Below are 288,358 nucleotides of genomic sequence, written 5' to 3' on the forward strand. Positions count from 1 at the left end.
GGTTTGGGTTCTCCAGGTTTGGCTAAACCCACACCTGAAGGTTCAGTTTGGGTTCAGGTACCCAACCGAGCACTCACTACACTGGTAACAATCATGATTGGTGCTGACAGATGCACATATGGCATTTTCCCAAGGATCATTGCTGGCAACTTTACAGATTTACGGGTATTCCCGGGAAAATGGTGGTGTGCATTCGGTGAGCCAAACACCAAATCTGAACTTCTTAGCAAAGTCTGGGTTCAGGGACCTAAACCCATAATATTCGGCATGGACACGAACACTAGTGAGGAACTGCTAATAAATCTTATGTTACTCTTTTCGGAGAATTTTATTGCTAAGCTCTCGTACTTTGCAAGAGACAACTCATGGGTCACGATCCCATGACACATAGAGATGGATCTACTCATCCACTGAGACCAATGGATAAAGGACCATAAACCAAGGACACGCCCACATTTATCAAAACTAGTGCAGTCTGTATTATGTGCAGTTGCCTGTGGATTGAGCACAATGTGGATTAATCAAAACTGGTGCACAGTCTTCATTAATCTGGTGCCCCCTGCACTGCTGGGCCCAGACAGAATTGTGGCACATGTTAGTAAAAAGCGTGGCTCAAACTCTGACTAAGCACCAATACCCCTTTTTTTTTTTCTGTCATGCCGGACACAGTGCAGCCACCACATAAATATACGGGCAAGCAGTTTGCACTTTCTTTTCAGTTCAAAGTCAGGCAGAAAACTGGTGCAAATACTCTAATAAACGTGGGCCATAGTATACAGTGGCAGAGGACATCAGGTATTCATTGGGGTAATTGAGTCAAGAGAACAGTCCCAAGGACACCACAAAACTATAGCTGGAAGTTTTATAGCCACCTCACAGCAGCCATAATCACATTGCCCCTTAGCTCTATGAAGGGGTCTCAAACTCTCTGCATAATAAAATGTTTTGTAAGGCATCAGCCTGTGAAGAGTGATACCTTGGTGAACCACCAGTGGTATGTGTGGCCCAGGGAGCAGATCGATCCCATCCTTGTGGCAAATTTTGACATAATTGTTGCCAGCATGGACATGAAACCAACCCAACCAAGCCTTATAAAACCCTGGTTGCTCCTTTTTTATTTCAAACCTGTCCTCTCAGATAGTTAAGGACTATGATCTTCAGCCACCACCCTTCCCAAGCAATCACTTCTGTTTGTCAATACCCAATAAACTCATTGTATGCCTGAAAACTGGCAAACAAGGCCTGAAATAGGTGCAATTCTGTCACGGGTGCTCCTTCGACCCATGTCTCAGATCGGAGGTGCACCCCTGCCCCTCTCCACGCTACCCGCTCTCCTAGGTTCACTTCAACCTGCTTTTGGGCTCTGGTGAAAACCGTGTGCCACTTATACTCCGGTACCAGGTGTCGGCTTATGTCATCGTCCGCTGTGGTACAGAGGATCCACTACCACTGATCCTGACACCGCCAGGATTGCGCCTATTCCCACCCACCAGTGGCATTGCCCCACCATGTAGGCAAGAAGGTACAAGAAGGGGACATCTCCGTTGGCAAAGTGGATCGGCACGAGATGTACCGGCCCTTGCCCAAAAGCTATAACCTGCCACCATTCTGATGTACCCATTCTGACCTGGCGTAGAACTGCCCCATTAGCACAGTGCTGCTGCCAGAGCCTCCTGCTAAATCTGGAGCGGGCCAGGGATCATCATACTCTGGTCCATTTAGCTAATGTAAACATGATAAATGTACCCTACTAGTTCTCTACTAACAGGAGCATTCTTGGGGTGTCTGATTTGGCCAGGGTCTGCCAGCAGATAGTCTCAAGTAGAAATACTGGGGATCGAAATGAATGGCTCGGATTAGTCACAAAAACTGGGCAAGAAAAGAGATTCAAGCTGCGCCGGAGTTATGAAAATGGCACCTATTAATGAATAGGTAGTTGCGCTTTAAGAAACATAAGACTCTAAATATTCCTCCAAAATTCAAATGCAACAATATAATATTTATTCTTACAAATATAACAAAATATAACATCCAGTATACTCCAGTACATGTCGATGCCCTTGGTGTATCAATAGTGTAATCATACTGGGCTCCCATAACATTTCTATGCCCTCACCTCTTTTCATGGCACTAAAAATTACAATTGAAAAACTACTTGATGCAAAAAAGTAAAAAGATCTTCATTGTATTTTTCTTTTCTGCTCTGTGGATTTGACTTCCCACAACTTCTATTTATTTAGGCTGCTGCCCAAAGTTTGGCTTCTAGAAAACATGTCAGCTGTCAAGTAATTATTTTGATGTCTCGGTCTGCGCAAAACAAGGTCCTTTTATGTGATCAAATTCAACAATGAATCATGTTGCAAACATTTTGTTAAGAAGAGGAGGCAGGCAACCCGAGCCCTGCTTACCTTGCTCTGCCTTAAATATCTGTAAATCAAGTTTGATATCGGTGATTATAGTAGAATGTGCATTTATTCAGCATCTCGTCCAACTGTGGTGACATCATTTCAAGGGTTATTTTCTCATAACTTCTCAGTTATTGTCTTCTAAGTTTCCAACATTCTGGCGTCTATCATCCCCCCAATACCCTTCTCAGTATACAAACTTTCATATCACTAAGTTTGAGTGAGTTTATAGCCATGTGCCCACCCTCCCCGATCAGACAAAGCCTTGGTTATTCACTTGTTTTTCAACAATGAGTATCACGTTCATATCATAATAACATAAACCCTTAATTTACACAAGAATTGGTCACTTTACATACAGCTTCAGTTAAAGGTGTCCATACACTGTTATAGATGTTGGCCAAGCCAGATCTCTTCCCAAAATCCTTGTATGCTTGGCTTTGCAGAGCATGTATATATGATCAGATTTTAAGGGATTATGTGTCTGTCCATAAGCTCTAGAAAGTCCATAGAAAGTCCCTCTTTGGTACATAATTTTATTATTATTTGTTGGCATATCTCCTGGGTCAACTGTTACAAGTTGTAGAAAACTTTAAATGGAACCTGTCATCTCTTGCTCACACATAAACTAAACATCAAATTGTAGGTAAAGTGTGCTGCATCACAAATATTCCTTCTTTAAGAATATCTGTGACCTGAATATAGAAAAATCTTTGTATTTATTTATATGCAAATGAGCTCTTTGGTGCATTATGTGTGTGTCAAGGGTGGTCCCACGACCCATATCGTGGGTTGCGGGCTCACCCGTGTCCCAATCTCCCCAACAACGATTGGCATGCGCAACTAACAGATCCCGGCTCCTGCTCCGTCCTTTTTGGCCAAGCTCATGCGTTCCCGACTCCTAGGGCGTGCGCACGCCAGCTTCAGGAAATTTAAAGGGCCAGCGTGCCACTAATTGGCGCTGGCCATTTTTAGTTAATCTATTTAACCCTGCCTCTTCCTGCAAACCCTGCCTGATCATTGTGCCTGTGCCTTAGAGAAAGCTCCTCAGCGATATTCCTGCGTTCCTGTGCCTTCTGTGTCTCCTGTGCTTCTGTGAGTTCCCGTGTCCTGCGTTGCTGTGTTCCTGAGTTCCATGTGCCTGTGTTCCCGTTACCATCTGTGTGCACCTCCTGTTGCTGACTCCGGATTGGACTTGACATTGCATCTCTGCCGCCTGCCCTGACCCTGTGCCTGGACCTGACCACGAGACTGTCCTTCGCTAAGGTACCTCGACCTCGGCTGCCATCGCGGGCTAGTCGCACCTGTGGAAAGACCTGGTGGTACCCTGCCGCAGAAAGTCCATCCCGCTTTGCGGCGGGCTCTGGTGCAGACCACTTAGGTGCCCCTTAGACTCCGGTCCGAGGTGTCGGCTAGTACCATCTCCCGCGGTGGTCCAGAGGATCCACTGATCCTGACAGTGTGTAACTTTGTAGTTTAATGAACCCTCTCTTTCCTAACTTCACTGTCCAGGGCCTCCAGCACTGGCTTGATTGACAGCACCCCACTGCCCCCTTTTAAAAGGCCATATGTATGATTTAGATGTGATCAGGGAATATTACACAAATTTTACAACTTCTGCAGTATATTGTAATAATTACAGCTTTCTTTTAGAAGTTTCTTGATAGAAAAGAAGATTTAGCAGAGCAACCAAAATTAAAATTGTATAAGACGGGCTGCATTACAAAAATCCTGTATAAGAGCAATGACACTATGGGAACTGTCTGCCATGTTATAAATTACTTCAAGTTTCAAAGAGGCCCGGATGCCTTATTTGACAGTGATAATATGAGACGCTCTGTGTACTGGATCACTGGAGATGGGTCAATGATCAAAGGATTTATAATGATTGCCATATTAGAAATTTGGCAACTACCTCATAGGGGTTATTTTGCCTTTGTGAAGGTCAAAATTTCAGTACAACAGGTTCTGCTGGATAGACCGCCCAGGATCACACTACATTTTTGCTTTCCAGTGAAGATTTCCTTTCAGGATATGTTCATCCTATTGTATGCAGTTACAATCAACAATTGTAAAAATAAACATGATCTATCTGGATTTTATTTTTCAACAGATAAAATAAGCAGCTTCCAGAATGCAGAATGAACCGGTCATAGTGAACATGATCTGCAGAGATCATGGAATTGAGATAAATAGGGCCAAGCACATGAATAAATTATACAAGATTTGTATTTTATTGATTTAAATCTTGGTGCATTATGGACCCAGGAGTCCAGTCATTGGTCTGGATTGACAACTGGCTTGACAACTGTTTCTGTATCCTGCATATAAGTCAGGCTCATGCTTCTATCATTATAAAGGCTGCCCACACACCATAGAATAAAATTGTATGCACAATTCTCTCCAAATTGATGCCACTTCCAATATCTGCTCACAAGTTTCTCTCACACTACTTTCTACTTATCCATCTTCTAAGGACTTCATTTTCTGTTATCTGTAACTCACAATGTCATATACAAGATGATTCATGAGCTGATGTGTAGTGCTCTCCCCTAGACAAAGGGTGCTACAAAGCCAGGAAAAGTGTCATCATGGTGGCCTTCGGAAGCTCCACAACCCCTTGGGACCTACAGTTGCCAGAGGCGACAGTGGACAATATTGCTTCGAGGATTTCTCCTGCAGTGTTCCCTTCCTGGTATTACAGGGACATGGGGGTTGCTATTAGAAACCGGGAACTAGGCACATTTTCTAGGAAGCAGATGGCAGAGGGATTGGAGCTGGTATGAGTATTCCCCCCAATGTGGTGGTTGGGGCACATTGACAGTAGACTCTTAATCTTCCTTCAAACCACAATGATTGGTCTGAGGCCAACAAAGGCTGCAGAAAGGTTTCTGAGGACTATGCCCAGTGTGGCTTCTGAACAGGTACAGTGCAATTTACCAAAACTGACAACTAGGCAAACAAGGGTTATATAACTAATGTTCCTCCCTTTTTCTAAATAGTTTTAAGAATGGAACTGATAATATTCCTACCTCTAGACACCATTGTCATAGGAACAATACACTGCTATTCTAAAGCATTGGAGTGTTTATAAGCGATCAATTAATTGCAAATTTAGAGTTCACAAAATCAAAGTAAAAAAACATACATATAAAAATGTAAACACTTCATAATGTCCTTTGTTTTCAATCTTTTTTCCAAAAAGATTAAAATAAAAAATAAAAACAGTTTTTCCACAAGCTTGTGTTACTCAGCTTCCAAATACATTGGGGGAGAAAACTGGCATAGATACAGGAAAATAATTCCAAATTCTTTATCAGTGCAAGGATTTGTGATTAAAATTGTGAATACGCCATGTGGCCATTTAGGAGGCTTAGAGGGTCAGTGGAGGGGGCCACCACAGCGTTCCCTTCCTGTGACTGCACTCTTTTCAAGAAAACGTACTCCAGGTCAGACTGATGGGCCTAAACCTCTTGATGTATCTGGCTGGACACGGGGAGCCATGGCTGCTATCATACGCCAGCAAGATTGCCGGCAAATGAAGCATCTCCACCATTACGGTATGTTTAACATTAAATCGTGACAAATGGCTCTTTAAATACATAAGGATAAAAATTGGTTATACCATTGGCCTGTCCTCATCCTGATGTACTCCTTCTTACATTGAGGATTTATCAAAGTGTATTTATTTCTGGACAATCTTTTGGATGCTGATTAGCATAGATCGGTACAGGTTCATTGTTTTAAGATGTGTATGTGGCAAAGTCATAAAGGTTCTCAAACCGTAATTGTAATAAAGAATATTTGCTTTGAATTACACTAGATAATTACAATGGTAAAGAATGTGAGCACAGATTACCAACATCATAAAACTGTAATTTTGTTCAGGATTATAAAGATTTCTCCATCTGACTATAGGTCTCTCTCAATTTCTGATGATACAGTTGTAAGAATGGTACCACACAGGGGAGCACAGACTCCTATCATAGCTAATGATGATCACACTGTCCCCCCAGCAGGTAGAGATGGTATATTCTTTACCTGCCGATATTCTCCTAATACATCATAGGTCAGTGCCTCCCTGTGTAGAGGATATCAATGGTAAATAAGTGACACACAATAAAATTGGAATCTTATAAAATATGACTGTACATCTTTATTCAATCAACCAAAATTGCCATTTCGAACAAAGTAACAAAAATTACATCTTGTATTAAAAGATACACAAAATAATTCTAACAGCATTTACAGGTAACCAAAACTATTGGACATATGTATTTGTATAGTGTAAATGTTCCACAACTTTTTAAATATGCAAAGTGATCACAAGATTTTGTTGCAGAATTGTATTATATGTGATCACTAACAAAACTATAAAAGAATAGTAACACGCCCATCCAATAAGTGTCATTTAAAAAAACTTATGCAGTATACATGCACAGTAATGTAATATAAAGTTTCAGATGGGCCTACTGCTAATGAAACATTACAGACTGGATTGATTCACATCTTTTACTAACCTTATTTACTACAATGCTATGGGTTAAGTGTGAAAAAAATCGGATTTATTTGTTATGCAGTAAGACAGTAATGATTTTAACCATAGTGTAATACCTATTCTAACCTGCACATGTCAGTGTGTAGAAAGTGAGTTACTGAGCACAATAATTATTATTTGCATACAAAAATAACAGAACATGAGGTTATACTAAATGTGTCACTGAAAGTTTACAAAAAGTTGGCACACGCTAAAGTCCTCTAATAAATTATTTTAATAAAGGTTTGCATACAAAAACTACAAAGGTTTAGCAAGTAACATAGTAGGAAAAAGTGCAAAATACTAAGTGCAAAGTGTGTGTTCACTTTTCTAAAGATCCAGAAAGTGCAAGACACTAAAAAGAAATAAACTACAGAGATCAGATGAACTTATAGGGGTATTACCATGAAGACAAGGTTCTTAAATGTACTCAGGATAAAAACACATTCTCTAATTCAATGTTTTTAACAAAGATACAACATTTCACAGATATAATTCCAACCTGTCTCTATCAGTCCCGCTGTGCACAATTTTGGTTGCCTAGACCAGACCCTGGATCTTATGATTATGGGGTCATGTTTTTCTGTCTGACGCTGAGATGAACTTTCCTCTCCCTATAGCCCTTGTGTTCCAGGACGAGCTCACACACACACACATAGAGACCCCTCCTGTCCGCACTTAAGGAGAGTAAAGCTGCAGACACATAAGAGCTTTATCCAGGGGAGAGGGAAAGCACAGCAGTTCTGACAGTATGTGTTATAGGTGAGATATAGCAGAGCCGTGTATGTTATTATCCCTATGATAGTAAAGAAATATGTAATATGCATCTCATGGATCTCATAATTTCTTATCTCTGATCAGTCTCATTTCTCTGTTTATGTGTCAGATACTAGTGAATGTTCAGAAGCAAAATGAAAGTGTATATAAACCTGTACCCTTATAATCTAAGCACATTGTCAGCACTGGATGGATCATAATGTGTCTGCTTAGAGAGTAAAGTAAGGGGTTAAAAATGATATTTATTGTATAAACATCACTAGGGTATTACATTTTAAGAATTTTCTTTCTTAACCCCTTTGATGGACAGACATGGGAGGAATAATATGTAGTTATCAGAGTGATGGAAAATGAAGGGAAAGCAAGAGTTTTTCTTCAATTCCTGAACCCTCATATCACCCAATAAAATATTACCAAAACAAGGAGAAAATTCTAATAAAGTATATATTAACTAATTATTCTTAGTACAATAGGAAAGACACGATGTGGGGAATTCGTTAAGACTGGCGTTTAAAAATTTCCTCCAACAGTGCTCCGGTGCTTGTATCCGACCTCCGACCTCTTAGTAGTTTCAGGCTAGTTGCCATAGACCTTACCAGTTTTACTATGGCAACTATAATAAATGTGGCGGCACAGGACATAGAAAGTAAAAAACTGGCAGAGAAGGTATAATCAATCTCAACCAATAGGTTTCTACCTAGTATGTTATTACTTTATATCAAGTATCCTTTGAGTCCTGGATAATTACAATAAAGGGGGTGTACACATTCAACTCCCAAATACACATTAACACTTGTCTTGCATACAATCCCTGTGTCCTGTATAGGATACATTTCTGCCCTACACATAGGATTAGACTTTTCAATTTCAGAGTACTGAATCTTTGTTTTTCTGATATCATCTGTTGAGGGAAAGAGGAGTCACCCAGTTGAAATTAGTTAAAAGTAAGCCCAGACTTTACTAGTCATTTACACTGCAGGCATACACTTTAATGGGCATAGAGTAGATGATAAAGAAAACTAAACACTCCATAAATTCAAAAATAAAAAAGGTTTTGATTTACCAGACCTAACAATATTTCAGCCCTATTGATTTTTATCAACCTTGAGAAGGTCACTCCCTTGGATTTATGGGGTGCTGTGACCTTTTTCTATTTGGTGTTACATTGTGAACCTCTTACATGAGGTTTAAAAGCTAAATGTTCCATTCCTTTATAGAAATTCTATGACTGTATTGTTGTTTCTGAATTTTTTATTCTCTATAGCAGTGATGGCAAACTGTTGGAGACAGAGTTCCCAAGCTACAACCAAAACCCACTTGTAAGTTGCAAAGTGCCAACATGACAATTTAAGCAGTAACTTATTGATCCCTACTGTATCACTGGTTGTAATCGTATTGGCCACCTGAATTCACCAATACAATAGAAAGATGATGGAAAATTTGGATTCTAGCTTCCCTCCAGGGTCCCTGAAGAGTGAGAATCAGAGGAGCAGGAACTCCAATGACAATCCATCTCTATCCGCACCTTTTCGCTCCTCCTGTAGTCCTGGCAGCCAAGAATGTCGCTTTAAAATAGCGCTGAGCATGGTACATCCTGGACTGTATTGGATCACAGGAAAAAGCCTTGAGTTTGATCTGGCAAACTCTGTGTTGGGGTGAAGGCCTGGGTGTCTAAAGAAAGGGCTCTGTGTGCCACCTCTGGCACCCGTGCCATAGGTTCGCCACCACTGGTCTATAGGGTCAACTTAAGACGAATGGGCATAGTAATGGAGAAATTGACAAGCATGCTAATGAATATTCAGGGGTAAAATTATTATATATATGGTCAATTTATAGAGTGTTATATAGCTTTTCCTTTTAAGGTGTGGGCTGACTATTTGAAGAATTAGAAGTGTTTAAGTATCCCAATATTATGTAGGGGAACAGCGGAGCTACAGTAAGATTATACATCACTTCTAAAAAGTAACCTGCTTGAGATGCCCAGTCTGGGCATATTTATTCAGCTCCCATTCAGTTCTATAGGAGTTGTATACAGCATATACACTAATCTGTAAACTTTTCTGAAGGCTAGGACAATAAAGCAATTACCAAGTGTGTTATTAAGGTTGGCATATAAAGGTTTTTCTTCATTGTAAATGCAATTCAGATTAGAATCTCTTAAACAATAAAAAATGCAGGTTGCTTAATCTTTAGTTCCTAACATAATGGCTACGTGCACATTTTTGGACGTGTTCTATGCGTTATTTGAATGGCTAGCACGCGCCCATATCTATTTCTATGGGTTCATACACACAGCTGTGCTTTCCATGGCCCTCTGTAGGAGCTCACTGCCCAAGATGCACATTTTGGAGCAGGTCCTATTTTTGGCAGTCTCTTCTACTGTCATCAGTGCGTTAGCCGATCTCATATGAAGATGACACATAGACCACAGGAAGCCTAAGTAAGTAAATACTGGCCTTGCTGCAGCACGTAGACAGCATTAAGTACTGTGAAATATGAATTCACATCACTGCTCTTTATGGGTGATCCAGCTAAACTGAGGCAGGGAACGTCAGGGAAGTGGCAGATTGAGCGTCCAAGAGTAGTATCTGGAAGAGTCAGTCTTGATCAATTGATCTATAACCCAGAATTACCAAGGAATTAATTTACATGTTATACTAAATGATTTCCCAACAACATCAATCACCTTTTCTGCTCTAAACCATGATGTCTGCACAAAGGACATAATTTCCAATGTGACAATACAAACTATATATTAACTGTAATGTAATAATCATTTGAAGGACCTGGGACCATAACTGTTGCTTCAAAGCATCCGGATGGACGTAAGAACCTAAGATTATATTAATAAGACAGTGGACAATTATAAAGCCGATATACACAAATGAAAGCTTCTACCAAGATTGTGTAGTTTTGCTATAGTACAAAGCAACAATGAAATACACACCTCTTAGTAACAATGTCTATAAAAGTTTCCTTGGGTGGTCTCATGACTGAGAATTTATAGCCCACGTTTCCATTCATTCCATTATCAGACTTAAAAGCCAGAGATCTGCTAGTGATAACCATTCAAAGTAAAGTTCAGATGATCAACATGTGTAGGTGAAGTAATGCAGTCGCTGTAGATGTGACTCAGAGCTAAGCTCAAGATTTCCTTCTTCTCTTTGTAGAACCGTAGTTCTCTCCCGGCTTTTCTGGACTCCTCCAGTTCCCGGAGAGCAAGCTGAAGCTCCTGAGATATGATTCCAGGAGACTCTTCCTCCTTCATTATCCAGTCTAAGGCCATGTGGCTCCTCATTCGCTCATCTAAGGAGTACTGGGAGTAGTAAGCAATAACCTCCTGTGAAGTAAAAATAAAACTATATTAAATAATCTAATAAACTATATAATTTGATATTGATGTCAATTTGGATCTTTTTAGTGCAAATGCCAAATGATAAATAAAACTGCCAGAATGTAAAAAGTTGTATGTCACAAACTTTTGTTTGGTAGGTCTCAATGAACCACTCTGAAAGTCATAGAGAGAAATAGCTTTTTAAATATTCTATAGACAAGCTCAAAAAGTTACACGAAATTACAATAGGTTCTAGTGTGGTCCATAAGTTAGGACCTCATTGGCAGCATCTGTATGGAACGACAGCTTCACATTTAAGATTATACAGCACTGTGGATTAAAGTGGAAAATCATTATGTTGAATACTAGGTGTAGCACAAAACGGTTACCAGATCTACCTTTGGGATGAATAGGGGATATTTTTTTTTTTTAATTTTCTCCTGAAGATATACAAGGCGAAATTTAACACTGCAAAATATTTTACTTTTGCCAACCTACTGCACTTTTCATTTTCGCCTACCAATGCTAGATTATTCAAGTCAATCTAGATTTGGTAGACAGATTGATGAAGTAAAATATTTCCAAAAGTCAGATATTTAGGCAAAATTTTACTTACGCCTATCTGGAATCAGTAGAACAGAAACACTTTTTTTGTGACTTTTCACTAAAGACTTTTCACAACACCTCTAGTTGACTTTTCACAGGATGTGGATATCTATGTAAGCCACTTCAGTGCTGGTTGTCTCAAGCTTGAAGGGCTGGTTCAATTGTTGAATTGATCTGACATGGTGAGATCTTTTGTACGTTGGGGCCTGTAAATCCCGCACACATGGGAGCAGGCCTGAGACAAGGTATTTTGACACCCTAGGCAGGTAAAAGGGGTATTCCCACGAAGACAAGATTCTTAAATATACTCAGGATAACAACATAACAACATCTACTTTACTGTTATTAACAAAAATACAGCATTTCACAGATATAAGTCCAACCTGTCTCTATCAGTCCTGGTGTTTACAATTTTGGCTGTCCTTGTAATATGACTGTAAATCTTCTGTCTTGTAAATCTTCTGACTTTGATCAGATTTTTCTCATGAATAGCTTCTCTTGTCTGCACATTGTAGCACTCTCTGCATCCTGCCCCCCCCCCCATGCATTACAAGACCAGCTCAGACACAGGCACTTCCTACCAGCAAGAAGCATCGTGCAGAGACTTACTCTACAAGCTATAGGCAATTAAGGTCTTTATATGCATTTTATTTATTAGGTGAGGGAGCACTAAGCTCAATGCATCAGTTTTCTGTCAGACTTTGTATGTTATTTCTAGTGCACAATGCTTGCACCGGTATTTAAGAAGAATCTGCGTCACATATGTGTCGCACGTGACCCTTTTGTGTCGTGACTGCACTATTCGTCATGCAACACAAATTTCTGCACTGAAGGGAGGCGTTCCAGTGCTCCCTTGGATCGTGCACCAGATTTAACATGCAAAAGTCTCATAGAAACTCTGTCGGAGCAGTGCAAAGGGCACCAGATTCATGAAGAACGGGCTCAAAAAATCCTGAATCTGGCACTTTCTGCACTACACCCAGATTCTGCACATAGTACTGTACATAGTACACAATGCACTGTTCCTAGTAAATGTGCCCCATTGTGTTTTATATCCATCTCTTGGATCCATTCATCTCTCATCTCTCTTTTACTGTGTCAGATACTAGTACAATCTTCAGAAGCTAAATAAAAGTGTAGATAAACTGAACCCTGATAATCTTAGCACATTGTCAGTACACAGCTGCTCATAGAAGAGGGCTCTTGAAGTGTCTGGTTAGAGAGTCCCACACTCTGGAATCTTACACTGACCATCCCTGAGTGATAGAAGCTAAAACAGCAATACAACTGAGTAAAATTATAAAGTAATGGGTTGAAAATGATCTTTATTGTGTAAACATCACTAGGAGATAAAAATTTGAAATCTATTATGGACAAACCCTTTTATTTTACACAACACATATATGTATAATACAGGCATACACATACATATGTATGTATAGTACATACATATGAATAGAACATACTGTATATGTATACGCACACACACACATATATATATCCTTACTTAATGTACTTCTAATGGGTAGGGCACAAATCAGCTCTGGCCTTATCTCTTACCACTCATTGCACAGCCCTCCCACTCTCTACCTGTCCGGCTTCAGGAGGAGATGAACTCACAGAGCATGGAGCAAGCACAGCAAACTACAGCTTTGTATGGCACTGTTGCTCTGTTATAGACTCTCATGGCAGGCTGAGTTCACCCCTCTACTCCTATACACTGCACTGCTGCTGCATCTTCGTCGGTGGGCACTGGTATGATTCAAAACAGTGTCTGTAAACATTTTTCTCCCACTTTCTCACTACTTTATTTGGGCTCCCCCCCCCCCTTTATGACTAGTGCCAAGTTGGCGCCCTTGGCTGGAGGAAGTTTATCATATGCAGCTCTACTCCAATAACCTGCACCTGCCCACTCCACCACTCGCCAGTGCCCCCTTCATGCACCTTTACACCCAACTGACACAGAGACAGCGTTAAGGGGGAAATAATCACAAGGAATGGAGTAAAATTGGCTTTATACTAAATAATTGCATGAGAAATGACTGGTTGGCTCAGGCTTATTCCAGCAAGTGTTTTTTCAAAGGTCTCAGGTTTGGGCCCAAGATTACCAAAGCAGCTGGATCTGAAAGGGGTTGGCTCTGATAAAACAATCCCTTTAACATACATTTTATGGATGCAATCCTCTTAGTTATAAAATGACTTCTGTAACATCTGATTTCATCATTCAGCCTCTCATGTCTGAATAATAAACAGCGTGAAGAGTGAATATATTTTTAGTTACAGATCTAACGAAAAAGAAAAATGAGCCGGACCTTCCCCGACACATGGTTTGTGTACGGCATTCTTCCACATAACACATGGCATTTATTTCACATTTTCAAACTGATTCCGAACAATTCTGATCCGGCGGCTGAAACACAGGATATTCTGCAAAGGGTTTACATTATAAATCCCGGGTAAGAGTGAAATGGCAAGCCGAGCATTTGTTAATTAATGAAAAATGTATGTCTGGCTACTTCACGCTCTGAAATTGGTTGCAAAGTTATGGAGCCAACACATATAAAACATGGTATTAATACTGTGACACTGAGAGCAGATGTCAAAACAATAGTCCAGCGCTAATAAGACAATGCAGTCCATTCAGGCCGCTCCATTGTGACTCAGGATAGTGAAATGCGATATTCACGTTATATGATGGAAATAGCAGATAAATGAATAGTCTGCATTAAGCGTAATTAACAAATACACAAATTGGCTCAGGAGAACATAATAATATACAAAAATATAGAAGGAATAATTGGAGTCTGTTAGAGAAGCTGTCAGTTACCTCATAGGTCTTATGAAGCTTTCCATCCAAACAAATAGATTTATTTCATCCATTGGATCATTTAATGAATAGAACGTCAAGATACTTGACAGAATTAATAATGAGAGACTGAAAATTATTATAACGGGAAGTGGAAATATAAATAATGAGGATAATACACATAGACATAGGCTTAGGTTTACGTTTAGGAATATTATAGACTTTTATCCATTTATTTAAATACATTTTCCAGCTAAATGATGGAAATGTTTAGTACAGCACACATGGCAGGATCGCCCCGTGTACAGCAGCCACGAAACAGAACCGGAGCGCTACGTGTAATGACAGTACAGTGGAACCCTGGATTACAAGTACGGTAACTCGGTCTGCAAGTGTTTTTCCAGACAAACTTGCATTTTACAAAAAGTGTAACTTGATTTACAAGCAAAATTTCATAATTGGAGCATTATGTCAGCCCTCCCCATCATCTACTGTGACTAAATATTTTTGGGGTGTGTCTGACAGCCCTGGAACATGTTTGGGAAAACCAAAGAATTTAGGGACCTGCTAGATTCTGGTTGAAACCCTGGAGTGAGAGGAGCTGTACTTAATGCTCCTATAATCCCCATGCTCGTAGATATGTTTCCACTTCCCACCCTCCCGCTATATTGCGTCTTATAATTCCCCTTCCTGTCTTTCCTCTTCTTGCCCCACCACCCCCTCTTTGCTTTCTTTATTATTTTTCCCATTTGTGTATAGTGTTAATATTTAGTGTGATTGTTGGATGTTTGTTTGGATGTTTCCCACCTCGCAATCATAGATTCACTTACTAGGCAGGCCGATTTCTCCCTTTCTTTGAGGTATTAATGATAAAGTTATGATATACTTGTGGAGTATTTTTTTACATTCTTTACTTTAAAAGTTGTACTTCCTCCTCCGAAAGGATCTCAGGACGTTACATAGTTTCATGTCTACTATGATGTACTCATCTCCCTATGGTCCTGCGAGACTCTATTCGGTCTTTTGTTGCCTTCTTCTAACTAATTGGCAATATTTTTTGTGTTATTTTGATAATGTGTGTTAAAAGTTTACAATACTTTAATAAAATGAGTGAACATAAACATTTTTGGGGTGCAGAATGAATCATCTGCCTTGCAATGATTTCCTATGGCTTGACTTGCTTTGACATACAAGCGATTTGAATTACAAGAAAACATTCAGCTTGTAAAGCTATTTGGTCATCATAGAACCATTTGTCTTTGATTGATTTACAAGTGATTTGGATTACATGTTCCCGCAGTTAATTATGCTTGTAATCCAAGTTTCCACTGTGGTGGTTTTATTGAGGTGGGGGTGCTTTTTAAGTAGTGCCTGTTTATATGAATGTGTGGTGGTAGAGGGTTAGGGCCAGAGGGGTGAAACAATGGGTCGAAAGTCAGATTTGTCTGTTCGGAGACATTGCTAATTAAGGCCGCCTTGCAGTAGTGTGAAGACTTCCATCCACTCAACGCTCCACTGAGGGATTCTGGAAAATATGCTTTCAAAGATGGGAAAAGGTTTTTCTTAAAAACCCAAGAGTGGTGGAGGGCCAACGATTGCTATACAACTTAGGGCCCATGGTAGCTTTAATTCACCACTACATTTAGTAGTGGTTTTATATGGTATAGAAGATTATTCCTATTAACCTAAATGTTCTTATATACAGTACTTTAGTAATAAGTGAAGTGGATGCAATGCTAGATCCTAAACTGTTCTAGAAAACCGGCCTATAAAGAGGGCTTAGTGCGTCAGATCAGAGATAGTCCTGTATCAGACACCCCTTCCTTTTCCTAGAAAACCAAAAGATATAGTTTAATTTGCTATATGTAATTGCCAGTATATCATTTCCGATTTCTAAGAATTATAATCCCTAAATCATGTCATTATGTTCTAGGAAAATTGTAACTTTAATATAGCAGCTTAAGTAATTGTTAAGAGAAGGATCAGTTTTTGTCATTCTACTGTCTCAATAACTTCCATGTAAAAACTAATTCAATTCATTATATTCAAACTACAAAGCAGATCCCTTACAAATATAATCATTGCCATGTGTTGTTTAATCACTTTCCAATTTTCCCTCGCTTTCTTCTCGGGCCCAAATAAATCCAATTAAATATGAACATAATCCTTAGCTGATAATCTAATCATTCTACGTATGCATCAAACCAGCTTTGGTTACAGCACTAAGCCTATTATTATCGCCTCAAATCTGCTTTCACCCACATTGTTCCCATCAAACAGATGATAACAAGGTAAACACAGTTGGAAATGATGAGAAATCTCTGCTGACTCAACTTTAAAGGGGTTGGCCAGAAACTATCTTGATGTTGGGTGAGTGACGTCTTCCAGCTCCATGCTCTGTGCTCATGACACAGTTATCAGGCTCGAAAGGAAAAGTTGTGAGGAGTATATAGAAAATATAAGGAACACTGAGTGGTCTGTTGTGGTATAAAGGTTATATATGATACATATGGGGGCACATTGTGGTCAGTTGGCCCATTGTTATTAAATGGCAGACACATTTAATAACTGTTATAGCTGTGTATTGTAGTCTAAGGCTAAGTATAGTAAATTACCAACATCCAGAAGTTCGTTTGTAACTAGGCATTGTCTGTAAGTCGGGTGTTCTTAAGTAGGGGACCACCTGTATAGGGAATGGTGTAATCAGTTTTGGTGTATGCGGGATATATAAGATAAATGCTGGGGGCACAGTGTGGGCAGTTGTGATGTGAGGGACATATATAGTACACACATATATTATATATATATATATATATATATATATATATATATATATATATATATATATACGGGTGTGTGGGCCCAGTGGGCCACATGTATCATAAGTCTGGCTTTTTTCTTATTGATACAGTTTTTTCTTATTGATACATACGGCGTTTGGTCTATAGTGAAAAAGTCGCAATCAGTAAGCTTATTTGAATGCCTGGTCAGGAGCAGCCTTAGGTTTGCGCCAAAATTTCCAACTTTTTGGCGACTTTTAAAAAATTACATAACTGGATTCAGGTGATAATTCAGGGAACACTGCAAAAAACTAGACAATGTCGTACTATGAAGGTAGACTGTCTTAGGCGCAAAAAATGCTGCGAATGAGCACATGCACCATGAAGAGTCTCAAAAGCTAAAAGAAAAGCCAAGCCAAAAGTTTGATACATGTGCTTCAGTGTGGTCAGTTGTAGGGTGAGTTGTATAAATGATAAATTTGGGAGCACAGTGTGATCAGTTCTGGTGTGAAGGGTAGATATGACAAAAGCTGGGGAGGGGGCACAGTGTGGTGAAATGTGTTGTGAGCGGTATATATAATATATAGGGGGCAGAGCAATGTCATTGTAGTATGAGGGATACATATCATATACACAGGGACATATATAAAATAAATTGGGATACAGTCAATCACAACAGGTAGAACCAGGTATATACATTAGCTTGGCATTTTTACTTTACATTGGAGGGTCACTTTAAGTGTTTAAACGCTCATCTTCCCGTCCCTAAGGAGGAATATGAGACACAATGATGTGCTGTACGCTGCTGACACATCTTGCTGTTTTGACATTTTCACAGGATGCATTAAATATATTTTGTTGCCATAAAGGGTCCTAAGGTGCAGACTCCGTGTGATGCGGTGGTGAATACTTTTTTCCATTATCTGCATCAGTAAAAACTGGGCCAAATGTTTAGGTTTATTTACAGCGAGTGCCAGCAACTATTTCTTCACTATGATTTGTGTTCCTAACTTTACCATCTGCTTTGAGAACTGACTTCCTATACTGTTCCCATAAGACTTTTATTTTTCTGTATAAAAATAAAGCAACAACAGAAAATATAAAAGTCGACCAAGTCATGGACAACTGGAAATATCAACGTAACTCTACAAGAATCACACAGTGTGCGTTAATACAGGTTTCTGTACAACAAAAATTTCTCTCTGTTCTCTGCAGCTGGCACCATAGCTGGTTCCACTCTTCCTCTTTCCAGATAAAGCTTTTGGGGGAACCTGTCATCAGGTTTTCACCATTAAACCTGTGTGCCCACAGAAGTTGTTTCACTGTTTCCATAGCTTATATCTTTATTAAATCTATTTTTTTTAAAAAAAAAAGTAGCTGGTGCCAGCCCAGGAGGCTCACCAAGTCATTTGTGGTGTTTTTTCTCTTCTCCAATGTCTCCCTCGGCTCCTTCATTCCCCCCTCCCTCAGGAATGAGGGAGGGGAAATGGGGGAGTTGAGGGAGACGTTGGCAAAAGAGAAATTCCTGCAATGTGAAGGTGATCAGGTTGGGGGGTAAAAAGGGAGGATGAGTGGAAGGGGCATTATACAGGGTAGATGCATTTTAAAGTGCAGGAGAAAAGCAGAAAAGAAAGGGTCCACAATGAGAGGGGGTGCAGAAAGGGAGCACAATGAAAGGGGGTGCACACAATAAGAGAGGAGTGGCACAATGAGGGGGAGCATTGTAGGGGCCATTACACTGGGTGTTACACTGTGTGGGAGTACTAGGGGATGGGATAGGGGACGTTTCATGCTTTTTGTCCCTCTTTCTCCAATGCAAAAGTTGGGAAGCATTAGTATTCAGTCAGCATTTCAGCTGTATATGCTTCAGTATTTTTGTTCCTACTTGTGCCATTTGTAAATCTGTTTTTAAGAAATGTGTTTTCGGAAAGTCCTAGTTTTATCACATTTCTGGGTTCTGTCAAATTTCCTTGGTTTAAAACAAGCCTTAATGTAGACCTAGAAACTGTAATCTGGTTCTGGATATATAATAATCAATTATTGTAGGTCTGACATTCTGTTCATAAACCTGAGTAATCAGATGGGCATGTTCCTTGTGGTTCTCTTTAGTCCATCTCAGTAGTTATGTCCTTGATAGATGACATAATGGAGCATAAATATCAGGTCTAATTATTTTGTCTAATTTTGCTAATAATTTTGGCAAATATGATGGTCACATTTGCAAAATGATTAATCCATTAGTCAAAGCAAAGAAAGGAATTCATCAACAATAAGGCTTTTTGTAGTATAATAGCAAGAATCTTTAGTATCAAGGACCAATCATCAATTCTGTTGCCGACAGACTCTTTGTATTTATTACTTGGTGCCACTCCATTGCAGTTGGAATTTTAGCTCTATCCATCACCATCCACTCTTGAGTATTGAGTGGCTAACTTTTGATATATGCCAATTACGCTCTACTGTATGTCAGGTAAGCAGTCCTGGACTGGAGAAGATAGACTAGCACCACCCGCTTGACAATAATGAAACTAATTCATATACTGTGTGTAGAATCAAATGCCAAAGATTAACCATAAACAATGGGGGAGAGAGAAACCATTTGAACTGCTCCAAAATCAGTGAACTGACACAGATTAAGGCCGCTTCTACACTTCCGAGTGTGATGGGATGAACTTGCATCACACTCCCAATGTGAGCTGCTTGGATCGCACGGCCCAAACGCTGCAAATCGGAACTGGGGATGCAAAGGGAGTCAAAGTTGGGGTAGTTGGTTTTGACACTCAGAAAGACCTTTTTTTTTTACTTATACAAGATAATTTTTTAGCATATTGGAAATCCCATTGGCTTCAAACATGGGAAGATATCTCCTTGCATGTCAGTGCCAATACGGCATCTGCTTGGTTACAGCCAGTGCTTCTCATTTAGTGCGATATGACTCATATCATTTATTAACATATACAAGTGGTTATAATCCCCACATCATACTTACTTTAGTTTCCCAAGATCTGTATTTAATCACTCGTTCTCCAGTTTACTTGCTATTGGCAGCATCATTTAGAGCAAGAATTGGCATCAGATATGACTGAATTCAAAATTCACAGCTGTTTCTTAGTAAAGCTGTGGGATTCCAGAATAAAATGCAAATGCATGCTGGGTAGGTGTTTATGGGTTAAACGCATGGACTGGGTAATGTGTTAGATATTGCTTACCTGACGGGAGCACTTTGTGTCTCGCAAGGCTTTAAGACTTCCGTTCCAGTGCAGGAGCTGAAAGACTATCATGAGTTCCTGTAATACGGAGAGAAATACCAGAAATTTAGTCAGGTCCGCTATACTACATGACTACACGACATGCATATTATTCATTTAACATATTCAACAACATTATTCCTACACTTTATAACCCATAAAGTATCTATTTAAAGGAAATCTAATATCAGATTACCTGATAGTAGATTCTTACTACTCACCGCTCTGTCTCATCCCCATCTGCTGTAATCCTCTTTTAGTAAGTTTTAAAATGCCCACATTTAGTAGAAAAAAGTTTTCTAAAACATGCAAATGAGTCTGAGCACCTCTCGGCTCCACCCCCTGGCCCGACTGGTACGCCTACACAGTGTTCAGAGAGCTTGTGACGTCCCTGGCTCTCCTTCTGCAATTCCCGTGCTACGCAAGATCACAGCGTTCCCTCTCACGGACCCCAACGGCCAGTGCAGGGAATGCTACGATCACGCATAGTGCGAGGGGGAGCCGGTGACGTCACCCGATCTCTAAACACTGTGTAGGCAGGGATAGTCAGGCCAGGGAGCATTATTAGATTACTTAGCGGCGGAGCCAGGAGGTGCTCTGAAGAGCACCTCAGACTCATTTGCATATTTTAAAAAGCAATTTTTCTAATAAATGTGACCCATCTAAAACATACTAAAAGCATATTACAGCAGATGGGGATTGGACAGGGAGGTGAGTAGTAAGAATCTACCATCAGGTAATCGGGCAGTAGATGTCCTTTAATGGGATACATTGCAAATGAAGTATTATTAACTGCAATAAAAGTTACATCAAATATTGATTCAAGGAAACCTTTCTCTTGTAGTAACAAGGTGATCTTCAGGCAGCATGTTACATGCAGTCAAAAAGCTAAAACTGACCAAAAATGTTTTCCACACTCTGATAAGATCTGCAACGCAAGTGTGAAAAAACAGCCCTGGAAGCCTCCCATTGTTTGTGCTGTTAGAAGTAGCAGGGCTGTGAAATCTTTTAATCCAGATCTGCTACTCTTGCAAGGACCCTGGGCGGTCTTTTGTTACTCATTGCACTTTCCTGCTCAATTGCCAATGAAATGGTACCTTCAATGGGGAAACTGTGATGAAGTGCTAGCCACCCTCCTCTTCTACCTGTTACAGGTCATCTAGTCTGATCCTTGGTGTTTACCTTTCAACATCAATTGCATGAGAATGTGCAAGATCCCCCAGTGGGGCCTAGCCTTTTCTTGGGGCCTTGAGGAAGCCGGGGTCAGAACACCAGAGTTGCTGGCAATTGTGGCCTAGGGCGCGCTGATGTCACGGTGCTTGGTTTGGGGACCGGAGGGCTGTCCTACAGCCTGACAGGTCTCCAGCAGGTGGTGTGTGCAAGAAATATGGAGGGAGAAACTGGTGTACTGGTTCTTCCTGGGGCAACCCCTCTGTGTCTATAATATATGTTCCTGGGTGATGGATGGGGAAGCCCGTGGTGGTAAAAGCCGTACCCAGGGATCAGACAGAGGCAACGTTGTGCAAAATAACTCATGGTTCATTACTGAACAACAGCAGGCAACAGGCCTAAACGGTCTCACAGCAGATTCTGGTACTGGAGTGGTCTTGGAGAGGCTCCTCAGGAATAGTGCACCAGCCTGGTAGTAGATGCAGGCTGGGATGATTTGGATGGAGCTGTTTCCAAACTGTGGAAGCTGCAGCTCTGAGTCTCCTGACTCTGGTCCTGGGATTAGGTTGTCAGCACTGAGGGTGTACTGAACACTGTCTCTCTCTTCACTCAGTTCATGTGCTGAGAGCATGTGATAAGGCCTTGTACTCTTCAAGAGAGCTGGTGGTAAAGAGGCCGTTCCCCCCTTGTGTTCCTGGTCAAGTGGTAGCACCTCTCCAATCACACTCTAGTTTACAATGCATGCAACATCATTGGTCAATAACTTACACCCACTTAACTATTGCCTGTTCAGGCAAGATCTACAGCTGCTATTACCTGAGCTCTCCCTGCATTATCCCTTGGGTGAGTTGGGCAGGCTCACCAGATGGATCTTGACAGGTAGAGGGCCCTATTTGCAACTACTTCCTTGCCTACACTTTGGCAGCGGTGTTGAAAATGTGTCAGTGATGCTGTGCAATACATACAGCCATTTACATGAGCACCATCCTGCCAAGGTTACATCTACCTACCCATCAGTGCACCATGTAGAAATCTCAGAATGCATATGATCCATCATTGGGAATCGAAACAGTTTCTAATAAGTGGGACTGGGGATGCTGTAATGCTGTAATAAGCTTGTAGCGATAAACAGGGTAATATGTATACAATGTTTAGGTGGGAGATGCTAAAAGGGGTTTTCCCATGAAACAAGTTAGACCCTTTCCTTCCACGACAGGCTGCTCGGCTCACCTCAAGGAGTGACAAGGGGTCTGACAGGGGTACACTGGACCCCAATGGACCTCCCCATTCTCGTGATCTGTGGGGGAGACGCCCACCAATCAGCAAGTTAGTTTCATGGGAAAACTCCTTTAAGGGAGGTATTCTGGCTGTTGAGTCACCAATGCAACTGGGCACTAAACTGATAAGGTTTTTTGGAGGCTTTCATTATTCTGGCAGCTTTGTGACTGACCTTAGTATAGTGTAGATTACAACTGCCATAACCCCTGGGCTGTATGAATATTATAGCCCCTATGAGTCTGGAATCACTTCCTACATATAGTACAAGAATCAAGCTACTTAGGGAATGGAGGATGCGTCCCATCTTCCTGCTTTCCATCTGCGGTTTCAGAATCTTTGGAGGACCTCCAAAGGTCCTGAAATGGCTCTTGTGTACATGTGTACTGAGAGCAGGAACAAATGTACAAGGATTTTATGGTGGATGGTCCCGAGTATAACATTTTTTGGGAGGTTCAGGTGGCCATGGGCCCCATGCTACTGCCAAAATTGCCCATATTATAATCCACTACTGGTTACATCAAGAGTGACATCAATGTGCCCATGAATGTGGAAACTGTGGCACATAAACAAATCCCTACTTGGCATATAATACCTGCATGACTACCCAGCCAATGATAAAACAATTGATCCTTAAGAAGTTAAGCAACAAACTCAAAATTGCTCCATCTGCATTATATACAAAGATTTTTTTTATTTTCCATTATTTCTCTAACATTATTATCAAAAAATGCTTTTATACTCGATAACTTTACGTCTTTATAGATGGCAAAAAGAGGTAGATGAAACCTCCCAAAGTGGATAATATAATAAAAGTAATAAGGAATGCCAGCGCATTTCAGTGCATCTGGTCTTCAAAGAAATGTTGTTTCTTTATTTTATTATAAACTCACTTTGGCCGCAAAACTCCGGCTCTGAAACGTACCACAGCCTTTCCTGAAAACAATACTCTTCCTTGGCCCGGATGGTGAATTTCTGTGTGATGAGATGGTGCTCTGTTATTCTTTCTATTGTAATTGTGTTTTCTTTTAGATTGTCAGCACCAGTGCCAGTGAGGGGGATTATGACTATTACATTGGGGGGGCTGCGGCACTTAGTGTCTATAGGTAGCATTGGGTCCACGAGTCACTGCCATTAAAGAACACACAGTACAGATCGGGCTAGTTATATAACACCATCTTGCCACCAGTAAACAACATGTTACACATGCTAAATACTGGAATGCCGAGCAGATCATAAACTCTGCCCATGGCAGATGTGCTCCCTATCCAAGCTTCACTTGTGGTTTCTAAGAACATAAAATGCATTATTAGAATCGTGGGTGGCCTGGAAATGGGGAAGGAAGTGACACATTTATAGCTGAGAGCACAAACACATTACAAAATGATTTTTTTATGACCAGCACTAAAACGGTGAGGTCTTATCTGCTGTCCGTGTAATGCACTGCACGCAGATTACAGGTTTAGCTCATACTGAATTGTGGACATACATGGGTGGGAATACCTCCAACAATGGGCTCAACCGGGCTTATAGATGGTTTGGTCATAAAATGAAAGTTCTGGGACACTTTAAGTTTTTGATGCTGTATCTAAAAACTACATGTACATTTGTACATGGTCTTTCAGTGAACCTTCTTGTGGTTTCTCAACATTTACATTTATTTAATTTTTCAATTCTCCCTCCAGTTAAAGATTCAATTGCGAAAATGTATTAAAGCACTTGCAGATTTGTGCCATATCTGTCTAAAATGTATTGCACCACCAGTTGGTTTAGACCAACTAAAAAGAGGTCTAAAGAACGAACCGACAGTCTTATACTGCACCAGATTTATTATCACAGCAAAACACTAGTATTTTTTTAGCTCTAGATGTTTTTAAATTCCCTCCAATGTATCACATGGGTTAAAGGAGTATGTCCCCTAAAAGGGGTTGTACAGTGCAAATGCCAACCTGCTTTACCTGCCCCTCTGGTCCAGTCTTGTCCTGACAGTCTTATAGTTCTCATTTTGCTGTTGACAGGTGACATGGTATTCGGAACAGGCTATTACTATTGCTATTAGTCACATCAGTGACTGCTACGCAAACAGCACATCAATGCTAAAGTCAGTCAGTTAGTGTAATATTATTTATTAGAGAGCAAAAAATATAATGTAATTAATTAGGAAGAATTTGTATATATTAACTGTTCAGGGGCCATAGTGTTTCTTATACAAAGGGGGTATTCTAAGGATTATAATGTATTGAGGGATCACAGTGTAAATTTGATAAGCAGGGACACAGCATGGTCAGGGTTATATTTTATTAGGGACATAGTTTTCATCATAATTGTGAGTAACTGTGGCATTTTTAGGTGCACAGTGTGGAGATGTGTGGTAAGCAGCTAGAGACATCATGTTGACAAATTCTGCTGTGAGAAGTCATGGCTAGGAGAAGTTGTCATGTAGCTCTGGACCTGATGGAGCAGGTCGTCATCTGTGAGCTTTTAGATGGCACTTCTACATGTGTGTGATCAGTACTTGAATCTAACCGTCCAGTGTCTATAACTCTTCTACCATGTCTTATGCCATTCCCAGTGCACAAGTGAGCCAAGGCTTCTGAATGTGGTGCAGTACTCACAAGGTGGGGGAAGTTGTAAATTTCATAGGTAATTTTCATTATTTCAGGTGCTTTTTAAGGATTTGCATCAAAGTTTAGTGGCTATGAAAACCCCAAGAATTTCTATTTTTTATCCCCCCATGCCATCCTTATGCCAAGTGGCTATAGTAGGTCTGTGGAGAAGTGGGTAGTGGTCAGAGTTGAAAACTATAGAATTCTACACCATGCAGTAACTGGCCTAGAATTCACCAGGGCACATCTTAATACATTGCCTGCCGGCAGGGAGAGTGTGCATTAGGTGCCCATTTGTTATAAATTCCACCGATTTGTTTTAGTTGGTGCACTACCAATCACAATCCATGTACATATGTGGTGCCGTTTCGATTACAGAACATTTATATATTTCTAATGAAGTACAACTATAGGCATCTCGTCCAGAAGTTCTTCAGTAATGAATGCTTCAAAACTCAAATCTTTTTTAAATGTAATCCTTTTTTTAATACAACTTTTGCAGCCAATTCTTTTTGTGGTATTTGCCATTAATGTGGTCTTCTAAAACAAATATTCTGTAAATCCACTTTCAATGTAGTAGAAAAATATAATTCCATGGGGTAATGATTGGACAAAATCAGAATTAATTAACATTTTTGATTGACACAAGCCTGGTACGGCAAATCCATCTATTTTCACAGATATACTGTAGATGTGGGCAAATACTGTAACCGTACCCCCTGCTGGGTTTCATTTCAGCCTTCCCCAAAGGGCTGTTTTCAGAGTCTACTTTTTGGCCACTCACTGTTCTCACCTATTAATGTTTGGAGGTGAGGAAAGAACTAATTTCCTGTTGGAAAATATATGGTAGGTTCATTTACCTTAGAGGACATTTTTATATTTCTTTGTAGTGTAGTATGTTTTATTCATGGGTATGTGATATCCCAGCATAAATTTACTTGCATTAACAAGCTCTATGGGGACACACTCAACACACCCCAAATAATCAGCCTCTTAGCATTGGAAATGTTTCTTTAATCCACTCTGATAATTGGCCAGTGTATGTTTGGATTCCACTTTCCTCTCCTTTACAATCATCTGGTGCCTTTGCTGTTCGCTGGCACCATCTACTTCTCTTTTATGTGGTGTATGGGGAAATGTTTAGTATTGGGACAGAGAGCACAGCAAAATGCTTGCATTGAATTACATTTGTTATACTAACTGCGCAGCTATTCTTGTGCCTTCTTATATTTCCCAAATGTACGGCAAATTTTAGACATAGTTGGCAGCTCCTTAGTTGATGTCTTGAGTTTCATGAATGCATTATAACACTTTTGTTGACGAGAAAAAGATTAGCAGGCGCTGCTTCTACTGCATTGTTGGGAGTTATATTTTCCATACAATGGAAAAGTATACTTTAAATATTTCCAAGGAAGATTACAAATTCCTCTTTACATAAGCCTCATTCATTTGGGCAGATTTTTACCTATCATGATGTTACAACCTTTTTCTCTTTGTTAGGGGGTTAGTTTTTGTGTCCCTTGACTTTACTGGAATGGTGATGTGGCGATGTAAATGGGCAGATACAAATTACTCTTGTAACTTACTTTTTTTTTTTAAATTTACTACAATATAAGGTGAAAGGTGAATATAAGGTGAAAGAGGTTCTGAGCACTATTTTCTCCAATGATTGGTGGTTACTGGTTACAAAGCATTTTAGGGGAAAATGATTGATTCTTAATACAGAACAGTCACTTGCCTTGATGTTCCCACTGTGTATTGGACCGCCGGACAGTTACGTTATGTAACTTTGTGTGCCCTTAATGCCCTCCACACATAGGTGAAGTCGTAAGGCCAGCTAATCCAGCAATCTGTGAAGTTCCATAGGAAGTTGCATTTAAAGGGGTTTTCCCACAAAGCAAAGTTAGGCCCTATCCCATGGATAGGGCCTAACTTGTTGATAAGTGGGGGGTCTCAGTGCTGAGACCCCCGCAGACCAATCCTCAGACTAATGGAGCAGAAGGCCACGCATGACTCCATAAATCTCTATGGAGCTGACAGAGATTTCACGTAGGAGAGGTAGGAGAGACTCACGTAGATACGATCCCTGGGGCAGAGACGCTACCTCACTTGCACGCCGGACAGCGGTCAGGTACGCTCCAACATGGAGCGGTCAGGTACGCTCCAACATGGAGCGTACCTGACCACTGTCCGGCGTGCAAGTGAGGTAGCGTCTCTGCCCCAGGGATCGTATCTACGTGAGTCTCTCCTACCATACTATATTATATGTACCGTACTACCGGACTTTATGAATAGTACACAATTGTATCGGTAATTGACTCACCCGACCCTGAGGTAATTTCACCTTATGCAAGCAAACGTCTAAAGAAATGTGCAATGTATATATTTATGGAACAAAATGAAAGTTCTTAAGAATGATGTATGAGCAAGAAGTTACAAAGTAAAAGTAATACTTATTTACTAAACGGTTTAATGTGGTCAATCATTGGACACTGTTCATAGAATGCGATTTTAAGGGAGAGCCGGAGAATCTCCCGTCCTAGACCACTCCTTTTGATTAACTCCACACACTGTGCCTTTTTTGTTTTATAAAGTAGGCAAAATTCAGTACAGACAGTCCCCGGGTAACATACACATATTTTTTAATCCCTGTGACAATAGGATTTTCAAAATTTTGGATTGCCATGGGAACATGGATTGACAATAAAGCTTTATTGCAGACATTTTGATGACTCTTATGTTGACCACTGCAGCCTGATGCTAAAGTTCAGTAAATTACTAGCTTCCCTAGAGGGCACCGTGGGCAGAGGTTTGTTTTTAACTAGGAGTTGTCTGTAAGTTGGGGGTTCATAAATTGGGGACTGCCTATATTTATATACCGTAAGCTCTTGCTGAGGTTCTTCTATCTGCACAAATTAAGTTCCAAAAAACAAAATGTAATAAAAATTCTGTCCATTTAATTTTTATTTGTATATCAGTGCGGAATTCATCGCTATATAGGGATCTGTTGGCAACAATATTAGAAGATTATGTTTTATGGGCATCATTATTCAGTGCCAAATTACGCCCTTCTTCCAGTTTTTGATGTCCCCCCTAAAAGCGATTCACACTACACAGATAGATTTTCATATCCTTGTACATATTTTAACAATGATGTAATGAACATCCGATGCAACACAGCCAGAATCACACATCTGAGGTATGTTCAGTATCTTGAAACCATTTAGTGTTTTATAGGTTCCTGAAACATTCATATAACTTTTATATCTCTAGAAGACAGCAGCATTTCTGATGTTATAGCTGGTCCTTAAAAATCAGTGATAACTTTTATGAAAATCACAGAAATACACAAATGGTATCACTTCACTGACCTGAAATTCCAGCATCGTTTTGCCAATGTTAGCCTCCAACATATAATGATAGGCACCAATGCTTGTACTTGGGTCATCGGCATCATCTACATTACCCTGTAAAATAGAAACAACAGGAAGACTATAAAAGGTATACAAAAAGTTGTGAGCTCAGCAGGGAAAATCTTATGGAGAGTTGGAGAACCGCCAATTTTTCACTTCAATGACACCAGATAATATAATCTAATCACAGTGCCATGTCCATGGCATCCAGGCTAATGGATTTAGATTGCAACATGCCTGAAGGCCCACTATTTTGTCTGTGATAAAATAAAAGGTTGCCAATGCTTCACTTATGCCTTGTTAGTAAAGAGCAAATGTTTGTGGTGCTTGAGTAAAATATACTAAAGGCTGAGTAGAGACAAGAGCAGTACCAACTAGTATATCTCATGTGAAAGGGTATTTTAAATTTAGGGACATTGTCATGCCTTGATCACATAGGGGGAATCAAGATCTGACGCATTCTCCCTCCCGCTTGTTTTATTGGATATACTACGAGGCTCCAGATTAATAATATTCCAAGCGATACCAGGTGTAGAAATGTGCTATAACCTGCGGCATAGACTGGACTGTACCACTCGCCCCACTTTGCAGAATGGCCCAGTCCACGACCCTCCTCGCCCCCTTGGCAATGATGCGCCGTAAGCGGGAAAAAGTTTCAATTCTTGGGCATGAGAAATCCTCCCAATAATTTTTTGGTCTCGAGGAAAACTATGCTTCATGCTTTCTACAAGTTTGTAGAACCACAAGATGGCACCCATGGAAGTTTATTAGCCCTTACTGTATTATGGTGTATCTCAAAAATTATACTATTTTTTTTTTCATATTCCTGAAACATTATTTTTAGAGACTCCTTAGGGTGGCACATGGTGAATTTGTGGCACCATAGTATGGAAGTGTTGAGACTCTGTATGGATGCCTCAATACTGGCAAATATGTTGGGGATGGGGGCTGGGGAGGGGTCAACCTAGTAACATAAAAAGAAAGCACAGCTCGGATCAATGTGTTGGGTCTAACAGCTGTGGGAATAGCTGTAGCTGAAATCTCAACAAAGATTTGTGTGGATTTTTAAGCCAAGTTTTTGTATCACTCCCAATCACCTCTTACATAGGTCTTTAATTTCTATAACATAAGTTTTATTACTGAGATACAAGTGTCTATTCATTCTAACCCTATCACATATTGTGGTGCATGAGGCCTTATTTTCTCTGTAGAATACAGTAGCCTGCAACCTCCAGGAATGCTATGTAGCAATTTATGCCGTTCTCTAATATTTTCCTTAAGATTGCTCCAAAATCAAATCTTTCCTTTAAATCTTTACAAATTCAGTTCTCTCTTTGGAAATATTATTTCTTCCAGTTTACACAAATCTGAGCCAAATTAGCAACTCGCCAGCATCAGGAAGGAAGAAACCCCCCCCCCCCCCCCCATTCTGGAACAACAAATATTTCAGCCATATAAAGCTTAGTGAAAGGTGCTGCATGTACAATTTATTTCTGTTCTAGTATGATTATACTATTCTGCCATTAAAATGCATATACAGGCAGTCCCCGGGTTACGTACAAGATAGGGACTGGAGGTTTGTTCTTAAGTTGAATTTGTATGTAAGTCGAAACTGTATATTTTATAATTGTAGATCCAGACAAAAAAAAATTTGGCCCAAGGGACAATTGGATTTTAAACATTTTTTGCTGTAATGGGACCAAGGATTATCAATAAAGCTTCATTACAGACACCTTACAGCTGATTATTGCAGTCTGGGACTATAGTAAAGCATTCAGAGACTTCACCAGAGGTCAGAGGGGTCTGTCTGTAACTATGGGTTGTCTGTAAGTCGGGTGTCCTTAAGTAGGGGACCGCCTGTAGTATTCTCTACAGCTGTCAGTAAGTATGTCAATGTCTAAAACATCAAATGGCATTTCACAAGAGTGAATTGGGACATGTAATATGGAAAATAACAGCCGTAATAAATGTTATTTGTCGAGGAAAAGTCAATAAAATACAAACTGGCATAGCACTTTTTTTATACACAAACACCCTTTTTTGGTGCATAGCTGTACTGAAATATATTAGGTGGAAAAAAACTGAAAAAATCCAGCTCACCTCTTTTCACTTTATAAATGACGCTGATATGTGCAGCTGATGCACGGACGTGCTATGCGGGGACCAGAGAGTAAATTCTCTCTCAAACTGATTTGAGTTGGAGTCCAGCATCCAGGCAAAAAATAATTTCTTTGTACAAATAAAATTCACGATAGTCAAAATAAGTTAAAAAATCATATAGAGATGTACTATAACATTGTTCTGACGCCTTTCAACCGTTCAAGGTCCTTTTAGACGTAAAAATAAATTCTTTTCTGCCTGGATGCTGGAATCCAACTCAAATCGATACTGATAATATGTTGACTCCTGTAGTGCTCGGAGGGCAGCATGCAATGACACTTGTCTCTATTTGTTCTACTGTGGATGATGAACTGAAATAAATGGGAAGTGAAGAGTCCGTTTTATTTATGGATAATTATTTTTTCTATGGCTGCAAAGCAATAACAATAATCTTTATTTATATATCAAAATCCATAGTGCTTTACAAAACTACGGGTTTCTTGGCTGTTTTAGAGGGCCTTGTGGCATTTCTATTTTACAAAAATGGACCAGAAGTCACACAGATCCGCATAAAAAAGGAGAAGGCAAATTAAGTCACTAGTTTGTTCCAACCCCTTGGAGTGTCATGATTGTTTTACTAAGCAACTGGTCTGCCAGCATACTATGTATATAATGGCACACATCCTCCATTCTTTAGTGTGTCAGGTTATATGATGGGGCCCCCTGACACTGTTATGGCTGCTACCACTGTAGTTTCACCCCTGTGGTTTGTAATAACAGGCCACAAGTGTATTACAACTGTGTGGTGCCCTTCGACTTGTATGGGACTGGCCAAGCCAAATTTTTCCTCTGAGAAACTTTGGTCAGGCACGGGGCTGAGCAATCAACAGCTATGAGTGATTATGACTCAAGATTATGATTTTCTTTATAAATACAAACTGTAATAAATGTTTTTCTCTTAGAAATAAGTGGGATGTGCTGACATGTTTCATTTAGCTAAAAAGAGCTATTCAAAAAACAAGAGAAGAAATAATTTTTTCTTCCTTATATTTTCTATATTATTTTCGCCTTTCTGCCACCTCTATGCCAGATGGTCGTGGAGAGACGTGAAGGCGGAAATGTCCATAGTGGTAATAGGTGCGGCCGTAGGGGAAGTGGGCCTGTGTGGAGTGTTCTCGTCTCCGCACTGGGGGGCACTTACTGTAGCCAGCAACTTCTCAAATGCGAGAAGTTGCTGGAGGTGCTTCTTTCTTTTTTTTTTTTTTAACTGTATTTATTGAGGAATTTTCTATTTTATGAGAGAACAAGACCCTAACATCAATACAAACATTGGGTCTGGGACCCATAGGAGAGAGGGGCAGGAAAAAGAAGGGGCATGGAAGAAAAAGGAAGGGAGAGGTCCTATCAGGTCACTGGATAGGCTTATTTCTACGCATCACGATGCTAAAGCGTTGTATACACCGTGTACATCAAGAGGCTGAAGCTCCTTGATGTATCTGACTGCACTGGTAGGCTATGGTACACCAAACACGGGATGGTAAAGACTAGCTGCCTGTCACCTCAGAGAATTTATTAGGACTGGCATTTTGAAAACAACCCCCCTTGGCAGTGCACTGCAGATATTTTAAGTGGCTCTTGCCTTTTAGAACATCCGAAAATGTACTCTGTGACTTTCCACCAGGTTAACGAGGTCAGAACTGTCGGACTCTCCACTCTCCATCAGGTTAAACCTGTCGAATTAGATTTCTGCTACAGAATAGATATATATCAAAAACAGCAGGTCAGATGGCCCCCACGGCCTTAGGACCACACTGCAACCCGATGCATCATGCCCAGTTTTCTCGACAGAAAACCAGCAAAGCTGGTATAAGATGTCTTTTATACATGCCTTGTCTGTAAGAAAACTGGTGACATGGTAGGTTTAATTTCCCGTTACAAATAGTGTTCACTGGTCAGGCTTCTTGATTGTACATAAATGACAACCATTTAATATTACTCCAATGTCGTATCATGCTTTATTTTAGTAAATATTACTTGCAACCATTTAGAGACGATTTAGTGTTGTTTGCAGCACTTACATACTTCCAAATCATCACGTTACCTATTAAATCACATCCATAAACCACACTCGAGAATCATATGAATTAAATAAGCTAAAACACTAACGTCATGGCTCCTTTTTAACGGCTGATTTATTCTCGCTTGATATTGGATGGCGATTTTTGTAATTAATCATTTTTATGAAGATATTTATGCTTTAAAGGAATACCCTTTGTAGACTTCTGGGCGCGACTTTCCTCTGGGATAGCTAAAAGCCAGCATAAATATTTCAACGGCACTGCGTTAATGTTGCTGGATTCAGATGCTATAAATTTTCCAATGCATTTAACGTTAAAAAAAATACTGGCAAAAGCGTGTATGACCTTACCATATTTGTAAGCGCTGGGAGTCTATTCCATGGCCATAATTGTTAGTAAGAAAGCTTTTCACCAAGGCACTTGTGTCAGGGGCTGCCCTGTCACTGGCCAGTGTAACCACCAGCTTAATTGTATGGTTGTGTATAAATCACATCATTATATGTAACACAGTAGAATATATTGCATGTGGTCTATTGCTTATATAAAATAAACAAGATCCATAAAGAAAAAGGTATTATACTCTTTGTATAGGCGACCATAAACCAAGTACAAAATGCCAAATCAGACACATATGACTGCAGCTATACTGTTTATCAATTTAGTATCATTTAGAATAGTTTAAGATATTTTAGCTTAATTTAGATTTTTTTTAAATAAAGTTGGGAATCCCTAAAGGGGTTGTCCACTTTCAGCAAATAATTGATATGGTTTGTGTATACAATTTTCCAAAATACTTTCTGTATCAATTCCTTACAGTTTTCTAGATCTCTGCTTGCTGTCAATCTACTGAAAGCTTCTATGATTTCTTTCAGTGGATAGAAATCTGTCCATGGTCACACAGGTGCATGGCTCGTTTATTCTCTATGATACTAATGAGTCGTGCACCTGTGTGACCATGGACAGATTTCTATCCACTGGAGGTAAACATAGACGCTTTCCATAGAAGGAAAGCAAGCAGAGATCTAGAAAATGGCGAGGAATTGATACAGAAAGTATATTGGAAAATGTATGAACTTTTACTTACAGAAACCATATCAATTATTTGCTCAAAGTGGACAACCCCTTTAAGGAGACCCAACTTTATTGCTAAGCCTTATTGATAATCCTTGGTTCATAGAAATTGGAGGGATGAAGCGGCACTGTGAATACAGATTCTATCCGAGGGTAGGTGCAGGCTTGTAGAGGTCCGACTCAAGGATCCCAAACATCCAGTAAGCAAAGAATAGGAAAGCAGCACTCCGTGACAATCAGGTGTTTATTTCACCAGTGGAGAATTACAACGTTTCAGCTATCTCAATGGCTACATTCTTTGCTTACTGGATAATCCTTGGTTCAATTACAGCAAAAAAATGTTGAAACTCCAATTGTCACTGGGGCAAATATAAATTATACAGTTTCGACTTACATACCAATTCAACTTTAAATACAACCAAACCTATGGAACCTATCTTGTATGTAACCCGGGGACTGGCTGTATGTCCAACTGTTCAAAAGACACGGCCACTGAAATTTTTATTTGTGTGGTTTGCATGCTTATACTCGCTAACGGGGTAGTATATAGTAGCCATGGGGTGGTACACTTTTATTTTTATAGCGGAAACAGACACTTCCAGAAAAGATAAAAGGTCACCAATTGCCTTCACTTTTATGAGCTCATTTACGATATTATGTAAATTTCTGTGGGACATATATTTAAAACAGGTATCTTTTAAACCCAAAACACCAAAGAGATTAGTACTGAAGAAGCAGCAACAATATGGGGTATGTACACCAAAGGGAAGTAAGTGTCAATGGGATGAAAATTACCACAGTTGAAACTCCATAAAATTGCAGGGCTAGGACATTTTTTGGTCTTGATCCAAACAAATATACAGGTAGTTCACTATTTAAAGACACTCAACTTACAGACGGACTTCATTGCCCAGGCTACAAAGGTGTAATGAAGCTTTATTGATAATCCTTGGTCTCGCAGCACAAAATTTCGAAAATCCAATTGTCACTGGGGCAAAAAAATTTTTGCCTGGAGTTACAATGATAAAATATAGCAGTTCCAACTTACATACAAATTCAACTTAAGTACACACCTAAAGAACCCATCTTGTACGTTACACGAGGACTCCCTGTAGGATGTAGTCATATGTTTTTTAACCAAGTTTTCACATTTTCTTTATTGTTTGTATTGCAAAATTTCAGTAAACTTAAAAAAAAATCTCTACCAGGTTTATCTGCTGAAATCAGCTACTGTGATAAATCTGGCGCATTTGATAGGATTAGTAGATCTTTCCCCTTATGCCTTTTATCTGAATATGGTAGCTAATCTAAAAAGCCAGGAAATCATTAAATATCTAAGGTAAACGATCTATCTCTTGCCTTTTATTAAGCCTCCAAGTTATAAGTCAGTTTTGTGGTCGAATTTCATGAATTTTGTTTACCTGCCACCCAGAAGTTAAATGCAATTCTCCAAATTGTTCACTATCCAAAAGTTATTACCGCAAGGTCATATTACTTATATGTGGGAGAAACTAAAAGTACTGCCAATTCTTTCAATGAGCTGCAAACCTCACAGGAACCCGCCTAACAAGGGAAGGATCACAATGGCTCCTTCATATGTATTGATGATTATGGCCCAGTGATACAGAGAATGTAAATGTAATAAGGCAGGGCTCCTACAGAAGATTTTTATTGTAATTGTTAGCCTAATAAAAACATGGCTACAAGGTAGGAGTTATTTTCTTTACAACCACAAGACTTGTTAATCAAAAATGTTATTACGGCTAAGCTTAGACTTCATGGAGAGCTCCAGAGGGAAGAATCCCAGTAGAGAAGAAAGGTCCTCCTAGTACGGCTGTGGACGTGTATGGTGGACTTGTGTTTGGGTGCTAGCAAATTACAACATACTGAAGTCAAAATATAGCTGAAATGTTTAATCAGACTTTACTACTATGTCATACTGGCTTTAGGTGTGTAGATATAGTAAGTGGAAAGGTAGCAATCACACTTGAACCCTGATGTTTCAGAGGGACCCTTGATCTTTTTTGGCATCCACGTATTACAAATAGTACAAGTTCGGTAGGTTGGGGACCTGTAATAGATTTTCATTAATTGTCTGGGTAAAATCCTGTGTAATATAGCATGTTACCAGCCTTTGGGGCCAACAATCCAACCTAATATTTCCTGTTAGCAGAAAGCAAATTTTCAAATGAACTCAGATGACCATTACGCAGTTAGGGCTGTGCTGTCGGGTCACATGTCTGACAACAGAATGAGATAAACTGAAGTCTGTTTCTGTGGGCAACACAGAATTTGTACAGTATGTGAATGAGGATTTTTTTAACATTAAAATACACAAACTATAATAGATTTTAAAGCCAGAGAACAATCCTGGCTCACACAACTTAATCTGGTTTTTAATGAGGCCGCATCAGGTGGGGATGCAAGCGGTCAGGTCGGTGTAAGTGTGGCACAGAGCAGATTGAAGAATTTGCTACACAAACGCATGAAAGTTTGGTGGAACAAAGCTTTTTTGGAAAAATATATTGAACGCGGGTTGATACCTAGAGGGCTACGCATACAAGTATTCCCGTCTTTTGCCATTGATGATGAATCTTTCATCACAGGCTGGGAAGATATCTGCACAAACGGCTCAGTTAAATTTATGGAGATGCTCATTAAACTTAACAAAAAAATGCTTGAGCAGATAGAGCTGGAAATTGAAACTATACGGAATTCCTTGACATCTTTGACTTCGCCTGAGAGTCTAAAAACCTTTGAAAAAACATTAGACACGGACTTCACCAAATGGGAAAAAGAGATATGTGACTTCAAGTCAAAAAAGTTCCAAAGAGACCTAAATGATTTAACACAAAAAAATATGTATAGATGGAGACGCTCTCCCAGTAATATGGGGAGAAGACGTACGATGAGTCAGGCGTCATCTGTATCCTCTCTAGCTTCCCAGAGCGATCGAGATGACAACTCTCGAATGGATCTAAGACCACAAGGGACAAAGAGGAAATACTATCCCCCCCAATCTGCCAACAAACGACGCCTAGAGACACGCAGCAAAAAAACGGACAACTCACTAAAGGTAATAAATCTGTCTGAACGTGTACTAACACAGAATGAAATTAGTGTTTTAGAAAGAGGTTTATCTTTTTCTCCTTGCGCTAACTTTGACACTTTTTCAGCCATAAAAGACCTTCACATTTTCGGAAGAACTTTACTGTTTAAGAAATGGTTCCACACCATCGACGCAAGCGAAATATTTGATACTCCGGAGGAAATTGAAGCAGTAAGGATTCTTGAAGAACTACATAACGAGAACATCCCACAGAATGACATTCCACAATGCATTAGGAGAAGATCCCAACGATTTCCTCCACTCAATTCGTGCCCAGCTGTTGATTTATTCGTCAAGGTTGTCTCCAATGAATTTTCACAAATTCAACATAAGGTTAGTCGCGACAATCTCTCAAATCAAGAGAGACATTGCATTAACAATCTCAAACGCGATAAATCTATTGTGATTAAACAGGCAGATAAGGGGGGGAATTTGGTTATCTGGCCACATACAATGTATGAAAAGGAAGCGTATCGCCAGCTTAATGACACGCAATGTTACAAGCGTTTGACCTACAATCCAACCATCAAATTTACAAATGAATTGAATAAGATACTGGCACAAGCAGTGCACAGTAAAACCATCAGTAAAGAACTGTCTGTTTGTCTCCAGGTCTCTGATCCCGTAACTCCCACACTGTATCTTCTACCGAAGATTCATAAACATGCCACACTACCTCCGGGAAGACCAATAATCTCTGGACGAGGGTCTTTGACAGAGAATGTAAGTAAATTTATCGATCACCATCTGAAAAAAATCGTGGAATGTTTGCCTTCGTATACCAAAGATACCACTGATCTACTGTGCAAAATCGATGGATTGCACATTGATGACAATATGTATCTAGTGACTTGTGATGTAGAATCACTATATACATGCATTAGACATGCTGATGGCATACGGGCAGCACGCTACTTCCTCTCCATGGAAAATCTGCCTCTTGATCTTACTGATTTCCTAATACAACTTTTGGAATTTATCCTTTACCATAACTTCTTCACGTTCGGCGGGTCCTTTTTCCTACAGCTCCAGGGGACAGCTATGGGGGCAGCATGCGCTCCCTCATATGCAAATTTGTTCCTGGGGCTGTGGGAGAGGGACCTTCTCGCGGGCGATCATCTGTCGTTAATGGACCGGGTCACGTTTTGGGCCCGGTACATTGACGACATTTTGATCGTCTGGAGAGGCAATCTGGAGGAACTGAAAAACTTCTTCTGTCAATTAAATCAGAACCCATACAACATCAAACTAACCTATGAAGTTCATAGGACCACTGTGACGTTTTTAGATGTGAAGTTAACAAAAGACAGTAATGGTTTCTTACAAACCAATGTATTTAGAAAGGAGACAGCGGTTAATGCATTATTACACGCTTCCTCCTCTCATCCTCCCCAGACAATCCGCGCGATCCCTACTGGACAGTTCCTTAGGGTACGCAGAATCTGTTCCACGGATGAGGAGTTTGAGACGCAAGCAAAGGAATTAAAAATACGATTTCAACAGCGTGGGTATAGTAATCGATCAATAAAACAAGCATATTCAAGAGCGAAATCTACAACACGCCAAACTCTGCTACACCCGTTGCCTAAGACGTCCAATTCAGCTAAGGTAAGATTCATCACCGATTACCATTCACAATGGCAATATATGAGGGATGTTTTGCGAAAACATTGGCCGATTTTACAAACTGATCACACAATATCTCAATACATCAATGTCCAACCCAGCATTACGGCACGTCGCTCGAAAAACCTACGAGACCTACTGGTCCACAGCCATTACGAGGCAGCCAAACCCAAAACCATTTTCAACTCTAGACCACCAGCATGGGGTTGCAGACCATGTGGCAGGTGCATTGCCTGTCCCAATATAGTATGTGCCACAACATTTCATGATTCTACAGGTACAAAAGAGTTCAAAATCACTCAAACAATCACCTGTAACACAAGGGCAGTCATATACTATGCCACCTGCCCATGTGGCATGATCTACGTAGGCCTCACTACACGCGAGTTAAAAATTCGCGTACGGGAACACATAAGAGACATCATTTCGGCGAAAAAAGATGATTATAACACTGAAGGCAGACCAATAGCCCAACATTTCAAAATCCATCACAATGCTGACCCTCGTGGCTTCTCTGTGCGGGGCATAGATAGAATTACGACCAATATTCGAGGAGGCCCTATACAAAAACGACTTGCGCAACAAGAAGCACGATGGATTTGGACATTGAACACACTTCAACCCAAAGGATTAAATGAAACATTAAGCTTTGTTCCTTTCTTATAGAATCTCATCTGCTTCTGCTCTGTGCACCACACTCCACCGATCCTGACCTGAGTTATCCCTCAGGGTAATAGTGAGGTAACCGCGTCCACGGCTTCCCCTCACTTTTTTATGTGTTGTTGTATTTCTATGTTTTTAACTCATTTTCCAATTTGTCTTGCCACAGTTTCTCTCCGAGCCCTTTGAGTTTCCGTGTATGGGCGCTGTAAGAATTCTCCACCTCAGTGTTCTACTCATTCGCCATATATTCCTTTATGAACAACCATTTCCTATGAATCTCGAGTGGATAATCTGCTCTTTAAGCACGTGTTTCAACAATTAGAAAAATCTATCATTTGTACAGCTGGGTCTTCTTCATTATAAATTTATTATAAATTTTCGTTTTGATGAACAAATGCACTAACTCTTTTGTATTATCATTATATGTTTGTGTATGTAGCACACCTCCCTTGACACTCACCTCACTCCCTTCACTATCACGTCCATCACTCCTTCACCTTCCCTCCCCAATTCACATCACAATATTTTCTTTTGTTTTTCCAAACAATTTGCATAATATGTAATGCATCAATCCACTTCATTGTTTGCATTTTTTGCATTTTAATAGTAATTAGCACTTATATACAGATATTTCTAGCGTGAATTGACCACTATATGTTAGGTTTAGAATACTGATTCTTAATAATGTAAAAGGATAGATTTTATTCTATGCTGATCCCTATTCATCTTCATTATTTATGGTATCATTGTTATTTTTAATTTTTATTTCTTGTACTGTCATAAACAATTCTTTTATATCTGTTTTAAACTGCACTATAATGCCAACCATAATATCACCACATGTTTTACACTATTTATCGTGTATATTTTTTGCTGTTTAGACAGCCTTTAGTTGCACATATGTATTTCTCTTATACAGTGGCTTGATGATGCCTCTCCCCCTGTGTATATATTCAATAAGCACATTTGTAGGTTCTTTCGAGAATCTCTTTTTTACTCTAGGTACTTTAATATGAAATGTCTTTCAATGAACATGTACAATTGTCCACTTTTAATGCGTTTCTACGATAAAACTTACCCTTATCCATTTTCCAGCTGTCCTCTCGTGATGCGCATGCGCGGTACGTTAAGTCTCACGATACCCGTACATCACAGCGCACCTAACATTGCGTCATCCACCAGGCGAAGCAAGCACTATGCGCACGCGCGGCATGCCCCACATCACGCGATATTCTGGTGTCACTGTGTGATCAACTATGTGGTCACGTGACAACTCATCCAGCACGCTCATTGGCTCTTAAAAGGTTTTTAATGTGGCTCGCTGCCCTGAAGACTCTACCCCCAGACGAAGGCTGTGCAGCAGCCGAAACGCGCGTCGGGGCGTTTGACTTCCAGGCAGCGATCAGGTTCAATATGGGTAAGCTGCTCTCATACTACTGACAATTACACTTGTAATTCTTTGTCCATATGCTATCTTCTTGTGCTTCCCATTCCGCACTATGTATGTATCTCTATGGCTATTACAGCAACATCACTAACTTACATTGTCTAAATTACCTGATCTGTTTGCCTGGTTTTCAAACTGTTTTTGCCTTGTGTTCCCCCTGTTGTGGGGCCAAGTTTTTTAACCAGTAAATTGTCTTATTTAATAAACTTTATTGAATACACATTCATTTTTGTATTATTTCATGCTTTCGTTTGGATTACACTCTTCCTAGATGTTAGGAGGTACAATAGGCTGCTACTATGTCATACTGGCTTTAGGTGTGTAGATATAGTAAGTGGAAAGGTAGCAATCACACTTGAACCCTGATGTTTCAGAGGGACCCTTGATCTTTTTTGGCATCCACGTATTACAAATAGTACAAGTTCGGTAGGTTGGGGACCTGTAATAGATTTTCATTAATTGTCTGGGTAAAATCCTGTGTAATATAGCATGTTACCAGCCTTTGGGGCCAACAATCCAACCTAATATTTCCTGTTAGCAGAAAGCAAATTTTCAAATGAACTCAGATGACCATTACGCAGTTAGGGCTGTGCTGTCGGGTCACATGTCTGACAACAGAATGAGATAAACTGAAGTCTGTTTCTGTGGGCAACACAGAATTTGTACAGTATGTGAATGAGGATTTTTTTAACATTAAAATACACAAACTATAATAGATAAAAATACAAAGCACCACTGTTATATACTAGGACTATCATAATTAAAGCCTAATAAAATTAAAGAGAATTTATTACATACGATTAGTTACAATGCAAAAGTTCTTTCTCTAGCTTCAGAATCAGGCAAAGCAGTAAATAAATGGATTTGTACATTTCAAGTAGATTGCCAGAAGTGAAATGACACTTTTAATTCTAAATACATTCACGGTGATAGCTGCAGGCTCAACTTACTTACAGGGCAGTAGGCAGATGGCTTGAGAGCTACTCAGCTAGAGTGGATCCATAGACCCTGCATTGTAGGTGCACAAATCAATATACTTACTGCACTACACACAGATACACAGCGTACAGTATCTTAGCCAGCCAGGGAAACCGTATAACAAACTGGGTCATTTATACTTTTATACAAGTAGTTCTAGTTCCAAAGAGACCTCTCTGTCCGCTGTGACATCTGGTGAAGCTCTCTGGATGCTGGTAATTTACTGAACATTAGTCCTATGCTGCAATAATCAATGGTAAGAGTTCTCAAAAGTGGTCGGCAATGAAGCTTATTGTTAAACCTTGTTCCCTTGACAACCCAAAATGTCCATGGTCACAGGGACCAAAAAATAATTTGTCTTGAGTTAAACTTAATACCTTAAAAACAAAATATACCTGTTGCGCTTTTCGTACAAATTAAACTTAAGAACAATCCTACCTTATATATAAACCGGGGACTGCCTGTACACACATTGGGATACTGAGATGACATCAGGGTGCAGAGTCAACCAACTTCTTCTCATATGAGGCCACACCATTGGTTAGTATTATGCATCTGCCTCATATATATATATATATACACACACACATATAAATGTGTGCATATTCCATACTAAGCGCCAGTCAGAAACAGTCTACAAGGACACCTAGACAAAAAATCTTGGCCTCGCAGTCTCAGATATTCATGCATCATGGCCTGCATATAGGGCTCCCGTTATGAATTTTACTGGTGGGTTCTGGGCATCCCAGATGGATTTTGACATTGTTGTCATACCTTTTCTTCCTTTAGGGTGAGATCACAACTCTGTGACAAGGCAACTTGGATTTTGGTATTCAGAATGTTACTATTTGACTAGAATTCACCAGTAATAGATCTGAGTCAAGGTGCATTTCCTTGGGTGCCCTGTTATAGCTCCAAACAATACCAATCCATAAATGCAGCATTAAGCTACATGGAAGTGAAGATTGCCCTGAAGAATAAGTGCATTTGAGGCTATGTTATAAAAACAGCTTGGCACATCCACAGCATCTGAAGCTCCAGGAGATCTTCTTGTTATGAATTACTTTGAGGTGAAGTAAGTCTGTCCTTAAGAGGTCTCCAATTTCCCACAAATGTAAATTCATAGGGACATTAAAATACCCACCTATTACATTTTTGCTTGCTTTTATATTTCCCATCTTAGTAGTGGAAACTTGCCTTTTTATTTTACATGCCATCTTTCCTCAGCTAGTAAATATTTTATTTGACAAAATTATTCATAAAGTAAATATCTTCTTGGGACATTTTGTCAAAACCTGAGATACAGTTGCACTCAGTGAACTATTTTGGGTCCGATACAAAATGGAAACGAGGCTGATAATTGTATCTACAAGAGGCAGAAAGTTTTGCTCTAGCAGGTCTGTCAATATACATTTCCTGTGCCAGGAAACAGATTATTCCTCTGGTTTAGTAAATGTTTCTGTAATATCTACACAATTAGAAAAACTTGAGTTCTCACACTAAACTTTTTACTCGGTTGGCCCAGGCTGACATAGATTGAAAATAGTTGCCAAAATGTGCAAGCAACTTTAAACAAAGTGGAATATTTGTTTTGGAGAATGGGCCTGTGGGCTTTTCTAAAATCTCAAAAATTGTTATTCATAGGAAAATGAGTCCGATCATTGTAGACTCCCAAGAGCTGAGATGGCATTGCAATAGGCTTAGGAAAAATGGTTTGCCAGAAAGGGGTTGGGCAGAGATGCCTATAAATCACCAAATGTTACAACGTGAAGGACATGAAGTCCAAGTTCTCTCAGGCTAACTGAGGTGACATCTAGGACTGTAGATCTCAATGTCAATAGTGTTTGATAATATTATACTGTAGTTATTGGTGTGTCCATACACATTAGATATACATCAATGAAACTATGAATGCCCTACTCTAAGGATGTCTTAACGTACTTCAGCTGGCAGATGTTGCCATAAAATAGATTATGAAACATGACATCAGTGTCAGAGGTTCCATTATGAGCCTCTGTTGTAAATCATGACAAAAATCATGGAAATGGATAACCCCTCCCCGATGCACGACTGGCAGACGTAGTCTCTAACCACTCATTTGCACGTAGTAAAAAGTATGGTCGGTACTCACTGTAATCTGATAAAATTGAGGTTTTACTTTGTTCTCACTGTCGGAGGGATGAACAATACACAATAGATACAGGGATCTCATCTGACGCGTTTTAGAGCTATGATTAAAGAGCAGTAAGTTCTGAAATGTGTTAGATGATATCCCTATATCTACTGTATATTGTGCATCTTTTGAATGGTGTATGCAAAATGTGTACACTACAACAAAAGCCCAATTTTAGTCAGTAATTGTAGTCCAGATCCATTTGTATCCAAAATATAAGGTTTTCGTCCCAATCTGGATTTAATTATGAACAATGGAAAATAGATGTAGTAGTAAGAAAGCCACTTCATTACATATTTTATGAATTATCTTTATACTATCTATATGTATACATGTTTCTTCTCTTGAAATATATTTGTGCTAGTTCAACAAACTAATGCATTTTGTTTTTACTTTTTGCTGCTCACATGAAATTATTCTTCAGTTTTTGGCAGAACTCGACATGAGGATGTTTGGCTAAGAATACTATGTTACTTTGATCAAACTGGAGAATAATCTATGATGCCAGCAGTGTACAATACACTAAATGGTGTAGTAAAAATAACTGCTCAGCAAAAGGCCAGTAAATAATAACAAACGGAAAAACTATAAAATAGATTTCAAAAGAAAATCGTTTTCCAAAATCAACTATTAACACTAAATAAGCAAAGCTGTCCCAGTAAACAGAAAAGCATGCTCCGGTCTGAGACTGCCAGGAGAACAAACATTGGAAAAGACAACCTCAATAACTTTCTCCTAAAAGTTTAGAAAACACCCCTCACAATCAGTCCACTCAACCTACCATATCATGGGAGCCTCAGATATAGTCATGCCCTCAAATCTAAATAATATTAACATATAATAAATTAATGCTCCTAAGTCAAGTGTTTTCTATGCAAATTTATCCTGATGTCACGATGATCCAGGACCCGTCTAACATGGACTGAAAATGTCACCTAAAAAAAATCTTCACAGAATTCTGGTTAAAAACTACCCTCCATACATGTAAATACAGTTGTATGTGTAATATGTGCAATAAGAATAATAATATAAGTAGTTGGTGGCCAAGATGGACCCCGCTTTCCATCTTTGGCAGCGTCTTTGGTATATGTATTAAGCTTAGTTTTGCTATATTATCTATGTAGTTCTCTTGGTTCTCTTATTGTCTATGAAGTAACTTTAGAATTAGTGCTGCTTTTATGTAGTATATATCTGTAAAGTTTGGTTCTGTTATTGTACCTTTGTAGTAATCCCCAGACAAAGGCTAGTGCCGAAACGTGCATCTTGTCACCATGGTGAGACACTGTACCACATGGGTAAGAAATGTACAGGCGGTCCCCTACTTAAGAACACTTGACTTACATACGACCCCTAGTTACAAACAGACCTCTGGATATTGGTAATTTATTGTGCTTTAGTCCTAGGCTATAATGATCAGCTGTAACAGTTATCACAGGTGTCTGTAGTGAAGCTTTATTGTTAATGCTGGTTCTTATGACAACCCAACAATTTTAAAATCCAATTGTCACAGAGACCAAAAATGTTCTGGCTGGGATTACAATGATAAAATATACAGTTCCGACTTACATACAAATTCAACTTAAGAACAAACCTACAGACCCTATCTTGTATGTAACCGGGGGACTGCCTGTATTTGAATTATTTAACAACAATATTCTAGGCAAACTTACTTCTATTTTTTCACAGATTGAGTTCTGAATTGGCTTGTTTCAAGTGTAGGTGTTAGTCTATTGTACCTTTGTAATAAGTTTGGTTCTGGTACTGTACCTACGCAGCAACTCTGTTTCTGTTATAGCTTCTATGTAGTAAGCTTGTTTCTCACGGCACAGCTTTGCTGTAAGCTTGAATAGGTATTCCCATCTCAGAAATTCACAGCTGAAATGATAGTAACCCTGTCTCTGCCGCATTGAAATGGTCAGAGTTATGGAGAAAGCAGAATCCAATTTGACACTTTTTCCATAACTCCCATAGAGGAAAACTGGAATTATAGAAATAGTGCAGCAGAGAGAGCTAAAATATTTTCTGAAACTCTGGCCACATGAGTGTGTTCTAGATATACGGATTATCTCAGCAGCCGATGGATGAGATGAGTGTACCACTTTAATTCTGGCGTTTCATGAATGTGGAAAATTTAAAAAGGTTACTGTATATATGTAGCATCTGTAGTTCTGATACCATATCTATTAGGGAAGATTGGTTCTGGTATTGTATATGTAGAATAAGTGATTCTGGTACTATGCATTCAGTAAACTTGCTTCTAGTACTGTATATACAGTAGGTTATTAGTTTGTTTCTGGTATTGTATATATGTAGTACATTTTGTTTCTGGTAACATATCTTTATATTAATATTAGCTGTTACTGAATGTATATTGTAGGCTCAGTTCTTTTACTATATCTGTATATTAAGCTTCTTTCTGACCTTAAAGGAAACCTACCACCACGGATCTACCTATTAATGTAGATCCGGTGGTAGGTACATCTGATGTATGTAAGGAAATCACTTTTTGGGGCTAATCCTTTACTCAACTATGTCTTTAATTATCTTTAATCGGGGAATATGCAAATTTTCTAAAGAGGCTACAGGGAGTGGAGTAGACGGAGGTGAGGGTACACGTCGCGGCTACTCCATGCCCCAGTAGCCTCTTTGATCCTCCTACCAGATAGCTTCAGTGCAAAGCTACGAGGAGTTGCGCGCACTCGTCTGCGAAACCGGAGTTCTGCACAGGTGCAGTAGCTCAAGCTTCAGAGCCAAGATTGTGCAGCCGCTGGCAGAACTCCGCATGCACAGAACTCCGGTTTCATGGATGAGTGCGTTCAGCTCCTCGCTCCTAGCTTAGCACTGAAGCTATCTGGTATGAGGATCAAAGAGGCTACTGGAGCGGGGAGTAGCCGCGCTGTGTAGCCTCAGCTCCGGCTACTCCACACCCCAGTAGCCTCTTTAGAAAATTTGCATATTCCCCGATTAAAGATAATAAAAGATATAGTGGAGTAAAGGATTAGCCCTGAAAAGGGCTATCATTACATACATTACATGCACTTAGGTTTCCTTTAATAGGATCCTCCCTCAGTAAACTTTCTCCATAGTTTGCAGGAGCCATTGGTTACATTATTCATCAGCAACAGGACTCTTTACTTCCTGTACATTGGAGGTAATAGGAAGACTGGCGAGCCACGTGACCTGTGGCTTCGAGGTATGATCTGATGATGTTTTTTTATTAGTGGCCAATCTTTCATGCATAGTCATGATACAGTTCTATGCATGAGATTTGACTCCTGAATATGGTTTATGAATTTAATCCTGAAATGAATGGTTCTGAAAGTTTCTATTAACCATAAAGCAATCATAAATTTATGGTTTATGGTTTATTGCTGAATCCATCTGTTCCATTTTGTATAATAACAAAGATACCCAGTTCTGAATAAAACCTGTGTTTTGTTAAGCTAATGCTAACCTCCCTTCCTAAAGAACAAAGCTGCCTTTTAATACCCAAATTCAACTAAACCAACATAAACTAAGCTCAACAAAAATTATCATCCTGTCCATCACGATGCCAGAATTAGATTTTAAGCCATAGTATTCCATGGACTGTTTTAAATTGTATGGTTGTCTTAGAAATGTTAAGTATCAGGAAAATCTCTCTTTATGGCCAAGTGCCACCACCATACACAATACAAAGCAAGTCTTGTAATGTCGTGCCATTCAAAATAATGTCAGGGGTCAGGGACAGCCTGTTAGGAGAAATCTTACCTGAAATGTAAGCAAGAATTCAGGGAGGAACTACTGATTCCTATCTTATGTCAATGTATGCATGATTTGCATTTAACTCTTGTGGTCTCCATCATTCATGAAAACATTCGATATCTGACCTGAACCCATTCCAACTCTATCAACCGTCTAAAGATATATTACATATTTCCTATTAAATTAAAAGTGCCAAACAAACATGAAAATCCATTCATTTTTGTAATATACTTTATTTTTTATTCTATGTTGCACAAAGACGACCATTCAAATTACATGGTACAACATGGTTCATTGGGGACGCCTGTGGGCTGTATTCTACATCACAGCAAACCTCCCTCCAAACAAGTGCCATAAGGAACATGATTTTTCAGTTTACCCATACACTTTGCATGCCATACAGTATTTGTTCGATAGGATCATACCCTAAGGCCCCATGCACATGACCGCATGGGGAGGTGATGCAGCCCAACAGTTTGCAAAGTGACCAAGTCCCTTGGCTTTCAATTGAGAGGGGAGCCCTCACCCTCCTCTTTCCTGAACCCACCTGGACATACATTAGTGTGCATGAGGCCTTCGAAGACTAATTTTCAATGCAATTCAAGGTGGCCATCTTAGAGACATTTTTAATGTTTATGCCAAATCTACAGTAACCAAATAAAATAAAACAGAGGCATCTGAAGCAAATTTTCCTGGAGCAAGTAAAGTGCAGTACAGACAATGTATAATTTCCTGCAGTCTGCACTTAGTTTGGTAAAGTTGAGAAAACAATGGGACAGGGGCGTAACTACAGTGGTAGCAGCCATAGCAGCCACTATGGGACTACTAAAGAATGGAGGATGTGCACCATTATATACATTATGCTGCACATTGTACAAACTGTGATGTATATATGCTGTATCTGTGAAGTGTAGTTTATGGTGTCTGGTGTATATAATGTTTGTTTATGGCACTCTATGTGTATATATGTTCTATATGTGTGCGCATGAGTGTATAAATGTGTGATTGTAACTTGTATGTGTGAGTATACAAATATGTATATATGCTATGAGGCCCTGCCTCTCCTAGTTATGTCACTGCAGTGGGGTAAGTAATATGTACTAAAATGGTTGTCTTATAATAACTTATTGAATAGCTTCGGGTCTCCCCCTAAAGGCCCTAAATAGTCATGAAAAAAGAGCCTCTATTCATTTAAAAGGATATAGTCAATAGATGCGCTTGGCCATCTCTCAGTTACATAAAGATGCACCTGAACAACATTGTACATGTTGCCCCACTCATGACATGATCACAGGGGTCCATGTTGTAGGATCCACAACAATTAGAACATATCCTGTTAGGCAACCACAGTCATTGAAAACAGTATGCAGTGAGCTCCTCAGCTCCCCCTAGAGGCAGTTGCAGTCTAAACACTATGGGCAGATTTACCTACCCGGTCCATTCGCAATCCAGCAGCGCATACTTTGCGGTGGATTCGGGTCCAGCCGGGATTCACTAAGGCAGTTCCTCCGACATCCACCAGGTGTCGCTGCTGCGCTGAAGAACGCACTGGAGTTCACCGAGCCATCGTGGGTGAAGGTAAGTGCGAGTCCAGCGACACTTTTTTTTTAAATGCGGGGGTTTTTCCGAATCCGTCGGGTTTTCGTTTTGGCTACGACCCCCGGAAATATTCGGGCAACACGTCGGGAAATCGCGAATCGGGCCCTTAGTAAATGACCCCCTATTTGTTTATATGGAGCATTGTATTTTAAAAAATCATACCACCAACAACTATAACGAAAGATTAGGCAGTGAAAAAACATGTGATGACATAAAAATGACATTAAGGTGGACACTCTTCATTTTTTTATCAGATATTGATGATAATAATGTATAAACATTTTATTATTAATGAATGAAATACACAAATGGACAACAATATTCCCTTGTTTCATATTCCTATTGATGATTGCAAAGGTTTGTGATCTATCTCTTTATTCATATGCAATGTAAAAAGAGATCTGTGCTATTTCCTGCACCTGCATTGTGAGTGACATCTTACATCATTATCTAGATGTAGTTATGGAGAAAAAAACATAAATTGAAGGCTAGAGGTCACCAAACATATTAAGTGAGGTCCTCAGAGAGAAGACTGGGAAGATTTACAAGAAGGAGAATACTTTAGTGGCATGGTTCTGTCTTCAGTTTGTAGAAGTTCATCAGTGTTTATGAGACATTGAGTACTATTGCCTTATGATGATTAACATCTGAGAGAAAGCGAAGTCTGGACGACCTGTTCTAAGGATTAAAGCAAAAATGTCTCCACTTCTAGAAATGTTCTATAACTAAGAGCAGCAGCTTGTGCTGGTTACAGGAGGCGAGTGGAAGACTTGGAAAGAGATTTTCACAGCTCTCTGATGACCAAATTAGAAGTTTTTAGAAACCACAAACTTGCAGATGTGGTGTTTGTTTCTCATATGGGACATAATTCACTCACTATACACAAAAGCCCATCACCGGATAGAAAATACTTAGCGACATCCCTCATTTGCCTGCCACTGTGCTAATGAGCAATTTAGTGGTTTTTTTAGAAGTTGAATATCCGTACAAAAGATATGGCCCAAAGGGGTTTATATGTGAATTATCTTACAATAGCCAAGGGGGAGGTAACCTTTTCTATTTTATATCGCGCTCTTGGCTATTATGAGCTTATTATATTCTTCTTTGTATTATTATTGAAAACTTCTGGGCCATATTCATCACCGGCATATTGCCACTCTAAAGTGGTATGACAGAAGACAAATGGAGAAATGGCTCAGTATTTTTGCTTTCGTTGGGTTGTTATAGTTGTGATCTACACATACATAAGCTTTTCATCAATGTACAGGTATGGAATTGGCTTTAGACTTACACTTGTGGAGGCCACAGCTTCTTGGACACTTTTCATGATGAACTCTTGAGTGATTCTCCGGTTGGGTAATTCATTGTAAAGAGAGTTGATTAAAGCGACTTTGGCGGCATCTCGTCTTGCTTCTGCTCTACTCGTGCAACACTGAGGAAACAATGCAGACATATGATTGATGCAGGATTTGACTCTAGTGTATCTATAGGAAACCTATAGTATAGATCAGTGATGGCGAACCTTTTAGAGGCCGAGTGCCCAAACTACAACCCAAAACCCTGCTTATTTATCGCGTGGTGCCAACCAAAAATTAAAGCAGTAACTTATTGCTCCCTGTTCAACAACTTTCAATCATATTGGCCTCCTGAGGACAGCAACACAGTAGAAAGATGGAAAATTTTCATCATTTTAGCTTCTTTCCAGTTTTATTCCGTACACAGGGAATCTTGGGTCAGCAGGAGGTCCTTCAAAAATAATTTGATACCGTCTAATTCCCTCTCTTCCTACAGTCCCAAGTAGCAAAGAAAGTATCAAAATATGACTGAAAGCAGCATCTTTTAAGTTGCTTGGAACTGCAGCAAGATTCTTTGATTCTTGTCTGGTGTGCTGTGGTGATGGCCCAGGTGCCCACAAAAAGGTCTTTGAGTGCCGCCTTTGGCACCCGTGTCATAGGTTCACCAGCACTGGTATAGATGTTTGTATTACTGTTATGTATAGCATTAAACTGAACAGGACATTTGGGAGGAGCCTTATGAAATGAGTCCTGTCCTTGGTACATTAATCACTTGAAGCTAAACCACAAAAAAGAATTTCTGGAAGCTGTATAGTAGAGCTCTAACCACAGACTAATATAAAAATCAAAGTTTACAAATATTTTTGAATAAAGGGGTCCACCATTCGCGACGGTCTATATAAAAATGCTGTTAACATTTCATTTGATTTCTTCATGAAGCTTTTGAAGCCAGAAATCAGGTCTGTATGGTTGAGAAAGAACTAAAAAGAAAAAAGGACAAATGGTACTGCTTCATTTTATTTTTAATCCTCTCATGGACAATTTCATCCCATACACCGTGGAGGAGTACATTAGCACCGTTGTAGGTTTTAGCACAATTGTACATCAGCCTCTTGGTATCCATCGTGGTGGGAGGCCATGGGGAACATCATGATGGACATGATGCACCAGCTCTTACCAAATCCTCAGTTCAGCAATGACACGTTCCCAAAACCAAGTCCACATGCAGTTCCCAATGGACAAGTTGTTTTGCAATTGAGAATGACTTACACCATGTTACGATACTATATTAAGAGTTATATCATTAGTTATATTACCAAATTATGTGGTTTTATGGTCACTTGAGGGCGCAGCACTGCCTGGCTGTTACCTTAGAAGTGACGGCAGTATTGGTTTAAAATATGTCCTTTTCAGCTGTCACCTTGGGCAAACGGATAGTTGGGTCTATGGCCACCAAAATGTCAATGTTATTGTATATACAAAAGATATCATGTATGCTGTATAACTGGTTATGACTGTCTGATATGACTCTAACATTGATAATAATATTAACACACTTTATTTATATAGCGCCATCATATCCCGTAGCACTTTACAAAGGGGACATATACAAATATAATTATACATTACAGAGTACAAACAGTCATATGGAATAATATAAGGGGCTCTATAGAACCATAATATCCGATTAAAACTAAGAAAGCTGCAGGTAAAGATTCAATTCCTGCTTATGTCTAAGATAGGGGCAGATGAGATTTGACATAGAAATGGAACAATATTTAATACTTTACCAGGGGGTTGTGTTGATTTATTGATTTAAAGCTAGAAAACTAATCCTTAAAGGGGTATTCCGGGAATATGAACGTCTGACACAAAAACCCATGATGATATAAATAAATGAGTACAACAATACTCAATGTCATTTAGTCACAAAACGGAGCTTAAATAGTTTGATTTTATGATTTACAAAATTTATGGCCTCTCTAAAGTAGGTGGAGTTATCACTAAGATGGCCGCCACTGGAAACCACAAGACCCAAGATCCTTTAGTTCTCAGTAACTCCTCCTCCCTCTTATGCTCTGCTCCCAGTGATGATATAACAGACTTTCCTGCTCTGTTACCATATTAATGATGTGTAGCTACCATCACCACAACACTGGTCATACTGGATGCACTGCAACCAACCGACTACAGCCAAACTTAGTGGTGATCACATGACCTGCCCAGGCAGGTGCAGGACATGTAATGTGGACATGTGACCAGCGGCCATCTTCTGTTCTGCGACGGACCGCGCGGAGGAAATTAACGGACTGATTAAAGGGCCAGTAGCATTTTAATTCTTCATTACAGTCTATGTCATCAGCATTTTCTGCTAAGGGGAGCAAAATTTTAACTAACAGCCAATTACACATTAGCTTATATTTTGAGTGCCCACTTGTATATGAATTATGCTGATTCCTGGAATACCCCTTTAATAATCTCAGGCCAAAAATATCTATAGGCTCTTGTGAGATATCTGCCCTTCAGCGTCATACAGTCAGACTAGTTGATTTAGGACACATCTGAAGGGTGTGCTGGGCTAGTATGAATTGGCTTGCATGCAGAACATGTGGGCCTCATATATTACAATAGTAAACCCGTCCTATTTCCACCTTGGCTTCCTTTTTACTTGCTTTGAATTTAACACGTTCATCCCATTCCCTCCCCTCCTGCGCTACCTTTATACTGCAGATCTGTTTCCCTGTCGTCTCTCCATATCTGCATATAAGACACTTTCCAGATACTCTCAGGCTATTCCTTTCAGATCTGCAGTTTCTCCATCTGTTGACACATGATACTAATCACCATATACAATAACCTGACCCAAGACCTGCGCTCAGCATGTAGAGCTTATAAACCCAGCTCAACTTTTTTTTTCTTATCTCTTGTCCTTTGATCTGGAGGTAAACTCTGCAGGACATGTGTCATGTTGATGGATTTATTTGATACATATTGATCCGGTTTAGGATGTTGGACATATCACTATGTATCAACATATCAATAAAAACCGTTCTTGATGTTTTTTTTCCCCATATCTTTATAGTCAATGGGGAAAAAAACAAATGTGTCTGGACATATACATGACCGGAACGTCAATGTTTGGTCACATATTAATAATCTAATTGGATAGGACAGAGACAAATAATTATACATTAGTTAGTTGTTCAGCATTAGAAAAACATGGCATTTTTTATCTGAAAACTTTGATACACCGGCCTATGGTAATGCAAACCTCCAATGAGATCCGGAGAGAGCTGTTTAGAGGTTCTTGCCCCTCATCAGTACCCAACATTGTGATTGCTGCCTAAACAATTTCCAGTGACTAGATCAGTGCAAACAGTGACCACTCGTTTCAATAAGATAAGTAAACCTTGAAGAGTAAAGATTGTAATCTAGTGACTATCAGGTTTGAGCCTGTTTATTGGTTAGACACAATATTCTGTGCATTGAGGTCCTGCAGAATGGTGGTAGTGTTCTTTCCATATACAGTATACATGCGTATGAACCCACTGATGCAACAAGTAAGCACAAGGCTCAATGGAAAACTTGGAATGAAACCCCTTTCCAATAGACATGGGTGCACCATGCAAGAGGTGAGTTGAGCCTCTTGCCTCAGGCAGCATCACCTGCAGCTAGATGTAGGCAGGTACAATCATACACTATAAAGCAGGGCCTGGCACCTAAAATAGTGTTTCTTGGCCCCCAATGCCAACACGTGTGTCCCACTGCATGGAGAAACTGCAAAAAAATATATAACCTGATATATTAATTCTGGATGGGGCAGAGAGGGTGCCATTCTATGACAGTTTAGATTCATCCCTGCCAGTAGGACAACCATTAGCAACAAGATCAGAACACATAAATATGATTTGATTACCGTATATACCCGTGTATAAGCAGAGATTTTCAGCACAAAAAATGTGCTGAAAAACCTCAACTTGGCTTATTCACGAGTCAATTAAAACAAAAAAATGTAATACTCACCCTCTGGTGCCCGGATCCCTGTTGGCGGCTCCCGATCCCCGTCGGCGGCTCCCGTCGGCTTCTGTCGGTGTCCATGCGATCTCCCCGCGTCGCACACTATGATGCAGTGGTGTTGCTGGCTGGCTGTATACTACAGGGGGCTGGCTGGCTGCATACTACAGGGGGCTGGCTGGCTGCATACTACAGGGGGCTGGCTGGCTGTTTACTACAGGGGGCTGGCTGTATACTACAGGGGGCTGGCTGGCTGTATACTACAGGGGGCAGGTTGGATGTATACTACAGGGGGCAGGTTGGCTGTATACTACAGGGGGCAGGTTGGCTGTATACTACAGGGGGCAGGTTGGCTGCATACTACAGGGGGCAGGCTGGCTGTATAGTACAGGGGGCTGGCTGGCTGTATAGTAAGGGGGCAGGCTGGCTGTATAGTAAGGGGGCAGGCTTGCTGTATACTACAGGGGGAAGGCTGGCTGTATACTACAGGGGGCAGGCTGGCTGTATACTAAAGGGGGCAGGCTGGCTGTGTACTAAAGGGGGCAGGCTGGCTGTATACTATGTGGGCAGGCTGGCTGTATGCTATGGGGGCTGGCTGGCTGTATACTACATGGGGGCTGGCTGGCTGTATACTACATGGGGGCTGGCTGGCTGTATACTACATGAAGCTGGCTGGCTGTATACTACATGGGGCTGGCTGTATACTACATGAGGCTGGCTTGCTGTATACTACATGGGGCTGGCTGGCTGGCTGTATACTACATGGGGCAGGCTGGCTGTATACTACACCCTTGGCTTATACTTGAGACAATAGGTTTTTCCAGTTTTTGGTGGTAAAATTAGGGGTCTCGGCTTTTACCCTGGTCGGCTTATACTCGAATATAAACGGTACTTTCAATTATATAATATTATAAGTATTATGTACCTACCTTACAATACGGCATACCTGTACAATGACATCACCGATTTCACACTTCAGTAAAATTTACACATAGTGATGTCAAAGTATAGGGATCATGCCTACAGTGATGTCATAATACAGTGAATCACGGCAGACCCGAATCCTCATCGGACAACGCACCGCAGGATCGTGACAGGACCGGGTAAGCAAGTCTGCCCGAGTGATGTCATAGTATAAGGATAATACACCTGATGATGTCATATTACAGGAACACTAGATCACTATGTCACAGTCAAAACACGCAAAAAGGTCACAATGAAAACTGTGACATCACAGTCACCATGCAGACACAAAAATATGAATTGACTGCACAAGGATTAAATGAAAAGTTAATTTTTTCCATTCGATCACCCACGGCCATTACTAAGACTAAGCTCTCCTTAGAAGAGGAATGACACCCCATTGCAGTTTCCATGCCTGCTACCCCGATTACCCTGGATCTAGCAGACATGGACTACTTCTTCATGACTATTCAATGAACTTGTCGGCTAAAAGAGACAAAAGAATCTTGTTTTTAACATAAGCCACCTGCTCTTTTTGTCAGTGTGAAATATTGTACGATTTGATAGAGCAATTTTGGCAAAATCCACAATGTTTCGCAACGTGTGCTGTGTGCGGAGTCGTTTTATATACTCATTTGTTATCATTTCGCCTACGGTGCAGTTTAAAACCACAAATGTATTGTGAAGGCCTCTGCTGTAAAGAAGCGCCGCACACAGTAGCTGTAGGAGACGCTTGTTTTGCTTCGCAGCCGTTTGTCAGAAGGTCCTGGGATTTCAGCTGTATGGAGTGTTTGCTTTAAATCATCACAAGAATCCTTCTCCATGATAGTCCTGCTGCGCCGGATTGTGAAATACTGTCACCGTTCACGATAAAACAAGAAGGCAACAGCAATACTATCATGTGGGGAATTGTGTAATGACTTACAGCCAGACTTTATTACTACAAACAGCAACATTATGTTCAAATCATTCAGTCATAAGCGTAAAAACAGAAAGATCATCTGGTTAATGTTACTGAAATGTATACCCAGTACAAAAAAACATCTCTGCTAATTTTATTAATATTATTATTTAATAATAATTTACGGGGGGGGGGGTCAAAAAAGAGGTTTTGTTTAAAGGAAATCTACCATCAAAATCAATAATGATAAACCAGGGACACTTACTCATAGATCCAGGCACTGTGACTGTGGTAATCATCTTATATTTGTTACCCATGGTCTCCTCCCTTCTAAAACCAGCTTTTACAAACGAGCCTGAAGGGCACAGAACAGGATCAGAGTCGAGGACGTAGTGGTAGGTCAGGACAGGCAGCACAGGATCTAAGTCCATAACAGAACCAGGGTCACAACAGTAAATCGCAGAATAAACTCAGGGCATAGATGACAAGCTTTCTCAATGGCTATGAGGCACAAAGATCCGGCGGGGTGTGCAGGCTGGCTTATAAGGAATTCAATGGTGTGCTAGCCCTTTAAATCTTCAGGATTCGGCGGGCACATGCCCAGGTGACAGGTGAATCGGACCGATCAGAGCACGGAGATGGGCACAGGTGAGCCCACGACCCGAGACGTGGGTTGCGGGAGCACCTGTGGTCAATTTAGGTTCATGATACATTACCAATGATCTGTAATGATATAAAGTTTACACAAAATGCTTAGAATATATAAGAATTTAGAAAAAAATCAAGGCAATTGTTGAAAATTGTATTAAGATAACAGGCAATATTGAGTCAAAACATACTAGATACTATAGGAGAAGACATATAAGCCGTGTTCCCACAGTGCCTTTTACTTAATGTTCCTGCTAATACAATCAGAAAGATTTATTGGTCAGGACTCAGGAAACATGTAGTACAATATCTTCGGATCTCAGTCAGAGAAAGTGAGAGAGCAGCCAATACATAACGTCTCCCTAGGTGAGCAAGTTCTACATAAAATACAATACGCTACATTGACAAATCCTTCCAGCAGGTACAGCCGGTATAATTCAGCAGTGGAAATGTCACAATGAAATATAAGAAGAAGAAGAAGAACTGTACCAGTAGATCATATACAAAATGTAATCATAATGGAAATCAAAAATCCAGAAAAATGGAAAACAGATTAAATTCAGGTCCAAATTTTATAATTTGGCTGTGGATGTAGGAAGTCACGTACCCTTGGTACCTTCAATCATTAGTCAAAAATTGTCCATTTTAAAAGGGACCTGTCAAACTGAACATGAAATATTATCTATGATCAGCATGCTATAGAACAGGAAGAACTGAGCAGACTGTAGGTAATTTTATGTCTTCAGTCAGCATGTTATAGAACAGGAGAAGCTGAGCAGATTGTACATACTGTCCTATATGCAGGCGGAATGTTATATAGAAGGAGGAGCTGAGCAGATTGAATATAGTGTCCTCTCTGCAGTCTGCATGATATAGAGAAAGAGTAGAGGAGCAGGTTAAGTTTTGGAGAAAAATAATCTACTGGCTCTACTCATAACTAGCTCACCATAACTAAGACTGGCCATTGGACCACAGTTATTTTTGTCTACAAAAACCATATTTTTCTTACATACATCTTATTTTCTCTTCATGATCTACACTCACCAGCCACTTTATTAGGTACACCATGCTAGTAACGGGTTGGACCCCCTTTTGCCTTCAGAACTGCCTCAATTCTTCGTGGCATAGATTCAACAAGATGCTGGAAGCATTCCTCAGAGATTTTGGTCCATATTGACATGATGGCATCACACAGTTGCCGCAGATTTGTCGGCTGCACATCCATGATGCGAATCTCCCGTTCCACCACATCCCAAAGATGCTCTATTGGATTGAGATCTGGTGACTGTGGAGGCCATTTGAGTACAGTGAACTCATTGTCATGTTCAAGAAACCAGTCTGAGATGATTCCAGCTTTATGACATGGCGCATTATCCTGCTGAAAGTAGCCATCAGATGTTGGGTACATTGTGGTCATAAAGGGATGGACATGGTCAGCAACAATACTCTGGTGGGCTGTGGCATTGCAACGACGCTCAATTGGTACCAAGGGGCCCAAAGAGTGCCAAGAAGATATTCCCCACACCATGACACCACCACCACCAGCCTGAATCCATGCTTTCATGTTGTTGACGCCAAATTCTGACCCTACCATCCGAATGTCGCAGCAGAAATCGAGACTCATCAGACCAGGCAACGTTTTTCCAATCTTCTACTGTCCAATTTTGATGAGCTTGTGCAAATTGTAGCCTCAGTTTCCTGTTCTTAACTGAAAGGAGTGGCACCCCGTGTGGTCTTCTGCTGTTGTAGCCCATCTGCCTCAAAGTTCAATATACTGTGCGTTCAGAGATGCTCTTCTGCCTACCTTGGTTGTAACGGGTGGTGATTTGAGTCACTGTTGCCTTTCTATCAGCTCGAACCAGTCTGCCCATTCTCCTCTGACCTCTGGCATCAACAAGGCATTTCCGCCCACAGAACTGCCGCTCACTGGATGTTTTTTCTTTTTCGGACCATTCTCTGTAAACCCTAGAGATGGTTGTGCGTGAAAATCCCAGTAGATCAGCAGTTTCTGAAATACACAGACCAGCCCTTCTGGCACCAACAACCATGCCACGTTCAAATCACCTTTCTTCCCCATACTGATGCTCAGTTTGAACTGCAGGAGATTGTCTTGACCATGTCTACATGCCTAAATGCACTGAGTTGCCACCATGTAATTGGCTTATTAGAAATTAAGTGTTAACGAGCAGTTGGACAGGTGTACCTAATAAAGTGGCCGGTGAGTGTATATACATAATATTGTTTAATGAGAGACAGTAAAAGAACTGTACAGTTAAAATATCCATGTACTGTGTTAAATTACATTCACATCTAGTTTTTTCACCTTCCCGACAAATACTTAGAATAGAGGGCTGCAGAGTATCCCGCTCCACATGCACACAGTGAGATATGTCCGCCAGTTCAGCTCTTCCCCAGTCATTTGCTACGGTCAATGTTCAAAGTATCTCCATATATGGACAAGTACGTAAGTATGGGAACACCCATAGTATACGTTTAGTGGAGGCGAGGAATGGATGCCATAGAAAAGCATCTATCTCCTGCAGGCTATTATGGCCTCCATTAAACAGATACTTTTTTCTTAAACCAGCATAATAAAGCTTACTGCGCCAATTCATCTTTTGTTTTTGCTGTTGTATGCCAACATATACGGATCACAAGGAGGCCGAAGGGATGCAGTTTAGGTCTATGGATCAGTAAAAAGCATAAAATGTGAACATAGGTTTACAGTGCTAATCTTGAAAATCATCATGCAGCGATTAATGTTCTTAAGGGCTCATTCACATGGCCGTTCATGGGGACCTCCACATAGACGGCAATGGCGGCCCGGCGGGGGTCCTCGCCGCACAATGGAAAAAGATAGAGCATGCTCTATCTTTCTGCGTGTGTGCAGCTGTGCACCTCCTCCTCACCTCCAGCACAGGGCGGTATGCCCGCGTGTGAATGAACCCTCAGACCTCATTCACACAACCATCTGGGGGGACATATACGCGGTAGCAAATTTGAGGCTGCATATATGTCCCCATTGACGGAAATGTTGGCGTACACGGGGAATGCTCTATCTTTCTGCAAGTGTACGGCCGTGCGCCGCTGTTTTCTATGGAGGGAGGAGGGGTCACCTCCTCCTCACCTCCAGCACAGGGAGGTATGCCGCGTGTGAATGAACCCTTAGACCTCATTCACACAACTGTCTGGGGGGACATATATGCGTTCGCAAATTTGAGGCTGCATGTACATCCCCATTGACGGAAATGTTAGCGTACACAGGGAATCTTTCCCAGTGTGTGCGCCAATGTTTTATAAGGAGAGGGGGGGGGGTGTCACTACCTCTCTAGTGCACCACCATATGCCTGCCCCCATATGTGTGTGTGAATGTACCCCAAATATAGCTCCACACACCGAGACACAGCATTCTGCATTACTACAACCAACAGGATACTCATGGCATTCATTGTAGCACTTTATATATAATTATTGTATCTATAATAGAATCATACTACTAGAACTACTACTACTGCTAGTAAAATTCTCCATGTAATAATACTAGGGTATATGCAGGAGTGCCCATCACAGTGCACAGTAGTTGTGGTAGTGTTCTGTAATAGTGCCAAAGTGATCAAAGGTCCCCACAGGACCTACAATACTACAAGCCACAATTACAATTACATACAGTATGTATAATATATATGTATTAAAAGGGTACATACAGGCGGTCCCCTACTTAAGGACACCCGACTTACAGACAACCCATAGTTACAGACAGACCCTTCTGGATGCTCTGGATGGTTTACTATAGTCCCAGATTGCAATAATCAGCTGTAAAGTGTCTGTAATGAAGCTTCATTGATAACCATTGGTCCCATTACAGCAAAAATTGTTTAAACTCCAATTGTCACTGGGCCCAAAATTTGTTTTGTCTGGATCTACAATTATAAAATATACAGTTTCGACTTACATACAAATTCAACTTAAGAACAAACCTCCAGACCCTATCTTGTATGTAACCCGGGGACTGCCTGTATATACATCCAGCTAAACATGTGAGAAGTAGAATTTCATTGTTGTCTCTTTTGGTCTACTGTTGTAGAGCAACTTGAAGCTTTAGGACCCATATACAGCCAGAACCTTCTGTACTATCTGCAATATGGACATCATTATTGTAACAAGTTATTACACATTAACATTATAAGGCGTCAGTAGAGCATCTGATACACATCATCTTATTGGTAACATTTGTTTGCTGGTTTAACTTATAAAGCAAGTGGAACAAAGTGACATCAACATCTCTTACACCCCTGCACATGTACTAAATATCTGTTCTCCTAGATTATACAATGACGACTTACTATTGGCTGCTTCGTAGAGTCCTGTCTTTATTTGTTATTATCTGATTTTCTTAGTTATTCCAAAACAGAGGTAGACATCTTCTCATTACTCACAAAACTCCCAGTGCCATTTTATTATGTTTAGCTTTCACAATTTATGCTACTCATTAGTTGTTGTCATTTACTTAATAGAACATAAAATATATAACATTAAACTACGTCAACTAGTTCCATACATTCAAGGAAGCAAAAGCGGGAGATTTATGAGTGAAGAAGTACAAAACTGATAATATACATATATAGGACAAGAGATCATCCTAAATAAAAGAAAATAAAATAGAAAAGAACATATACAGATATATAAAAAAAAGTCCCCAGTGTTATTAAAAGTAAAAACATCTGTTGGAACCATAAAGCATTGAGTGGCTGAGTTCAGGAAGAGGGGAGCCAAATGTCAGATCAGTTGGGGCTAACATAGGTCTTACTGTGGGAAATGGAAATTGTTGTACAGTTTCATGACCATACCATGTGGTTTTGAGGATTTACTAGACCGCCAAAAATGGCACGGAACTATTTTTAAAAGCATAGACATATAATATATATTGTCAGTAGAAGATGGAAGGATTATAGGATAAGTCACCCACCCAACACAATGTAACCACAAATAAAGTATTTGATATTCATGAAACATCAAGCTACACTCTCGAAAAAATGAAGGCGAATGCTAGAAAAAGCGGAGTTTTCATCAGGAACATAAAAGCACATGGACCATTATAAACATCCAATACCATAATATTGGCATTGAGCAGGATCCATATTTCAGTAATTATCTCAAATCTCCAACACAAAGAAATCAGTTGTTTCTATACACACCCAATGGCGGGACTTCCAAAATCAACCATATCGGTGAACATCACCAGCCATGATGTCACAACGGCATGTTAATAGTTTAGAGGTCTGTAAATGTATATAGATTTCAACCTAATCATATAAACCATCACATACAACATTAGAGTGATCTACTTTTTTCTTGTACAAACACTTTTTTGCCCTTGTTGTTTCTATCTTTATAGAAACCTTTCCCTCTTGACATGCCTTCTATACTTGTAGGAAATCTACCATCAAAAATCAAGAACGATAAACCAGGAACACTTACTCATAGATCCAAGGACTGTGACTGTTATCCAGGGACACCCTCCTTCTAAAATTAGCTTTCAAAATTATGCTAATGAGCTAACAGGGCTCTGGGGAGTGTTACCAGGGTCCCTCTGTGCTGTAACATCACAGGCTTTACTGTGCAGGCGCACATTTCACCCTCAGCACTTTCCCCAATCTCTGCTGACATCACAGAAGGCAGGGGGAGAGGGGAGATGCTAAGGGAGCAGGGGATGGGCATAGTTTAACTGCCCGTGAAGCTAGCCTGTCAGTCTGCGAAGCTAGTATAGGTAAAGCTATGTATAATAGTATTATAGTAGGCAAGGTTTATAATAGAAGTCATCAGAATACTTCCCAAAAATCATTAGCAGTTACTGTTTTTTAAAAAAAATTGCAAAGAGTGTTCTATATAGATTAAAAAACTTCTATCACAGTTAATTATATTAGACAGGTCTGAATAAGACGTTCACAGCTCACCCTCCCTGACTGTATACTTATGGTATGGAAAGTATAGATAAATAGGATAATCACAGGGCCCTCTCAGCTAGTAGAAATTCACATATTCGTATGTCTTTGGACAGTCATGTTATGTTCAACTGATGCCTCATAACATAGCAAAGCAGAGTAGAAGAAAACAAGGAAAATGCTAAAGATTGAGTCTTTTGTAGCAGGGCAGTGCCTGCATTTAGAGGGAAAAAAACAGTATGTATTAAAGATATGCAGAGTGTGACGTACATGTGGGATGGTTACATTAATGGAAAGTTGTGTTTTCAAGTGGATTTTTTTCTCTAAAGCGTACAAAACTGAGCTACAAAAGTGGGCAAGCGTGCTGACCCCTTTTCAGTAATCTTGGACGACCCTCTGATTTTAAATGTTTCCATATAAGAATCCAGTGAGCAGGGGTTGGGATAGCTTGTATTCATGTAATATCTTGATGCTGGACTAGTATGTCAATAACTCCAGTGAGGATGTTATTTTTTTTTTTTCATACATCCGAAAAGTTACATCTATCCTGGAGGGAAAATGACTCCTGGGAATTCCATAAATATAATATACTGCAGGCTTATCATGTTTATCTGAAATGCAACACAGCACTTCCACGGCTTTCCCAGGATCCAAGACAGTGCAGAGTTATAGGAGACAGCATACAAGAAATGCTCTAAGCATGATTAAGGGGAATCCAACTTTAATAAGCACACCATAAAATATATGGTTTACAGGATCACGGAAAATAGAAATTTTAATGAGAAATATATTTTTATGGACATACAATTATATTGCATTGTATGAGCTATATAACAGGCGCAGAACTCTACATCTTCAGGATTTTAGATTGGGATTAATGAGAACTGTAAAAAAAATAGTTGCTGTGATTTATTTTAGGTAATAAAAGGTCTAAACCTAAAAGATAGAAAAGGCAAGACGTACTCAAGTACATTCCTGTAGTCAGCAATATGGATCCCAGTGTAGAGAATGTCCATTCATGGATAACTTGGATAGCTATGTTAAAAATTTAAGGTTTCTAATTTTGAAAGTGTAATTTTTGGTGGAGCCGATTCCCCAATTTACAAAAAGCCAAAAAACCTGACCATTCTTTCACCTCATGCTTAGAAAAGCCTATGAGAGTAGCATATCAGGCCCCATGCACACGAACACCGCACTGTGACTGAGCCGTGAGTGAGCCGTTCAATGGAGAGGGGAGGGGTGAGTGCTCACTCTCCTCCCTCCGGCACACGCTTGTATGCCCGCCTGGGCTATGTCCGTGTGAATGACCTCAATTTATCAGATGCACAACGGCTACAAACTTTATACTAATTCTTTAATCCATTCCCCAATGTATCAAAGAGATCTGTGCTTTGATTGTTAACATCAATAGGTAAATGTTTCTTATGAGATATTCGGAATAGCTGGACAAGGTCACGTCCCCTTTATGCTTATACAGAAAAGTCAACTTTAAACTTAATTTAAAAAAGAAGTCATAACTTTTGTTTCTATCGAAGCCTTCTGGTTCTTTATCTACTAAGATTAAATGTCTGTAAACAGTCTGAAGATCTGTCCTTAGTGGAGATAAAACCAGACATGTCACATGGTGATTGCTCCTTTTTACTTATTTTGGAATTAGATTTTGATGCGGCTACATTTTAAGGCTTTATCAGCTCCTGATACAGTCTGTCATAGGTTATTAGGATGGTGGTCGTTGAAAACGTCCATAGTGTTGTGTTTTAAGAGATCAACTTGATAGTTGTCTGGCACTAACTATGATATTAACCTGTTTTAAGCAAAACTTTATTTAATTTTTTTCATTTCAAGCATTTTGTATTAGAGAATATTTGGTAGGATTCTTTTAAAATAAAATAGATAAGTCACAAGTGCACAAATATACATAGTAACAAGGTATGGTTGCAAAAAGACAATGAAGTCAGTGGACTTCAAACCTGTGATTAAAAAAAGCAGGGAACAGGGCTGAGGGGGACAGCATTTTATACAGATCCTAAAACTAATGTTATCTTTCTGTAAATGATCCAGCAGTGAGAAGCCCCTGAGGCAGATTATTTCATAGATTTACATTTCTTATGGTAAAGAAGGCACAGGATAGGGGATAACCAAATAAATCGGTGGGGATCAAACTCTAGGTCCCGTTTTCACTAAGCAACCCCAAATCCAGAAGCGCTTGAGAGTTTAAAAGAGAGGTTCAAATGAACAGGGATGTGACATAACGTGAAATAGAGGTAAGCCATTAAGAGAAGCAGGAGAGTCACAGAGTAGGAACATGAGGAGAGAGATTAAATTGAACAGAGGAGAGACATACAGAAGAGTGGAAGAGAGCTAATACAGAGACATAAAGAGGAGTGGAGGAGAGATAATAAGGAGGGGCAGAGGAGAGACACACAGAAGAGAGGAAGAGAGCCAATATAGAGGCATACACAGGAGTAGAAAAGAGCCAATACAGAGGCATACAGAGGAGTGGAGGAGAGCTAATATAGAGACATACAGAGGAGTGGAGGAGAGATAATAAGGAGGGGCAGAGGAGATACATACAGAAGAGTGGAAGAGAGCCAATACAGAAACATACAGTGGAGAGAAATACAGAGCAGACACATATACACAGACACATACATATGAGTTAAGGATAGCCAATAAAGAGAGGCAGAGGAGCGACACACAGAGTAGTGGAAGAGAGCCAATAAAGAGGAGCAGAGGAGAGAAACAAAGAGGCGTGGAAGAGAGCCAATAAAGAGCATCAGAAGAGGGACATACAGAGAAGTACAGGAGAGCCAATACAAAGACATACAGAGGAGTAGAGGAGAGCCAATACAGAAACATACATAGAAGGGGAAGAGAGCTAATAAGGAGGGGCAGAGAAGAGACATACAGAGGAGTGGAGGAGAGCCAATACAGAGGAGTGGAGGAGAGCCAATACAGAAATATACGGAGGAGTAGAGGAGTGGCAATACAGAAACATACATAGGAGGGGAGGAGAGCTAATAAGGAGGGGCAGAGTAGAGACATACAGAGGAGTGGAGGAGAGCCAATACAGAGGAGTAGAGGAGTGGCAATACAGAAACATACATAGAAGGGGAAGAGAGCTAATAAGGAGGGGCAGAGAAGAGACATACAGAGGAGTGGAGGAGAGCCAATACAGAGACATCCAGTGGAGTGACATACAGAGCAGACACACACACAGAGGAGTAAAGGATAGCCAATAAAGAGAAGCAGAGGAGAGACATACAGAGGAGTGGAAGAGAGCCAATAAAGAGGAGCAGAGGAGAGGCACAGTATAGGAGCAGAGAAGAGTAAGAATATGTGAACATAGGATAAGCAGAATACAGGAGCTGAGGGGAAAATACTGGTGCAAAGTAGAGGCAGAATACCCCTTCTCATGGCTTGAAAAACCCCTTTAAATGATAAAATTATTTCTGTGTACAGCCACCACTAAATGACACTTATCAACCAAGTGAAAAGGGAGGCCAAATACAGTTAAAAAGCTAAATCAGAGGCAGGAAAGAGAGCTAGAATGGTTAAAACAAAATTGGCAAAACATGGCTACACTTTGGGAAGCACTGCACATAAGAGATACATGTAATGGGTACAAAGAAAATCATTGTAAAAATATGGCTATAACATATGGGTTACTTATCTCTAATTGTGAGGTCTTACTCAAATGCAAAGCTATAAAAGCATCTCTGCAAGCATTGTATATTATGTAACATTACAACACAAGCGAAAGTCAGGCAATGGTTTACACTGCATTACACAGTATTATCCCCTGGATACATAGAACCAATATTTACATTTTTATCCAAACAATTTCATGGCCAAAAATCAAAATAATATGGGAAAATCTTGAGAAATGTGGGAAACAAAAAACACTGATGTATAGAATAGAGCAGATGTGTAATGCAAACACAAATATTTAGCTTAGTGACTTTTTTAACTGCATATTTCTGCAGAGAGATCACATTATTATGCAGGGAAATCTATCTAAAAATATTTACATACTGTGTTGCATATTTGACATATTTTCACACACTGATAATAAACTGAGTGAAGAATTTTATAGCTGTTCTGTATTATGAAAGAAGATAATGTCTAGTTATAAAACAAGGAATAATCTTCTGTATCAGAATTGCCATTTCCGACATCATTCATGCCCACCAGGGCACTGCAGGTCCCCCATGAACTCCTAAGGAAGCCTTTGTGTATGGCATTAGTACAGGTGGTCCCCTACTTAAGAACACGCGACCTACAGACAACACCTAGTTACATTCGGACTTCTGGATGTTGGTAATTTACTGTACTTTAGCCTTAGGCTACAATAAACAGCTATAACAGTTATCAGGTGTCTGCAATAAAGCTTTATTGTTAATCCTGATTCTTATGACAATCCAACATTTTTAAAATCCAATTGTCACAGAGACCAAAAAATGTTTTGACTGGGGTTACAATTATGAAGTATACAGTTCTGACTTACATACAAACTCAACTTAAGTACAAACCTAAAGAACCTATCTTGTACGTAACCTGGAGACTGCCTCTAATGGGTCTCACCTAAAAATATTATTTTGTTGATAAATACATCTGGACTGAATAGGTCTGTTTTTTCTTGACCCGTCTCATACTTTATTGCCCCTTCAACCTCCATAGACTTTGAATGTAGGACAGAATGGGATTCTCTTATTTATTGTCACTTCACCGAATGGAAAACATGAACCTGAAATATTATAGGTAAACAGGAAACTCTTTTTACCTGAAAATTCCCAAAACAGCTTCCTCCAGGTAACGTGACATAGCAGACGAAGGGAGGATCTGGAGACGGGACTGACTCATAGGCCACCAAGCTCTCGCTGGGGAAGATTGCCTTCCTCTTCTCTTTTTTCTCCCAAAATTCTTGAAGCAAAGCAACAACATTTACTGCAATGAATAAAAGGAATAAAATCAGCATTAAGACAGCTACTAGGTTAGGACATTGAATTATAAACTGAAAATACTGAATATTAATGAAACGGTTCCATGTTAAAAGTAGTAAAAAGCTGGGGAAACAGTCATGTCAAAATTCTCTATTTTTCTTAAACTAAATGAACCTGTAGTAAAAGGAACCGCATCAACAGTTTTGGAGGCCTCATGCTCTTGTAACTAGCAAATTCAGTTCCCCCCATCCCTCAGTTTCAGACTTTGAGAATTGTTGACTAGAGTTAAATCTTGTACTCCTAGTATATGAAGTGCACCCATACAATATACATGTGCCTGGAGTTAGCACATATAAGTCTCAGGCTAATTCCCAGTAAGTCTGCAAGTTTGTAGTTAGCGCAGTTAGAAATGGAGAGGATACAGAGATTTCCAGGTTGGGGGTTCTATACCATTGATTAATAAGAACACCATATAATAAAAAAATGGTTATTTCATAGAAGTAATAATTATAATAATTCTTTATTTCTATAGCGCACACAGATTACGAAGCGCTGTACAGAGATTGTCAAATCAGTCTCTGTCCCCAATGGGGGTCACAATCTAATCAACCTACCAGTATGTTTTGGGATATGAGAGGAAACTGGAGGACCCGGAGGAAACCCATACAAACACAGACTTAGGGGCTCAACACTTGAAATTCCTTGGGTCTATAAACACAAATCCAAAATAAAGAGATGGCAGCATCCACTTCAGTATAAAATCCAAGTTATTCCTTAATTGGGTTCCTTCAAGACCAAACATGATGTTTTTTCTCTAGGAGCCTTTGTATATGAAAACATTTTCTGAAGTTATTTCAGAAACAAAATAGAAAATTACATATCTGATACCCCACCAAGTAATGGGTCAGGAAGATCAACTTTTAGGCTACTTCTGGAACATGGCTTCCATCTTGAATGCCACCATATTGGTTCAAGGGCAAGGAAAGGTGGTTATACAGCATATCAAAGAAAATCAGAATTGTCAGAGAAATGTATTGTTGCAATCAGTTTTCCAAGAACTCTCAAAAGAATAATCTATACAGAAAACTGCAACATCAACCGTAAATGTCCAATTGAAGTGTTTTCCATGGGGTTGATAACAGAGCTGGAGGTACTGAAGGCAATCATTATGAACCCACATAAGAATCTATGAGGAGTTTCTGTGTTGAAAACTTTTGAGAGATATTGAAACTCTGATTGCTTCATTGACATTCTACATGACCCCCTTCCCATTGGAAAAATGAATCACTGCCTGCTTGATGACCTCTGTAAGAGGGTCATAAGCATGTACAACACAGCCCTATGGACAGGGTCTTGGGTATCTCACTAGGAGATTGGAATAGTGGGATTATGGAGGTGAAGTCTATTAATATAAATCATATAAAAAGTACATTCTGAATCTCAGAAGAAAAAACTCAACTGCATTTATAACTTTGCTACATCTTGGCTCTACTAAGCAAGTTACATTTCTACAGGAGAGGTGACTGACAGTGTAATATGGAAACAGCAAGCTAATATTTCATTCTGATGATATCAAATAAACACGATTACATTTTTGGTTTGGATATGAGAAAATAATGAATGACCAAAATTGCAGAAATTCACCGAGTCTTAGAGAATCCCTGTTGGAATCATCTTGGTTTGGCTGATCTGCAGTCTGTGGAATACAATATCGCACTCAATCTACACAATACATAAGCTTGAGGTTTTTTTTAAACCCTTGCATTCACCTGTAAGATCAAAGGATGTTCTATAAAAATATCAAATAAACTCTGGCCAGAGACTGCTGAGCAGATTCCATGTAAATCAGTATCAGCTGTCCGGTTTTCAGTGCTCACTGAACATTATATCCATATCCTAAGGTGAGCTGTATTCCTAGGAGCACGGATATTTTTAATGTGTATATAAAATAAAAACTATGGCAGTAGAAATAAATATAGATAAAATATAAACACTAAGGCCGGATTCACATCTCCTTCTTCTCTCTCTTGTAAGAATATGTCAGGAGGTTTGCCGGTGTAAACATACAATGGAGCCAGTGCTTGCTACAATTGTCCAATTATTGTAAATGTTTACATAGATAAATGTGAAAAAAGTTATTTTATACCACTTCTAGCATGATTGGAGTAGTGTATATTTATACTTCTACATCACTAATTGCAAAGGACAGTGACATAAAATACAATGGAAGTTACTGATAGACCTTCTGTGTTTACAACTTGCTCCAATGTGCCAACCCATCCTGTCCTAACATATTAGAGTATGTTATAAGCAGGAATTGTTATTATGAAACTACAAAACTATATGCATGCTAGTTGGTCTTCCCATTAACATCCCTTTTGCTGTGCTAAAGGCTACATGCACAAGGCTGTGGTGCTCTCTCAGGCCACAAGCAACATCGGCCCACGCGTCAATGGCAGTAGGAAATACAGCCTGCAGTGCAAACAAGGGCTGGAATAGGTTTTGCATTGAGTTTTGCAGCTAGGAAAATACAGCAGTGTGCATAAGACCACAAAAATACATATGACCATGTGCTAGCCAGTGTTTCAAAAACGATGGTTGTGTGCACAGAGCCTAAGACCTATTTGTGGCATGTAAGAGTCTGTTAAAACCTTCCTATGTCTTTCCTAGCAGCATACAGAATGTTTGGGCCATATGTATGACATATAAAAGAATGTTCACACATTGGGGCACATTTACTTACCCGTCCGGAGTAGTTCACCTAAAGTGCATTGTCTGACGAGAATGCGCTGTGCCGCGATTCACTAAGATTGTGCGCCGATATTCTGCATGTGTCGCTTCCCCGCTCAGGTCTGGCTGAGTTCACCTTCTTCTCCATGGTACATGTAAGTGCTTGATCTTGCGACACAATTTGAATGTTAAATCCCACACTCAGTCCGATTCAGTTGGATCGTCTGACGGCCCAAAGCCCCACCCTCCCATATCTGTCGCATGAAAGTTGGCGCAGCGGTGACACAATCCGATCGCTTACGACACAATCCAGTTAAATACCTGTCACAGCCGTGCAATCCCCATTGTAACAATAAGCCCCTTTATGGCTATACATTGTCCATTAAGCATCGAACCGTCCCTGTGAATAATGCACCTCTTGTTGCGTTTTTTGAACGTGTGAATGGAGCCTTAGAACTTGCTGTGGAAAACCTGCAATACAAAGATTTATACTGTTTAAACACTGTAGAATTCCCTGTGTCCAAAAGAATTGAAGCCCTCAAGTCACCTGAAGTAGTTGAAAAGGGAATGAGGCTCTGGCATTCATGCTTGGCATACATTTACTTGGATGGGGCAAAGGGATATAGATTTCCTTGATGTTACATACATGAGGGGTTATTTATTATACGCCTGTGCTCGATAACCCTCCAGCATCCAACGCAAGCTGTATACATCAAAATTCTCCGGCCTACCTGCATTGCATTGCAAAACCTTAGTACGGCCATAAGTCAATAATGCAACAAGTATTTCACACCTGGATTCGGGGCTCCTCTGCCTCTTTCTTGCAGATCCTCACCTGTTCCCTCAGGTTGGATGGTGAACGTTGGTGGAAGCCATTTACAAGTCTCTCCAGAAATCCACAATTGGATTTAGGTCAGGGCTCTAGCTGGGCCAGTCAGGAATGGTCACAGAGTTGTTCTGAAGCCAATGCTTTGTTATTTTAGCTGTGTGCTTGGGGTCATTGTCTTGTTGGAAGGTGAACCTCCGGCCCAGTCTGAGGTAAAGAGCATTCTGGAAGAGGTTTTCATTCAGGTTCTCTCTGCACTTTCTCCACATTCATCTTTCCTTTAATTGCAACCAATTGTCTTGTCCCTGCAGTTGAAAAGCTTTCATATGTCTTGCACTGAGGAGAGTCTTCCGTCGGCACACTCTACCATAACGCCCTGACTGGTGGAGGATGCAGTGATAGGTGACTTTGTGGAACTTTCTCCCATCACCATACTACATCTCTGGAGTTCAGACATTGTGATCTTTGGTTTCTTCTTTACCTCTCTCACCAAGGCTCTTCTCCAACAAGTGCTTAGTTTGGCTTGACAGTCAGGTCGTGGAAGAGTTGTGCTCGTATGAAACTTCTTCCATTTAAGAATTATGGAGGGCACTGTGCTCTTAGATACCTTGAGTGCTGAAGAAATTCTTTGTAATCTGTGCTCTCTCTGAGCTCCTTGGGTAGTTCCTTAGACCTCATTATTCTCATATGCTGTGTCATACACTGAGGTCATATTCACAGGTGTGGGTATTTCCTAATCAAGTCCATTCATTTTTATTAAACACAGCAGGACTCCAATGAAGAAGTAAAACCATCGCAAGGAGGATCAAGAGCAAATGGACCGCATGTGAGTTAAATATGACTGTCACTGCAAAGGGGCTGAATACTTTTGACCATGTGATATTTCAGTTTTTCTTGGTTAATAAATAACAAAAATATGTACATTTCAGTTATTTTCTTGTCAAGATGGGGGCAGAGTATATAATAATGAGCAAAAAAACTTTTTTGATCTTACCAATTGGCTGAAATGAAAAAGTGAAAAATGTAAAGGGGTCTGAATACTTTCCGTACCCACAGTATATTGAAAAAAATCAATGATATGGACTTTTCTGATGCCACTACCCATTCATATATTTATATGTAATATTAGTCCTTATTTCTGTACTATATTCTGTTCTTTATTATACATCTGTGCTTAAAAGAAAGTTTCACCATCATCATGGCTGATTTTTTTTCACTGTACGAGCAGCAAGACTATGGAATTCATTACCACAGTATGCAGTGATGATTGAGACCCTTTAAAAGAAGGGCCGAGTATCTCGGTATATTAGATACTCCGGATGGGTTTCTTATCTTATAGGAAAATCTTCCTTAATTTAATTTTTTTGCTTTTTTCCGGATTAACACTGTAGGATGGATAGGTTAGTCTTGATGTATCTGTGTCTTTATTTCCCCAAATTTACTATAATACCATGACGCATAGGTCATCAATATTGCTAAGCCTATAAACTGGTTTATTAGGGAAAATAAAATTGTATCCACACAAGTTCTGAGGACTCTTTCATCATTAGTTATCTCCTGTAGTTTCTCCTGTGGAAACATTTTATAAATATTCCCTACGGGGTCTATGATTTAGGTCACGTCTCATTCCCGGTTATCTCCAACTGTCATAACAATTTACATACCTAACCTTACAGCATAGTGAAGGATGAGGACCAAGGAACACATGGACATATTTATTAAGGCCAAATAGGGTCACAACAAGAGATCCAGATTTTTCATAAAATGCTAAGACAGTTCCAATGATAAAAGTGTTCTTACACTTTGTCCCTGAGATGATGCAGACTTTTATTTTGGCTTTTTACCACGAGAACTACTTAGGTGTGCGATACTGTTATGGTGGGACAAAACTGTCTGGGGGTTGTATATATTTGTAGACATAGGGTGAATTCTCTCACAGTAGATTTGTGTGCCGATTGCCAAAACAACCGCCTAAAGATCAATGGAACTGGTTTTCAGAGACAGAAATTTCTGCAACAATGTGTGGGAACAAACATATATAGGAGTGTCATTAGATGAGATACAGACGCAAAGATAACCCTACTCTTGTGTCATGTTGATCAGAAAATACTTACAGATGTGCCCTTCCCCATCTTTCCTCGAGCCTTGTGATATCCTTATACTATTGGCGCTTTAGCCACCCTGTCAAGTATTGGGAAGGAGTTTATTTTAACAGTGTCCCTCATTTCATACCAAGAAATTGCACTGTATATTTCCAGTGAAAAACTCCCTGAAGTTCATGCACTTGGCTTTCTGTTCCGTCTTTTCATTCAAATATATTTTTATTTTAAGTTTTTTGCAAAAAATACAAAACGGAATACTACAAAACATTCCCATCCCTCCCCCCATAAATCTCTAGTACAGTATACATCTCTAACCCATCCCCTTGAAGTTATATGTGAGACATATCAGACAAATATAAGGTGGGGTTGGAGACAGCAATGCTAAGAGACTCACTTTAACAGTGTCAGTGTGGACCAGGACAAATCTTGAAGGAAATCTATTATCAAAATCAATCATGATAAGCAAGGAAAACTTACTCATAGATCCAGGCACAGTGACCATGGTAATCTTCTTATATTTGTTATAGATACAGGCCTCCTTGCTTCTAAAATCAACTTTTAAAATTATGCTAATGAGCCTGACGGGTTCTCTCCATACTGTAGCTTCATAGGCAGTTACACTCTGCCCTCCTCCTGCTCCCTCGGCACTTCACCCCTCCCTCTGCCTGATGTAAGAGTTGTAAATGTTGATTTTAGAAGGAAGGAGGCCATGGATACCTAATATAAGAAGATCATCACAGTCACGGTGCCTGGATCTATGGAGTAAGTGTCCCTGGTTTATCATGATGGATTTTGAAGGTGCTCTACCAGCTTTTCAGTTTTCTCAGTAATGTGTCATTTTATAGAAATTGTTATAATTATGCTAATGAGCCAGAAGGGCTCTACCAGAATCCCTCTGTGCTTTAGCTTTACAGGCTGTTACTCTGTCTCAACCTCCCCTGCTCCCCAAGGACAGTGTAACAGCCTGGGAAGACAGAGTACAGAGAGCCTTAGATAGAGCCCTTCAGGTTTAATGTCATAATTTTAAAAGTTGATTTTAGTAGGAAGGAGGCCATGGATAACAAATATAAGAAGATTACCACAGTCATAGTACCTGGATCAATGAGTAATTGTCCATAGTTTATTATGATCGATTCTGATGGAATTTCCTTTAATGACCTAGGCAATGCTAACACCTATTTGTAATGTTAGTTATTGTTGTTAATCATTCAAGAAATCTATTTTCTAAAAAAAAATAAAAAAAATAAGTACAGAATTATTATTTTATGGAGATTTCATGATTTGAGGACACACCATTAATATTTTGGTCAGAACCCATAAAGAAGAAGGGGCACATCTCATGTATCATGCTCAGTAGCTATAATATAATGTGGGCCCAGGGGCCCTAGGGTTGTGTCCATCACAGACTTATCGATGACCTAGGTCACCAATTTTAGACACTCTCTTTGTTGAGAAATCATGTCACATTTCAGGTATGCTATTGTTAGATTTCAACTAAATGATTATATAAGAGTAAGCGGCACCAAATATAATTATACGTACCTGATGTTATATACATTGAATCTAAACTTTTACTGAGTTAGTTCCAGCTTATGTTTGATCTTGTATACATCAGAGGGTGTGTTTTGTCTCCATAAAATAATAAGATCTGAATACAGAAGATAAGATCTTTAGTAACTCTATTCAGAAAATCTTGGCTCTGGCTTTCTAACGTTATTCACGAAATTCATTCAATGTATAGATCCCATGCCATAAAAAAAGCGGTGTGTGGAGATCTTTGTTATGAATGCAAGGCTTTGATGTGTTAGCCAAAAAGACTTTTGGTTCTCCATTGTGAAATATCTTTATGCATTATTTATACGCTGTTACATTTCTTGCCCCCGTTTATACACAAGTAAGGAAATACGAACCATGTAGAATCAGGAATGTTATGTAGATAGTCTACAATGAAATTTTTACAATTTCAAAATTAAAATTAAATACAGGCAGTCCCCTACTTAAGGACACCCGACTTACAGACGACCCATAGTTACAGACGGACCCCTCTGCCCACTGTGACCTTTGGTGAAGCTCTCTGGAGGCTTTACTATAGTTCCAGATTGCTATAAACAGCTTAAAATTGTCTGTAATGAAGCTTTATTGATAATCCTTGGTCCCATTACAGCAAAAAATTTTGAAACTCCAATTGTCACTGGGGCAAAAAAAAAAAAATTGTCTGGATCTACAATGATAAAATATACAGTTTCGACTTACATACAAATTCAACTTAAGAACAAACCTTCAGACCCTATCTTGTACGTAACCCGGGGACTGACTGTACAAGTCTTACAAGAAACCTACCATTAGACCTCTAGCTATTAAGGTAGGTCTGATGGTAGGATACCAGTGACCTTCTAAACCCTAATCTATCTTTAGCTAATCCTAGAATACTTTCTATGCTAAACTATAGTTTATGTAACAAATATGCTAATTTTTGGCAAAGGGTACAGAGGTGTGTATTAGCTTCTCCGGGCAGTGGGAGCCAAGGCTACTGCACGCCGTTACCTCTGCGATCCCTCTCACCTGTTCGTCGGCAAAATGGTACCCTGCTTCTGCTTCCTCATCTCCTTTTGGCGCATGACATTATAAAACCCATCGTATGTATGTAGAGCTCACACCCACAGCGGTGGATCGTCGACGCCAGAGCTACTGTGCATCTGCAGAGCTCCTAAGGAGCCAAGGACACTGAAGCATACCATGGATGAGCAGGTGGGAGGGTTTGAAAGGGCTATTGGGGCACAGAGTATCCTTTGCTCCCTGGAGAGGCAACTCCACGGCCGAGTAGCCACAAATTAAAATATGAGTTAGCTAATACTAGAATACTTTCTACACTAAACTACAGTTTATCTAAAGTTTTCTGATGTTAGGTTCCCTTTAATATACTCCATGGGGCATATCTATCAATGCTTCTGCGCCACATCAGTCAGCCGGCCGAGCCAAGGGCAGGTGGCCTGGCGCGGCGAAAGTAACGGCACACTCGCTGCTGGTGGGGTCTTTTCACTTGTGATAAGTCACCGGCCGTGTTTATTTCTACGCCAAGCAGGATAAACACTGCGCAGCACCCTGCCCGATACATCAACAGGCTGAAGCTTCTTGATATATCGCGCTATGAAAATGCGAAACTTGGCCAGGGTTCAGTGTATGAATCCAGGCAGAGATCAATAAATGAGAAAACTTCACTTCCACTTTTGCTGTTATTCTAATTAAATGGGATTTATCCATTGACTTGTATGAAGAACCATATGATATGACTGCCAAGAATTTCCTGGTCAGACCTGATAGAGGATGGACAATGGCGCACATAGGCAGCGGCCAACTGTCTGCAAAGTATTATTCTATAGTACGCCAGTTGTGCCTCCCTCTCGGCAGCTGGAAAATAGACACCCATTTTGGACCAGTAGTGAGGGTCCAAGAGGGTGGAGAGGCAAAAGTCCTCCCTATGCCGGATGTTGACTATTCGGCTGTCACTAGTTAGGCAAAGCAGCATGCTGCGGGCCATCTGTGCAAGTGACTCTGAGGGACTCTCGGCCTCCATCTCCACTGTATACTGCCACGGTGCTTCTGGGTCATCTGCCTCGTCTTCTACCTCCTCCGGATGCTCCTCTAGTGGTAGAAAAACCACTAATTTCAACAGACTCTGCTTGTGCTCCAATGTCCTCTTCCTCCTCCAGTTCAGCCCCCACCCGACTCATGTGGCCATGACAGTAGTCTCCAATTCTCCAGTGCCCTGACCAGACAGATTTTGCAGCATCTGTTCCAGGACATGAAGCAGTGGAATGACGTTATTCATCCCGTAGTCCTGGCGACTAACAAATAATGTGGCCTCTTAAAAGGGCCTGAGCAAATGGCAGGTCTCACGCATAAGGTGCCAGTGGCTGACATCAAAGTTACACAGGGAGGAAATCCTGTCCGCTTGCATCATCAAAAAATCATTAATGGCTTTTTTCTGTTCATACAGGGGGTCTAACATATGTAGGCTGGAATTCCAACAGGTGGAAACATCGCATATCAGCCTGTGTTGGGGGAGGCTGTTCTGCCACTGCAACTCGAGGAGGGTGTGCTTGGCTTTGTAAGAATGGCTGAAGTTCATGCACAGTGTTCTGGCCATTTTTAGAATGTCTTGCAGATGGGTGGAAGACTTCAGGAACCCTTTGACAAACAGGGCAGGGCGCATGGACCATCCCTCCTTGGTGCAGCATGGACACCATGTTCCTCCCATTGTCTGTCACCATGGTTCCAATTTGCAATTGTTGCGGAGAAAGCCACACATTGATTTCTTCTTACATGACTTTGTTCGCCTAGGCAAACCAAGTGTAGAACTGCATGACACCGCTGTGGAAAGGGAGGGACTGCAGTACCAACAACTTGGACAGGAGCACGGTTAGCTTCTGAACCTTAGAATGGCTGGATGCATACAGTTGTCTCTTTGTAATTGCTTCGTTCAACAACTGCTGGAGCCATGCATAGCGAGGAGCAGGAGAATCTGGACCGGGAGATGATGTCAAAGACAAACAGATCGGCAAAGGTGCTGGAGCCTTGACTGGCTGAAATGGCATATGTGCCACTGGGTGCTGCTGCTGCTGTTGCTGCGTCGGCAGGATGGACCACCACATCTGAGACACGTTTAACCTGGGCCATTAGATGCTGACACTGCATGTGTTGACGCAGGATCGTGGTGCCAACGTTAGGCCACGCTTCACTTTCTGCCTGCGGATTCTACCGAGTTGGTGATTTTACAGCCAACACTCTGCACTGAGTGACTACTAACGCCGCTGCCTCACTGAGCACCTGTGACATTGCCTACTTGGACCTGCGAAGCAGGTTTTGTACCCCAAGGCCATTTGGCTCCCATCCTCGCACGGCTGCCACCCTGCTGACTCACAGCCACAGTAGCGACTTGCTGCCTGCTACCCTGCCATCCTCTTCTCCCGACAATGATAAAGAAGCCCTTGCTTCACCCGGCTCCCAAGTGCAATCGGCTACATCATCATCGATTTGTGTTTCCCTGTATGCACAGCCTGACTACTTGCTAGTGCAACATAACCTCCCGTGCCACTCTCCACATCTCTACTTTCTGGCCTACTGCACGAAGCAGCAGATGTCTGCCCCACCTCTTCACTGCCAAGCAGCTGCTGACTGTCCTCAAAAAGTTCGCCCTCACTGTATAGTGGCGCTAAGCCCAGACCACCTAGTAGATCTCTGGCTGAGGGAAATGAACAGGACCAAGGCTGGTTGAGGACATGTGAGAGCCGCTGACCTGCTCCTGGGCCTTGCCAACTAAGGATTGTATCTGACAAACCCACGAACACTTGGCTGAGGCTGTCAGATGTCATTTGGGAGGAAGTGGATGACCTAGTCAACCAATTGAGAACCTTTGGGTTGTTGATCAACACACTGCCACTAGATGACACCGGCAGTTCTAGCCTCACAGAGTCACCCCTGCTGCGACGTCCCCTTACTGTTCTGCGACCTGTGCCTGCTCCACTTGCCACCTCTCTGTCTGATATATTGGTTAATCAACTATGTTGATTTGACACAGATTTCTTTATATAAACTTTAGAAACAAAAAAGAATAGAAATTTGGGATATACAGAATCCCAAAAACTGACACCCTGGACTTTGAGAAATAAAAATCACTCCATCAGCTACTGAGTACAAGCAGCTAGACGCTAGAGACAGCACATGCAGTGTGAAATGACGGGATTGCAAATGGCCGTCTGTTTTTATAGGGCTGTGACATCACATAAGCCTGCAGGTCGCTGATTGGCTTACAGGTCTGCACATGTGATCGAGGGTGTTCCTTTCTCCTTCCCAGAGTTCTTTGCCCCATGTAACACGTTGTGCTCACGCCCACTTTTTAAGGGGAAAAAAAAATTATTTCCCACAAATCACCGTAAATTTCGGATTTGTGCCGACTGGAAGTTTTCCTGAAATTCTAAATGTATTCCACTTCGTTAGAATCGATTCGCCCATCTGTAATTATATGTCATAAATGAAAAATAGAGTGACATATGTGCAGGATGCATAAAAGAGACAGTATTTGATGACATGTTGAAATAAGTATCTATAGTGTATGGGATATGTACATGAACTCCAGAAGTTGCTGAGCTGGCCTTTGACATTCATTATCCCCTAGTGCCGGAGATGTACTAGAGAACTCTTATCAGTGACACAAATGATTTATATAAAAGAGGCGCTAGCATAATAAAACACCTCGCTCATACTATCCTTCATATAAAGCAGACATGCCAAACAGGATTATTTATATATCCCCCAAAGAAGCCACAACCCAAAAATTTACAATGGAAACCAGAGTGATAAAGGAGAGACCACAAGTGATGTATTTGAGGCTAAAAATCCAATATGAAATCTATTACATAAAGAAATTCCATTGTGAAAGGGCTCCTAAGGCTAGATTACATTTCTTAAATCAATCAATGGCACATAATCACTAAAACCATATCATTTAAACATAAAAATCATAAGTGCACCCTGCTGCAGCTGGCTCCCATTACCAGCTGTAACTTAAAGCAAGATTCTGTAAAGTTGTTAAAAACTGACTTCAGAATCTAGAACATATTGCAAGGGTCCGTGTTCTAACAGTACAATGTGGTAGCCACAACCTACAGCTAGACATTTCCAAAATTATTCTTCTATTCCAAACAACGGGGTGACGGGTGGTTTTTAGTGCAAGGGGAAACTACGAGTGACTGTAAAATATTGCACTATGGAGCATATTTAGTTGACCCTAAGATTTAGAAAGTTTTGCCAAAAAGTTACAGTCAAAGTGTATGAAAAACCCAATTTCAAATACCTTAATAGAGCATTCTGAGAGAAATTACAAAAAAATAATAGTGCTTTTATGCCAGAAAGTCCAAAAGCATCTGATTTTAATTGTTTCCATGGTGGCAGACGAAATAACGGAATTCTTGCAGTGAGGTCCTCTAACAAATAAAAGGGAATTTCTGGGGTCCCTATGAATGACACATCCAATTTAGTTTTTTTTAGGAAACTATTTAAAAAAAAGAAAAAAAAAAAAAGAATTGGCAGCTGTATTCCAACTATTAAAAAAGTACCCTATATACTCGAGTATAAGCCTAGTTTTTCAGCACAAAATTTGTGCTCAAAAACCCTAACTCGGCTTATACTCGAGTCAACTAAAAACATAAAGACAAAACTCACCTTTCTGACGTCACCCATAGGTCCTCTTCTGTCTGAGACAGTCTGAGAAAGAAGAGGACCTATGGGGGACGTCGGAAAGATGAGTACAGTGTTATTTTTTTTCCTACTACAGGGGCTGGGCAGGCTGTATGCTACAGGGGTTGGGCAGGCTGTATGCTACAGGGGCTGGCAGACTATATACTGGGAGGCTGTAACCAATGCATTTCCCACCCTCGGCTTATACTCGAATCAATAGGTTTTCCCAGTTTTTTGCGTTGAAATTAGGGGTCTCGGCTTATACTCGGGTCGGCTTATACTCGAGTATATACGGTATACTTAAGATCTGCTAGATTTGTTTCCATGTTTTAGGACCGCTCCCATAATCATAGTTCCATATGGACTGGTAATTCACAGTCCAAAACTGCCCTACATCATTTTGGTCAAGATCCACAATACCATAGTCAGAAGATTTGCGGTCTTATCCTGGCGCAACCAAAATTGTGCACACCAGGACTGATAGAGACAGGTTGGACTTATATCTGTGTAATGCTGTAAACCTAATCCAATATACTCCCCAATGTTTGTCTATGGAGGAAGCATTTATTATGTTTGTCACACAATTTTTTCTCCTTGCCCAAAAATTAGGCACAATTTATCCACAAAGGGCATAACTTTCTGAAAAATGGTTTGGCTTAGGATGAGAAAAGACTTGCTTACTACCGAAACCATGATTGCAATAAAGCCAACTAATAGGTAGTATAAACTTACCATAAGCTGCCTAAAAATACACCAATTATATCATGCAACTTTAGCCTTTGTGATTAAAATAAAGTCCATGGCAAAACGGAGATATGGGGCATTTCCATTTACGTGGAAATGTTTTTCAAGGAATTCCCTTTGTTAAAGGAGTATTCCGGGAATATGAAAGTCTGATACAAAAACCCATGATAAATAAATGTCATTATACACCAAATGGAGCTTAAAGGTGTTTTTCCCAGGAAAAAAAATTCTCACAGCTCAATCTCCTAGTGATGTTAACACAAAAAAAACATTTTAATCCCTTACTTTACAATTTTACTACAGTTGTATTGCTGTTTTAGCTCCTATCCCCCCCTAGGCTGGTAAGTGTAAGATTCCAGAGTGTGGGCGGGGCCTCTAATTCTGTGGGGTGACAATGTGGTTAGATTATCAGGGTACAGGTGTATGTACACTTTCATCTGGCTTCTGAGATTGTACCAGTATCTGACACATAGAAAGAGATTAGACAGATCAGAGATGATGAGATTACACAGAGGCTGACAGACTTCTACACTGTTACAATGTGAGCTCTACTACATCTCACAGATAAGTGATCCAGGGAAGGGGGAGGCAGGCACATATCTCCTTGTTTTTTGTAGCCTCTCTCTCTCTGCTCACGATGTGCTGGCAGGAAGTGATCAGAGTGAGCTGTGTGCGGGGTTACAGACACACAGCACAGGGAGACAGAAATTTCAGCTCCAAGATCTCACACAGAAATCCAAGATGGCTGCCCGACCCCAAGTCAGAAGTTACAGGGTCGTTTCTAGGGCAAACTAAATTGAGTACACCAGGACTGATAGAGACAGGTTGGACCTATATCTGTGAAATGCTGCATTTTTGTTAATAACAGTGAATTAGAGAATGTGTTATTTTGTCATCCTGAGTACATATAAGAAACTTGTCTTCTTGGGAATGCCCCTTTAAATGGTTTGATTTTATGATTTACGGTACAAAATTTATGGCCTCTCTAAAGTGTACAAAGTTATCGCCAAGATGTCCACCACTGGAAACTACAAGTTCCATGATCCTTTAGTTCTCAGTAACTCCTCCTCCCTCTTATACTCTGCTCCCAGTGATGATGTAACAGTCCTGCTCTGTTACCATAGTAATGTTGCATAACTGCCATCACTGCACATTACATCACTAAGATGGCATCTTACCACAATACCGCCCATACTGGATGCACTGCAAACAACCAACTACAGCCAAAAGTAGTGGTGATCACATGACCTGTCCAGGCAGGTGCAGGACATGTGATGTGGACATGTGACCAGCGGCCATCTTCTGCGTCTGCTCCGTGCAGAGGAAATCAACGGACTGATTTAAGGGCCAGTAGCATTTTAATTCTTCATTACAGTCTATGTTAGCAGCATTTTCTGGTTGGGGGGGGGGGGATTTTAAATAACAATTATTAGATATTAGCTTATATTTTGAGTACCCATTTGTATATGAATTATGCTGATTCCTGGAATACCCTTTTAATGTAAATTCTGTTTTCCATTGTTTCTCAGAATTGTAAATCACAATTCCACTTACACTATAATGGAGGGCGCTTTGATGACTCTGACTGCCATCATTCATAGTGTAAGGCCTCATGATTATGTAGGAGTAATGGAGCCATATGCGAGCCTTTTTCTTCCAGCTAATACAAGGCCATTACTTCATATGGGCTGGTGCCCATTGCTAGGGCAAGTCCTATTTCTACCGATCTTTGTGGCACGGAAGTCATTTTCTATCGACATCGGTGGTGTGAGTAATGCTGACATGGCAATATCAAACAGACCCCAAATAGCTAGCCCACTAGTCACTGCCCTAGTATGCAGGGAGGGGGTGATGGTTATTGGAGACAATCTTTAGCCATTCTGACATGGCGCAAGCCAAACCCTAAGGCAGTGATGGCGAACCTTTTAGAGACCGAGTGCCCAAACTACAACCAAAATCCACTTATTTAAAATGAAGTGCCAACATGGCATTTCAAGCAGTAACTTATTGCTAACTGTTCTACAACAACATTCAATTGTATTGGCTCTCTTAAGGCCACCAATAGAGTTGAAAGAAAGTGGGCAAATTTAGACCATCATTGTAGCTTCTCTCCAGGAAGAATGGTCGGTCCAGCAAGAGGACCTCCAAAGACAATGGAGTTCTGTCCAATGACCACCTCAATTTTTCGGCAGTTCAAGCTGCCAATGAAATGTCGCTTTAAAATAGCTCTGAGGGCAGTATCTTTTAAGTTGCTTGGGGCTGCAGGAACATTTGGTGGATTTGGTCCTGTTTGGTGAATGTGGGATAATGGCCTGAGTGCCCACAGAAAGTGCTCTGAGTGCCACCTCTGGCACCCGTGCCATAGGTTCGCCACCACTGCCCTAAGGAATACTACCACCACCAGTTTTCATACAACTACTACTCCCATCCTTTCCTCTGCCAATGGTTTGTTGCATTGTGTTAATAGGTTATCATTTTAGCAAAAAATACAAGATGAAACCTAGCCAGAGCTCTTACCAAGGACATGTGCAATCTCCAGCCACCTGCGGAGCGTTCACTGGTTGTACACTACACAAAAGACTATACAACAAACACTCGTGAAACATAATAAGTGAGTCATTGTAGGAACAACCTATTACCGCTTAACAGGTAGTTTAATCCAGACAGCGCGTAGCTGAATGCAGTTATACTTCCCTGCAACGCCTGTTCTGCATTTACACAGCGCTCTACTGAAAATCAAAAGCACATGGACCACTTATATCTGAACACAATGGAAAACAAACCTTTGAAGAGTTTTTTTTCGCTTTTATATCAAAGGTGCTTTCAATTTAATTTATGGTCCCAGAGTTTCTTGTTGCCCAGACTTTGAATGTACTCAGTGAATTTATTATATTTAATGATGATGTTCTGGCCTCTGCCCTGGTATTCAGAAGAGACGACACATTATTGTGCATGATAATTGCTGGTGCACATACTCATCATGCAGGAATAATCAGATGTCACATTCCCTAGAAGCAAAATACTTGGAAGAAGCAGAGTGCAAACCTTTCCTGGTCCGACTCGGCATCTGAGGAAACGTCTCAAGATAGAGCATGACAGATGTTCCATTAGTGCTAATCACACTGTGGTTCATTAAAGGGAAAATATAATAATCTGTTTATAAGTAGGGTTTATTTCCCTTTTGTGGGCAGCACAACATATGGAGATGATTAGCCATGTGGAGGAAAGATGCAAGTTCAGCATATTTACACTTTAAAATAATGAAGATTTGGGAGCAGCCACTTTGGAGATTTTGGTATGTTCTTGGACAACACACTGAAAGTGAAGCCCTAGTTAGAATTAGCTTTATAATAACTAAGTGCTGTAATAACAAATAATATCATAATCATAACAGTGACTTTTTTGCCTAAATAGACACCCTTATGGAATCCAAATTGATATCATGTGTTAACGTCTGTTATGATGACTCTTCCAACTTGTGACCCACAGGGCCACATATTCTCTATATTAAACAGCAGGACACAGATAAATGTGTTTTATCCTAATAAATCAAACAAATATTGATCTCGAATGATAATCTAATACTTCTGATGCCGAAAAATGAGTTCAGTCATAAGATTCGCGATTCTCTCTTCCCGGCACTTACCTTGGTAGACCATTGAAAATACACCATCATTGTTGTACAAAAATGGGGGATATGATGGACTTTGGACTGAGCATGCACACCACACTATCAAGGAGTTAATGGGGGCTGTGAAATGCCCTGCAATCCACAAAATGGGGGACCCCGAGTCCCTCTCAGTGGCCCAGTATTGGAGACTTCTGGCAAGTCCTGATTCTAAGGAAGTCCCATAAGTCATTGGAGCACAGAACTACTTGCCATCCTGCTCTCTATAGATTGCTATGGAACTTCTGACATGGCCTACAGGATGAATCAATACCAAAAAAATCATAATACAGGACTAAGCTACCAAACATGGGGGGTCCCAGTTTATAATTATGTGGATAGGGGATAAATGCCATTTATGAGAACACTAATTTAATTTATTTTAATGTCTTTGCTTAGTAACACATAAGTGTAGAAGAGCCCTAAGATCAGAAATAGCACCTTGACTGGTGGATAGTAAAATACTTTTCTGTACTTTAAAATGTAAAAGAAATAAAGAATTTAAAATGTTATGTAAAAATAGCAAAAAGAATCAAAAGATGCAACAGTTTACGACTGCTGACTATATGCCAAGTATAATCAAACTAACGCACACATACAACCTTCACAAAACTTTGGCATGAAAGAGTGTTTCTACAGGGAATGCTTGTTATTTCCACCAAATATAGTCAAAAACTACAGTAGGTGATAGGCTGCCCTTCCTTCTGGAAAAGAAACTATTGGATATCAGCACCATGGGCAGAGATTCTTTTGCTGTACAGTCACTAACAAAAAGCAAACATGGATGTAAATCATTTCTATATCTTTGTGTAAAGATCCAATATTTGGAATAAATATATTTATTTATTATGGGATGTTATGTTAATATAATAAAATGTACTGAAAACCTCCAATGAAAACACAACTATTCATCACCACACTTCCACTTGACCTTATATCCATATTATACCTCCTACATTTGCTTGCAATGTTTGAAGCGGTTGGCCACTTATACCAAACCTTAACAAGGTAAGTATAAGACCCTAATAGGGTCACCCATATTAGACATACCCTGGTAAGGAATAAGTATATAGTAATGACTTCATCTACCAGATGCCAGGAGGAAACAGGATGTCGGAGGAAGTCCTGAGTCTTGCTGTCCGAGGGTCACATGACCCACAGCTCTCCACGATTAACAAACTTTAACATTGTAAGCATAATATGCGTTTCTGTGGGGAGTCTATAGAGCAGCACGTCACTGCAAGCATATTCACAGCAATCATCCTCATGGAATACTATCATAAAGAAGATGGGAAAATGTTGTTTTGGCTGGAGAATCCATTTATTAGGACTCAAATCACCCACAGTAAAGTGAAATCATTTTTAATCCCACCAAAAAAAATATTTTTAAAATGTAAAATGTCAGCCCTTTATGATTCACATTGATAGACAAAGAGTCTAGTTGCTAGTCACATGGCAGGTACAACTATCAGTAAGCATCTTGCCTTAAAGGGGTTTTCCCACAAACAAAAGTTACTTGCTTACAGTGCTGAGACCCCCACAGATGGCGTAAACGAGGGACCCCTTGTCGCTCTGTCAGACTAATGGAACAGGCGGCCGCGCATGACCGTTCTGCTCCATTATTCTCTATGGAGCTGACAGAAATTGCCGAGCCCCTTGTTTAAGCGATCTGTGGGGGTCTCTCACTGAGACCCTCACTGATCAGCAAGTTACTTTTGTGCGTGGGAAACCCCTTTAACTAGAATTCATATAATGTACCTTTGAGGGTGCGTCCACACGTTCAGTTTTTCAGAAGCAGGAGTGGATCATAATGAGTGAGGATCATCACCAAGAAGAGTTACTCCACTGGTTTGGACATCAAAAACTACATCTGAAAAACTGAACGTGTGGACGCACCCTTAAGTGGCTCGGAGAATAACCTTTTTATTGGAGTGCTGCTTCAAGCTCTGCATAGTATGCTGGATTGAAATAGGGGTTGTCTCTTTCCATTTAGCTCTAAAGATCCCATCATCAAAATTACTGTTCATCAAAGATCAACAAATTGGGTTGTGGTGGCCAAGGTCCAAAACATGAGCCAGTGTATCACTTTTCATGTGTTGGCAAAACTTTCTGAACTTGATGAAAACATATTGGAACAGTGATGAATGAGGAATGATGGTGCCAGGAAACAGTACACAACTTTGATTGGGGAAGAATAATGAACGGGATCATTAGGGTTACAGCCATGCCCATACTTCTGATGAAAAGAAATCACGATCTGGCCATATCCAAAAAGAAGATGCCATATGGAAAACATGTGGAGCTTGTAATATTTAGTTACTTCTTTTAGTTGTACTATAGATATAATATACAGGGGTAAATGTTTAGAGAGAACTCACCAAGATATCCCCTTTAAGCATGTTATCAGCATTCTGGACACTTTTTTGGGAGCACCATCCACATAATGGACTGTTTCTTGTGTAATGTTTTGGGTGGTATACAGGCGGTCCCCTACTTAAGAACACTCGACATACATACGACCCCTAGTTACAAACGGACCTCTGGATATTGGTAATTTATTGTACTTTAGTCCTAGACTACAATAATCAGCTGTAACAGTTATCACAGGTGTCTGTAATGAAGCTTTAGTGTTAATATTGATTCTTATGACAACCCAACATTTTTTAAATCCAATTGTCACAGAGACCAAAAAAGTTCTAGCTGGGAGTTACAATGATAAAATATACAGTTCCGACTTACATACAAATTCAACTTAAGAACAAACCTACAGACCCTATCTTGTATGTAACCCGGGGACTGCCTGTACTTAGGATATTTAGTTTGTGCTAAAATGATTCACTTTCCCTATATTAAAACACTCATGGGGGATTTATTAAGGACTGGCCTGTGTCATCCCTGCGCTGGCCCAGTACCTGACCCCTCCATGCCAAGGTGGCATAAGGGGAGAGTCGCAATTTCTGCCTGTGCGTGCTGGAAATTGGGGTATAAGCCATGATAACGCCCCCCATGGTCTATGGTACAGGTGATCAATAACCCAGTGATGTGGGGACAGATTTTTATATCCTCAAAGATTTGCTATATGTAGGGGCTGCAGCGCTCCGGGGACTACAGGAGCCTTCTCTGAGCAAATAGGGCAATAAAAACTTTATACACAAAAATTTCAGGAAGTGCAATGAGTATTTTCACACCACAATAAACTGAACATTACATTTAATACCTTTCACAGCTCAATACTATAATCTTGCTTTTTGTGGTAAACTAGTTGAAGCAAACAATTCGGCAACTAGATTCCCACACGGTTATCATGAAGGACTTCTACTCTGTATGATCACTTGCTTCCATCAGCTTGGAATAGATATAAAATAATGTGTATGTTATATACATACATGAGTAGTGCAAATAATGCCAAACTTTGTAAGCTAGAGGATTGCCTGAAAACCTTGATCGCCTCCTTGTGGGCACAATTCGAGATGTACAGTTGTTTTGGACAGAGCAGAAACAGGGGTACTCCTGGTATAAACAGCAGGGAACCAATTTTTGGGAAAGATGGGGGGGGGTCCCTTTTGTCTGCTTTCATTTCTGTAGTTTAAAGGGGTTGTCTACTTAATCAATAATTGATGTTGTTTGTGTAATGAAAAGTTTTAAAATTTTCCAATATACTTTCTGTATTAGTTCAGTTTCCAAGATCTCTGCTTGTTGTCTGCTTGCTGTCATGCAACAGGAAGCTTACTCCCTTACTTCCTGTAAATAAACACCGGTCCATGGTCATGTGATACAGGTGAACGGCTTGTTATAACACACAGGGTAATCAGAGTTGTTTGATGCTAATAAGCCTTGCACCTGTGTGAAATCACATGGCCATGGACCTGTGTTTATCTATAGGAAGTTTCCTATAGAAAGACAGCACTCAGATCTAGAAAAGAATGAGGAATTCATACATAAAGTTTATTGGAAAATCTAAAAACTTTTCATTACACAAACAATATTGTTTATTTTCTGTAATGTTCTCAAAGTGGACAACCCCTTTAAGGGCCTTTGGACAATCTTCATGTATACATGTGTTTTTGTGTGTGTCAGCAACCATAAGAGCACTGAGGGAAATGACTGGCTGCAGGGATTGCTGGAAGGTATATGATATCGTCAATGCAAAACAACGGTCCAGTGGAGAGAAAGAGGGTGCTGAAGTTGGCGGGATTTAAAAGGTTAAAAAATATCATCCAGGACTATTCCTGTAAGAGAGCTTTCACCATATCTCTTGCTGACTGAAAGTCATATCTGTATGAATCAAACAAGGATCTTAGAAAATCTTTTACAATATTGGGTAGTAAGGTTACGCCCTTCATAATTATATGGTCAATAAAATATCACAGGACATTACAGTTTTATACATTTAATATAACTGAAGTGACATCACTGTTATTCCCTATAAAATAGCATTGCTCACTTTTAAAGATGAGTGGACCCGACGTTTTCGAAACCCAGACCTATTTGGCCGAACAGCCAATCCAGCAAATTGATGCCTCTGGCAACTAACCATGGCTGTGATTGGCCAGAGGGAAACCCCTGGCCAATCACAGCCATGGTTAGTTGCTAGGGGTGTCAATTAGCCCGATTGGTTGTGGAGCCGAACCTGAATGTCGGGTCTGCTTATCTCTACTCACTTTGCATGAGTTATACAATATCTAACTATTGTAAATGTCTATCTATCTTCCAATCAATCATATCGATCAATAAAATATTATTTATAAGATAATATATGAAAACAATATTATTCTAATAGAAGACATGGCTAAATCCCCTGCATAGCATTATGCACTGTTTCCAAGAACTCTCAAGTTTTGCATATTTCAATAATTTCCACTGATTTTATTTAAAGTTACCCACAATTATATTATATATTACATAAATGTACCCTCCGGGGTCTGTAAAATTGGCCATATATACTGTTTTTAAATAGAGAAAACATATTCCCAAAAACATGTAACACGATTATCCTCTCATGGAACATAGAATTGTCCTCAAACAAACATTCTGAATCCTCATTCTTGAATCAGATTCATGCAAACATAACTTCTCCAGGCATATCCTTCCAATATAACATTTCTCAAAACTACAAGTTGTAGCTGATTGTTGATGCATCTCATGATCCAAGACATTCCTGATTCATAAACTGCTTTTCCAATGGCTGGAAATGAATCCCCAGCCCCTCCATGCGCACTCTGACTGTACCCCATATTACTGTATACACTGGGGGAGTCTTGTCAGGAATACACTGACTGTATAAACACTCATCTTCCCCTCTCAGCTTGGGGGCATGAGGATATTACTACTTAATTGATACAATAAGAACATGTTTACTTACTAAACATACATTAATGAATCTCTCATTTTCCAGTTTTCTCAAGGACAATGTAAACCATGGATATCCTGACTTAAATGAGGTTTGTTTGGTAACCTGATCACCACCAAGTTTAAAAATACAATCTAACAATCCAATAATGAATACATCTCTAAGTGACGCCTTCAATTCTAACCATACAACTACAAGAACCAGCATCACCCACAGGGATATCCACAGGCTGATGCATTCTCAGGGCAATTATGGAATGTATAAAATAGGGAGCCAGGAATTCATCTACAATGTGTCCAAAATGATTATATAATGAGACACACACACCACGAAGTCCCACAAACCGCAGCTACAATAAATTGCTTTATGAAAATATTTGAAGACGTAAAAGTAAACTATTGGATTGTGTATACAGCTCAGGGCTTGGAGAGAGCAGGGAATGCTGGCACTTGTAGTGTCACCACAAGCCACTGACTTTAAAAAGTTACAACTTTCATGAAAATAAAGTATACCATAACCATGCATTATAGATTAGATATAGACATCTGTTGTCCACATGCAGTTGTGCACCTGCGTCCCTCTATATCTCCTACATATAATCCCTACAATATATAGCATGTTTCACAATATATACACATGTGCCCCTCTATATCTCCTACATATAATACCTACAATATATGACATATTCCACAATATATACACATGTGCCCATCTCCTACATATAATAGTACCTACTGTTTATTACATTAGTATGGTATGCAGTAGAGTTGTACAATCTGCATCTCCTCTATATAGTACCTACTGCTCATTACTACACTATATCACAACATATACACATGAAGTATACACAGCTGTAGTAGTACACCTGTACAATCAGTATCTCCTCTATATAGTATCTACTGCTTATTACTACACCACTATGTTACAACATATACACATGCAGTATACAGCTGTAGTAGTACACCTGTACAATCAGTATCTCCTCTATATAGTATCTACTGCTTATTACTACACCACTATGTTACAACATATACACATGCAGTATACACAGTTGTAGTAGTACACCTGTACAATCAGTATCTCCTCTATATAGTATCTACTGCTTATTAGTACACCACTATGTTACAACATATACACATGCAGTATACAGTTGTAGTAGTACACCTGTACAATCTGTATCTCCTCTATATAGTATCTACTGCTTATTACTACACCACTATGTTACAACATATACACATGCAGTATACACAGCTGTAGTAGTACACCTGTACAATCTGTATCTCCTCTATATAGTATCTACTGCTTATTACTTCTACAGCCAGTATATAACAAAGCAGTTACAACATGATGTAACACATAACATGTTCTGCTGTTACAATGTGTCAGTTCCCAGTTATTCTAGAAGTCACTATGACCCTATGTGCAGTCACATAGTACAAGTTGTAGGTGCTACTTACAGTCCTTGAGCACCATGCTGGGGTCATTCTGTGGCAGCACCTGGGTGACCAGGAGTTGCAGGGAGTCTAAGGTCCTGTCCATGTTAGCTGTGTCCCTGGGCTGTGCAGCTGCTTGCACTGTACACTGTCCTCATGCCTGGATTATCCCATCTCTGCACTGAATGTGTGCACTTCATTGATGCAGTGGATTATGGAGAAGTCTCTTTTAACATCTGCCAATCAGGCATTGGCCAGAATGTAAAGCCCCTCAGGGGGTCCTCCTCCCTGACTTGCTTATCTTTGTTGTAGGTTGAGCTAATTAGCTGTATGACTGGGCTGACAGATCCATTCCCACTGCTTCTCTCTGTGAAACACACCCACCTACAGGCCAGCAGCAGCACAGGCTCCTCCATTCACACACTCCCACTGCCCTGCTCAATGAGGCTGGAACAAACAGCCATTATTTCAGCTTACTCCAATTATGTGTCTTTGTGTTTGTTTTTTTTCCACATTATTCTATAGGATTGTTTTTTGTCTTCCTATGAAAAATAAAAAGGTTATAATAATTATTAATAAAAAAAATGTTAATCATACCCTAATTTATGTGATTTATAGCACTAATAGCACTAAAAATGTGAACAACATGAATAGTTTCTGGCAAATTCATAAAGAGAATTCCAGGGCAAGGCAGGAGGGCAATACATCTGAGAGCAGAGCAGGGAAAGCTTCAAACATATCAACAATCCTATTACTACTTAGGACATTGTTAAAACCACAACAAACAATATTGAGTCAGAAAAAGTTATAACTAGTTGTTACAATATATATACACATATTCCGAGATTAGGAGATCTAATAATGTGCATCTAGTAGATCCTCTTTGTCCCTTCCAAAAAATCCTGGTGCTTTTGGTCAAATAATAATTGGTCAAATGTGTTTTTAAATGTTTTTAATTGGTTTGTGCAATATATTAAATAAAGATTTTGTGAAACATATTTTTGGATATGATTTGCCTTTAATATACACATCCTACCTATTAATATTTGTAATCAGCCCTGTTTGGGATGTGTGGCATGTTGAGGCCCCTTCTACACCCGCGAGTGTGATGCAATGAACTCGCTGCATATACATATCCAACAAATAAGCAGCATACAGTCATGGCCATAAGTTTTGAGAATGACACAAATATTATATTTTCACATCATCTGTTGCCCTCAATGCGTGTTTGTCAGATGTTTTTATCACATACAGAAATACAAGTGCAATCATATTATGAGTAACAAAAGCTTTTATTGGCAGAATGAGTTAATGCGGCAAGTCAATATTTGCAGTGTTGACCCTTCTTCTTCAGGACCTCTGCAATTCTCTCTGACTGATTTTGTCACAATTTGTTGTTTTTTGTTTGTCCACCCGTCTCTTGATGATTGACCACAAGTTCTCAATGGGATTAAGATCTGGGGAGTTTCCAGGTCATGGACCCCAAATCTCTATGTTTTGTTTCCTGAGCCATTTAGTTATCACCTTTGCTTTATGGCAAGGTGCTCCATCATGCTGGAAAAGGCATCACTGATCACCAAACTGCTCTTGGACGGTTGGGAGAAGTTGCTCTTGGAGGACATTCTGGTACCATTCTTTATTCATGGAAGTGTTTTTAGGCAAGACTGTGAGAGAGCCGATTCCCTTGGCTGAGAAGCCGTCCCACACATGAATGGTTGCAGGATGCTTTACAGTTGGAATGAGACAAGACTGGTGGTATCGCTCACCTTGTCTTCTCCGAACAAGCTGTTTTCCAGATGTTCCAAACAATCGGAAAGAGGATTCATCAGAGAAAATGACTTTACCCCAGTCCTCAGCAGTCCACTCCCTGTACCTTTTGCAGAATATCAGTCTGTCCCTGATGTTTTTCTGGAGAGAAGTGGCTTCTTTGCTGCCCTCCTTGACACCAGGCCTTGCTCCAAGAGTCTCCACCTTAGTGCGTGCAGATGCACTCACACCTGGCTGCTGCCATTCCTGAGCAAGCTCTGCACTGCTGGTAGCCCCATCCCCAAGCTGAAACACTTTTAAGAGACGGTTCTGGCGCTTGCTGATCCTTCTTGGGCGCCCTGTAGTCTTTTTGGCAACAATGGAACCTCTCACCTTGAATTCTTTGATGCGATAGATTGTTGACTGGGGTGCAATCTTTCTAGCTGTGATACTCTTCCCTGTTAGGCCAGTTTTGAGCAGTGCAATAACCATGGTTAACAGAAGAGAAACAATGATGCCAAGCACCAGCCTCCTTTTAAAGTGTCCAGTGGTGTGATTCTTACTTAATCATGACAGATTGATCTCCAGCCCTGTCCTCATCAACACCCACACCTGTGTTACTGGAGCAATCACTGAAACCATGTTAGCTGCTCCTTTTAAGTCAGACCTGCAATGAAGTTGAAATGTGTTTTTGGGGAAAAAGTTCATTTTCTAGGCAAATATTGACTTTGCAATTAATTGCTGTTAAGCTGATCACTCTTTATAACAGGGGTCAGGAACCTTTTTGGCTGAGAGAGCCATGAACGACACATATTTTAAAATGTTATTCTGTAAGAGCCGTACAATATGCACATGCCCCCAGTAGATAGGTAGTCCCAGTGTCACGGATGCCCCTGCGATCTACGTCTCGTACCACGTTTCCAGTCCCATCCCGGCTGGCCAGCACGCCGCTGATTGGCGCTGCCCACTTCCCGGGTTCCTATAAAGACTGGCGGCTCCCAGCATTCCATGCCAGACTTAAGTGCTTCATGCCTATGAGGAAGCTTTCCACAGTGTTTCCTTCCCAAGTGTTGACCTCCCGTTGTGACCCCGGACTTGTTCCTGATTCTGCCAGCCCTGACCTCTTGCTCCGTCCCCAACCTTGTATCATTGCCGCCTGCCTGGACTGTTTGCCTGTTCCTGACCACGAGACTGCCTAGTGATCCTGTACCTTGACCTTGGCTGCCACCGTGTACTAGTCACGTCTGTGGAACGACCTGGTGGTACCACACTACAGCAAGACCATCCTGCTTTGCGGCAGGTTCTGGTGAAGACCAGGTGTCACTTAGATTCTGGTCCTAGGTGTCTGCTTACATCATTGTCTGTGGTGGTCCAGGGGGTTTACTACTCCAAATCCTGACACCCAACACATGCCTCCCAGTAGATAGGTAGCCACAGCACATGCCCCCAAGTAAATATGTAGCCACAGCACATGCTTCCCAGGAGATAGTTAGTACCAGCACAAACTCCCAGTAGATAGGTAGCCACAGCACATGCCCCCCAGTATGTAGGTAGCCACAGCACATGCCCCCCAGTATGTAGGTAGCCACAGCACATGCCCCCCAGTAGATAGGTAGTCACAGCAAAAAAAAAAAAAGCACTTCCCAGCGCTCCTTGCAGCCAGCTCCTCATCGCTCCCACGCTCTTCTCTTTGATCCAGGCTTAGACAATGGTGGCGATGGCGCCTGGGTCGTACAAAGGATGCAGGCTGCGGTAACATCACTGCCTATGTCCAGTGATCAGTCTAAGAGACACACAGAGGCCATCACTATGTATTAAAGATCTGTCTGAGAGCCAGATGCAGCCAACAAAAGAGCCACATCTGGCTCCCGAGCCATAGGTTCCCTAGCCCTGCTTTATAACATTCTGGACTATATGAAAATTGCCATTATAAAACCTGATGCAGTAGACTTTGTAAAAATTTACATTTGTATCATTCTCCAAACTTATGGCCATGACTGTATACAATAACACACATACAGCATATTATATATGTTTGGGCGGGCAGGTGTACAAGTACTTATTGACTGTGCTGTAGGGTAATCCACTCTGTCAACACTTTCAGGTGTGGGGGGCGGTTTGGGAGGAAATGGGAGGGCCAGGCTTAGGGACACAGTCGACGGGACACAGAGGGAGGGGCCCTGGGGGTAAGTCCCGTCCGGCCCCCGGTCGTGGGTCCCCAGACAGCTTATCACGGGGATGTGGCTCAGCATTGCAGGGACACAGGGACGATATATTAATTTTGGCCAAAAATTAAACCGTTGCAAAGTATTAAATGAGGTAAAACTCATATAATATAGTATGAGGATACCCCATATGTGGTGGTAAACTGCTATACGGGCACACTGCTGGGCATAGAACAGAAGGAGACGCCATACAGAGCAGATCTGCATTGTCACATTTTAACAGGCTACAAAACGTAATTTTTTTGTAATTTGTGCATATGGGGAAATTTTTTTGTGGATGAGATCCACCTTTCAGGTACATCATTTATGGGGGGGGGGGGTCAATAGCTAATAATCAGATTTTATTTACTCTTTCTTGGTGGTGGTTAAAAAAAATCATTCATTCTTGTTTATGGTTTTTAGCATTTTTTTCCCGGACATTCACCGTACCGTAAAAATAATGTGTTATCTTTATTCTATGGGTCATCCCGATTACAGTGTTACCCCAATTATAGCTTTTTTAAGGTTAACTTGTCTTGCAGAGAATAGAACTAATTTTGTGAGAAAAATAGGTTTTACAGAAAAAAAAGCTATATTATATAGTACCTTTCAATACCATGTACTCTGTGACTAGGCACCTGGGAGTGGCTGAAAAGGAGCAGTTTCCCCCCCACCCTTGGGAAACCGCTCCTCCATGTGTTCTTTTCAAATATATGAAAAACGCCCATCACTTTGCTTAGCGATGCTCCCCTGCCCCTCTATTGCCACTCCTGAGTAATGAGAGTTATTCATATATTTAAATAGGACACATGGAGGAGCTGTTTCCCAAGGGTGGTGAGGGGAAAACTGCTCCTCTAGGTGACAAGTGCCTAGTCACAGACCACATGGCATTAAAAGGTTCTATATAAAATCTTTTTTTTGTGTAAAACCTATTTTTTTTTATACAAAACCTCTTTGGCAGTGTATGTAGTATGTTCTGTGGGGACTGCTAAAAATGGGGCTTGTAGTGACAGGTTCCCTTTAAAGAGAACCTGTCATGTAAATTAACCCACGCAAAATAAAGACTTAATTAAAAGCTATGTTTAAAAAGCATGGCCCTTATCCCTAAACGGTTCCTTTCCATGGGTGCAATGTTACAAAATCTGTTTGTAAACTTATATGCAACTGTAAAAGATTGTTATCTAGGACTCCTTATCAGTTGTTAGGTGACTTTCAAATTAACCCTTTTTAGGCAAAAATGGCTACCGATACCGGGATGAGAGCACACACTAGTCTCTTAGAAAATGAAGACTCACAATCTGCGCAGCCGCATATATAAAACACAGAAAATCATCTGCATAGAGGCGTGAAAAGGTGCTAGAATACTGCAATGCTATAGGCCAGCTGAATATACTAGAACATTCCCTTTAAGACATTCTTCCAGAGGCCTTGTTCTCAGCTAAACAGAATGTTCATACTAATTGTCCTTGTGTTAGCTTTGTATAAGTCACAACATGGCCTTCAAACAGAGAAGCTGCAGAAATGAGTGAGGACACAGTAATTTCTAAACAGTTCACCCAAAATGAAATTTGAAACATGACATGACTGGACAGTGGTCAGCATGACCCCTGGACTAAAGTCAAGATGGTGGCCGTTTTGATCAAAATGGAGTTTGTAGAGAAATATATCTCTCACACAACTCACCTGATGTCAGTCCATCACACTACCTGAGTCCAATGAAACCTTTCATGAGTTACTTGTTCTGTTCTGCATCCTTGTTTCCGATTGATATGTCTCAGGGGTATGATATTTTGCTGTCTAAAACATTGAGAGAGCTCATTTGGTACTTAAAGTCAAGTGACTAGAATGACATCACCTAAGGTCTTCTTATATCTGCAACATCTACTCCATGTATGTATCTGATCACATGAAAACACAGCATGCCTCCATGGAGGATGGGGAGAAGAAGAATTTCACAGGGCCTGCTGTGATTTCATGTGATGATATATATGCATGTTGTACAGTTTGCTAATGTTAGGCAGCCACATGGAGCGAGTTATACCAAGTTTGCTTGTACACAATGGGCTGTAAACATGCCCATCTTTCCTGCTATGAACCTGTTACCTTATAGTAACCCGTGTAGTGAGTATAAGTACAAGTCATACAAGTTTATCTTCTCTTTATAACCTTCCCCGGCACAACAACTCTGGAGGACATCTGTGTTACAGGCCTATAAGCATGTGGAAGCAGAATGTAATATTTTGTATTTATAAACCAGAACCAATAATTGTCCTCGATACATAATTGGGTAAATTCATCTGGGCAGAGTAGTTTCTTTCTGTAGACGTCGTTGCATACAGAAGCATTCTTATGTTCCAGGACAGAAGCAATGCGCCTATATTTCCAGCAGATACCCTAGCATATGATGCACACGACAACAGAATATTCAATTATTCATACTTTGTGTTTTTCTACAATTTTAGAAAGATTTCCTATGGGGTCGCTTCCAAATCCAGCAAAATAGTTGTCACATTGTGCAGCTGTCTCCTCTAATCACCATGTAACAGATACACCCTGGAAAACTGCGCTCGGCAATGTCTGGCAATGCTCGGAGGTGGGCAGGAGTACAAGATATTATGAGTCCTGGTTGCCAATGTGACCACCTACTCTTCGTGATAAGTATTTACAGACGGTGAGTAGAGAACACGCAGATGTAGAATAAGTGGATACAAGGGAATTACTGGAGTCAATGGACACAGGAAATTCTGTTCTGCTCAAGGCTAAAGTCTTTACCGGAGAAGGGAACATGAAGAAGCCTTTTCCGGGTATCCAGAGCTAAAAGTAAACAGCTTGAAACAAGTCTTATTTAATCTGTCAAAGAGCTGAGGATATTGTTTCACTGAACCATCAAAGAACATGTTTCCCTATAAGCATTTCCTTGCAGGAGCGCCGTGGATTCTTCAACGCAGGTTCGAGTCTCGATGACCGTTCCTTATTCCCTCTCCATGTTTATTAATGGTCCAATGAAACGCGATCATTGGAGCATCCACCGCTCATCTGACCTTATACTTAATTAATAATGATTACTTAATTACATGTATTTAAACATTTCCTTTTTTTTTTTTTTACTAGATACAATCTTTTCCCGGATCAAAAGAAGGCAGTGGTTTAAGACCCGGATGAAACCAAATCCAGTACTAACAAACACTTAACACAGAGGACACACTCAACGTCCTCTTTCCAGATTTCTAATTGACTTTAACATTCCCAGAAATGTAGTAGAGTGCCAAGTTTTTCAGCAGTTTTAATAATTCATCAAACTCTCTCATTACACTGGCTGATTTTTTTTTTTGCAGCCCTTTGACCTCTTTTATGATTTCCCAGTACAATGTGTCATCAGGAATGTTGGATTTATCATTTATGGTAGTGGCTATACAGTATGTCATTCCAGGAATCTGATTCCTTATTTCTTAATAGAAGGATGGGCAACCTTTGGCATAACAGTAATATTTCCCATGAAACCCATCAATTCATCCGGGAAGATAGTGTGTAGCAACAGCTGGAATGTCTAAGATTATCCATCCCCTAGATGACTAATTCTTAGAAATATATCCAGCTATATGAAAAAAAATAACTTATTAGATGTGAAGAAACAGTTCATATTTTATTAGATTTATATGACCCCCATTGGCTTTGTATTATTATAGGCTGACAGTTTTGGCTGCTTTTACCAGCCATTACATATGTATCATTAGGACACATATGTAGCTTGGAATCAAAACCTTGTTTGCTCTATTAGTAATTAGAATATATAAATTGCATTTCCCCACTTACCCCTCATTAACAGAATAGGTTAACAGGACCCCCAGCAATCATGAAAATGAGGATCTGCTGTGCCCCATGTGCAAGGTAGCCTCCAGGTTTCAGGAGAACCTCAGTGGACCCCTTTGCTGTGAATCCCTGTGGCAACATTAAAAAGTCAGAAACTAAAACAGTCTCCTATTCCTTAAAATATTCCCTAGTTGATCATCCCAAACAACTCCCCATGGTTTTTTTTTTATATAAAGCCCTCCTCACACCAATGAATTTATTAGATACAGACCCCTCATTTTAATGGATTCCTTATATAAAGCTTTATGTGGGCCCCCCCGCAGCTCTGGGCCCCGCCACTTGCTCAGGTATGCCCAGTGCTGGTGCCGGCCATGCCCATGGGAATTAAGCAAGTGTGTATGCTCAGCCACTACTCCATTCACTTCTAAGGGACTACTCTCCCATAGAACTATAGGACTGACCAGTCTGTGCGTCATGGTTTTGTTTGTATATAACATTTGTGGACACTCATTCTCAAGATAACTGGGCATCCTCCTCTACAACATGCCAACCCTCTGATCTTTACTTGTGCAGCTGGATTTTTCTGGATATACTGTGTGCTACAACCAGTGAACTTACCAAATGCTTTTCTGTGTTTTGCACTGAATATTAAAATATAAATTTAGAAAACCATTCATGTTAATTGCTTTTGGTGACCATTTATGACTGTATACACAGGAAATGAGGTGGCACTAAACCACCTCCCCAGTCTGTTGCACTGCGATTCAAAGACAAAAAATTACTTGTCAAACGGGTTAAAACCTTCCATATGTTCATTTCATGGTCCAGTGTGGTGGCATCATCCAGATAATCATCTGTAAAAGGAGATGTAAAGAAGCTCTCAGCACTTCCCCTCTGCAGGGCTATAAATTACAGTAAATTAAAGGGGTATTCTAGGAATCAGAATAATTAATATACAAATGGGTCCTTATAAGCTAATATGTAACTAGTTATTTAAAATTTAGCTCCCCTTACCAGAAAAATGCTGCTGACATAGACTGTAATAAAGAATTAAATTGCTACTGGCCCTTTAATAAGTCCGTTGATTTTCTCTGTACGGAGCAGACATAGGACAGAAGATGGCCGCTGGTCACATGTCCACATCACATGTCCTGCACCTGCCTGGGCAGGTCATGTGACCACTATGTTTAGCTGTAGTCAGTTGGTTGCAGTGCATCCAGTATGGCCAGTGTTATGGTGAGACGTCATCTCAGTGAGGTAATGTGCAGTGATGTTAGTTACACATCATTACTATGGTAACAGAGCAGGACAGTCTTACATCATCACTGGGAGCAGAGCATAAGAGGGCGGAGGAGTTACTGAGAACTAAAGGATCATGGGACTTGTAGTTTCCATCTTGGCGACTCCGTTTAGCCCATAACATTTTATGAATCATAAAATCAAACTATTTAAGTTCCATTCTGTCATTAGATCACAAAAGTTTTGTTATATTCATTTATTTATAGCATTATCGGTTTTTGTAGAGGACGTTCATATTCCCGGAATACCCCCTGAGTATTCTCAGGCGCATGGAGCTTAACTTCAGTGCCGAGCTCTCCACGTTTATGACTAGATACAATCAATTCACATCAAGTAGATTTTCTTGATGATGCCACCACATTGGGCCATGAAGGAAACAGAATCGGGAAGGTGTTAGGCTACATTCACATGAACATATGGGGGACATATAAACGCTGTATGGGCCCATGTCCTATCTTTCCCCGGAATATGTCACTGTGTGCCATATATTACTATGGAGAGGGGCGGGGGTGACGTGTGCCAGCTGTACTACGGTATGGCGGACACACATCGTGTGAATGTAGCCTAATTCTGCTTCCCAACATTCTGGCATTGGTTTAGTGGGTCTAGAAAAACATTTTTGGAACTGCTCCCTTCTAAAAATGCAGACCTTCTCTGAATATAGTGTATTATTCAGCTTCATGACCTGGACCCTATACTGTAGAGATATATATGTATAGATATTATATATTACACACAAACTTTTCTCGCTACTTGTATAGCCATTAACACTGACTGTGGCCATTTTTGTTCAACAACTTTAAGCCAGTATTAGTAAGCCAAGAGCACAATTGACTCTAAAATATAAAACAGGTGTAAATCTTTCCATTATACTTTCTCAGTAGGCTTCACTTATTTTTGGATCCAAAATACTGCCCCGAATACTGCCAGGAGAATGTGGCTCATACTGGGGTGAAGATACAATGGGTGAAGATATAGGCCAAACGCAGCGACTGGTGAAGTTCATTGATGGGACACCCCCCCATGTGACCTGTATATAACTGTACTAACTAAGGAGGTGTTTTTTTTCCTCCACACTACTTGTAGATCCATTAGTCATGACTCTGGCCATTGCTCCGGAGTAGTTGTTACATTTGGAAGTCTCTAAGCTGTAAAACTTAAGTATGACTCTATATGAAAGTAATGCAGACAATAAAACAAGAAATATAACTCTTAAAGAAATATATTCATTAACTGTAAGTGTTAAAAACACACATTAGTATTGTATAACAAGGCATCTGCATAGATCTGATGTACAAGGGGGATGACACTTATCCCCAGAAGCCGGCAGCATCCACACTGCATTTAATGTTGAACATGTTCTCTCTGCGTTGCTTGGTGAATACATTCGCTTCTCCCTTTTGTAGTCGTCTTCTCAGGGCAGATTTTTGCTGCTTTGTCAGCTGTCGCTTCACCTTCTGCTTCACTAGTTCCTTTAAAAAAGTGAAAACAACAACAACAAAAAAATAAGGGAAAGCAAAGGCTACGGCAAACATAACATGACACATCAGAATGATACACATATGTATCTTTGCCATTGGCAATGCGCGTAGCTGTCCTTTTTCTGATAAACTCTTGGGCGGATATTTGGAAAACGGTGTTGTTTCATGCTGCGCATGATGAATCCAGAGGTTGCAAGATTTTATCAAGTCTCTTGGTTGTCCTACAAATCTATAGCGGGCACTACCCGATGTAGACTTGTGCTATTGTCCAGTATCCTCTCAGCTTGTATGATCACTCGCTGTAGGGAGTGCAGACCACTTGGCATAGACCTGGCGTAAAGGGGATAATAAGCATACATGCGCCATCTTCACACTACCGTTGTCAGTCCATGAACCACCAAGCAAAGTCCTGTGTCACAGGCTGACAACACTGCTGGGTGCGGGACTCTTTACTTCATAGCGATATACGATGCAAGGAGTCCCCACCAATCATAATTACCACTAACCGTCAGTTATCATGATTACACTGCCGTTTAGGGGGTAGGCAGAGACTCCCATCTTATGTCGTTATGAAGTAAGGAGTCCCATCCCCAGCATTGTGGTCAAAAAAACTTCCCAAAATCATACACTTCTAGCAAGGTGTGGACGAGAACTTACCAAAACTGAATTATTGACTCTGCAGCAGATTCACTACAAATTTGCAATCCCAAAAGCTCTGCTGGTTAAAAGTCTTTCCCCGTTAAAGGAAATCAAACCACCAGGATGAAATATTGTTAACCAAGAACACTGACATACTGGTGTGTGCCCCATCGGGCAGGATCTGAACGCTTTAGCTTCTTATGCCCTTGTTTTTATGAAAAAAAGCCTTTACAAATATGCAAATGAGCCAGAGGGGCTCCAGGTTCAATTAGCTATAAAAGCCTGAAGCCTCTCAGGCTCATTTGCAAAAATGTTAAAACCTTTTTTCATGTAAACCAGAGCATAAGCTTAAAGAAGAGTAGATCCTGCCAAGGGGAAACAATAGTATGTCAGTGTGCTGGGTTTATAATCCTTTATCCTGGTGGTAGATTTCCTTTAAGATTCATTTAATAAATACATCCATTTATTTGCATAACTAGCGATATACCCTTACTCGCATGTAACATATCCATCTTTTGTCAAATAATGCTACTATTGTTGCTTGGGAAACAGAGAAGGGATTTGTGTGGAGCAGTAAACAGAAGAGATCTGGAGCCTTTCTCGCCTCCTACACTTGATAATACTCTGAGAACATGGTGAATGTAGATTCCCAATGGAGCATGTGATACAATGCCTTCCATCATACAGGCCAGATCATGTGCGGGATGAATGTACTGGCCGACCACACAATGAGGTTTATAGGATCATCTGGTTAAGATATTGTTTTTTTTCAATTTTTGAACAGATCAAGGAACAGAAGAACGGAGATGTCTTCATATACAGATAAAAGTCACAAAGAACAAAGGAGAAAACATACACATTAGGGAAAATAGAGAAGAATTTCAGACAGAAACTTTTGTAGAATACGGCTTGTAGCCAATGAGAATAGTACAGAAATATTCTGACAGGATCTGTGCATTGTTAACTCTCAATGGGAAAACAGAATCATCGGAATCTGGAGCAGAATCCGGATGAATTACATTACTGTGCATGTATTCGCAGGTATTACAAGTAGATTCACCATCGATTTGTTTCAACAAACTTGCAATTACCCGATGTTGGATTTTGAGTGAAAAAAGGGACAAAATCTGTCTTCAATCCACCTGCAACACTGGCTACAATGATTGCCTCTGCCTACAACAGAGCTTCCTATGTTCTACTGGATGCACAGTGGAAACTCCCATTGACGAATGGGGAGATATTATTGCCAGAATGGAATCTGGTAAAAAAAAAAAAAAAGAAAAAAAAAAAAAAAAAGTCAAAATCTGACACATTAACGCAATCTATAAATCCATACAAATACAGGTCTGATAATATATACTGTGATAATGAGATAAAAGTGTATGATGTCAGCTGCCCATTAACAGGGTTGTCTTATTCTTCTGGGATTTCTCCAAGAAATGAATTTGTCAATTAGGTCTTCTATAGACCACCATGCAAGTAACCTGGGGAAGTAGCCACCTCATACAACAGATACTAGATTGGACTTTATAAACCTGCGTCAATCATATCCAACAGTAAAAATACTGGAAATGGGGGGTGAGGATGGCCGACTTTTAAAACTTTCCTTTTTATAGTCTATAATTGGTATGTAAGCCACAATACATCAGTTATAATCCAGCAGCACACAACTGTGGTCATTCTGGAATTTACAGAATGACACTGGTGCAGAGGACGGGACTGTGCGTCACATTTATATATGATACCAGGAGTCCCTGCTTCCTTACTGTAATCACGATCATAGTACAGCAATGCTGTTTTGAGGGGAAGCAGGGACTCCTTGTATCGTATATAACACTATCATACACTTGTGAAATCCAGTCAGTGAACGATCCATTTTTCAGTGTCGTCGGCCTTAGAGCTCAGTATGAGCTATGTATGAGGTGCAGTGGACAGTCCTGCATTGAAGCACCCAGCTAAGCAATGCCAATCTGACGGTAAAAGAATAACAATGATTGCTAAGGAACATAGAGGGGGCCAATCTAACTAAATTGGAATAAATACAGCAACAACTATTGAAAAAAGCAAATAGTTGGTGTTGGAAGTCAAAGGTTCTCTTTAAAACTAGGCTTGGCTAGTTTCCTGCACTACTGACATAGCCTAGGCAGCCGAAGAGCACGTCCCCACCCTGCTGTGCACTTATCCTGTGCTCCCTGACTGCTGCACCCTCCTAGAACTCCTAGTGCTGGAACAGAGTGTGCTGGATCAGCAACTTGGAGCCAAACTACAGAGCATAACCCTGCATAGAGTCATCTTTTGGGACAGTATTTTGTGAGCGATTATGTGGAAAACTGCTGAAAATATTTAACCACCACATTGGGAGGATTTTGATCTTGCACTGCATGGAGGCCTCAAGATTTATAATATAGAAAACGCCATTAAAATAAAACACTAAATCATTACAACATCCTATGTTCTTTGGCCCCTGCTGGAGACACCACCTGGTACAGGAAACACCCTAACCTTACCGATAACATAACAGCCAAACATTTCAGATTAATATTTATTTTGGAATTGTTGTGTGTGCACAATGTGCCAACTTCTCAGCGCCATCTGGTGGCCGTTAACTTTCAAATGGTCCGACTATATGAATCCAGAGATTCATATAATGATCAGTATAGGAAAGGTGAACACAAGTGATCAACAATAGCAAGGTGTTCCCATCGTCATCCAGTAACCTCAGTGAAAGGTGCAGTAGGGCTCCTGTACTAACAAGTGATGGATATTGGGGGACTGGAAAATTGATCGATAGTTGTTTAGACATCTTTCTTATTCACACCGGATACAGAACACCAGGTAATTCCCATTAGACAGCACACAGATAGGATGGGATTATGTGGGGATTGCTGGAAGATAAGATAGCTATTATGCAAATACACTTAAGAGTATGTATCAGCTGCCTAGAAGATATAATTATACTATTAATAATATTGTGTATTTTTATAATGAGAAATAAATAAAATATAAATATATCATATTTAAAATAATATAATATATTAAGATTTAATAAAATTAAAAAATTGAACTACTGGAAATTTAATTTATCCCCTGTGATGGTGGGATGGGAGCTACTGTCATACGATATAAATACCTGATGTATGGAGCGGATGGATGAGCTGGATTAGGGAATAGCAAACTTATTCTACATTTTAAATTCTAATTTGCATCATCTGGAAAGGGATGAGAAAAAGAGGGCCATTATACAAGTCTTTATAGATATGCAAGAAGGCGCCCTAAGGCCTTAAAGGGGTTGGCCAACTATAACAGGGTAAGTAAAATACCCCAAAGGGGCACCTATATTGTATTTAACCTGGCACACTTTCCCTTTCTGCACGGAGAAGCCGTGGGTCACATGACATGCTGGGCAGTCACTTGAGGCTTCCTTTGCTGTTTCGTGGACTTCCAGGAACCACTGACAGCTGGACGACAAGGCGTCTAAAGACTTCACTCTTTAGATAGTGTCCCTGGATAGATTAATCTCCTCAGAGAGCTCAATGATCAAGTGAAATATTCTCTAGGTATGGAAATTTTTTGGCCTTGTTGCCTTATCCTTAAGCTGTGTAAGGCACTTCAGATACATCGCTCACTACAGGAGAAGAAAGACAAAGAATATTCCAAAGTTTACTATTATCGCCTGTAATAAAAGAAAATCTGCTTCAAATGTTCAGCTATGCTTCAACGATTTGTTACTTGACATTTGCCAAATCTCATCCCATTTAACATACAGTAATGCTGCAAACTTTTAACCTGTCCACACAAATGCAGCAAAATTCTTCAGCGTTTCCTTGTACAGTGGGATCCTTCTTCTATCCACAGAATTAGACTGCAAAATCTACAGCCAATCTAATTACGTGTAACGTCCCTTTTAAAACACAACACTAATGTCCTGGCAATGAGGGATATGGAAGTGAAATCCCCAATTTTATTACTGGACCTCCCGCCAGAAGGAGTCCCTCAGTTCTCCAGGGTAGTAACCTTCAGACCCAGTGACTATGAATGAAGGAACAATGGAACACCCTGGCTTTCACCTCAGTTTCCCTTTAATGCATGAGTTGTGAAATGTTTTGTGCAAATACTACACAAGATTCCTGTTGTTTTGTGCTTCATCATATCTCAGCAAAGAAGAGAAAAACATATGAACAGCCCCTTCATCTGCTTTCAGAGCCAGGAGACAGTCATAAAAGTTTTGTTTTGCAATCAACATGACTTATGCTTTGTGTATAACGTCTGGAATCCCTCAATTCAGATATTATTTCAGCACATACACAATGTAGGAGGATTTGGTAGAAAACAAATTTATAGTCCTACACGTGAACATATTTTGACCCAGTGCTGCAGAATACTTCCAGTTACATTAGTAAAAAAGGATTAAAATTAGAAATATACATTTGTGACATAAGGTCGGCCTTACCGGTGGGATTGTAGAGCAGCTGCCGACTGTTCCCATAGAGGTGACACTCGTGGTTCTGGTTCTGTGCTGGTTAATGTGCTGTAAACTATCTTCATCTCTACAAAGACATGAAATGATGGAGAGAGTATTCAGCCTTCAAATGTTCAATTCAGGATATTATCCAAGTTAGAAGCCGGTTGCATATAACCGTGGTCAGTGTTCACAGACAGACACAAGGATTTATGCCCCTGGCACTGCGGTCATGTGCATCTGTCCCAACTCTAAGAGGATCTGTCAGTTCAGATAAAATATCTGTTTTAGGAGATACAGGCGGTCCCTACTTAAGAACACTCGACTTACATATGACCCCTTGTTACAAACGGACCTCTGGATATTGGTAATTTATTGTGCTTTAGTCCTAGGCTACAATAAACAGCTATAACAGTTATCACAGGTGTCTGTAATGAAGGTTTATTGTTAATCCTGGTTATTATGACAATCCCACATTTTTAAAATCCAAATTGTCACAGAGACCAAAAAAGTTCTGGCTGGGATTACAATGATAAAATATACAGTTCCGACTTGCATACAAATTCAACTTAAGAACAAACCTACAGACCCTATCTTGTATGTAACCCGAGGAACTGCCTGTACATGAGAAATATGCAAATACATTTTCCAGGCTGGGATATGGAAAACATTGTCTCTTAGCTACCTTGTAAGGCAGCTAAATATCTACTGCAAAAGAAACAGATTCCCAACTCTAGACAGCGCTATCCCAATGTCTTTGCATCTCGTCAGTACAGTGTAGGGAGACGGTTTAGCTGGATGAGAGGCTTTTGACGATAGTAGTCGGGCAGTAAGAGTTCTCCTTATGTAGACTTTGCCCATGGCACGTGCGTCCCAAGAAATAATTCTGCAGCATCCCCTCTTAGGACACAGTGCAGTATTCCTCCATTACTACTCCTTTAACTATAATACAATGTTAACAAAAAAAAGGTCATCAATGTTCTTTAGCAATTTCTTACCTGAAAGGTCTGAATTCTTGGTTTGTCCCCGAGAGACCCACTAGGTCAGGACATTCATCTTCACAATCTTCATACTCATCACTGCCTTCCTCAGTGCTCAGCTTTTCTATGCCAGGCCTGTTATTCTCCACATCACCAGCTATGGAGATTTCAGGAGTTTTATTGTCATTCTTCTCAACAGTCTTTCCTTCTAGTTCATCCAAAACTTTATTGAATTCTGCCATGTCTAAACTTGGTCCACCTCCGCCATGGTCCTGTTTGGTTTCAGAGTCTTCGAGAGAAGATCCGTCTGTGGCTTCTGATACACTTGGGTCATCTTTGGTTTCTTGCGCACAATCGCCGATCTTTGTGGTAGAGACTGTTTCATCATTGTCTTCCTCCTGGATATCTTCTGGGCCTTCAGGCTGTAAGAGCTCATCATCCTCCTGCATTTCTTTGGTGTAGCCACTCACTTCAATTTCTACATCAAGCGAACACTCTTTCCTAAAAAATAAAGTCACAACAGTCATGATGAGAGGTAAGATGTACCCAAGATCGGAGATGGATAACCATTATATCTGAGTGTACATGTAACATGCAAAGCTTTAAATAAAGCTTTACTGAACTCCTCTGGCGCTCCAGTACCCCACGCTGCAGTCCATCAGAGCCGTGCCCCCGTTTGTATACAGGGACACGGCAGCTCAGCTCCGTAAACTTTCGGGTGCCAGTAACCCTTTTAAGAAACTACTCATAGAAGCCATGATGCAAATGTGAGTAGAGAGAGAGGTCCCAAGTGAGCCCGTGTTCATACATTGCACTTCAATTTCATTTTAAAAACACAATTCAAGCACATTGGGGGAGAAGTCCCTGCCAAACGCAGATGTGTCCAAACCTAAATGCTTGCGTATATGGGAACTATGTTGGAGTACAGGACTTAACAGACATTTATGGCACATTGACATGTAGAATTTGCCTACAGATGTGCCATAGAGGAATGAGAAGGGAATCCCCATTTACTGCAGTCCTCAGGAGCACAAAATGCCAAAATGTGGCTTATACTCAGAGATGCTTGAAACCTCTGAATGTAAAGCAAAATGTTCTCATTCAATGACAGCAAACACTTCATGAAAATTATGAGAGAAGTCCGTTAAAAATAAATCTACAGGACGTGTCTGCTATTATATGGTAAATAGGAGAACATGAATCTGCACATATTGGGAATTGAAGAGTATAAGATCCGTGTGAAAACTAAAACTTCTTTGGCACAGAAATCTCATTTGCTTCAAGTTTCCAAAAACCCGTCCCCAAGGAGCGACCGGAAGTCATGTCCCGAGCTTAAGTGTCTTGCCAATATGGGGAAGCAGAACACCCTGGACATTAGTGTGAGATACATAATGGTCATTTACATATAAAGTTATATTTCTGTAAAACTTCTGGAACAAGAACGAGGAGCCGACAGCGATGGCCGCCAGGATTTTAGGGATTACTTCATAGTCACACACATCGGAGCCAATATGTGCTCGGACTGTGGGAGGAAACCCACACAAATAATGGGAACTCTGAGAGAACACAAGCGGTGAGCAGACGTCAGCCAGGATTAACCCCTTAATTACTAAACTGTAAAGAATGTGCCATTTTAATGAATTATACATGAAGCACTATGCTCAAGCTCTCCTTCACACTGATTTTCACTGAAGCCTTACTGAACCATTCTTTTCACATTTCATTTTTTTCCACAAAATTTTAGCACCTGTCCTATTTCTTTTTTTTTTTTTACACATGCAGATCATGGGACTCAATACAAGGCAATGGGTTCGCAAAACAAACATCTGATGACCGATCAGTTTTTCATTAACCCCTAGGGGACACAGCCTATTTTGGCCTTAAGGACGCAGACCCATTTTTCAAATATGCCCTGTGTCAGTTTATATGGTTATAAAATTGGAACACTTCAACTTATCTATGTGATTTTGAGATTGTTTTTTTGTGACATATTGTACATCATGATAGTGGTGTTTGTCTGCCAATATGTATTGTAGTTTTTTTTTAAAAAAACAAAATTTGGCAAAAAATTAGAAAAATTTTCAATTTTCATAGTTTGAAATTTTTGGCTTGCCAGATAAATCATTTTACTTCACAAAAAAGTTTATATCCAACATTTACCATATCTCTAATTTATGTTTTCATCATTTTGACAGAGTTCTTTCACTTTTTTAGGATTTAAGAAGGCTTAAAAATATAACAGCAATTTTCCAAAATAAGAGAAAATTTCCAAAACCAAGTTTTTCTGGGACCAGCACATATCTAAAGTGTTTTTTTGAAGGCATATACATTAGAAACCCCTATAATTCACCCCATTTATAAACTGCACCTCTTCAACAACTCAAAACGGGTATAAGGGTGTCTGTTAACCCTTTAAGCATCTCACAGGAATTCAAATAAAAAAGAGGAAGTTAAGAAATTATAATATTTTTTCTATAACAGGTTTAATTAGTTCAAAAAAATTTAAATTTACAAGAGTAAAAGAGTAAATGCATCCTAAATTATGTTATGTGATTTCTCCTGAGTAAGAAAATATCCCACATGTAGATGTGAACTGGTTTTTGGGCACATGCCAGGGCACAAAGCAGAAGGAGGGCCACTGGGCTTTTGAAGAGCAGCATTTTATGAAAAAGCATTCACGTGTCATGTTGCTTTTGTAGATCCCCTGAGGTGTCAGAACATTAGAAACCCCTGACAAAATGACCCATTTTGGAAACTACACCCCTCAAGGAATATATCAAGGGGTAAAGTGGAAGGTTTGACCCTACAGGGGTTTCACAGAATTTATTAACATAGGACTGTGAAAATGAAAATTTACAATTTTTTCAAGAAAATCTCATTTTAGCCCCCAAAATGTCATTTTTAAAAGCAGTTTAGGTTGAAAAGCACCCCAAATTTTGTCACAAAATTTCTTCTGAATACGGCAATACCCCATATGTGGTTGTAAGTTGCTGTAGGGGTATATGGCAGGAGTTGGAAAGAGAACAAGGCTTTAGGGCCTTTGGAGAGCAAATTTTGATGAAATAATTTTCATGCCCCATGTCATGTTTGAATAGCTCCTGGAGTACTGTAACAGTGATAAACCCCCCAAAGTGACCCCATTTTGGAAACTACACCCCTCAAGATATATATCAAGGGGTAAAGTGAATGGCTTGACCCTACAGGCGTTTCACAGAATTTATTAACATAGGACTGTGAAAATGAAAATTTACAATTTTTTCAAGAAAATCTCATTTTAGCCCCCAAAATGTCATTTTTAAAAGCAGTTTAGGTTGAAAAGCACCCCAAATTTTGTCACACAATTTCTTCTGAATACGGCAATACCCCATATGTGGTTGTAAATAGCTGTAGGGGTATATGGCAGGAGTTGGAAAGAGAACAAGGCTTTTGGAGAGCAGATTTTGATGAAATCATTTTCATGCCCCATGTCCTGTTCGAATAGCTCCTGGAGTACTGTAACAGTGATAAATCCCCAAAAGTGACCCCATTCTGGAAACTACACCCCTCAAGGAATATATCAAGGCGTTTGGTTAATGGTTTGACTCTACAGGTCAAGTTTTACAGTATTCATTAGCATATGACTGTGGAAATGAAGAATTAGAATTTGTTCAAGCAAATGTCACTTTAGCTCCTGAAATTCCATTTTTACAAGGGGTGAAGTAGCTAAATGTCATTTTTAAAAGCAGTTAAAGGTAGAAAAGAACCCTGAATTATGCCACACAATTTCTCCTGAGTATGGCAATACTCCAAATGCGGTTGTAAATTGCTTTTTTAGTGAAATAGCAAGGTTCAGAATGGAGGGAATGCTATTTTTGAAGTTTAGTTTTGGCTGAAATATCTCGGAGTCATGTTATTTTTGCACATACCCAAAGGTACAGTGAAAGCCCCCAACATGTGATCCCTTTTTGAAAGTGATAAAATTTGATCTTGGTCACTTATGTAGAATTTAGTGAAAAGCTGAGGTTAAATTTTAGCTTTTCATTTTTCCACAAATGTTACATTCATAAGACACTTTTTCAGACACTGACCTGCGCATAAAAATGAAACAATACTTTGTAACATTTATCAGGCTGTATCTTATGTGTGGCATCGGATTTGTAATTTTTGGGCAGCACTGGCATAGGCCTATAAATGTGCAGATAACATCATTAGGTATTCATCTAAGGGTATAATGATGCTTTTAGTTTTGTTATAAAAATTAAAAAATGGGCAAAATAAAAAAAAATGGGCAAATAACAGAATGGCACTGATGGGATTTTTCCAAATTACACTTCCAGGGATGTGTGGTAGATTCGGAAGCAATCCTTCATACACAGCCCAGGTTTGGAAGGACATGTGTCACATTGGTATATGGTATCCTTGCGGATACCATTCTTTGTGCACACACGGCATCTTTTTTGGGGTTTTTGCTTTTTCTCCGTTGGTGGCACCACAGATTGAAAATGTTGCCCTGGTACTATTCGGGGAACATTTATAGATTTCCCCTTCCCCTTCACCCAGGAGGAGTGATTTGATGATATTCTCCTGGTACTCTAAGTATTTACCCTGGTGGCCGGCCTGTCTGAAAAGGACAAAGGAGTTGTACATTGCCATCTGTACAAGGTGGATTGCTAGTTTTTTGTACCAGATTCGGTTTCTTCTAGTCGCTGTGTAGGGCTTCAAAATCTGGTCATTTAAATCAACCCCCCCCATAAATTTATTATAATCCTGTATACATACAGGCTTCTGGATGGTGGTGGAAGTGCCACGCAGGGTGACAGGGGTACAGCTGACATTCTGGGGGCTGTATTGTCCTGTCTTTGCCCTCATATACACGGAATGAAAACGCGTATCCTGTGTCTGCCTCACACAATTTATATAATTTTATTCCGTATCTGGCTCGCTTATTAGGCAGATACTGTCGGACTTTAACTCTCCCCTTGAAACTCATTAGGGACTCATCTACTGAGATTTCCCTTTGAGGGGTGTAGACAGCTGAAAATTTTTCTTGTAAAAATGTTAGAACGGGGCGTATTTTAAAAAGTCGATCATAGTTTGGGTCATCCTGGGGTAGGCATAAGGAATTATCCGCAAAATGAAGAAATTTTTGTATAGCTTCGAATCGGGACCTGGACATTATTGTGTGGTACAGAGGGCAGTAGTACAGAACATCCGTGGACCAATAGGATCTTATTTTAGGCTTTTTTGTAAGGCCCATATTTAAAACAAGGCCCCAATACTTTAACATTTCCCCACAGTTTGTAGGGTGCCACCTATAAGGCCTGGCATAAAAAGAAGATGGATTTGCCCGTATAAATTCTTCAGCATATATATTGGTTTGTTCTACCATTAATTGGACCAAATTGTCCGTAAAAATTAATTTGAAAAAACCGAGGGCAGAGAGCCCTTCAGTAGGGACCTTAATCCCTGCTACTGCAGTAAATGCCGGAATTTGGGGGGTGTAATCTGTTAGGGGTTCCCAATCTAAATCCTCAGGCAGAACCTGAGCACTAACTCTCCTACGACTACGAGGGGGTTCTCCTGAATCGCTGGAGGAGGAATCACGAAAAAACTCAGGTTCTCCCTCACTGGCACTTTCAGTATCTGAGGCAAGCATGGCGTACGCTTCCTCAGCGGAGTACATCCTCACTGCCATTTTATAAACTACGAAACACGACACAACAATTATTTTTTTATTATTATTTTTTTTTTTTTTTAACACTAACGCTGACTAACTAATGGACTGACAGGGACGGAATGACAAATGACAATGACAGACGGTGACTGACACTAATGAACGAACAACCTTTTTTTTAAATTTTTTTTAGTTTTTTTTACACTTACAGACACTGACTAACCCACTAAACCACTGACAAACTGACGGTAACTAACAAATAATACAGCTAACGGACAATGACTACCACTGTCAGTAACAGAGATAATCTACCTAAAGCGACACTAAGTAACTAATGTGACAGACTGACAGCGCACTGACACTAAGTAACTAATGCGACGAATTCACGGCGCACTGACACTAAGTAACTAACGCGACGAATTCACGGCGCACTGACACTAAGTAACTAATGCGACAAATTCACGGCGCACTGACACTAAGTAACTAATGCGACAAATTCACGGCGCACTGACACTAAGTAACTAATGCGACGGACTGACGGCGCACTAACACTAAGTAACTAACGCGACGAATTGACGGCGCACTGACACTAAGTAACTAACGCGACGAATTGACGGCGCACTGACACTAAGTAACTAACGCGACGAATTGACGGCGCACTGACACTAAGTAACTAACGCGACGAATTGACGGCGCACTGACACTAAGTAACTAACGCGACGAATTGACGGCGCACTGACACTAAGTAACTAACGCAACGAATTGACGATGACGCACTAACACCTAAGCTACCTAAAACTTTTTTTTAGATTTTGAAAAAAAAAAAAAAGAAGAGAACTCTCCCTTATGAATGGGAGGTGAAGGGGTCAGGTGCTGGGGGCACAAAGAGGGGCGATCAGGGGTTTATGGGGTGATTTCACTGTGTGAGGGGCAGACAATTCTCCGACAGGCTCTGATCTCTCCAAATTCTCTCAACCAACAGAGAGATCAAAGCCTGTCAGCACAGATACTGTGCCCGCCTGTGACCCTGCTTCACTGTGATTGGTGGGTTCGATCTGATCCACCAATCACAGTGATAGCCAGCGATGGACCACATCTATTGGTCCATCGCTGGTCACATGTCTGGGGTCAAGAATCTCCGGTGCCCGGTCGCTGTCTATGCAGACAGCGATCCTAGGCACCGGCAATCTGCACGTGACACTGCTGTGACAGGCGGTTCTGTGCAGAACCGCCTGTCACAGCGATCGTCGGCAGTGGACCCACAGCAGCGGTCCATTGCCGGTGACAGGGGAGTGCAGGCTGTCCGTGACAGCCGATCTCCCCGTTCCCGGACACTGTCTGTACAGACAGTGAGACCGGGAACCTCCGATGCCGGCTCCGATGCTGTGACAGCCGGTTCTGTATAGAACCGGCTGTCACAGCGATCGTGGACAATGGACCAATAGGAACGGCCCATTGTCGGCAAGCCTGGGAGGTCAGCTATACGTCCCAGCTGACCTCCCAGGTCCCGGGCACTGTGTAAAGCTACAGTGCGCCCCGGGAGAGAGGACGTTATAGTGCGTCCTGGTGCGCTAATGAAGCTCTCACCAGGATGTACTATAACGTCTAGGTGCCTCTAGGGGTTAATAATGTTGGGGAACCAGCTCTTTTGTTTTGAAAAAAAAAAAAACGCAACAGAGTCACAAACGTGAAAAAAACCCACGTGGACAGAAAACATATGCAAAATGGAGCAGACACACCCTTACACATGGGAAGAACTAGTTTTCTTATTAGTTTTATATCTACAATAGTTATTTCTTTTATTTTAAAGGGGTCAGTATAGATGTCACCCAAAATATAACACAAAGACATTATACGGCATTATACGGTCATGTGATACAAATGACAAAAGTAGGTTCCTTCCCGCATTCTGCAGTAGAGGAGGCCGTCACCTGTAGTTCTATCAAATTGTTTCTATAGGAGCTCTGGAATTGTAGTTAGTCCCATTAGTGAATAGACATGTGGCAGCATCTCCGCCCCGGCCACTGGATGGTTCCTTATCACTATTCCCGATACAATGATGCGGTTGCACATCTATAACTCACGTCATATTGTGTGGATGATAATGCACATTTAGGATACCTGTAATTTACTCCTCAAAGTGAAAGGTGCATTAGCTGGTCTAAATTAGCCATTACTTACTGAACATCACGGAACGTTGGATAAAGCTCACTTTCATAATTGAAGCGTTTCAAGAAGAAATCTCGGATACATTTCACGTCTCTATCGAAATACCTAAAGCAGATAAAACTCAATCAGTGCCATGACACCTGTACAACGCTGTGCAGAACAGAAATACACATTAGATTTGGTCTCTTAACCAGGTTGAGTTTCTTGGTCACATGTTCTTTAAGTACCAGTGTCTTATTATCTGTGGTCACATCACACTGCATTAAATTACTTCCCTGCATTTACAATCTCAAGCAATAAATCATGGCAACATGTTCTTGGCAATTCACATCTGTATTAATGTAGGAGATGACCAAGAAAAACGATGCCATTACTAGGTAGCTGATGTATGGATGAATAATTCAGCATAAAGAGCGTCGCTACCAGAGCCAAGATGCTGCTCATGTGCTATATCAGGCAGTTTAAGGTTACGGTTTGTAAGGGATCCAATAATTCTACATTAATAGATAGTGACCCGGGTGAACACCGACCATTCAGCATTTACGTGAGACGTAGACACCATTTGTGGGAAATCAATCATGGTGGCGTGATCCTCATCATCCAGCATTAGATTAAATTCATTGAAGTCACCGTGGATCAGACCGTGGTTGGCCAGCTTAACAATCAGATCCATTAATTCGTTGTACAAGGCAGCAGGGTCTTCAATGTGACGCACCTGGCACCTAAAGGGGAGAGAAGAAAGTGGTGAACGGATATCCCTATTATGGAAAGCTGGAGACTATTCTATCTGGACTACAATAATCTGGATTTAAGTAGCAGCTAAAAATAGTGGCATGGGCTGGCAGGCTACATACTTAGGGGGCATGGGCTGGCAGGCTACATACTTAGGGGGCATGGGCTGGCAGGCTACATACTTAGGGGGCATGGGCTGGCAGGCTATACATAAACCTACCAACATGATATGAACATAATCACATGCTACAAAAATTAGATGAGATAAAGATTGGAAATGATAAAGTAAGCCATGGATAAATTACATTACAGAATGGTATTAGCCACCAGACGGGGAGGGAAAAGTAACTCCATGTGTATTGCCTATTAAGCAGGCTTCATAAGGAAGGCCCCAATATGCAATAACCTGCTGCTGCATTAGTGATTAAACACATTCAGGAGGTTGAGTGTTTTGAAATGTTTTCAATTTACTGTGTTATTTTTGAATGAAGTATTCCCCTTGTATATACACCTGCCTTTCCTTGTGGGCTTTGTATTCACCTGTATAGATGTGGGGATTCTTTTGATTAGAAGACTATACATTTTGCCTTGTAATTTAGATTGATACATCTCCTTATATTTGTTATCTGTGGCCTCCATCCTTCTGAAATCAACTATGCTCATCAGCCAGAAGGGCTTTTGGGGTGAAGCTTTGTTATCTTCACAGGATTTTACACTTCTACAAAGCCCAAGAGAACTTCCCCCTCCTACTGTGTGCTGTAGTAAAATGACAGCAGGCAGAGGGAGGGGGAAGTGCTGAAGGAGCAGTGAAGAGGGGCTTGGATCTATGAAGAAGTGCCCCTGGTTAATCACGTTTGATTTTGACTGTAGATTTCCAGCTAATAGTTGCTGTCGAGTAGCAGTGTTAATATTGAGGACCAGTCCTAAGGTTAGGATATCTGTATCAAATGTTCACAAAACCCTGTTAATGGAATCCTCTTTTTGAACCAGTCTGTCTATAGACCTGCCGTCTACATAAAAGGCTGGGGAAAAAAAAAGTAAAAAGATCTTAAATATAATAATTTATTGAGATCTCCAACTAATTGACCAAGGGAAAAGATTTTAGAGTGAATTACACCCAACTGTGTTGCCGCATTCACTGGGCAGATGGGTGGGTTACAGCAACACATACACTAATCAAGCCCCTGGCACTGCCACCGATCACCAAGTGTACCCTCTAACAAGTTGCTTTCACAACGTTGAATCCAGTGAAATTTAGCAATGTACAAAGGAGACCATTGTGCTACTCAGAGAAATCAGCCAATGTACATACACTGCCACCTAGCGGCAAAAGAAGGAAACAATTTGTTTGCAAGCCAGATGCTAAAATGTAACCTTATCCAATATAGTTTAGATTATGAACTATTTGTAAAATTCCTTAAGATATCTAAAATGTATTATACTTTTGCTTTGCTGGTGGAAGTAGGTCTTAGAGGAGAGGTCATTTATATTTGTTGTAACTTTATTGCTGGGGTTTTCTACCCCGTTTCCACTTATTAATGTTCCCAGTTGTGTATGTTAAAGTGCTGAGGGGGAGACAGTGTAACAGCCTGTGAAGCTAGAGCATGGCGGGTCTCTGGTAGCACACCCCAGGTGCCCTTTTGGCTCATTAGGATCAATCAAAAGTTGATATTAGAAGTAAGGAGGCCGTGGATAACAACTATAAGAAGATTACCAGTCACACGACCTGGATCTATGAGCAAGTGTCCCGGGTTTATTCATGCTGGATTTTGATGGTAGATTTCCTTTAAGAAAACATTTATTTAGACATATTACTCATTACTTACAAGGGGTAGCCATTAACCAGCTCCATCACTACGGCATGTCTATTGTAGTCATATGGTTTTGGCACAGGAAATCCACTGTCATATAAGGCCTAGAAAAAAAATGTACAAACATTATTTCAACATATTCAACTTTTTTTTTAGAGGACCTTTCCCAAGGTCTGGACCATTTGATTAACCACTTTCTAACAGCCCTAAATGTCCATTTTTTTCCACTTTCAAGAAGCCATAACTTTATACATTTTCCATAAGGGCTAGTCTAATTAGGGTTAAGTAGTGTTCAAGGTAACCCAAAATAATTTATTTTGGAACGTCTTATTTAACCTCTTCATGCATCCTGGCATACGCACAGGTAACGTGCATTTTTCATGAGGATATGTCTTTTTAATGTTGCAGTTTTTGTATGTTTTTTTTTTTTTAATACAGATTTTACGCATGCATATTTTTACCCAATTTGTTTCACCTGACGGCATTTCAAGCAAAAATCTGTATTAAATCTGCAACATGATGTGGATTTAAAACAGATTTTCACTCTTCCATAGACTTCAATGTTAAAAAAACGCACACAAAAATCTGTGAGGACCCAGAACAAGAACAGTAACATGATCATTATTTTATTTTTCGCACTGAGCACCGTCCACACGGAAAAATATAATGCATCGCGTACATTACTTCCTCCAAATCACATTCACTTTAATGCTACTGTATTACACTGCTGATTTTCTCCACCAGAGCCACAGACTTGGTTTTCCTCAGGAAGCCTGGTGGCAGCAGAATGCGAGGGGTAAGCCAACCCCTAATATCACCAGTTTAGTGGGGGGATAACTTATTTTTTCAATATCATATTGGTGAATGTTTACATGTGTATTGCCATGACGACTGGTACAGATTTTTAACATTTGGGTTCAATTACATCACGTTTACATTTATGGAATCACCAGTCATACTACATGAACACAGCACTTTCACCGGTTTTAAATCTTTGTCTACACTCCAAATAGGGTTACAGGGTCACCATATATTACATACTAACCTTAGATCACACATTTTTGCAATGTATTTTGCAAATATTTGGAACTTTTATAATCTTATTTCTTTTGTTTCTCCATGCATATTCCGCACCAAAATCCGCAACATGTGCAGCCTAACTAAACCAGTCTAACTGGATAAGTGCTCATCTCCTTAGGCTCCGTTCGTTAACATAATGTAAAAGCAATTCAATTGCAGTTACAATGTGCCAAATTCCTGATAAGCGATGGAACCACCACAAATCATGAGAATGGAAGGTCCTTTATACCCCAGAGGAATAGAACAGCCAGTTGCTCTATTCAACTCTATGGCGCTGAAGGATATAGCTGAAGTATGACAGATCTTTGTCAGTGCCATAGAGATTAATAATCGGGCTGGTGCATGCACGATTGGCTGTTCTATTCATCGGGGGTACAGGGGACCTCCGTTCTCGTGATGTGTGGGGTCCCATCACAGAGATCCTCAGCGATCAGCAAGTTAATCCCTATCCTGAGCCGGACACTCCCTATAACTATATGAAGCGCACATGGTAATAGGTCTTTTAGGAATAAGAAAACCTACTTTTAAATGCATTTGCGCAAATTGAGTCGACTTGGAAAATAACTAGCAGATTACTGAGCATAAAATGCCTTTAGTTTGGGTACTACAATATCCATCTGGGAAATCGCATGAGCTGAGATGTCGCGCTTGTGTTGTATCTGCAGAGATCCAGCCGCTCTCCTATCACACCCAATTCACCTTAAAGACAGAGGATCCTAGCCCTTTGTAAGTGCTGTGGAAGTTGCATAGTCTGTAGGATTGGGCCAACATTCATATAGATTTCTAGGGGATACCAGCCTTAAAGCTATATTAAGAAGTGCTCCAAGAAAGAGGAATCGTGCAAGTGATAAAATACAGAGAAACTCAATATAAAGACATATGGTCCCATCACATTCAGTTGGTTACTTTAATACCAATACTACATGAACGTGAATACAGGGAGTAGAAATGCAGAGACAATTAGCGGAGGTCCAGCCAGACACAAGATTCCATTGGCAGAGGCAACCGCTACTGACTTCGTAGTGTGCGCTGCGGGCAGAGCGCATGGACCCATCTGTGCCCGCTCTGTTCCACGTGAACGGGAGAAGGAAGAGGAGTCGCACGGATCATCAGAAGGCGAGTATGTAAATTTATTTTTTTTATACAATAAGGGGCTGTGGGGAATTTCATTACGGAGGAGGCTGTAAAATGTATAATGCTCCTCGTATACATCTACTATATATGTAATTGTAAGAGTAGAGTTTCTTCCAGCAAATAAGCCCATCTCTGTAGTTACAGCACTATTTCTGACTCCCGTACAGGAGACAATGCCAGCATAAGAAGCGTGCAGAGTTTCTCCAGTGGCACATTTCTGTCTCAGATGTAAAGTATGACCAAGTCAAAAGTTGTTTTTAAAATACCATTGGCTTGCCTGCTCATAGTATAAGTAATGCGCCAGTGCTCGCTATCCACAGAAACACAAAACGCCAGAACGCCCAGGAACCAAGTCAGCCTGAATAGATACTTTGCATGGGGAATAAGCGTTGCCTTGGATAACACAAACGCTATTTAATGGCACATTTAACCCTAAAAAACCCTAACAAATCAAATCAGTACTGACAATTACACTGTAAAATAGAGTATTCGCCACCAAAAATGTATATTTCTGCATTAAATGAATATAAATTCATTTGATACATAACTAATCCACATGTTCCAGCTTTTACAGTCTGCACCATAGTTCATAGAAAATTATTTCTCTGCACGAGACGTCTTCATTCTTGCAACAGAAACAGTGGGTATTTAACTACATACCCTACACAAAAAAACCAAAAGGCAAATTTCATGCAAATCTGAAGGCACAGTGACAATATTCTTATATTTGTTACCCATGGTCTTCATTCTAAAATCAACCTTGATGCTGATGAGCAAGAAGGGGTATACCAGAGCCCCTCCCTCTGGGCCGAGTTTTCACAGGCTGTTACACTGTCTCAGTCCCTCCCACTCCCTCAGCACTTCCCCACTGCAGCTGTGTGCAGCTGCTGTGAGATTACAGCAGGAAGATTGAGGGGGAAGGGCTGAGGGAGCAGGGGGAGGCAGTGCAAGAGTCCTTTTGACTTATAGGCATAATTTTAAAAAGTTCATTTTAGAAGAAAGGAGACCATGGATAACAAATATAAGAACATCAGCACAGTCCTGGTGCCTGGATGTATGAGTAAAGGTCCCTGGTTTATCATGATGGATTTTAAAGGTAGATTTCCTTTAAGCCTACTGAACCCACCCATTGGACAGTCATGGACAGGTTACCTTCATGTAAGCAAACTCTTTCATGGCAGCCAGACGAGACAGGTAGAGCCATGACATCTTATGGCGGTGCTTATGATAATCGCGTTTGTTCTTAAGGTTACGAAATGACGTTCTTCCAAGTCGATGAAGTTTTAGCGCAAGCTGTTTTTCCTCTTCATTAGCAACAATATAGATGTCTACAAGGTGATGGAGAGAATACAACTGTGACTGCAGAACTAAAATGTTCCAGTTAATAACATAGAACATAAAAACGTCTTTTAACCCCTTAACGCCGAAGCCACTTTTCACCTTCCTGACACGGCCCATTTTTTCAAATCTGCCCTGTGTCACTATAAGTGGTTATAACTTTGGAACGCTTTAACATACCCAAGTGATTCTCGTGACACATTGTACTTCATGTTAGTTACAAAATTTTGGTGGTATGTTTTGCATTTATTTATGAGAAAATCAGATATTTGGTGAAAATTTGGAAAAATTCTCAATTTTTGAAATTCAAAATGTTCTACTTTTTCCACACATGAGTCATAACACCAGAAAACGTAATAACTAACATTCACCAAATGTCTACTTTATGTCTCCATGGTTTTTTATACATACTCTCATTTTTGTAGGATGTTATGGGGCTTTGAACGTTAGGTGCAATTTTTCACATTTTCATAAAAAAAGCAAAATCCTGCTATTGAGGGATCTGCTCAGGTTTGAAGTCACTTTGAGAGGCCTAAATAAAAGTAAAACCCCATAAATTACCCCATTATAGAAACTACACCCCTCAACGTATGTAAAACAACTTTTATGAAGTTTGTTAACCCTTTAATTGGTTTACAGGGGTTAAAACAAAATCGGATGCATTTTTGAAATTAATTTTATTTTTGACTAAATGAATGTGTTTTTCATAAAATGTACAAATTCTCAGTGGATAAAATACCAAAACGCTCCACAAAATTTGATACCCAATCCCTCCCGTGTATAACCATACCCCATATGTGGTGGTAACCTGCTGTATGGGCACACGCCAGGGCATTGAGGGGGGAACTGCTGCGCCGCTCAGAGCAGATTATGCATTGTCACTTTATAATGACTATACAATCTTTATTTTTTTGGCAATTTGGACATATCAGGGCTTATTTTTTGCGACATGAGATGCACTTTACAAATACTTCATTTTAGTGGGCCTGTAGCTTTTTGATGAGATTTTATTAACTCTTTAGTGTATGGAGGAAAAGAAAATTGTCAATTGTTTTTTTGTATATTTTGGGGGTCGTACATCAAACACCAAAAATACTATAATATTTTTATTCTATAGATCACTACGTTTACGGTGATACCTCATTTATATATTTTTTTTATATATTTTTACAATTTTACAGGAAAAAACGAATATAAAGAAAATCTCATTTGTTTTTGCATCGCCATCTTTTCGGAGATATAACTTTAATATTTTTTGGTTGACAGAGCTAGTTTAGGGTTTATTTTTTACGTGTTGAGTTGTCCTTTCAATTGATACCATTTTGGTGCACATAACTTTTTTTTGATCACTTTTTGGAACATTTTTGTGAAGGGATTTTATGAAAATTTAAATTTTTGGCGAGTTTTTCGTGTTTGGTTTTTACGGCGTTCACCGTACGGGTCCAATAATGTTTCTGACTTATTTTACAGATTGTTACGGAAGCGGCGATAACAAATATGTGGGGTATTTTGGTCATTTTCAGGTTTTTTCACTTTATTAGATGTGTATAGGGAATGTTTGTGTTTGGGGACTTTAACTTTGATTAATTCTTTTTACTCAAAAGTGTGTTTATTTAATGTTTTTTTACTTTTTCTTTACTTTTACAGGTTAGCGTGAACAAGTGATCCACTGATCACTTGTTCAAGCTATTCTTCACCTAATACAGTGTAATACAGATGTATTACACTGTATTATGTGACACACTGAGCATGCTGAGCACACTGAAATGCCCCTGACACGCCGAGGTCAGCGCGACCGCGGTGTGTTAGGGGTTAACACCCGCGATCGGAGAAATCTCCGATTGCGGGTGTCGACTATAATACATAGCCGACACCCGCAGCTTCTGGCGCCGGCTCCGTTCAGGAGCCGGCGCCAGAAGCTTGACATACTATTACTGCATTTTGCGGGAAGGCACCTCCCGCCATGCAGTAATAGTACGTCAAATGTCGGGAAGGGGTTAAATGTTGACCATGAGCAGTTTCTCAAACCCTCATTTACCTAATTACGATACCAAAAATGTTCTTACCCGACTCTTTACCAACTCCCAACTGGTTGCCAACTGATGTGATGACGTCTCGTGATGAAAGAGTCTTCAATGCCAGGTAATCATATCCGCCATAGATAAGCCGATAGCCCTGGACAGCTAAACAGAAACATAGTAAATAACATAAATCATAGCAGGCAACCAGTCGGACCGCTCCATTGAGGGAGAGGATAAATCCACCCGAGAGCATTTTAGAGGAGGATTGTAGGCACTTGTACACACAGATGTTAATCCAACCTCTGTCAGGTAAGTGGTGTAATTTGTAGGGATGCATTGAATGCAATACAGAAAGCTCAGATGTAGTGTACCCATAAACGATATACTAGAACAGGATACATTAGTACCTGTATGTCAAGAAAAAAAAGTTGTTCCCCGCTGATCCTGCTTCTTCAGTAAGAACCTCCTATTAGATGGCCCGTATCAGGATATCACATCTCCAGGTTCAGGTCTGATAGTTGTAGTATGTTAGAGCTTTCACCATTGTTTGGAGCAAAAAGGAAAGATGTATCACCGTTGCTAATGAAGGCCGATCCAGCCGGCAGCAAAACCTCTTAAATTTACGTGGCTCAGCCGCTCGAGTAACACCACTTGAGTTACGGAAAGTAAAAAAGTCCAAGCCTCCTACGCATTTCAAAAGAGTAAACTTTCTTCATCAGGGAGTCGTACAGGACTAAATCATTGGACTTACTTGTGTAATACCTCTGGTGATGGCACTGTGATTTTTTTTCTGTTTCACCCGATAATCCCTTGTAAAGCCCAGACTTCACAAGGTGATCTCTACTGTTCAGTTTTAAAAAAGTTTACAGCTCTTTCATTGTTCTACTTACAGTAGGATGATAAACATCCACTACACATCATTTCTTGCCTGAGCCAGGGTTTTGCCTGCACTACCTGGATATGTCGCATTCAGCAGTACCGCATCCCCCGACCTCCACTAAGCATACACTAAGGAAGGTTCCCCTGTGATGACACTGGCAATATAAGGGCAGTTACGCCACTCGGAAGATTACCTGAACATAGGGAGCAGCCAATTACCAACTGCTGACCATGTTCACTCTTACCCCCCACATAGGGAGAGGAGGGGCACAGGGAGATGTATACAAATGGATGGATACATCTGTGCTCTATGTTGTGAGGAAATGGCTGGAGTCTGTCCAATGTGTTAGAATGTAGGCAAAATACAAGGCTCTATCTTTATCACTGGTCTAGTATGGCGCCTCCTGCTGGTACATAGAGACTGAGAAGTGACATCAAGTCAAAGGTGCTGCCTATATGTAAAATCACAGCTGAGCTGCTGCATAACTATGGTACAGTGATGGGAAGGCTTTGTTGTCATTGTTATTTTTACACCACTTGGGGGCAGTTACAAACTAAAAAAAAAAATAAGATTGCAATCTTAGACAATCCCTTTAATGTGGATCTGCTGAAAAGGCAAAATAAGGGGATCATTACTACTTACTTTTAGAGCGGTCGTACGCTATAAGTTTATGCTTTACAAGCTCTCGCAGGACCTTGTTGCAGCCGCCATGTTTCAGGCTGGCTATGGAGGCAATTAAGCTGGCGGGAACAATCTCATGGTTCTTCATCCCCATCTCAACCTAAAATAAAATACAGACATGAATAAAGTAAAGGTAATTAAATAATTACACATCCAAAAGAACAACATGTGTTAACTATACACCGCTGTATAGGATAGAATAGAAAACCATACAGGAGAGGCAGTAAGAGTCCTGGTAAATATAACAATAATTATACTGGGCACACAGATTGCACAGCGCTTGTCATATCAGTCCCTGTCCCCATGGGGCTCACAATCTAATCAACCTACCAGTATGTTTTGGAGTGTGGAAGGCAACCGGAGGACCCTGAGGAAACCCACACAAAAAATGGAGAGAACATACAAACTCTTTGGAGATGATGACCCTGGGACTTGGGGTAACCCTTCCACAAACAGTAATGGACAGTTTTACACAGATCACTGTATGGGGACAAGATGCAATGTGAACAGGGTCAGACTCTGACAGTCTATGATGGATTATGTGACTGGGCCAGGCCTCCTCCAGAGCCGCACATAGAGTAATAGTACAGCATAATCCCTGTAGTGTGAGAGCAGCAGTGACTCCACACCGAGCCCCCTCCTCCCGGGCACAGCGGCCTTTGGGTAAATCCCCGGCCCCGGTACACACCGCTGTCAGCACTCGGAAGTCATCTCTAGACAGGTACCGGAGCAGCACCACATTCAGCTTCCCCATGCTGACCGCCTGGCTGCCTGGAACGCACGACTCACACACGTGCGTTCCACCAGAACGTGTAACGTCATCACGTTACTGCCGAATAGCATGATGGACCGTCCTGGCAGCTGTGTAGTACAAGACGTTGAAATAGCTGTCGTTTATTGTATCTTGTGAATAAATGACAACATATCTTAGGAAAATAATAAAAAGAAGTATATTATGGAAATTCTGTCTTCATTCCATGTCTCATCATTGGCTGGAGAAATGCGTGTATTGTGGTGTTGGTTTTATCGCCCTGTCAGGACCTCAGGCTGCCTAGGAGAAAACTGGAAAGTTTGAAGTGGGCGGGAACAGCGCAGCCGGAGACAGGACACTATACAGGTACATAGGAGATATATACTGTATATACTGTGTACTATACTGTGTGTATACAGCCGGGGACAGGACACTATACAGGTACATAGGAGATATACACTGTATATACTGTACTGTGTGTATACAGACGGGGACAGGACAATATACAGGTACATAGGAGATATATACTGTATATACTGTGTACTATACTGTGTGTATACAGCCGGGGACAGGACACTATACAGGTACATAGGAGATATATACTGTGTACTATACTGTGTGTATACAGCCGGGGACAGGACACTATACAGGTACATAGGAGATATATACTGTATATACTGTGTACTGTACTGTGTATACAGCCGGGGACAGGACACTATACAGGTACATAGGAGATATATACTGTATATACTGTGTACTATACTGTGTGTATACAGCCGGGGACAGGACACTATACAGGTACATAGGAGATATATACTGTATATACTGTGTACTATACTGTGTGTATACAGCCGGGGACAGGACACTATACAGGTACATAGGAGATACATAGTGTATATACTGTGTACTGTACTGTGTGTATACAGCCGGGGACAGGACAATATACAGGTACATAGGAGATATATACTGTATATACTGTGTACTATACTGTGTGTATACAGCCGGGGACAGGACACTTTACAGGTACGTAGGAGATATATACTGTATATACTGTGTACTGTACTGTGTGTATACAGACGGGGACAGGACACTATACAGGTACATAGGAGATATATACTGTATATACTGTGTACTGTACTGTGTATACAGCCGGGGACAGGACACTATACAGGTACGTAGGAGATATATACTGTATATACTGTGTACTGTACTGTGTGTATACAGCCGGGGACAGGACACTATACAGGTACATAGGAGATACATAGTGTATATACTGTGTACTGTACTGTGTATATGGCCGGGAACAGGACACTATACAGGTACATAGGAGATATATAGTGTATATACTGTGTACTTTGCTGTGTGTATACAGCCGGGGACAGGACACTATACAGGTACATAGGAGATATATACTGTATATACTGTGTACTGTACTGTGTGTATACAGCCGGGGACAGGACACTATACAGGTACATAGGAGATATATACTGTGTACTGTACTGTATATACAGCTGGGCACAGGACACTATACAGGTACATAGGAGATATACACTCACCGGCCACTTTATTAGGTATACCTGTCCAACTGCTCGTTAACACTTAATTTCTAATCAGCCAATCACATGGCGGCAACTCAGTGCATTTAGGCATGTAGACATGGTCAAGACAATCTCCTGCAGTTCAAACCGAGCATCAGTATGGGGAAGAAAGGTGATTTGAGGCCTTTGAACGTGGCATGGTTGTTAGTGCCAGAAGGGCTGGTCTGAGTATTTCAGAAACTGCTGATCTACTGGGATTTTCACGCAGAACCATCTCTAGGGTTTACAGAGAAAGGTCCGAAAAAGAAAAAACATCCAGTGAGCGGCAGTTCTGTGGGCGGAAATGCCTTGTTGATGCCAGAGGTCAGAGGAGAATGGGCAGACTGGTTCGAGCTGATAGAAAGGCAACAGTGACTCAAATCGCCACCCGTTACAACCAAAGTAGGCAGAAGAGCATCTCTGAACGCACAGTATGTCGAACTCTGAGGCAGATGGGCTACAGCAGCAGAAGACCACACCGGGTGCCACTCCTTTCAGCTAAGAATAGGAAACTGAGGCTACAATTTGCACAAGCTCATCGAAATTGGACAGTAGAAGATTGGAAAAACGTTGCCTGGTCTGATGAGTCTCGATTTCTGCTGCGACATTCGGATGGTGGGGTCAGAATTTGGCGTCAATAACATGAAAGCATGGATCCATCCTGCCTTGTATCAACGGTTCAGGCTGGTGGTGGTGGTGTCATGGTGTGGGGAATATTTTCTTGGCACTCTTTGGGCTCCTTGGTACCAATTGAGCATCGTTGCAACGCCACAGCCTACCTGAGTATTGTTACTGACCATGTCCATCCCTTTATGACCACAATGTACCCAACATCTGATGGCTACTTTCAGCAGGATAATGCGCCATGTCATAAAGCTGGAATCATCTCAGACTGGTTTCTTGAGCATGACAATGAGGTCACTGGACTCAAATGGCCTCCACAGTCACCAGATCTCAATCCAATAGAGCATCTTTGGGATGTGGTGGAACGGGAGATTCGCATCATGGATGTGCACCTGACAAATCTGCGGCAACTGTGTGATGCCATCATGTCAATATGGACCAAAATCTCTGAGGAATGCTTCCAGCACCTTGTTGAATCTATGCCACGAAGAATTGAGGCAGTTCTGAAGGCAAAAGGGGGTCCAACCCGTTACTAGCATGGTGTACCTAATAAAGTGGCCGGTGAGTGTATACTGTATATACTGTGTACTGTCCTGCGTGTATACAGCCAGGGACAGGACACTATACAGGTACATAGGAGATATATACTGTATATACTGTGTACTATACTGTGTGTATACAGCCGGGGACAGGACACTATACAGGTACATAGGAGATATATACTGTATATACTGTGTACTATACTGTGTGTATACAGCCGGGGACAGGACACTATACAGGTACATAGGAGATATATACTGTATATACTGTGTACTGTACTGTGTGTATACAGCCGGGGACAGGACACTATACAGGTACATAGGAGATATATACTGTATATACTGTGTACTATACTGTGTGTATACAGCCGGGGACAGGACACTATACAGGTACATAGGAGATATATACTGTATATACTGTGTACTATACTGTGTGTATACAGCCGGGGACAGGACACTATACAGGTACATAGGAGATATATACTGTATATAATGTATACTGTACTGTGTATACAGCCGGGGACAGGACACTATACAGGTAGATAGGAGATATATACTGTGTACTGTACTGTGTGTATACAGCCGGGGACAGGACACTATACAGGTACATAGGAGATATATACTGTATATACTGTGTACTGTACTGTGTTTATACAGACGGGGACAGGACACTATAGAGGTACATAGGAGATATATACTGTATATACTGTGTACTGTTCTGTGTGTATACAGCCGGGGACAGGACACTATACAGGTACATAGGAGATATATACTGTATACACTGTGTACTGTACTGTGTTTATACAGACGGGGACAGGACACTATAGAGGTACATAGGAGATATATACTGTATATACTGTGTGTATACAGCCGGGGACAGGACACTATAGAGGTACATTGGAGATATATACTGTATATACTGTGTGTTTACAGCCGGGGACAGGACACTATACAGATACATAGGAGATATATACTGTATATACTGTGTACTGTACTGTATATATACAGCCGGGGACAGGACACTATACAGGTACATAGGAGATATATACTCTATATACTGTGTACTATACTGTGTGTATACAGCCGGGGACAGGATTGGATTGGATATATTGGATATATACTTATTATATACTGTATTTCCATGGAGCTGGTCTATGAGCACAGCAGTATTGTTTTCTGGCTGGTGTTTGTTGTTTATTCAGCCTGATCTATAAAATTTACCTTTCATCTTTAGGATTTTCCCACTTTAAACATCTGATGGTTAGACTCATCAAAGAAGATGTCGTCCATACCTGCCTCTGAATATCTCCAGGTATCTCTGTTTTATACTGTAGATTTTTACTGTTCTCCTGGAAATCAGATCTCTTTTTTTTATTACGGCAATGAAAAGCAAAGCCTTAAAAATTTCTTTTTTTAGATAGAAAGACACAACACATACAAAAAGTGCAGATTCCAAGAGTCACAGAACACTAGAGAAAAGAGGTTATATAAATGAGCCAATTCTCACCAGACACAGCCGGGAGGTCTAAAAGCAATAATTAACAGCCAACCGTGACTAACCCTTTCTGTTCCCAAGGGGAGAAACCCTCTAGCTGAAGCATTTTCTGGCAAGGTGCTATTATACCACAGGGGGCTAAACTCTTGCCACCTGGCCCAACCCCCTAAGTTCCTTTATTGTGGCCCATATACCCTGCATCAGGTGAAGTGTGGGTTATGTTACCTTATGAACCTTAACAAATCCAGCTTTCAAAGCCTGCAATTGGACCGGGTATCTGGACCACTGGCAAATTAACCTGACGACAATCCAGGACTCCTCTCTACTCCCCGACCCTTTAAAGTGTTGCAGCTGGGATGATACAAAGTATAATTTAGGGGTAGGGAAACACTAGACCCCGAGCACTTGTTTTGTTTTACATATTCATATTTTATGCGTGTGGTACCCTTTTTGTATACCAGGGAGCGGAACAGACTAAGGTCATTGTGGAAATATATCGGGAAATATATCTTCAGGATCCATAAGGAGTTATGTAAGACATATAGCAATTAGGGGGGAAAAAATACTTTTCAGTAGGTTCCCACTGATTACATAGGAAGCTTACACCAGGAGTTTTGGGAGAGAAGTGGGGCCAGGTTGTCAGACAGATAGGGGCAGATTTACTTACCCGGTCCGTTTGCGATCCAGCGCAGCAGCGCCACAACGCGCCGCTGCTGCACTGAAGTTCCCCGGAGGCGTGCTGGAATGCCCTGAAATTCACCGGCCTATACCTGGTGAAGGTAAGTGTAATTTTTGCGACACATTTTTTGTCTTAAATGCGGCGGTTTTTCCGAATCCGTCGGGTTTTCGTTCGGCCACGCCCCCCGTTTCCGTCGCGTGCATGCCAGCGCTGATGCGCCACAATCCGATCGCGTGCGCCAAAATCCCGGGGCAATTCAGGTACAATCGGCGCAAATCGGAAATATTCGGGTAACACGTCGGGAAAATGCGAATCGGGCCCTTAGTAAATGACCCCCATAGTCTTTTAATGTTGTTTTGTCCTTAATGCCCCGGTATTTAAATCGCTCCACGACCTGTAAACTCTTTACAAGTGATTGAGGATCTACCATCATTCTCTTCATAGGCAGTATGGCAGACTTTTTACAATTTACCTGGATGTCCTCCAAATTCTTGCATAAAGTTCCCCATCCAAGTATCTATTCACATTCCCCAAATATAACAAGTGGTCATCCGCATAGAGGGACACTCTTTCCTCCCTCCCAGAACCCGGAAAGCCCTGTATCGATGTAGAGGAGACACGCCAAAGGCTCAACAACTACAGCGAACAACAGGGGTGAAAGCAGACACCCCTATCTCCAAGGTGATGGTATCCGACAGACCACCATTTGTCCTTAATCTCACTCTAGGTACTCTATATAATAAATTGAACCCCATTAATAAAATTTGGGCAGTAGCTCAACTTGCCCATTACTGCTCACAAGAACTCCCAGTCGATGCTGTTGAATGTTTTCGCAGCATTGAGTGAGAGCACAGCACCACCTCCCGCCCAGCCCCCCGTGTCTGCAGGTTAAGGTATAGTTGTCGTGTATTTTGTGCTGTCGACCTGCTAGGCATAAATCCTGCTTGATCTAGGCAACAGAATATCTTTCTACTTTTTATAAATCTCTACAGGGGACCATCTATCTAGAGGGTTGCTAAAGCTGCCTCCAAATTTTCCAGCGTTAAGGATGCCTTCAACGGTTCCCTAGCCTCCACTGTCACACATGGCATGTCAATTCGGTCCAAGAAGGCTAGCATATCAATAAGTCCAGGTGCCGAACTAGAGATCTAGAGATTCTTTTAGTAGTAACTGCTCTTATGTCATCATCCTCAACGTACTTGTCACCTCGTTGGTCGTGTATCTCTTTAATTTAAGAGAACCCACCTTGAGCCTTAACTATAATGCATAGTAAATGTTCTGTTCCATAGTTGGATCCGGGGAGGCTATATAAACGCATTCAGTGGCAGTGACCCTATTTTTAAGGGTCTCTAGGTATCCTACCCCTTAGTTTTATGTTTATTGCATATATATATTTCTAAGATATGCCCTTTTAGCACTTACCAAACCACTAATGTAGATGCTGTGCCCTTGTTGTGGGAGATAAATTCCTCTATGTAAGAGAAATAGACACCCCCCCCCCTATCAAGTAGTTGTATTCAAAAGGGGTTGATTTTTATTAATCCCCCAGGATTACGGCGACCCTGATCGAGAAGTAGCCTAACCAGAACTGGCAAGTGGATCTCAGCAGATATGCAACATCAGAGATATATAGAAGGAGGGAATATGTTCCCAAGGGAAGGTCTATTCACGATAGGGAACCATGGGAGCTGGAGTAACATGACTATTGCTTATCCTGGGGGTGCCAGCCTACCTCATCCAGTAGTGTAGCACGAGTAGTTTTTTGTTGCGTGGAACCTGCCCCTCTAGTTCTGAACTTATCCAAGTCTGAAGCCAAATAACTATTATAATCCCCCACCGAGAGAACTTGGACCCGCGAGGAAGTTGCTACAAACGCCAGCACCTTTTCACAATTTAAGGGTGCTGGTACATAAATTACTACTATAATAAGGGGAATTCTATAAATAGAGCAGTAGATACTTACAATGCGGACATCCACTGATGAGGTGACCACATTCAAAGGGTATGACCCTAGGTATAAGTACACTCACACCACGTGAGTGGGTAGAATAGGTGGAGTGATAGGAATTAGCTATTGAGGCCTGTCAGCTGAGATGTGTTTCGAGTAAACGGGCACCACAAGGGCGAGCGCCTGTATTGTGGAGAAGATAGCATAGCGTTTGTTGGTGTCCCCCCAAAATCTTAAGTTACCTGCAATGTTTACATTGCATTGCAAGTGTGAGCCAGTGACCTGTATGAAGCCCAAAAAGTGACATATTAATGACCCTTAGCGGTTTACAGTGCCAGACCGTAGATCAACATAGTGTGGACCGTGGTCACAATAGACTGTGAACCAAGTGGTGTCCGTCCTCACACTAACCTGTGAACTGAAGCCTCCATGACCCACTTTTGCTTGGGTTTGATTAGATTGATGCTTTCTGGGGCGGTTTGGTTTTAGTGGCTGATTTTTAAAAAAAATTTTTTAACTTAATTTACTTGAGAATCGGATCTCTATGTTTATTTTACACACTTTCTAAAAACTCTTATACTAAAAGATGTTCCGCCAATTTTGGATAGCAATTATGTTATTTCATCTAACAAATTCTTGGAAAATGTAAAAAAAATGGCAGTAATAAAAAAACAACTCCACTTTCCACTGCTCGTTTCCAAGAATCTTTTTCCAGACACTTTATTTGTGAACAGGTAGGTACTGTATAGTATGTACTGGGTCACATACGTAGCAGCAGGTACAGTGTGGCCATGTATGTGTAGTTACTGCACAACTTAGGAAACTTTTAGCAAAACTTTTGCAATCAAACAAATTCTTGCCTTTCAGAAATATTTTTCTTTTTTTGGTTTGGTTACATTTATATAATTCAGACCTGGCCAGACTTTCCTGTCTTCTTAATGCAGGGAATGTGATAATCCAGCCTTGTTTCCAGCACAGGACTGCAATAAAAGATTACGACATTTGTAGCATATTTTATTTGATACTTTCTATTTTTTTTTTTACGAAAGGTTGTCTGTTTTTAAAGTGAGGCTTATATACTTGTCTATGACTGTATACTAATGGTAAATATTTCATGGTTTATATGACATGTACAATTATACGTCAGGTCCTGCCTGGTGTATGAAGCTATGGTGCCTCCTAACGGAGCTATATTTCTGGAATCTGGGGAATGGGACAAACAAATGCCTGGGTCTCAGTCTGTTCCTGAACCCCCTGGATGAAGAGATATGCAGACTCCTTAGAAGATCTCGCTCAGTGTCAATGTACTGGGTACTCAGCCGGATTTGATGGCATCAGTACCCTTGCTCTATCACCTTCCGTTGAGGAATTCTGATCAGTCTTAGGTTTTGAAGGATCAGTAGTTTGACCCATGTAAAAGAACAATTACCACCCTCCTAGATGCAGAAAGGGTGCTTCCAACATAGAGGTTAAAACATCAGGACCCATGTGAGGTCTTTGTTCTCTCCTGGGAAAGGTCACGTCCAACATTGTGCTGTAGGAAACCTACCTGCCGCCCTCGCCTTCCAATGTCAGCCACAACACAGTAGCTGACTTCTTGTTCATCTTCATGACTTCATGTACTAGATTTAACAAACACCAGTATCTTTTAACTCTTTGCACTGTATATTTACCCCTTTATGCTCTACAAGGGATATACACTCACTGGCCACTTTATTCGGTACACCTGTACAACTGCTCGTTAACACTTAATTTCCAATCAGCCAATCACATGGCGGCAACTCAGTGCATTTAGGCATGTAGAAATGGTCAAGACAATCTCCTGCAGTTCAAACCGAGCATCAGTATGGGGAAGAAAGGTGATTTGAGTGCCTTTGAACGTGGCATGGTTGTTGGTGCCAGAAGGGCTGGTCTGAGTATTTCGGAAGCTGCTGATCTACTGGGATTTTCACACACATAACCATCTCTAGGGTTTACAGAGAATGGTCCGAAAAAGAAAAAACATCCAGTGAGCGGCAGTTCTGTGGGCGGAAATGCCTTGTTGATGCCAGAGGTCAGAGGAGAATAGGCAGACTGGTTTGAGCTGATAGAAAGGACACAGTGACTCAAATCGCCACCCGTTACAACCAAGGTAGGCAGAAGAGCATCTCTGAACGCACAGTACGTCGAACTTTGAGGCAGATGGGCTACAGCAGCAGAAGACCACACCGGGTGCCACTCCTTTCAGCTAAGAACAGGAAACTGAGGCTACAATTTGCACAAACTCATCGAAATTGGACAGTAGAAGATTGGAAAAACGTTGCGTGGTCTGATGAGTCTCGATTTCTGCTGCGATATTCGGATGGTAGGGTCAGAATTTGGCGACAACAACATGAAAGCATGGATCCATCCTGCTTTGTATAAACGGTTCAGGCTGGTGGTGGTGTCATGGTGTGGGGAATATTTTCTTGGCACTCTTTGGGCCCCTTGGTACCAATTGAGCATCGTTGCAACGCCACAGCCTACCTGAGTATTGTTGCTGACTATGTCCATCCCTTTATGACCACAATGTACCCAACATCTGATGGCTACTTTCAGCAGGATAATGCGCCATGTCATAAAGCTGGAATCATCTCAGACTGGTTTCTTGAACATGAGATTGAGTTCACTGTACTCAAATGGCCTCCACAGTCACCAGATCTCAATCCAATAGAGCATCTTTGGGATGTGGTGGAACGGGAGATTCGCATCATGGATGTGCAGCCGACAAATCTGCGGCAACTGTGTGATGCCATCATGTCAATATGGACCAAAATCTCTGAGGAGCTTCCAGCACCTTGTTGAATCTATGCCACGAAGAATTGAGGCAGTTCTGAAGGCAAAAGGGGGTCCAACCCGTTACTAGCATGGTGTACCTAATAAAGTGGCCGGTGAGTGTATCTGCCGCAGAGCTATGAAGGGTATATGAAGAGGGCTCACGGGCTGAGCCCTCTTCATATTGAGATGGGCTTTGCAGCATATTGCAGCAAGGACCCATCGCTATCCCCAGTGGTCAGCACCGCCATGTTTCTTCAGATCGTCGCTCCCCTGAAAGTCTTCGTTGGGGCGGCGATCGGTTGCCATGACAGCCTCGACCCGAGGCTGCATGGTTTCAGGAGATTTGTTACAATGAGCCAGTGGCTCATTGTAATGAACCATATGCAAAAACGCCATGTACTGCCATACAGTAGTATTACAGTATATGGTAGGAACGATATTACCATCTAGGGTTTATGTACTCTAGAGGGTCTAAGAAATAGTGAAAAAAAAAGTTAAAAGAATGTAAAAAATTAATAAAACATTAAAAATTCAAATCACCGGCCTTTCCCTAGAACTGATATAAAACAAACCATAATAAACAGTAAAAATCACAGACACGATAGGTAACGTCACGTCCCAAAATGCCTGATCTGTCAAAATGTAAAAACGGTTATTGCCGACGATGACCTCCAAAACGGGAAATGGTGCCCAAATGTCCGAATTGGGACTTTTACACCTTTTAACATGACATAAAAAATGGAATAAAAAGTGATCAAAATGTCAAACAGTCCTCAAAATGGTAGCAATGAAAACGTCTGCTCATTTCGCAAAAAATTACACCTCACACAGCTCCGTGAAAGTATGAAAAAGTTATTAGCGTCAGAAAATGGCAAAAAAAAATTTTCTTTCTCATACACATTCGTTACATTTTTGAAAATGTATTAAAACGCAATAAAACCTTTAAAAAATTTGGTATCACCGCGATCGTAGCGAACCAACGAATAAGGTACAGGTGTTATTTGGAGTGAAAGTCTTAACACCTGAGCCCACAAGAACGTGACACACATTTTTAAAAAATTTTTCCACATTTGGAATTTTTTCCTGCTTCCCATTACACCACATGGAATATTAAATAACATCATGGGAAAGTAAAATTTTTTACTTAAAAAAATAAGCCCTCACACAGCTCTGTACACGGAAAAATGAAAAAGTTATGGATTTTTGAAAGTGGAGAGCGGGAAATGAGCAAAAAAACCCTGCGTCCTTAAGGGGTTAATATACATAAAACTCTTGTGTGTATAGTGTTCTGGTCTGCCATATGCAATTAAATATTGACCTGCATTGTTCTTTTATCACGTCATGATCTATTCTAGAGATTCACAACCTGGGCTGGCTTCTGGCCCGATATAATCGCATTAAGGACTGGCTTACAAGATCTGGTGTCGATCGGTTCACTGAGGTCTGTTTCCGCTGGGGTAGTGAAAGAGTTCTCTCAGTCTTTAGGGGCTGTGAGTGCTGCACCACCCTGGAGGTCACATGTTACACTCTCTCTCACTTTTTATTCCTCCGTCAACCTGCGTCCATTGGGCGTCTGTGAAAATGATAGTTCGCTCACCTTGCTTACCTCCAGGTGTTGCAGATCATCACATATACCTTGGCTTTCAAACTGTTTGTTGTTATTTTCTGCATCTTACTGGGAACATTCTTGTGTACCTCTGGGTATAACTGATATTATCCAGATGTATTGTTCCATGTGTTCAATTAGGTGAATTTTCTTGACTTCCATTCATCATCTTCAGACTACCTGAGACAGTGGGGGTCATTTACTAAGGGCCCGATTTGCGTTTTTACGGCGGGTTACCCGAATTTTTCTGTTTTGCCTATATTGCCCCGGGATCGGATTGTGTCGTATCGGTGCCGGCATGCACGCAACGGAAATTGGGGGGCGTGGCCGTACGAAAACCCGACGGATTCGGAAAACCCGCCGCATTTAAAAAATAAAAAAAGTGTCGCTGGACATGCGCTTACCTTCACTCGGCCCGGCTTGGTGAACTTCAGTGCATTCAGCGCAGCAGCGACACCTGGTGGACGTCGGAGAAACTGCCTTAGTGAATCGCCGGAAGACCCAAATCCACCGCAGGGAACGCGTCGCTGGATCGCGAATGGACCGGGTAAGTAAATCTGCCCCAGTATTTCATTACTTAAAAAGTTCCCTTCATCCTGTTATTGGATAGGGGAGCACCTGAAATTGTCAGAATACCCATTTTATTATATGAGTATACAGAAAAAAACAGATTGTGGTACTGAAGTTGTTCCAGTGGGTACAGATAATGGCTCACATTTATTATATATGTATTGCATATATTGCCATACATTGGTATTGCAGCATATGTTAGGATCAATCAGACCCTCTATGGTTCAGGTACCCTAGGGCGTCTAAATATACAGTTAAAAAAAGTTGAAAAAAAATATATATGAAGTATGAAAATATATAAAAAATAAATGAAATAATAATCAAATAATAAATTTGTTGTGTATCATCAGGTCCCAAAATGGCCGATCTATCAAAATATAAAAACGGCAATGAATATATATTTAGTATCTCTGTGATCGTACGACCCTAAAGAATAAAGAGGAGGTGTCACTAGGTGCGCACAATGGAAGCCGTAAAAACTAAGTCCAAAACAAAATGTTGCAAATGTGTTTTTTCCTCAGTTTCACTGGTACAGGAGGGACAGAGGTGACAGCAGGGGGACGGGAGCTGATTGTATAGGGGCCACATAGGTTGGTACAGGGGGACCACAGGTGTCAGGTGACTTTATAAAGTGATTTTATAAAGTCTGTATCATGCAATAAACCACCCATACACCAATTTAACACAGAAACAAGACAACAGTGACAAATTACTTACTGCAAAGACTGGCCGACAGATAATATAGACCTCGGACCGGATGCCATGTAATGATAAATGTCCCCATTTTATCTGTATTCCAAAAAAACCCCATACATCCTGACACAAAGTTCATGTAAGTAAAGGACATGGGGCAAAAACATAAAAACTTTTTTTTAAAAAGCTAATAGGCTATACAAAAAGACACTGGAGCGGGCACCCATGTGACAGATGCCTCTATGGGTAAACAACATACAAGCAAGAAACAACAACCGTACATGTACAATATCTGGCAGACATGAAGAACATGTATGTGTTAAAATCTTCAAACAGTAAAGATGTAGTAGAAACAGTAACAGATCGGACAGGGGGAGAGCTCAGAGCTGAGACCGGGGTGCACAACTTCAGCTTCACAATCCGGATCATTCCATACTCATACATTGTATTTTGTGATGCATGTAGCACCCACAGGGTTTTCTGAGTACTAGTGCTCCCCCACCAAATTGTCTTCCTATGGCTGCATGGTACAATATAGAAATCAAAGAATAGATACTCCAGAATTCATTTTTATGAAGAGTTTAAATATTATAATAGACATGTCAGGAGAGCAGACAGTGTTCTATTACCCCCTAAGATCTGCCTTCCATCTCATACTAGGGCAGATCCTCAAGGGGATACAATCAGACACTAGGGGGTTATGGGTTAAGAAAACATGCTCCAGAATAGTTTCTTTCATATAAGAGGAGGAGGTGACTTTTTAAATAATCACTTCGGAAGAAATATTAAATGGTTGTAGTTTCCACATCGTCCACAAGATGTCATCAGGTTTCCATTTGAGATGGATGAAGCCAGATCATCTAGTTTACAGCGTGCTGTGAAGATGGATGCTGTCCCATCATATTACTTTAGAACATAATGACAGATAATTACCCATGTATTATACTTACTTTTGTATATGAGGCATGAAGAAAATGATAAGTGTTATAAACTGGACGGTCTGGTGTACATATGTATTCAGCTGCACTACATTGTAGGACCACCTGTTGGGAAGGCCTCTAAAAGATTGGCATATCTAGAGGCAGGAATCTTCTTTGCATAGGTCGGTCAGATTGGAGACTGTTTTTGAAACACAGTTTTCAAGTCGCACCACAGATTGAGATTTGGGTCTGGACTTTGTGCCATTTTGTAGCTTTGACTGTATGTCCCAGTATGATGGTGCCACCACCATGCTTGGTGTGTTCAGGGTTCTGGCTTATTTCTACACATAGCATTTCAGTCAAAAGTCAAGTTTTGGTGTCATCTGTCCAGAGCAGCTTACTGTATCCTCTCCATATCTTTTTGCAAAGTGCAGATGGAACTTCTTATGACTTATTTTCAAAAATGCTTTTCTTCTTACCACTCATCCATAAAGGCCAGATGTGTGGAATACAAGACTAATATTAGTTCTGTGGACACAGAACGGAGCAGCAGGAGAGGACCCAAGAGCAGTGAGAACTTCTCAGCTGCACTCACCACTACCCGCCCTCCTGCACCAATAGTCAGTTATGTTACATCAGTTATGGAAGTGCTCATTGGACTATCAGCAGGGTACGGACCATAACTCATAGCTTGACAGGCTTTATGTGGCCTGTTGGTGTGGCATGTGCTCCCCCTTTTTAGTTTAGTTGAGATGAGATGTGTGCTGCACATTATGTACATGCTCAGAAGTGAAGCTCCTATGTTATAGATTATAGCAATAAGACACTGGGAAGGAATTTCCCCATTTATCTCAGCACTGCCAGCTTGATAAAGAGAAGAGGACTGTGTAGTCGGATAGTGAAATTGCAGTCAAAGTTTGGGAAACTGAGTTGGAGTCGTATGTTTGGCTTACCAGCTCCACCGCCTCGTGCAGATGTATTCTAGTCAATTGTTGTTGATTTTGCTCAAAATCTAATTTTTTTAGAAGCCAAAAAAATTCTAAATATTATACTCAATTTAATTATTTTTCTTAAAAACATGCCTAAATTTTACTTGAATATATCTTTTTCTGTCTCAAAGGGAAACCTCTGGGAAGAATGGGTTTGCAAGGCTGTGTTGCATTCAGGGGTGCAGACTGCATATGACTTGTACCCTTCTGTCTGTTATTGATCCATGCTCCCCCATTTATTCTTCCCCCTTTTTAATGGTTGCCTCCATGTATTCCTCTATGTCACTATCTATAGCTGCTCCCACTTATCTCTTTATGCTACCTTCTCTCTATGTTGTACATCTTATCTTTCTATATTGCCCCTGCTTAAATATTTCTATGCCCTCTGCTTCTCTTATGTTGCTGTCCAGTTATATTTCTATGTCCCTTTCTCTCCATGTTGCCTCCTCTTATTTCCATCTCCCTGTTTCTTATTTCCCTGTCACTCGAGTGCAGCACTCCTCTACTTCTGTCCCAGGTGAATGGAGCGGTGGTGACCTGCATGACCTGCCGCTTCATTCATTTGAGGTAGAACACGCCCCTGTTCTCTTGAAAACTTGTTGTGACTGGAATACGAGTAGTATCAGGAATAGAAAACCCCTTTTTTCAGTACAGTTAAACAGGACTTGGCCTAATATGTAACATCTTGTTTCTATTCTGTTAGCCTTAAACCAGCAAATAACCGGGTTCCATCCAGTCTCGTTGTGTCTAATTCTCCCGGGCTGTAAAATATAATTAGATTTCATTTGCACATTTCATTCCTCTTGATTTGCCTCATCCCATATTGGCCTCCTTTTTCTTACCCCTAAGCCAGTTTTGTATTTGCCTCTAATTTGCTGCACATAACTAACTGCTCAGAGCTATGATCGGTCAGATTGTGTCACTTGTTTCGTAAACAAAAGAACCAACAAAGCCCCAGCGACCCCTCTCTACCCCCAGCGCTTCACTCGCCTTTGCCAAGTGTACAGTTCAGTGTTCGGTCACCTGTATCTGTTGGTTTAGCACATTTTAAAGTAGTTCTCAGCTCCCTCCTTGTTCTCCGCTGCTTATTTTTAAGCTTCAAACATTGCCTGGCTCATTACGCCCTCCAGAAGGTTAAGGCCTTCTTGTCAGACCGGAACTGCGCTCTAATTAGAGTGTGGTGCTTGGCACTGGACGTGTCGTGCTTGCAAGCTTTCCTACTGCGATCACTTCTATTCAAGTTCCCCTATTATAACCGGACAGTAGACATTAGTGTCAGTGGATAATTACAGCTGCTGCTTGCACACAGCATAAGCTACAAAAATGTCTGAAGAGAGAGAAGAGAAAAATCACATGTGCTACCAGAACCATTTAACATGTTGTATGTCTCTGCCGTCCAAGTTGTATATTTGGGATCATAACTTGTCTATGTCTTGTATGCAACTTGCCGAGTTGGTCAAGATTTGGGGTTATTAAACATAAGTCCCTATTTGCAACTCTCTGTGGTTCATTGCCGCACCTTCCATCATTGCCAGCACCTCACGTCGATGGGTGCATACCTGCTATATCCTGCAACTGCTGCTGTAGCGGCTGTGCAGACGTTTAGCCTCTGTATCAGGGTCGATTACAGCCTTTTTGCTGCCTGAGGTGAAAATTGAAATGCTAAAGCAGCCTACACCTCTATTTCTCACTAAAATTGCTGGGAAATCTTTAAAAAGCATCTACAACCTGATCAGAATATGCTGACAGGATTAAAGGGGTATTCCAGGAATACGAACGTCTGATACAAAAACCCATGATGCTATAAATAAATGAAAGTAACAAAACTCAATGTCATTAGTCACAAAATTGAGCTTAATTAGTTTGATTTTATGATTCACAAAATGTTATGGCCTCTCTAAAGTAGGTGGAGTTATCACCAATATGGCCGCCACTGGAAACTACAAGTCCCATGATCCTTTAGTTCTCAGTAACTCCTCCTCCCTCTTATGCTCTGTTCCCAGTGATGATATAGCAGACTTTCTTGCTCGTTTACCATATTAATGATTTGTAGCTACCATCTCCACAGCGCAGGCCATACAGGATGCACTGCAACCAACCGACTACAGCCAAACATAGTGCTGATCACATGACCTGCCCAGACAGGTGCAGGACACGTGATGTGGACATCTTCTGTACTGTGTCTGCTCCGTGCGGAGGAAATTAACGGAATGATTGAAGGGCCAGCAGCATTTTAATTTTTCATTTCATTGTATGTCCACAGCATTTTTCTGCTAAGGGGAGCAAAATAACAACTAATTATATATTGGCTTATATTTTAAGGACCCATTTGTATATGAATTATTCTGATTCCCAGAATAATAATTGATAACATCTTCACACATTGCTAGGGTTAATAATTAACCCCTTAATGACCGCCCCATCAGCTATTTACGGCGGTCATTAAGGGTACTTTTTCTGATGTGGCGCCTTTTTTATGGCGGGGCGTCAGAAGAAGATTTTGGGACATCTGATTTAGCTGGTGCCGGTGTCGGGCTGTGATATCACAGCCCAGACCCAACACTAACACCCGGGATCAGAAAAACAGCACCGTGCTAATTTACATACACACCCCTGTTTTATATATATACAGTTCTACTGATTTTTTTTTTTATAAAGAGCCTGCTTCTAATTTATTTAACCGCCCCCATATGCATACTACCAAATTAATTCACCCCTTGTCATAAAGTATCCAGCTGATACTAAAATCAAAAACAGAATCACACCAATACAGTAGTTCAATAGAAAATAAAAGTGCAAAAAGGCAAAGTTTCAGTTCCTATTCAGGAGCCTTTGTCAAACAATGTGATAGTTCCAGAGACTGAAATGTATAAAAAGTGATCATATCAGTGCATAATTCAAATTTCATAATAACAAAAGTGATTTGTGTACTATATATAAATAAATATATATATGTGTGTGTGTGTGTGTGTGTGTGACATTGCTAGAATATCTGTGGGATACAAATACAGCAACATTGTGATATATCCCCTTTGAGCCCTACACTACACCCAGCTTCTGGCACCAGCTCACGAACCAGAAGTAGTGGGTGTCAGCTGTATATCACAACTGACACCACACTCTAACACGCGTGATCGGAGCCAGCGTTAACCACTTACACGTGTTAACCTGTTACGGTGTTAACTTTTTACACGCCCTCTTCTGATCCAACCTTCCTCCCCCTGTGTTGTTTATCGGGGGTTCTGATCCTCTTCAGGGCAGCCCCGAGGTCTGCCTAGCGCTCCGGGGCTGCCTGATGTCCCCAGCAGTCTGACCCCTTCTGGGTCTGACTGTAAACTACCTTTGCATGCCAGAGCATGCAAGATAATTTACACTACACTACAATACATCAGTGCAGAGCATTGCTGGTTCAAGTTTGTATACAGTGAAAAGGTTAAAAAATAAGGTTTAAAACATTCGCGTGATGAGGCGCAATAACCCCACAAAATAATTGCCACGCATAAAAGTACGCTTGGCAGTTATTCCGTATAGCGCACAGGCTTAGTGCTGGGCAGCTCAGCAGGATGTGTGACAAAGGGATCCGTGTCAGCAGCGCACCAAAGAGACCCGGAGCGAGAGCGCAGGCCTGGGCAAGACAAGTGCACAGCGGGGCTGCTGCTCCTTGTCCTGCTCCTTGCACTGCAGGTCAAGGACAGTGTTAATATGATCCCCGCAGGACCAGAAACCAGTGCCAGGTGAGGGCGAGGCCCATCAGGGGAGTACACCGCCCACACTGTGATCACTACACTCTATGTATAGTGTGTTCTGTGTACAGTGAGTGTGTAGAGTGCATGCTGTGTGTAGAGTGTGTGGTGTGCAAGGTGTGTGTGCGCGGTGTTCTCCCCAGAAATAGTAAGAGGAGTATTAATATCCTTCTGTAAAAATGTTAGTGTGACCTCTGGCCGTGTCCATAACAATCTGTATAATAAAACAGAATTGTTATTGGGCCCGCACAGTGACCGCTGTAAAAATAAAACCTGAAAAAGTTTTTTTTAAAAAACCATAACTTTTAATTAGTCACCTTAAAAAATGCTCTAAAAAGTGATTTAAAAATGTTACACGCTCCAAAATAAAAAAAGAATAACTCGTCCCACAAAAAAAATCACCTAAAGGGTGCAGCCACACGTTCAGTTTTTTAGGTGCAGTTTTTGACGCCAAAAGCAGGTGTGGATCATAATGGGTGAGAACTTTGAGATCATTGAGAGAAGCTGCTCCTCCTTTATTTTCACTCCACTCCTGGTTTGGGCATTAAAAACTGCATCTGAAAAACTGAACGTGCAGCTGCACCCAAAGGGTTAACAAACTTTTTAATAGTTTTTCATAAGAAATATTTTTAATTTAGTGGGGTTACTGTTCATGCTCACATCACGGCGCATTTCATATATTTTAATGAACTCTGAGTTGGGGGGTGTTTGAGATTTGACTTGTGCTAGAAACTGCCCTGTATACACCCAGAACCCTCCATAGATATTATATACAGTCAGACCAACCTCCCATAGATCGAGACCACTAAACGCTTTTAGGTACAGTTAAATTCAGTTTACAAGAGGTATTCTGGCACTACACTGTTACATTATCTTATGGATAATGTGGTGCCAGAATTCCCCAGAATTCAATAGGTCAGTGTTACGGTAGTTGATTGGTGGGGGTGTGATACACTTCCCTTCCCATTCTTATACGTTATGGTTGGAATTATAACTACATAGCTCTTCATATTGTATCAACAACCAAGACGAACTGCATACGGAGCTGTCATTGGGGTCAACAAGAGATGTGCGTGCGGTGCACAGGACGGCCGATACAGGATTTTCAGAGTTCTGTATCTCCCCACCTCCACCGATCATATGGATAGTTCTTTAGTTATGTAGGAAATCCCCTATACATGAGCTGCATCCTATGAAAACCATTCATCACTTGTAATGAAAATGTTTTTATAGCCACCGATAGGTGGAATGTAATAATAAATGGTGCATTTAGTACTGACTTTTTATACAACAGTTTAGTTCATGGCACATTATTCAGGGCTCCATCTTTCAGTGCATATGTAGAAGTTAGTTGCTACTCTCTAGATTTTCCGTAGTGTTTGATGCTTACACAGGATCCTGCTGAGAAATCTGATTACTTTTTGTATGATGCTTTGACACTTGTTTTTATACTCATTCATCTGTATGTTTCTTTATTTTCTTCGCTAGGCTGGGAAGGCCGTACGTCGCTCCGCAGCAGGCACACATCTTTCCACTGGCCCAGGAGATCATGGAAAGCTGCTATTAACAGGAGATGGCCAGAATGAGTTCCAGTCACATGCCTCAAGTAGGAGGTCTTCAGGAAATGAGCAGAAATTGGCGGTCAGTTTCCTAATGTGTTCCTGTATATTTCCCAAAGAAAATAAACTAGAAGTAAAACATGGAAAATTCAGTGCGCAGAGAAATTCATTGCTGAATGAGGTGAAGCGTGAGTGTATAGTATATAAAAATTCAGATTTTACATTTCTTTGAAGATGGAAAGGTCATAAGGAGGTTGGAGAACATAAGGGCCTGTCAGAATAATCCATGAGCCCACACCTAGGTGTTATTTTATCACTTTAAATGTGTTTCTTTAATAGTGGATACATTTAGGCATCAGCTCTGACCATGTCTCTCAGGAAGCTGCAGCAGTTAGTTTTCAAGAACCTAGACCTGAAGAAGGAATCTAAGCTAAATGTCTGTAAGGCTACATTTACACTAACGTATGGCTGTAGCGGGCGTGCATACGTAAGCCGTGCTGGAGAAGAGGGATAACCCCTCCTCTCTCCATTAAAAAATAATGCTGCATGGCTGTGAAAACGGCCGGAGATAGAGCACGCTCTATCTTTATTGTGATTATGGAATGGTCGTTCTGTGTGACTATTGCCGTCTATGGGGAACGTATGTACGGCCGCAAAGCTTAACGACGTGTGACATAATAGTATGTCACACGTCGTCTGGGAATGTTTGGAGAGGCTTATGGACTGAGCCCTCTCCATACCCAGAGGGTCTTTGCTGCATATTGCAGAAAACACCCACCGATAACACCCAAGATCTTAGTGAAGATCGTCACTTCCGTCATCAGGGAGGGTTGATCTGGTCACATGACAGCCTCGGGTCATGCTAAGAATTGAATAATTTCATTACAATGTGCGATAAGGATGGAATAAAGAAAACCACACCTCTTTTAGCTACCTTGTAAGGCAGTTCCCTTGACATCAAGCATGACTTTCAGGAAGCCTAATGACATGATGCGGGATTGAAGCCAAACCAGTATATCTATTCCAGAAGGAACAGACTCCCACCTGTAGGCAGCATTATTTCGACCTGATTGGGTCTCTTTGGTACATAAAAAAAACCCCCTAAAAATTCAAATGCCCTCCTCCCCTTTCCCTTTCCGTAGAACTGATATAAATATAAATAAACCGTAAAAATCATAAACATGTTAGGTATTGCTGCGTCCCAAAATGTCCGATCTATGAAAATATAATAACATTTTTTTCCGTCCAAAGTGGTAAAAAAAAGCCACTTTTTTGAAGAATATAAAAAAAATCAATAAAAAGTGCTCAAAAGGCTGCACAGTCTTTAAAATGGTAGCATTGAAAACCTCATCAAAAGTTGCAAAAAAAAAATGACACCACCCACAGCTCCGTACACTGTAGTATGAAAAAGATGGCAAAATGAAGGTTTTTTTTTACTGTGCAGGAGGTTTTAATTTTTGTAAATGTATGAAAACATTATAAAACCTATACTTTTTTTGTTTCCCTGTGATCACACTGACCCAAAGAATAAAGTAGACATGTTATTTGGGGAGCACAGTGAATTCCGTTAAATCCAAGCCCGATAGAAAATGGAGCAAATGGATTTTTTTTACCAATATCACTGCATTTGGAATTTTTTCCCGCTTCTCAGTACACGTCATGGAATATTAAATACCCTCACTATGAAGTGCAATTTGTTAGGCATAAGACAAGCCCTCACACAGGTTATAGATTTTTGAAGGTGGGGAGTGAAAAATGAAAATGCAAAAACCAAAAAAGGGCCTGGTCGTTAAGGGGCTTAGACTTTATGTGAGGCAGCAGAGTCTGGGCTATACTATGGCCATGCTATTAATTGTTTCTGGTCTTTATCCATCAGAGGATCAGAACAGTGCACAGTAGAGTTTCTCTGTTCTGGTCTTCTAGAACCTAATCTCACTTCAAGAATTGACTCTCCAATGAGAAACCCAAAACACAAAGATGAATGAAGAGCTTCAGCTTCCAAATCAGAACTTCTATCCCCAATTTCACAAGATTTATGGCTCAAAGATTTAATTCCTCTTTGGGTTCAGTCTTTGTGGGTGTCATTCTCATTTGGAGTGCCCACTGATGATGTAGGATACATGTACATGCGGTCCCCTACTTAAGGGCGCACGACTTACATGTGACCCCTAGTTAAAGAAGGACCCCTCTGCCCCCTGCTTTATTGATAATCCTTGGTCCAATTACAGCAAAAAAATTTGAATTTTTTTGTCTGGAACTACTATTATAAAATATACAGTTTCGACTTACATACAAATTCAAACCTATGGAACCTACCTTGTACGTAACTTATACTGCCTGTATAGTGTTTCTGACAGGCCATTACGGCATACTTTAGGACTTTACCACATTCTTTATATTTTTTTGGAAACACTGTAGCATGGGGACAACCAGCAGTCTGGCCCACCATTGGGTGTCACAAGGAATTGTTTTTTTTTCTGTATTTTTATTTTATGTTAAGATCTGTTCTCTACTTTACTATAGATTGCAAGTTCTAGTTAAGCTAGCCAAGTGACCATTTGTTTCTGTAAGGTTTGCATATTGTGTAATCTCGTATGTAATCTTTTAGAAACTTCAGGAAGAAAATGATCAACTAAAGCAAGAACTAGAAGACTTGAGGTTTGTATGTTTTCATTAGTCTTGGGGTAGAGATGGGTTTATAATACACTGCCCAATAGAACATGGCAATATTTGTTTTTTGGTGTTTGGACATAATCTAAAAAAAACTGTGTAAGCAAGTCATAGGGAGTTACTGTTCCACATGCCTCCACAATACTATTTTTTCATAAATATCTAAAAATCCGCAATGTTATTTCTTAGGTTTGGATGACCAGCTAAACTAGTTTGGCAATTCATGTTGGCAGCCTCGTTGAAGGGAGTCTACTGTCTCTCCCAGCATTATAATCTGTTGGCTGTATGTTGCAGAAAAATGCACTGGCATTTCAGAAATACCTGTACCTATTTTGCCCTTTACGCTGTTTCAGAGAAATTCCCATTTTAATCCGTATGCTAATGAGGCACTGGATGCACACATGTTGTACCCTGGAACACTGCTAATGTTGCCTGGACCACTCCCCTCTCTGTCAGATGAGCCAGTAGATTGGTCTTGTTAGAAGCATGGGGCAACACTGGAAGAACAGGGAAGCGATTTAGGCAGGAATAGCAGTGCTCTGGGTTCTGAGGACACAATCAGGGAGCCCCAACTGCCTCATTAGCATATAGATTAAAATGGGAGTTTCTTGGAGATGGAATAATGCACAAATATAATAAAGATATGTTGTTATCACAGGCCATTACTCTACAACATGCTGACAGCAAATTATAATGGTTGGTGGAGGGTGGTAGACTCTCTTTCAACTAATATCCTGAAAGGAACCCTGCAATATTTTGCACACTAAATCAGCATCAGGCAGTTACATACTAAATTATTAGTCTTAAATATACCTTTTGTCTGCAATTTAGAAGGATTTTTTTTTTTACTTAACTTAGCTCCTGGTACTATGATAATTTCTTCACAGAAGTCATAGTTGTACCACATTCAAGATGCAGGTGCAGACTTCCAAGTGCAGCCCCTGGATAGGATAGGATAGGATAGGATAGTCCTAATTGGGACACTAATGCCAGTGCATGGCTATCTCTGGCACTCTTGTAGAGAATAAATGAAACAGCAGGTCACATACTCCACTTGATGCTTTATGGAGAATGGGACTCCCGTTCTCATGATTGATGGCATTCCAGTGGTTTTACCTAGACTCATCAGATTGTAATAAATAAACTTAAAGAAGTATTCCCACTAAAAAAAACCTCATCCTCCTATTCGCAGGTTTAAGGTTGGGGAGCAGGGATCAGGCAATTTTGGGACCCCCCTCTAATAGAAAACCCTTCAATGAGCGGGAAAACCCTTATAAAGGACATCTACCACCAGAATGAAGGATTGTAAACCAAGCACATCGACATCCTGGTGTGTGCCCCCTCCGGCTTGATCTGCTATTCTTTACGCTTCTTATGTCCTTGTTTTTATAAATTATGCAAATGATCCTGAGGGGCTCCAGGCTCCATTAAAACCTATGCTGCCTGGAGCCCCTTAGGCTAATTTGCATAATTTTAAAATCCTTTTTTGGTTAAGACCAGGGAAGCTAAAAGAAGAGCGGATTCTGCCAGAGGGGGCACACACCAGCATGCCAGTGTGCTTGGTGTACGCTCCTTCATCCTGATCTATCATATCCATTTAGCTAGATGTGATTAGATTATTATTATTGTATGGTAGTTGTTTGGTATGAGTTGTATGTCACTACCTTGGTCTGTAAACTAGGTAACACTAAATTCATTATTTCAGTAAAGAATGGGAAAACTATTTACAGTCTTATACAGTTTACATATTACAAGTAGTAGGAAGTTTGATCTTCTATTTTTGGCACTTTCATTGGGACATTAACTTTTTAATGTGTGGGAAGAACTGCTTTTATCTGGTCTTGCCTTGGATGAACTACCATTGCCGTCATCACACAACTGAATTATACTCTTGTGGTCACAATTTTTGGTCAGCTGTGGGAGGCAGCTCTGAATTCTTAAATTTCATGGGAAGGATAAGGCCTGGCTGTATGCCTTGCTATTAGCAGGATGCTACAATAGGACAGTATAATATTATCTTCTGTTACAAAAATTACATTGCATCAGGAACAGGAGCATTGCATAAGAAGAATTTTGTATGGAACAACGGGTGATCGAACAGCACCCAAACATTGTAAAGTATAACTAGAAAAAAATGTGAAGTGAACATATCTGCTTTCTTCCGATGCCCTGTGGTACAGGCAGTCCAGCTCCTCCAACCCCAAGCAGGGCTATGAGCTGAGGCCCAGCATGTGGAGGCTCCCAGAGAAGCAGACTGTGCATCAGACCTTGGGGGGGACAGTCTAGTATGTGGTCTCTGGGGAGGCTCAGCATGATTAGCCTCTGACACTGTTGCTGGCCGTAGAGTAGAGGGACATTGGTGGGCACCAGGGACCACCAGTACACCTCAGGTTTCCAAGGAGGATGAGGGAGCTACGCAGTGCCTGCCTTAGTACTGATGGCCGACCACAGACCTAGGTCATCCAGCAGTAGATCCTGGTTTTGGGGCCGGACGTCTCTGGTCCTACCTGGTCCTGAGCAGGGAAGTGAGGCTTCACTGGGAGCAGGGACGCTACCATCGCCACCTGCTGCAGTTTCTATGCTGCTGGGATGTGCGTTGGCTAAGTAGAGTGTGCTCCTTTGCGTCTCTGATGAGGGAGAATCTTGGATGCCACCTCTTGGCTTTGGTGCCAGAATGAACAAAGAAACTAGGTGTGTAGGTGTGAAATAAAGATGACTGCTGCTGTGGATTGTCGTGTACGGTGCAGAGTGCTGGGACTGTGCGTCTCAACTCACCACCAGCTAGTCACGCCCCCATAGGGATTTATTTTGGGTGGGTTCATTTGAATGGCAGGTTCCCTTTCATTTGTTTGTCATCCTTTCTACTTGATAAATCCTGTACTGATCTGGGAAACTGTCACGTGGGGGCACATTTACTTACCCGGTCACAGGAGATCACTAAAAGTGCTTTGTCCGTCTATAATGCAGCGTGCGGCGATTCACTAAGATCGTGAGCCTGAAATCATGAATGTGTCGCTTCCCCGCTCAGGTCTGACAGAGATCAACATCTTTTTAGTGGTGCACCTTAAACATTTAAAAGTTATATCCCACGCTCAGTCCGAATCAGTCAGATTGTCCCGTCCCTAATTTATGTTGCATGGAGACCAGCGCTGCTGCGCCACAAAATGGTTGCGTGCGATACAATTCTTGCGCCGACACTTCTTATATTCCTGTGCAAGTCGTTTTGGGCCAGAAAAAGGTGCACAGTCCGACAAAAGTGCAGTGTGCGCCCCTAAGTAATGTGCCCCATGGTGTCAGATTTTTTGATCTGATTAGAGAATTAGTAATGACATCTCACCTGGGTTTTTTTCCTGCTTCTGTGTAGATTTCAGTACAGGCAGCTAATCGATGAGAGCAAGACCCAGTGCTTGGATGAACGGCGAGTCAAACTCCTCAAGTCACAAGTTTTGCAACTCGAAAGACAGGTAATATTTTGTCACCAAATGTCACCATCTCATCTTTCAATCAAATAACTAGATTGTACCTCGCCACAAGGGGCAACCTCCTATTAAAGTGTCACCGGGCTCCTAATAATGAGCGTTATAGTGCAGCTTCAATAACACTTGTATGTAACAATTTAGAAATAAAAACGAAGGGAGGCATCATGGGATTTATAGCACATCAAAGGAGGCTACACTGCAGGGAATGTAGTACAATACATATAAAATAATAATAATCTGTATTTATTTAGCACCATCATATTCTATAGCGCTTTACAAATCACACATGCATCCAGGGAGTGACATACAATGAGTGTTTCTATGATAAAATTGAAGTGTTTTCACTGGTTTTTCTCTATATCAGCAATATTTTTTTATGTTAAGTTTTTTTTTTTTAGTGGAATACTGATGTAACGCTGCTGTTCTGTACTGATACATCTAAAAATCCTTTTTTTAAAATCCTATATATATGAGCAAAGGGGACGATGTATGTAAAAAGGACTTCTTTCTCCACATGACTGTCCCAAAACTCTTTTTCTTTAAATTTAGATGCACTATATGATTTATGTGTAATAGCATTCTTTTTTTTCCCTCATTTGAAGAGAAATGCTCGCAAAGTAGATTCAGATGCAGGTTTGTAGGTTGAGTATTTTGAGTGCTACTTGTCTCCTATTTTCTGCCAGGTGATGCTGCTGACAGAAGGACTCAGCTCTCGAGCTTCTGTACTACTTGAACTTGGCGACGCACTCCAAGCAGTCCTTGATAAGCTGCAGTAAGTACTCAACACATTCAAGCCAAGCATATTATTCTGCATGTCCTGTACGTCAGCTTAAATCTACATCCTGACAGGGAGGCATGTCTTTATACACCATACACCATGCATTTGCAATCTATGAAGACTTGTGTCTCTTTTCTGGATGATTTACATAAAAAGGCTTTTAGACCAAAATGGCTTTTAGACCATTTTTGGTACTTTTTCCAACTGGTCCTACAAGGGGTGTAGCTTTGTGAAAATTATGCACAGTTCAGACCAACTTAAAGCAGGTCTAAAAGTAGAACTCTACAGTCTTAAACTGCAACTGGTTCATGACTCTGTTGGAGTTAGTTACACATTAATTTATTTCCCCTCTATGCTCAGAATATATCAGTTTATGCATAGAATATTTGTACAGGCAGTCCCCTACTTAAGAACACTCGACTTACATATGACCCCTAGTTACAAACGGACCTCTGGATATTGGTAATTTTCTGTACTTTAGTCCTAGGCTACAATAATCAGCTGTAACAGTTATCACAGGTGTCTGTAATGAAGCTGTAGGGTTAATCCTGGTTCTTATGACAACCCAACATTTTTAAAATCCAATTGTCACAGAGACCAAAAAAGTTCTGGCTGGGATTACAATGATAAAATATACAGTTCCGACTTACATACAAACTCAACTTAAGAACAAACCTACAGACCCTATCTTGTATGTAACCCGGGGACTGCCTGTAATTGATTAATTATTTGTCTTTGCACATCAGATCTCTACTTACCAGTGAAAACCGAACTCCAGAAGTACAAGTCTCCAGAGTAGAATTAATTCGGATGATTGAGATCTGCCAATCCATGCAGGACAAGCTGCGTAGGAATCATCAGGTAAGAAGATCTGCGGTGGGTTCTCCCTTGTTGGCCTACTAGATGTGGAGTACTGTTCAAACATTGCTAGTCTGTTGTACTACTGGAAGAGACAGAAATTAAAGGGAACCTGTCACCAGAAGGTAGAATTTCACTGCCAACGTATTTTTTTGTATTATTATTTTTATTATTATTATTATTTTACTTCTAAGGTGACTGGGGAGGGGCCAATGAAGGGGTAACAAGGGTGCCTTATAAAGTGTTGGGGTCTTATGTTTGTACATTATAATGTAGGGGTCACATGGGACTATTGTATAGTGTTTAAACCTCAAAGGGGTATTATTAGAGGCATGGGGGTCACTAAGGGCATTAGGATAATGTTGATTGGCTTTACTTGTAACCTAGACCTTGGGTAATCAGCTTAGAAAAAGATGGCTGAGGGAAGACCCCATTACAATGTAAAAATATTTGTATAGGTAGCACAAGGATCTCTCCAGAGGCCTAGAGGTAAGGCGGGTTTTTACCAGAGACAAGGAGCAGTGATACTGTAGAACTTTCTGGCGCAGGAGGTTATTATGGTGGATTCTTTGTACATGTTGGAAAGAGGCCTGGATGTCTTTCTGGAGAGCAAAAATATCACAGGTTATGGAAAAAACCCTTTGTTTAATCTTAGAGTTTAGACCTGTGACATGCATTTTTAAAGGGGTTGGCCACTATTCAATAAATCTGTTCCGTGTCTCTGCAGGTATATGTACTTGTATCTTTGCCTCCTGTGAGAGCTCAGCATCTCCCTGTTCTCTCCATGCTGTTCTATGCACAAATACACAACTTCCTGTTTCTCACTCCTTTAGTCCGTCCTAATGGCAGCCTCCAGTGTGTGTTTTTTCTCTCAGTCCCTCTCACTGACAGAGACAGCGAGATGGGAGAGCCGGATGAAACATAATCTCCTGCTTTCAGTTTACAGACATGTAAACACTCATTCTACAGAGACACAGTCTGCACACAGTACTAAAGGAAGTATCAGAGATGATGAATCAATTGGTGAGCATTCACGGATTATTATTAAGGCAGTAAAAGCACATGGGCAATTTATGTAAAAGAATGGGCAACCCCTTTAAGGTGTTATTAGAAGCAGTATTTATGTGAATCTAAGCAGCAGTGCTCCGTCTTTGTCCGTAGACATAACTGTCTTGGCGAGTGCCCATTTGACATCTCCTTGCATTGTTATATTATGACTATATTGTGACATTATCAAGAGCAAATTTAGAGAATTGATTATATGCACCAAGGAAAAAAATGTAAACTGGCAACACAAGTGTGAACTCTTCTGTGTTTCTACTTTCTGCCACAAGGTGTCTCCAAGCTGCTACATTAATGAAGATTTTTTCAAAATATTCTTTGTTATAAAAAAAAAAAAAAACTCGTTGCCGCTTACAAAACGGATACTTGTCATTTATTCCGAAAGCCAGTCCAAAAACCCATTCATTGTAATTTCATGATAGACAGAGCCATCAGCCTTCCTTAGTTTACAGCATTTCATGCACAAAGTGAAACTTCTGAAAATCTCGGGTTTTGTGTAATTATCTTCCCAGTACAGACAAAATATAAAATGCTGCATTTCCCTTTTTTCTTTCTTAATTAAATTAGGAATGCTAATTGAAGGCTCAGTAGCTACTAGGGGTTTTTCACACGTACCTTGATTTCTCCCTGGACCATACGGCAAGACAAATGGCTAGAAAGATAATGAAATATCTATTCACCAAAGCCCACAATGAACTCCCCGGTATCTAAAAATAAAAGGAAACAAAGGGCTTACAGATATTTTTGTAATAAAGACTAAATGGGGAGGGAACAATAAACAAATTGTTATCATTGTTTATAGTAACACAATGTACCAGAATACAGAGGATCCGTCCCCAAATCCTAATTTCCTACCAGTCTTGGATTTCTAGTGCAATATCCATAATAGCGATTGTCAGAAACAAATGAATTTCAACAAAATAATGGGAAGATCAGTTAGGTGTAGAGCGCGAGTGATCGTGGTCTCATTCATTTCAGTGGGGAGTTGTATATACAGAAGATCTCCTGCCACAAACAGACACTTAAATCCCCTTGTTCTCAGTAATTATGGGGTCCTAAAAATTAGATACTATATTAGTACTTTTTAAAACACATGGGCATGTACAGATTAGCGGTAACGGTGACCAAGCCTCTAATTTTATGTTTTGTTTTTTAAAGCAAGATAAAAAGTCACCCTTTTTTCAGATTTTTTTTTTCCAGATCATATTTTGCTCACAGTTATGGGGGCTGCCATCTTCCCTTAGTTTCTCCTCCGCTCTGTTGACAATATTTAGTGATAGACTTTACAGTAGCTTCATTGAGGATAACACAACAATGGACTGGAATAGACTCACTGACAACTATACTGTAGATAGGGAGGTGACCTAATCTATAGTTGCTAGTAGATGTCGTGATTGTAGTGATGTAGAGTGTTTTTAACTGCATTTATTGAAATCCTGTCCATGATGCAAATTAAGTTATTGCTTCTAAAATATAAATCCTAAAGAGGGTTCAGTCTTATTTTGGGTTTAGTGGTCAAAGTGGTAATTGCAGGATATACCAGTAGTACTTTTTAAAGGAAAATACTTGTATATACTCGGGTATAAGCCGAGGTTTTCAGCACAAAAAAGGTACTGAAAAACCTCATCACGGCTTATACACAAGTCAATAAAAAAATAATAAACTTACATAGTCACCTTCCGACGCCTCAATGCTCATTAAGGCTCCTCTTCTTTCTTCTCTATGCTGTATTAGCTGGCAGAGACGCGTCTGTGCGATCTGCTGGATGGCGTACACTATGATGCACAGATTGCATGGACGCGTCTAATAGAGCATACAGCAGAGAGGAGACAGAAGAGGAGCCGTGCCGAGGATCGGGAACCACGATGAGCATCGGGCTGCTGGAGGGAGAGTATGTAAGTTTTTTTTTTATGTGCTTGGCAAACTGTGGGCTGGCTTGCTATATACTACATGGGGCTGGCAGGCTATATACTACATGGGGCTGGCTGTATACTTCATGAGGCTGGCTGGCTGTATACTACAGGGGGCTGGCTGGCTGTATACTACAGGGGGCTGGCTGGCTGTATACTACAGGGGGCTGGCTGGCTGTATACTACAGGGGGCTGGCTGGCTGTATACTACAGGGGGCTGGCTGGCTGTATACTACAGGGGGCTGGCTGGCTGTATACTACAGGGGGCTGGCTGGCTGTATACTACAGGGGGCTGGCTGTATACTACAGGGGGCTGGCTGGCTGTATACTACAGGGGGCTGGCTGGCTGTATACTACTTGGGGCTGGCTGGCTGTATACTACTTGGGGCTGGCTGGCTGTATACTACTTGGGGCTGACTGGCTGTATACTACAGGGGGCTGGCTGGCTGTATACTACAGCGGCTTGCAGGCTATATACTACAGGGGGCTGGTTACATACTACAGGGGGCTGGTTACATACTACAGGGGGCTGGTTACATACTACAGGGGGCTGGCAGGCTATAAACTACAGAGGGCTGGCTGGCTACGGAGATCATCAGTCCCTTGACACCTTTATTTGTTTTTAAAATATTTTATTGATTTTTTTCCCAAAAATTTTTCATAGGAAAAAACAGGAAACTTTTTTTTTACAGCTGTTATCTTAAACATAAAGTAATTCCTTGAATACAGCATAGTAGGAGGAATATGTTTCCTGGATGTGAGGGCAGACATACTCCTCAAAGAGCTTGTGCTTATACACTAATATAGAAATATCCGTGTGAATATACCTAATTTGAAAGGGGGGAGACCCCTACCCATCTAAGAGTTGTGTAGAAGCAGGATATATGAAGGTACGCTAGATCCTGAGGGGGGAGGGGGTGGTAGTAGTGCAAGGTTCGCTATTGTAGCCTTACCTAGAATGTTCAGGGATAGGGGATACTGGCCAGGTTTGTCTGCTGGCTAATAACTGATGAGTCATTGAGTATATGTATTTATAAATAACTATTCACGTATAAATAATTTTTATTTATACCTTTAAGCATATTACCTCACAAATTCTGTTAAACCTGCACGGGGGAATGAATTAAGACTGGTGCCCAAATCTACTAAGGGGCTCCGACTTCTTAGTAATTACAGTAACAAACTCCACCAGTGTGGACCTAAGAGTTTTTTGCTCAGTCTCAGCCGGTTTTCTAGTGGAGACTATAGTAAATCTGGAGAAAACAGGAAACTTTTTTTACAGCTGTTATCTTAAACATAAAGTAATACCTTGTATACAGCATAGTAGGAGGAATATGTTGCCTGGATGTGAGGGCAGACATACTCCTCAGAGAGGAGTCTCAGCCGGTTTTCTGGTGGAGACTATAGTAAATCTGGCAGCCTTGGAGTTTTGATCGCCAGTCTTTTTTTTCCCACTGCCGCTCCGGTGCCTGCATCTACTAAGAGGCTCCGGACTCATATGCAAACTGGTGGCGTATGCTCCTGTATTTACTATAAGACCTAAAAACATTTTTCTATAGTCTCAGCCGGATTTCCTGAAGAGACTATAGTAATTCTGGCAACCTTCGTCTGTTGGTTGGAGAAGCCATTAAACTACCGGGGAAAGGGAGATTGCTGCAGCGAGTTCGCAGGAGCGGGACAGGAACGCCCGTTGCCGTCACTTATGCTGCCCTTCACAATCCTCTGTGCCCCCTTGGATCTGGAGATAACCAATGGTTAGCGAACCACTTGGCATTGGGATTATTGACCCCATTTAGTTAAGTCAAAAGTTATTCCAATGCAGCGGACTTTAAGGACAGGGGCGAGTGGAGAGCAAGTAGAACCTCCCACTGGACTCTAGCCAAGAATGAACTAGAATTCAAACTGGAATTAAAATGAAAACCTTTATTAGTCTTCATAGTGCACCCTGCTCTATAGGAGGCTGTATCCAGAATGTGCTAACCTTTCAATCATACACTCTATGAAATCCATTACACATGAATTCCCCAAGACTTTGTAGTAACTAAGGCTAATAATCTGCTTGAGTCCCGATCCTAATTATGTAAGAAGACATAGTTAATTGTGTGTTCTGCTTTATAGGGAACCTTTTGCCAGTTTAACACCTGTACTGAACACCTTGCTTTAGTGTGCATGCGCCAAATGTGCAAAGCGTCACCTGAAGCCAGTTTGTTATATCCTAGATCCATCGGTAAGAGGTAGACATGTATTTTCTCAAGATTGGCAAATAGTACAGTTTTTATATTGGTAGGTTTGGGACCCTATAGCCCAACTGCACAATAACGCACTGATGGTTTTGTGGCCCCACACCTGATGACAAGTACCCAAATATTTGTTTGTTTCAAAAATTCTGATTGTGGTATCTACATTCTGTGTTTTTCTATAAGAAAAAAAAGTTAAAAAAAAAGTTTAATGTAGAAGCGATCTAATGCAGGAGGAAAGCGGCTGGTGCCTTATGTAAGCACTTAACTACTGCGACAGCCCAGTACCCATTTATTTTTAATGTAGAAAGTGTTGGGGATCGGAGTGAATTAGGCAGCCTTTTTGCTGACACAGTCTTTATACCAATATTGGATAATGTGTGTCAGATAAAGGTGTAGAAAAACCTGATACAAAAATAGTTTGGATGGAAGAGGAGCTCATTTAGGAATAATATAAGTGGCATTTAAGCAACTAGATACAGTCAGTGTAATTGAACATGATGTGGAGTTCTCATTCAGGCTGCGTTGCTTCGCATTTTACTTACTTTTCGAAATATTTAGTATTTAATTTTGAATCCATTAGTCGCGTTACATTTGGATGTATATGAGATAAGAGATGTATATGTAAAAAATCTAGCAAATACCTACTAATGTAATTCATTAATAATATGTTAGGCATCACTTAAAACTTTCCTACAATCATCTCAAAAACTTTACCTGCACAAACATTGTACAATATTTTACTACAGGCACAAATTCAGGGGTTCCTGTTATGTGATAGATGCAACAATGAACTTCACTATGAGGTATATAAAACAGCACAGAAGTTTCTGTATCTTCCATGACTATAATAGAGGATCCATGGCTTAGTCTGTGAGTGGTGATGTCTGTTCATTTGGGCTACATTCACACATTTCACTTTCATTGTGTTTTAATGACGTTTTCAAATGCTTTTCTAAACGTATCTGTTTTTCAGAAAAATTATGACTTCATGTATTTCCAATCTTACAAATTTATTCAATACTTGTGTTTCTAGCAAGGAACATGTTTTTAGACACTTTTATGACTAGTGTGACAACCATTGGAAGGGTAAAGTTAGAAATGAGAAATAAGACAGTTATATTATTCTGCATCAGACACTTTAAAGGGAACTTAACACCACATTTTCACAAATACAGCTAATGACCTGCTAATTACCTTAGAGTCCTATTAACTTAACCTATTAACCTATTAACATCCCAATAAATCAACTGTATATGGTATTACCTGGCATCAGAGGAGGTGTTTCCTGCTCGGCTGGCCCATCTAAATTTCCCCATCTTCTTTACCTCTTCTCAGCATTTAGTAATTAATGTCATGTGACCAGGGTTATGTCATCTAAGATCCTTTACCCAGTTATATTTTCAATGTCTCCTGCATATATGTATCTGATCACATGAAATCACAGCATTCCTCCATGGACTTCTACTTCTCCCCATTCCTCCATGGAGGCATGCTGTGCTTTCATGGGATCAGACACTAACATTGGATAGACGTTGCAAATGTAACTAGGTAAAGGACCTTAAATGACATCACCCTTGTCACATGACATGTAATGCCCAATGATGTAACAGAACTCTCTTTCAATCTTCCACACTGCAGCATGTCCTCACTAACATGCTTAAAGAGAACCCGTCATGCAAAATAACCCCCCTAAACTAAATATATTTTCATAAACTGACATTAGAGAGCATTGCCTCTACCCCATTGTCCCTCTACATGCCTGTAATCCTAAGCAATGAGGTCCTAAAGCTGTATGCAAATGACCTGTGAAATGTCCAATGAAGCATTAGCATATTCAAGCTGTCCAGCCACACCCCCAGTGGTGTGGCCACACCCCCAGTGCTTGACTGACAGCCTGTATAATGGTGTGAGGCTGTATAATGATGTGCTTCCTGGTGCTGGTGGCCACGCCCCCTGCAGCCTGTGTGTGCATGTGTGTGTGTGTTTAGGAGAGATACAGCAGCTCCATGCAGCCATGTTACAGCAGAACATGTCAGATTCATGTGTAGCTGATGTCTGTGTCTCTCACCTGTATATTAGGAGGATGCAGCATGTCAGCAGAGTCAGCACACATACTAGCCATGCTTTACTATACATTACACACAGAAATGAGCAGGGGGAAGAGAGGGGAGGGGTAACAGGGGTGACATCACTGCCTCTGACCATGTGACCAGCCTCATTTACATGATAAAAAATAGATGATTTTACAGTGAATAATGTATGAAATAACTAGATAAAGGCTGGGATGGGATCCTTGTGAGCTGCTCTAACAGGTAGTAGTGACAGGACTAGTGGCAGAGACCTGATGACAGGTGTCCTTTAACATGCAGGACTCACTTAATGTGATTGGACACACATCAGGTGAGTTGGATAATAGTTTACAAACTGATTTTTTAACTTTGCATCCATGGAAAGGAACCATTTAGGAATAAGGACAATGCTTTTTAATCATAGTTTTTAATAAAGTATTCATTTTGGGTTGGCTAATTTAAATGACAGGTTCTCTTTTATAAATCTGGATTAATTTTAAGGGGTTGTATCAAGTTAGGAATTTAAAAAAGCTGACCAGTGGGAGTGCGACTGCTGGAACCCCCACCGATCATTATTAGTTCCCGTTCTCACTTATGGGTGGAGCTGCAAGTCTCTGTCTTGCTGCTCCATACAATAGGATGGGCTTGTTATCCTCTGTCCTGTAGATAGTGGATAACTTTCTAACTTGGTACAACCCCTTTAAGATGGTCTCTCTAATTTTAATGTCTTTTTGGCAATTTTAATAACTCTCCCCAATAATGGGGCACATTTACTTACCCGTCCCTGGCGCGATTCCCGATCCGGAATGTCCGACGATGATGAACTCCGCCGCGATTCACTTCAATTGGGCGCCTGATTTCCTGCATGTTTCCCTTCCCCGCTAAGGTCCCCCGGAGTTCACCTTCTTCTTCCCGGTGTATGTAAGTACATGTCTTGCGACACAATTTTAAAGTTAAATCCCATGCTCAGTCCGAATCTGGCGGATCGTCCGGCGGCCCATCCCCAATTTCTGTCGCATGAAAGCCGTTCGCGTGGGACACAATCCCCTTTTAAATCCCTGTCCCAGCCGCGTGAAACCTGAAAACGCTGGAATATCCGATGAAAGTGCAGTCTGCGGGCCCTTAGTAAATAAGCCCAATGTGTCTGTTTGAAAAGCTCTGCATTTTCTGACATTTTAACACGGGCAGAGATTGTCAACTTGCAGTGTTGGTGATGTGCATGAAGGGGCTGGATGCCAGGCTTGGTTCATCCGATGCGCTGGATCATATAAGCAGTCCTCTTGTCCATCACAGTTGCAGTGAGACAGAGAAGAGGGTTAGCCTAGCTAAACAACTGAGTCTGATAGACCCCCACCGTGCAGGCCACCAAATACACATATGGACAGCGCTCCCTGTCTGTTTAAAGGCGAATATGGAAGAAAAGCTTTTTGGTACCAACACTAAAATTAGACTTTCAGAATTAAACTATATTCCTAAGTTTTAGTAAATCCTGTTTGTACACCAACAAATTCATGTTTGTGTGTCCCTGGATGACCTTTCTATATGAAGGTACAAATCCTAAAACATTTTGGTCTTTTCATTCTAAGTGAAGAATATCCAAGCATGAATATGAATTATCATCGCTGGTATTAATGACATGGCATTTTTCAGAGCACTTAATATATGTTGAAAGTGAACCACTCGTGTAATATCCAAATATAGATGTTTTCCACAGCTGCACTTATTGGCTGCTTTCAGTCCCCCATAAAACCTTACTTGTTTCTGCTTTTCTACATGAGTTAGAAACCTAGTTAATTTCACAGTGTGTTCTTTATTGACTGCGCTGTTTAACTTAGTTTTTTCTTCTCTCCTCCATATGTTAGTGATTCATAGCATAAAGATTTTCCATGTCAGTCTTGCATAGTCAGAATTGGCTAGCCCTTGCCTCTCACTTGCTGTGGTTTTCAGAAATTATAAATAGCATCCATGAATCAAGGCAACTGAGTGATGTAGAAGAACAGGAAATTTCTTGTTTGATGGTTCTCTACTCATGCTATAAATATAGTTTAAAAATGTTAATGGATTAGCAGCTAAATGTAAGATGGGTTCATCCCAATAGATAATTATGTAATGTGCTGGTGCTGTAAAACTTGATATCAGCAGTTCCTTTTTACTTAATGTATCTCCAATTAGTTTTTTCAGGCCAAATATCACAATCATGTTGCTTGGACAGAAGAGAAGTGGTCCACAGTTCATTATAGTGATGAAAGCAAGTTTAATTTATTTGGGTTTGATGGGAAATATTATGTTTGTTGAGAAACTGCGGATCGACTGAACCTAAACCGTGTAAAGAAGTCAGTGAAAGGTGGTGGAGAAAGTGTCATGGTTTGGGGAATGTTTTCTGCAGTAGGATTTTAATCTCTTATACAGCTACATAGGAAAGTGAAAGGAAGTGTGTATCAGAACCTTCTTCAACACATAGTTCTTTACCTTGAAGTTCTTCACTCAATTATATGCAGGACAATGCCCCCTGTCACACAGCTAAATGGTTAAAGCAGTTCCTGGAAACAGAAAACATTGAAACAATGAAATGGCTAGTTCAGAGTCTTTGGGCTGCAGATGCAAAGCAAAAGTTATTTTGTAAAACACTGTTCTAGTGGCATGATTTACCCCTTACAAAAATGCATCAAATGTTGATCAATGTAGATCACATTATTTCTGAGAAAAATCAAGTGATCAGATATTGTTGTCTAATTTTGATCTCCAGTGTATTTTCAAGTTTTCTAGACACATTCTTTATGCGGAGGGGATATAGATAATCTGTGATATCATCTTTTGGTATGATATAATCATTTTTATTTCTGTAGAGGTGTTATCTTGTATTGTATTGTAATCTTATATGATGTGTTTGATGTATTTAAAGTCATTGCAGCAAAAATAACCCCTGCAGAATAAGCAAGCAACAGACAATTATCAGGCAGAGTGGCCAAAATTACAATTAGATATAGTTATATATACTTTTTAATATCTGTGACATGAAAAAGTTAAAAAAAAAAGTTAAAAAAAAAAATAATCAAAAATTCCAGATAGTTGAAACATTTGTTAAAAAATGTAATTTTCGGCACATTTTCATTGTAAAGATTGGCATCACAAGCTTTCTGTACTTTTTACAGAATATATTTCTTATACATTTTTACAGTTATATTTTGTAAAATTTTGAATACATTTGCATAATTTTTGTATACATTTTGAAAATGAGTTATTGTAAAGCTAAGTTCAATAGGTTCCATTACACAATATTTGATTTATAGTGGTTTAAATAACTTTAATAACAAATGTTAAACAGAAGATAATTGCAGGTCCATTAAAGTCTATTGCAAACGGAAGATCTTCCCCTCTCCTTCCATTATTGGTTTCCATCACTTATTGTGAGTGTAACAGAAAAACGCCCACATAAAGGTGTGAAATGGGCCCAACACTGGTGGCTGGGAGGCGCTGGTTTCAGCACTTACCTTATTTCAATGCTTCTCCCCTTTGTACAGCGCTGCCACTTACATAGGATCCAATGTTCTATGAGGAGGTACTTGAGCATCGAGGTTCCTAGGTTGCGGTTGACCCATTCTATTACTACTTTTGCACACATGCAGAGTTAAAGCGCTTCATTCTCAATTCTGTAGGTTATATAGCCCTAGAGCAGCCTCCCAGCATGCCATGTGGGTACATCATACAGGAGATATTATTATTATTATTATTAATTCCTTTATTTATGTAGTGCACACAGATTACGCAGAGCTGCACAGAGCTTGCCAAATCAGTCCAAAAATAGAACTTAAATGTGTTTTTAAAAATGAGAAAGAGAAAAACACAAAAATGTATAAAAACATTTTATAGATTTCTAATGATGCCTGATGACTGCACTGCAGTTCTGAGTTGCCTTTTGGTTTGTGGCTTATGCTGCAGTGTATCGGGCATTCAACACGGGTAGCATAGCAAAGAAACGTGAAAACATGCACGAGCTAGGACTTGATTCTGGCATGCAGAGTGTTTTTGCCACATTGTCCAGTTTTACCATCTAATATCTGTAAGTACAGAGCTGTCACCCAGGCTGTTACCACATAATGCTGCAAGTCAAGGTAGGTAGAGGTCAAGGTCAAAGGTAGAGAAATATTCCATGCTGAATAATCCTGCAGAAAACTTCTCTATAGTCCCATATCTGTATGTCAGTTTACAGGCATGTGGTGCTATATGTCAGCTATCAGCTCCCATTGGAAAAACCTTCATTTCACCGTGGAGAGGTCTTGGATGTTATTAAAACTTGCATCAAAAGTCAATTAAAACAGATGAGCACGGGTGTGAGACACTGCAGAACGTATTAAAAAAAATAACCTGACATCTTACTATTGGCTGGAGAGGGCGCCGTGCTATAGCTCACCTCAGGCAGCAGAACACTTAGGTTCACCCCTGTATGCCACAAGGACACTCTTGTATCCATGGGCTGCATTCTACAAATTTATAGATAATATCCAGATTATGCAATGGATAGAACCTAAGCTTTAAAATGTTCTTCAGATGGGCATATAGTAAATGGCGTTAGAGGCAAACAAAGTTTCTTGTATTAATTTTTTTTTTGCAAATCTTCTAGAAAAGTTCATGGCAATTTAAAAAATGAGCTCAGTTAGTTTTTTCTTTCACTGCACCGCTTTATCTCTGTGTTTGTGCATTCTACTGTCAATCCCATGATGCCTGAGGCACAGCATCACCATCTCTGCCTGCTGGTTGGGCAGTATAGTTATAATACATTGTGGATTCTCCTTAGTATTCTCAAAGATCACGAGTATGAAATAAGGGAAGCCATACTTATTATTACGATGCAAAAGGAATCGTACTATTTTCTAAAGTAGCTGTAATATTAGTACACAGGTACAGGTACATTCCCTCATAGACCTAAATTTCTGACTGCTTTCACCTTGTTTTTTCAATCTGTTCCTAAATCTTTATGAAACAGAAGCAGATCCCGGGAAATCCATGTTAATCGGATTAACATTCAGGTGGAGTTCCTGTGTACATTGAGTCATCTGCATGTGTGTATACAGACCTATCATACATATGCATGTGACTGTATAATTAGTATGTTTGTGATTTGCAAATATTATTACTTGATTACGGAAGGACAAAATAAGGCAGCAGCAAAGATTATTTTGTTCCAGGGAAGGAGCTGCTGCTTTTTCTCCGTTTGACGTTCCCCTGGTGTATGTCAGATTTGAGCATTCCCAACCAGCAATCTTTCAGGATGGAATGAATAACCCCACTCAACATTTCATAATCATCCCTCTAGTATTTGCAGTCGATATGCAAACAGACTATTTAGAAACATGTCAGAGAATGCAAACAGCTCTGTGTTTGAACACAGGATCACTTGGCTTCCAAGTTATTTACTTTCTTCACTCAAAGGAACACATTCACTTTTCTCCCTTATTTTATATAATCTCCCATTGTTTGATTTGCTCGGCTTTGCCCTGACTCCAGATATTTATTATGGAATATTAGCTGGCATTTTCCAGTTTTTCCGAGAGTTCTCTTTTGCGACGTATAAACACCTGTCTTTAGTTACCCTCCAACCCAAGGGAACCCAAGTTTACAGTAGAAGTCTCCAAATCAATTTCTCATTAGTGTAGAATTCCAGTTATTCCTGCATCCAATCAAACTATCGTGACTTGTTCTTTTTGACTTGTTGTTTATTCTAAGAAATAAAAGCCTGTTCTGTCATAGTAATCTAAAATGACTTTATATTCTAGAATAGAGGTGTCAAATTAATTTTTGGTGAGGGTAACACATCACTCCCTTAGGTTACCGCCACACGAACAAGCAAGGTCCATGGAAACTAACCTGTGTTCTGGTCAGGTGAGCACAGTGCAGTGTACAGGAGTCTTTGCATCTCAGAGAAATATGATGCAGGACTCCCTGTCTGCCCGCTGGAGAGCACCAAAACTGGAGCCATTGTTACCGTGCCAACACTGCTGTTTGGTCAGCAGACAGGGACTCCTTGCATCATAATTTACCGTATATTGCACTGTGATCGGCCTGTGGGATTTAACCTGCACACAGGTCCTTTTCCATCAACCGTGCAAGTCTATTCCTGGCACATTATTCCTTGACCATTGTTAGTGCCAGTAGGCAGCTATCAGATCCGGCCAACGCAACAGAGCCCTGCCCTGCTTGTGGGTCTTGAATTTGACACATAAAATATCTGTTAATGAGAGATGTGAGTTTTAAGTGAACCTATCACCAGTAATGTGATTTTTAGCTGGTTCCAATAGCCTAGGCTATGCTGAATTTAAAAACTCCTTTGTCAATATTCTGAATCATTTCAGTAGTTTATAGTATTTTCATTCAAATTACCTGGGGGTGGATGGGGTGAAAGATACAGTCTATGTGTGCCTGTGACTGTCTTCTCTCCAACATACTCATGCAGACCTCTTACTACCCCCCTCCCCTCCCTGTCATGTGCATTAAGCAAATTGGGGAGGGGGATGGTGTGAAGGAGAGGAAGAATGCATGAGGAGACACCGAATGCATCTGCCCCCACCTCACCACACACAGCTGGCAGGGAGCCAGGTAATGTAACTCAAACTATTATAAACTATTGAAATAATTCAGAATGCCAACAAAAGAATTTATAAAATCAGCATAGCATAGGCTATTGGTACCTGTCACCAGCTAAAAATGACATCCTAAGTAACTAAGGAAATTAGTCCATACACAATGTTCTCGGGGAGATGGGCTACAGCCAAAAGAGTCTTTTGCTGTTTTGTTCTGCACTTGGACCCATTGAAAAAATAAGTTGCTGTTAATAACAATAATTGTTACGCCATATTTAAGTTATGTGTCGGTGTAATATCAATGTTGCAACTTTTCAGCTTTTGGCAAGTTGTGATAGGTTCCAAATGTATCAATTTCTAAGGAAAATTATTTACCATTCAAATTAACCTCTACAAAGCACCACTAGGGCTACTTACCTTGTAGTGACGGCAGTGCATTGGATGGGCTTAGCCTTAGCACACATGCACGTTTATCCTAGAGAGCTGGTTACATCAGCAGCTCTCCAATGCACCGCCGTCTGCTGCTGTCAGAGGAGGCAGCAGGCGTGTGGGAAGTGATCCGGGGAGGGGTAATGCTGGAGCTCGGAAAGGCTTTTTTTTAGTACATGCAGTGTAGAAGATGCAACCCTGGTTTTTATTGGGATTTATGTTTATGTTATGTTTTGAATTCTAATTATGAAAAATGAATAAAAATTATTAAATTGTCCCCAAAAAATCCTTTTTTTTTTGTTCTGATGTCATGGTGGTTTAAAAAAAAAAAAAAATAAAAAAATATATATAGCATTTTGAGGTCAGGAGTAAAAGCTGCTGCCTGTAATATCATTCCATTCCCAAATCTGGCGGTTGCAGGTCTCCTCCTATATAGTAAAAGCTCTTACTATATGTTTTTTTTTTTAGGTTTTGTATTGTGCTGACTTTTATTTTTGTACAGTTTTATGAGGCAAACAGAATAAAATACTACGTGTCAGGTTATTAACTTAAGAAATAGATGTTGGAAAGGGCTTTAACCTTGCGAACAAACGAAGCTGAATAGGTGAAAATTTGGACGTAGAGTTAACTTTCCTGGACAGACTCGTGTTGGCCCATCGGAAAACGAGGGAACTTTACTGTTACAAGGAAACACTGGAGAAGGGCCAGCGTTACAAGCACTCACATCTATGTAATATAAAGGGCTTACACACTAAAGTAAGCAGCAAATATGTTTTACTTAACTGTAAAGAAGTATTTTCATAATTTCTTTACTGTCAAGTTGGCATCTCGAAGTATTTACGCTTCATCCGCAGCTGGCAGAACATCATGAAAGCACAAACACAGGTTGCTGTTCTTTTCCTAACCTGCCATGCCCAAACTGGACTAGCAGTTATTGAAGCAATTATTGAAACATGATTTCATCTGCAAATATAGTTATGAGTATCCATGTGGTGTGTCAGTTTAACTCGTTTGGACGTCACTTTGTTTTACAAGTAGAATTTTACAATTTAGGTTCACCTCCAGTGAACCGGACTTCATACAGTAAGTGTCTAATCTAGGACATGTATCCCGTAAGACGTCCCACGAGTAGTTGGCTACAGCTAATGGAAACCTATCACGTGACCCACAACAGACACTCAATATACCGTCCCAATGTAGTATGATGTTTTTAACCAGGGCCACCTCCATTTTTGTTTTAATGGGTCTCATTTCTGCAATATTCTTTGTGTGATCTGATCATACAGTGGGTTTCATTCAACCTATCTAAAGCCTACCAGCCTTTACTTGCTGTGGCATAGGCAGATTACAGACAGAAATGTAAGATGATCATATAATAAGTAAGTGAATATGTAAGTGAATCAGATAATAGACAAATGTGTATAATGCAAATGCTTAGAGAAAGCAGAAAGCATATTTGCAATGCAGCTGTAATGGGCTTCCGTAACCTGTCTTTAGTGAAAATGAGGTCCCTGGTGACAGGTTCCCTTAAAAGTAAATCTTCCATATGGTTCCAGAGATCCAGCAGTTCTAAAAGGTAGATTTCCTATGAGTGGCTTATTCCAGAACTTGTTGTATAATTAACTTGAATGCTGCCTATAGGTTTTAAAAATTGTTTATATTTATATGCAAATTGGCTGCAGATACTCCTCGGGTATGAAGTAAGCCCTTGTGAGCTCCTGGGGCTATGGCTATTACGGGCCCGAGCATCCTCTGTAGAGTCCCCCCTGTTAGTCCAAGTTGCTTGTCAGTGCAGTGGATTCCTGCATTTACAAGCGACATGAACTCACAGCGGATGGCTCTGCAGAGGATGCTCGGGGTGTGGAGTAGCCACAGCCACCAGAGCCCACAGAGACCACTTAAAGGAAAGCTACCATTTGATTTCATGCATTATGCATTTATATATTACCAAACAAGCCTTGAGAATGCTGTAGCTACACTGATGCAGTTATGCCGAAAAAACTATTATAAAATTCAGGATAATTAGGTTCTGTCGCTCCTGACTTAGTGCTTCTCCTTTTGCACTGCTTCAGAGGATGATATAATCACTGTGTTGTCCATTACAGGCAGAAGTAATCAATCGCTGCACCATCCCCCCAGCTGCTGTGTATGAGTCATACAGCTCAGGTTGTCCTGTCTGGACAGTTCAGGAAGTTTTGTGTAATCCATTTACAATTGGCTAGTAACCCAGCTTTTCCAAGGTCCTAAATTTAAAAATAAATATTTTCAGCAAAACCACTCGGATCAAGGATTAAACAAGATATGTTTCTGTATCAGTGTAGCTACAACATTCTCAAGGAATGTTTGGTTTATAATGTACAAAATCATGGTAGATTTCCTTTAATGCCACGAGTAGTCTCTACTGCTAATTTGCATATAAAGATTATAAAGTTTAGAAACCTATAGGCAACATTCAAATAAATTATAAAACATGTTCTGGAATAAGCCACTTGTTGGGAAATCTACCTCGGGAACAGCTCAAAAAATTGGATTTCGATACTGCTCCCTGTACATTAATGGCACTTACCTTGCCGTGCAATATAGTGCAAACTCATTCAAGTACAGGTGGTCCCCTACTTAAGAACACTCGACTTACATACGACCCATAGTTACAAACGGACCTCTGGATATTGGTAATTTATTTTACTTTAGTCCTAGGCTACAATAAACAGCTATAACAGTTATCACAGGTGTCTGTAATGAAGCTTTAGTGTTAATATTGATTCTTATGACAACCCAACATTTTTAAAATCCAATTGCCACAGAGACCAAAAAAGTTCTGGCTGGGATTACAATGATAAAATATACAGTTCCGACTTACATACAAACTCAACTTAACCCCTAGGGGACACAGCCTATTTTGGCCTTAAGGACGCGGTCCCATTTTTCAAATCTGACCTGTGTCACTATAAGTGGTTATAGCTTTGGAACGTTATGAGATATCCAGGGGATTTTGAGATTATTTTCTCGTGACACATTGTACTTCAAATTAGTTTAAAAATTTGGATGAAATCTTTTGCGTTTAGTTATGAAAAAAAACAAAATTTGGCAAAAATTTTGAAAAATTCTTTATTTTCAACGTTCTAAATTCTCTACTTTTGATGCAGACAGTCATAGCACCCAAATAAATTCATAACTTACATTTCCCAAATGTCTGCTTTATGTTGGCATGGTTTTTTAAGATTCCACATATTTTACTAGAATGTTATAAGGCTCAGAATTTGGGTGCCATTTTTCACATTTTTTGTAAAATCGCCAAAACCCGTACTTAGATGGACCTGATCAACTTCTAATTGACACTGAGAGGCCTAAATAATAGCAAGACTCGTAAATTACCCCATTGTGGAAACTACACCCCTCAACGTATGAAAAACTACTTTTAAGAAGTTTGTTAACCCTTTACGTGTTTTATAGGGGTTAAAACAAAATGGAGGTGCAGTCTGCAAATTGTAATATTTTTTCACAATACACTCATTTTGGGTGGAAAATTAAACATTTAAAATGGATTAAATTAAAAAAGGCCCCACAAAGTTTGATACCCAATTTCTCCCGAGTACACGGATACTCTATATGTGGTGGTAACTTCTGTATGGGCGCACGGCCGGGCATAGAAGGGAAGGAGGCGCCATCCAAATCAGATTTGCTATGTCACATTGTACAGGCTATAATTTTTTTCTTTTTTTTAATGAGGACCTATAGGGGCTTATTTCTTTTGCCACATGAGATGCACTTTTCTGGTATGTAATTTTGGGGCATCTACAGCTAATTGGTGAGATTTAATTAACTCTTTGTTGGTGGAGGAAATGAAAATCATCAATTTTTAGGAAAATTTTTATGTGTTTTTTATTTGGCCGTTAACCATACCATAAAAATAGTATATTATTTTTATTCTATGGGTCGCCACGATTACGAAAATACTTCATTTATATATATTTTTTATTTTTTACCATTTTTACTGAATAAAAAGTAATTTGGCAAAATTGTTGTTAATTTTAGCATCACCGTCTTTCATATGTATAACTTTTTTATTTTTCACCTCACAAATCTGTTTAAGGGCTTATTTTTTGCAAGAATGATAGCTCTTTTTAGTGGTCTTATTTTAGATTGCGTAACTTTTTAAAATCACTTTTTTTAGAGCATTTTTAAAGGGCATTAATAAAAAATCATCTTTTTCAGAGAGTTTTTTTAGGTTGTTTTTTACGGGGTTCACTTTGCGGATCTAATAACAATTCTGTTTTATTATGCAGATTGTTACGGACGCAGGGATACCAAATATGTGGGGGTTTTGTGTATTTTATTCAATTGTATTGAATAAAAACTAATTTGGAGAAAATCTTATTCATTTTAGCATCACCATCTTTTCATATGCATAACTTTTTTATTTTTTGGCTGACAAATCTGGTTAGGGACTTATTTTTTGCGAGAACAGTTGTTCTTTTTAGTGGGCTTATTTTAGAGTGCATAAAATTTTTAAAATCACTTTTTAGAGCATTTTTTATAGGGTATTAATTAAAAATTATCTTTTTTCGGAATGTTTTTTGCGTTTTTTTCCTCCGGCGTTTACCGTGCGGGTCCAGTAACAATTCTGTTTTATTATGCAGATTGTTACGGACGCGGCAATACCAAATATGCAGGTTTTTTTTGTGTTTTTATGTTTTTTATACTTTATTAAGTTTTTTATGGGAAAGTGACATTTTAGGGGCTTATATTTTATGTATTTATTTTTTATTTATTATAATGTGTAGTGTTAACTGTTTTTGCATTTTTTTTTACTTATACATACTTGAACTTAAACCAGTGATGCTCTGATCACTGGTTTAAGTTCAATACACTGCTCTACAATACTATTTTATTGTAGAGCAGTGTAAACTGTCTGAGCAAGCTTGCACATGCTCAGACAGTTTGCAGTCAGACCCGGAAGGGGTCTGGCTGCCATGGAGACCGGGCAGCTCCGGGGCACATGCCAGTCCTCGGAGCTGCCCGGAAGAGGATCGGATCCCCCGGTAAGCGGCACGGGGGATCCGATCCACAGCAGGAACACCCTTACACGCCGCGGTCATGCTTGACCGCGGCGTGTAAGGGGTTAACACCCGCGATCGGAGCCGGCTCCGATCGCGGGTGTTACAGCGCGGTGTCAGCTGTGATAGACAGCTGACAGCCGCTGCTTCTGGTACCGGCTCCGTTCGTGAGCCGGTCCCAGAAGCTAGACGTTATACTACGTCCCGGTGCGCTAAGCATCTAGCCCCGGGGACGTAGTATAACGTCGTGGTGCGCCTAGGGGTTAAGAACAAACCTACAGACCCTATCTTGTATGTAACCCGGGGACTGCCTGTAAATGCACAACTGGTGACCAGAGATTCAGGTATACAATGAAACCTTTGAAGGGGACAATGCATAAAAACATCTATGCGGCCCCTTTGTTTTCAGGATCGGTTTAGGTAATAACACTTTACATGTTTTCAAGGGCACCACTGCCAGGTTTACACAGGTTCATGTGAAGCATACAGCCATTGATACTGTAAGCTGCATTTAATATGGGCTGCCAGAACTTTTACTCAATGTGGTCTGGTAAAGCCATAAATAGGTTCCCTTGGGAGACATTTCTTTCCTGCTATAGGTTTTCTTTAAGTAGATTAACCTTTCAAATTCTGTTGAAACCCGAAACAGAAAAAAGAAGTCATAAAGACATCAAACAATGTACAGATGATATGGACAAGCCAATAACCAGGCTGAAAGTCAAGACAATTATAATAAGCCTATAAAGGGCAGCGCTTGACTTCTGACCGCCAGGGCGGCTGATGGAAGGAATTCTGCTCTTTCTTGTATGTTGCATTCGGTGCAGACTCTTTTCATCAATGGATTAAAGCAAATAGAATTTAGGCCAAAAATCAAAAGCTGAAATATGATGAGGGTTTGTTTTTTTTCTGTTATAAATTAAGAACGTACAGAACAAAAATGTCAACTATTTTATACTGTTAAATGAAGTGGTTATATAGATTCCACATTTCCCTGCCATCCTATACCATTCTTCTTACATCTGTATTTTATACATTTTTCCAGTCTATACTTTACTACGGATTCCCAAGTTGTTAAATACTGAAAGAACATTACAAAAAGATTAATTCAGTAAGAAATAATTACTAGAGGTGTATAGCAGTAGGGCCAGGTGAGAAATGGACTGACTCTTCCTGTACATACTGTAATTGGACTACTACAACGTGTTCTCTGCCAGGTCTCCTACATATCTGTTTTGTGAGTTAATTTTTCTCTTGTTCATACATTGTGCTCTTACAGTTTAGACTAGACTATTGTTTTTTATACCTTTACAGGCAAATTGTATGTTAACCCCATCACCCCTCAGTCCTTTTTTTTTTGTTTTCGGTTCCCATAACTTTTTTTTATTTACAAAGCTGTATGAGGGCTTGTTTTCTGCAGGACAAAGGGTCATTTTTTGATATTCCATGCATGGTACCGGGAAGCTGGAAAAAATTCCAAATGCAGTACAACTGAACAAAAAACACAGTTGCACCATTTTCTTAGGGTCTTTGTATGCATGCTTTTTCATGATTGTTTCAGTCACAGTAATAAAAAAATTACAGAGGTTTTAATAAATTTTAGGTGCTTTATGACATACTGGTAGTGGTTTATTTCATAGTATCATAGTTTATGCGGTTGAAAAAAGACACTTGTCCATCAAGTTCAACCAAGGAAGGGAAGGGGTTGCAAATTTGGTAAATTTCTGCTGGCAGGTTCCCTTTAACCAAAAGGCTGGAGCCTCTTAGTAAATCCAGTGTGCAGTGCCCCAGTGGTGGGGGTAATCAAGACTGGCACTCAATACATTTAATAGACTCCTCCCACTGTGTGAATAAAGCTGTGGATGTAATAAGGATCACCTTTGTTCTGCACAAACCAAACATTGACGTTACTATCCTTTTTTATTTTTATTTTTTTGTCACACCGACAAAACACTTTAAATGGACCCTCATGAATGTGGTTTTTGCAGCTTTGGCCTTCCGATAGAAGTCTATAAGAACTTACAAATATGACATGACACAGACAGTTTCAGCGAACATAGGGCACGAACTACAAAAACGGTTCCGGCCCAAGATCAACACAACTCTTATGCATGTTTCCATAATATGGAAAAGGAAACTGTCAGAGCGATTTGACATACCCTTTCATATTCACACATTCATCACACATTCATACTCGTCTTGGTCCGGAGCTCTCTACACCAGTGCATTGCTGGAAATGAAGGCAGTAAATTCCAGCCCGGTTTCACTGCGCAAGTGCCATAGTTACGGTGCTCGCACAATGATGTTGGGGTGTTATGCAGGCTTCATTGAAGCTACGCAAAAGGAGGCGCTGGTACCGAGATGTAAGTAAGATTTGCATCATTGGACTCACATCTAGGTAAGCATTTGTTTTTTTTTTTTACATTGCTCCCATGGAGAGAACCCATCAATTTCTGACCCTAAACCATAAGGACCTGTTGCTTGTTTTGGGTTTCCAATCGACCTGCCGGGATCTCTTTTGGTTATCAACTATCCAGAGGATAGGGATGAACAAGGTGAGCGGTGGGGGTCTGATTGCTGGGCACCCACCAATCATGAGAGTGGGATCTCTAGTTCTCCAAAAAATAGGGATTCTGTTCTCACTAATGGGTGGAGCAGCAGGACGTGAGGCTCCATTTACTCTCTATAGGAGTGACCGGAGACGAGTGTTGCCCTCTGCTGTCTCCAGCACTCCCATAGAATAGTATTGAGCCGCAGGATCCCTATTCCCTCAACCACCTTTCCAATATTTCTCTGATATTTTTTCTATAAGTTATCGGACAGTGGAGGACGTATGACTTGAAGAATGATTGTAGAGCACAACAATCGATTCCTACAATTACAGGCTGATTGTTACTGCTCCGTATTGGTTTTCAGATTGTCTGAAAATACCTCATTATGGACTGATATTTCTTAGGCTACATTCACACGAACGTATGGGGGACGTATATACCCCCGACGTATATACGGTGTCCCCCATACACTTCTGTGGCCCCACGGCGCCGCATCGGAGCGGTACGGTGCGGCACTGTACCGTTCCGTAGCCCGTAGAAAGATAGTACATGTCTTATCTTTGGATGGAATACGGCGGCGTGCGCTGTGTATACCTATGGAGAGGTGTGGGGGATAGCAGTGCTCATCCCCTGCTCTTCTCCCCGGCGCCGATTTATGCCTGCCGTACAGTGGGCATACATCGTGTGAATGTAGCATTATATTGTACACCCTTGCTATATGCATTGTATTCTTTAGAAGCCCAACACAATGATTATTTTTAATGTTATGTTTATATGTCTGCTTTCTCATAGACAACAACTTTAGAAAACCTTGCCCTCCCGTGGCTTCTTTCCGTAAGACAAGCAACAAAAAATCCAGTGACTTTGTTGGATCTTTGCTATGGTAAAGTTGATAACCTCAATCTTCTCTATGTGGTAAGTGGCTAATATTCTAGCTTTTCCAATAATAATTTGTTTCTTATACATTTCTTTGTTATTAAAAATGTAATATAACCTACAAATCATTGGTATCATGCTTTGTTAACAGTGCAGGGCGAAACATTTAACTATTTAATATGAATTTTTGCAGTTCTGTTGTGCTCTTCTTTGATTAACAATATTTTGGGAACCGTTTACCTGTCATAACAATTTTTCACTTAGATTTTTTTCAAGACATATAAGACTTTAACTTGATAAGATAGTTTTATTAATTACCCTATATACTCAAGCATAAGTCAACTCAAATATAAGCCGAAGCTCCTAATTTTAGCACAAAAAAATTGGGAAAGCCTATTGACTCATATATAAGTCTAAAGTGGGAAGCACATTGGTCACAGCCTCCCCCCAGTATACAGCTGTTCATCAAGCTGTCCCCCAGTATATAGCCAGATAGTCTGCCCCCAGTATATAGCCAGCCAGCCCCTGCTCCAAGTATATGGCCAGCCCCTGCCCCAGTATATAGCCAGCCTCTGCCCCAAGTATAATGCAAGCTCTCAGTATATAGTCAGCCTGCTCCCAGTATATAGCTAGCCAGCCCCTGCCCCAGTATATCCAATCAAAGCTCAATAAAATAAATGTGTGCAAAGCTCCTGAACCAGATGAGTTACACCCAAGAGTTTTAAAGAACTCTGTTCTGTTATTGCTGTGGCACTTTATAAAATCTTCAGAGATTCCCTAATGACTGGTGTAAAGCGAATGTGGTGCCCAAATTTTTAAAAAAAAACAGCCAATTACAGGTCTGTAAGCTTAACTTCCATTGTGGGGAAAAGATTGGAAGCATTACTTAAAGGCTACATATAGGAGTATGTGACATCACATGGTTTTATAAGTGACAGCCAGCATGGGTTTACTAAGGATAGAAGTTGTCAGACTAACCTGATCTGCTTCTATGAAGAGGTGAGCAGATGTCTGGATGGAGGATCTGTTGTGGATAGGCATTTGCCACTGTCCCTCATAGACCCCTAATGGGTAAAATAAGTTCTATTTTTTTGGAGGGAATCATAATAATAATAATAATAATCTTTATTTATATAGCACCACCAAATTCTGTAACGCTTTACCTGTCATAGGGGACATACACAAATAGAATAGTTTCCAAATGGATTGTATACTGGTTGAAGAACCGTATCCAGAGAGTTGTGGTCAATGATTCCTACTCAGAATGGTCACCAGTTCTGAGTGGTGTACCTCAGGGTTCTGTGCTTGGCCCACTACTTTGATATATTTATTAATGATATAGAGGTAGGAATTAGTAGCACTGGGTCTATTTTTGCAGATGACACCAAACTGTGTAGTGTAATACAGTCTATGGAGGATGTTCATAGGCTGCAGGGGGACTGAGTGTTTGGTCACCCACATGGCAAATGAGGTTCAATGTCGATAAATATAAGGTTATGTACCTGGCGGGGAGGAAGCGTAACGGCAAGACATAGGCAAGACATAGGTCACGCTGTGCAGCTGCCTACCGCCCTATCGCCCTCTCCATGCTGACCTTGTGAATCAGGGATAGTTTCCCGGCAGTGTCACGTGCCGCAGCCTTCTTGGGTCATCTCAAGGAGCGATGCTGTGGTTGCCCCTCCGATGGTAGGGTTTGCCTGTCGGCCTGACCTGTCGGGAGCTGCGACTTGAGAATTGGTTGCCCGCTCCCCCATCTCCTTTTTTCTGTCGCACGCTCACCACCTCAATTTGTGGGGATTCTGGAGGAGACGAGCCGGAGGGTGCAAACGGGTCTGGATTTCCTGGGTTTGGTGGAGCGCTGCCGCGTGTGGAGGGTCTCGGGCTTCGCTGCGTAGGTGGCGCAATTGGAGTGGTCTCCACGGTGTCGGCATGGCCGGACTTCTGGTTGTTCCTTTGGATCCTGACTTCGCTGGATGATATCTTGATGGTGCCAAGTCCAGAAATCCCTTGAGAGTTTGGAACTGCTCTACAATTTGGTGAGATCATTGAGTGTTACCTGGTTTCTTAACCTACTAACTAATCTATTAAGGTTATGTACCTGGGGGCTAATAATCCACAGGCAACATATGTCCTTGGGGAAGTGAATCTGGAAGAGTCCCTTGTTGAGAAGGACCTGGGGGTACCAGTAGATCATAAATTAAATAACAGCATGTAATGTCAATCAGGTGCCTCTAAAGCCAGTAGGATCTTGTCATGTATCAAAAGTGGTGTGGACTCTCGTGATAGGGATGTAATATTACCATTGTACAAGGCATTGGTTCTGCCTCACCTGGAATATGCTGTCCAGTTCTGGGCACCGGTCCATAATAAGGATGCCCTGGAGCTGGAGAGGGTTTAACAAAGAGCCACAAAAATGATAAGAGGTTTGAAGGGTCTCAGTTATGAGAAAAGATTAAGACAACTAGATTTATTTAGTCTGGAAAAGAGACGACTAAGAAGGGACATGATTCATTTATATAAATGGTCCATACAAAAACTATGGTGGAAAGTTCCAGATTAAATCGAATGACAAGAGGGCACTATCTCCATCTGGAGAAATCATGGTTTAATCACCAGAGGTGATTTTTACTATGAGAACTGTCAATCTGTGGAATAGCCTGCCTCAGGTTCTGGTCACAGCAGGGACAGCAGAGAGCTTCAAGAAAGGCCTAGATGCCTTTTTACACCTAAATAACATTGACTTTATGTAATATAGAACTGTTCCCCCTAAATCCCTTCCTCATCCAACCCCTTCCCTTCCTTTGTTGAACTTAGTGGACATGTGTCTTTTTTTCAACCATCAAAACTATGATACTATGATATAGCCATCCAGCCTCAGCCGCAAGTACAATAGAAACGCCATGCCGCGCTGCAAGGTGTCGAGGATATTCATGAGTGGGCGGTCTGAGGCGCTGCATCAGTTACCGCACCTAATAGCACCCCCTCATGAATAAACCTGACCCCTTAGATCGCAGTCCGGCGTTTCTATTCTACGGCATGGCAGTGCCTGCTAGCGTTATCGGAGGTTTTAACACAGCTGCATCTGTTGTAGCACTAGGAGCTGTTTTTTTTAGTAAGCAGCTCCTAGTGCCTTTTATATGGATGACCGGTTCTCTTTAAGTCTCGTCAGCGTTGATGAGCACATGGGCACCACCATCTTGGATCCATCTTGTGCCTCCAGTGACATCATTGGTGGACGTTGGTTCCTAACCCTGAGTTCTATTGCTGTCATATCAGGGTTTGTAAAGCCTGTCGTCGGCTTTTACCGATCCAATATACTGCAAAACTGTTTACTAGAAATATAATAAAGAAATAAAAAAAAACATAAAAATTCAAATCACAAATAAACAAACATAAACATGTTCAGTATTGCTGTGTCTGAAAATGTCCACTCTATCAAAACGATTATTCCCTGCGGTGAACCACGTAATTGAATACAGTGCCAAATGTCGGAATTACCACTTTATTGCCATTTCACAACACATATAAGTTTGATTAAAAAGCAATCATTTTAGGTTTTTATGTGTGACTTTTTGAGACATTTTGTGCAGTTCCCTTGACAACATCAAAAATTCCCACAAGGCAGAGCTAGCAGTTTTATTTTGTGAGTTACCGTACAAAATATGCCACAGTTTCAATAAATGCCACATTTAGTAAAATTTGGTGCAGATTACACACCACTGCCAAAATCTCTTCCAAAGCACATCCCCACATATTTAAAGGGGGTGTCCACTTTCACCAAATAAGTGATATTGTTTTTGTAATGAAAAGTTATACAATTTTCCAATACATTTTCTGTATCAATTCCTCCTGATTTTATAGATCTCTGCTTGATATCATTCAACAGGAAACTTCATTGTTTACTTCCAGTGGATGATAACACTGTTAGTATCACAGAGAATAATCGGAGCTGTGTGTTATAATGAGTCGTGCACCTGTGTGAAATCACATGACCAGGGACCATATTTTACCCACAGACAGGAAACATTATAGAACTTTTCATTACACAAGCAATATCAATTATCTGCTGAAAGTATCATAACCCCACCCATGCATTTTCGCAATGCGATACATACAGAGGCTTCAGCTCTGCGCAGGCCCTGCCTGCCATAGAAATAAATGCGGCCAGCGAATTTTCAGATGTAAAAAGTCGCCGCAGCAATGCGCAACCACAGGGACAGTAACACCCGGCGACGTCCCACTCCCGGCCAGCCGCGCCCTCCACTCAGTCAGCCGCACCCCCCCTTCACCCACCTCCAGGCACCTTCACTGGCGTGAAGGTGGTGGAGAGGGCAAAATAATTGCAAGTGCTAACAATAAGCTAGCATTTGTGATTATTTCAGGGCCCTTAGGGCTCATTCACACGGCCGTTCATGGGGACATACATGCGGCCACAAACTTGCGGCCGCATATACGTCCTCATAGATGAAAATGGCGCCCCCGGCGGCGGTATGGTGCCACACGTGTGGGGTATACCGCGGGCATACCGCATGTGAATGAACCCTTAGACCTCATAAGCACGACTATATGGTCTTTTCTTTTCTGTATATACAGCTGTATTCTGGCTGTAAATATGGGACGTATTGTAACAGTATGGCAATGTATCTCTACCGTATCCGTATAAAATACAGTGGGCTGGTAAATGATGGATAGCTGACTATTGGCTGGATGACAGAATGCACCTCCCACTGGTTCTGGATACTGCACGTTGATACGGCAGTATACCGCGCACAGCCGTATGCAGCACATATTTAGGCTACTTTCAAACTGCCGTTGCTGGCAGCAGGTGGGGACAGGAGGAGCGCTGCTCACCCCCGCCCCTCTCCATAGGGATGTATGGCGCACGGCGCCGTAATACGGGAAAAGATAGGACATGTGCTATCTTTTTCTCAGGTACGGAGCGGTACGGTGCCGCATGTGTGCGGCACCGTACCGCTCCCGTACGGCGCCGTGCACCCATTGCTGTCTATGGGGGGGCGTATATTGGCCGTATATACATCGGCCATATTTACATCCCCCCTTGCGGCAGTGTGAATGTAGCCTTAGCCCGTATTTCATACATTCCCATTGATTCTATGGGCCGTACAAAACGGAAATACGGTGGGAAATAGGACATGCTCTATATTTTTTGCGGCTCACTTACTGCATGGTGAGCACCAGACTACAATGTAAACTGATTTCTGGATGGATACATTAATAGCAAAATATCCTGTCAACATATCTGTTTATAAAAATAGACACTTTGCTTTACGTTAGTTCCGCTTTATGTTAGTGGTATAGCAATCCTTTTTTTTTAAACCAATTATCAGTTTAAATAACAGAAGATGTAAAAATGGATAGCAGTTGCAAATCTATTGAAATCAATGAGAAAAAAACGGATACTTCCTTCATCTTTCTCTAAACTAAAACTGGAAATCTGAACACAGATGGGAACTGGCTCCAATCCTTTTCCTCCTACAATTGGGCAGGTAGTACATTAAAGAATAAAGAATTCAGTATTTAAATGGAGGTTCTAATTCTGGCATCCAATAAATTCAGTAAATGACATTAAATTAATAATAGTAACGGTAGAAGAGCACATATACAATGCTGCCACCGATATCTATGAACATTGATGTGACTTACATTATTAAAATCAGTCGTATGATTGTTTTCTTGTGCGATTTCATTAAATCTACTTATATCCTACATTTTTATACTGGCAAATATTTAATTTCTGATGTAAAAATATGGTTAAAGGAGCCGGTTTAGATATGAAAAAACACCAATGTGTCAGGCGGCTTGCTGCAGAAAACCTCATGTCAAAATCATCAAAGCTTTTAATTTACAGATCTGATAGAGTCTCAATCCTTTATATCTCAACTAAGCCATAGGGGAAGGAGAGACAACTGAATGAATAATTAACATGGCTCTACATGTGTGCACACTTTCCTCGTATCCATCTATTGAATATTCTCTGGTCACAGATGCTGCAGGATTAGACAAGAGAAAATGAGCAACTAATTTACTTTATAAGTGAAGACTAATATTCCTTCATGAGACCAAGATTACTCCATGGCTGAAGAAAAAAAATATTTTAAAGAGAAATGTTTAGAGGTAGTCCCCAATTTACCGACAATTTGTATGCTGGAAATTTACTGAACTTTGGCCCCAGGCTGCGACGATCAACTGTTAGAGTTATCAAAGGTGACTGCAACCCAAAATTTTAAAAATCCAATTGGTACAGTACACTACAAAATATACCTGCTTTGATTTATATGCAAATTGAATTTAAGAACAAACCTACAGAACCTTTTTAGTAACCCAGAGACTGTGTGTTTATGTGTCTGTTGCCTATACAGGCAGTATTCGGGTTACGTACAAGATGGGTTCTTAGGTTTATGTTTGAATTTGTTTAGAATTTGTATGCCAGTCGGTACAGGTATATTTTATAATTGTATATTTTATAATATTTTATAACTCCAGACAATTGGATTTTCAAAATTTTGTACTGTGATTGGAAGCTGAATTATCAATAAAGCTTCATTACAGACACCTTACAGCAGATCATTGCAGCCTGAGACTATAGTAACATCCAGAGAGCCTTGACAGTTTTCAGAGTGACACAAGAACAAGAAAAAAGGAGGTACAGAGGACGGCACCTCGAGTAATATCGTCTGGATGTTTGGAAGATAATATGCACATGAAATGCGCTCACCTTATGAAATCCTTGGTAGTATGCATAGGTGACCCAACCTGGGGTTCAGTATGAGCTCCAAATTAAATCCAGAGGTATGACACTAGTATCCAGGAAGGAGTAACTAGTCGCTCCCAGTGCTCATAATGGACCGGTAGCCATGGTGACCACCAGTAGTGTATTCAGAGAATGTGGGAAAAAAAGTATGAGCACTATCGGGGCGCCAATTAGATACTCCACGGAAACAAAAATTGTGTCTAGGATATTAAATTATTGTTAAAACAAGCCAAAATACAAAAGAACTAAAACATGGCTAATTATGATAAAGGACAAGTCCTATGACGCGTTTCGGGTGCTTGGACCCTTTTTCAAATACGGACAAGTGATTAAAATAACAATTACAAGGTTTATATACATTAACAGAAAATACCTGATGTCTGTAAGATGGTTTGATTGGTGTACACGCCATTGTGGCGCGAAATGAGCGACGCTTCCGGTTTTCCGGTTCGCGCATGCGCATAAAAAATTATCAGGCGTCCGATGTCACCTGACGTTTCATGTGATGTATCACATGATGACGCTAAATGGCGCATGCGCACAGGAAGGATTTTCGTCCGCTCACAAAAGGGGAGAAGCACGGTGGGGTGGAACAAAAAGAACATCACTGGATGAATGTAAAAATATGATCGGGCAGTGTTGATCTCTAATCAGATTAAAAAATAATTATACTAATAGAAATATATTAATAAAAATAATAATAAATGGTGAAAAAAATGGTGAAAGAAAGGGGGAAAGGACAATTGATGGTTATGTTTAACCACATTTAGGACAAATAGAATTAGGGGGACAGAGCACATATTAGATGTCTAAGCACGTTATAAAACAAGGATATGAATGTCGTTAGGAAGAAATAAATGAATACAATAAATAACATTTTAAAATAAATATTCTATATGAACAGGAAGCTATAAAGTATGTAGGTAAACACATTGAGATATAATGAGATATAATGAGGACTGAACGTCAATAAATACAATATACAAAAATTTTAAAAAAAATTTCCCAAGTTTTCAGAGTGGGCAGAGAGGCCATCTGTAAGTTGGGTGTCCTTAAGTCAGGGACCACCTGTACTGTATCACTGCAAGCACTGATTTGGGTAAATAAACACTATCACTCTCACTTTACTAATCCATCCTATATCCTTGGTACAGATATATACTGTACCAAGCTCCAGGCTTATCTGCAGTCACTGTCACCTTGGACCCTGTAAATAAGATGGCGGCTGATGGCTGGTTCAAGCAGCAGAATGAAATAAATTATTTTATATTGTTCCATTATTAAGAATGGCTGGACCATTAAACAATCTTTTACCTCCTGTGTCACCCCCTCATCCTCATAGACTGTAAGCTCTTGTGTCACCCCCTCATCCTCATAGACTGTAAGCTCTTGTGTCACCCCCTCATCCTCAGAGACTGAAAGCTCTTGTGTCACCCTCTCATCCTCAGAGACTGTAAGCTCTTGTGTCACCCCCTCATCCTCAGAGACTGAAAGCTCTTGTGTCACCCCCTCATAGACTGTAAGCTCTTGTGTCACCCCCTCATCCTCATAGACTGTAAGCTCTTGTGTTACCCCGTTCATCCTCATAGACTGTAAGCTCTTGTGTCACCCCCTCATCCTCATAGACTGTAAGCTCTTGTGTCACCCCCTCATCCTCATAGACTGTAAGCTCTTGTGTCACCCCCTCATCCTCATAGACTGTAAGCTCTTGGGTCACCCCCTCATCCTCATAGACTGTAAGCTCTTGTGTCACCCCCTCATCCTCATAGACTGTAAGCTCTTGTGTCACCCCCTCATCCTCATAGACTGTAAGCTCTTGTGTCACTCCCTCATCCTCATAGACTGTAAGCTCTTGTGTCACCCCCTCATCCTCAGAGACTGAAAGCTCTTGTGTCACCCTGTTCATCCTCATAGACTGTATGCTCTTCTGTCACCCCCTCATCCTCATAGACTGTAAGCTCTTGGGTCACCCCCTCATCCTCATAGACTGTAAGCTCTTGGGTCACCCCCTCATCCTCATAGACTGTAAGCTCTTGGGTCACCCCCTCATCCTCATAGACTGTAGGCTCTTGTGTCACCCCCTCATCCTCATAGACTGTAAGCTCTTGTGTCACCCCCTCATCCTCATAGACTGTAAGCTCTTGTGTCACCCCCTCATCCTCAGAGACTGAAAGCTCTTGTGTCACCCTGTTCATCCTCATAGACTGTAAGCTCTTGTGTCACCCCCTCATCCTCATAGACTGTAACTCTTGGGTCACCCACTCATCCTCAGAGACTGAAAGCTCGTGTGTCACCCCCTCATCCTCATAGACTGTAAGCTCTTGTGTCACCCCCTCATCCTCATAGACTGTAAGCTCTTGTGTCACCCCCTCATCCTCATAGACTGTAAGCTCTTGTGTCACCCCCTCATCCTCATAGACTGTAAGCTCTTGGGTCACCCCCTCATCCTCATAGACTGTAAGCTCTTGTGTCACCCCCTCATCCTCATAGACTGTAAGCTCTTGTGTCACCCCCTCATCCTCATAGACTGTAAGCTCTTGTGTCACCCTGTTCATCCTCATAGACTGTAAGCTCTTGTGTCACCCCCTCATCCTCATAGACTGTAAGCTCTTGGGTCACCCACTCATCCTCAGAGACTGAAAGCTCGTGTGTCACCCCCTCATCCTCATAGACTGTAAGCTCTTGTGTCACCCCCTCATCCTCATAGACTGTAAGCTCTTGTGTCACCCCCTCATCCTCAGAGACTGAAAGCTCTTGTGTCACCCTGTTCATCCTCATAGACTGTAAGCTCTTGTGTCACCCCCTCATCCTCATAGACTGTAAGCTCTTGGGTCACCCACTCATCCTCAGAGACTGAAAGCTCGTGTGTCACCCCCTCATCCTCATAGACTGTAAGCTCTTGTGTCACCCCCTCATCCTCATAGACTGTAAGCTCTTGTGTCACCCCCTCATCCTCATAGACTGTAAGCTCTTGTGTCACCCCCTCATCCTCATAGACTGTAAGCTCTTGGGTCACCCCCTCATCCTCATAGACTGTAAGCTCTTGTGTCACCCCCTCATCCTCATAGACTGTAAGCTCTTGTGTCACCCCCTCATCCTCATAGACTGTAAGCTCTTGTGTCACCCTGTTCATCCTCATAGACTGTAAGCTCTTGTGTCACCCCCTCATCCTCATAGACTGTAAGCTCTTGGGTCACCCACTCATCCTCAGAGACTGAAAGCTCGTGTGTCACCCCCTCATCCTCATAGACTGTAAGCTCTTGGGTCACCCCCTCATCTTCATAGACTGTAAGCTCTTGTGATCAGGTCCCTCAGTCCTATTGTTCCATATGACTGTTTGTTCTCTGTAATATAATATTAAATGTGTATATGTCCCCTTTGATTTGTAAAGCGCTACAGAATTTTATGACGTTATATAAATAAAGATAATTAGTATTATCACTATTCCTTGTGGAATATAATTCTAGATAAAAACAGGAAAATGCTTGTTTGAAGCACCATGAACACATTATAAAATGGTTATAAAGAAATATTCTAAAATATAGTACAGTTTTGTAAAACTCCCTTTCACATTACAAGCTCTAGAAAAGGCCTAAGTAAAATAACAATATAAAATCTGATACTGAGATTCTTTTAATCAGAGAAATGGTACCTATCACTTCCTATATTTTTATACATACGGTATATATATTGCACAGCGTTTAGCCTGTATTTGGTTTGTCAAAAGCAATTGCACTTCCATTACACAATATATATTATTATCGGGATAAATGGAGCGGCCGCAAAGACCTAACCTATAGGAGAGGCACAAGCTGGGCATGACATGCTCCTATTGTTTGTGCTATGGGTGTGACCTTTTCTGGCTGAGCTGAAGCAAATTGACATTGACAGCCTATGATAGCCGCTGATCTCGCTTGAAAAACATTATTGCAAATTCCTTCTCAGCAGAAGTGCTTTCCTCGTTGAATAATTCATGGGCAGCACTACCTCATATAGTGCACCTGCTGGCAGGATTTCACATCGCTTATTAAAATATGTGCAGCAGGCTTTACAATTAAGTCTTTGAGAATTACAACCATTTGGCTTACATAATGTTTTACAGTGCATTAGATTAGTGGTAACAAAGGCAGGAATTTGCATTTCAACGGGGGCATTTAGAATGGTAATCGCAAGGGTAAGGGGTCACATTGATAAGAATATTGGAATTTAATTGTGAAGAAAAAGACAATGCATCGCTTTATCATTGTTGCTTTTTTAGACATAAAATTTTTAGAATGATTAAAAAATGTATCAATCTTCATAGTAAGAGTAAATTATTATATAACATAGTGTACAATTTTTAACATTTTGGCTATTTTATTGTTTCATTCTATCTTGATTAAACATTGTTTTCTTATTTAGAAAAAACATGAGAAACTTTTCAATGAGTAGAAAGGTTTAGTCGCCTCTCCCCAGGGGATCTGTGTGTTCAAGATTTTTTAATTTTAATGTTATTGTTTCTGTTTAGAAAATATAGAAAAGAAATAAATCAATATAATTCTTCAGGGTTTTCTAGAACATAGAAATATAATCTACAGAACTAGAGTGTGCTTGGGGTTAAAGGGGTTGTCCTAGACTAATTAAAAAACATAAGGTGGCCGGGAGGGGGCTGCTTAAAAAAATAAAGATGTACTTAACTTCCGGCGCCCTCAAGGTGTCCCACGCTGCTATCGCTCCGGTCCGCGCGCCATGTAAACAAACATGCGGGACGGATGGTTGCTGCGTCCGGCTGGAAGCTGACTCCAGCACTGCATGTTTGTTTACATGGCGCGCGGACCAGAGCGACAGCAGTGCCAGACATCCGGAGGGCGTCATAAGGTAAGTACATCTTTATTTTTAAGGCAGCCCCCTCCCGGCCACCTTATGTTTTTTAATTAGTCTCGGACAACCCCTTTAAAGGTGCAAGTGCCTTGTTCCGGTTGAAACCCAGGTCAGTACACTTTGGATCATGGCACATGCTCGGAAGGGGGCTGAAGCAGACAGAAATAACCGGATCCCAGCACCTTTTCCTTTTGTTGTCTTTTTTTTTTTCTTTACGTGATTAAAATAAAATTATAATTGGAGCTTGAATTTAAAGGGAACCTATCACCATATTTTACCCTACTGTATTAAAATAAAATCTACCATCAAAAGATAGCATGATAAATCAGGGCCACTTACTCATAGATCTATGCACAGCTCCACAGGTTGTTACACTGCACAGGAGTATGTCTCACCTTCCCCCTGCTCCCTCTGCACTTTCCCCTCCCTCTGCCTGCTGTCATATTATGGCAGCAGGACCATCACTAGAGACGCCTTTATCTTGGTGTCATATTAACTCCTTAAGGACTAAGCTCATTTTCACCCTTAGAACATAGCCCAATCTTTCAAATCCTGTGTCACAATATGCAGTTATAACTTTGGAACGCGTTATCTTACCGAGTTTATTTTCAGACTGTTCATGACATGCTTTACTCCACATTAATGCTATACTTTAGTGGAAATATATTGCTCTTATTTGTAAAAAATAAAAATGGAAATTTGGTGAAAATGTAAATAATGTTCTTATTTTTCTAATTTCTTAATGTTATACTTATCATAAAGTTAGTCTAACCACCCAAAATGGTTGCTAACTAACATTAACCATATGTCTGCTTTATGCTGACACAATTTTTTATATGTTAATTTATTAGGCTGTTAGTAAGCTTACAGCTTTTAGATTCAATATTTTTAGAGGACAATTCATCCGTTTAAGGGTTTTCAGTTCTATTTATTAGAAACTCCCCACAAATTGTCCCATTTGTAAAACTGCACCCCTCAAACTATTCAGAACAGCCTTTGTTCAGCGTGTTAACCCTTTCTTCTGACAAGAATTTTTAAAAAAATGGAGGTTCTATTTGGAATTTTTTAAATTTTGACAAAATGATTATTTAGTCCTATAATTTACACGTTCATGCAGGAGAAAATGAGAAAACACACCTCATATTTTGTTGTGCAGTTTTTTACGAGTACGGTAATACACCACATGTCGATGTAAACTACTTTAGGGGCGCACAGCAGAGCACAGAACAGAAGGAGCCATTGAGCTTTTGGAGAGCTGATTTTGATGACGTTGTTTTCAGGTGGCATTATATCTTTGAAAAGTTCCTGAGCTACAAAAACAGTGACCCCCCCTTATAAATTATCCTATTTTGAAAACTACACCACCCAGAGAATTTATCTAAGTTGATATTGAGCTTATTACCACCACAGATGATTTATAGAAAGTATTTAATTTGGCTTGTACAAGTGAAAATCCCAAAAAAACTTGCTTTGGCTCCTAAATTTGTACTTTAGAAGAGGATAAAGAAGTAAACACACCCCTTCGTTTGTTACCCAGTTTCTTCTGAAAGAAGTAATATCCAACATGTGATCACAAACTGCTGTATGGGTGCACTGTGGGGCTTAGAAGGGAAGGAGCGTTTATTTATGGATTTTGCTGGAACAGATTTCAGGAGCTACCCTAATACAGTAGGGCAGTAAAAACCTCCATAGAGTGGACCCATTTTAAAAACTAAACCCCTCAAGGATTGTAGTAACACTATATTTGGGGTGCAATACCTTGTTGTTTAACCTTTATTAGCTTTTTTTTAGAGGAGGGTCACAAAAAAATCTATTCAGCAATTAAATTTTACAGGGGGGTTTTATACACCAAATAATATAAATAAGATGCTACTTATGTTCTATGGATCAGTACGGTTACGGAGATATCACATTCAATTTGCTTTATTATGTTTGACTTGTTCAACAAAATAAAAATTCATTTGGAGAGAAAAATCCCTTGATTTTTCATTGTGTCTATTAAGTGACGTAATATTTTTATTATTTTGTTTATTAAGCTGTTATAGGTAAAGTTCTGATTTTATCTTCTTTTACGGGTTGTTACGGACGTGGCAATACCCTATATGTGCTGTTTGTGTGGTGATTTTAGCTTTTTTTGTGTGTTTTGGGAGTACTGCCAGCCTCCTGCACGGATCAGAAGCAGAGTGCAATCAGTGCAATCCACATGACATTGGGGAACGTCATGGTGTCCCTGAGAGAAGTTTCCCAACGTCATGGTGGCGCAAGGGGTTAAAGATAAGATTTGAAAGACTTTGAAAGCAATTTTTAATAGGTAAGGTGATATTTTCCATAAGAGTGAATTCTAAAAATTACATTTTATACCCCATCTGAGGGGGTTGGTAGTTTAAAGGGAACCTGTCACCAGGAGACCCATTTTAGCACTCCCCCAGTCCCCACAGAGCATAGTACATGCACTGCCAAAGTGTTTTTGTATTAAAAAAAAAAATAGGTTTTACAGAAAAAAAGATATGTTATATTGTACCTTTCATTAGCATCTGCTGTGTGACTAGACAGTTGCCTTTTGGGAGGGGCTGGAAAGGAGCAGTCCCCCCCCCCCCACACCCTTGGGAAACATGTGACCTTTTCAAATATATGAATAACTCCCCACACTCGGGATCGGCTGTAGACGAGCAGGGGGCGTCACGAAGCCAAGTAATGGGTGTTTTCATATATTTGAAAAGGTCACATGGAGAAGCTGTTCCTCAAGGGTGGGGGGAACTGCTCTGCTCTGTGGGGGACTGGGGGAGTGCTAAAAATGGGTCTCCTGGTGACAGGTTCATTTTAATGGGATAAAATCAAGTGACAGACTGTCTCTTTAAGTCAATCCCAGAAGATGAGTTATCTACAACTTAAAGGGATATTCCTGACGAAGACAAGTTTCTTAAATGTACTCAGGATAACAAAATAACACATTCTCTAATTCACTGTTATTAACAAAAATACAGCATTTCACAGATATAAGTCCAACCTGTCTCTATCAGTCCGGGTGTACACAATTTCAGTGGCCCCTAGACAAGACCCTGTAACTTCTGACTTGGGATCTGTCCTCCATCTTGGATTTGTGTGTGACGGCCGTGCTGCTGAGTTTCTGTGTTTTTCTGATCTGAGCCTGTACCCCTGCCCTCCTGGAGTCCAGCGCAGAACTCACAGACACTCATCAAATAAGGGGGAAGCAGGCATGAGATGTAGCAGGGCTGACAGTGTAAAAGTCTGTCAGTCTCTGTTTGTCATGCCTCTGTGTATTAGGAATCTCATGCATCTCATCTGTCTCATCTCTCTCTGTGTCAGTGTATTAGTACAATGTCAAAAGTCAGGTAAAAGTGTATACCTGATAATCTAACCACATTGTCACCCCACAGAACTAGAGGGATTATAGTAGGGCACATTTACTTACAGGGTCACTGGAGTTCACTGAAAGTGCATTGTCTTTCTATAATGCTGTGTGCGGCGAATCACTAAGATTGTGCGCCTGAAATCATGAATGTGTCAGTTCCCCGCACTGGTCCGATAGAGTTCACCATCCTTTTTTTTTGTGGTGCATTTTAAACATACGGCTTGCGCAGCTGCGCCACAAACCCAGCGCACACACTTCTTAAATACCTGTGCAAGCCGTTTGGCCCTGAAAAAAGTGCACAGTCTGACAGAAGTGCACAGCGCGACCCTTAGTAAATGAGCTCCAATGTGTCTGCTTAGAGAGGCCCCGCCCACACCCTGGGATTTTGCAGAGTGATTGGATCTAAAACAGCAATACAACTGAGTAACATCGTAATTTGTTATTTTATTATTATGTTATGTTGTGGGAAAACCTCTATAAAGCGTAAAGCATTTTTAAGATAATTTTTAATATTGTGTGGGGGGTGGTGAACTATTTTCTAATATACTTCATTAACACATTCCTGGTATGCTAAAAAAAAAAATTCTGACTACAGGCGGTTCCCTACTTAAGAACACCTGACTTACAGACAGCCCCTAGTTACAAATGAAACCCTAGTAATTGGTAATTTACTGCACTTTAACACTAGGTTACAATAAACAGCTGTAACAGATATCACAGGTGTCTGCAATGAAGCTTTATTGTTGATCCTGGTTCTTATGACAACCCAACATTTTTAAAATCCAATTGTCACAGAAACCTACAGAACTTGTACGTAACCCGGGGACTGCCTGTACTAACTTTCCTTATATCCATATTCCAGCCTCTATATTGTATGTCTATGGAGGCTCCATGACCTCACATCTAATCTCCTTGTATTTGGTTGAACAGCTTTGGCACTAAGGGTTAACCCCTTTACTTTCAACTTGATGTTTGAATATAATGCTCATAGCATACTACAGCCACGGAGAGAGCAGGAAGTGTTAACACTCACTTACAGCTGTAACCAACTGGAGACCCTTCAATCCTGTAGAAAGATTTGTCATAGTATTGTACGTAAGGGGCTATTAGCCGTCTGTTTCTTCACAAACTATAGGAGAATTTACAAAAAAATTCCCCCCTCCCACACACCCAATATTGAAAATCATCTGAAATGACGGTAATGCTTTAATGTTAATACATTTGACCGTATCTTTACAACTTTGAAAGGATATCAAGAACATTACCATATTTTAGTTTGCACATTTCCATCCAGCTCACGACTTTCTGAATTGGCTGGAGAAGATGAAGCATAAGCGCTCGCTGTTTCTCCTTCACAATTTTTGAATAATCTGCAAAACAAAAAAAAAATACAATTTCCAGTTAAAATGAAAATTTTCTAAATCTTATTTTTAATGTATTTCATATGAGTTCCAGTACTTTTTTGAATGTAGCAGAATATGCCAGCTCCAATTCCCGTCTTCTCATGTGAGATCCAATCACGTCACATTTGTTATAAAAATATTGAAATAGTCACTGGGATTTTATTAAAGATTGCATGCAGTCCTTAATTAATTCACAAGATTAATATTTACTAAAAAAATACTCCCGGGTGGTAGTAGTTATACTGTTTACATAAGCCTGCAGAATCGTGTTGGCCTGCTGCTCCGCATTATGTTTTCTATTAAATATACTCTTCCACAGCTATTTGGACAAGTCAACACAATGAGAAAAGTATGAATCAACCAATTAACCTTTCTTCCGGAGGTTTTTGCAGTGTTTTGCTTCTTGTTACAATGTTTTGAGACCTGAAATGACATTTCAGGGCAGAATTTTCTTATCCTCGCCATAAGTTTTGTATATTTTTTTTTATGTCGTTGCTATAATTTTAAAGGAGTTTAATAAAAAAAAGACTCTTATGTGTCACTGGATGTGTCATAATGCTCGATAGATGCAGGTCTATCACTGGGACCCATGAACCCCAAACCCCATCCTACGGCTTTACCCAATTTCTGCTGGCAGTAAAATCCAGACAGGTTAGGTTTTACTGGTTTTACTGAAACTTATGAGCAATGCTTGTTCTGTAACTGCCATAGAAATGAATGGAAGTTACAGAAACGGTTGGTATATCTACCAGATTTATGCAGTGAGCAAATGTTTAAACACTACTTCCCAGGGCTTTGTAGTTCGAAGAGCTTGGCAGATTCCATGAACCTGGGGAGGGAATTGCCAAAGCCATGTCTTCTGTGGGAAAACCCCAATTAGTGTAATGGGGGTGGATCCTCTTTTTTAATTATTTGAGGTCTCCCAGGTCTGGATACATCATCACAAGCCAACTCCAGTGGCATCTGGCTGGTGGTTTGCTATGATGAACTTGAGCTGCGGAACATTGGTCAAGCCAAGTGGGTAAATTGTCCAGTGTGACTCTTCCAAGGACTGGATTTCATCCTGGCTTTTTCAACCGATGTGGGACGACATAATATGCCGGCGTATGATAATGTCCCCGCCCCTGTGGCACCACTGGATACATCACTAGGCTCTGTTTTTCTGATGTATCTGGCAGCCGGATGCGCTGGTGTTCTTTAGAAATAGAATTGCGCTATAGCCCCCAACCTTTCAGGACTGAATGTCCAGAGGCTATAACAAGTGAGCAGGTGCAGGGCAAGGACTCCCCACCATGCTGCCGGCTATGCCACCTTCACAACTCTCCGCGTGACTTGCTGCGGAGATGGCGTGAAGGGGGTTTGCTGCAACTAGGAAGGACAAATGATCACAGATCAATACTTCATATGCTATTGTTATCTCGACATTCAGGCAATGTTACTAGACTGTTATGTGTCAGAACTCTTCACTATATACTATATATATATATATATTTGAAATTAAAAAAAAAAAGAAAAGTTATTGAATATACAGCAGTAAATCATAAATAAATCATAAAAAAATAGTTAATAAGAAGAATACAAGAAATGCCTTTATGTATTCCTCTGCGCTAGCTGTACCTTTAAGGCCTACTTTTTGCAGTTCTTCGGAATCATTACATTAATCATAACACTTTATTGCCAGCTTTATCACGGTCTCTCTGCAGTGTCATTATTTTTCAGCAGAAAATTCTGAAGAATAATCTGTACTGTCACAGTTTACAAGACCAGTTAGTCCCTTAAGGCTATTGGCTGCATACACTACTCCTTCATCACTGTCAGGGGAAAGATGGACTCTTCTCACTGCCTTGGTTTTTATATAAATATAAGTTTTCTTGTGCAGTTGCAAAAGTTTTGGGGCATGTATTCTCTATACGTATATCTTTAAACTCTTATTCTTTTTGTGCCTTTTTTTCAGTCAGCTGTTGTGCTTATATAGTTTGTTCTGACTGTTGACAACATAAGGGTGTCCTACTGTAAATGCAATGGGGTTTGCGACTGCCCTAGGTCTCTGTGGTTTACAGAGGCTCAGTGGTGACATGACATCGGCAGTGCACACCCGCTACAGCCTAGGGGGGTGCGTGCTGTCATCATGTCATCAGGTAGTTGGGGTCAGACTTGCTGTTTCATTCAAGCACCTCCCATCTGACAATCATTAGCTTATTGGGTTATAGAAATAAAAGTATTGATGGTTTGTTGACAGTGGGGGCTACAGAAGAAATTCCAATTGTGAAAGAAACCGCAGAATACCAATTACATGGATGCAAAAAGGTGTAAGGTTTGTAGGCCAAATTGTAGCAGAAATTCTGTTTCTTAGGGTCAAAAAAATTGAACTGATTTTCTAAACTTTCTGCAACGTATCTGCTGGTTCAGCAGCAAACATTTTCAAGATCAAGCTCAGGCATGACATAAGTAGTGGCTGAAATACAATGGCCCACATTTACTAAAAACAGTGCAAACAGCGTTTAATGCAGTTTGCCTGTGTAGTGTGCAGGGGGCGCCAGATTCAGGATTTGTGTTGCACCTTTTTCATAAAGGTGCACCTTTAACATGGGGTGTGCGACACACTGTCGGACTTTGCATGATAAATCTGGCGCATGGTCCGACTGAGCACCGGAGTGCCCCCTTCAGTGCAGAAATTAGTGTCGCATGATAAATAGTGTAGCCGTGTCACATGCGGCACAGGCACTTCTTAAATACCTGTGCAAGCAGTTTGCACCTAAAAGGACGTGTGAAGTCCAATACAATAGTACAATAGTAATGTATAAAAGCTGACAATCTACTGCAGGGTAGCCAGCAGTTCATGAATACTCAAGACTCTATAGCCCATGAACATCATAGAGAGAAAACAGTCAGTATTTAAAGGGAACCTGTCAGCAGAAAGTGACCTGATAAACCATTACCAGTATGTTGTCATGCTGATTAACACCTTCTAGATCATGTGTCTTTCATTGCCCAGCGTGGTGGCATCATCCACAAATTACAGTAACTTTGAAGTGTGATGTAAATTGGTTGTATAAGTCATGGGGGCTGATATCTTGGCGACTAAGTCAAGTTTTTATTAGGTCAATTTCTGCTGACCAGTTCTCTTCAAACTGATGAACAATGATGCCTTAAAGGGGTTTTCCTACAAAACAAGTTAGGCCTATCCACTGGATGGTGCCCCTACAGCCATTTGCTGTATAATCAATTAATCAATTCAGAATTTTTACATAATTACTTCCATGGGAATTTGAAGAGTTTAGTGTGACCTAAGCCTTCTATTTGTGTGGGATAGTTATAGAGTGACATCCAGCTTAGCCACTCCCTATTCCTGACACACAGTCTTCGCAGTATGAAGTATAAAGATATTTGCTGATATGTCAAAACTTTTCTTGTTCTCAACAGAGTGCACTTGAAGGAAAACTTAGCACGTTGTTCAGACATCTGCATGCTACAAGACAAACACTCAGCATTATTTTAGCCCCAGGAACCGAAGTTTCACAATCGGCACATCACATCCTTCCAACAGTCACGTATTCCAGGTTAATGAATCATTTAACACAATGTAATCAGTCTTTGGAGGAATGTTGTAGAGATTTGCTCACCATGACCCTCGTTGTACCATCTGCACCTTGGGTAAGTGGATGTCTCTTCTTTCTTTTATAGTTTTACTTTTTTCCTTCATAAAGTATCTATGTTTGAAGTATTTATAGCATTATATGAACATTATAGATAAGTAGGAGGGCATATTTGGAATGTTCACTTTATGTCAATGAAGAGTTTAGGTTGATTGCTTACCTCAATGAGCTCCTGCATGTGTCCTGTCAGGAAACTGAACCTGATGTGCACATCTTATTCAGCTTTTCTCCTTGCCCTGCTTTGATCTTACAGAGAAATATGCAGCTTTGAATTGCTGCACAGTTCTCTCAAGATAGGAAGCTGAATGCAAATAAGTGATGGGTTGATGCAAGGGCAACTATTGAGAAGAATTTCGTCTCCCTATACTGCAGAACGTAACTTTTCAGGAGCTAAATAAATGGTCAAATAAAAGGTTAAAATATACAAAAATTATTTCATTTTGCTCTAGGCCAGTGATGGCAAACCTTTTAGAGGCCGAGTGCCCAAACTACAACAAAGACCCACTTATTTATCACAAAGTGCCAACACAGAAATTTAATTTGTGATTTATACTCCCTTCTCTGTCACAGCTTTCATTGATATCAGCCCCTGAGGACACCAATAAAGCAGAAAATAGTCCCAGGTAGCGCTGTCACTTTAAAATAGCTCTGTGCACAGCAAGTCCTGGGCTGTCTGGGACTGCAGGAAGATACCTGGAGTCATCTCTGGTGATGGCCTGAGTGCCCACAGAAAGGGCTCAGAGTGCCACCTCTGGCACCAGTGCCATAGGTTAGCCATCGCTGCTCTAGGCTTTGAGCAATGATGAGTACCAGGAATCAATATTTTGTGGCTGCTGAGGACCCAATAAAATTACCGTATTTTTCGGACTATAAGGCGCACAAAAAAACCTATGATTTTCTTAGAAATCAAAAGTGCGTCCGATGCGCCTAATATATGAAACGGGAAGAGCTCCGGGCCAAATAGCCATAGCGCGAACCACAGCACTTCTTCATCTGCCGCCTAACACGATGTCATCTCCCTGTCTGACCGCTTACCTCTGCTCCCTGTGTCCTTGCTGTGGCTATTTGGGGTGTCGCTCACGTCCTGGCTGCTCTCTGTGGGCTTGCCGCTCGTGTGTGCCAGCGATCGGTGCCATCTTGGCTCGACTCTATATAGAAGTTCGGGAGTTTGCGGGGGCCTGGGGCGTTCTTTCTTCGTTATGTCCCCCGTCATAGGTATGCTGACAGTCGCCGGGTCACTGCTGCTGGTGGTGGAGCAGGCTCTCTATGCAACCTCTCCACTCGGCATCCAAACCACGCACCTGGACCCCCTCCTAACTCAAGCAGCCGTCTAGACGTCTTAGCTGGCCTTTATTCTTAATGCGCCTTATATTCCGGTGCGCCTAGTTAGCCGAAAAATAGACTGAGTTTAGACTGAAAAAATATTTTTTTCTTACTATAAACACATCTTTTGCTTTACTTTCCTAATTTTTTTTTTATAGTTTTCATAACTTACAACTATCTGACAGATTTCATTAAAATTTCCCTGCAGGTATCTGTCTCAGTTAAGAAACATTTGTGCATCGTTACAGCACATAAAGCCTCATAATAAATTAATAAATTCTGTAGGGAATATTTTCCCATTTAATCTTCAACGGTTATTTAGCTCAAAGCTAATTTTCACGCTCTTTTTGAACTTGAATCATAATACAGGGGGGATCTTAGGTTGCTTTGTACCTTGAAAAAAAAAATATTTTTTTGAAGTTTGTGTGTGTTTATCTGTGCATTTTTTATGTATTCTGCCTGAATTTTAAGCTGCAAATCTTGTTTAGTGCCTTGCAAATAGCGCCTGGGTTTTTTTTCTCTCTATGAATGTATAATTGCACCTGTATATTTCAGCAAGATTTTTTGTTCTATATGTAGTATAGTACACGTCGGTATTTAAACCCTTGTCAAATCTTATTTCTGACACTTTAATATAATTTTTTTTTTTTTTAATCAGGTAACTTTTATTTAAGCATATATACTTCACAGTATTAACATCCAGAAATCATAAACACTTCTGTGTAGTGTACAATTAGTTTCAAACATTATACAATACAAACATTCCCCCCACCCCTTAGGTAGTATAAAATTTTAGCATTATTAGTTTAACATTAGTTGAATTTTTTTTTTAGTAACTCTACATTGAGGTGGTTTTGTTTATTAAAAGGTAAAAAAAAAAAAAGGGGGCGTGCCCGGACGAGCTCGATGGCGGACGTGTAATCTAGGAGCTCCCGGCTTTCCCCGTCTACCGGCACTTGAATCCGCTACAACCCAGGCCCGCATGGGGAAAAAAGACAACGGGAGAACACCCCGAAGACCCAAAAAGCAGTCGGTGCCCTTACCGACCCTGGACTCCTTTGTTCGCCGGTCAGTTAGAGCTCCGGCCTTAGCTGCGGCGTCCTCGCGGCTGGGCGCCATCTTGCCCTCCTCCTCTGCACCGCAAGCTCCACGGAAGCCTCTGCGCCCTTTGCCTCCCGGTGGCCCGGAAACAGCACACTCCCGTTGTGCCTCCGACATCCCGACAACCGCGGCGGGTGAGACCGCAGCGCAGGCAGTTCCTGCAGTGTCCGGCCAACACAGCGCTCCAGCTACCTCCACGTGTGGAGGCTCTGAACCTCCGGAGGCGCCATTTTTCTCTGCCACCCCAGATTGGATTCCACAGGCGGACTTAGTGCTCCCGGGGAAAGGAAGTGTGCCCCGACGTCTGGAGGCAGGTGAGCAGCGTCCCCCCACATCACACTTAAACCCAGCAGCACCTGCTTTCTCCTCACGGCTGCGGGGCAGTCCCCCTGGAAGCACAACTCCACACCTGCCCTGGAGTGAAACTCCTATTTTCTGCTGTCACCCACATAATCTGCAATTTGCCTCAGAAGCACCCTCTGCTCCTGGTGTGATACACCCTCCGGCGATGCCGCCAAAACCGCAGAGACCCCCACCTTCCCCCACAAAAGGGGCTCGTAAGGTTACCCCTATCGCCACACTGGGGTCCACCTCGCCTGCACGTCCCCAATCCTCTACTGCAGACTCTTTAGCCCCTCACCCTCTGGGCTCATCCCCCCAACACTCTCCGTCAACTTCACCTGCTGGTTTTGACAGTGCTCAGTGGCAGGCCCTTATTGCGCAGCTTCCTACCAAGCAGGATTTTCATAATATGGTACTAGAGGTCAAACAGACCTGCGAGGCTAGTATCGCTGCAATTCAACAAGATCTTAAACTACTGGGAGATCGCGTGGAGGCTACAGAAGAAGCCCACGACACCACTCGTCAATATATTGCCCGCCTGTGCGATACGGTTCAGCAGCAATCCTGTGCCTTGAGGGAACACAACAGGCACTTAGAGGACCTGGACAACAGGGGCCGCAGGCAGAACATTCGGGTGAGAGGTCTTCCGGAGGCCACTGGGGACGAAGATCTGGCAGTCACCTTGGAGGCTATTTTCAACATCATATTAGGAGAGCAGCCTTCCCATCGCATCAAATTTGTTCGAGCTCACAGAGCTTTGAAGCCAAAGGGTACAGCCACTAAACCTCGTGACGTCATTTGCTGTTTATATGATTACGAACTTAAAGAAGCTATCATGGCTAAGGCCCGGGCTCTGAAAAATTTTGACTTTGATGGTGCACCCATTCAACTGTACCCGGACCTCTCCTGGATAACCTTGCAAAAAAGGCGAGCCTTACGTCCTCTGCTCCAGCAACTCAGAGACAACCACATTGTCTATAGATGGGGTTTTCCATTTGCACTTGTGGCGAGAAGCAATGGGAAGACGGCAACACTTCGCTCCATAGAGGATCTACAGGGATTCTGCGACTGTTTGGGCATCTCACTACCTGACATCTCGGACTGGGAAATCCCTGTTCCCCCTCCTCCCCCCGCACCAGTGTGGCAGTCGGTCACTCAGAAGAGGCGCCGCTCCCCGGGGGTATCGGAAAGATCTTGCCCTTATTCATCTCATCGTGACTCTGCCTGATCTCACTTTTTGTAATGGCGCAAGTAATGTGTTCCTCCTGCCTTGGCCCCCGCCTGGGTTTGAAATCCCCATGCTGGCCTGATGTTTCCGGCATTCGCTCATTTTCTTAATGTTACTGTTAGCTGTATTCTTCTAGCATTGCCCGTAGTTGGTAGACGGGATGGATAGCTGGGCAGACATTGTCTGGTAGCTTCCTCCGACGCGTCTCCCACCCAAGGGGCTTAGTTGGGTCTCGCCCTTGCTAGATAGTGGCGTTGATACCTAGATCGTTTCGATCACCTTGTCCCTATCCAGGACATCCTAGTTCTGGTTCTCTGAGAATCTTTTTGAATTTTAGTTTAATTGTATCTATGTTTTCATATGTCTGTGTGGATCCCCTTCCCTTTTGTGTCTCTCCTATCTGCAGGTCACCACCTCCGCTACCCCGGACTCTATCATTAGAGAAACCCGAGTGCCTTCCCAATCAAAATTCCCCTTCCTGGCACGTGGGCAGGGTACGCTACAGAGGCTGCAACATTTCTTTGAAGGTACACCATGGTCAAGTGCATTACACTAAATGTTAAGGGTCTCAACTCCAATGTTAAACGGAGGATGACCCTTAATGAGCTCAAGTCTCTGCGTGCTGAAGTAGCCTTTATCCAGGAGACACACTTTGATAGCACATCCTCCTTTAACTTTGCACGCAGACACTTTCCTCAGTCCTATTCGGCCCCCTTGGATAGTAAAAGAGCGGGAGTGGCCATACTATTTTCTCGGTCCTGTCCCTTTCAAGAAGTGTCATCATACATAGACCCAGGTGGCCGATATATTATAGTTCATGGTACGATTGGTGATAGGCTGATTACTTTCTGTAACGTCTACGCCCCTAACGTTTCCCAAATACGCTTTGTCACCAGAGTTCTCAAAAAACTCGCCACCTTCCCCCCAGCAATTCTCCTAATGGGGGGCGACTTTAATGTGATCTTTTCCGACATGATTGACCGTCAGTCCTTGCATCATAGACCAGTCTCCCCTTCCCTCAAACGGTTGTCCAGAGACTTTAGAGTTCTTATCCGCAAATACTCACTATACGATCTCTGGCGAATCAACCATCCAACGGACAGGTCATTCACCTTTTATTCACATCCTCACCAAACCCACACCCGAATAGACTATTTTCTAGGTAACATTATGGCGGTCCGGACCTTAGTGGGGGCAGATATGGGAAGCATTACTTGGTCCGATCACGCCCCCGTCATGGTGGAATTAGACTTGGCGGCCAAGGCGGTCAGACAGTGTCACTGGCGACTGAATGAGAGACTCATTCAGACCCCCCACCTGAGAGACGAACTTTCTGCACAGCTCAAACTTTTCTATGACCAAAACGAAGGCTCTGTATCTTCTGAGGCCATTCTATGGGAAACACAAAAGGCGGTGATGCGCGGCCACTGTATTTCTCTAGGCTCCCGCTTAAAAAGGGACTCCATGCAGCAACTGACTGACTTGCAAGCAGCCCTGAGTCGCTGGGAATCCACCATGATCAGAACTCCCAATAAGCGCATACTTAAAAAGCTAATTGACACCAGAACGCAAATTAGGGATATTCAGTTACGAAGGGCGGATAGTTCAATTTTATACACTAGGCAGCGATATTATATGTGGGGGAACAAGCCACACACCTTACTAGCTACCCAACTACGGGGTGACACTTGTCTGAATGCTCCCCACGCTCTGCGCTGTCCTGACGGTAGTGTGACCTACGACCCTCGACAGATCTCTAATGTCTTCCAGAATTATTATGCCAAGCTCTACTCCTTACCCTCACAACTTCCGACTGATCCGCTGGCCAGGACGGAACGCTTGCGTTCCTTCTTAGACTCCTGTAACCTTCCACGCCTTCCCTCCCAAGCGGCCGAAACCCTTAATGCCCCAATAACTGAGGAGGAAGTGACTGATCTGATTAAGGATCTCCCGGGGGGGAAATCTCCTGGCCCAGATGGCTTTTCTTATAGCTATTACCGGACCTTTGCCCCCATATTAGTCCCCAAACTAGTTACCTTGTTTAATACATTCCTTGAAGGCCACCCGATCCCACCAACTATGACTCATTCCTTCCTAACTCTTATTCCTAAGCCAGGTAAAGACCCCCTAGACTGTAAAAACTATAGGCCAATAGCCCTGCTAAATTCAGACCTCAAACTCTTTGCCAAAGTCCTGGCATCTAGGCTTAACTACTGGCTTCCCTCCCTGGTCCACAAGGATCAGGTGGGATTCACACCGTGCCGACAGGGGGGGGACAACACCCGCAGGGTCATCGACTTGATTGATGCGGCAGATAGGATGGGAGATTCTCTTTTGCTTTTAAGTCTCGATGCGGAAAAGGCCTTTGATCGCCTAGGGTGGCCCTTTATGTTTGCCACTTTGGAACAGTTTGGGTTTTCTGGGCCCTTCATGAAGGCGATCCGAGGTCTTTATGACACCCCATCGGCTACGGTGAGACTCCCACATGCCTCTTCAGCCCCTTTTCCCTTGCTGAACGGCACCAGGCAGGGATGCCCGCTATCCCTTCTCCTTTTTGTCTTGAGCATAGAACCCCTCGCCGCAGCCATACGCCTCCATCCTGATATAGCCGGTTATAAAGTCAGAGACAGAGAATTTAAAATTTCTCTGTTCGCGGACGATATTCTTCTGACACTGTCTAGGCCCCATGTTACACTTCCAGCCCTTCACTCCCTCCTCGCGGACTTTGGTCGCCTATCAGGGTACAAAGTTAATAACACCAAAACGGAAGCCCTCCCCATTCACTTTCCACCGGATCAAGCTGCTTTACTTAAAGCCAACTACCCCTATAAGTGGTGTACGGAGTCCATTAGATACCTGGGCACCCAATTATCCTCCACATATAAAACCTTGTACCGATTTAACTTCCCTCCCCTATATGCGAATATACGCTCACTGCTTTCTAAATGGACCTCACTCCCTTTGTCACTGCTGGGTCGCATTTCGGCCATTAAAATGACCATCTTACCTAAAATACTCTATCTTTTTGAGACCCTCCCTATCCCGGTACCGCTCAAGGACCTTCGCTCTCTTCAGACTTCCATCTTAAAATTTATATGGGCCAACAAACGGCACCGTATTGCAAAAAGTATCCTTATGGCTCCTAAAGCCAGGGGAGGCCTTTCCCTTCCTAATCTTATACATTACTACTGGGCTACTCATCTTCGTAGGATTCCGGCATGGTCCACGCTACCAGCTTTCTCAAGATGGATGGAGGTGGAGAAGCTGTGGTTGGCACCAGCACATCCTAACTCCCTCCTTTGGAACGACCCACACTCCCCTCCCTCTTCATCCCTACTGGGTCCAATGGCTCTAACTAGAGATATCTGGCAACGATGTAGCAAGCGCTTTTTGTTGGCTTCCACCAACTCGGCGATGACTTCCTTTTTGTTCCATCCCAAATTACCGGTTGGCCTGACTGCGGCGGGTTCCGCTGCCTGGCATCGTGCTGGCCTCTTCCACATAGCCGACTTGGTGGACCCCACAACGCGAACTCTAATATCATTCTCAGACCTCCAATCCAAACACAACCTTCCCCCTTCCTCTCACTTCCAATATCTACAGATTAAGCATTACATAAATTCCCTATTCCAGTCAGGCCAGGCCTCTATTCCTACCTCTTTCGAACGACTATGCAAGCTTAACTCATCAACTTCGGGACTTATATCCTCGATATATGCTATTTTATCTGACCCTGTACCTGACCAGCTAACGAGACACCACTATATGACTAAATGGGACACTTATATAGGGGAAACAATACCTGACGAACTTTGGCGCTTGGTTTGGAGACGTGCGGCAAAATCAGCCACGTGTATGATAAACAAAGAGAACCAATATAAAGTGCTTATGCACTGGTACCATACCCCGCAACTACTACACACTCTCAACCCTGCCCTCCCTCATACCTGCTGGAGGTGCGGTGGGCTGCAAGCCAATGTCTACCATATTTTTTGGGAATGTCCCCTGATAGCACCTTTTTGGAATCAGGTTCAACAGATCCTTTCCCAGGTTCTTTCGTTGGATCTCCCACTATGCCCAAAAACCTACATACTAAATATCTTCCCTCAATCTCTTAGGAGGCACACTCTTACTTTGGTCCTAAACATACTAACGGCTGCAAAATGCCTCATTGCCAAGTATTGGAAAAAGGCAACTCCTCCTTCCCGGTATGAGTTATACGCCCGTATAAAGGAAGTCAGGTCTATGGAACATCTATCAGCTACCCTCCAAAACAAAGTGGATAAATTTCAGCAAATATGGGATCCATGGGACTCATATTGGATCACCCAGGATACCCCATAAGGTTGACCTGTACCTCCCCTACCCCCCTTTGTCTTCCCTATGTTTTCAGTCTTGTCTTTGTTGGTCGTGTCATAATAGTTTTTTCTCTTTTTTTATGTGATCAGTAGGAACTCATCTACTACTGTTATTTTCCTAGTATCTGTTATGGTATTCTGTATATTACCCTCTTGCAGAGGGTCTTGTTTATGTCCACAAAATTAGTGATGGTCGTGCTTCGCTTACGCTGCATGTTTAATGGCTTCTTCTCTTCACTTGCTCACCACAATGTTTCATAATTCTCATGTTATCCCCTGGACTTGTTTCCTTCTTGATTCATGTGTGGTATCAACTCTGTAAACATGCTGAGTGGACGGTTTGTATTATTTTATTGAAAATTAATAAAAATACAATTTAAAAAAAAAAAAAGGTAAAAAAAAAAAAAATGTTCTCCCCTCTGGAGCAAGGTGCATAGATTTTTTTTCCAATGTGACCCTCTTTTGACATCCTTTAAGTGCTGTTTAGCTAATCACTTAAAACAAACTATCACTGTGGTGTTATAAGCCCTGTTTAAAAAGATCACCATTTACTTTTTGGATTACATTTACAGTTTTAAGCAAGTTTTACCAAATACTGTTCCATAAATACAGCATTAAAGGGGTTTCCCCCCCTCTGCGGGGCATTGCACAAAGAACCACACTGTTTGGAATCAGTGGATCAGCAAGACCCCAACCATCCATCATTGAAAAGATAACAGAAGAAATGGGAGAAACAACTCATGTTTCGTGGACTATATAACACGTTTTGGACACTATATAATAATGCCCCTTTTCGAGGTGGAAATTCTGTCTCCTCGACTCTGTCCTACTTGTAGGGGAGCTATGTCCTTGTTCCGCTACAAGCAGGACAGAGCCGAGGAAACCAAATTAACCACTTGGAAAAGGAGCATAATATAGTCCCCAAAATGTGTTGAGGTTCTATATATGTTTTTTTATATATATTATATATCAATAAACCTGATTTTGTCTGATACTGAATTCTTATCCCTTATTGTGGGATGTTTCTCCCATCCCCTACACCTGCATCTTTTATTGAGGTCTTCACCATGTAAAAAGTAGAAAACATCTTTAACTGTTTGGCTTTCCTGTGCCGCCTATTCATTGCCTAAATATTAGACAAAAATCCCATAAGTCTTAAGCAGTACATGAGTCATTGCAATCTTGGGATGAATCCTCTCCTTCCAGGATACCTTCCTGCTGCAAGTACTATAGGGGAGACGAGCTGGGGGCCTAATTTAGGTCTGTCCTCAATCAAACACATTACTGTCTCCAGACTGTTACTAACCTGGAGAATAAAGTTATTGGAGGAATGTATTAAGACTGGTTCCAGCCTGTAAATTAAAAAACATATTCCACCGCACCCGGAATGACTCTCTACCAGGTTTGGCCAGTTTAGGCCAGGTCAGACCCGGTGGAGATGCTAGTAAACACAGCGGACAACGCAGTAAATGCTTACCATTACATTTTTTTTCTTTTATACAGCACCATATAAAAATTGGTATTCCCCCCCCCCCCCCCCCACAATCTGCTCCCCCACCACAATTAAAGGTTGATAGATCTTTAATAAATTCTCTGTTTCCAAAAGAGTGCCATATTATTTTGTTTAAAAAAATAATTTTGGTTAACATTTAGGAGAATCTCATGGTTTGGGGAGAACGTTTTTTTTTCAAAGTTTTGCTGTCTGGCCCTATTATTTTATATTTTTTCATTGTAAATATGGCTTTAGATACACCAAGACAACTAATTAAAAGTGGCTTATTTTGAACATTATCATGAACATGATTTAGTATTAGTAATTAGAGTTATAAATTATGATACAGTTCATTATGTGGATAAGTGTCAATTCAGAGGTTTCTGTTTCAATTCAAGCTAGATGGTCGGGATATTGGTATAAAACACATTTCATTAGTTTTCATTTATCATAAGTATATCAGAAACAGAAATAAATTGAAGTATACTAAATGTAAAGGAATTCTTCAGATACTCTATACAGCTATATTGTAAAACCTGTGGGCAGCCGGATTGGGGACAAAGGAAAAGAGTTCCTTCCCATTCTCCAGTTCACCATTCCTGATGTATTCTTCTTCTTGTAAGCATTGAGATCATTGATTGGCCTCATTGGTCACATGCTCGTAGGTCCCTTCTGGCCCAGTCAATGATTTTAACACTATACTGAAGAGAGACTCATCATAGGATAGGGAGGGGATCAGAGAAAGGTGAATAGACATATAACGGGAAGAACTCTATAACTTGCATCGTCTGGCCATAGCCCGGGAAGAAAAATCGATAAGTATCCTCACTATCTAGTCTGCAAAACATTTAGAAGAAATCGCTTGAGATAAACTTTCTCCAGTTTCTTTTGGTGAAGTAACTGTTGGAGGAGTTTTCTTCAGATTGACTATCTTCTTAATATGGCCCAGTCAAAATTAAGCTGATATCTCACAAGGCAAAGTGAGGAAAAATGTATGACATTCTTCAGATGATGTGACGCTGTCCTCTAGTTGCTTGTAAAACCTTACACTGATCTACTGGGATACTTGTCCAAGGGGTGCACAAATTTTTTCTGGTCGATTGGTCACATTGTATTAAATTATCCACAAAATAAATAATTTATGGCACATCAAATGTATAGTTGCAGTGCCATCTAGGGCTCCCACCTCCATAGAGAATTAGGGGAAACTTGTCTCGATTAGCACGCCAAGGAGAGGGGAGCCATGTGATTTTATGAACTGAAAATGATGGATATTGTAAAAAAAATTCCTACATAAAAAACATGTCTACATAATGTACGCTAAACCATGGTCGAGAGATCCTAGGGATCTACATAGTGGCTACATAGTGATCCATTAGTACTTTCACTGAACACCAATGGGTTCTTCCAATGTATCTAATTTGCTACTGAACCGCAAACCGATTCATAAATCAATGAAATAGAAATCTCTAGTGGGTACGCTGCCTGGCACAAGCCTTTATTCGGTACTATAGTGTACTGACAGTCCTTCGCATTGGGTATGTAAATTCTTCCCCCATATGTACGTGGTTACAGTAGTTGGTCGTGTCGGTTTACAGGAAGCTATTAAACCTATTAGTAAGTTTATGGAGTGTAGAATAAAAACTGATCAACCTGGAGGAAACCCACACAAACACAAAGAAAATAAAAAAAGAGCACAATGGATAAATATAGCATAATTACATAAACGTAATGCAAATAATCACTCCGGATTTATAGCCGTTGCTAGAAGTTTAAACACTGGGTTTTTTTAAATTTTATTCTCCCTTATTATAGAACGCTTTTTAGTAGAATGTTATTCCTTAAAAATTGTATTTACACTATTTTCTGATTGTTCTCCAGTCTTCACAGCAACCCATCTTCTTTGTTCCCCCTAAACCTATGTTGCTAATGAGTGTAATAGGTAGAGACCTGGACACATCATCCAAAACTGCAGCAGATACATTTTTATTATATAAAGCTAAATTGTTAATCATAATCAGCTTGAGTGATAAAAGGTTTACTGGAGCCACCCTGGGGTCCAAGGTATAAGAAAGCTTTGTCTATATCCCTGTTGGGCTACAGCAGAATATGGGCTGTTGTCAGTATCCTGATGGTCTTGGTTATTTTCATCAACAATGGAGGATTGAAGTAGACAAAAGGTTTAAGGACCCGTGGTGGTCTAAGGCTCCATGCACGTGAGCTGTAACCCGGGTGGAGAAGGAGGGGCTGAGTACTGCTTACCTCTCCCCTCTCCATTGGGAGTTTATCAGCCGCATCACAATTCAAGGCAAGGATAGGACCTGCACTATTTTTTCCGGGACAGCGGGCCTTCTCAGATATGCACAATGCATCTCTATGGTGGCCAGGGGGTAGCTGCTGCAAGACCACAATTTGTGGACATGTGCATGGAGCCTATGGCTGATAAAATATTAATGTCAGCAGTCCAGAACAGAGATGGAGCCAGGCTACATTCACGGAGGTCGGGGATGGATGCAGTGTAGTGGCATCCATCCCAATAACCTCTTATTTCCTCCACTGAGTATATACTAATTGCTTTTTCTAGAAGGAAACAGGATGAAAAAGCTTAGTCTAGTGCACTTTTTCATCTAGTGTTTCCAGACAGTATTTGACTATGGACATTTTGAGCAACTATGCTGGGATCTTTCCTGGCCTCCATGCTAAACATGTCCAATAAAGACAACCTTAATGGCCCAGCTTCGAAAATCTATTGCAGCAAAAGACTTCTGGGGTCTTATATTTAATAATGTAATATTGTAAAGTTCTATTTATTAAATGCTCACTAAAGACCGATTATTTATAAAAATAATGGATTTTCTATATTCAGGGGGTTGACAGGACTACCAGCTGTTAGAGCCATACTTCTAACGTAGCTTCTATTGTAGCCTTTAAATGGCTGGTTCATGTGAAGTTCTGCTATGTTCTTGAGCAGATGTCATGGACGATCTCTTCTGTAAATATGAAATTTATGTTCTATAAACACAATCGGACAGATTTCCATATAAATTATCAAAGACAATATTTTCATAGCAACCACACGCACGCTGATGTAAGTTTCCTAGTTGTTCTTGTTAATGTAATCTGTTTAGATGTAGATGGTGGTAAAATGGGGGCACATAAGGCAAGCCATAAACATTTAGCTAACGAAATTGTCAGCGCTTTGATTTCCATTCATGTTTATGACTATGTAATTCCTCATATATTATCTGTTTATTCAGCTTGTTTCCACCTGGGTTACATTGAAGAAGATGCTTTCTTGGTTTCCACCAGTTGACTTTATTATGTTTGTATTGCAGGCAAAAATTGAGTGTTCCGTGAGCCAGGAATTTACAGTGGAGAATGTTCTTGCAGTGTTGCCAGCATTTCCCAAAGGTGCTCCTCAGCAGCGGGCAAAGAGAGCGGCTGAAGCATTAGTGAAAGCTGCCAATTATTCCAGGCTAATGGCAATGCAACAGGTATCTTGAGCGTTACTTTAGCACCATGATTCAATCATCTATTTATTGTATAGTGCTCCGCCATTGATCTGCTTGCTGTTATGTGTGAAGTAAAAGCATTATTATAAACAGCTGCTGCAAAGTCTGCGGAGCCATCGCAGAGTCCAGCGCTTCCCCAGCCAGGACCAGGAAACAGCTGCTTGATTATGTTTTATTGCTTGGATAGAGGCACATGATTCAGGAAAACCAAGAGCAGCTAAAAGAGGCTGCCAAATCCGTTTAACACTTTCCATGGCAAAAAAAAACCTCTCACAGTCCTATTTTGTATGATACCTGTTATTATACTGAAACATGAGCTATTCATGAGACCTAAGACTTCCTAGGAATATCTGCAGGAACCTTATTGCTCCATCATACAAGTCTACTAAAGCAGTCTCGGAGCAGATTCCAGTTATTTTCCAGCATCCCTTTAAGGAATTGAAAATGGCAGAATTTATAACTATATCATACATTTTTATATGCATGTAGAGACAGTAGATCGGCGCAGTGTCCTCAATGGGGCTCACAGTGTTACACAATGGTCTGCTATAGATATATATGATGGTGGAGGTTCACATTTTAATCATTGTATTCACATTACCATTTATTTTAAAGGGTTTAGCCCCAGGCAGTTTTCATGTTCATGATCCTCAGGATAAGTCTTGTCCCTTAGGTGAGGTGCCAACAACAAGAACCTGATACACTATTCCAGCCGCCTCAGCAAGCTTTACTGCGGAACTACCTTTTGGTTTGGGGCCTTACTACAGTATAAGAATCCTATATTTATTGTCCTCATCTCTTTAGGCTACTTATAAAAGGTCTACCAATAGGAGTCATTGATGAGAGAGGATCAGGGGCAGCATGCTGCCCTCTGCATATACACATGGTCATCCCCTTCACTGCTCCAGGGGGTCCATGTGACGTAATTCCCTCTCTCTGTCTCTCTCCTCACAGTCCATCCCCCATGAAGGTGTTTTCATATCTGGTGTTTTGGTTGCGTCAGAATTCATGCGTTTTCAAATGTTACTATGTGTTTGGCTGCTATGAAAGCTTTTTTTTTCTTCATTGCTGTAAGTATAAGTGGTTGTGAAAATGTTTACACGGCTGCTTACACTTCCAGCAATGAAGAAAAACGCTTTGAAAGCAGACAAGCGCATAGTAACATTTGAAAACGCATGGGAGAGGGGGGAGAGAGCAGGTTGACTCATACTCTCCTGCTTCCCAATTCAGCAGAGCTCAGAGATGTAAATATAGAAGCACAGAGGGTCTACACACAGTACAAAAGTAAGTGGCAGGACTGAAAAATCACTTGAAAATTGAGGAATCTACAAAGGCAGTAAAGGCACATGGGCAACATAAGTAAAGGAGTGACCAACCCCTTTAATATAACGGCCATAGGCACTTTTCCATTAAACAGTTTTGTATTTAGTGCAACCGTGTTTCGTCTGTTACAAAAACAGGTTTTCCAAAGCCAATTTTGTGATGGTCGTGGGTATCTGCCCTTGCTGTCAGTGCTGAAAATAGAGAGCATGAATATCTATAAATATTTTTGCTGCATAATATATCCCACCCCTTTGCTGCAGCTATTGTCTCCAGATAATCAATGTTATCTCCTTCACTGCTGTGGCCGATCGTGTACAAACCCAAACTCAATTTATCCACAACTTCTATGGAAGCTGGCAGCTCGGCTCTATCATTCCTCTCCTCCATTCCATTAACATTATTCTTTTACGCCCAAAAAAGACATAGAAATATATTTATATTTACACCTACTTTTTCTCCCTGACTTGCAGTGTGCAGTTCTTTTTCCTCATTTGTGTACATTTTGTGGTAATATTTATTGCCTACAATCTTCGGTAGCGAGGCATTGCTATTTGTCAGTAAGCCTGGTAAACATTTGAATTGCAGACCTTATTGTGCTCGATGCCACAAAGATGAAAATGTGACAGATGTGTATAAGTGGAAGAAATGTCATTTTTCCTGCACTCTGCAGGAGTACGTACAATGGCTCCACATCTATTTTTTGCTGACAACAGGGGAGCGGGCCCCAGCTGTGCCTATGAATCTTTTTGAAAATAAATACTGTCACAATGCCAAGGTTCAAAACCCCTTTGTGTGAAAAATTAGACTTGTGCTTCATAGTTTTTTTTATTTTTATCCTTCCAATATTTTTACATTTTCCACAAGTTTATAAGTGTTCAATGATTTACAAAAGCGCTACAGAATTTGATGGCGCTATATAATAAAGATTATTATTATTATTATATGGTTGTTTTTGCTGTGACTTCCATGACATTGGTAAATCTCTCTGATAAAAGATACATTTATCAAAAAATCCTAACATTCTGTGATAGTCAAAAAGCAATAAGCTATGTATTAAAAAAAATTATAAGTTCTGATAAAATGAATATGGAATGTTCTGAAGCTGGAATTGAAGTCTTGCATTTCTATCTTGTTCAGAATCCACCCAAAACCAATCCTGGTTTCTGAAATAATAAGAAATAGATTCAAAGCTTTAGTTAAGATTTTAGTTTTTATTGACAAGAGAAGTTGTGGACATTCATACATTTTATGGCAATGGCTACTGCCGAGGAAATGCGCTGTAAAGTGTCTGGTATTGGAGGACATAGTCCACCATTTATACAAGGATAGATGCGATTGCCTTTGCCAGGGATCTGAGAGGGTGACTGTTCTTTATGATGTCCAAATCATAGGGGATATGGATGTGAATTGTCTTGTTGTACACAAGCACATTTACTTTTACTCACAGTTTGTGTTGCAGAGCATTAGATCCATGGGTTCAGACTGAACTCATGATAAAACCCCATGAAGTTGGTTTGTTCTAGTCATGTTTAGATACAGTTGAAGTTCCATTATGGTTTAAAGGAAATCTATCACTGGAAATAAGCCCACCAGATACAAAATTATGAAGATTGGTGTAGAAGTAGGTCACGGCACATCCATAAAAGTTAACAACTTTATTCTAAATTAATTAAAAACATAGCAGGACAGGTAGGTTAACGCTGACGCGTTTCAGGCAACTTGTGCCCTTAATCATGGCATAGTAACAATAAAGCACAGTACAGATTTAAAAGAAACATCCACCAATCATAGGCAAGGGGTGTGTATGTGTCATGTGATGCAACACGTCACCGGAGGGGCGTGTGCAACAGACGGCACAAGAATGGTAAGCATAATTCAGTAATCCTTTTCAAAAACCCTATAGACCCGCATAGATTCAAAATTATGCTGATCCATCCTGACGCCAACGTCTCTCTCATCAGCTGCCGCACCGGCACAGTCAACCTGCCCTGCACTGTGGAGTGCATTGAAGATGCTGGATTGGACCACATAGGTGTGGGAGCTGATGAGAGTGACATCGGCAGGGGTCGGATCTAAAGTTCTTTGGGGGACATTGAGTATGCCCTGGAGCCGGATCCCGGAGGGGATCTCTTCATACCCCCCCAAAGCATTTCAGACTGATTAGCATAAGTTTAGAAACACTTGTAGAACAGAAATAATAAAGGCAAGCCCTACAAGACGGTATTTTTCATTTGGTGGGCTTATTTTACTTGCCCTATACATTTTTGCCGACAGCACACATTGATCATAGTGGGTTTTTTTTATGCTCATAGAATGAGATGTCTTGTCATCCTTTTTGTTTGTGACCTTTATTTCCTAGATCCAGGCCCTGGAAGCCGAGCTGGATTTCCACCGGGGTATTTACAACCTACAAGTTCAGTACACACAAGCTCTTTTCCAAGGGATAAAACAAGCCTATCATAACTTTCAAGAAAATGTTGTGACGGTTGTTTGTTCTCCACTAAAAGGTTAGTGAGACATAAAAATAACATTTGCACGTTCTAGGGACACATTTCAGGATAACGTGGACAGTGCTAATGGTTTTACCCTTTAGAGAGAACATGGGCATTGTAATTCAGTATTATTAGAGTAACAGCGGCACAACGTGCCCTTAGTAGAGGAAATATATATGTTTTGTGAACATTTTAGACATTTAGCTTTGGGATTGTTAACCACTGTCTTATTATGGAGCTGTTAGTTTTTGCATTCTAAATATTGTTCCCCTGCTGCAGTAATTTCATTTTTTATTTTTCATCTGTTTGAATCCAAAAAAATCTAATAATCTGCTAAAATGCAACATTCAGATGTCACTAGGCACAAAGATTAAAAGGTAACATACCATCAAAATCTATCATGATAAACCAGGGACACTTCTACATATAGCCAGGTACTGTGACTGTGGTAATCTTCTTATATTTGTTATCCATGGCCACCTTCCTTCTAAAATCCTTGTCAAATTATGCTAATGAGACATACATCTATGGTGGCTGTTACCAGAGCCCCTCTGTGCTGTAGATGCACAGGTTGTTACACTGTATCCCCTTCCCCTTTTCTTCCTCTGTACTTCCCCGTCCTTCTGCCTGATGTAAGCTCACTACAGCAGAGGAAGTTTCTGCACACAGTGAGAGGGGGGAAGTGCTCTTGCAGGAGCTGATGAGAGTGACACCCCCCAGGATTATGAATAATAGCTCAATTTTAAAAGTTGATTTTTAGAAGGAAGGAGGACATGGATAACAAATATAAGAAAATTGCCACAGTCACAGCGCCTGGATCTGTGAGTGTCACTGGTTTATAATGCCGGATTTTGATGGTAGATCTCCTTTTTGCCTAAATAGATAATTCGGAGAGAAGTGACAATATATGTTATATATGTTTTCTTAAAGTTTCTATTTCTGTAGCTTTAGGTTTCTCTGTGTTACTGATCAGTGAGCACATATATTCTCATTCCTATCACCACTATCCACAAGGCAGTGACCGCTGCGATACATTCAGTGTTATGTGTGTGCCTTGTAATTTTTAAGACATTGCACTTTATCACTTGCTGGGTTCCTGGAGACGGAGTTGTTGATATTCATAAGCTGCCAGCTACCCCCACACTCCAGCCGCTATCTCCCTGCACACAGTGCGAGAGGAGCGTGGCAAGTAATAAAGTGAAAATTTCTGAAACGCCACAGGACACACATGTAAGAGAGAAAACGCCAAAATCATCTTGTCTGTCACTGCCTTATGCTGCTGACAGATGTTGACTTAAGAATTTATAATAAAATATTGTAAACTACTCAGTGTTTTAATTAGTGCCATTTTGTTTGTGTTTTTTACATCCTTTTTTTAATGCTATCTCTGCTATTTTATTCTTTAGGAATCTAAAAGACCAGGAAACAAGCAAGTGCATATGACGCTAAATAAAAAGGGGCACTAAAGGGTTATTTTTTTCTCTTTCGTGTGCCCTTTAAAGGACATCTACCACCAGGAATGATTATAAACCAAGCACACTGACATAATGGTGCGTGCCCCCTCAGGGGGCAGGATTTCTCTTTTAGCTTCTTAAGCCCTTGTTTTTATAAAAAAAAAGTTATACAAATTATGCAAATTAGCCTCATAGAGGCTCATTTGCATGATTTTTTAAAACCTTTTTTTTTGGTGAAAACGAGGACTTCAGAAGCTTAAAGAAGAACAGAACCTGACAGAGGGGGCAAATACCAGTATGGTGCTTGGTTAACAATCCTTCATCTGGGTGGAAGATGTCCTTTAAGACATAAACCAAATGTGTGTAAAAGAGTGACAGAAGGGTTTCTTAAAATTTCCCACTTTTAATGTTTTTAGAGGGTAACTGAAGAATAAGATTTTCCTGGGTAAGTTATTCTCTATTATGACATTGCTGTTAAAGGTTTTATCCCACTAAAATAACAGAACCCTTGGGCAGGGTATGATATAAGCTTTCCCTCATTTATCTTAAATCTCACCTCTTTACCAATTAAATATACTCCCATAGTCATATGCACATATACTGAGAAGAGTAACTTTTTTCCTTAGATCAGTCACCTTAAGACTATTAACCCCTTCCCGATGCGCGCCGTACTAGTGCAATAAACAATAACTATACTGTACTTGTCGGGTAATTTGGTAATTTTATATTAGGTCTGGAAGTAAACTTGGGCCGGATTGTTTGAATGAAAAACTTTAAAGAAATGTCTACTTTCTGTCTTCTACAGAGGTCCTCTCCTCCTATGCTGACCTTAAAGCCGAAGCCTCTGAAACATGTTTGAGAAATTTCTTAACAATTTTTAAGAACAATGCAGAGCAGATTCAGGACGCTGTTGACACCTTGACTCCGTCAATGACCCAGCAGCATGAAGGTAACAAGCCTCAGTAACAACTTACACTTACCATTTTCACTTGTTCACAGCTCCTATCACTTCTTAGAACATAACTCTCTAAGAAAACTCACAAAACTGACTTACTTTTATGTGTGGAATATGGTGTCATATTTTCACTAATGCGAGTCTACATGCAGGACCCTAGGGGCTTGAGCGCTATGTTGTCATTCTATGTATCAAATACAGACAATGATCACAGATTTCCCTGTGATTCTTTTTTCTTTTTTTTTCTTTTACATATAAGAATATCATTTTACTTGGATTTTCCCTTTAAGTTCTTTTCTTTTTGTAATTTTTTGCCTTAAATGACCATCATTGAAACCTTACAAACTAACTTTGTCAGGGGTCTACCGTGTGTTTGTTGTAGTTTTTTTTTTTTCGTGACTGATTTGTCACTCTTCGTTTGTTGAGATATTTGAGCGAAGTTCACTCAGTAATCACTGATTCTGTGTCTTTTTGGACGACTTTTGCAGTAAAATTTGCGCTTTTTTTTGGGAAGAGTCGCAATTCGAACTCTTGATATGTGACTTTTAAGCAGCTTAAGTTCACATGCGTGAAAAACTAAGCGTACACGGATGGCATCCTAGTGCCATCCGTTTTTTTCACACATCTATAGACATCAGTGGGCGATTTTCACCCAAGACTCGGATCAGTGTAGTTCATGCTGCGTTTTTATTGGATCAACGGAACCTGTAAAACATCTGACGTTTGCATAGGGAAATAAACTATAAATAAGTCAGAGTTCTGTCCGAGTATTGACTGATGTAGCCTAGCCTGCACTGATATTTGGAACAGGGACCATAGTCCAATGATTTTGTCCTATAGTCATCAGACTTTTTTCATTCACTGTTTGTTCTAGCCCCTACTTATTCCCTAGGTCAGTGATGGCGAACCTTTTAGATACCGAGTGCCCAAACTACAACAAAGAGCCGCTTATTTATCGCAAAATGCCAACACAGAAATTTAATTTGTGATTTATACTCCCTTCTCGGTCACAGTTTTCATTGATACCAGCCCGTGAGGACACCAATAAAGCAGAAAATAGTCCCAGGTAGAGCTGTCACTTTAAAATAGCTCTGTACACAGCAAGTCCTGGGTTGCCAGGGACTGCAGGAAGATACCTGGAGTCATCTCTGGTAATGGCCTGAGTGCCCACAGAAAGGGCTCCGAGTGCCACTTCTGGCACCAGTGCCATAGGTTAGCCATCACTGCCCTAGGTCATGTAGTAATTCATATATTTCTCCTTTTTACTCCAAAGGTGAAGAGGCATTTTCTAAACTTGGCAAAGAATTTTTTGTTTCTTTGGACGATTCACTTAAAAACTGCAAAGAAGAACGAGATCGGTCTATTTTTGAAATAGAAAAACTAAGGCAGGAACTGAACCAGGCATTAGACACCATCAAAACGTTAAAAATGGAAAGAAAGCATAAGACCGTTTCTTCAAATGATCAGTCTTCAAAATCTGAGGGTGAAAGTGCCGATAGAAAAACACAAGTCTCTGTTGATCACACAAAGGAAATAGCAGATATGACATCCCAACTTTTCGCCTATGGAAGAAAAAACTCCCTAACATCCCCTGTTAAGGAGAAAGAAATAACAGAAAGCCAACCTCAGAGCTCAAGAGCAGCACGTCATCGGAGCAAAAGCCTCCAGAGAAGCAAAAGTGTTAAGATGCGGCCATCTTGGCAAGTTTAATGTAAAAAATGTGGATTCATGTGAAAATATTAAGGCTATTTCATGTGTGAATTAAGCAGTTTAATGTTTTACAAACTGTGAAAAGTAGATCAGGGAAGACGGTGTTGATCCAATCTTTTTTTAATAAAAATATTTTTATTCTGTTTTCCTTTTTATAACAAAACAAAAGTAGAACAACATCTCATATATCATGGGTACACAGACCCTCCAAAAACATGGTACCAGTCGTTACCATGAGACCCAGAGATACCACTGCGTCAAAGTGAATGGTTGCATCAGGGACCCTATTTCCTTATTACTTAGATATACAAATACGTATTTCCTCCACTTTGGCTTTAGTTCTCTTATTCCTCTCTGTATTAAGGCTAGTAGGTGCTTCTGTTGGTTTATAATGTACTGTCTAGATGGCAAATTATCTTCCAGGCAGAATCGTAAAAGGCAATGAGTTGTGACTTAACAAATTACGTAAAATAGTTGGGGGGCATAAGGGATGGATTTCGAGGAGTTCTTTTCCCACTCCTCATAACATTGGAACCGATTTGTTGTCACATCTAATGGGATCACATACCCTCATAACTTACGACCCATCTACTACAGTTCCCCCCCACCACTGTTGCACTTGTGGACGGGACGACCGACCATGAAACTGGTCTTTTGCGTGACCTGACATTAAGGACACACTGGGTTTTTTTACCAGTTTTCTGGGGGAGGGTAAAAAGTTAAAAGCTTGCTACCCAGGAGTAATTTTCTTCCCGATATCTGAGTCAGGAATACTTCTAGACCAAGAAGTAAAAGCTGATTCCACTGCACGTATAGAACAGGCGGTCCACTACTTAAGGACACCAGACTTACAGACGATCCCTCTGCCCACTGTGACCTCTGGTGAAGCTCTCTGGATGCGTTAGTTTACTCCCAGACTACAATGATCGGCTGTAAAGTGTCTGTAATGATCTTTGGTCCCATTACAGGAAAAAATTTGGAAATTCAATTGTCAGTGGGGCAAAAAAAATGTTTTGTCTGGAGTAACAATTATAAAATATACAGTTCTGACTTGCATACAAATTCAACTTAAGAACAAACCTAAAGAACCTATCTTGTATGTAACCCGGGAACTGCCTGTATATGTATTTCTGAACTTAGCCTAATAAGAGCAAATATTAGGTGCCTCACAATTTCAGAGAGTCATACTAATTTGACGCAACCTCTTTTGCAACATCCGTACGTTTCACCAGGATAACATGTTTTTTTATTTCAAGGGGTTTTCTAGTTTCAGCAAATAAAAGTTATTGGTAATAATGGAAAGTTAGATAATCATTGCTTATGAAACAAAATACTCTGATTTAAGTATATGCCTTCTTGGTGCTCAGCATTGCTTAAAGGGGTTTTTCATGGCCAAATAAATAGCTGTAAAAAGGCTTCACAAGGATCCATTATAGTAAGGTTATCCAGCTTTGCCATTGTTCCAGGTGCTGCCTGGGCTCTATTTTATGGTGTCTCCTAATACACAGGAAACGTTCTACATTCACCTGGCCAATTGTTGACCAGAGCAGTGACCCACCTCATCCAATGATTGGGTGTTGAAGCATACCAGAGTGTTTCTGTATTTTGGGAGGCAGCAGGCCTCTGGTTGCTCTGGGGCCTTCAGCAATATCTTCATTGGAGCGTTGGGGGGTGGGGGGTGGCGTTATGCCAATGGACCCATGGAGAGCCCTTTTGTTATAATGTTAAAAAGACAACATTGAGGAAAAGTTTGCTGTAAGAATGTATGAACTTCTATGTCTAGAAGATAATTAAAGACATTTGTGGATGAATATATTCTAGATCTTGTTATTGATATATTTTGTAATCTCTAAAGTGATTTTTATTTATATGTTAATGATTAATAAATATATTTATACTATTGAATTAAGGTCTGGTTTAATTAACTTCCTTTTAAGATAGTTAATATGTTACTTAGTATCACCATAACTCTAGGCCTGTGTGTAGCTGCCTCAATATAACAGGGGCCGGACAATGTCCTACACCCATTTCCAGAACATTGAGTGCCCTCTCAATGGAAAAGGGGCAGCTGAGGTGGAGCTATAGATGGTTCCCTTCATCCTGTATTTTTCTATGAATTTCATCCTCATTATTATCCTTTCATTAAATCCAATAAGATATGTTTTTTAGAGAAAACAATAGTTTTCATTATAGTTTTTGGCTCTTCTTTCTGTTTCATTGCCCGATAATTACTCCTGATTAGAACATAAAGGGGCTCACTTACTAAAGGTCCGCGGAGCGCATTTTCGTAAGGTTTCCTGGCGATTTCTGTTTTGCGCCGAATTGCCACGTTTTTTTGGCGCACACGATCGGATTTTGGTGATCAGAGCCTCACCCACAGTCAACAGAATGGGGGGTTGTAAGTTTTCCTTCTCTAAACCTCCAGGTTTTGGTTGTGTGGTGTGGTGAATCCAAAGTGCTATAAAAGTCAACGGAGCACAGGACAGAACTCCGTATGTGCTCCAATGACTTTTATGGGACAAAGGGTTGGCTCGTTTTTTGGCTCTTAATTATGTTTTCAGTAAATCTTGGCCCACTACTTTGATATGAAAAAAGGGTAATTATTTTCTAAAAAGATTACCTTTAGCCAAAGTGCTTTAAAGAGAACCTGTAACCACATTTGCACACATACAGCTAGTGACAGGTTCCTATAGAGTCATATTAACTAACTGACACCCTTCTTTTAGCAAAATATTGTTTCCCTTACATCACCTTTTATATTATATTTTTTGGCATCAGAGGGAGCATGTCCCTATCAGCCAGCACCTCTCATCTACTCCTCCCCATGCCTCATGTCTCCTTACTACTCAGCAGTTCATATCATGTGACCAGGGCGACATCACTTCAGGTCCTTTAGTCTCTTAACAATATTAAACTGTAACCATACTGTACTGTGTGTGATCCCACATGAAGTAACAGCACATCACATGGACCTGTACTCCTCTCCATCCTCCATGGAGGCTGCTGTGACTTCATGTCATGTTTTATGTGATCCCATACATGTTGTACAGTTTGCTATTGTTAGAAGGCTAAAGGACCTGCGATGACGTCACTCTGGTCACATGTCATGACTGTAGCACAAGGAACCATGTAAAACAAATGACACAATATTATCTATAAGTAAATAGAGCTTTATATTTCTGTAGTTGAATATAAGCAGACAGTCCTTAAGTACTAGGAGGCAGAGCAGTGATTTGAAAAGACAAGCTGTCAAAATAATGGGGCGTGGTTTACTGGCAGCGGAGGAGAGAGAAGAGCCAGGAGACAAGAGTCAGAAAAGCTAATTTGCATATCAGAAAAACGTCTGTAATTCAGGTACAGTGCACCACTGGCAGCTAATTTTAGGTGATATGGGGAGGACTTGTAACTCTAATATCAGCAGGCAGTGTTACTCAGTGTGGTAAAATTCTGGTGACAGGTCTTCTTTAAAGTTTAACCTTTTTTCATCTAATTCAATAAAAATGATATATGTATTACAATGTTGCTTTTGTCTTGAAAGATTATTGCCGCTATATGTACCATGACCCTCAAAGTAGCTTTATTAAACACAGGAAAGTTCATTCCATCTCCTTGCTGTGTTGTGTATATTCTGGCTTTCATTTATATTGCCTCACTTATAAAGGTCTATATGTTTTGCAAATTTCATTAGTTTTTTTTAACACATTTATTGTTAAATTAGGCAATTTTTTCAATGATTTGTGCATCCGGGTAATTTTTATATTTTAACATTTTTACACTTACATTTTACATTTTTATCATTTATAGAGCACCATTAATTCCATGGTGCTGTACAGTTAGTAAGGGGTAACATACATTACATTAAAACAAGAACAAATGCAAATACAAATACAGAATTACTGTGATCAGGAGACAAGTGGAAGGAGGATCCTGCCCGTGAGGGCTCACAATCTATATGGGGGGGGGGATGGAGACACAAGGTGAGGGAGCAGAGCAGTGAGGTTATAGCGAATTGTAGGTGACCCTTAACAGATCATGGGTTTTCAGATTACGTGTAAAGGTATGTTAGGTTTGTGACAGTTTTACATGTTTTAGTAGAGAGTTCCAGAGTATTAGGGATGCACAGGAGAAGAACTGGAGACACAGGAGCACCAATATACATAGGTAAACTAGTTTAAGATAAATCTGTGGTGCTGAATAAAGCACACATACCCGAGGATGAGATCAGCTGGAAGTGATGGTAGAGGGTAATAATGGTGAAGAAGATGGTAGAGTGCAAGATCATTTTATAATGCTACATTCTCATATCATTCAGATGTGCACTCAAGATCCGCACTTAGGAGATTGCACTGTAAGACCAGGGTCTGGTAATATATAATAATCTTTATATATATAATCTTTATTTATATAGTGCCATCATATTCCGTAGCGCTTTACGAATCATAGGGGACAAATACAAATATAATAAAACATGACAGATTACAAAACATTGATATGGGACAAAAGGAGTGAGGTCCCTTCCCACAAGAGCTTACAGTCTATGAGGAGAAGTGGGGTGACACAAGAGGTAATAAGCTTATATAATGGTCCAGCCATTCTTCATAAGGGAGTAGAACAAAATATAATAAATGGAATTGCTGTCACTTGACCCAGTCATCAGCCGTCACCTTATAGACAAAGTCCAGGGTGAATGGGACTGCAGAGAAGCCTGGTGCCGGCTGGTTGCTGTGTAACAGATGGGAGGAGGACACAGGACGGGTTAGTAAAGAGAGTTGAAACTTCATGAAGTTAATAAGTGTTATAGGCTTGCCTAAAGAGATGAAACTTTGGAAGTTAGGTGTTAGTCTGATAGTCCGGGGCAGAGCATTCCATAGAATGGGTGCAGCTCTAGAGAAGTCTTGGAGACGCAAGTGAGAGGTTCGAACTAGGGTAGAGGCTTGGCTTGCATTTATACACCCAAGACAAATTAGTGACTATTACCAGGTGTAAACAGACAAGGAAGCAGTGAGGCCGTATTCCCATGTGGCGTTTGCGTTGCGTCTTAGTAAACACGCAATCTTACTTCAAAAGGTGATCACAAGAGGAGCGTGTGCCTTGTGCAACGCAATCCAATCACCACATAGGAATGCGGCAGCAGGGAATTAGATATACATTCACACACCGATAAACATAGGTGAACAAGGTGAAGATTGGAACAATATTGCAATAGATCCCTGATAATATTCTCATATTGTATTCTTATATTGTACACAACCAGGTTTATGATTCAGTTTAGAATAAATGGTCATACGTGTTTATTGAATATTCCTCATGCAGAGACACCATTTCTGTTCTGCAATATGCCCCTTGGGCCAGGATAAATTGGCTGCTTCTCTAAACGCTGTATGCCAAAACACACAGAAATATTTCATTGTGAAATACAATTTCTCTTCCCATAAAGCCTATGGGTACACTCAATCCAATATGCTGCTCTTAATGTTTAATATCGCCTAGTAAAGTGCAGCAAGGGGCTTGATACATTGCGCCAATAAGATAATTCATTGAATTTTAATGACAACCCTCTCCTCCTAGTGAAGCACACTTCTCTTCAAAGAGCTGAGCTCACTCGTGTCCGTATTCCCTGGGATGTAAGAACCAAGGTGTTTCCGAATAATTACAGACAATTTCCATAAAACGTCGAGCCCGTCTTGTATATAAAGTGGACGCACCTCAAAGGGAATTAAGGTGATTTTTAATCAATGCTTGTATTAAATTACTGCTGAGTGACCAGACAGATATTTCATTAACTATTGGAAATACTTTTATCAACTATTACTATTATCATAATCATTACTGTTTTTTATATTCTGTTTTTAATAACACGGCTATAAAGGTCTCCTGGAATAAAAGAAATCTTGGGTGCTTTCTTTCGAAGACACTACTATATTTGCCTTGAGATTATGGGGGTCATTTACTAAGGGCCTGATTCGCATTTTCCCGACTGTGATTGGTTGCTAAGGGCAACTAGAAATATTCTGACTTTCAGACAGCTTGATAAATCTGCCCCAATGTCTGAAATAAATCAGACTTCATGTCTGCTTCTGGATTCATGCTTTAATAATATAATTAAATATCAGGCTAAGTTCTGTTGTTAAATGTGTTTTACCAGTTTTTTTTTTTTGCTATCGCCTAGCCACCAATCTCATTGGTGGGGGTCTGAATGCTGGGACCCCTATTGCTTTAGAAAATGGGGGTACCATTCTCAGTAGTTGATGGAGTGATAGGTCAAGCATGCATTCTTCTGCTCCATTCAATACAAAAAATGTGTTGAAAATTGGCCATCTCTCCGGTCTCTCTGACATATTCACTGTCTATGTCCATACTTTGGAAGGCCGAGCAACTACCGGTACTCCGGGAGACAGTCAACATCACCTACTAAAGTTCAGCAAGAAGCTTGACACATCGCACCAATTAGGTGGCACATGGTCAACCTGCATCTCGATTCATTAGCCGACAGAAGCCGGTTTGGGCTCCAAGCAGTTGCCTTGTGTACACCTTGGAGTTGTATGGAGCATCATGAATGCCCACACAAATCTATAATTTTGGACCTGTACTTTAATGTATATGTTCTGGCAGTTGTTCTTTTATGCCATATTTTTTAAATTAAAATATTATAACTATATTCCACTGCCCTCACCGCTTTCCATGTTGCAGAGGTGTGTTGTGAGTGGGAACATCAGCCATCTTCATTCGCATTTACACCAGATTTGTGGTGGGAATATCAAGACTGACGTAGAAGACCTACAGTCTGACAGCTTCCAGTATATTTATCGAAATAAAAAGCATTATGACCTGTACAGTGTATATTGGATTTTTATAGGCTCTTAAAGGACAGCTAAATAAAACGGACTAGGACCAATTTGGTAAGCGCTGCATAATCTGTGTGCGCTATGTAAACAAAGGAATTATTATTATTAGCTGCACATACTAGTTATGTCACTGTGAAAATCCTAGCATTATCGGAACATACCAAAAAGCTGTGCCACACTGTGGCATGTAGCGGTCCTATCGACGTACCTATCTTCCAGTAGTCCGGCGTATTCATGAGGGGGCCATCCAGGCACTCCCCTCTCTTCTGCTTCTCTCCGGACCGCCACTCCCACACCAGATGTCCCCTCAGGCGGCTCCCTCATGAATACACCGAACCGCTGGAAGATAGGTATGTTGGTACAGCTTTTTTGCTATGTTCTGATAAAGCTAGGATTTTCACAGTGAAATAATATTGTCTGGAAAAAAGTTCCATAAAACAAAACATTTTATTTTAAAACAAACTTTTTCATCATTTATACAATTATTTCATTAACTCTATGTTTGAGTTATTTCTAACATAACACCATGCCTTGCTAGCTTAAAGGTAGCTGGCAGCTCTACAGACATGTTCAGTACAACACAAATACTATATTCAGGAAAGAGTTTCCATGAGGACCCCATGACATTTTTGCTATGTTTTCCCTGAAGCTGAACAGTAGCTTTCTCCAATTGTTTTAGCACCTGCTCTATATGTTACAGGGGCACAGTATGTTAATCTATTATTGCACCTTTTAAAGTGAACAGAAAAATGGAAAAACAGCTTGAGACTAATTGTAGTTTTCATGAGTCAGTAGGCACAAATGAGGCATTATTTAGACGTACACATATATTGGATTTGCGTCTACATGACAGTCACCTTGTACTTGCCTCACACTGTACTTTATTACTGAGTATAGAGAGAATCCGAGAATATCCTTAGATAGACTATGATTAAGAGCTTTTCACTCAAAAACTTGTCAGATCCTTCATGGTACCCCTATGTTTTTATCTTGATTTTTTTTTTCCACTTACAAATATTTTGGCCTGGTTGCTAGACAAAAAACCTACATATGTTTTTGTATCCTCTTAAGTTTTGTTCTCCTTACTGCCCCTCGACCACCACAGTTTTAGTGCCATGTCATATTGCTCCCTTCTCTGTTTAAGTTTATTATGGTAACGGCATCGTGAGGACATCTCCTCACTCCCCCAACAGCTCCAGGCAACCCAGGATTTGTTGCTTTAAAAAAGCGCAGAATGCAGCACATATTGGGCAGCCTGGGACTGCAGGAATCACTCATTGCACTACCTGCTATGGCATTGATGGCCAACCTTTTAGCTGTGTAAAAAAAAAAAAAAAACTCAAGCATAACTATGGTGGAATGTCATGTGAGTCCTAGATGAGGTGTTCCCCTCCCCTAGAATTTCTGAGCAGTAATTGTGTTGGGTACATTGTCAGCACAGTGAGGTCTTGGCAGGGTTAATTGTCTCTGTTTGGGTGTTCTCTTTCCCCCAGTATGAGCCGTAACTGTGGTGGGTACACAAGCAGCATGGTGAGCTTTTGGTAGATGCCCACCGTCGTCCAGCCATCTACTGCTGACAGGGCAACTGTGGGACAGTGTTCCCAGCTGTCTGGGTGCAAGTTCACAATAAATTTACCATATCGGCTACTGTGGGGGGCTCTTTTGCTCTATTGGCCACAGTTGTGCTTGAAGGACTAGATTTCCACTTACTAGATGCCAGTACTTATTAATCTTCAAGTGTTGGCACAAAATTTGCCATTCCCATGCTTCTTAGTGGTTTATTGTACTTGTGCAAATTATTCTCTACTTTCTGTGTGCAGTATGTGGGGGATTTCATAGCAGCTAGTCACAATTCAGAATTAGTTAAATTCATGTCAGACTGGAAATAGTATTACTTCTCACACACACACACTTTACGGTTGATAGATGAAAAGTTTGTTAAGTATCTAGGTATACTTTACTTAATATATTGCAGTTGGGTATAAAGAATCTCTCAGTCACTGGTAGATAGGTTTGCAGCACAATGTCTATAAGGGTCACCTTGCAAAATGTACTCATAAAACACTACTGTGAAGGCTTGTGATAGAACATTATTTACTACACCTCTGGGGCACCACATGAGGGACGTGTGTGGACCAATTCCTATGGTGTACACAAGGTCAGCTTTGTATTAAGAAAAATCTAAATCTCTATGTATTGCATAAACAATTGATTTGAGGCTTAAATGACTACTGAATGCGGTGTCTGTATTCAGGTCTGGTTGGAGGAGCCTTCGTTTTATATCTTCTTGTTTTTCACAAGGCAGAGAGGCAAACATATTCTGTGTTTGTAGCAGCGATGAATGTGACACCACAACTTCTCAGCAACTTGCAGAAAACAACTGCAATTTTGATGATATATTGTAATGTAAATTTTAAATAGACGCCACATTCATATACAGACACAGTAAAAATTCACAAAAAAAAAATCCACAAATTTAGTGCTGTGTATTTCTATGCATAATTTTTATGCATCAATACTTCTTGTAAATAAAATAAAGTTGTAAAAAGAATTGATTCAGAATATTGTACTAAAACAACGATAGTAAAAATATTTGTACATTGCTAAAATACAATATCTGTAGTGTTTTACACTTCAGAGGAGACATGTACAAAAAAATCAGATATTATTAAGTAGCATATAGCAGGTTAGTACATAAAATGAGGCTTCTAGGACTAGGGGAAAATGTGTGTATTTGGGTTAAAATTGGCTTAGTGCTAGAAAACAGAGGGTCATCATTAATGGCACAATCTCAGATTGGATCAAAGTTACCAGTGGCCCCTTTCTTTTAATATTTTTAATAATGACCTCATAGAGAGTTAACCTAGTAGAGTTTCAGTATCTGCAGATGATACTAAGCTCTGTAAAGTAATTATTACTGAGGTCAATAGTATAACATCACAGAGGGGTTTAGGGAAGTTGGAAGATTGGTCATGTGACTACATTGCTGTTTCTAGGGAATTCTGTTCTTTTAATACACAGAAACATTACAGAATTTCTAGATATTTCAATTGTAACATTTCTTTTGCTGTTTATTTAATTGACTGCATATTTTGTCACATTCAATAAGTTGGATGCACCACCACTCCCTTGAAGTAACACATATGTTTCCCATTGATCTCCCTCCGATCCTTCTGCAGTCTCTAAACATTTTGCTTCAGTTCACATGGGTGATACAAGCGGTTTTAAATTTAGAGACATAGAACCTGTCACAAAACTCATTAGAGGAGGTGATTATAGACCCAAACTTCTAAACAGAGAGGCTTATTGGTTTTTATTTTAAAGACTATTTAGCCACTCAGTATGAATCTATGTCAGGATTTGATTTATCATTATTAAATAGCTGAATCATAATCCTTCTCTTGTAGTCTATATAATATCTAATTGAAATGTTTCACCTTTTTGAGAAATCCAGTATCTTACAGGTATAATATGGAAACTACAATACCTATTTCTAAGATATTCTACAATATAGTTTGAAAATGAATCCGTTCCATATTTTCACTATGATCCCCCATATGATGTCATCTACCTTGTATTCCTTGATTGGTTGTTGCATAGTAGATTTACCTATATAAGCTTTCACTCGAAATGTGTCAGTCTTTAACTTTAATGATTTAAAGGAAGACTTGCTAGTGCTATGGGGATCTCCTTTTTCTCTTTCCTTGGATACTGTAGATACATGTATCATAGTGTAAAAGGTTGTAAAAGGTTGTTAAACAAATGTTTTTACCCATAATCCATGATATTTTTTCTCTCCAGAAAGGCATCCAGGCCTCTCGTGAACATGTACATAGAGTCGGCCATAACAACCTCCTGCGGCAGAGAGTTCCATAGTCTCACTGCTCGTACAGTAAGAACCTTTGTCTATGGCGATGATAGAATCGCCTCTCCTCTAGGCGTAGAGGATGCCCCCATGTCCCGTCACAGGCCTAGGTATAAAGAGATCTTTGGAGAGATTCTTGTAGTGTCCGTTCTGGTATATGTACATTGTAATGAGGTCTTTTTGTAAGCTGAATAACATATAACATATCTCTGTATTCTAGTCCCCACAATCCCCAAATAATCTTGGTTGCTCTCCTCTGCACCCTTTGTAGTTGTTCTATGTCCTTTTTACATACTGCTTCCTAAAACTGTACACAATATTCCATGTAATTTTTATAATGGGGGAATTTATTATACGCTGGCGCTCATGTGCTGGTATATGATAATGGCAACGCGTCCCACTAACGTGGTGGATACATCAAGAGATACATCAGGCAGCCATGCCACTGGGCAAAACTATCCAAAGTCCAACCTGGCATAGTTTTGTGCAAAAACCTGCAAACATTTTAGAAAGTAAGCAAGCACGGGGCAGGAATGTACCCTTAATGACCCACTCCACCAGTGGGCGCACCCTCCATGCCCACATGGTGCAGAGCTGGGGTAGCCACAAGAATAATCACAATTTATTGCAGTGTGCTAGAAATTGCAAATATATCAGTTCTTCTATGTCAGAAACTAGCGTAGAGGCACTGATAAATGCCCCAGTATATCCTTGTACCAAGAATCTATTCCTCTCTTGAGACATCCCATAATTTTATTTGCCTTATTAGAAGAAGCCTGGTTCTGGTTACCAAAATGAAGTTAACCATCTACCAATACCAAGTAATTACCAAATAACATAATTTACTATTTCGTTTACACGGCCCAAAAGCATAACCTTATTTCAGTGCTTCTTTGTATACCATATTCTAGTGCTTGATTTTATTGGCGACTATAGTACACAAGAATACGGTAGGCCTGCTATGTCCCAAAAACGTAGGCTTCATTAGTCGAGGGTTTATTCCACTTCTCTACAGGGTGTTGTATAGATTGTAAATGAGGTAGATTAAATGAAAGCTGATCCCTTGTAGTCATCCCTCTAGATCAAGCAGATTTTTTAATCATTTCCTATGACCTAATTTGAGTGGACTACTTGCATGTATTATTAATATGGTTTACGATTTAGCGCAGTCCTATGACAAATATCCACTTAATGTCTCGACTGCTGCTGTTTTTCATAAGCTGCAGCTTATTTACCGCAACTCGCAGATCATTTATATAACCTCACCTTCCCAATTATAATGGAAATTATGAATACCCCTGGAAGTCTTGCCTTTATCCTTCCAGTCCATAAATCAAAGAAGCATCTCCGTAAAGGATGGGTAATTTTCCTTGTCGATGCTGGTTATTGTGGAGTTTTTTTTCTCCATTTTTTTTCTCACCACATTAGTTTCATAGCTTTAGGATGCAAATCCCCACAGCAATTGTAGACAAAGGAGACCAGACAGTGCTTGACATTTGCTTTCTTTATGTGTCAAATGATGTGTGAAGCGTACAATAGAAATCCAGATGATTGCAGATGAAAATTTAAGCAAACGTGAGTAGTGCACATGACTGATAATGAGTGATTTGCCATGCTCCCACTAGCTAAGCTGGCAGCTTACTGTTTCCGTAGAAGTAAAAGGTTTCCGTATACATTCAGGTTTTCAGGGTGAAAGAGTGGTTCATCTGAGAAGAAAAGATAAAAAAATAATAAAAAAACAACACATTATTTAAATTTTTTTTATTGTTGTTTCCTTCCATTTATCATTCAAAAGGGTTTATTGGACATGTTAACAATAAAAAGAGGTTACACTTCATAGTTAAGATACATAACAAATATTCCAGCATTGACGATTTCCCAGCATGTAGCCATAGAAGTGCTTATATAGAAATATGCATAATACCTATAAAAAGGGAAAAACACACTAATAAAACTAATATCCGGTCTATGGCCCCTAACCCCAAACATCTGCCTCTCGACCAAATGTCTCCAGCTCCAAACTCTTCTTCGCATTGTGACATGAAACCGTTCTTATGTCAGGCATATGTAGTAGAGGTTAGAGTGGCCTGATCCTGTCTTCCACAGGTGCACTTCACTTTACTGCTTGTTCCAGATGGTGGTGGATATAACCCTAGGGGGGTTGGGTTGTGACGGAAAGTATTGAAGGCTGAAAATGCAGGTGGAAGGAATAGAATGTGGTTGACATAATGGGGCTTATTTACAAAGGGTCCATAGCCGCACTTTCATCTGATTTTCCAACATTTCCAGGGTTTGCGCGGTATTTAATAGGGGATTGTGTCACACACGATCAGATTTTGGCGCAGCTGTACTGGCTTTCATGTGAAAGAAATCGGGGGTGGGCCGTTAGGTGATTCGACTGATTCGTACTGAGCGCGATATTTAACATTCAAATTGTGTGCAAAGATCAAGCACTTACATGCACCAGGAAGAAGAAGGTGAACTCCGGCGGACCTGAGCGCGGAATAGGATATCAGGCGCACGATCTTAGTGAATCGCTGCACAGTGCATTATAGTCGGACAATGCACTTTCGGTGAACTCCTCCGGATGGGTAAGTAAATGTGCCCCAATGAGATAGCCTGGGAAATGGTTAACTGCTAAAAGCTCTCACCCTCCATTTTTTTAATGTGGAATGTTGGAGTTTGAAAAGGTTAGATAGAATGGCGGTCATTGTCACAGCAGCAAGGCCGGAGTTTGGAGAATGAATATGGATTTTGAAGGGTTTGAAAGTTCCTGATAAAAGAAGGGGTCACCTTGACTTTGAGGTGGACTGAAGGTAAAAAAAAAAAAGTTTGTAAAATAAAATGTTAGGCCAGTTCTCGTGGCCCGAGGACCTTCCTTCATATATGTATTAGCTAAATGTATTGGAATATTGTGAGGATCTTGCCAGGGAGGACATGACAACATTTTTTCAATCAAGATGGTTATATTTTTGGGAATAAAATAGCTGTTGTGGCCAACTGAATCTAGCTGAGAGTCTTTATTGATACATGGGGTATAGGAAAATGAGTGAACAAGAAAGGAATTAACAATCACATGTCATGTCCTTGGATCAGATTCTGGTCGCAGACTCCCACCTTTTTTTTGCACATTTGCTGGACCTTCATGAAGAGGACATAAACATTTATAGGAGGACCTGTAGGGACATCAGAAGAACCATGGGAGTTATCTAGGGTATTGAAGAGGCAGAACTGTAGCGTTGAACAATTCATACAGGATTAGGGAATCAAATATCAGATCAGTGGGAGCAGCCAATAGTTTAAATTCTTTCCCCTTTGGAAATAGAAGCTTAAAGCATAGAAATGTCCCACTATAGAGGCTTAGGTGATAGGATAGGAGGATACTATCTGACCAATGAAGCTCTGAATGACAGTGAGCTGAGCCATCTAAAGTGACCCAAATAAAATGTTACACTGGTGCCTCTGCTCAAACCATGGACACAGCTTTACAAAAATTCTCATATGACTGAATGGGGCACAGGTTGAGTGTGTACACTGCCACTACATTTCCATATAAGGGGCCCCCTTTTCTTGCAATTGCAGAGGGACATAGTACATATCCCCTATCCTGGGCATAAGAGGTGTCTTTAGTGGTATAATACCCTCTTGTCAAGCTTCTATTAAATAAACTCTATTATAAAATCTATAATATACAGTACAAAATGTATAATATCACATATTCTGTTTTACACTGATTTATTGTATTTTTCGGACTATAAGGCGCACAAAAAATCCTTTGATTCTCTCAGAAATCAAAGGTGCGCCTTATAGGCCAGTGCGCCTTATATATGAACCATACTTACAGACAACAGCTGCCTTGAGCTGTGCATAGGTCTGCCACCTACTGGTCATTTATCCTTATAATCAGGTGCACCTTATAATCCGGTGCGCCTTATATATGAACCTAGACATTTTAGCAGGCATTTATTGAAGGTGCGCCTTATAATCCGGTGCGCTTTATAGTGCGAAAAATACGGTACTTTACAGAATGTAATTTTCATAATTTTAGAATAAAAAATAATAATATTTATATAGTTATATAGTTCATATTCCTTAGTGCTGTACAAATCATAGGGCACATATACAAATAAAATAAGACATCACAGGGTGAAAACATAGTTGTAAGGAAAAATAGGAGTGAGGCCCTTACATTCTATGATGATTTTATCTATGGTTTTATTCACATCTTATTTAGTCGTTTTTAGCATAATTTAATCTGAATTCATAATCTTAATTTGGAGTTTACTCGTATGGCTGTTTAAAGTAAGTCAGTCAAAGTCAGGGGATCCCTGCCAGTTCTCCCACTGACGGCTGAGTACAGTCCCTGTCTTTATTCCAAAGAAGATTCTGCTTGTTAAAATGGAGAACATCTGTGGAGAGCATCTGAAGAGCCTATTGAGATCGTCATCAGATAAAAAAGAAGTAACCTTTTCCAGATGTGATCGCTGCCTGTCAGGAAATGGGGAATCATGCTTGTATATTTGCAATTAAATGAGGTGGTACAGGGATTCTCTATGGGATAATGTTGAATTTTCCACATTTAGATGAAAAAGGAAGAATAGATTGATAGTTATAAATAGAGATAGATGAGAGGGAGAGCGTGATAGATAGATAAATAAGAGGCAGCACTGCAAAATACGGTGAAAAAATGTTGACTTTTAATCCAGTGCAAGGTTTAGGTAGTATCTATTCTTTTTGTTTGAGATTTTATACGGAAATGTCAAACATAGATTTAAAGTCACCATTATTTCCACCATATATAGGAGTGCTGCCTCTTCCATACCTTTCTTTCTATTTCTCCCACACTCTCTATTTCTACCTATCAATGTATTCTTTCTTTTTCATCCCCATTTCCTGGAGTAAACTCCCCAAAATTTTGACAAATGGAGTTATTCCATGTGTCATGCTTTAGTATATAATATATGTATGAGCAATACCATTCTCATTGTGAATAAAGTATGTCCTTATACAGTCTCATTTTATTAAGTGAGTGCCCAAGCTACAACCAAAATCCGCTTATATACCGTGAAGTGCCAAAATGGCATTTTAAGCAGTATCGTATTGATACCTGTTCTTCCACATCTTTCAATCGTATCGGCCGCCTGAGGCCACCAATACAGTTGAAAGAAAGAGGGAAAATTCAGACTCTCGTTGCAGCTTATCACCAGGGTCACTCTGTAGAGAAAGAATAAAGGGTCCAGCAGGAGGACCTCAAAAAGATACTGCAGCCCTGTCCACACCTTCTCACTTTTCCCGTAGTTCCAAACAGCCAATGAATTGTCGCTTAAAAATAGTGCTGAGAGCAGCATCTATAAAGTTGCCTGGGACTGCAGAAAGATTTGATGGATTTTTTTCTGTCTGGTGAACTCTGTCCTGGGGTGATAACCTGAGTGCCCACAGAAATGGCTCTGAGTGCCACCTCTGGCACCCGTGCCATAGGTTCGCAACCACTGACCTAGAGGAAACCCACAGAAGATTGAGAAGTAAATAAAGGCTCTGTCAGAATCCTCTGAATGGAGAATAGCTGCTGAGTTCAGAACTTGTGAGCCAAACTCAGAGCTACCTTGGGGGGAGCTAAATGACTGCTGACTTGCAGTATCTGATCCCTGGAAAGTTGGGTGGTTTCATTCTACGGCTCTGTGTTAGACTCAGCAGGGTTGAATGATGCAGGGGATTGCCATTCAACTGCTAGGGGCGGCATCCAGGGTATCTAGCCTGAGCCGTTACCCTGAACCCCAGTCTAAACTGGAACCTGTATCTGGGACAGTATCTAACCTGAATCGGTACCCTGAACCTCAGTCTTAACTGTTACCTGTACCTGATCATGTTTACTGCCTCATCTGGAACCTGATCTGGAACTCTGTATCCTGACCTGATCCAGAACCCTGGGACCCAAGCATAATCCGGAACCCTGAATTGGAATCCTGATTTCTGCTTGATCTGGTAACCCTAAACCCCAACCTCATCTGGAACCCCAAACCCTGTTTCAGAGCATGTACCCTGTTCCTGAGTTTGTACACTGATCGCCTCCCTGTTCCCTGATACTAATATATCTACCTATATATCTGCCATAACAGAATAAATATTTGTCTGAATACCCTGACCCATGTCTCCTTTTTTGTAGCATGGACATTTAGGGTTGCAGGTTTTTTTTTATGCATTTCACTTTGATTTACATGTTCAGGTTTAAAATAATAGAATATTTTTGCGATGTGACATAGATGATTTTTTTATTTTCAGAAACAAGATATGGAATACTCCTTTGTGTTGGCTGACGTGGATTTATACACTGACAGCTCAACGCCATCAATAAAAAATAACCTTCATCACATACAAGGTCAATGACCTCCTTTGATTCCCACTAATGTTTGGCTTAGGTTGAAAAATAACACATAACTTTTATTGAAAGGGGACATTTTTTTCACCATTTGATTTATGAGTTTGTCTATCAATCAAATCCTTCTCCGTATATGAAGAAAATGAAACGTCCCTTAAGGCTCTGGGATAGATGCATCCAGAGCAAAATCCACGCGCAATAATAAAGAAGAAAGTGCAATCTATGAGTCACTTGTACCAATAATTTATTTTCTGGTTTGATTTTGTCACGTTGTCAATTTTCTTGGTGAGATACGGCTGCCTGATTTATAGACTGTCTGTCTAGGTAGATGTATGCACTCATTTCATGCTTAAAAGTCGAAAATATTGTACGTTATACAAATCTGTCAATGTCGGGGATCTTCATATTGCACCTGTTTTGGTGATAAGATGACAATTGATTCTTCTATAAAGAGCCTTCTAACTATTAACAATTATTAAAAATAATCATAAGGAATAAATCATTAAGTCATCCATTTTTCTCAAGAGGTTACCAAATGCAGGGGCGTAACTTTAGGGAGTGCAGAGGTTGCGATCGCACCTGGGCCCAAGAGGTTTAGGGGGCCCTTATGGTGTCACTTTCCCATTTGAGAAGACTATTACTATAAACCATACATTATAGTCAGGGGCCTGGTACAGACTTTGCACTTGGGCCCATCAGCTTCTAGTTACGCCACTGACCAAATGTATTCAACTATTTAGTAGTATAGTAATATTATCATATACAATAAGTGCCAAAACAGAGCATGCTAGACCCAGACTTACCTTTGGGAGCCACTAATTGAGACTAAAAAGTCGCATACCACAAAAAGTCGCAAAAGTCAGACTAAACAGGCAAACTATAATACATGTGCCCCACTGACTTTAATATGGAAATGTCCGCAAATGTCCATAGTCGAATGCTCTCCTGCCTCAGGGCACTACAAGTGAAAGCAACATGGTCTCATTTCTAACTTCCACTAAGGACTACATTTGTTTTCCCTACACCCCTGCATTTGCTTATTTGTTCCCATCACTTACATAGTTGTGAATAACAATGTGGTAATGGTGGCACGGGTAACTTAAATGGTGGAAGCTCAACTTAGAAAGCGAAATTGCAGTATTCTGGCTCTTCTTTCAGATTGGAGGAGTTGGAGGAACTGGAATTTGCACACTGGATCTCAACCAATGAAAACCTCTGGTACTGAGTATCTGGGTTACGGGTGACCCCAGCATTATGCTGGATGATGCAGTCAGTCTGGCAGAGTATTCACCAATCATGGTTCCCTAACAGCAGTATGCTAGGAACTGAGACTGTTTTCTTTATATACCTTCTTTTGGGGGGTGGAGTGGAGAAAATCAACATAAACAATCACAGAACAATTTCCTATGGACTTACATTAAGTCCCCATAATATTCTATGGCAATGACTCATCAAGTTTCTAAAGAGGTAAACAACTTTCCAGACATCACTTGACATTCTAAAGGTCAAGCTATCTGGTTTTGTAATAAACAAGTCTGATTTTTTTTTTTCCTTCCAAAATATGTTCTACCATGAACCTATGGGACTTGTACAGGCGTAAGGTGTGGTGCACCCCATTGGGAAATAAATCCAAAGAGTCAGGATCTGCAGTGAATAGTCAGCTTCAGGAGCAAAACAATACAAGCAAAACATAAGTCTGGGGGGCATGTATCACGCCTATTACTTTATTTATTTTTTTTTTTATACAACTTTTTGTGAGACTTTAGACAGCTTGAGACTTTTTAGGCGCAGAATCAAGCATTTTCACTTCCACTAAGGTCTACATTTGTTTTCCCTACACCCCTGAATTGCAATTTTGCTTATTTGTTCCCATCACTTACATAGTTCAGAATAACAATGTGGTAATGGTGGCACTGAGGGTCATTTTGTAACTTAAATGGTGGAAGCTCAACTCAGAAAGCGAAATTGCAGTATTCTGGCTCTGGAGAGTTCATCTAACGGAGGAACTGGAATTTGCACACTGGATCTCAACCAATGAAAACCTCTGGTACTGATGTGTCACTATGATATTGCAAAGATATTCTGTAATGAAAGACAACCTTCAAACTAAGTACAAGTTTAGTTTTCTTAATATTTAACATATTAAACTCCTCACTGTGCTTCTATCATATCTCCAACTTCGTACATTTTTGCATCTTAAAGTATATGCACTTCTATTAATGGAGCTCATTTACTAAGGACCGTGCTACAGTTTTTTTGTTGGACTTTGCATGTTCCTGTATGTGCAAACAGCTCGCACATTTATTTAAAAAAGTGTCAGCACCACACGTTTCACATGCGGCCCTTTTGTGTCGCGGCTGCACTATTACTCACGCTACACAAATTTCGTCAATGAAATAGGTGTGAAGGGTGCCCCCGCCTGCCTATGGAGGGTGCCCTCTGACTGGGGGTGTCTTTCATTTGCACATAGACATGTAAATTTATGGTGGTATTGCACTTTAAGGGGAGTTAGTGCCCTGTTCAGGTTCTCCTCCCCTGCTGCTCACCCCTCCCCCGTCTGGGCGAGGCACTTTCTCTTGCCAGCGCCACCGGTGAAGCTGTCCCTCCTGCCCTCCCTACTGTTACTTGTTTGTCTTTTGATATCTCTGTTTTTTATTGCATAATGCGAAGTCACAGCAGGTGGGAAAAAGGAGATTTGTGGAGATATGATGGAGATTTGCTCAGAAGAGAAAGAAGATCTATCAGTGCCGGTTAATTTTTTTGGAAAATTGTTAAGCCAAGTTAATAAATAGCTGTGACCTTTTCTGCCCAAAAGGAAGTCTCATGTCATTTCTTCTTGGTCGTTGTTAGAGGTTTTTTAACTCTGTTTGTTAATATTACGGGTTTGGGGTTTTGTTTTACCTAAAGTGTCTTATAGGTGAGTTAGGCATTCAGTTTACTACCTCCTAGTCTTCTGGTGCAAAGTGGGACCGTGCGCCAGATTTATCATGCAGAGTCCGATAGAAGTGTGTCGCATGCCATATGTTAAAGAAGACCAAGAAAAAGTGGTGCACTGTGTCAAGGCAGTGCAGCGGACACCAGATTTATGCAGAACGTTGTAAAAAGAATGAATCTGGTGCACCCTGCACATTACACAGGCTCACTGCACCTAGTACAGACTGCACTGTTCTTAGTAAATGTGACACAACGTTTCTAGGGAATTCTTTTTTTCATGCTTCTGCAATGTTTTGGGTCAAAGTTTCTTTGGGACATGTTAAACATTCCACTCCAGCAATGTGTTAAGAAAAATATGAGTAGCCGTATTTAGTCCATAGATTACAAACCCAATAGTCAAAACTATTCATCCTCTTCAACAGTCAACGAGTTTGAAACGCAACGTTCTTGCTGGAAAAATGATCTTAATACAACAACATAGTTACCAAATTTCTGGTGACTAGTTCTCTTTAAAAGGTTTACTGCCTAGAATTCCTGCATTCCCTTTGATACTAGATCAACATGCCTAATCATCTGTCTCATTCTTAGTCTTTATTTTATAGAATTATCTGTGATTTTTTTAGTTATATGTGTCTTTGTGGGTAATTCCTAATCTTGTATATCTTTGAAATATATTCTGTAAGTAAACGCTCCTCTTCATTTCTGCCGGATCAAACAAGGACATGCTGCGCTGCTGCGGAGGGAGGCGTTTAATTAGACTGAGGAAGATGTGTCCAGCGGGTCCGCTGTCTGCTTAGTCTCTGACTTGCTATAAATATTGAGGTGTGCATTCACACTCCACTTACTAATGTCAGTTTGGAATCTTCTTTATCCGGCTATAAATAATATTTATCTTTCTAGAAAAAACTGTTCACAAGGAAATGGCAACATCTGTTTGTTGACAAATATCTCTCTATATACAGTATTACTGTCACGGAGCTCTTAGCCAATCAGAAGCAGTGATTGAGTGTCTGATTTCTTTGAGTTGAAAATATATTTGCTTTTTAACTTCTTACTGGCTCAAGAAAAGTGATTCATCAAAGAATTGCTTTGCTAAAGCTGCTCCGAATCCAAACAGAAAAGATTGTCAGATTCATGTTTAATCAAAGAACCCACTAATATATTTGCTCATCTTTATTAATGGCCAAGAAGAAGACATTACACATGTTCACAACCCATGCCCTTCCATTTGGTGAGGCTTGTAAATATGTTGTGTTAATAAACCTACATGTTGCTTTATTGTTTATTTTCGTTATGTTCTGGTCCCCTGCCAAGTCACACTGCCTGTTGTGTGCCAATCAGAAGCGAGCTATAGAATGGTGCCCTACTCAACCCCATGCAGTAGATGGGTTCTTCATGCAGTGTCTTACACTCGTACTGATATTGGGTGTGTAAAAATAAAATTTTTAGGTGTCAGTACCTGTTTTGTAGCAGGTGATGCTAGGAGATGCTCAACTTGCCTCATTGCTGGTGCACCCCTGTTCATTCCTTTGAGACACTCATTGTTAGTCTCATATGAATGACTGGGATTACTGGCTTCTGGTTCACACATTTGAAATTCACAAAGTGAATTTGTGACTCTGTTTTCAGATCACATGACCTAGCCAGGAAGGGACCTAACCAAAAAAACCATAAAAAATAACATATTAGTGTTTTAGTGCCTCACTCTGCCATAAACATATTTTTTAACTTCTTCTTTACGTTTTTTAAAGCGTTAAAATGGTTTCTACTCTGACAATGTTAAAATACATAACATACCTTACTATTCTATGCTGGACATATAAATTAGCTATGTTCCCGTGTTATCAGTCATTGCTTATCCCATCCACATACAGTTGTGTAATCTGAAAGTAGCAACCAGTGACTGAATGCAAGGTGCCCATATACGATTATTTCATGATTAGAACATAACCCACAGTAACCGGTAACACAGGAATAGTGCTAAACCTTAAAGGGAACCTGTCAGCAGAAATTGACTTAATAAACTACTATCAGTATGTTGCCAGGCAGCTCAACACCTTCAAGGTTTTTTTTCTTGCATGACCAAGTGTGGTGGCATCATCCAGAAATCAACTTTAACGTGAGATATAAACTGGTTGTATAAAGTCAAGGAGGTGGAGATTTTAACATAGACGTCAAGCTCTCTCTTCCTCATAAACCCCCCTTCACTGTAATTGATGGTCCAACATCCAGAGACATCATTATCCAGATCTCCTGAAGTCTGATGCATGATGTCACTCACAGAGGGTGAGGTGTTCAGAGTTCTCCACCTTGACTTCAGTGTTAAACCCTCCGCCTCCTTGACTTAATAAAACCAATTTACATCTCACTTCAAAGTGGATTTTCTGGATAATGCCATACTGAGCCATGAAAGAAAGAACTTGAAGGTTTTACAATGTTTGACAATGTACGGGTAGTGGTTAGTTAGGCCATTTGCTGATCACAGATCCCTTTAAAACTGCTTGTATTAACATTACACTTCATGAAAACTTTTAGATTCAGAAAACTTTATGTTCCCAATTGCTATGCATACAGCACTAGCAGAAGATTGGTAATTTCTATAGAGCCAGGACTGAAGCTGTACTATCTCTGACATCCAGCAGTTTATAGGGATCCCTGTGTCTAAATATTGTCCTCTACTTCCAGAAGATTTCTCGGCCACCTGCTACTTCCTTGTTTTTATGATTGCCGTGTTTTAAAAAATACTTGAAGCAAATTCAAAGCTGTGAAACCAGCTGAGTATAAAGCTGCAGGAGCTCTCAGTTCTCCATTAACTTTAAAGGACCGGCCACTTGAAGACCTGTTGAGAAAAACAGTAGCATCGATTTGAGTGATGGTTTCCAATAATGGCATTTCAGCAATTGCCACTTACAGAATTGAGCCAATATACAGTAAAAGATTAACCCAATGAGCTGAGACGTCGCTACTTTTCCAGGATATCCACTAGATTACGAGTTATTGCCGTATTGATGTTTCAGCTCTGCATGTGGAAGAAATATTGCTAGTAAAAGCAGCCATAAAACTGGAGAATAGTTGGCATTTCTGTGAGCAATAGAATATCTGTCACACACTATTCCCTCTCATGATTTGGCTATGGACCAGTGAAATCATCTGAAGTTAAAACTTTTATATGCAGTGATATACAGTTTGTAAGAATCTATTAACTAGTATAGTATCGTTGTTTACAGGACAGGTGTGCTCTTTCCTATTATAAAGTTTTTTATACAATTTATCAATCCAAAGTGTCTTGGAGTATTATTAGAAAAGGGTTCAGATGTCTCCTCTGGTTCCATTTGTTAATTTTAGGTTACAGCTTTATGGTCTGTGCATTGTTCTAAGAACCAGAAATTGAGGTATATTTCATAATGTACATGGAGCCAAACTCGCTCTGATCTTACTTTTCTTGCACTGGTTATAGACAGACTCGAAAGAATCTTTTATTGCTTCAATCATCCATCTCAGGTTGATTAGTCCTGCTGAAGAGTTCTGGAAGCTCTGTGAAACACAGCAGCCAGTATGCACCCAGCTTTTCCAAGGTCCTGAATTTTATAATTAATTCAATAACTACTTTGATTAGGGATTAAACAAGATATGTTTCTGCATCAGTGTAGCTACAGCATTCTAAAGGCTTTGTTTGCTTCACAATGCATAAAACAAATCATAGATTTCCTTTAAATTCTCCTGGATATTGGCATATATTTAGTCATCTTAAAGAACCCCTAACTCTACAAAAAGCTCTTATCTCATTTTGTTAAATTTTTTACAAAATTTTTAAATTTTCACTTACCCTTCCCCCACCAAGAGCTGGGATAAGTGATAGCAGTAGCTAGCTGGAATTTTGAAATATTCATCCATTACTAACGAGAAAAGATTCAGTGCCTGAAAATGCCAGATTCCTATTGAATTAAACTTACACATAGATTTGCTCATTAATACTTCCAAATGCCTCAGACATGGGCTCTTTGCGCTATATCGTAAAAGAGTTGACTTCCTAAAGTAGAGGATGGAAGGAAACAATTGTGGATTTTCTGAAGTTCTGTCTGCTGACAGTTTTGGTGCCGGGAGACTGCCAATTAAGGCCACCATGTAGGCGTGTGGAGTCTTATACCCATGGATGCTCCACTAGGGGGATTCTGGGAAAATATGCAAAGTTTTCCAGGATTTGGATAAGGAAAACCACGCCTCTTTCAGCTACCTTGTAAGGCAGCTCCCTTGACATCAAGCATGACCTACAAGAGGCCTTATGGTTACCTTAATTGGCCAAAACCAGTTCCCTACACTGTACTGAGGAGACCCAATCAGGTCAAAACAGTGCTGTCTACAGTTGGGAGTCTGTTCCTTCTGGAAAAGATATAGTGGTTTGGTTTTAATCCCGCATCGAGTCATGAGGCCTCCTGTAGGTCATGCTTGATGTCAAGGGAGCAGCTTTACAAGGTAGGTAAAGGGGCATGGTTTTCCTTATCCCATCCTGGACAGTTTTGGTGATCTATTTAGTGTTTCCTATGTTCTTTTTTAATGTCTATTTTAAAAATGATTTGTATGTATTGGAAGATCTTGTAATTTAGCTGTGTTTTGTCTTGATCTCCCCCTGTTATGGGATCTGAGTTGGTAGAATAGAGTAAATCACAGCCAGACACCTCTAGTGGTGGCTCGTGTTTTCAAACTGTCTGATCTCTGCTGATGTCTGATAAGTGTAGACCTTCATTAACATAATAATACTAATATCCACAGGGATGAATTCTCAATAAAACTTTGTTTCTTTATTTTTTCTTCATAAAACCAGTAACAGACAAATTGGCAACATCAGAGAGTAGTAGATCCACACATCTTACGCGTTTCGAATCCTTGCGACTCTTAATTATAGACACTGATACAAAAGCATGTGAGGGTATATAAACGCCCCAAAAGTGGGAGGAGGAAAAGAAAAAAAAACACATCATTTCCTCTTTTACTATTATAACCCTATTCAGATACAAACATCAGTATACTCTAATCAAATAGTTTCTGACATACATGACATGTGGTACAACACTGTTCAAATACTAAAATCCAGAAACCTTCCCTATTCAAAAGACATTGGGGCAGATTTACTTACCCGGTCCATTCACGATCCCGCAGCGCGTTCTCTGCGGTGGATTGGGGTTTTCCGGCGATTCACTAAGGCAATTCCTCCGACGTCCACCAGGTGTCACTGCGCTGAAGTCCGCCAAGGCCCACTGGAGTGCACGATCCTATACTTGGTGAAGGTAAGTGCGTGTCACTTTTTTTTTTTTTAAATGCGGCGGTTTCTCCGAATCCATCGGGTTTTCATTCGGCCACGCCCCCCCATTTCCGATGCGTGCATGCCGGCACCGATGTGTCACAATACCAACTTGTGCGCCAAAAAACCCGGGGCAATACAGGGAAAATCGGCGTAAATCGGAAATATTCGAGTAACACGTCGGGAAAACGCGAATGACCCCCATTGTGTTTGGTTTCCGCCTCTTGGTGGGAAAGACACCCTTTCAATGCTGGAAAATTTTAATCCCAGAGTCTCCCCCAGGTGAACGGTATGGAAGTGATGTCTTATTGGCATTTGTAATATCATTTATGTGTGCGTTTTTTTAATTTGCGTGCTGTACATCCAATATAAGATAACTTGCAAATTGTACAGTCAATTTTATAAACTACATTGCATGTGTCACAATTGATGAAAGTCTTCACAGGGAATACATTACCATCAATTGTAGATGTGACACTTTTAATTTCAGTGGCATAACAGCATACTGTGCATCGTGGTTGACCACATCTGAAAAAACCTACAAGGTCTAGCCACATATTCCTTCTTGGATACTGTTTAGTACTACTAGGTGATAGCAATGAGCCAAATGTGGGAGCTTTTTTGTGGAAAAGCTGCAGCCTGACGCAAGAATATTTCTCAATTTTTCATCTTCATTTAGAATTGGGAGATATATTCTTGCGTCAGGCTGCAGCTTTTCCACAAAAAACGCTAGCATTCCTATCATACTCCGGCGCACAATTGTCGGCGTATGATAAATGTCCCCCAAAGGCTCTTTTTTCCCTGAAGTGGATAGTATTGTAAATTCCTCTTGACAGATGTAAACATTGTCCGAGGGGGGCTAGCATTCCATTAATTTTCATGAAACATATAACAATACTTCACACAGCCCCACTTAACCCCAAGCATGACTTACAAGAAGCCTAATAATATGACAATAGACACAGTAAAATATGATAAAAAGTACATCCGCTTTGGCAAGCAGGTAAAATCCGAAAAACTTTAATTCAATCCATGTTCGTTAAAAGAGTGTTATCACTTAAAAAGGAAAAAGGAGTATGCAGTGACGCGTTTCATACAAGAGCAAAAAAGGGCAAAACATATCATACTAGACACATAAGCACGTTGCATTAGAAATGAAGGAGAAAGCCGCCGGAAACAATCACGGAGTAGGCGTGTGGATGCAGGTACCACCTGAATTGTCATGGGAGGTGTGTGCATAGACAACTCACATGATACAACACGGGAATGACGTATATGATGTCAGATTGGAGTCACTATAGCAGTGGTGGCGAACCTATGGCACGGGTACCAAAGTGGCACTCGGAGAGCTATCTGTGGGCAACCAGGCTATCTCCAGAGTTTCCAGACATGACTCAAAACCTCCTGCTGCAGTCCCTGGCCACACAGGATCTGCTGTGATCAGTGCTATTTTGAAGCTATGCATCCTTAGCTGCCCGGGACTACAGGAGGTGCAGACAAGGCTGTGTTATTATTGGAGCTCCTGCTCTGGGCCCTGCAGTTCTTCCTTTTCAGGGGACCCTGAAAGGAAGCTACAATGAAAATCTGAATTCCTCCTCTTTCTTTCAACTGTAATGTGTCCTCAGGACCCAGATACAATTAAAAGCAGTGACAAAACAGGTAGCAACATGTTCCTTCTTAAATTGCCCTGTTGGCACTTTGCATTTAAATAAGGGGGTTTGGTTGTAGTTTGGGCACTCGGTCTCTAAAAGGTTCGCCATCACTGCACTATAGTAACGCAAGATATACTGGAAATGGCTCTAATGTTATCAAACAGAAAAAGGTAAAGACAGGAAGACAAAACAAAAATCATAGTATAAGTGAGTATAAATAAATAAATGCAATAAAAACTCAAAAATTATTTTAAAAATGCAGGACCTTATCTGTGAAAAAGAGCTACATCAACGGTCCCGGATGGATCCAAGTATCACCCGAAGAGATAAAAGTATACTATATTGTGTGAGCGGAGCTCTATAAGTTCTTATTCCTTAATCCTTATTTCGGATTCATGTGAGTTCTTATTTCACACATAGGATCCCTTCGTACATTTACAGACCAATCCGACCAAAAACGCTTCAGATGAGAATAAGACACCATTCAGACACGGAACTGCTATAGTATTCTCCTAGTCCTCAAAATTCTCCTGGTGGTAAATTCCGCTATGCAGAGAAAATATACAAGGACTTTACAGGCAGTCCCCGGGTTACATACAAGATAGGGTCTGTAAGTTGAATTTGTATGTAAGTCGGAACTGTATATTTTATCATTGTAATGCCAGCCAGAACTTTTTTAGTCTCTGTGACAATTGGATTTTAAAAATGTTGGGTTGCCGTAAGAACCAGGATTAACACTAAAGCTTCATTACAGACACCTATGATAACTGTAATAGCTGTTTATTGTAGCCTGGGACTGAAGTACAATAAATTACCAATATCCAGAGGTCCGTTTGTAACTAGGGGTCGTATGTAAGTCGAGTGTTCTTAAGTAGGGGACCGCCTGTACTTGATTTTATGTGAGTAGATATAATATTAAAACATTTAATTCTTTGGAACTGTCTACACTATGTCCTTGTATATTTTCTCTGCACAGCGGAATTTACCACCAGGAGAATTTTGAGGACTAGAATACTATAGCAGTTCCGTGTCTGAATGGTGTCTTATTCTCATCTGAAGCGTTTTTGGTCGGATTGGTCTGTAAATGTATGTATGTAAAGGGATCCTATGTGTGGAATAAGAACTCGAATCTGAAATTTATGTATAACAACATAAAAAAATGTATTCATCGGAAGTATAAATAACAGTAGATCGTTCCTATAATGTAAACCATTAGGATGGTGTGTGTTTAGAGCTAGGATACAAGAGGCTTCATGCATGTGAATATTTGCATATTTCCAATCTGTAGGTACAGTAGCCATGAATTGGGGTTGAGGGATCCTAATTTTTTTTTTAATAGGATATTACAATTGTACAGTTATTTTGTAGCCTCTAATTCTTACATGTTTTGAAATTACCCCTTTAAAATCAAATGTGCTTTTATGAAACAAAAAATTGTAAAAATAGATTTTTTTTCTTGCCTCTACTACAACTTTAACCTAATGCTGTTGCTAGGACATATATTCTTCTCGTTTTTCCTCTATGCACAGATCTTAGCTGTGACTAAATGCAAGCAATTTAAATACTTTTTCTGGCAAAAGCATTTATTTAACATAAATAGATGAATGGAAATTGCCGGCAGAGCAAGTGGAACAGCAAATAAAAAAAAAATGTTTTTCTTAGCCAGTATAGTTGAGAAATCTGAATAACAGTATGTTTCTGCTTGGAGAACTATGAAAACAACAATAAATGATAGAGAGATGGCTCCTGTTTGTCTCTCCTGCTGAGTATGGATCTGTATACTGTCATCTGAGGTGTATAGAGCGGGGAAAAAAACTATTTAGTTAGCCACCAATTGAAAAAGATGAGAGAGGTTGTCTGGGTTCGGGGTCAGTCGACCCTCTGGACCACCGCAGGAGATGGTACTAGCCGACACCTGGGACTGGAGTCTAAGTGGCACCTGGTCTTCACCAGAGCCCACCGCAAAGCTGAATGGACTTGCTGCTGCAGGGTGCCACTGGGTCGTACCACAGGTGCGACTAGCCTGTGGTGGCAGCCAAGATGGAGGTACAGATTCAGCGGGCGGTCTTGTAGTAGGGTGCAGGCACATAGTCATGGCAGACGGCAGAGATGCAAGGTCAAAGTTCAAGTCCGAGGTCAGGAACAGGAGATCAGCAGAAACAGGAACAAGGAACGGGATAGGAACAAACGCAGGGAACAGAAAGCTTTCTCTTCTCACCATATAGCTCAAAGATCTGGCGGGGAGTGATAGGAGCTGGAAGTGCCAGCACCAATCAACGTTGCGCTGGCCCTTTACAGCACGCACCCTAGGGAGAGGGAACACGTTGGTGGTCTAAACCAGACGGGAGCAGGAGCGTGAAGAGGTGAGTTCGGGCTGGAGAACGCAGCAGCGCCACCGCGGGGAGAGGGAACGGGTGTGTCTGCATCGCAGGGACACCCGTGACAGACGTCTGTAATTGACATCATAGGTAGACCTATAAGAAACAAAATGAGAAAAAAATTCAGAAAATCACATTGTCTGATTTTTTTGTTCAATAAAAGTTTATTGCATATTATCAACATGGACAGTCATATTTTGGCTGAATAAAATATCTCCCATGTCTACAGGTCGTCAAAGCAAAGTATCACAGCAATACCATCAGTATGAATCAGGCAAGATCTGAGACACTATATTCATATATTACAGTTTTAAATATACAGTTCCAACTTACATACAAATTTAATGTACAGAAAAAACATACAGAACCTATCCTGTATGTAACCCGGGTACCGCTTGTATATTGTTTTATATCCTTTCTTGGCAATGACAGAGGTCAAACGTTTTCTGATAGTCTTCACGAGTCTGTTGCTGGTATGTTGGGCCATTTTTTCATGCATATATCCTCTAGAGAAGTGATGTTTTGGGGCTGTCGCTTGGTAAAATGGACTTTCAACTTCCTCCAAAGGTTTTTTATGGGGTTGAGATCTGGGGACTGGACCTTGAAATGCTTCTTATGAAGCCAATCTTCCGATGCCCTAAGGGTGTGCTTGGGATCATTGTCATGCCAAAAGACCCAGCCTCGTTCCATCTTCAATAAATTTGCTGATGGAAGGAGGTTTGCACTCAAAATCTCACAATACATGGCGCCATTAATTCATTCTTGTATACACACAGTCAGTCGTCCTGGTCTCTTTGCAGAGAAACAGCCCCAAAGCATGATGTTATTACCCCCATGCTTCAGAGTAGGTATGGTGTTCTTTGATGTTTCTACCAAACAGTTTTTTTCTGTCCCAGTGACAATTGAATTTTCAAAAATTTGGAACAAGGATTATCAATAAAGCTGATCATTGCAGCCTGGGACTATAGTAACATCCAGAGAGCTTCAGCAGAGGTCATATGGGGCAGAGAGGTCCTTCTGTAATTTAGTCACAAAACCGGCATAGATCTCCCGCTTTATTGGCATCTAATGTAGTGTTTCTAAAATAAGGCGTATGGTGGCACTATGTATCATTTGCAAAGACAAAAGCTAGAAAACCAAAGATATTCCCCAGCGCGGGGAAAGAGAGGAAAGACACTAACAACTAATCATAAAAAGTAATGATTCTTTAATGAAAAAATATTTGTAAAAAACGTACAAGAATGTGTGATAAGTATAAAACATGAGATGCAGACAACTATACAGGATGATGAAACACAGACAGTTTGCAGTCGAAAAAACAGCATAGGGAACACAGTAGAAAATTCTACTAGGTATGGGTGTATACCAGGGCTGGATATGATATATAACCACAAGGATGTTGATTAGAAGTACTGAGGTGCAGATAATTGCCAGATTGGCACATAGAAAAACTAATAAAACATCCAAGATGATGTAAATGCCAGTCCTTACCAGTAGGTCAGGTATGGTGTTGCCCGTGGCTGCGACGACTGCAACGCCCCGACGCGCGTTTCGGCCACTAAGCCTTCGTCTGGCTTAGTATGTTTTTTACAAATATTTTTTCATTAAAGAATCATTACTTTTTATGATTAGTTGTTAGTGTCTTTCCTCTCTTTCCCCGCGCTGGGGAATATCTTTGGTTTTCTAGCAATGTTGCGAGGTTTTGACCGCCTTAAAATGCGTATACCTAAGGGGTGCCACTAGGCATGTAGGTGGGGCTTAAATACCCACACCTGCATTACAATCCATCCACTTTCCCCTTTAGACTGTTCCTTTCTGTTTGCTCTCAAAGACAAAAGCTAATAGACAGTTTGAAAGAAAATAAAATGCCCAATAAGTGTGTTTTCTCATATCCTGCATCTTCACAATGGAATTCCATTAGATCGCATTATCGCATTAACAAAACACAAATTAACATTTCCCATAAAAGAATGAGTAGACGTTAAGCAAACTGTATTCTCCGTGATTTGTTCTTGCTAATAAACATTTCCTCTAATTTCTGTATTTGTCATCATGATGGCCGCAGTCTTGAAGCAGCTATTAAGCCTGATTGGTTCATTTTTCCAACTTATTGCAGCAAACGACGACAGTCCTTGTAACTAAATTAGACTCAAGTTATGTGGTGAAATATTCAGAGATCTTCCATTGATCATGAAAATCATGACGTTGAATCTTGTTATCCTGATGTAGTTAATAGCTATAATGTAATAAGTCCATATATTTCATCCTCGCTGTACTCCATGTACTGTATTATACTGTGTTTGCCTTCTGATGAACTCAGACCTGCTGAACACACTTTCAACAAACTAGATTTACCTCCCTCTAATTGATTCATACACAATCATTTTCTTCATAGGAACCCAATGGTTTTGTTTCTTGGTTTTGTTGCTACACATTAGGCAGTAGGTAGTATCTAACCCTAAACTGCCAAAGTTAAAATATTCCTACATTTATGGTGACAAATTTACAGATGAAAAAAGAAGTCTTGATCCATCTGCAGCAAACATTCTCAGCCCCTTTTATTTCATGGATGGGTCTAGATGGACAATAGAGCTATCATTTCTTTAAAAGTGTATTTTATTTGCTTAACGGGGTATTCTCATCTGGGCATTGCATTACAGTTAATTCATTTGCCATACAGGCAGTCCCCGGGTTACGTACAAGATAGGGTCCGGAGGTTTGTTCTTAAGTTGAATTTGTATGTAAGTCGAAACTGTATTTTATAATTGTAGCGCCAGACAAGAAAAATTTGGACCCCAGTGACAATTGGAGTTTAAACATTTTTTGCTGTAATGGGACCAAGGATTATCAATAAAGCTTCATTAAAGACACCTTATAGCTGATTATTGCAATCTGGGACTATAGTAAAGCATTCAGAAAGCTTCACCAGAGGTCAGAGGGGTCTGTCTGTAACTAGGGGTTGTCTGTAAGTCGGGTGTCCTTAAGTAGGGGACCGCCTGTATATACATTTCTTAAATTAGATAGAATTTTAAAAAATGTTCTTGTGTGAATATAAATTCTCATAAATGTAGCCATGTTGTCCCTTAGAAAGGAAATAGTTGTCCTTGGATATAATCACCTTCCCACTCTTCCAGCAGTGGCCACACATGCGCTATTGAGGCCTCACAAACCCCCTGGATTCAACATTCATAATCACAGGGCGGCTGTGAGATAAACAGACAGCAACTCCCGGTAATTTCATATGCAAAAACTATTTGTTTCTTGGCACTATCACTCCTGCTTTAGTGGTCGTATCTAATGACAATTGTCCTGTGTTTCTTAAGGACCATGTGACTACATTTATTGAAAAATATTTTCACACAAATACATTTCTCCCAATAAAATCCCTTTAAGTTTAAAAACAGTACATCAAAATTCATACATGTGCGTGACAACATCCACATATCTGAAAAAATGTGCAGGGTGTATTAATGGGAACATATCTTTCACATATGTGGATTTAGATTTTTTGTGAACCATTTTCTAGTTTTTATGTTTCTATTATTGTTTTTATTTCTATTAAAATATGCTGCCAAAGTAATCTATTCTTTTTTAACTATAATAGAAAATGGTAAGTAAGTACAGTAGATAGAAAAAATAAAAAGAGGGAATAGCAGCCTGAGTGAAAGTAATGGAGGAGGCCGAAGGGAAAAGGGGTTCACGTGAGAGCTTAGGATAGCCTTATTCAATGCATGAAGAACAGATCTTTGTGTCGGTTTATCAAGAAGAAACTGTCCACTCTGGACTCCACAAATCATTTCCAGGCCCTTACTATATGATCTGCTTAAGACAAAGTCTAAATTGGCAAAATATCGTCTGGGCAGTCTTGGAATGGAGAAGAGCCTTACTATGACCACCTTCCCATGGCTCACAAGTTGTTGCAATTTTTTTTTTTGTGTGGAAAAAGGCAAAAAAGTTGCAGATTTCAAATTTGTGACTCAAATGTGTGATACTACAATTATGTAGTGCAGTTTGATACATTCTCTCCATTGACATTGCCTGTTTTCTCCACTGCTCCTTTTTTTTTTAATAATTGCAATGTTTGAGGAGTGTCTTACAAGCCCCACTCATTTTCAGTAATCCCACGTATATCATATTTACATTCATTTCAGAACATTAATCAGAAGTGTCAGAGGTAAAACTGTGCTAGTTGCACATTGAAACCAATCAAAGCTCATCTTTCATTTTATAAACAGCTATGGGAAAATAAAAGCTGAGCTCTGATTGGTTGTCAAGGGAAACTGAGAACAGTTCTGCCCTCAGACACTTCCCACCAGGTCCTATCACTTTTCATTCAGCTACATTCAGACAATATCCATCTGACGAATGTCTTGTAAAAGATTGCAACATCCATTGCATTCTCATTGAATCATTGGATTGCATTGCAAGATATTCACATTGTCTGCATCTAATAATAATAAAAAATCCCATTGAGCATCTGTATGTGTGCCAAGTATTGGCTTTTGATGTATCGCATAAACATATGGGTAAAAAATGATAGTCTATGTTGTGTGATGGTGCACAATATAACTAGATGCATATCAGTGTCTAAGCTTAACATAAATTGTTGATTTTGGAATATTCTCTTTGTAGTTCATTCCCCTGTTAGTTTCTAAAACTCTGACTGTAAGTGTAATAAAAAACCCTCCCTGGGATCAGATCTACTCAGGGGACTTATCCAGAACGTGTGCAGCTGGCTGACTGACTGGGATCAGGTGATGAACTTCATTATGTCTGCATCTCATCTGGTTGGAATCAACCACAAAACTGTGCAATTCATATATGTCTTGTATTAATGGGATGAGCTGTCAACTCCTGTGCACATGAGGATCATGTCTTCCTAGCTGCTGGACCATAACGTTAACACCTTTGGATGAATTAGACAGGCTGTATTTACCCGATTCCTCTAGAGGCCACCAGATGAGCATACCCCTCCTTAGTTTTAATTGGGCATTAATGACTTCCTGTGTGAGGCAGGGTGGCCATCTGGTAGCTAGGACAAAGAGCTACATAATACCACTAATTTCATAGATTACAAAATGAAGAAGACAAATTGAATAGACAATGAAAAAATTTCCCATATCTATTTCTAAATTTTTATTTTTTACATACATGTTATATATAGAAAGAACCACGAGAGATGAGGATTAAGGGTCAACCGGGGAAGTCATTCATAAATAATCTAAGTAGACCAAGAGGGCAAAGGTTAATGATTGTGGAAGTAACAGTATCAGGCTGACAAAAGGATAGTAGATGGAGCAACGCTAAGAGAGGGCAGATATTATCTGTGTATAGTTGTATGTAAGCGTCCGCACCAGGTGATTACAGATCATAGAAATGTTGATCTATGCAACTTCCATTCCAAATTACAGAAGCAGCTCAGCTCTAGAACTCTGAAAGACAAACCCAATTGTATAAAGGACAAGAAGGAATTTGCTAATATTTTACTTTTTTTTAAAAATGTTCTTTAAATTGCATTACCATGATAACCACTGTATGTACATACAGTATATCTGGCATGAAAAAAATGACACTACATTACAATACATAGTGCTCCTAGGCCTATGAAATAAACACATTTGGGCCTTTCTATTGCTTTAGTGATATTCATGGTGGAAACAGTGAAAAAAAATCTTATTCAATAAAAAATAAAGCAATAAATCAATAAAAATGCCCATAAGCCCCATGACATATAAAGAAACATACAACACTAAAAAAAGTCTAAATCATAACACAAACCCTACATATATAGTATAACCGCGACAGTAACAACCTGTAGAATAAAAGAAAATAATTATTGAACCCGTACGATAAATGCTGTAAAAATAAACCCTGTAAAAAAACAGCCCAAAAGTATGATTTTTACCTGTTGAACCCCTATTGAATCTCACAATAATTTTGCATTAACCCCTTAACGACTTGGCCTTTTTTAGTTTTTTCACTTCCATTTTTCACACCCCACCTTCAAAAATCTATAACTTTTTTATTTTTCCACATAAAGAGCTCTGTGATGGCTTATTTTCTGCGTAACAAATTGCACTTCGTAGTGACGGTATTTAATATTCCATGGCGCGTACTGGGAAGCAGGAAAAAAATTCCAAATGCAGTGAAAATGGTGAAAAAACACATTTGCGATGTTTTCTTGTGGGCTTGGATTTTACAGCTTTCACTGTGTGCCCCAAATGATAGGTCTACTTTATTCTTTGGGTTGCTACGATCAGAGGGATACCACATTTGTACAGGTTTTATAATTTTTTCATACATTTAAAAAAATTAAAACCTCCTGTACAAAAATTTTTTTTTTGATTTTGCCATCTTCTGGCGCTAATAACTTTTTCATACTTTGGTATACGGAGCTGTGGGTGGTGTCATTTTTTGCGACTTTTGATGGCGTTTTCATTGCTATCATTGTTAGGACTGTGCTACCTTTTGATAACTTTTTATTAATTTTTTTATATTTTCCAAAATGGCAAAAAAATGTCATTTTTGACTTTGGACGCTATTTTCCGTTACGGGGTTAAACGCAGTGAAAAACCGTTATTATATTTTGATAGATCGGACATTTTCGGACGCAGTGATACCTAATGTGTTTATGATTTTTACTGTTTATTAATATTAATATCAGTTCTAATGAAAGGGGGGTGATTTGAATTTTTAGGTTTTTTTAATATAATTTTTTTTTTTTAAACTTTTTTTTACTTTTACTTTAACTATTTTTCAGACTCCCTAGGGTACTTTCACCCTAGGTTGTCTGATCGATCCTACCATATACTGCCATACTGCAATATGGCAGTATATGGGGATTTTATTCCTCATTCATTACAACGTGCTGATAGCACATTGTAATGAATGGGTTAAAACGAGACAGCTTCGGGCCTTCGTGAGACCCAATGCTGTCATGGCAATGGATCACCGCTCCCCGTGATTTCTTCGGGGAGCGAAGATCCGCGCCAAGATCTTTTTGAAGCCTCCGGCAGCATTGCCGGCGGCGATCGCGGTGAAAGCACCCGCGATCGGTGCTAGCACCGATCGCGGGTGTTACTGGTAAGCCTTTGCTGCAATATGCAGCAAAGACTTACCGGCTATGGAGAGGGCTTGGCCCGCGAGCCCTCTCCATGCACCGGGGCCCGGCGCGCGCCGTACTAGTACAGCGCGCGTCAGGAAGGGGTTAAAAAGTGATCAAAAATATGTACTCCATCCGGAAGGGTATTTCTTTACGCTTTCTTCCGGCCTTGGTTTTCCTCCGAATTCACAAAGAAAAGTCTTCAACTCCATGCAGCACAACTCCCCATGGCGCCCCTAAAAATACCACAGTCACTTACAGTATAATAGATTGTGACTCCAATATATGTTATCCTCACAACATGACTGAACAAACTATTACCAACATAAAACATCCTTTAGTCACCAAAATTAGAGCATATAGAGCAATTCAATTAGGTGCCCTAATTTAGCCTCCCCCAATAATGAACAGCCTCCTCCCCTACCCCCCTGTATACACGGCCTGTCCCCTACCCCCCTGTATACACGGCCTCTCCTCTACCCCCCTGTATATACGGTCTCAGGTACCCCCCTGGATACAGTCTCAGCTCCCCCACCACCCGTACACAGTCTCAGCTGTATACGCTGAGCCCCCCAGTAAGTAATGTGCCTCACACACAGCCCTCCAGTAAGTAATGTGCCTCACACACAGCCCTCCAGTAAGTAATGTGCCTCACACACAGCCCCCCAGTAAGTAATGTGCCTCACACACAGCCCCCCAGTATGTAATGTGCCTCACACACAGCCCCCCGGTAAGTAATGTGCCTCACACACAGCCCCCCAATAAGTAATGTGCCTCACACACAGCCCCCCCCAGTAAGTAATGTGCCTCACACACAGCCCCCCCAGTAAGTAATGTGCCTCACACACAGCCCCCCAAGTAAGTAATGTGCTTCACACACAGACCCCCAGTAAGTAATGTGCCTCACACACAGCCAGCCAGCAGCCGCTCTGTGAAGGGACACAGGTCGGCACGTGGTGACGTCATCACGCCGACCTTTGTCCTGCAGAGCGGTGCACACAGGCAGCGATGTAATTTATTTTACAGGTGGCTCGGCCCTGCCAGCCATTGCCAGGCCGGGCTACCAGCGGCAAAATGCCGCTCTTAAATGAGGTCCGCTATCTGCCGCCTGAGGCGGGGACTTCACAGTGTTATGCCACTTGGAAGAAGGCAATGCAAAAATGATAGATTTTTCTCCACATTAGGGTTTTATTTGTCAAATTTAGTAAAACGTAAGAAAAAATAATCAACATGAACATGATTATTGGTCTATACGGTGAACACCAAAAAAAAGTAGAACATCCAGTACAGAATGGATGCTTTTCTACTCCTTTCTTAAATTTTCAACAATAGGGGACACCAACCCCAAAATGGTAACACTGGAAAAAGCATCTCATCCAGTAAAAAAAATGCCTTCACATGGCCCAAATAACGAAAAAGCGAAAATTTTATAGCCTACAAAAGAGGCCAATGAGGAAACTAAAATCCTGGCAGCTGCAGGGCGCTCCTTCCCTTCTGAGCCTCGCTGTGCTCCCATAAAACAAGTAACAGCCACATGAGGGGGGTCTCTGTACTCGGGAGAAATTGGATAACAAATTGTATGGTGGGTTTTCTCTTTTTATCTTTTGTAAATTTTAGGGCTAAATGAACGTATAGCCGACAAAATTTGACCATTCTAAATTTCACCTCCATTTTGATTCAATTACTATGAAGATCTCAAGGGGTTAACAATCTTCCTAAAAGCTGTTTCTGATAGTTTGAGGGGTGCAGATTTGAAAATGGGTTGATTATATAGGGACGTTCTGATGTTATATATGTACAATTTCATTCAAAACTGTATTTATCCCCAAAATAGTCAATTCTCAAAATACCGAAAATCGATATTTGATTTGTAAGCCGCGTGACATCAAAATAAATTATCCAGACATTTCAATAATTATGAAAACGTAAAGTAGACATATGGAAAATGTTATTCAACAACATTTTTAAGTGGTAAATCTATCTGCCTGAAAACGCAATGATTTCAAATCTCAAAAATGGGAAATTTTTCAAATAAATTCATAATTTTTTCTTTTTTTGTAAATAAACGCAAAACTTATCAGCCGACATTTACCACTAAAATGAAGTGCAACATGTGAGGAAAAACAATCTCATAATTACTTTGATAAGTAACAGTGTTCAAAAGTTATAACCATATAAAGAGACACATGTCAGAATCCAAAAAATGGGGCTGAGCCTTAAGCTACAAAATGGCTGCGTCCTTATGGGGTTAAGGCAGTAAAGGCACATGGACAATTTATGTAAAAGAAAGCAAACAAATACACAACAAACTGAACCAACAACAATTTGTCAAACAACTTACATAATCCCAAAGGTCTCCTTAGGTTCTTGCACCACCACACTCTCTACCAGAGGGATGTCACATCATTTAGAATGCTTACAGTTTCTGGTTAAAAACAAGTCACCTTTGTCTTTTCTAACAATATAAATGGTATTTGTTCTAAAGCGGATCATGTTTATTATGCAGTAAGTTATTCAATGTGAACACCACCCATGTAAAAAGTAATTGCCCATAACTAATCAATCAGTTGACTAAAATGTAATTCTTATTTAATTTACTGTAATAGACCCCAGCTTGATTGCAATCAACCCTGAGGAATCTATACTTCACTATGGAGCTGACCCTAACAAAGGTTCTGCAAGAACAGTATGCATTGATCAAAGGAAAGAGAAAAATGTCTGAAGTAACTAAACTAAAGAAAAGATGAAATCAAAACCATTTTTAGGTCTTTTGTGGTCAGATAGAGCCGACTGAGGGAACAGGGAAGTAGTCCAAGACTTTAGACTATCGGAGAAATGGTCAGACGTGGTGATGGTTAAAGATGGACTTCAATTTTTTTAAGGCAATTTAAAAGACTGGAATTATATAATTAAATATAATATAATTAAATGTAATAACTTTCCATAAAATGGTAAAAGTCAATGAGATTCACTGGTATTTTTTGAGCTCTACATGATTATAAAACAAAATATTAAACATTTGATCTAAGTGCTATTCAAGGGGCACAACCAAATATGAAATATGGGTCAATGTTTTGATATTTCCTTTGCTTCATGGATCTCCTGATGACAGGTTCATCATATGCTATGAGCAGCGGGGCTTGGTCTGAATATTGTTAGCTGCACAAAGAATCAAGTGTCTAAGACATAAGCACCTATAGAAGAAAGAGAAAAAATAAAAGCTCTCCTGGTTTGATATTATCTTTAAGAGGGAGCAGTGTAATGGGTGCTCACCTCGGAGAAATGCACTAATGGAAAGGCACAACTCCACAGTATAGCAGGGCTTAAAGGGGTTGGCCACTTTATCTCTTGTTTTTGTAAGTTGTGTAATTGTAAAGGGGGCAGATTAAGTAATTTACCAATATACATCTATTTATAGTTCTGCACCACTTTATTAATATGTAAAGTGAAGTCTCCTGTATTTTATCTCATCAGAAAGACATTAGTATAAATAAAATGGCCACAGAGGGGGGTGAGGGTGGGGTCATGGGATATATAACTGGCTATGAGCAAGTGACCTGCCAGGACCCTAAGATAGTAAGAGAGATTGGTCACAGACAGTTGGAGATCACATCACTCTCCATCTGACTGATTAGGTAAAAGACATTTCTGCCTTTATACTTTACATATAAAGAAAGTGGTGCTGAACTTTTCATAGTTCCGTGAATGACAGAATATTTTGCCCCCCACACTTAACAGGGGGCTGGTTATAGCCATAGGAAGCTCATTAGGAAGTGTTTAATTTACTGGACCTATTTACTTATTTTACACATATATATATATATATATATATATATATATATATATATATATATGCATATCACACGGGCACTGGATATCATTTTGTGCAATCTTTATTCCCGTCATTTAGTAATTTCACAATAAAAGGCATCGTCGTGGGGATGCTATATCAATTCAACCTACACATTTCAAGTGTTCAAGACCCTCTTTGTCATGAAAAACAGGTGTTATTGGGGAGTTAATTACGGTGACGTAAATTACGTTCTTCTGGGAACAATCTCACCCCCCCCCCCCCCCACTGTGCCTTTGCTAAAAAGTACAGTGCAGGCGTCCCAGATTAAATCTGCCTACTCCAACCAGCAAAACCCAAACTGTTTTTACCTTTGTCAATGTTGGTTCTGCCAACCATTTAGCTCCGCCCATCACAACTACAGTACGGTGGGCATACATCATATGAATGTAGTCTTAAATAATGTCATCTTCAGACCAATACAAACAGAAAAATTTACATCACCATCCTTCTCAGTGAAAGACCAAACCAAATCAAAAATATGTAAAAAGTGACATAGTTTAGTTTGTACACTTGAAAAAGAACATATGTTCATCAAGTTCCAACAACGAAGGGAAGGGTTTGGATGAGGAAGGGATTTAAGACAAACAATTCTATATTATAACATAACCATCAATTCTATTTAGGTGTAATAAGACATCTAGACCCTTCTTGAAGCTCTCTGCTGTCCCTGCTGTGACCAGTGCCTGAGGCAGGCTATTCCACAGATTGACAGTTCTCATAGTAAAGAAGCCTCTGGTAAGGAAACCTTGTTTGCTCGAGACAGTGCCCCTTTGTCTTTTGATTTGATTTAACATAGGAAACTTTCCTAACAACTTTCCACCATATTTTTGTATGGAACGGTCATATATTTATATAAATTAATCATGTCCCCTCTTAGTTGTCTCTTTTCCAGACTAAATAAATTTAGTTGTTTTAATCTTTCCTCATAACTGGGACCCTCTATACCCCTTATCTTTGTGGCTCTTCCTTGAACCCTCTCCAGCTCCAGAGCATCCTTTTTATGGACCGGTGCCCAGAACTGGACAGCATATTCCAGGGGAGGCCGAACCAATGCCTTGTACAGTGGTAATATTATATCCCTATCACAAGAGTCCACACCACTTTTGATACATGACAAGATCTTGCTGGCTTTAGAGGCAGCTGATTGACATTGCATGCTGTTATTTCATTTATAATCTACTGGTACCCCCAGGTCCTTCTCAACAAGGGACTTTACTCTCCCAAGGACATAGGGCAGCACGGTGGCTGAGTGAGTAGCACATCTGCCTTGCAGCACTGGGGTCCTGGGTTCGAATCCCACCCAGGTCAACATCTGCAAAGAGTTTGTATGTTCTCTCCGTGTTTGCGTGGGTTTCCTCCGGGTACTCCGGTTTCCTCCCACACTTCAAAACATACTGTTAGGTTGTTTAGATTGTGAGCCCCATGGGGACAGGGACCAATTTGACATGCCTGTGCAGCGCTGCGTAATCTGTGTGCGCTATATAAATAAAGAATTATTATTATTATTATTATTATTATATGTTACATTTGGATTATTAGCCCCCCCCCCCCCCAGTGCATCACCTTACAAATGAAAAAGCAGACAAAAACTTTTGATAATCCTTAACAGCAAACTGCAATTAACAAAGTTATTTTACAGTAGACAATGAATCTCTATCCCTTCCATAGTCTCCATTTGTGTCTCTTCAATATGTAATTGTAGCCTCCAAGAAATAGTTTATATAAAGATAAGAAACATAAACACAGCAATAGTGTACAAGATGTATTGTCTTCTCACTGTTGATGTATACATTTTGCATCTTCAGGTTTAAACAGCAGATATACAGGAGTATTCTCTGTCCATTATCCTCATTTACTTTCTGCTTATTGTTATCCTTGGCTTTTCTTCTGATAATGAAAACCGCTGTTCTATTTTCTTATAATGGCGGTGACTACAAAGTACATTTTGGAAGGAGTTTTCTTTATTTAGGAAAGTTCCCTGCTGATATAGCCCTCAATAGATATGCTGTCATCAGGGAAATATAATGGTTTCTTAGAATTAAAAAAAAAACACTTTCAAAATTTTCCTTATGGCGAGAAATCTAAAATATGGCTCTAAGTGAAGGAAATGTGTTTTAGCAATCATTTTGCATTAGGGTCCAGTTTTCTAAAAGCTTTAAAGTGCTAGACTTTGTGTACAGGTGTTTTAGCCCTCATTATGCATGATGAGCAGATGGTAAAATGTTCTACAATTTCAAGCACCTATAGTTCAGTAGTTTTTAGTCATTTGGCAACAAGATTTTATCTCATAATGGAGAATATGTCCACTCTGAAATGATATCATCATGACTGTAAACCTAAACTTAGGAAAAAGGAAAGAAACAAAAAGTAACTATACCTTATGTGAAAAATTGGTAGTCAGTATTATTCTTACATTTTAGAACATACCAATTGTTTGTCTTTAATAAAATTCACCTACTGTATAGAATATACCATCAAGAGTTTTATCTGGTTTAACTTATTTTTGACATAAAAAGAAAATATCTAACCCATAAAAATTCTAAGCTCGGGTATAACACCCAACTGATCCCACAGTGTAATTATTTATTTGGCAAAATTGAAGCCACAGTAGAAAAACCAAAAGTCAATATCTGATAGAACCAGATTTATTACCAATAACTTGAAAAAATGATTTTCTGTCTGACTTTATCAGTCATTCACATTATTATAGAGCATTATTATTATAATACTCTTGACAGCAGCTCTTTTTTGTACACATTTGTATATGCATAGTTCTCTCAATACACTACCACAGAATTTTATTTGGGTTGAGGTATGGACTGTGACTGGAAGGAAGGACCAAGACCTTCAGCCATCTTCTACAGTTCGTACTGTCAGGGTGAGAAGGCGCTGAATTCATCTGGTGGGTGTGGACGTTATCAGTCAGCTGTCTAAACAGTGCTCTATTGGTCCACTGCAATCCTTAGTCTCAACCAACAAGGTTTAACATTCATACACCCTCAGAGCTCTGCACCTTTCACCTGGGGCATAAATCATACTCTAATAAAAATTTTGTGTATGCTATCCTCCATTGCTGGTTAAAATATTGTTTTGCTAGCTTTCTTGTGCTTTGGCTACTATTCATTTGTACTTCTGTTTTTCGATATTTGGCTTATATTCTTGACTATTTTCCTGTGTATATGATTCTGTATTTTGTATGCTATGACATCCCCTTTGTGCTATTTTTTTTGTCTGTCATTTTATGTGTCCACACTTTAATGCAGGGAGGAACTATATAGGTGGTTTTCCCATATCGCCTAGGACAGTGATGGCGAACCTATGGCACAGGTGCCAGAGGTGGCACTCGAAGCCCTTTGTTTGGGTACCCAGGATGTCACCCCAGGACAAAGTTCACCAGACAGGACTTGAATCTTCCTGCAGTTCTAGACATCTTGAGATGCTGTTTTCAATGCTCTATTAAGGTGACACATCCTTCACTGATTGGAACTAAAGGAAGAGTGAGAAGGTGTGAACAGGGCCAGAATATCTTTTGAGGTTCCTTGCTGGCCCCATGATTCTTCTTGTACAAAGAGAACCTGGCAAGAAGCTACAAGGATGTCTGAATTTGCCCTCCAGCTTTCAACTTTATTGGTGTCCTCAGGGGGCCGATACGATTGAATTTTGTGGAATAACAGGGAGCAATAATTTACAGTTTAAATTGTCATATTGGCACTTGATGGTGAATAATTAGGTTTTGGTTGTTACTTGGGCACCCGGTCTCTAAAAGGTTCGCCATCACTGGCCTAGGATATAGAGGCAAGCAGGCATTTTCGGGGGATAGAGTTTTAGGGTTCCCTGTCCTGTCTGTAGTTCCTGTGTCCAGTGTCCCCATTACACTTTACCTGTTGGATAGATGGCCTAATATTTTGATTTAGTGTTTGTGCTGATATGCTATGTTTTGCTTTCAACAAATGTGGTTTAATCAGATGAAACTGATCAGTGGTGTAACTAGGAGAGACAGAGCCCTCTAGCAGGCTACTGCATGGGGCCACGGTTCCCACTTAAAAAATATACATATAAGTATACTCACACATGCGAGTTACAATCACATATAAATACACTCATGTGCATATACACATACATACAGTGCCAAATGCAACATACTCACATACAGTTATACAGACACCATATACACATCAGAGATATTGCATATATACATCGCAGTATATGTTATATACATTTTATGCTGGACATGTGCAGTATAATATAGCTATAATGGTGCACATCCTCAATTCTTTATTGTGTCAGGTTGGATGAGGGGGCCCCCTGACACTGCGGGCCACATAGCGGCGGCTATGGCTGCTACCGCTGTAGTTATGCCCCTGAAACTGATGCACTCATTGTAAAAGAAGAGTTGTCTAACTTTGGGGAGAATTTGCTGAGACGTGAATGTGTTAATCTTTGAATAATTGTGGTAGATAATAATTTATTTGTATATATATATATATATATATATATATATATATATATATATATATATTATTCCTTATAAAGAAGGGCAGGGCCATTGTACCAGCATTGTCACCTCCCATGTCAGCCCTTCCTCCTTATAGACTGTAAGCTCTTGTGAGCAGGACCATCATTCCTATTGTTTCATCTGACCATGTTATTACTCCATGATACCATGTTGATCTAGAAATTGCTGTAGAATATGATGGTGCTATATAAAGAAATCAATACTTATCCACATCCAGCAATGAAATATCAACATCCATTTCATTTCCTCTACACTGGTTATCAGCAATGAACAGAAAAAGAGGATTGATGTCTCCTAATGCCATAAACAAATATAAATCCCATGTTTAAACCTCAGCTCTGAGAACATTCACAAATAATCTGAGGTTTTTCAGAAAAGACTTTAATACAATAACAGGTTACCCACCAAAGCAACTGGACATTACTTTTATAGATTTACACAGGTATTTGCCTTGTTTTATGGAATTGTGGTGCCCCTTCCATTTAGGTTGAGGTTCTCTACTGATAGGGGCACCAGGGGCCTCACTGAAAAGGGGGCAGATGACTTGTAGGGAATATAGTTTGTGACGCCAGTCGAGATAATTGCTGACTTGGACCCTGGGAGATAGGTGTTGTGTGTCAGCGTGATGTTTAACCCTTCCCAACTAGGGCTGGCTCCCAGGTGATGAATAAAGTAGTAAGTCACTTGCCTTGTGGTCATGGCGGCACCCAAATAAAACATCTCACACTTATACTTGAACTGCAGGGACACTGGCCACCTTGGTGAGCTATCCTCCTCAATGTGCTCAATGTGCTAGATTGTGAGCCCCATGAGGGCAGACACTGATTTGGCAAGCTCTGTGTAATATGTGTGCCCTATATAAATAAAGGAATTATTATTATTTAGCTGTGATGATTCACTCGACTTCTGCTTCTGCTTAGCTCTTCTGAGCCCAAGGCTCTCTTACATCATCCTGTAACTGACTGACTACTGACTAACTCTTAACTCCTCCCTTCTTCTTCCCATAATCCTGTGCTTCTCTCTCCCTAGGTAGGCCAGGCCCCTTCTTTATGTAGCATAAAACAATTAAAGGTATATACACAGTACATTGTCATTGCTGTAGGACCCGACATTTTACACAATGTGGAGGGTGCTACAGAATCACCAATTACCCATAGATGTGACTTTTGTTAATATGGGACAATACCATCCACCTCATTTGTGACCTCATGTGCTTACAGGAGAAACATCATTCATATTGTAGTTTAATTTGGATAAAACTAACTATAAGGCTACATTCACACTACAGTATGGGGGACGTATATACGGCCGATATACGTCCCCCATACACTTCTATGGGCTCATGGCCCTGTACGGTAGCGGTACGGTGCAGCACACGTGCGGCACCTAACCGCTCCGTAGCCGGGGGAAAGATAGGACATGTCCTATCTTGCCCCGTATTACGGCGCCGTGCGCCATTAATTCCTATGGAGAGGGGCGGGGGTGAGCTGCGCTCACCTCCTCCTCCTCTCCCCGCGCTGCCGTGTGCCCGCCGTGCTATGGTGCGGCGGGCTCACGGCAGTGTGAATTTAGCCTTAATCTGTACAACGCTGCAATATATGTTGTCGCTGTAGTCTAACTTCTTATTGGCTTTGTTCAGCGTAGGCCATGTTTACATTTCAGCCTCTGTCTGATCAGTATACGTCACATCCAGTAGGAAACACAATATGAAAGTAGACTGCAATTTCATCATGCATTTCACAAGCTGAGACCATGAAAAAACAAGAGTTCCTATTGTATGAAAATTTCTTAAAGGAAAACTTCAGTCACAGTTGGTTCCTTATACAGGGCCTAAAGGGAGGAGTATGATTTTATGTCAGACCTGGGCATTGGCCCACATGAGATTGTTGAAAAGTTTAAGCTTATGTCCTCCATATTTTCATTGAATCGTTGTAATGTTTTATTTACTGCTTTTTATGTAGGGATATGATATATACTGTAAAAGGTATGTAGGTATTGGGTAGAATTTGGTTAAGTATATTAGTCTGGCCCTCTAAAACCATTCCAATGTCTGATGTGGCCCCATGGGGAAAATTAATTGCCCACCCCTGCTCTAAGTTCTAGCAAGGTTTTAGGAATACAATGAGTCCGACACCCCCATTGAGGCCCCAGACCATGCAATTTTCAATGAATAAGCTTTGAATTGAGTGTCCCTTTAATATGGAGCAGTTTTATTGGTGATGACCTTGGTGAAATGTGCTTATGGACAAGCACAACTCCACAGTGTAGTATAGCTTAATGGTGTTCATATATAATCTATTGTACTCCTTAAGGAAAGGAGAAAGAAGGCAAGACTAAGACACCTGAATACAAAAAGATATAGTACAAACTTTATTGACACAAATTACAACATAGCTACATAGTTAAAAAACATTAAATTGGTGCAGAGTTACAGCGGTGGTATACAGGCAAAGGCAGTCATGCCCTGACATGGGAGGAGATATGCAGTAATCAATGTATAACAGGACTGGTTTAGGAACAACCATCAAACCCACTGCCGGATTAAGGGTGGTGGAGGCCCCTGGGCGCAAACTGGTGGGGGCCCTTCCAACAATGTTTTTGGAGGTATATAGCCAGCCCCCTGTAGTATATAGCCTGCCAGCCCTCCTGTAGTATATAGCCAGCCCCCTGTAGTATACAGCCTGCCAGCCCCCCTGTAGTATATAGCCTGCCAGCCCCCTGTAGTATATAGCCTGCCAGCCCCCCTGTAGTATATAGCCTGCCAGCCCCCCTGTAGGATATAGAATGCCAGCCCCTGTAGTATATAGCCTGCCAGCCCCCTGTAGTATATAGCCTGCCAGCCCCCCTGTAGTATATAGCCTGCCAGACCCCCTGTAGTATATAGCCAGCCCCCCTTTAGTGTATAGCCTGCAAGCCCCCTGTAGTATGTAGCCTGCCAGCCCCCTGTAGTATGTAAAGACCCAGAAAAGAGAGCCACAAAAATCGTCAAAAGTAAAATAAATAATGAATTTTATTCTGAAAATAATACACAATATACAAAAGGAATTCTATCACATAATAGGGAAAGACAATAAGGGGAAACAAGTGGCCCCTGTTGGAAAATGGGGCAGCCACGGAAAACATAAGCCCCTGCAGACACCCCAAAACCTATAGGTAATTAGTGGTATGAAGACAGAAATGTCTAATAAGTAATAGTAAGTAATGCAAACGGGAATATGGGTGAAGAAAAATCCCCTTAATTAGATCCTATGTACGATCGGGGCCGGAGGTACCTTCCGGCTCCCACTTTGCACACAATCAAATAGGGTTCTTACCCGTAAGCATAATGACAGGTGTGATGGGGGTCCACAGGAGGCCAATGAACTACACCCCGACGCGCGTTTCGCTGATGCTTCGTCGGGGTGTAGTTCGAGCGAAACGCGCGTCGGGGTGTAGTTCATTGGCCTCCTGTGGACCCCCATCACACCTGTCATTATGCTTACGGGTAAGAACCCTATTTGATTGTGTGCAAAGTGGGAGCCGGAAGGTACCTCCGGCCCCGATCGTACATAGGATCTAATTAAGGGGATTTTTTCAGGACGAAGCATCAGCGAAACGCGCGTCGGGGTGTAGTTCATTGGCCTCCTGTGGACCCCCATCACACCTGTCATTATGCTTACGGGTAAGAACCCTATTTGATTGTGTGCAAAGTGGGAGCCGGAAGGTACCTCCGGCCCCGATCGTACATAGGATCTAATTAAGGGGATTTTTCTTCACCCATATTCCCGTTTGCATTACTTACTATTACTTATTAGACATTTCTGTCTTCATACCACTAATTACCTATAGGTTTTGGGGTGTCTGCAGGGGCTTATGTTTTCCGTGGCTGCCCCATTTTCCAACAGGGGCCACTTGTTTCCCCTTATTGTCTTTCCCTATTATGTGATAGAATTCCTTTTGTATATTGTGTATTATTTTCAGAATAAAATTCATTATTTATTTTACTTTTGACGATTTTTGTGGCTCTCCTTTCTGGGTCATTGATTGTGTTGTTTGTTGAGAGCTGTATTGACACCCTATGAGGCTCTTTTTCTTATATTGGTTTTTCCCTGTAGTATGTAGCCTGCCAGCCCCCTGTAGTATAAAGCCACCAGCCCCCTGTAGTATACAGCCACCTGTAGACTTTAGCTGCGAGTCCCCTGTAGAAAATGGCGATCTCTCCCAGTGAAGGCAGCTGTGTCTGACTGACACAGCTGTCATCCTAGACCCCTGTGTGTGTTCTGGGCGGCCATGGGCCACTGCACATTGCAGACAGAGACACAGAGCTGAGCTAAATCGCTGACTCTTGGAAACTGGTGGGGGCCCCTTAAAAAGTGAAAGTGGTGGAGGCCCCGGGGCTCGAGCCCCATGAGCCCCTCCTTTAATCCGGCCCTGATCAAACCCACAAACTGTAATGGACTAACAATACAATATCAGCACAGAAAAAAACTCGTGCCACATAAAGAGTTGCAGCAAAGCCCATGTGATGAAGTGCAAAAAGTACAAAAAAGTTCTGATGTTCGGGGATGACGGTGTCCCTGACGCGTGTTTCGGCTTCTACTGAGCCTTCGTTTGGGAGTGGCGTCATCCTGGTCAGAGGCTATCTATAATAAATACATTGGGCCAATACGAGAACTTTGCCGACGTCATGTGGCCATAGTGGGTTGGCTCTCAAGATCACATGCTCACAGTGTAATCGCACATATGATGTCAGGACAATGTGTATACTGTCTCGGAGCTGGACGTGTGCGCAGTAAGTACTACGGGAGCCGAATCATGCTGTGAGTCACTACGAGAGCTGGATCACGCAGGACGGAGTACACATGAGTAAGGGATATATAATTACAGATAGGTACATATGGAATGCAGGTATTTTACATGCATTATCTTATATCATGACAAAAACATTAGGAGAAATATATATGGAAGATTGCTGGCCGATTATTTACCCTGATGTCAAATCAGGCAGAGGATATATATAAAAAAATGGAGTCCAGGCTGAAGTCATTCCCTCCTACCAGGTCATACTACTGTCTTTTTATCAAAGATTATAGGATCGATTTTGTGGTATTGCCAGGCGCAGGGCATTGAAGAATACTTATTGTAGTCTACACATTTCAACTATAAAACAGCATTAAGCCCAGACCAATAAAAACAGAATCTTTTATGCCGCTAAAATTAGGGTATCATTTAAAAACCAAGACAAATTTAAAATATATAACATACAAAAAAGGGGGTAATAAATAAAAAAGCTTTGATTGGTTCTCCAACTGCTATTACACAGTTTTCAAAAAGTAAACAAACCAAAAAAGATTGGACCCAATTGTTTTTTAATCGATTAGTTAAATAGTTAGCACAAAGATATCATGTGAACCATGAAGCAAACAAGTTACTGTCTATGGACTCTCTAAACATACTAAGTACAAACAATACCAAAATAGTGAAACAGAGAGCAGATACGCCATTACCTTGCATAAAACTCAAGTATATTGAAAATCCATTCAAATAGATTGGACGGGTACACAACAAAGTTGGTGCTAGGCAGCGACTGATTTAATGGGGATACACACTAAGGGCTGTGCCCCAGTTTTCTGTCAGACTATGCAAGTTTTTTGTTAGTGCAATCTGTTTGCACAGGTATTTAAGAAGTTCCTGTGCCACATTTGTGTCGCACGCGACCCTCTTTTTTTAGGCGCAGTCTTGCAACACATATTAGAGGGGGGTGGCAGTGCTCAGTCGGACCGTGCTCCAGATTTAACATGGAAAGTCAGATAGAATTGTGATAAAGGGGGGTTGGGGAGTTGGGTTTCTATTCGGTTCCTCTAGGTTTCAGTGGTTCTGTCCAGCCCCTTAATCTGTGCTATTTACCATAAGCACCCACTCCAGTCCTTCATATATCACAGGAATAACATACAACCCTCACAGATACTTATATACAAAAAGACTTTACTAACAACATACATGTGACAAAGTAACTACATAAAATACAATACAAAATACATAGAGAACACAACTACACACAAACCTTCTTCTCCTGACCCCTCCCGGACACAGTAATGTGTATGTATATACAATATATAGTTAACACTACAGAAGCTCCTGGATATACTCTGAAGCAGGAGTCACATCCAGTACCTGACCATATACATGTACATATAGAGACTCATGCACAATAGCATCTATATATCTACTCCAATACACGTGCAGGGCACAGATCCACGTGTGAATGGGATACGGCTACAGGTTATACATATAGTTACGCTAATATATACACACTCACTGTAAACACTTAGCTATGTATATATATGGTAAAACACATAACACCTGGAATATCTATAGGTACACATATAAAGTCTACTATATTATAATAAGTACTATGTTATAATTACTCTTATAAAGTTATATACATACACAGAAAGCACACACAATATATGACCTGGTTCCTTAGGTAAGTGCTGTATGTCCGGGGGGGCCAGGAGCAAGAGCCAGAAGAGCGCGATTTCTGTTTTTACCATGCTTAAATATCCTTGTGTGTAGTCCCTGCCCACCCCCTTATAACTCCACCCTAAAACCCTCTCAGGATAGACCCCAGTAGTGTGCAGGGAATCTCACACCTGGTTCATGGTGGCTTCTTACTGTTCAAAGCCTTTTGATATGTTAATGACCCAATGGCTTCAGTACACACTGACATCTCACCACAGAATATCAGTGGCTGCTATCAGTATATACTGTATCCATTTACACTATATGTAATATATATAATAATAGAGCAGAGGGTCCAGTTATGAATAATGTCCCCTGTAACAAATTGTGTTGCATAACCCATGTTAAAGGTGCACCGAAAAAAGTGGTGCACTTTGTCGGAGCAGTGCAGGGAGTGCCAGATTCATGAAGGATAGGCGCAAGAAATACTGAATCTGGTGCCCCCTGCACACTACACAGGTAAACTGCATATATGGTCCACAGACCGCATTTTCGTCGGGTTTCCCGACCATTTCCTTACCTTTTCGTGACACAAATCCACAAATCGGGGGGCTGGCCGTCGGCTGATCCGACGGATTCGGACAACGCGTGGGATTTAACATCGTAAATTGTGACATGCACTCACATACACCGGGAAGAAGAAGGTGAACTCCGACGGACCTCAGCGGGGAAGCGACAGATGCAGGATCTCGGGCGCACGATGTTGGTGAACCGGGGATCACGACAGGACCGGGTAAGTAAATGTGCCCCATAGTTGTTAGTAAATGTGCCCCACTGAGTATACAATCTAAAGGCAAATAGTATTCAGGCCCAAAGGACCTAATATAGCAGCAATATACGAAACAAAAGTGCAAGTGCAAGCTTCAATAAGTAGCCCATAAGAATACTTTATCTACAGATAAGAAGCTATCAAAGAGCTCTCACTGTGTCAACATATACAAGAAGCTGCTACTGAAAAACAAATTAGTTCAATCATGTTCAATCAAATGAGTCAAAATGGAACTTTGCAGTGGAAAAATGTGAGGATGGGAATCAGTAGTTGGTTGAATTAGTTGTATATTCCCCAAAAGGGAGGTACAAATAAAAAAAATATTTCTAATGGAAACTTTTAGAACTTCTGGAGTCCATTAGAAGAAGTAAGTGATGCAGGTAACATTTCAGAAGCAGAAAAGGACGTGGGCTTTGAAAATAAATTTGGACCAATTTAATGTTTTTGAAATATGAATGTAATAACACACTTTCAGAATCCTTATGATAATAATAAAATTGTGGAAATAAAAAAGTAATACAGCTGAACCATGCTGTGGAGTCTGATATTGTTTTAGACATAATCAATTTTAGCTGAATTTTGCCGCTTCTGAAAGGCATGAAAACTACAAATAACGCTTTATCGCAATTACGTTTTGGAGAACAGCGGCGGTTGAGTAATTGCTTTTGTACTTCAATAAACAACTTAACATTGAACATTTTATTCTTCTTAATAAAAATCGATTTTTAAGTGTATATTACTGCAAACAGGGGTTTATTTGAAAGATATTACCCTAAAAAATAACCAGAACCAGAGAAACTGGTTGTTATTTCTTAGCTTTTAGTAGATGAGATTAAATCACTATAACGTAACTTTTATGATTACAGGAAAACAACCATAAAGCTGAGGCTCAGATCTTGGCTTTATCAAGTGCCATTTATAATACTGTGGCAAGTGCAGTCTTTTGGCACCTAGTCTCAAGCATAAATGCAACCACTGCACATCCTATAGCTATGGCTTGGTATGAAAGTTATAGATATAAAAGGTGGAGCACTGTAAGACTATGAGTTAATGGGAACCTGTATCTAGTTTTTAACCCACTAAACTACTTGCATGTATGGTAAGACAGATCCTTTCTACCTTTTTTATGATTTCTAGCTTTAAAGGGGACCTACCACCACCATTCTACCTATTAAGGTAGAACGGGTGGTAGGTGGATGAATGGGACGTGAGGATAGCACTTTTTGGGCTAATCCTCACGTCCCGGCTATCCTTTGGTAAACTTTAATAAGTCTGTATGTAAATTTTTTTAAGCGGCTACTGGGGCGCGGAGTAGCCGGACATGAGGCTACATGTCGCGGCTACACCACGCCCCAGTAGCCTCTTTTCTCCTCATAGCTGCACGTCTGTGTACCCTCATCTGTGTACCCGGCGTTCTGTGGTTGAGCGGCCACAGCTCCGAGGCCGGCACTACTGCGCATGCACAGAATGCCGGGTACTCGGACGAGGGCTACGAGGAGCTGTGCGCCGAAGATTACATGGTAGGTGGTGAAAAGAGGCTACGGGGGCGTGGAGTAGCCGCGAAGTGTAGCCTCTTGTCCGGCTACTCCGCGCCCCAGTAGCCTCTTAAAAAAATTTACATACAGACTTATTAAAGTTTACCAAAGGATAGCCGGGACGTGAGGATTAGCCCAAAAAAGGGCTATCTTCACGTCCCATTCATCCACCTACCACCCGTTCTACCTTAATAGGTAGAATGGTGGTGGTAGGTCCCCTTTAATGTTTTTGTAGCTTTTATGTTAAATCACATCCATTTACCTATAAAAAAAAAATCACCTAAAAGAAATGAACTGAGAATAGTCACTTTTAGAGCCTAGAGGGCATGGTGTCTTGGGCTATTTTGTACCTAGAACAGTTTTTATCAGTCAAAGAGGGGGAGAGTCAGCTCACTTGTTTTATATTCCGTCCATCACTGCTTTCTCTGTACCACTCCCATATGCCCGCTATGACTGTCTCCTCCTCTCTTCCATACTTTCTCCATAACTGCTTTTTCCCTACATACTCTATCACTGTCCTCTCCCTGCTCCATCCCTCTCTCAACCCTATTACATACCCTCTACCACCTACTATCACTCGCCTGTCCTATCACAGTGTGTATATATATATATATATATATATATATATCCCACCTTCACCTCTATCCCATATCCCATATATCACTACCTTCTCCTCCTCAATCACATATGTGCTCCATTACTGTTTAACCCACCACTCACTGTCTCCTCCTCCATTACTTTTACCTCCACTCCCAAATACTCTTTATTACTGTACAGATGTGTGAAAATACTACAATTATCTTCATTTATAGTCATCCATGGTGGCTGCCATGTTGTTTCCTATCGTAAAGCCATACAATAAACTGTCCTTGTAAATGGAATATTAAAAGCAGCAGGGGTGGATTAAGACTGCCATGGGCCCTAGGCTTTATGAATATTATACCTCCTTAATCTGGAATCAGTCCCTACATATGGTATTAGAATTGAGCTTCTTGGGGAATGGAGGATGCCTCCCTTCTACCTGCTTTCAATTTGCGGAATTTGGTCCTTTGAAGGATCTTCAAAGGTCCTGAAATTGCTGTTGTGTACATGTATATTGAGAGCATTGTCAGGAATCAGAGTCTGTGGACCCTCTGGACCACCGAAAGAGATGTTACTAGCCTACACCTGGGACCAGAGTCTAAGTGGCACCTGATCTAAACCAGAGCTCGCCGCAAAGCGGGATGTTCTTGATACGGGTACCACCAGGTCATTACACAGTTGCGACTAGTCCACGGTGGCAGCCAAAGTAGCAATGCAGGAGACGGTCCGAGCCCAGGGTGACAGCAGGAGAACAGCGCTGTAAGGAACACTAGGACTCATGTCAGGAAGGCAGGAGCTGGCACGCGGAACAGGAAAGCAGGAGCAGGATCACAGGAACACAGGAGGATTAACTGGACATGGACATCAGTGACATGGATCGCAGGGGTACCCGTGACAAGCATGAACAGATGTAGGAGGATTTCATGTATGAAGCTCCTTCTGAATATAAAATTTGGAGAGTGTTTTGGGTGGCCAGGGTCACCCTAGAAGGCTTGGGCCGAGGGCTACTGCCCAAACTGCCTATATTATAATCCACTACTGAAAAGCAGGGTGATGAACATTTGGGTTAAATGTTCATAATGTGCATAAGTTGGGGGGCTAAAGAAATGATGACACTGTAAAGTTGGGCGGAAAAGAAAGGAACGTTATTATTGTGGGCCATAAATATGGGATTTCTGGAATGGCCTCAGTATTGGGGCTCTATACAGCATGTGGGGGCATAAACAGTGTGGATAAGCCACCGACATTATAAAATGTGTAGTGTTACTTTAAGGGTGACTTTTTGGGGCTATTAAAGGAACATTTTGAGCGATAAATGAAGTAAATGACTGCTCTGACAATTGTGTAAAAGAGCCTGAAGATGCCTGTACATAGTCCAGCCCCAAATGACATTCCCCATGGCTACGGCTGAGACTGTGCACAGATGTAGCCGGGCAGTTATCACTTGCTACACTGTAAATGGACACCTTTAACATGTTCAGGTCACTTTATATAATGAGATGTAATTGGATACAATAAATGAGCAATTTGTTCCTTTTTGTGCTGATATACTGATTCAGAGAAAACTGATATAATTGGATGGACTGTTGCTAATTAGTTTGCCCTAAGTTAATAAGTCGCATCTGGGAAGAGTTGCAATATTAACAGCCAGTATGTTACATTAGCATAGCAGGCTAGCTGCTCTGTGCCTTCCTTTTGGCAACTTCCATATACAGCAACAGAGAAAGAATAAAACGCTTTCAAATTTCATTTTCTTGACAGTGGGACATGTGAGCGCTCCTTGGAAACAGTTTTGTATGGCTGTCACTTTTAGTACGCAGCAGCTGTTATGGCAACAGATCTAAAATCAAAATGTAATTGCATTGTAGGAGAAATTGTGGATTCTGGACACATCTTACCTCAAGCTAGCATTGTTTGGTCTGCTTACAAGATAAATAGGTATTTCTGTTTACATGTATATACCTATATATGTGAGGAACAGAGAGGTTTAGTTTAATATTAACATTGACATTGTCATATTCCAACTCATATTCACATTGATGTTAACCACATCAATAAATATTGTGTAAGACCTCACCTTTAACCACATGCATAGGCAGGCTGGTAGATGCGAATAGCGCCCTCTCCAGGACAGGAGCTGTTAGGGGGAGTCATGAAGCCTCCAGGACTTGGAATATAGTGCTATTGCAGCTGTAGATACTGCCTGGCAAGGAAACAGTTAACTGGTGTATGCAGGGGCGCACCTGCCATGAGGCGAGTTGAGCATCTCGTCTCAGGCGGCGCGCCTCCTGCTCAACGAGGGGGCGGCACCGGCCGGCACTGAGCTCCCGGGCCGCACGCCGGACGGGACCGCGTTGCAGCCCACCTTGCTCCCCGACGCTGCCGGCACCTTGCGCCCGCCCCCCGACGCCGCCGGCACCGAGCTTCCGCCCCCCTGCCTGCATCAAACTCCCCCACTCCCCGTATACTTTCGGTCCCGCCCATAACTCCGCTCCCGGCTCCCCCTCCATTCCCTTCTCAACCCCGCTGCGCTCATGTCTCCCCTCCCCCCTCCAGGCTCCCTGCTTCCCCCGCCCCCGCTCAAGTTCCAGGCTCCGTTACCGCTCTCCCCCCCCTCAAGGCTCTCGGCTCCCGGCTCCCCCTCCATCCCGTCTGAACCCCCGCTCACGCCCCCCTCCTTCCCCTCTCCTGGCTCTCGACCTACCCGCTCCCGGCTCCCGCACTGCGCCACCGCCGCTGCAGGACAAGGCCCCGAACTTTCCAAGAACAGGTAAGGTTACTTTATATTTATATATAGATGTGTGTGTGTAATATGTATATATATATGTGTAACATGTGTTTATATATGTGTAACATGTGTATATATATGTGTAATATGTGTATATATATGTAATGTGTGTGTATATATATATATGTAATATGTGTGTATATATATATATATATGTGTGTATATATATATATATGTGTGTATATATATATGTATGTAATATGTGTGTGTGTGTATATATATATATATATATATATGTAATATGTGTGTGTATATGTTATACGGTATGTGTGTGTGTGTATATATGTGTGTGTATATATGTATATGTGTATATATGTTTGTGTGTGTCTATGCTGTATCTACTGTTTGTTTATGTGTATATATGCTGTATGTATATGCAGCATTTGTACTACATGGTGGTATTCTGTATGCATTTTATACTACTTGGTGGTACACTGTATCTATTTTATACTACTTGGTGGCACGCTGGATGCATTTTATACTACATGGCGGCACGCTGGATGCATTTTATACTACTTGGTGGCACGCTGTATGCATTTTATACTACACGGCGGTACGCTGTTTGCATTTTATACTACATGGTGATACGCTGTATGCATTTTATACTACATGGTGGTACCCTGTATGCATTTTATACTACTTGGTGGCACGCTGTATGCATTTTATACTACACGGCGGTACGCTGTTTGCATTTTATACTACATGGTGATACGCTGTATGCATTTTATACTACATGGTGGTACGCTGTATGCATTTTATACTACATGGTGGTACGCTGTATGCATTTTATACTACATGGCTGTACGCTGGATGCATTTTATACTACATGGCAATACACTGTATGCATTTTATACTACATGGCTGTACTCTGGATGCATTTTATACTACATGGCTGTACTCTGGATGCATTTTATACTACATGGCGATATGCTGTATGTATTTTATACTACATGGCGGTATGCTGTATGCATTTTATACCACATGGTGATAAGCTGTATGCATTTTATACCACATGGGGGGAGGCTGTATGCATTTTATACTACATGGTGATAAGCTGTGTGCATTTTATACCACATGGTGATAAGCTGTATGCATTTTATACCACATGGCGGTACCCTGTATGCATTTTATACTATATGGCGGTACGCAGTATGCATTTTATACTACATGGCGGTACGCTATGTGCATTTTATACCCGCTGTATGCATTTTGCATTGCTTTATTTTTACACCAAACCAATATGATGGATCTGGTCCTGACACTCCCTGATATATCACATATATTGGCGGGGGGGGGGGGGCGTCTCTCTATGGCTCGCCTCAGGCAGCAGACAGGCTTGGTACACCCCTGGGTGTATGTAATTATCCAATGACTTGTCTGTTATGCAAGCTGGAAGGTGATAGGAGAGGTGCTACCACCTGACCAGGGGAGTATAAAAACCCCTGCTGGGTGAGAGCACAAGTTCTTAGGTCACAGTCAGGAGCCAGAGTGAGCAGCACACCTTCAGTACTGCCAGAGTCATTAATCCCAGGAACTTCTAGTGCCTCAGGCCTACTGCCTGGCACCCAGGGCAAGTCTGGTGAAACCTTGGAACTTGCTCTCTATTACAAAATTGTGAGCTATAATGTTAATAGTGACAGGTAGAGGCTGATGTGCACGGGTCACTTACACACCTTTAAGAAATTCTGAGGCACCTATGCATGGGTCGAACACCTCTAAGGCTTGTTGAGCCTGGTGGGCATGGATTACATGCTTCTAAGGCAGGCTAAGGCTGATCTTCAAAAATTGTTTGATGCCTGGATCAAAAAGTTTATAAGTCCAGAGGAGCTACTGACTAGGTACACTCCCAAAAAAAGCCAACGATTTAAATAGTCAGAGATGTCAGTGCTCTACTCCATAAAATAACAGGTTCTTATTCACATTCGGCAATGTGGAATCTCACCACCCCTTTTTTTGGGTTAGGAATAAAGGTCTCCTGGGTTCACAGCTGCTCTCCCCGTCTCCACTGGATCAAGTGTACATCCCGTCCCACTCTCGTGTCCAAGGTTCACCATCATTCCTGTGTTGGAGATTATGGACAGATGGTGTAGAACGCCAGGATAAAGGGTACAAACAATTAATTGTATATACTCACAAAAAAACATAAAAAGCGCGCATATCAAATCCTTAAAACAGAAACGCCAAACGCAATACCCGGCACGATCCCTGAAAATGCTGGAATGCGCCCACGGCGCGTTGTCAGACGTTGATTCGGGTTCTGCCAGGATTCACTAAGGTTGTGCCCCCGATGTCCAGGTGTCGCTGCTGCGCTGAAGTCCGCTGGAGTTACCCTTCTTTGTCCCGGTGTATGTGAGTGCTATCCTTGCAATCCTTGGTCCGTGGCAGAGCAGACACAGGAAAGAAGATGGCCGCTGGTCACATGTCCACATCACATGTCCTGCACCTGCCTGGGCAGGTCATGTGATCACCACTATGTTTGGCTGTAGTTGGTTGGTTGAAGTGCATCCAGTATGGCCGGTGTTTTGGTGATGGCAGTTACACATCATTACTATGGTAACAGAGCAAGAAAGTCTGTTAGATCATTACTGGGAGCAGAGCATAAGAGAGAGGAGGAGTTACTGAGAACTAAAGGATCATGGAACTTGTAGTTTCCAGTGGCGGCCATCTTAGTGATAACTCCACCTACTTTAGAGAGGCCATAAATTTTGTAAATCATAAATTAAAACTAGTTAAGCTCCGTTTTGTGACTAATGACATTGAGTATTGTTGTATTCATTTATTTATATCATCATGGGTTTTTGTGTCAGACGTTCATATTCCTGGGTTACCCCTTTCAGCACTCAAGGTAGAACCTTACTATGGCTTTCTAGAGTGTGTAAAGTTGATAATGAATTTAATGGGGCTCATTTACTTACCCGGTCCATTCGCGATTCAGCGGCTCGTTGTCCGACATTGATTCGGAGATTGCCGGGATTCACTAAGGTCATGCGCCTGATATCCACTAGGTGTCACTGCTGCGCCGAGGTCCGCCGGAGTTCACCATCCTCTTCCTGGTGCAAAACCCGGGGAAAAGCGGCGCAAACCGGTAATTTTCGGGAAACCCGACAAAAATTTTCAATTCGGTCCCTTAGTAAATGAGCCCCAATGTGTTTTGTGGTAAGAGCAGCAGTTACGACATTATAACCCCTCTGCTATTCTTCGTGGATCCATATGAGAGAAATGCGACCAAAGTCCTAATTTTATGCACATTTTATGTGAGGTTTTAGATTTCCAAAATAAATGGAAGATATGTCTCAGATACAATATAAAAACAACTATTGTATGACAATTCTATGAGTGATCATCTCATGTTCAGCACAATGATGCTAATCCGCGCTATAGAATCACCTCCTGAAGGCTGTGCTACATTTATTCATCTTCAGGTTTTTCTTCAGTGAAAAAATAGACTCCCTGGGGCATAAATGACATGAAACATATTGCCCTAGGATGATAGGAAATGAAACAAGGATGTAATGTTGACCATTATGTTGTATATTTGTCCATTTTTATTGTATCTAACAGGCCATGCAGTATTTTAAGGAACATTGCACAGAAATTGCCTTTCCCACAAGACAGATTATACTGACATCATGTGCACAGGATGAGCTAAATTTTCATGGCCTCAGCAGTTAATGACCAGTAAGCGCTTGGAAGAGAACTTTAGTTTACATCTGAACCCTGTCTTTACTAGTAAAGTAGCAAATTAATATGACCTGCAGCGTTCCCTGTGAAAATGTATTGAGCCTCGTCCTAATTCCGCCACCTCAGACAGTTACGGGGAAAACTATTCTTGCAATGAAAGTTTTATGAGCATAAAAATACTTCTCTGCATCATAGGCACAATTCACTGCCCAGCTTGTGATAAACGAAAATACCTATATGTGTTTATTTCAGAAGAGGAATAGAACTTTAAAACTGTTCACAGCTCCCTCCTGAATGTGAGGTGTAATGGAGAGCTGAGCATTGCTACAACAGAGCTTCCAAACAAAGCTACATTGGGGCAGATTTATTTACAGTGGGGGATTTTGCAAGTTTTCACAAGAAATAAGTATTTGATACCATAGAAAAACAAAACATAATATTTGGTGCAGAAACAAATTACAGAGGTTTCCTGTATTTCTTCACCAGGTTTGCACACATTGCAGCAGGGATTTTGGCCCAGTCCTTCATACAGATCTTCTCTAGATCTTTCAGGTTTTGAGGCTGTTTCTGATATCTTTCAGGCCTGGAGACTGGCTAGAGCACTTAGGGACCTTGGAATGCTTTGTCAGGATTCAGGGGTAGTGGACCCACTATACCACCGTGACCCACAAAGTGGGTTGGACTTGCTGCGGCGGGATACCACCAGGTCGCTCCACAGGCGAGACTTTGCTCGAAATACAGGATCGTAGAGCAGAAATGTGGTCGTGGACAGGAGGTCAGGACAGTTAGCACAGGATCAAAGTCGGGACGCAGCAGAAGGTTAGGTACAAACAAGTCTAAAAATGTTTAAAAACATAGGATAAACTAATAAACATAATTAGTTACAATCCTTCTAACACATTTCGTGTCGGACGACCCTTTCTCAAAGGTAGGACTAACAGAGTGATGGGTACACAGACATATAAGTTACTGGTCACATGACATACACAGCAGAATAATTGGCCTAATTGCAGTCGGACACTTTTGCTGCTGGGTCGCTAGTAGCTGCTGCATGATGGGGGCCAGCTGATCAAGTTGTGGACCCTGCACAGCAATCTGCTGGGACTTCTGGGCCACAATGGTGGTGAGATCAGATAGATCAGGTAACGGCACCTTGGCGGGATCCATGGGCAGATCTTTCTATCAGGAACCAGGGGTAGTGGACCCACTGGACCACCGCGGATGATAACGTATGATTACCTGGGAGCGGAGTCTTAGTGGCACCCGGTTTTCGCCAGAGGTGGCCGCAAAACAGGTCGGACTTGCTGTGCCGTGGTACAAACAGACCGCTCCACAGGCACGACTTTGTCTGCAGTGGTGGCCAAGGCAAGGTGCAGAATGAGCAGCACGGAATTTAACTGGGAAGGCGGTCAGCCAGCACCAATCATTGGTGTGCTGGCAATTTAAATCTTAGACGGCCAGCGTGCACGTGCCCTAGGAGGCTGGGACGCTTACGCTGGAGCGAGGAGACCATTGCGGTGAGGTAAGTGAAACTGCATAGCTCCAGGGGCACAGGGAGGCACAAGTGTGAGCACATGACACACATGGATAGCAAAAATAAAACAGGTGCACTTAATACTTTGTAATCCATACAATGCCAATGCATACTCTAAAGGGTGTGGTCACACATGGCAACTGTGTTTATTTTACAAATGCAACACAAACCTGTTGACTTTCCTTGGAAATAAAAGTGATCGATAGCCAGCAATCGCTTTCTTGCATTGTTTACATCCAAACGGTAACACCGGCAGTCAGTGCTGGCGCCGATCGCAGTTGTTAACCATGTAAACGACTCCAGCAAAGCTGCCAGAGGCATTTGAATCCTGGCAGTGCATTGGTGCCAGCATAATAGATGTGGTCACTGCTCCCTGTGAAGTCATTGGGGGGCAGCTATCGGTTACTATGACAGCCTCGGGTCTTACAAAGATCCGAGGCTGTCTCATTTTATCCCATCTATTCTGCACATCAAAAATAATGGGGCAGATTTACTTACCCGATCCATTCCCGATCCAGTCGCGCTTTATCTGCGTGGATTCGGGTCCGGCCGGGATTCACTAAGGTAGTTCCTCCGTCGTCCACCAGGTGGCGCTGCTGCGCTGAAGTTCCCTGGAATGCACTGATCATCACCAAGCTTTTTTTATTTAAAATGCGGCGGTTTTTCCGAATCCGTCGGGTTTTCGTTCGGCCACGCCCCCGATTTCCGTTGCGTGCATGCCAACGCCGATGCGCCACAATACGATCGCGTGCGCCAAAATCCCGGGGCAATTCAGGGGAAATCGTCGCAAATCGGAAATATTCGGGTAACACATCGGGAAAACGCGAATCGGGCCCTTAGTAAATGACCCCCAATGTGGAAAATCCCCTTATACTGCAATAGTAGTATGGTAGTGTATGGTGATCAATCAGGTAACCAAAATGTCCGCTCTATTAAAATATAATAACATTTTTAACCCCATGAAGGAAAATAGTGCCCAAAGTTAAAAATATTAAATATTGTCACTATAAAGTGCAATTTGTTATGCAGAAAACAAGCCCTCACACAGCCGTGAAGTTAGGGAGTGAAAAATGGAAACACAAAAACAGAAAAGAGCCAGGTTGTCAAGGTTGTTATAATTCATGTTTGATTTGCCCAAAATGTGAGACTTGTCCTTAAGCCCCTGGAAGCAAAACGGTTAAACAAAATGTATAATCAACTCAGAATAATACCTACGACATGATAAAGTCTGAAAAGGAATGATGGAGTCTGCTCAGAAGCCAAGGTAATGTAATGAGCAGAACATCATGTGCTGTATTTTGGAGTCTACTTTATAGAGAGTGGAAGCCGCAGCACTTACTCAGATGATTTACTTTGATTCATCTCCTAATCATCCTTCATGCTCACTAAACTACCATCAATCAGCCATGGTGAGAAGTGATGGGAGCCATTTTCATCAAGGGAACACCTTGCATGGTGCGTGCAAAAAGAGAAAGAATTGTTCAAGACCAATTTTCTCAATCTGTTTCTCTGCTGGAGTGATAGTAATCTGTGAATGGTGATTGATATCGCTGTCAGCTACATCAGCTGAGATAATTTTGCCAATTTTCCTACAAGTCTAATTGCCTGCAGATGTGTGGGACGAAACCTGACAAACTGGAAATTGCCACCTTTAGTGTAAAATTAGACGGAATTTAGTGTCTGTGACGTTTTAATAGGCTTTCTGTATCCCGCAACATATAAAGTTATTCACATGAAACTTAAGTAATGAATTTGTGAAGCACAAGCAACTGCTAATATCATTTATGTCTATGCTCTATTAATACTGAATGTAGACTTGAATTCATTTCACTTGTAATGAGTGCTAGATATTCAGTACATGCTGCTCTCAAATATAAAAGGAAAATAAAGGTCATAGAGGAGATCCTAGAACAAAAAAAGGTATGGGGTCAAATGCTGAGGTATGTTGTAATGGAAATCAACTTAATTCTATGCACATTAAAGATAGATACAGAGATGCACTGGTGCTTGAAAAGTTGTGAACCCTGTATTTCCAGTATTTTTGTAAATAAATGGAAGCCTAGTGCTCATATCAAAATGGGACCCTAAGCCTCCTAAATTCTCCATCCTGGTCCCAACTCATCTCATTGTCACCCACTTCTTACTTCAAAGTTATGTGGGAGGCTAAGGAAAGAGAAGAGGACACAGTCCCAAACTACCGTAGTTCTCTCTTTCTTAGATGAGACCTTCTTCACAGGTGTGTCCTAAATAATATATAAAATTGAAGGTGGAAGAACAGCTGCCGATGAAAGTAACCTGTAAAATAGAAGTAGTAGTTTCAGTTACCTTAGCAGGTGCATACAAATGTCATGGCATTAGCACTGTGGTAGTATGATGTAACTTTCTTTTGGGGTATGGAGTTTGTCTTATGTAAACATGACTTAATGCATCTTAAGGGAGATTAATCACTGCTTCTACGCCAGTTTTGCGAATATGCCACCTCCACATCATGTGGGCATGAAGGGGACGAGCACAGGGCTTTCCTGTCCCATGCCTGTCTTCTTTTCAGAAAGCAGCGAATTTTCGTTTGCTGGTTTTCACACAAAACTATGCCAGGCCTAAGCCTCTTGTCACAGGTGCTCCTGTGGCCCACGCCCCGGGTTGCATGTGCACTCTTATCCCTCTCTGCTGCCCGGGACCCCCGGTGTCTCCCTTACCTTGTCACGTTCCAGCGCTGGCTCCGGAGGCTGATAATTGGAGCTGTTCTTGACTTTGCTTCTGTGCTGCCTGTCCTGACCTACCGCTACATCCTCGACTCTGATCCGGTACTGCCTGTCTCGAACTCCTGCCTGTTCCTGACCACGCTTTTGCCTTACGACTCTGTACTACACCTCGGCCACCAACCACGGAAAAAGTTGCACCAATGGAGGGACCTGGTGGTACTGTGCCGCAGCAAGTCCAACCCGCTTTGTGGCAGGCTCTGGTGAAAATCGGGTACCATTTAGACTCCACTCCCAGGTGTTGGCTTACATTATCATCCGTGGTGGTCCAGTGGGTCCACTGCCCCTGGTGTCTGACACCTCTTAAAGTTAGTGGCCAGACGTGGGGGGGATGTGCCCAAATGATACATCTCCCCACTTGTGTGCATTAGCGAAAGCTGACAGAAAATATGTATTGTCTGATTACACACAACCTTAGTAAATAACACTTTTACTTATTCCTAGTTCACTTAGAATCATGATATATAGATGATCTATTGAAGTGGTGGCAAACCTATGGCAGGGGTGCCAGTGGCCTCCCCTTGCAGTCCCAGCGTAGTGCTATTTTACAGCAAGACATTCTTGGTTGCCTGTGATTGGAGGAGTAGCAAGGAGGTGTGGACAGGGCTGGATTAACAGTGGAGCACCTACTGTGGGTCTCTTGATCCTCCCTGTTAACTCCCTCTTTCTTTCATAGTATGCTACCATGATAATCCAAATTAACCGTCCTTCTCTTAATGCATTGGTGTCAAGACACTTGTACAGGACATTTATACAATTTAGAGCAGTGGAAATTAAAAGTAAGTTAAAAGTTAACTTACTTAAAAGTAGGTTAAAGGGAACCTGTCACCAGGGACTTCATTTTCACTAAAGACAAGTTGCAGAAGCCCATTACAGCTGTATTGCAAATATGTTTTTCTGCCTTCTCTAAGCACTTGCACATATATAACTGTGTGCTGTAACTTACCTTGCACCCTGACAGAATCCTCTGTTTAGTCCCAGGGGTTGGGCTTTGGTTTGGATGCATTTACAAAAACAACACGTGGCTTGACTGTGCTGCAGACTGCTCAGCTCTTGGTCCCCACTTTTGTGTTCCTGTACAGCTCCCTCCCCTACTGATGCCATCTCACCAGGCTGTGAGCTCTGTTAAGGAGCAGGAGGGAGGAGCTGTACATGGGCACAAAGGTGGGGGCTGAGAGCTGAAACACATGTTGTTTTTTGAAATGCATCCAAATGAAAGCCCAACCCCTGGGACTAAACAAAGGATTTTGTCAGAGTGCAATGTAAGTTACAACACACATATTGTAATGCAAATGCTTAGAGAAAGCAGAAGAGCATATTTGCAGTACAGCTGCAATGGGCTTCTGCAACTTGTTTTTAGTGAAAATGAGGTCCCTGGTGACAGGCTCCCTTTAAGGCTTAATTTGCCATGTTGGCACCTTATGATAAATAAGTAGGTTTTTGGAAACGTTGACCAACGTTTATCAAGCAAGCAGTTTTCTGGTGTAGATTGCACATAAATACACATGCAAATTGCTTGTGTATGTATTTATGAATTGTTAACACAATTATTCTGTAGCGTTTATGGCATAAGTCTGATATAATTGTGGTGTAGGCCTGTTAAACTGAGCTCACCATAAAAAAAAACTGGTGTACTCAATTCATGCACTTTGGGCACATGCAGCCTGCGCCAGTTTCATGAAGACCATGCTCCTTTGTGTCTAAAAGGTTCACCATCTATATACTGTAAAAGCAACACTTTATAATGCAGTAACAATGTAAATGGATTGCAAACGGAGCATAAATCGCTGGGCGGTTCCTTTAATGTAATTTAGCTTTTGTGTGGATGTGAGCAAAAATACTTATTACTGTAATACTGTACAAGTAATGCTGTAATACTGTTGGTTTCACAAAAAACAACAGTAGGTAGCCACCTAAAACCACAGTACCATGTCCCCTTATTAAAGGGGTTTGCCCATGAAAGAAAATTCTCAAATTTCAATCCCCTAGTGATGTTTACATTATAAAGATCATTTTTAACCATTTACTTTACAATGTTACTCAATTTATTGCTGTTTTAGCTACTATCAATCCCTAGGGTGGTCAGTGCAAAATTCCAGGGTGTGGGCGGGGACTCTCTAAGCAGACACATTATGATCCCTGTAGTTCTGTGTGGTGACAGTGTGCTTAGATTATCAGGGTACAGGTTATATACATTTTCCTTTATCTTCTGAACATTGTACTAACATACTGACACATAGAAAGAGAGATGAGACGGATCAGAGATGATGAGATCCATGAGATGCCTAACACACACAATGACACAGTCAGCTCTCCTGCATCTCTGCTATTCCACAACACACTGCTAGATCTAGTGTGCCTTCCTCCCCGTCCCCAGATAAAGAATTTATCTATCCATAGCTTTACAATCCTCACCGTGCTGACGGCAGGAAGTCAGTGTCTATGTATCAGTGTGTGAGCTCCATCCTTGAATGCAAAGGGAGGGGCTAGAGGCTGATATACTAACACTACTAATGGGGGTATATAACTATTGTTTTATAACAAGAAACAACGAGAAACCAGCAGCACAATCTATCCACAAAAATGAAAAAAGAGTTAGGGTGCTCTCCTTTCCTCTCACCAACAGAGTCCAATTGTAAAATGCAGAAACTGGCAGCACTCCATTGTTATATTGTTATATAACAGTTTGGAAGTAATGTAAATGTGGGGACACTATTAATGGATGAAGGGCATGGGGAAATACAAAATACCCATTGTGTACGCCACAAATGGGGACATTATTAAAATAAACACCCACCTAGCATGCAGAGAACATTTCCAACTTGATTCCATCTAAGGTTTAAAACTATCACAAGACATAGACAATTTAAACTTTACCACCAGTTTTACCACCAATTTCTCATCCATCCTTCTCAATTCTTCTTGGTAGTGACCCTCGCATGTTTTGAGGTCATTTTACAGATGGAATATAAGTGACGGAGATCACAATAGAACGCTTTAGCATGAGACTTAATTGAAAGCCCCCATGGAAATGTGAACGAATTAAGATTTGCAAATGTATTTATAACTACGGAGGAAACCTATCACATGTGCTGATCTCGATGTAGTATTATCATTTACTCTTAATTATGTTTTAATTTAGATACATGATTATTTTTTAATGATATTATTGCTTTGAAAATGTTTGTGCAACATCAATTACGTTAACTTCTCCTGGCCCCTGTAATAGAATTTCATAGCAGCAAAATGTAATTTAATTGATTTGAACTTTTGGATTTAATTGAGTTAAGGTGGAATGAAATGAATTGTGTACATTACACGGACACGTGATGGGATTAGCATCTAGAATACTAAAACATGGAATATTAAGTCTGTGGAAAATTCTGTAAATGAGTTTGCCGTGAAAAGCATCACTCATCCACCTCCTTACCGTTGAACAATCTTAAAAAAATAAAATTTATATATTTGATATATCTATTTAAATTATATGTAAAGAATAAAACATAATTATTTATCAGTCTAATGTATATATTATCATAAGCCAATGGTGATCTTACTCAGTTACTACATTGAGTTGAATGGGTTAATGTGAAACATATTTCAGTGATTCAGACATCAACAAGTTCCCCTAGAAATACCATCAGATTGGCATGAGTCTTATTAATCACTCCTCTTGCCTTGTCTCATCAATATCAACTGATAGCTTCAACTGGGCTTCCAATCGGAATTGGGTTTTTTCTCGCTGAACCAACTCAAAGAGAAACTGTCACCAGTTCAAACTTCAATAATTGAATTTCTCATGAAATAAATATTTTAGGGTGTCTTCTTTATAATTATGTATAACACGCTGCGCGATATGAATCTACAGTGTTACTTAAGCCATTTTACTGATCCCTAATCCCAAAGGCATTTTCCGATTGTTTACATCAGTTCTTCACCAAGGAACACAAGGGAAACCCCATAGATATTCACCAAGGGCCATGCAGAGGGTAGTCAAAGACAGTGTTGGGCCAAAGCAGGCAGCAATCAGAAAAAATCCCAGAAGCACAATAGAGAATCTTTGGGCAGATTTGGAGTAGAGGTTAAGCAAATGAATCCAGACAATTGCTGTAATGCCCACCTATGCACAGAACTCTATGAAGGAATCTGCTTGTGCTGGAAAGTTCCCCTCATTACAAGGGAACGTAGGATTTGGTTGGGGCATATTTTAGTTACAGGTTTACCGGTGTGTGTTTAGGAGCGTGTGAGCAAAAACATACACATGTCAGCAGGATGGCGAAGAGAGGAGGCAGAAACTTGCGTGCAGTGGCAGCTCGGGGGTGCCACCGCTACCCTCTGCAGTGTGCTATTCCTGTTATTTCTAGAAATGTATGAGCTAATTGATACCTTGGTGGTACCTTTCTTTTTGTGAAAGGAATATGTCTCTACAACGTTTTATACTTTCTGCTTAGTATCATCGGGGGAATTTATCACTGCTTCTAAGTCAGCTTTTTGGCACAGCAGCAGTGAAACAATCTCATATTCCTTGCAATTAT

The 288,358-nt window shown here is 40.7% G+C and overlaps 3 protein-coding genes across 4 annotated transcripts; 1 reads left to right on the forward strand and 2 right to left on the reverse strand.

The window, feature by feature from the left end:
* Positions 1–6,536: 6,536 nt before the first annotated feature.
* LIX1 (limb and CNS expressed 1) lies at positions 6,537–92,706 on the reverse strand. Of its 2 annotated transcripts, XM_072139941.1 has the most exons (6): positions 92,364–92,703; positions 68,092–68,255; positions 50,837–50,977; positions 28,916–29,011; positions 20,455–20,532; positions 6,537–11,059 (listed from the first exon to the last, which is right to left on the reverse strand). In XM_072139941.1, the coding sequence occupies exons 1-6, from the start codon at positions 92,443–92,445 to the stop codon at positions 10,775–10,777; spliced, it is 846 nt and encodes a 281-aa protein (XP_071996042.1). In that variant the 5' UTR covers positions 92,446–92,703; the 3' UTR covers positions 6,537–10,774. The 2 variants fall into 2 exon arrangements, with proteins under 2 accessions (XP_071996042.1, XP_071996053.1); XM_072139952.1 differs by lacking the exon at positions 50,837–50,977 and having other exon boundaries at positions 92,364–92,706.
* Positions 92,707–102,604: 9,898 nt separating this feature from the next.
* Positions 102,605–127,305, reverse strand: RIOK2 (RIO kinase 2). Its single transcript, XM_072139963.1, has 10 exons — positions 127,145–127,305; positions 126,418–126,556; positions 124,941–125,057; positions 122,689–122,864; positions 119,338–119,426; positions 117,310–117,501; positions 116,792–116,884; positions 108,976–109,458; positions 107,969–108,065; positions 102,605–102,870 (listed from the first exon to the last, which is right to left on the reverse strand). The coding sequence occupies exons 1-10, from the start codon at positions 127,208–127,210 to the stop codon at positions 102,709–102,711; spliced, it is 1,614 nt and encodes a 537-aa protein (XP_071996064.1). The 5' UTR covers positions 127,211–127,305; the 3' UTR covers positions 102,605–102,708.
* Positions 127,306–130,956: 3,651 nt separating this feature from the next.
* LOC140120928 (uncharacterized) lies at positions 130,957–220,684 on the forward strand. The gene is made up of 13 exons (XM_072139973.1): positions 130,957–130,977; positions 131,182–131,259; positions 146,875–147,027; positions 149,554–149,603; positions 152,980–153,079; positions 153,778–153,866; positions 154,619–154,733; positions 177,417–177,539; positions 197,332–197,562; positions 210,744–210,902; positions 214,603–214,750; positions 216,995–217,138; positions 218,418–220,684. Exons 2-13 carry the CDS (start codon positions 131,227–131,229, stop codon positions 218,852–218,854), a joined length of 1,782 nt encoding a protein of 593 aa, XP_071996074.1. The 5' UTR covers positions 130,957–130,977; positions 131,182–131,226; the 3' UTR covers positions 218,855–220,684.
* The last annotated feature ends 67,674 nt before the right edge of the window (positions 220,685–288,358 follow it).

The sequence above is a fragment of the Engystomops pustulosus genome, chromosome 1, assembly GCF_040894005.1.
Source record: "Engystomops pustulosus chromosome 1, aEngPut4.maternal, whole genome shotgun sequence".
NCBI lineage: Eukaryota > Metazoa > Chordata > Amphibia > Anura > Leptodactylidae > Engystomops > Engystomops pustulosus.

What these genes read in the sequence shown, in the direction of transcription:
- RIOK2 (XM_072139963.1), bottom strand. Translation starts at nt 127,210, where the DNA reads ATGGGGAAGCTGAATGTGGTGCTGCTCCGGTACCTGTCTAGAGATGAC. An exon ending in AAGAGTTTGCTTACATGAAG is followed by an intron (nt 119,427 to 122,688) that starts GTAACCTGTCCA and finishes TTTTTTTTCTAG; the next exon opens with GCCTTATATGACAGTGGATT. An exon ending in CCAACGTTCCGTGATGTTCA is followed by an intron (nt 109,459 to 116,791) that starts GTAAGTAATGGC and finishes TTTATTTTTTAG; the next exon opens with GAAAGAGTGTTCGCTTGATG.
- LOC140120928 (XM_072139973.1), top strand. Translation starts at nt 131,227, where the DNA reads ATGTCGTCCATACCTGCCTCTGAATATCTCCAG. An exon ending in GCAGTCCTTGATAAGCTGCA is followed by an intron (nt 153,867 to 154,618) that starts GTAAGTACTCAA and finishes TTTGCACATCAG; the next exon opens with ATCTCTACTTACCAGTGAAA. An exon ending in GGCTAATGGCAATGCAACAG is followed by an intron (nt 210,903 to 214,602) that starts GTATCTTGAGCG and finishes TTTATTTCCTAG; the next exon opens with ATCCAGGCCCTGGAAGCCGA.
- LIX1 (XM_072139941.1), bottom strand. Translation starts at nt 92,445, where the DNA reads ATGGACAGGACCTTAGACTCCCTGCAACTCCTGGTCACCCAGGTGCTG. An exon ending in CAGCATGGTGCTCAAGGACT is followed by an intron (nt 68,256 to 92,363) that starts GTAAGTAGCACC and finishes TATTCATTGCAG; the next exon opens with TAAATGTTGTTGCTTTGCTT. An exon ending in ACACAAAGTGCTCCCGTCAG is followed by an intron (nt 11,060 to 20,454) that starts GTAAGCAATATC and finishes TTTACTTCACAG; the next exon opens with GAGGTTATTGCTTACTACTC.